General features: G+C 41.2%; 16 protein-coding genes across 46 annotated transcripts in view; 2 read left to right on the forward strand and 14 right to left on the reverse strand.

The window, feature by feature from the left end:
• MYLK4 (myosin light chain kinase family member 4) overlaps nt 1–77 on the reverse strand; it is a 23316-nt gene extending 23239 nt beyond the window's left edge. Inside the window, exon 1 of the mRNA XM_071553128.1 lies at nt 1–77. This exon is cut by the window's left edge and continues 547 nt beyond it. Coding sequence (XP_071409229.1) covers nt 1–77 — 77 coding nt within the window.
• Nucleotides 78–36494: 36417 nt separating this feature from the next.
• On the forward strand, nt 36495–64128 carry WRNIP1 (WRN helicase interacting protein 1). Of its 2 annotated transcripts, XM_071553355.1 has the most exons (7): nt 36495–37057; nt 48171–48362; nt 49398–49642; nt 56126–56355; nt 61472–61627; nt 62482–62561; nt 63424–64128. In XM_071553355.1, the coding sequence occupies exons 1-7, from the start codon at nt 36500–36502 to the stop codon at nt 63697–63699; spliced, it is 1737 nt and encodes a 578-aa protein (XP_071409456.1). In that variant the 5' UTR covers nt 36495–36499; the 3' UTR covers nt 63700–64128. The 2 variants fall into 2 exon arrangements, with proteins under 2 accessions (XP_071409456.1, XP_071409458.1); XM_071553357.1 differs by lacking the exon at nt 62482–62561.
• Nucleotides 64129–72385: 8257 nt separating this feature from the next.
• On the reverse strand, nt 72386–80403 carry LOC139671098 (leukocyte elastase inhibitor-like). 5 transcript variants are annotated; one of them, XM_071553359.1, is made up of 7 exons: nt 80220–80305; nt 78804–78979; nt 76682–76819; nt 75764–75881; nt 75028–75170; nt 74119–74286; nt 72387–73378 (listed from the first exon to the last, which is right to left on the reverse strand). In XM_071553359.1, the coding sequence occupies exons 2-7, from the start codon at nt 78969–78971 to the stop codon at nt 72977–72979; spliced, it is 1137 nt and encodes a 378-aa protein (XP_071409460.1). In that variant the 5' UTR covers nt 78972–78979; nt 80220–80305; the 3' UTR covers nt 72387–72976. The 5 variants fall into 5 exon arrangements, with proteins under 5 accessions (XP_071409461.1, XP_071409460.1, XP_071409462.1 ...); XM_071553361.1 differs by lacking the exon at nt 80220–80305 and adding an exon at nt 79774–79926; XM_071553358.1 differs by lacking the exon at nt 80220–80305 and adding an exon at nt 79618–79760.
• An 873-nt stretch (nt 80404–81276) lies between these two features.
• LOC139671099 (leukocyte elastase inhibitor-like) lies at nt 81277–88105 on the reverse strand. 9 transcript variants are annotated; one of them, XM_071553365.1, is made up of 9 exons: nt 87930–88105; nt 87719–87788; nt 87364–87425; nt 86756–86933; nt 85585–85722; nt 84456–84573; nt 84084–84226; nt 82884–83051; nt 81277–82416 (listed from the first exon to the last, which is right to left on the reverse strand). In XM_071553365.1, exons 4-9 carry the CDS (start codon nt 86921–86923, stop codon nt 82012–82014), a joined length of 1140 nt encoding a protein of 379 aa, XP_071409466.1. In that variant the 5' UTR covers nt 86924–86933; nt 87364–87425; nt 87719–87788; nt 87930–88105; the 3' UTR covers nt 81277–82011. The 9 variants fall into 9 exon arrangements, with proteins under 9 accessions (XP_071409466.1, XP_071409469.1, XP_071409465.1 ...); XM_071553368.1 differs by having other exon boundaries at nt 87329–87425; nt 87940–88104; XM_071553364.1 differs by having other exon boundaries at nt 87329–87425; nt 87930–88104.
• A 220-nt stretch (nt 88106–88325) lies between these two features.
• On the reverse strand, nt 88326–115942 carry LOC139671105 (serpin B6-like). 6 transcript variants are annotated; one of them, XM_071553387.1, is made up of 8 exons: nt 115840–115942; nt 113774–113883; nt 113204–113381; nt 96990–97127; nt 95807–95924; nt 95438–95580; nt 90065–90232; nt 88326–89592 (listed from the first exon to the last, which is right to left on the reverse strand). In XM_071553387.1, the coding sequence occupies exons 3-8, from the start codon at nt 113369–113371 to the stop codon at nt 89179–89181; spliced, it is 1149 nt and encodes a 382-aa protein (XP_071409488.1). In that variant the 5' UTR covers nt 113372–113381; nt 113774–113883; nt 115840–115942; the 3' UTR covers nt 88326–89178. The 6 variants fall into 6 exon arrangements, with proteins under 6 accessions (XP_071409488.1, XP_071409490.1, XP_071409493.1 ...); XM_071553389.1 differs by lacking the exons at nt 113204–113381; nt 113774–113883; nt 115840–115942 and adding exons at nt 98149–98326; nt 98720–98829; nt 99356–99455; XM_071553392.1 differs by lacking the exons at nt 113204–113381; nt 113774–113883; nt 115840–115942 and adding exons at nt 98149–98326; nt 98720–98836; nt 99356–99455.
• Nucleotides 99738–106797, reverse strand: LOC139671100 (serpin B6-like). Of its 8 annotated transcripts, none has more exons than XM_071553379.1 (8): nt 106657–106797; nt 105940–106049; nt 105369–105546; nt 104206–104343; nt 103041–103158; nt 102669–102811; nt 101470–101637; nt 99738–100998 (listed from the first exon to the last, which is right to left on the reverse strand). In XM_071553379.1, the coding sequence occupies exons 3-8, from the start codon at nt 105534–105536 to the stop codon at nt 100594–100596; spliced, it is 1140 nt and encodes a 379-aa protein (XP_071409480.1). In that variant the 5' UTR covers nt 105537–105546; nt 105940–106049; nt 106657–106797; the 3' UTR covers nt 99738–100593. The 8 variants fall into 8 exon arrangements, with proteins under 8 accessions (XP_071409480.1, XP_071409476.1, XP_071409482.1 ...); XM_071553375.1 differs by having other exon boundaries at nt 105940–106056; XM_071553381.1 differs by having other exon boundaries at nt 106634–106797.
• Nucleotides 115943–117931: 1989 nt separating the features above from the next.
• Nucleotides 117932–131677, reverse strand: LOC139671104 (heterochromatin-associated protein MENT-like). Of its 2 annotated transcripts, XM_071553385.1 has the most exons (8): nt 131620–131677; nt 129603–129778; nt 127534–127614; nt 125794–125931; nt 123726–123843; nt 122830–122972; nt 119175–119342; nt 117932–118333 (listed from the first exon to the last, which is right to left on the reverse strand). In XM_071553385.1, exons 2-8 carry the CDS (start codon nt 129768–129770, stop codon nt 117932–117934), a joined length of 1218 nt encoding a protein of 405 aa, XP_071409486.1. In that variant the 5' UTR covers nt 129771–129778; nt 131620–131677. The 2 variants fall into 2 exon arrangements, with proteins under 2 accessions (XP_071409486.1, XP_071409487.1); XM_071553386.1 differs by lacking the exons at nt 122830–122972; nt 123726–123843; nt 125794–125931; ... (1 more) ...; nt 129603–129778; nt 131620–131677 and adding an exon at nt 126496–126519 and having other exon boundaries at nt 119175–119336.
• A 4599-nt stretch (nt 131678–136276) lies between these two features.
• LOC139671103 (heterochromatin-associated protein MENT-like) lies at nt 136277–144423 on the reverse strand. 2 transcript variants are annotated; one of them, XM_071553383.1, is made up of 8 exons: nt 144378–144423; nt 142956–143132; nt 141980–142066; nt 141449–141586; nt 140804–140921; nt 139990–140132; nt 138792–138959; nt 136277–137747 (listed from the first exon to the last, which is right to left on the reverse strand). In XM_071553383.1, exons 2-8 carry the CDS (start codon nt 143121–143123, stop codon nt 137337–137339), a joined length of 1233 nt encoding a protein of 410 aa, XP_071409484.1. In that variant the 5' UTR covers nt 143124–143132; nt 144378–144423; the 3' UTR covers nt 136277–137336. The 2 variants fall into 2 exon arrangements, with proteins under 2 accessions (XP_071409484.1, XP_071409485.1); XM_071553384.1 differs by having other exon boundaries at nt 142956–143146; nt 144378–144408.
• Nucleotides 144424–146802: 2379 nt separating this feature from the next.
• LOC139671102 (serpin B10-like) lies at nt 146803–154864 on the reverse strand. Its single transcript, XM_071553382.1, has 8 exons — nt 154600–154864; nt 153326–153503; nt 151927–152040; nt 150195–150329; nt 149713–149830; nt 149224–149366; nt 148521–148676; nt 146803–147727 (listed from the first exon to the last, which is right to left on the reverse strand). Exons 2-8 carry the CDS (start codon nt 153491–153493, stop codon nt 147323–147325), a joined length of 1239 nt encoding a protein of 412 aa, XP_071409483.1. The 5' UTR covers nt 153494–153503; nt 154600–154864; the 3' UTR covers nt 146803–147322.
• A 10444-nt stretch (nt 154865–165308) lies between these two features.
• On the reverse strand, nt 165309–170262 carry LOC139671107 (ovalbumin-like). Its single transcript, XM_071553395.1, has 7 exons — nt 170095–170262; nt 169429–169479; nt 168725–168853; nt 167864–167981; nt 167074–167216; nt 166741–166896; nt 165309–165704 (listed from the first exon to the last, which is right to left on the reverse strand). Exons 1-7 carry the CDS (start codon nt 170260–170262, stop codon nt 165309–165311), a joined length of 1161 nt encoding a protein of 386 aa, XP_071409496.1.
• Nucleotides 170263–183639: 13377 nt separating this feature from the next.
• On the reverse strand, nt 183640–188377 carry LOC139671106 (ovalbumin-related protein Y-like). Its single transcript, XM_071553394.1, has 7 exons — nt 188210–188377; nt 187530–187580; nt 186782–186910; nt 185780–185897; nt 185425–185567; nt 184925–185080; nt 183640–184043 (listed from the first exon to the last, which is right to left on the reverse strand). The coding sequence occupies exons 1-7, from the start codon at nt 188375–188377 to the stop codon at nt 183642–183644; spliced, it is 1167 nt and encodes a 388-aa protein (XP_071409495.1). The 3' UTR covers nt 183640–183641.
• A 9654-nt stretch (nt 188378–198031) lies between these two features.
• On the reverse strand, nt 198032–204585 carry LOC139671108 (ovalbumin-like). Its single transcript, XM_071553396.1, has 7 exons — nt 204418–204585; nt 203767–203814; nt 202280–202408; nt 201376–201493; nt 200481–200623; nt 199998–200153; nt 198032–198433 (listed from the first exon to the last, which is right to left on the reverse strand). The coding sequence occupies exons 1-7, from the start codon at nt 204583–204585 to the stop codon at nt 198032–198034; spliced, it is 1164 nt and encodes a 387-aa protein (XP_071409497.1).
• A 5906-nt stretch (nt 204586–210491) lies between these two features.
• On the reverse strand, nt 210492–218993 carry LOC139671109 (serpin B4-like). Of its 2 annotated transcripts, none has more exons than XM_071553397.1 (8): nt 218871–218993; nt 217473–217657; nt 216916–216978; nt 216186–216314; nt 214729–214846; nt 214250–214392; nt 213335–213502; nt 210492–213188 (listed from the first exon to the last, which is right to left on the reverse strand). In XM_071553397.1, exons 2-8 carry the CDS (start codon nt 217638–217640, stop codon nt 212784–212786), a joined length of 1194 nt encoding a protein of 397 aa, XP_071409498.1. In that variant the 5' UTR covers nt 217641–217657; nt 218871–218993; the 3' UTR covers nt 210492–212783. The 2 variants fall into 2 exon arrangements, with proteins under 2 accessions (XP_071409498.1, XP_071409499.1); XM_071553398.1 differs by having other exon boundaries at nt 217473–217590; nt 218871–218898.
• Nucleotides 218994–231873: 12880 nt separating this feature from the next.
• LOC139671110 (serpin B12-like) lies at nt 231874–243035 on the reverse strand. 3 transcript variants are annotated; one of them, XM_071553400.1, is made up of 8 exons: nt 242838–243035; nt 237574–237758; nt 235866–235973; nt 235381–235512; nt 234413–234530; nt 233008–233150; nt 232627–232797; nt 231874–232504 (listed from the first exon to the last, which is right to left on the reverse strand). In XM_071553400.1, exons 2-8 carry the CDS (start codon nt 237742–237744, stop codon nt 232100–232102), a joined length of 1248 nt encoding a protein of 415 aa, XP_071409501.1. In that variant the 5' UTR covers nt 237745–237758; nt 242838–243035; the 3' UTR covers nt 231874–232099. The 3 variants fall into 3 exon arrangements, with proteins under 3 accessions (XP_071409501.1, XP_071409500.1, XP_071409502.1); XM_071553399.1 differs by lacking the exon at nt 242838–243035 and adding an exon at nt 238850–239056; XM_071553401.1 differs by lacking the exon at nt 237574–237758.
• A 3456-nt stretch (nt 243036–246491) lies between these two features.
• SERPINB5 (serpin family B member 5) lies at nt 246492–261509 on the reverse strand. Its single transcript, XM_071553402.1, has 7 exons — nt 261375–261509; nt 255508–255682; nt 252933–253070; nt 251767–251884; nt 250440–250582; nt 248881–249048; nt 246492–247942 (listed from the first exon to the last, which is right to left on the reverse strand). The coding sequence occupies exons 2-7, from the start codon at nt 255679–255681 to the stop codon at nt 247550–247552; spliced, it is 1134 nt and encodes a 377-aa protein (XP_071409503.1). The 5' UTR covers nt 255682; nt 261375–261509; the 3' UTR covers nt 246492–247549.
• Nucleotides 261510–273132: 11623 nt separating this feature from the next.
• Nucleotides 273133–284066, forward strand: part of VPS4B (vacuolar protein sorting 4 homolog B) — an 18730-nt gene continuing 7796 nt past the window's right edge. The window contains exons 1-8 of the mRNA XM_071553404.1: nt 273133–273439; nt 276287–276398; nt 277799–277949; nt 279205–279272; nt 281228–281347; nt 281586–281742; nt 283167–283315; nt 283490–283571. Of these exons, the coding sequence (XP_071409505.1) occupies nt 273413–273439; nt 276287–276398; nt 277799–277949; nt 279205–279272; nt 281228–281347; nt 281586–281742; nt 283167–283315; nt 283490–283571 (866 nt within the window). The 5' untranslated portion in view covers nt 273133–273412. The remainder of the gene's footprint in view (nt 273440–276286; nt 276399–277798; nt 277950–279204; nt 279273–281227; nt 281348–281585; nt 281743–283166; nt 283316–283489; nt 283572–284066) is intronic.

The raw sequence follows: 284066 nt of genomic DNA on the forward strand, positions 1-284066 counted from the left end.
GGAGATTCTATTCCATTATCAGGCCCATGGCTTTGCAAAGTGTTTGGATCAAATATTTTGGCCAAGTTGTTGACCATGGACGTAGAAGAGCTCTGCCTGCTGGATGTGGTCATTTTGCTGGTTTGGGTATGGGAAGGAAATGCTCTGATGATCAGCTGCTTGAGGACAATATCAGTTGCAAAGGCTTCCCATCCAGGCTGCTCAGATATACAGCCAAGTTTGGCAACTCCAGCTCAACTAATTTATAAACTACTCTCATATATTTGACTAAAACAGAGGAAAGAGAAACCCAAATTATTTAGGAAGAAAAATGCTTTTCATCCATTCTTTTTTTTACATATATATCTCTATCTGTTTCCAAATGAAGTGAATATAGAGATGCATACCCTAAATGCACTCGGTTCAGTGACTTTAGCCCTAGCAGGGACTGAACTATTTGCACTTGAATGGCATTTGACAGCAAAAAGGCTACATGATACGTGAGAAGTCTTTAAGGGTAGAGACACTTTGGCAGTGGTGTTGTTGCTTTTCAAAAGCTTAGTATTTAATGTGATCCCTGCTCTGAAGAGAATAAGGGTCCTTACAGGGAATTTATATGTGGCTGCTTGAAATTGCTACGTTTTAAGGTAAACTTTTCAGACAAAAATTTCTATTCCTTGAAAAGCCTGTTATGCCAGGCAAGAAGTCAGTAGAGTGGTTAAAAAACAAATACGTTAAGGAAAGTAAAACAAGAAGGAGACACTGGAATGCAAATATTTGAAAAAAAATCAGAGCCTTTTTATCTATCCTATGTCTCAGCTACCACATAGCTACCTATACACAAGCAATTAACTTCACAGACAATATCTTCATTTACTTCTGTAGTTATCAAGACTGTACTAAGTTGCCACAAATGAAGAGGCTTTTAAGTTTTACTGTGATGTGGTCATACAAATACCAAAATAGAACATTTGATAGAGATTCAGCTTTTGTCTTTGTTTGCCTGACAGTAAAGGTCTCAAGACCAGTGCTTAGTATTCATAACTCAAACAGTTTTTTTCAAGTGTAGGTCTGAATCATTCAACACCTCTCATCTTGGTTAGAAAAATAAAAACAGAATTAAAAAGAAAGAATAAAACCAGAACTTCTCATCTCAAGTCAACTATACTTCACATGAGCAAGAAGCCAATCAGTAAGGATCAGTTTGATGGAGACAGGCTGCCTCTGAAATACAAAGAAAAGGCTAACTTGGACAAATGACTGTCACAGACTGACCACACATGAGTCAGTCTACACTTGTGCCATACCTCTTTCAGAAATAAACATGTAAAGTCAGCCAGCTGCTTGAAAAATATCCAGACTGCTGCTCTACTCAAAGGATCAAGAGCTTTTGTGATCCCCATGAACTATTTCTTCTGCCAACCTCAGTTTCTCCATCCTTTCGATGGAGAGCATGAGGGATAATTAGGTAAGGCACATAGTGAGCTCTGAATATCTATCACACTAAATAGCCTTTCACAATTGCATGGTCTTGATGCCTAAGAATGTGATTTAATGTAATTTTAGAAAGGTTTTAGAATCAGAGTCTTTGCTGAGTTGCCCTGATCTTAAGTCTGAATATTAAAGTGTCTTTCCCACCAGCTAGCAGGCTTTGTCAAGGCCGAGCTGTTTTTCAGCAGACACCTGCAAGATAACAGAAGACAAACAACAGGAGAAGGCCTAACTGCCCCCATGATGAAGGGGGCAGATTGGCAGGACTTTTGGGTGGGCATTAGAGAAAAATGGGAACTTCTGATGGGATGTCCGTGAGGGGTATAAAACCCTGTGACTTCCTGACCATAGGATCAGACCTGGGGTCAAACCCCCTTGGGTTTGATTGTGGAAAGTCCTTCTAATAAAACCCTATATCTTTCTCCATTAACTTGTCTGCAGTGTGTCTCTGTTCACAGGGGTACGCAATCTACAGACATCAGTCTCCTCCTTAATTTTGGGTGCCAAACATGTCTTTTAGAGGCAATCACAGCTGAAGTTTTCAAAAGCTTCCAAAGGCATTCTCCCACAATCATTTATGACTCAACATGTAGTCAGTGTTGACAAGGATAAGCTAATTCAGGAGCTTGTTCTCTAGTTACTGCAGGTTAATAAAGGAAAAGAGTTCATAAGTACATTTGTCATCTTCTGAGATCAGCATGTTACTGCAAGTGAGAGGTGAACTGTGGTCATGCATGACCCTAAAACATGCATTGAAATCTCTTCTTTACATAACAGATATTAGCAAGGGGTGACCATCATGTGTTATTGTGCACAGCATATTCACTGAGCAGACTGAGAAGGTTCAATTATTTTAAAACAAGAAACAGGATACAAAACAAACAAACAAACAAAAAGACAATATGTTTAGGGATCCCTCTTTCATGGAAAGAATACTGTACAGTACAGCAGTTAAAAAAAAAAAAGAGAAAATGACACCAAAGCAAAGAACACATCGGTTCCAGCAGAGTAGTTATGCTTGAGCCCCTTTGGCTTCTTCTGTTTGCCTCTGTTAAAAACATGAACTAAACCCTCCGACAGTCTTGTATCTGCAGAAGCCCCTGCCGGACATAAACTTTCAGAAGAGGTGTTTGCATGTCTGTAAAACGGCCAGGTTTGAAGAGCCATTTATCTTGGATGAAACATCCCTGCAGGAGTTCATGGTTAACTTCCCCCTATCCTCTGCCCTCGCTGCACAAAATAAAAAAGGTTAAAGGTTTATTAGACCTTGCCACCAATCCAGCTAGGACTGCTGCTCTGGGGAATTTCATAGGCAAAGCTTGTCAATCACAAGGATTCTCTCCAAAAAATATTTTGTGACAGTAAAAAATTATTAAAAGGGAAAAATCCCCCCACATACAGATAACAATGGTAAAATCATGTGCTCTATTAGTGTGCACAGCCACATATGTTAAACATTTAAATCTCTTCTAACAGTTGCCCGGGGAAATGTTATGTGAAATACCTCAAACCAGTACTATAAACACTAATAAAAATGTTAAGCTCTGTGAGGTAAGATCCTATTATCAAGTATCATCTGTAAAGTCCTATTCGTTTAATATTACACCATGACATACAAAAATTCCAGATACTGAAAGGGCAGAAAGCAAAGTATAAAAATGCTTCATTAAAAACTCATCAGAACATGTTAGCAGTTCTGCATGAAGCTGAAGAGAACTGGGAAAGAAGTGCTGAGTAGGGGCTAGAAAATAAGAATAAAGAAAAGAAAACTATCAGCTTGCTTTCTAGGCTCAGAAAGCTCTTGCCAGTAATTTCTTCACAGCTGGAATCTATGATCCCTGTCCCTTGCTCTGTAAAGCGGAAACAACCTTACATATTCAGATACTTTTCAGGAGCTCAAGTGAGAATAAATTACCTAAGAGAAAATGTTCTGTAAAAAATAGTGTCATTGAAAGTATTCAAACATTTCTTTTTTAGCATAGTGAAATTGTACAGTTACTTTATTAAATTCAGTAATATTAGATGTAAATAATTTGAGCCATTTATATAGTAACCAAATACATGAATGCACTTTTCCTAGTCAGTAAAATAACCTATCATTAATGCACAAAATAAGCCAATATAACAGCTTTCTTATTTTCATCTCACAATTTTTAATGATGACTGACCACTGGATTTACACAACACCAAAACTGCCAAAAAGTCTGTTGGAAATTAGAGGTCTGAGCTTCAGCAATGGTTACCTTTCACAAATTGAAAACAAAGAAACACAACCAACTGAAATACTTTAGAAAGAAAGTAATTCCATTAGTTTTAAAGATGACACCATCCCCCATATGCTCACCATTGTCTAATATTACAATTCAGGATATTAACACTGCATCATGGCAGTGGTGATATCACCCTAAAGGTTGGCACTAAATGCTGGGAATATTTTTCCACACAGATGTAAAAAACACTTGCTAATCAACTGAGAAAACGTATGATATTTGATAATCTGTTATACAATTTTATTTTCTCTATACAACTGGAGCTCTGTTGATGATGAATTCTTTTGAGTGTCTTTTACATAAAAAAATTAACCCATAGTCCTCTTTTATTTCAAGTTCATTTGGAAAAGGCCTTAAAGTAGCATGTGTAATTTTTAAAGTGCAGTAGCATCTAAAATTTAGAAGAAATAGCAAAGAAGTAGCAATGGATACATTGCTCCTACTGTGACTTTCATATTTTAACACCTGCAGACATGATACAGTGAGTCTGTTAGAGATATGATAAAACTCCATCCTTTATAGAGACATAGTTAAAAAGGCTAAAGGTGAAGACTGGGCAGACTACAGGAGTAAAGTTTTCTTTCTGCTTTCTCTTGTGAACTCAGACTGCAGTCAGTGTTATTTTCTCTGCACACACGAGTATGGAAAGCTGGCTAGCATTAGGAAATGAGCACAGCATGTCTGTTTGCAACCCAGCTCTGTTAGCTGTCTGCTCTGAACAGTCATCCTCCAGTTCAGAGGGGGACAGAGCAAGATTTTAGCACATTCTGACCCTGACCCTGAGACTAATTCAGTTACTTAGAGCCTGGTGCTAATCACACCAAGGTTGTGGGTTCAATTCCTCTATGAGCCATTCCTTTTAGGAGCTGGACTTGATGATCCTTGTGGGTCCCTTCCAACTCAGAGATTCTGTGACCGAAAGCCTGTGAAGAGCAGAAGGACCCCAATTCCACAGTATTTGGATCTCAGTCTCATAGAGGAAAAATATTTTTAAAAATTATCATAACGCCAAAACCTAGTCTCCACTCAGTAAGAAGAGGTAATAATTAGAGGGTTTTAATTTCATGGGTTAACTTAGCAGTTTGAAAAAGGCTTGCTTTCTGCTTAAAAGTGATGTTCACTAAGTTTGCACCAAGCCTTGGTCCTCTGATCATACTGCTGAACTGTGAACTACCCTGCCTTACCCTGCCTTGTTCTACTGGACCCATGTTAAATGAGGTTTCCATTGCCCTTCCTGCTTTTTTAGCCTGAGTCTTTTCAATTTAGTTCAGTTCAGTTCTTCGTTTTTCCTAACAATTAAAGGTCCAGACAGAGCACCTTGTAAATTTACAGCTGCTGGCATCCAACATTATAAACAAGAGCACAAGTGGAAATATTTGAGTCGTGGAGTTTATTCCAAATATTCTGGGCTGTAAGCCATGTACCAGGATATGCCACACTGCTACCACTGAACTTTATCTGAAGAACATGGTACCACCTTCATCAATCTTGAGTTGTTCTAGGCAAGGTGTCTCCAAAACTCCCATGCCCATTCTAATATTTTACTCTTGTGGAGGCTTGGGGTGTTTTTCCCCCAGAAATGACATGGGGCCACCTGCCATGCATGAGTTTGCAGCACATGTATGACACACGCTCCACATTCCAGCCATTCCGCACTCATGTGTGTAAACAGTGTATGTTCTCCTGACATTTCTGTACCTATGTCCTGGCAAGGGTTAGGTTTGCACAAGGTATATTTTAAAGGGAATGGGGTGCAGCTAAGTGAGCAATTAGCTCTGGTTTACAAGTGGTAATTTAGACCTGGCTACTGTGACCTCCACCTTTGGAAGAAAAGATGTTACAAAACAAACCTCTCTTACTCACCCTGATGAGCATTGTATGAAATTCTATGCCATGAAGGTTAGAGTGCACAGGGTATGATGTGTTTCAAGTTACACCTATATTGAATCTTTCTGCACACTAATTACTAAAATAGTGGGAAATTGAGCTGTCTTTATGCAGTTAAAACACAATGTGGTGCAAATCCAGTTCTTGGACTTGTATTAAAGTTTGTCTCATACATTCTCAAAAACTTCCATTCTGAAGCTTCCGCGACTTCATTAAGCAACCTGTTGCAGTGCTGACAATTTTCTCTGTTATACTCTTCCCAAAACATTATCTAAATTCCCCTTGGTGCAATTGAAGTTGATTTTTTCTTGTCTCCTCCATGGATAACCAGAATAATTTGTTCTCCCCTCTTCTGCAAATGCATTTGAAGTTTATTATTGCAGTTTCCTCCAGTATTCTCTCAAATATATAGTTATATTGCATGTAAAAACATACATTACCTTTTCCTAGAAGTGAGCAGTACTGAGGAAAACTGGAAAATTTTTTTCTTGAATATTTTTCTGAAGGAGTTGCCTTTCTAGATGAGAAGAAATTGAATATATTCTATGTTTTTGTGGACATACAATAAAATCCTCTGTGGAAATTATACAAGTTAACATGTTATATCAAATCTCCCAGAAAACAATGTAAGATTTGGCTTTCCTTGGAACATATAGATCTCTTCTATTAAAAAAAATTTGCTTAAATCTCTAAAATAAATTCTCAGTACGGATAAAAGAAAAACACAAATTCATAAACATACAGAAGGAGTCAACTTTTCAGAAGCTCACATAATAAAATTACTATCTACTGTTTTATATTTCAGTGACTTAAAAAAATACCTTTTGTAACATTACGCTTATTTACAAGCGTAAAGTTTACAAACTTCTCATTTATTTTTATTCTTTTCAATGTATATATATAGGCCTTATATATCCTGGCCTATACATCTGGAACTTCCATGCTCCTCTTCCTTCCTTAAAAATTAATTCTTTCCAGCAGTCTTGACCACCTCTTTGTCTTCAGTATTTATTCTATGGCTGACCTGTATCCACTTAATGAAAACTCAGTCATAAACTAAGAAAGGCCAGGGAATACCTGCTAGCCTACACTTATGAAGCTCTAGTTCAAATTAACAATTCAAATGCTCTGTCTTTTACAAATAAGAAAAAAAATGAAAACTACAACAACAAAACCCCAAAACAACCAGCAAAAAACCAAAAAACAAAAACCAAACCACTCCTTTTCTGAAACTCTGATCAAGAGATATGCAGCTTTTGTTCTAAGATTTTCCATAAAGATGCATGTTTTGTGGCTGGACTGGCCATAGCACCTAGCAGAGAAGTTCCAATAGTATCTTTTATATCTGAATCACCAACTGTGTTTTACAGATAAATTATATCTTTCTGATTTTCCTTATTGTGATAATGGTTATAAACTGTAGATACCCCTAGGAAAGAAGTCTTTCTCCTTTAATAATTTCAAATAAGGTGTTTTGAAGGAGACCTTTATATCATACACAGAATATTTCTGTAGAAGTCTCAGGAAGATTTGTGTCTCAATGAAGAAACAACTTGAGACAGGAGAACAGGAAAGCCACTTCAAAATATTCAAGGATTTCTTTGTCACAAAGCAGAGATCATCTCTACACAGTAGTGCCTGTCAGAGCTAAAGCACGTCTGCTCTTTCTCTAGTACACAACAACAGCTCCCTGAGAAACAATCTAAGCTTACAGCTGCTCAGCTCTGAATCAGATTAGAAAGTAAGCATGAAAGCTATGAACCAGATTCACAAAGTCATGCTGTTTATTGAAAGTTCACAGATGGCCGTGATGGTAGAACAGAAAAACCATTCTCTTTTCCCTGCCCTCCTCCCTCCCACCCTTCCCAATCAAAAAAGATACATCAAGATAGATGAGGGAATTTACCCAAAATGATATATGTCTACAATCAGCAATCCTGTTGGACTCTTTCACTGTGGGGGCTGAAATAACTGTATGCCTAAGATTAAGTGACATACTGTGTCACAAGTGATAGACCTTTATGGCTCCTCTGGGGTCTGCCCGAAACACTTGTCTGGAACTCTGCTTAAGGTCAGGAAAGGGAACAGCTTCATACAGTGCAGGAGCACAGCAAGAAAAGTCTGGCACTGAACTTCATGAGGTAGGACTAGGGAATTTACTGCTCCACAGGGCTCTCTGCACACAACTACTCTACGACCTGTTAATTAATTATGAATTCTGACTTCCTTTACTATAGTGACTCCAGTAACTAAGTATTCTGGACATATCCTAGTGATAAATGATGAGAGCAAGTCCCTGAAACAAGCTACAGAGATATCCTGTTACAGTTCAGTGATCAATCTGCAGATGTCTGGTACTGGCCTTTTAGATATACTACTACCTTCAAATTTTGAGCCTCTCTTTATATGAACCCTTTTCGCAGGAAAAAAAAAAAAAGAAAAAGAAAATTTAATTGACCTGTATATCCTTCTGCAGAAAATATCCAGATCTTTGAAGATGATAATAGAACGCACTATCCATGTTCTGGGGGTGAAACCTCTGGTGCTCTGGAGCTCTACAGGTCTCTTATATGTGGAAAAGCATTTGCACAGGAAAAGTGGTGCAACTGCAAGTTGCATGGTGCAGCATTTGTCCAGGTCAAGCACAACTAACTTACACATGGTATCCCACTATTAATGGGTTTCTTTGGATGAATAAGAACTGCACAGCACATAAAAAAGCCACCAAAATCAGCATCTCTCTGTTTAACAGCTGAAGTTCAAAGCACTTCACCATCAAAGTGCATGATGTTGTTTCACTGAGGGTTGGTCTCCACTATCATCTCCTGCTGTCAAGATATCACATCAAGAGTCTCACCTTTGCTTAGCTGTCCCCAATTAACTATACTAAAAACAAAACAAACCTCAAAACCCAGAGTTTCTTAAGGCTGAAAAATACTGTGTGATAAATTACCCATTAATAGCCTAAAACTCTATTTCCAGGAAGCCTGTTTAAAGGAAAATTCCTGACTTTCTGAGGCTACAGCAGAGGTGTCATAACTCTGAAACAGAGCAATGAAAGAAGTACTGTCTCCAGGTGCAGCAGGAGCTGTACCTCATTTCATTTGCTGGGTAGACTGGTTAAAATCTTTGGTTGCAATCCAAAACTTTCTGGCAGCTAGCATCCTGTATTAAAATTTATAAACCACGAAAGGTCTTTTCTTACAAAAAAGTTAATTCAGGATGGATAGGCTGAAAAGACTTGAAAGAGACAGTCATCAGAAGTGGTTATATGGAAAATTGGATGTAAGTAACACCTTTCACTCCATCAGAACATACTAAAAATACAGTAAATGCAATTTCAGTGAGAAAGGGAAACTGTGCTGATTAAAAGATCTTTAAAAGGGCTGCAGAGAAGAGCCCCAGAACAGCCTGGCCTGTTGGGAGGTAGAACAAGTTTTACAAATTATGTATTATCCTCTCCAGAAGACACATACTGGATCTCAGCTTCCTTCAAGCTGCAAAACTTACCTACTGTCCAGCCCATGGTATCAGAGCCTTGGTCAGAAACTGGGGGTGTCATGCCCTGTGGTGCCTGGCCACTCAACAGGCAGCACTAACAGAAAGAGCAGTGAAGCTCCATATGTGTCTCAGGCTGTCACTCTGTGCTCAGCCAGCTTTACAAACTAACTCTTAAAATGAAAAGGCAATTATCTTCTGATTCACTCAGAGTTAACCTCCATTCTGTGCTCTAAGAACAGTGCACAGATACCAACACCCAGGCTAGTGAAGATCCCAGTGGGGCAAAGAGGGCATAAGAGTGCTCTTTTAGTGCTCTTCTGGTGAATGGCTACTGATTGATTTTCACTTTTGGTGGCTTGTTCCCTACTGCCTTTTGCTGTGAGACTGACTGTGGGAGTACAGAAGTGGGAAGGAAGGCTTGTGGATTTTTGCTTGCTTGTTTTCTTAGAATAACAGTAAACACTCTCCACAACTACTATTAGTCCAATTCCATACCATACACTTACTGCTCCAAAAACCAGGAACTCACTCATTCTCTAGGTGAGCCAGGGCACTGGTTATTTATCCAGGCAGACTCTGCTGAAGCAAACATTTTTTTACCACTATGACTGCAACCAGAGTTGGAATTAAACATACTTTAGCTAAGTAAATCAGCATAAAAAGCTGTGTGCAGAAAACACCTTGACTCATCTCTTCTCCTAGAATATCTAGTGCCAGAAACAGTTAAATAAATGGCACATTCATATTAAGCATCAATTTCAGAATCCAGGACTGTGTAGAACAAGGGAAAGCACCATGAGAGGCATATACTGGAGATCCGTGTTTTTAGGAAAGGGGCAATTTGAGCTTGTTTTATCTGTAGAGTTGGCTAATTCCTGGTGAATGTTTGTTAGTATTTCAACAGATTGTAACTTGTGCCTGGCAAGTTTCCATAGCAGAATTTTATGCTTTAGGGATGAAGAATTCAAAGGAAGGGTGTTACCTAAAATTTAACTTCTGAGCTATATTAAAAAGCCCTAAGATCCAGGAAGAGAAGTATTACAGTTTTCTCCCCTTTGATCTGTTTGCTTTATACCAATACAAATAACCCATTCTTCTCAATTTCATGACAGAATGCATGGACATGAGGTAAATAAAGGCCACAGAAATCTTTCTCCCTATATTCCTGTTCTGCCCAGGCTGCACATGCTAATACCTTTTTGCACTGGTGGGTATTTTCAGCAGCAGAAATGGTTTTTAGCTACATATCTTCTTTTTTTAGCTATTTTTTCCCCCTAAAGTGTTCATTCCAAAATGAAATGTGGTAAGTTCTCAGCCTTATAGCTGAACTTTGAAAGCCTTCACCTTTTTTCTCTCCTTTAAACCCCACGTATTTCAAGTAAATGAACATTCCAGATGCCTGACCACCTGGCAGCAAAGATGAGCCACATTCAGTGTCCAACCAAAGACATTCAGCAAAGAATATCAATTATAATTTACAAAGACCTCGCATGGCACTTCTTCAAATTTCAATTACCTGTTGAGTTCTAAAAGGTGCTATGGTGGCTGGCAGGATACTGATATATAAAAGAAATCAAATATCTTCTATAATAAAGCCTTTTTGTTTTAATTTTTCAACCTTTACTCAACTTGAAAACTTCCAAAAATGAATGTCAGTCTTGTCATTATTGTGAGAAATTTCAAACTGAATTATTTCCAGGAAAAAATCAGAAATTTAAAAAATTTTGTGTGTGTAGTAAATAAATTCTTATGACCATTTACACAAAATCTGGGGAGAGGACTCTTGCTGTCAAGTGCTTGCCTTTACTAACCAAATACAAGTGTTCAAAGCTACACTCAAGCTGCACAGATCTTGTAGTCCTGAAGGCCAAGTTAAGGGAGGACTTTCCATGCAGATGCAGAGAGTCTGTGCAAGATTTACCTTGCAGATGATTTTTTCACCTTCAAGAGCCCACAGTGGCCCTGGCAGATGCATCCCTGACCACTGATATCTTTTTTCCCATGCTTTCCCTTCTCTCTATGACACCCTTCAGGCATTTTAGAGTAATTTGGAATTTGTACAAATGGAGCACATTGAGTATCACAAGGAAGGATGCACTAATTAGGAAGAAGTTTTGAAAAATCAAGCCGTTGTGAACAGGTTCCTGTCTATCATGCAGGAGGGTCCCAAAATATGCATCCAGTTGTCAGGACAGCCCGCAAGAACTAGGTAAGAAATTCTGAGGCTGCAAATTTGCCATTTTTCAACTTCTCAGTGCTTTTCTTGGAAGGCAGGATTCCTTAAGGCGGGCCAGGGGGAAAGTAACAGCTGTGTAGTTCAGGAAAGAAGAAGAGTTAAGTTTTTATTTCATGGAAATGTTGCAGGAAAACTGCTTTAAACCATCAGTTTGAACATCTGATGAGCACAATGACCCAAGAGAAACACAGCTGGTTACAGTGCCCACAACTGACACACTATTTCCCCTCCTAAGTAAAATCATGTAAGATTTAAAGTGCTTGGCCTTTGGGCCAACTAGCTAAGCAAAAGGAGCACTTCCTTTGGCCATCTGTAGCTTTTGCCAGACAGAAGTTTCTTTTCATAGGAATTTTATCAACATGTAACACTGGTTAAGTCTGAAGTTTGAGTAAATAACAAAATACGCCAGTGTTACAGAAGTTGGCTAAATAAAACAGAGGGAGGCATTACTGATTCATTAATATTCTACTCCTGAAACAGTGTGTTTCAGCCTGTAAATACTGAGAAAATACTGGTTTTCTGAGTTGAGGGAAAAGTATTTTATTAGTTCCATGCTGTCTGCCGAGAAGCCTCACCTCTCTACCACATTGTATCACTGAGACACTTGCAATCCCAGCTCTTAAATCCCTGATTTCATGCAACTGCCAGAGTTTTCTCTCCTTTTTGATTTCCAGAAAGTGCAATGCAGTCTTTCATTACACTTTGAAGAACTCCAGCATTATTAAACTAGAGTTCAAAATGAAAGCCTTTTATTAGCAGAATGGTTTAAGCTAGATCACAAGTGTCTAAGGCCAGATATTTTCTCCCAGCAAGTACAGAAGAACCAAATCAATGGACTCGGTCTGTCTCCTCAAGCTCAGCAGTTGTATCACTTATTTTCTGAGATGCACACATTGTGCTTGCCTGCTGTCACCTGCTCCAAATTAAAACTCTGCTACAGTGCACACCTGCAGGCTACCAAAGTGAACACCTTAAGCCTTTGCTAAGTCCTTGCTGTGGGATTCAGCAATAGTTTTATAGGACGATTTTAAGTCAAAGACACCAGAACTGAGGTATGATCCATTTAGGAGGGCACGTCCACACAGGTGGCCAGAACAGGTGCAAGGCAACCTTTGCTGACAGTAGTTGTGTTTCAGTGTGTTTCACCATCTGATGTCATTCAGTGCATCCAGAAGCGTTTCTGACTGCTTTTTGAAAAGCATTTGGGGAAGAATTTTGCCTGCTGTTCATACATACTTGTGAACTTCTGAGTCACCTTTTAAGTGCTCAGGTGAAAACAACTGTGCTGCAGTGGCAACCCTTCAGAAGCTGAAGAGAAGAGCACTTTGAACAACTCATGCAGCACATCAGCCATGGCTACTGGTAAAGAGAACTAGTTTCTGAGCAAAGCAGATGGTCAGAACAGTGCTGTCCTAGAGACTTGTCCAGCAAAAAGAAAGAGAGCTGAAGAGTTTGTATCCTTAGTTTTCCAACTTGCTCCACATAGTTGGCCCAATCACTAACTGGATTTCTTATCCTATCTGAGAACAGAAAAGGGGATGACGATGTTTAAACAGCATGGTTTGCTTGAACCTAAAACTTCTCTGTACTTCTGCATAAGGAGGGGCTACAGACTGTAACTTTGCATAGTTAAAATGCAAAGAAAGAGGGACCAGATATGTTAGGGCTCTTGCTGCACTGCAGAGCTGACCACAGTGAACATCCTGTGTTATGTAATAACAATTAATAAACCTCATACACATGAAATTTTGACTTGAAAATACAGCAGGATTAAGAAACATTTTATCTATGCAATGTAAGAAAATTGGCTCCCTAGGAGCCAGACCTGTTGCATTTACTGATGTGTTTTCAGACTAAATTGTTACATAATTTTGGTATTGAAAAAGAGGAAACATAACTCTGCTTAGAATAGGTTTGTTGTATTTATGTTAATGAAAGATCAGATCTGGATTCCTGAGTGTCTAGTGTCTCTGCTTCTGGGACAGGGAAACACGAGAAGAGCAGTCATGTTATGAAACAAACTCTCCTCTTACCTCAGGGGCACTCTCCTCTCTTCCCCTGACCTATCCTCATCTGTTCACTTCTTCTATTTACAGAACTCCATTAGTATTACCCACTCTAATTTGATCACAAGTTTTTGGGTTCCATACAGAAACCTCATGGATGATTTCCATGGCCTCTGTGCTGTGGAAGGGCACAGTGAAGGATCAAAATGGTCCCTTCTCACCTCACACAGCAAATCTTATGTTATAGGCCTTTTTTTCTTTTCAACTCTGTGGTACTTGAGGGATCACAGATACAGCTAACAGCCTTTTTATCTTTTGTATTTGAAGGGAAAGCATAGATAGATAAAGTCCTGTCTGTCTTTCCTCTCCTCATCAGGATAACCAGCTATTATAATGGTTAAAAACAAGGAAAATGAAGTTACAGAGCCTCTAAACCCCATAAATCTAACTCTAGTCATCTACAAGATGTTTAGTCTAAGGTAGGCATTCTCTGGAATCAAGGGAGAGAAAAAGTGAGCGATGTCTACAGGGCAGTTCAACCCCATGTTATGATGAAGGACAAATGGAAGAAGTGTCTGGGTGGTACTGCTTTTCCTCCAGACTAAAGGAGGAGACCAGCTCTGATTAGACACCTGTTTCAAGAACTATTAGCAGAAAAGACTAACCTCATCTTTTACCCCCACTTCAAAAATGGTTATAACAAATCTTAGAAAACTACTAGCCAACCTCTAATTCAAAAATATTCATATGAAAACCCCTGCTTGTTTGCTTGTAAGCCTTTGTTTCTGCCACTAGCACATAGTGCTTGCACCTGGAAACATTTGGAAGCCTTGCCGTGACCTCGCTCACCTTTCTGCCTGTGGGATTCAATTTCGTAACTGCTGCATTTTTTTTAACCTAAATTTTTCATCTGACACTATGGAAAATGAACTGTGATTACCCAGAGCACGAGCCTCTATTCCCTGACCAATTCATATGATCCAGCATGAGAATTAAAAATAGTTGTCGCTGGAGCTAACCAAAGAGTTTTGAAACAAAACACTGGAATGTGTTGGAAAATGATGGCTCATGAAAACAGAAGACTGATGGACACATGATGTGCTCTTCCAAGCAAAATTAACTGGAGAAGAAGGCAAAGCAATACTTGCAACCCTACTGGATTGAAACACGTCTATTTTTCATTTCAGTGCAGTTTTTCTTTTGCAGGCCTCTCTTCAAGGACACAAAATCATTACAGTGAAACTGAAAACCTTATGAAACGAGACAGAATAAAAACTTGTTTGCAAACTAATTTCAACTCACTTGCAAACTAATTTCACCTTGCTTGCTTAGTCAAAAGCTTTTTTTATCTTCTGAAAGGTACTGATCAAATTGTACTTGTGCAACAGGATCAAATAAATTTGACATAAAAACATGGTTCTACACAAAGCTGAAGGTAGCTGGGTTTGATTTTAAATGCTGATCTATGTTGAACAGAGCCTACAGAGTTAAGGCAGCACATGAAGCTCCGACATGTATAGCTGTTGGGACCTGCACTGAGTTTTTTTAGTATTTCTTCTCTTCTCCTTTTCTCCCTGCACCACTACTTCCTGACACTTTCCTTAGAAGACATGGTTTCTTTACATCAAGTTTCAGCCACAGTATCCACAGAGTACAGCCAAATCCTTCAATTCTTCAGTTCTGCTGTACTAGCTGTTTCGAATTTACTTGCAGTGGTAAACATGCCACAATGAGGAACATCACCATATATCAAGTAGCTGTAATCAGGCAGATCAGGTAGCAGTAGTTTTCCTAATAGAGATCCAGTGTCAGAGATCAAGCATGAAGGAACAGATGTCTGCAATGCCACCACCCAGAATCAAGTGTCATGGATCAGGATTGTAACCACAAGGAATGAAGTGTCTTGTGTGGTAGAGCAGGGAGCAGATCCCACCCCAGACCTCAGTGTGGGGACTGTGCCTCTGTAGCTTCAGCTCTGGATATTCAGGACTAACACAGCAGAGGCAAAGGTGGTTAAATGGTTATTTTCTTAGGGGAACCCAATGCTACCTTGCCAAGCACTGATTTGGTCATACAGGTGTGTCTCTGGGCAGGCAGTACCTGTGTGTGCAAGTAATCTTTTCAGACACTGCTAGTCATGCTTTTGACTTGCTTTTAGTACATAAATACTTGCATGGCTTTTTAAGGAATATTTTCTGAATGCATGTAATGACAAGGGAACATCCCAAACTTGCATAGCAGTGCTCCTGAAGGGAGCTGAAGGTGCACAATTCCTTGAAAAGGTCCAATTGAAATCTGTTGTTGCCCTCTACTCCTCTTGAACATATTATCAGTATGCCCAGTGATTTAAGACAGCCAAAACTAGCACCTGTAGTAGGACATTAAAAGATATTTGTAGAAAGGAAAGGAAACGTAGGAATTTTTTTAATAATTAAAAAAAATATTTCCTCTCATTTTTATCTTGTTTCAGGTCCAGTTTTTTGAGATCAAGGGAAGATATCATGGAACTAAGGTCAATCAGTTCTTACTTGCTGTGCATTCCCTTAATCAAATTGTGTAGTACTTTATGACTCAGTTTCTCCTTTTTTTCAGACAGGAATAACAATACAGAAGTATCATTCAGAGGAGTCATAAGATGTTGAGACCTCTGAGGTTGGAAGGAAGCATCAGGCCATGGAAATGCAAAGACATGCTGAAACCTACCCACAGGAGCATCTCTAACTGCCTTGGACACAATCAGAACTGGAGTGGAGAGTGGAGTAGATATTCATCACATGGACAGAAAGAACAATTATGCCTCTTTTGAGTAATGATAATTAAAGTAAGCAATCTATTTCAACCTTTCCACTTCCTGAAGAAGTGCTCACATGATTGCTTACTGCTATATGAAAAATAAACCACAGATACAAAGCCATGAGTTGCAGCTAAACATGATTCTTTGAAATGGTCAAACTTGAATATCAAGGTCCGATCAACCATCTGCTCCTCTCAAACACATCATCACTGTGCTCCTGTCACTGTTGAATCTTGTTCCCTGGCTGTTTAAACATGACAGAACACCCACCAGCAGCATTGACCCTGCCTCCCCCTAACTCCATGCACAGCATCTCTTAGGCTCTCGGAGTATGAAGAAACATTCAAAGAATCAACTACTTAATCCATGTGCCAATACTGAATATGTGAAGATTAAGTAGAGAGATTCTGGTAGGCTCTAAATTCACACAATTTTGGTGCACTAATATGCACTGACCTGCTTGAATAGACTACTCCAAACCAAGGAAAACTTTCTCTGGAGGGGGCACCAAGGAGGCATTACATAAACAAACAGTTTACACACACCTTCAGTATCTTATTCCATTATTGGATACAATAATATACATATCCAAAACAGATACTTAGAGGTGTGCTTTAATATGAATAAACAATGTGATTTGTTTCTAGCAGTTTCAGAGCTCATTAGAAATTGCAGAGACAAAGTTAACCCTGATTGCAAAGTAAAAGGTTGCAGATGCTTCATTAGTGCTGCAGTGCCCTTCTCAGCACTGTAAAATAGTCTGTTCAAGATTAGGACAGGCTATTTGAGTTATTAACAGAAAAATCTGAGACAACAAAGGAGAAAGGAGAAAGACAGGCTGAACAACAGCAAAACAAAAAAAAATTAAATGCATCTATCCCCTCTTCCCTCTCCTACCTTCCCAAACTATGGGTAGATGTAATTATAACTTGAAACATGAAACCCTGCAAATGGCTGTAAACTGCAAAGCATTTCAGTAGCTTGTACCCCAGCTTTCCTTCATCCAGGGTTGGACAGATACAACTCCCTAAGAAAGTCATCAGAAGCTCCTTGTACAGTGATATCATTCACTCCTTATCTAGACAAAAATCATCTGGAGGCACAAATTTTGTTTCTGCCCTTCTTCATCTTTAGCTGGGAAATAAGGTTGGTGGACACAAAGAGCTTTAACTTTTTTTTCTTATGTTAATACACAAAGTCACAGATCTGTAGATTTTAGGATAGGATGGGCAGTTTATAATGATGCATTTGATTAGTTTGCATTAGTTCCTAAAGATTACCTTGTGCTTCTCAAGAATTTCTCAGATAACAGCTCATTGTCAAGATGCCTACCACTGTTGTACCAAAAGAAGGAAACACCATTGTCCTCAGGAAGCACTCTTGGAAAGTATTGGCACAAGCAGGTTCACAGAGAACATCCAAAACTATGGTTTGAAACTATGACACATTTTGTTAGTACTTGGTTTTAAGTCCTTGGTAAATGAGTCATCTGTAAATCCCATCTATTATTAGCAAGGATAGAGGAATATGCCTGGATCCATTTAAGGAGCAGAAAGAACTGGGGAGACGTGGATTCATTATAGTTGACATTCATATCACTGAATACCATGATTAGTAAGTATCATAAGCCCACAAGACTCATCACCATCTGCAGGTACTTCAGTTCCCAGATAGCCTTGATGCAAATGTTTTATAAGCCAGGAGAGCAGAGCCAGCCACAGCCACTGCACCATCACATTTTGCGTCATAGGTCAGAACCTTTGTCACCACAACACCTGCTGTGCTGCTGACAACTACAGTCTTCTAACTTTTCAAGCTTCTCTGACACCATCAGCATCTCTTCAGAGGTCCACAGTCTCTCAGAGAGGCATGAAACCTGATGTCTGTGTTCCACTGCCTAGAGATTATCAGCAAAGCCTTACAGGGTGAGCAGCACATGCCTGTCTCTGCAGAACCAACCATGGTTATGCCTGTCAGCAGTTCTTCACCTCAACTCCAACATGACCCTTGCTTTTTTGTCATCCTGGAAAATCAGATGAATGGGCTATTCTTATCCATGTTTACTCCACAGCTATTAGAAATATGCATTCGATTTCCAGGCATTTAGAGTTCACAAGGATCAGGCTACAGAGAGATTCCCAAGAAGCTCACTGGCTCCTTGCCAGCAAGGCACCCAAGCTCCCTCTCTCTTAGGATTTGAATATTCTCATTTACAAGCATAGCTGGCCCCTTGCAGCCCAGACTAAGGGATATAGAAATGTGGCCAAGAGCTACACATCCTTTTCTTTTACAATGACAACAGCATCTTCCAGTCACTGTGATTGTGGCAAAAGTACAGAAAACCTCTCTAAAGGAACTAAAACAGCACCCAACAGATCTGTTTGGGAAGGATTCAGAGAAGAGCCAGCCCAAGCACAACTTTTAACAGGATGTTTTGTGCTTTATCTTTCAGTAGGCTGCTCTGCTGTGTTGTTCAATTCTTTAGCTGGTTGTCCAAATTTTAGCCTGTGCCAAGAAAGACAAGGCACTTCAACAATCTCTCAAATACCATCCTGAAGAAAGTCCATGAGAATTAAAGATCCATTATAATCAGCATAACCTGGTTCAGAAAGTCAGCAACAAAGACTTCATTTGCAAATTCTGAAACTTGATTCATACCTGTTTGGCTTTTTTCTGTTTATCTAGATATTCCCAGGAAAAGGTAACTCCCATTATAACTCTATTGGCAACTCAAAATATGCCCACTCAAGTCACACACATGTTAATTTACATTCACAGCAGCTGTCTTAGGTCTGGTGATTTCTGATCCCTTGCATGTCTACCACAGAGCACATTTCCTTGGTAGATGAAGTGTAAAAGAATGAAAATCATCTGGAAAAGGCAAGTGATTCCTGTGTCATATTAACCCCCAAAAACTTTCTCCCCACCCCTATAAAACCACAACCTGACTTCTTGACTGCTCTATTTTCATTCTTGAAGATAACTTTCTATTTTCCATAGGGAAAGCTCATTAATGCTAAGAAATGGAAGTGCTACCCATAGTACAGAAACCAGCATAGGCAAAGACAAATATTCTTCTATTAAAATTGCCACGAAAGACTCTAAAGCATACAGGTAGTTCTAAATGCCTTGTAGAATATGGAAATATCTTCTCTCCACCTCCGAAGTCATATTCCAGCATCACCAGTTCCAAAAATCTACGCTCTTTGTGGGGTCTAAGCTAGCCAGATGGCTAAATCATTGCAGAATCAACTCAACATAGAGCACTGAAGAAATCAGCTTAGGCAAAATGGAAAAAGTCCTCAATGAACAGCATAGGAGAGACTTTGTAAATATGGGAAAGCCAGAGAGGCACATGTGGAAAAAGCTTAAAAGAAATTATGAGCATTGAGGAGACTATAAAAATAAGATTTCTGAGGGTAGGAAGAGCAGAATTGATCTCATGCCATTATACCAGGAAACACCTAATCAAGCAAAGCCTCATACAGTTCATATAAAACGTGGTTCCACTATGACTGGTTTTGACTATTGTCAATCCAAAAAGCAAGAAGATTTTGAGAGGAGAAAGAGCAGAAAGAGGAAAAATCCAAGATTTTTTTTTTTAAAGCAACAACAGGAACACAGCACAAATCATTATAAATAAATCCTAATGTAATATGCTTTATAGGAGTGAAGTCTGCATCACCTAAACCCTCTGATGAATGACTTTGAAACAAAATTGGGGTATTAGCTCTGTCCTTCTTCCAAAAGAGGTTTTTCACCACTGGAGGTCACTGTAAACTGTAGCTGCTCTTTATCAGTCATTCAAAAGAAAAAAAAATACATTGTATGCCTGTTATCCAGGATCCAGGATTTGAGGTGAGACAGAACTAAATTATCACTTGCAGAGCATTTGAAAAATATCCACTTCTCTTTGCTGAAGATGGACTTACTCTTGTTCCAGCTTACTCCAAACAGAGCAACTGGCAGACTACTGAGAGTTTAAACATGTGCCTGGGAATGCACAAGAGACTGGATTTGCTGCCTCTCTTGCTGGTCTTCCTGGACACCAGCAAGCTACACAACAGGTAAGGTGATGGGAACACAATGGGAGACCTCCTATTGCAGCTCATGAGAATCACAGTGGAGTTTTTTAGGAAACAAAAGTAGGACTATCTGCATTAGGATCTCAAAAAATAAAGACAAAAGTCTGACAACAGTTTCTAATAAAAACTTCAGCCTGCTAGGTTTGAAGGTTTGCATCCAATGTAATCCCTAGGTCAGTGCTCACCTGACTGTGATTTTCTTCTTTCTTTCCATTGCACTCAGATAACCATTACTGGGGACAATCTTTCAAACAATTTCTAGTCCACCCCATTCAATCAGATAGCAGTGCACACATACCATATACATTACAGATTTTAAACTGATGTTCAGACAGCAAAGGGATGTTAGTCCAAGTTCCTGTCTCCCATACTGTAGGAGTCCTACTGATACGAATATCAGAAGGAACTGCTGATGCGTATAAAATAGAGGTGTTGGGCCACTTTCAGGGGAAATAAATATGAAAGCTCTGGAAAAAAATAAAGATAAATGAACTCAGCTAATTCCTGATGTACTGAAAAAAATATGCAGCTTCATAAACCAAAGAATTTGTATTTTAAGGACACATCTGAAACTCTCATTTGACCACAATTCTGACAATGAATCAGTGGTAGCCGGGCAGGTTTTATCCAAAATGCACCATTTCCTGTACTGGAGTTCTGTGTTTTGCTACAGGGGGGAATCATCCTAATGCATGTTTCTGTATTTTCTGTTCAGTGAAACACAGCAGATCCATTCTTGGCTGGGGGCAACCAGAATAACTCCAGAGGAGTTTAGCCTATTTTGATCTAAATGAAGAACTTCTGTACAAGACAAGTAAGTTGGGTGTCTGAAAATCTGAAAATAAATTCAAAAGGGACCAGCTTTTCTTTACTCCTCCTATTTATCTTTTACTTTTCCCTTTATTCTTACACACTTTAACCAATTTCAAGGAATCAGCAACAGAAGGCTCATCACATAATCCATGGTACAGTAAAATCCTAACTAAGACCAAACCCTGCAGAATGAAGCTTCAAAAAATCCTCAGATGTGATTAAAGCATTATACTGGTTAAGCAAAGGCTAGCTAAAAAGACAAGTTCAGTGAACAGTAATATCTTTGATTTGTTGTGTCATTCTTCTTCCATTTTTATTTACACATAGACTATGAGCTTCTTGAAAGAGTAATTGTCCTTTTATTGGATGTATGCTCAGACAACCTCACTGTAAATAAGCACATAATACACAACAACTCTTATTTAACAAAGCATTTCAGCACATGCTTAATTTCAAGCATGTGAATAGATTCACTGTCAATAATGTGTAATCTGAGACCACCCACATAGTGAAGCATCTCTGGCCATATCCATTTTAACTTACTGTGTGGTAGAAAATCCCGTCTTTCCACTGAAAGAAACTTGCTTGTTTGTAATTGTAATTGACCAATAGAGAGCAGTAGTTTAAATGTCTTAAACAGTTCAGAAAGTTAGGGTTTAGTTTCATGTAGTTCTTTCTAATACTGAATGAATCTTTTGAGATACAGTCAAGTCCCACAAATACCAAAAAAAGCATGTCTTCATAAGCAAAGAAAAAAATCCAGGACACATGTTGAAAATTGGATAAACATGCTCAAAAGCAATGTTTTGTTTTGTTGGTTTTTTCTAGAAAATTATTATTTGGCATAAACTTCAGTGTTGCATTTGACAAATTATTCTCATTACAAATTCATGTGATAAAACTTACATATAACAGTCCAGACATGGACTTTTTATTTCTTGAAATTACTTACATTGATAGGTCTTCATAAATTATTATGATTTTCAAGGCAAAACACAAAATGCAGTTTCTAAAGTCAAAAGTTATTGAAAGATGATCTGGTGGGGGGTGGTATTTTTAAGAGTCTAGCTTTTGCTTTGGTGTCTGCTGAATGTTTTGAAAACCCATTCATAGTTCCAGACACTGCATACATTAAGAGTATGATTCCAGATGGAGGAGATCCTGGGGACTATAGGAGAATTGGCAGATCTGGAAATAGAGCTTAATTCATTTTTGCCAACCCATATTCTTTCAATTAAGCATTCCACTGGTTCTGGAACCCAGGGATAGCTATGAAGCCAATATTCTCTACCACAGTGTAATGGAGATGACTGAAGAATTTGTGGGGAAAAAAAATATCTCCCACATACTTGGCAAACGCTAGTTCATAACATGAAGGCTATCATACAATGACACAACGTGTGTCAGAGAACACAATCCCACACAAAACAAACAGGGGCATTAAGGAAGACAACTTTCATTGCAAGAGGGTCCTGCTGCTGTAGCAGCATGACTCAGGCCCTGGCCTGCAAGTCAGAAAGCCTGACGTACAGCCCTGGTCCTGTCACAGACCTGCTGGGTGACCTTGGATGCTGATTTCCATCCCTGTAAGCCCCTGCTGCTCCACTCAGTTTCATAATGGCCTGTCTGCTTAGACACTCATGTCTCTGATGTGACAGCTCTCACTCACAGTGTCCATAAATAATCTCTGATGCATTTAAACTTTGCATTGTCTGAGGACATAAGGAGCAAATTCTCATCCTGAGCTGGCCTCCTGAAATATCTAACTATGCATGAAATTACTGCTAATGAAGCAGAGGAAAGACCTCATAAAGCACAGTGTGAGCCAGGAATAGTGCAGAGACATCATACAAGGTTTCTTAACAAGTCCAATGCTCTTTACAAGTCCCATGCTAGCCCTCACAAATATTTTGAATCAATCTGTTGGCAACTGGTGGCAACTAGAATTCCTAGCTAAAGATTTGCATGCCTATTCTCTGGAGTAGCTGCCTGACAAGCAATTTTAATACAATTTTTATGCAGCACTAAGTGTACAAGGTGTTATTCTTAAGCAAGGAAAGTTCTATAAATACTATGTTTAACAAGCCCAGTAAATAACCATCACAGGAGAGGCAGTAGTTCCATGTGGAATCAGTATAAGGAAGAGAAAATGCTTTCAAAAACCTGCCCAATTTCTGGTCTTTTGATAAATTCGTACCTTTGCATGTGTCTCTTTTAACAGATAAGGAATTATTCTACAACTAAAAATGAAGTGCACACACAAGGGAGATTAAAGGTACAAATCTTGGATGTAGTGCTTGAAATATGTCTTTTAGCAGCTAGAATATTGAGGTGTCAGAAATGTGACCTCTCCCATGCAAGGGCCCTTGTTTGAAATCCTCATACCACACTCAGCAGTGGAAAGTCACTTTTACTGCACTGTGACTTCTGCTAAATGTGTCCACTGGACATTGCACAAGGGTGCCAGAAAAGAAAGGCCACAGGGACTGTCTGAATGTCTCTGCCTGGACCTTCGTGTATATTACAAATTGGTTGGATAGGTAATCCGTAACAAGACACTTTTGAATGATCATGGCCAAAAGAATTCTTTTCTAAGCCATGCACCTAAGGTCAAAAAGGAGATTTCAAGGGAACATAGACAAGACGCAACATCTTGTAGGCAGAAATAAACATATGTCTTTCCTGTATTGAAACTGATTTGATTTTCATATGTTTTAACAATCACGTATTCCAAAGGTTACGATAAACCCTCCCCACAGTATTAATAGGATCTAAATAAAAACCAGGGAGAATTAACTCCGTGATGAAGGAGTGCATTGCATGCAAATGAACACCAGCAAAATAAAGAAGACATCTAGAAGATGTCACAGATGTTTGGAAGTTTTTATCCTGGACCAAATGGTGCGCAGGACCTTTGCAAAGCAAACAGCATTCATGAAATGGCTGGGATCCAGTAGGCTGAGGGTTGGGAGACATGCTTCCCCTCAGACCTCAGCATATAGCTATGGAAAGAGGAGACCAGACAGAGGGTCAGCAATTTCATTTTCATACTGCAGATGGCTCTGTGCAGATGTCACTGATTGACAGCATGACCTGAGCATAGTTTCATCTGTCTCTGTACCATTTTCTCTTTTTATTTCTCCCTTATCCAACTGTTCAGACTATGAATTCTGACCTGTACTATGCTTCACACAGTCCCAGCCAGAGTCTCTGCTTGCTCATAACACACACAATTACTACCAAAGGCTCTGCACAACCCACTGAACAAATACACTTAGCAGCAGCACAGTTACCTCCCACTGGCAGTAGTATTCTGCTGTATTATCATATACAGAAACAAAATTGATTTACTTCTAGTTACTTGTGGCTCTAAACCTTCTTTCTCTATAAACACTTCTTTAAGGAAGGAGCATCATGACCAAAAGGCAGCACTGTTCCCTCACTGTTCCCTTGGGAAGCCAAACTCTCATTTTCATCTGAACTACAGAAAAATAAGCAAGACTCACAGAGCCTTTTTGATCCCAGCCCTTCTTCCTCACTTTGGGAGTTCAAGGAAGTACCATTGTCAATTACCTCTGGTAGAGATCATTAGCCTTTCTCATCACAACAGTCCAAACCTTTACAGGTCTGAGAGCCACAGGACTCATATCAGCTTGCAGAGGAACAAGGGAGCTCTAGGAACTGTTTACTTGCAGTTCACAACAAGGTTTGTCTAGAAAGGGAGGGGGAAGGATGAGTCTGGAATGGACATGCCATGAGGTCCTGAGATGACACAACAATCTTGGTTTCAGGCTGCTGTTGGCCCCCTTCCTCCCCAAGCTAAGGATTCAGATTACTCAGGAGTCCCTGGATGAGCACAGCCCTAGTGCCAGTCCCTGGCAAGGACACTTGCCCTGCCCTTGGAATACTTGTGAATCCAAGCCACCTCTCTATGTATGAGGACTTATGAGACAGCCTGGGAAACTTGCACTTCATGAAAGACCTTTTAACTCAAAAGAACAAATGTGACATATGCAGAGCAATTAAAAAAAGAATCTGACAGATATTAGTACTCCAAATTTCAAAACTGGGTTCATGATGTACAATAAAACTGACAAAGGACACTGACAGCCACCAACTTATGGACTTAGGCAAAATTCAGGCAAAAAATACTTTAGTGCTGATAAAGACTAGAAAACAATCTCCAGTTGTCTTAATACACAGCATTTTAAAATCTGCTTTCTTCCCAATGCCATGAATATAGTTCTTTTGCTAAAAAATACCACTTACTACATTTGTCTTAGGTCTTAAAAACTGAAAATAAATTGACAGTAGCAAAACAGTAGAAGGGCAATACAAATACAGCAGTGGAATGAAATTAATTTCTTTTTCATTTCAAATCACAATTCGCTCAAAGCAAAATGCAAAAACTTAACGAGCTAGGCATAAACAAAACAGTGAATCTTTTTCCAAGCTCATGTGTGAGTGCAGGGACAGTTTCAGACAGCATCAGAGACAAAATGCAAACTACCAATCGCAAACTTGATTTTTTTCTATTTGCCAGGTGATTTCTTTGTGTATCTTATTAATACCAAGTGCTGATATGTGAAGTAATATTTCAACTATCCTCCGTACCACTGATCTATGAGCTCCTCATGTTATGTGTGAAAAATTCTGTTATATATTTACACACAAGGTCATGACTCTTTTGGCTCACAGTACCAGAAGAATATAGAAGTATGAAGTTGCAGACTTTTCAGATCTCAAACCTTTGACATGAAAACCCTTTGAGATTTTGACAGGTGAGTCTCTTCACAGAAAGAAAGAAAAATGTCTTTTGCAACAAACTAGTTAAAATCCTAAGCATTCTGGCAATCTACATCCTTGGACCTGCTTTAGAACAAGTGTCTTCCTTTTTGCCTTTCTAAACTCATTTTTTTTAAAGTAATGTTTCCTGTTAAAAATTTTTCTAAAATGTCTTGAGCTACCACAAGATAATTCATCACTGCATTACTTTCTGGGAAATCACAGCAAATGTGGATACTATCTTTGCAGCAACTAGTGATATAATAACTAGAGATGTTACTTCTTAGAGGAGATAGTGCTACGTTCACTTAACAACAGGAAAATAAGGGGTGTGCACCTTACTATGGATCTGAGACCCACAGCAAGAAGGGCTGGCAACCTTGCTCCCACCAGGACCAAAGAGGGTAACCTTGAGGCAATTCCTTTTACTGCACCCAGTAGAGGTCACTAGAGGACGCATCAAATACTAATGGCAAGACAAAGCCCTCCAACAACAAGGGTAGAGATGCACCTCCTGGAAAGTAAATCATCTGCCTAGGACTGACTGTCAGGTAGACTCTTGTAAAAGAGAGAAACACAGAGGGGTTTAATTGGCCACATCAGAACACAAGCATCATTCATCCAGTTAAACGATACTGATACCAAGCAGTGAAATATATCTAACTTATTAAAAGTATATCTACTACCTGTGCATTTCCAGATGCAGGTATCCCTTTCTTTCTTCCACAGCTTAAAATAGTCCATAAGGTGTGCCAGAGATATGAAGCCAAAAGGCAGAAATTATCTACAATCCAGGCAGCATTTCTTTGCAGGGTTAGATCCATGCCTTTATTTTTACTCATCTGATTAACTTGGTTCTCCTGCTCTAGTAGATGTAATTTGGCAGACACCTCAAAACCCTCCCCAGCTCTGTAAGTACCACCTAGCAAGACAAGGCTCAGACACGCAGCAAGATCCCATCTCACACTTCAACGCATTCCCTGAACCTATAAGGAAAAGAAGTGATGGACTACTGACAAGCATGAAACAGGTGCAGGGATCTGCACATGAGATGTGTATTGCACAGACTTGAAAGGCAATTACTCTGACATTCCAGAACTTCTCAAACGAAAGCTAACTGTCAGTGCAATCCCTTTGCACTTAGCATTTCAGGCTATTGGTCATGTTTTGGGGATTTTTTCCCCTTTTAATAAGGAAGAAATGGAAGAAAATATTCAGGACAATAACTTAAAATGTGTCATGGTTCACATGCATAGAAAGGTCAGTTTGAAATACCATAGCTTTACTGTCTGCAGTTCCTTCTGTTCCTGTGCTAGTGGTCTATCTACATTGCTCCCATGGTCAAACCAACACCATGCAGAACAGGAGTCCTAGCTGTCTCCCTATCTCATATCCAGCACCTCCTCACCTGCCAACCATCAATTCCTTCATCCTAAGGAAGGAGACACCCAATTATTTCAATCATATTGATGTAAAAATTTCAGTATCACCAATATCTTCTTGCCCCTAAAATTTCCAGAAACAGATAGACTGCTTCTGTTGAATTTTCCCAAGCAATTCAATGTGAAGCAAATTCTGCAAGGAAAATTTTCGATTGCGCAGATAAAACCTGGGAAATTTTTAAACTGAAAACAGATCTTAAAACTGGAAATGGTAAGCAACTTTAATAAAAAGTTCTTCTACCAGCCCCATTGCAAGTTCAGGGAAGCTCTTTTATTCCTAGAGATTGAAAAATAAAAATATGAGTAACAAAACACATTATGGGTTATTGTCTAATACATACAGATATATGTATGGATTGTGAAGCACCCTTACACATAGTCTTAGACGTGCACATAAGGAAGGAACCCTTATATGTAAGGATAATACATCTTTCGTGCACAGCTTCCCTTAATTAGAGGACACTAAGAGTCATTGTGGAAGATTAAGCAGTAAGAAAAAACAGTGTCATTTCTTCTCTGCTTGGGTACTTACCTGATCAGAGGGGAATAAGCAATCTCATGTGCTAAAACATTCACAAATCAAGCTACAAAATTCACAAAATAATTTGAAAAAGAAAAGTCAGAAGATTAAAAAATTGTAAGGACCATTGTCCTTTCCATAGACAACTTCTGACTTCTGTGACTTCAAATCACTTTCAAGCCACCTTTTGAGTTATTATGTAGTTGTCATGTTGGAGAGGGACAGTTTAGTTGTTGGGGGAGTTGGGGGGGTGGGGGGTGGTTCCAGCTGGGAAACACTGATATTCCTTTCTGATTTTCTGAGAACGACAGACAAATATTCTCATGAGCATGGGAACTGGGAGCACTGGGTAAAACAAAGCTGCCTGGAATCATGGAATCACACACATTGCCGCATGGCAACAGAGTGCCACAAACTCAGGACACAAAGGGCGCACCACGAAACGTGTCCTCTGTAAATCTGCGCCAGGCTGAGGTCGGCAGCGCAGTATCTGATGACAGCATTCCAAGCAAGCTGAAAAGGTGATGGGTAAAACAAAATGGGCCCAAACTTGGCTGAAGTCCACTTCCACTTTTCTGATCACACCAAGACAAGCTTTAGACATGGCGCTTCAATTTCAAGGCTGAAGAAAGCCATCTCCAGGCCTACCTTATCTCAACACCAAATTTTGAGTGTATCCTGTAGTTCTAGATTAAGTAAATACTTAGAAATTAGTCCTTAAACATTTTTCAGAGTATTATCAAAAGGACATCTTTGCACAGAAAATGCTGTAAAATTATTTTCTTTGAGGTCAGTGACTTGTGTTTAAACCCCGGCTCCATGAGTCGCATTCATGCAACTTGATTCTTTTCCATTAGTGATGTTCACAACTATAGAAGTTCCTAGGCTTCTCCTTACTCATTAACCTACCCCCACTGGCTAATAATTTCATGACCACTTTTTGCAGATAGCAGTTCTAAAATGAACAATTTGAATTGCATTCTCACATCAAATATTAACCAGATAAGAGCCAGAGGGAAGAGATAGCAGGTTTGATGACCAGCTGAATGCAGCTTTGGCTGGGCCATCAAAAGCAGTCTAGGTGGCAAACTTGGAGCTCACTGGGACCCATTGCAGCTGGGTAAATTGTGTAGTTGCTTCACAATCAATTTACACTTGCATAAATTGATGCTGTTGTCAGAAAGGGATTATTTCACCTTCTCACATCTTCTTGTCCCTATCCTGCACCACCCTTAGACCAGCAACTTCAGAAACTCTGGTGTGTCTATTGGGTTCAATGGGTGAAGGACAGGTCTGGATTTTTATTCTCTCTTCAGTCTGGTTCTCACACATGAAAAAGTTCCTGTAAATCCAAATGTCTCTCACACGTTAACATATAATCTGGAGCAAAACTTCATGTTCCTCCCTGAAGACAGAACGCAGCCAAGCTACCAAGACATGTGCAGCCAACATGTCAGGACAGATGGGTGACAAATGGGCATTCTGAACAAAATACGTGTAAAACAGGTAAGGAACAGCTTTGCCATGAGTTGTTCTATCATTTTGTCCGTGAGGGAAATGGTCGGTGAAGAGCTGCTGGGCAAAGGATGCCATCTAGAGGGAAGCAGCGGCACAGCTTCTCGACAGCATTAATTGTTCATAATTCATGATCAAAGATTGCTGGGCCTGCTTTCCGCAGTAATCTTTCATTAGCTCTGAAAGTCCTTATTATCATTATATTAGCTTCGGGGGTTTTTTACAAAAATATGCTGTACTGAAAGATGAAAATTGTGTTTGTGTTTAAAAAAAAGTGTCTAGAAAAATAGTTGTGTTAAGGAAGTGGATCATTTTCTTCTTTAATTATAATCAGTTAGCTTCAGACAGAATCACTTCTTTCATCAAGTACACACTTTGACCACCCTCCTCTAGATGATTTCTTGGAGGTTTAGGTTTGGTATTAGAAAAAGGTTCTTCCCCCAGAGGGTTGTTGGACACTGGAACAGGCTCCTCCAGGGCAGTGGTCACAGCACCAAGCCTGACAGAGTTCAAGAAGCATTTGGACAATGCTCTCAGGCACATGGTGTGACTCCTGGGGATGGCCCTGTGCAGAGCCAGGAGCTGGACTCAGTGATCCTTGTGAATCCCTTCCAACTCAGCATATTCTGTGTCTCTGAGTTCCAACCCACTCCCATTTAAATCAATATGTTCTGCCGTTGCTTTCAATTTTATCCACAGAAATTACATACACATGCCCTCAAACAATTGCATACCCCTGAGCAAGGTTTACTGTATTTCCTGCCAGCACACTCTTCTTTCCTTTCTTTCCTTATCAGTACTATAAAACTGCTCATCAGGCCAGCAGATCAAGCTAGGACCTTTTGAAGGAAGGTCTTACTTTTCTGTTCATCAATATTAAGACCACAGTTAGGGTCTAGTTTTTTATTGAGAAACTCCTGAAAAAAAACCCAACCAACCAAACAAAAACCACAAAACAACAAACAAACCTGTGTGAAAGTGAAGTTTTAAAAGTTTAGGAGAAATGTAACTAATGTTTTTGTATTTGGAAACCTCGCTCTGGTGAGGTTTATTACCAGAGTTCAGTTAGATTACCTTTCACATTTGAAGGCTTGTTCCCAGGAGACTGACAAGCTAAAATGGGAATACAGAGCTATTTGTCCAGCTTGCAACTAGCCACCAGCTGTTCTAAATGTATTCCTTTCTCCCTACTGCACCTCCAAACTCTCCCTGCCTTTTCTTACAGCGTTCTTAAGAAAAAGCCAGTTCCAACCACTAGACTGAAGAAGCAAACATCAAGGCAATGAGTTAAAACTCTGCAGCACAAAACAATGAAAAATCCCACCACCACAGTTACTATCTGCAATTCATCATCAAGCTGTGATTCATTAACACAGGCAAAGCACCTCTCAGTCTTTTTGATGATTCTAATGATAAAAAACTCAAGGGAAGAGCTACATGGCAGAAACAGCAGTTTTTGCTGTCTCACCTGTACAACTTATTTTCACACTTGAAGAAAACTCTCTTAAAAGTCATTAATACTCTCCAAACCCCAATCACCCCATTCGTTTTTGAGGGTTTCTTTTAATTCCCGTTTTCACTGTAACATTAAATGAAATTCCCTAAAATAAACACATCCTGCTTATATGAGACATGCTTTGTCTGTTTTAATATACTGATCATTTTCCATGTCTACAAAGTAAAAATTCTAGTATAGTACCTTACAGAAGACTGGAATAATTTTGAACAAAAGTGACCCAACAGATTAAGACGTATCAGAAATTCAACTTCTTTAGTCGATAAGACAAATGATAACATCATGGAATTTACTGTAAAGTAGGGTTCCAGGGCATCATTTGAACACAAAAAAAAATCAGAATACTTGAAAAACTGCTCTACCATATCAGCATACAGGCAGCCACAGCACAAATTTTTCAAGTCTTTCCACAAACTCTCATTGTCACACTGCAAGCAGATTTTCTGTTCTTGCCTAAATGATACGTTAGTAAAAATACTGTGTCCCCTAGATTCTCCCATAGAAAAAAGCATGATACAAGGAAATGTGTTACTATTTGTAAACGCATTTTGGCTGGTCACAGAGGCATTTTCCTGCCAGAGATCCAATACCACAATGTCCAGCACCATTCTTACCGGAGACAGGTGCAGCACAGAGTTATACTGGACAACATTTAGCCCTGCACAGATGGTGCACTGCACATAACCAGGCACTGCTCCCCAGTTCATGGGGACAAAGCTGCTCTAGTTCCTCTAGAAAATCTGCTTTTCCATGGGATTCATTGTCCCCACTAATTCCAGTGCTGTTAGATAGGACAAATGTTTTCAAAATATGAATCCTACAAAATCCATGTTTACCTTCTGATTTTGAAGAGCAGCAGAACCACACAACTTGTTTTACAAATTCTGAATATTAAGTCCAGCTGTAAATAAACCCCAGAATAACAATACATGTGCTTGCTTCTATGAATACAAAAGATTAAAAGATACTGACCAGTCTCTCACAGCTCCAGTACATTTTCACAGATGATAATGAAAAATTCAACTCTAGTAGGAAACACACATAGTAAACTCCTTAACTAGCTGGGGGGGGGGGGGGGGAAAGAAAGAAAAAAAAAGAAAGAAGCAGTGCTTTAGGAAGACAAAATTAATTATGCAGTTACTTATTTACCTTTTCATCTTCTGTTCTAGGATCTGCTTCTTTGAATTTTTCTTCCTGAAAGCTTCTAGTCATCTCCATTTTTTCCATACTCTGAAAAAAGGTTGTTTTTTCTAGTCTGTTTGTGTTGTATCGTGTATTTATCTCTTCCAGCCTGTTAATCTTAAGTAGCTTCATACTGTGTTCAGTTAACTTACTGCCTGTTCTCCTCTCCACCTTAGATTCATAAACCAGTGAACACTCGTAACTTCTGATTTCTCCTCCTTCTTGGCTGTACAAAAGAAAGACAAATAAGATGCATCAGTGTTATTCATGCATTTTAGCTTAGAAAAGTACTGTGCTGCAACATTTTATATTTCAATTCTCTCCCCTTATACTTGCTGAACCAATACTCAGATGCAGAGCTTACAGCACTAGCTGTTCACAGATGTTTTACATTCAAAATCAGATAATTCAAGTAGGCTGTAAGACTGATGTAATTTAATTTGTTCATAGCAACTGTTTAGCTCTATCAAATCAACACATATTGCTGTTGCTTGCAGACCTTGTTTATGGAGCACCCCCTACTTTTTAGCCACTTCAGTGGTTCCCTGTTGCTCAATGTGCTTTCTTTTCTGTTGTTCCAGCAAGGTAACATGCAAGGACCTTGTTATTAAGTCCATAAAGACTTTAGATATTAAACAAAGTAGTTTAGGCATGAACACAGTCCTTTCCTCTCTTCTCACTATCCTGAAACATAGAAATAGGTAATTGCCAAAAGGGTGGTGATCTTAGGCCCTCTGAAGGCTGCAGAAAAGCACAGTCCTCAGCTGAGTCCCTTCCCACTGTAGGCCCTCATGATGTGCCTGGTACATACATGGTGTAGGATTATCAAGGCTTGCCTAATGGTAAAATTGGCTGGAAGGTTATTCCATGTCAAGCTGTTAGTTTTGATTCTCTATACAAGGGCTTTTATTCCACAAGGTGATGGGTTCCCTGCTCAAGTAATCACTAGCTACACTTCAAATATATGTTGTTTTTCATGATTTTTTTTTTTAAAGAGCAAGAGAAACTACTCTAAAATTTCCCTTAGCATCTCTGTATAGACCCAGGAAACAGAAGACAAAAACATTTTCATTGCTATTATTGCAACCCTCCACTGCATTGGAAACCCAGCTACAAAAGCACAGCCCTAATGCTTTAGCTCTAGAAAGCTGAATCTGTTAAATGTCCTTACACAGCTCATAGTTTTCAATTCAACTTGCATAAATACCATAAACTATATGGTACAATTATGAATGTATATTCAACCTTACAGTCATTAGCAGCACAGAGAAACAGCTTTCAGTATTCGACCAGAGACAAAATTAAATCAGTTACTTTTATCCAAACACCTTCCAACAGAAAATGTTCCTCAGTGTTTTGACCCCACATCTGTGCACATGCAACAGATTATATGTGTACCTACGTCAAATAACTGCTCTGCCCACAGTTAGCCCTCTGTACTTCCCAAATGTGAAAGATGCCACATGCTATCAAGTGTGACACAGGAGATGGATTAGCTGGTGCTGGCATTTAGATGTTGCACAGCAATGAACCATGAAAGCAGCTTTCAAATAAGCCTTCCAGAGAGATTCATGCTACCATGTTATTGCAGTTCTAGATCATGCTGTAAATATGGGAGGTGCAGGAACACCATCATGAGACTGAGAGGCATTCATCATCTGAAGAAGTCATGCACACAATATGTAAAAATGTCCAGTCCGCTGCTTCTAGCCTCTCTCACCAGCTTTCATGGCTTTGACATCCCTTTTCAGACCCTTCAGCTGAAAGAACACTTTAGGAGATTTTCTTCCCCCACTTTTCAAGAGCAGGTTCTTGAGTTTTCCTGAAGATTCTGACAATTGCAGGTGATATGCCTAAGGGCCATTATTCCACAGACCCTTTGACCTAATCCCTGTCAAGGGGTGATGCAGCATAATCCAAAACTGTCAGAAAAGACAAGAGATGTTTTCAGATACCTTCCTGCTGCCTCCCTCTCTCCAGCTAATCAAACCCCACAGTGTTTTAGAGGGCTCTGGCTGTGAAGACTGCTTCTGACCTGACATGACTGCAACCAAGGAAAGCTGATTCAGGCTCTCCACAGCTCTTCAAACAGCATATCATTCTCTAGGCTTTGATCACCAAATGTGGCCATCCATCTAATGAGAATGACATGCCCTAATTAAAGGACCTGTTGCTCCTTCAAACTGACCAGTGAATCAGTTATCTGGGAAAGTATTAATGGGATGCAAGCTCAAACATCTTACTGGGCTCTGTTACCAAGCAGAGACTAGGACTGAGTCCAAACGTGATTGCACTCTCCCCTATTATTATCTTAATACACCCCTGAAACAATAAGCTAAACAATGGAAAGTTTCTCAGATGAAATGTGTTTGCAAGTGCCTCCTCCACAGTCCCAGAGAAGAAATCTCATCCTGGTCATGTGTCACTGAGCAATGGGAAACTACAACTTTCATACCATATAGAGCTCTGTTTTTCACAACAGTGTGAAAACCTTCCCCCAGTCATTTACATTCCCCAACTTTGGCCTGAGAGATACTTTCTTCTGGGTCATCTTCAGCAAGCCAATCTCTCACTTCAAGGCAAACAGCTTGCTTCATGAACCACATCTTCACTGACACACTCAGAAACCACACACACGTCACAAAACAACAGAAACTTGCCTACCTGTATACACAGGCAATCCTACTGCCCCATGGCAGAAAACCAATGTATTTGCACAATAAAAATATAAACAATATGGTGAATATTTATAAAACTTACCAGAAATAGGTACTGGTCAGATATAGGCATTAGTCAGAAAGAACCCAGAAACAACCCCTTTTTCTTTCAGTGTTTGGTTTTAGATGATAATCCCTTCAGTCAGAACTAGGTTTACATGATGGGCTGTAAAGCAATTTGCTTGAAACTCAGTCCTTTGGCCTCTGTCTTCAGAGGTAATAAAAACTTTATTTCTGACCCCTTGGCCATTTTGTAACCAGCCATTTTCCAACTCTAAGCCTGGGGTACTGTCACCAGTAGCCAGACTTGTTTACCTCCTCATACATCTGACATTAGACTGACCTGAATTTTACAAGCTGGGAACTATTATGTCACCGTGTATAATTAAATCTAAATATATAATTTAAGAAAGAAAACAAGATGTAATGTGGAAGGAATGACCCATGGGCCAAGCGCGGGTGGTGAATTAGGATTTGAACGGTACTGCTCGCTATGTCTGAAATACAACCTGCCCCACATTTTGCATATGGAAGGAGCTGGGGATTTTTAGAATCATAGAACCATAGAATGAACTGGGTTGGAAGATACATCTGAGATCATCAAGTCCAAACATTGATCAAACACCTCTGTGATTACTAGATCATGGCACTGAGTGCCACATCCAGTCTCATCTTTAAAAACCTCCAGGGACAGGGAATCCACTACCTCCCTGGGCAGGCCATTCCAATGCCCAATTTCTCTCTCTGGAAAGAATTTCTTTCTAATATCCAACCTAAACCTCCCCAGGCAGAGCTTAAGCCTGTGCCCTCTTGCCCTACTGCTGACTGCCTGGGAGAAGAGACCAACCTCCACCTGGCTACAACCTCATTTCAGGTAATTATAGACAGTGCTGAGGTCACCTCTGAGCCTCCTCTTCTCCAGGCTAAACACCCCCAGCTCCCTCAGGCTCTCCCCACAGCACTTGTGCTCCAGTCCCTTCACCAGCCTTGTTGCTCTTCTCTGGACCCGCTCCAGCCCCTCATTCTCTTTCCTGAACTGAGGGGCCCAGAACTGAACACAACACTCGAGGTGTGGCCTCACCAACGCAGAGTACAGGGGAAGGGTCACTGCCCTGGGCCTGCTGGCCATGCTAGTCCTGATCCAGGCCAGGATCCCGTTGGCCTTCTTGGCCACCTGGGCACACTGCTGGCTCATGTTGAGCTTCCTGTCAATTAGTACCCCCAGGTCCCTTTCTGCCTGGCTGCTCTCCAGCCACTCTGTGTCCAGCCTGTAGCGCTGCAGGGGGTTGTTGTGGCCAAAGTGCAGGACTCAGCACTTGGCTTTCCCTCCACCCTATCCAGATCCCTCTGCAGAGCCCTCCTGCCTTCCAGCAGGTCGACACTCCCTCCCAAACTTGGTGTCATCTGCAAATTTGCTAATCATGGACTCAATGTCCTCATCTAAATAATCAGTAAATATATTAAACAAAATCGGCCCCAACACTGACCCCCGAGGGACATCACCTGCCAGGAAAAAAAAAGAAAAGAAAAGAAAAAATACTTTATTGATAGGTATTCCACCGAGAATGAATGTTTTGTATGAACGAAGGGCCAGGCGGACGCATCACGCCACAGCCCCGGCCACAGTACTGGCCCGGATGCTCCGGGACGGAATGTGCCCGGGACGGGGCTGTAGCAGTCGGGCCGCACTACAGCTCCCGGCGGGCACCGGGAGGCACCGGGGAGGCATCGAGGCCGCTTCCTGCGCCGCCTAGGAGCCCATGGAGCCGATGGAGGGCGCCGCGGAGGAGCCGCTGGTGCAGTGCCCCGTGTGCCTGCAGGAGCTGCCGGGCTCGCACATCAACCCGCACCTGGACCGCTGCCTGCAGGCCGAGCCCCCCAGCAAGCGGCCGCGCATCGCCGCCCAGGGCGAGCGGGAGGGGGCCAGCTCGGCCCAGGCCTCCCCCGTCTTCTCCCTCTTCCAGAAGGGCCGCGGCGGCGAGAAGAGCCCGGGGGCGGCCGGCGGGCGGAGCGGAGCGGGGCGGGACGGAGCGGCGGCGCTGCCGGGCCGGGGATCCTCCAGCCCGACCCATGGATGCTCCAGCCCGGCCCAGGGATGCTCCGGCCCGGCCCAGGGTTGCTCCGGCCCGGCTCAGGGATGCTCCAGCCTGGCTCGCAGGCTGGAGGGGACGCCGCTGGCCGAGCAGCTGCGGCCGGACACGCTGCGGGATTACGTGGGGCAGGAGCGGGTGCTGGGGGCGCAGACCCTGCTGCGGTCGCTGCTGGAGTCCCACGAAATCCCCTCCCTCATCCTTTGGGGGCCGCCGGGCTGCGGCAAGGTGAGTGTGGGCGGTGGGCACGCAGGGTCAGGCCATGCTCCTTCACCTGGCCCTTGAGGCCCATGGACTTAAAGGGTGGCTGAGACCTCTTTCAACTCGCTCTTTTTTGCCTTACTGTTTTCTCTTGTGGCTGATGTCCACCAGTTGTCACTTAAGATTGCAAAAACACAACTTGCCTCCTGAATAAAGTGGAAGTGGTTCACCCCCACCAGCCCCACTCCCTGCAGCTCGAGCTTTGGTTGCACTGGCCCCTCTTGGTTTAAGATAATATTTTGTAAACTCCAAAGCCATTGCCTAAAACATAAGCTGTGTTTTAGTTGATGGCTGAGAAGCTTAAAAACAGCAACAACACAGTATCTGTAAATATGTCTAGGAGACAGTGGAAGATACAAGCAGATCTCCCAGGCACTCAGCAGTAGGACAATAGGGCACGGGCTCAAGCCCTGCCAGGGAAATTTAAGTTGGAGATCAGAAAAAAATTCTTTCCAGAGAGAGTGCTCAGGCATTGGAATGGCCTGCCCAGAGAGGGGGTGGATTCCCCATCCCTGGAGGTTTTTAAACTGATATTGAATGTGGCACTGAGTGCCATGATCTGGTAAAGGGACTGGAGTTGGACCAAGGGTTGGACTTGATGACATCAGAGGTCTTTTCCAACCCAATCGGTTCTATGATTCTGTGATTAATACAGCAGTTTGTGAGTGCTGGGTTTGCTTTAGCCTAAAACTTCTGTGCCCTGAGAGAAGGCAGCTCTGCTGTGGAAGGGAGGTAGTGTAGTGGACAGGCACTCATCCACCTCAAACTCTGAAACTGGTGGGTCTTTGCAGGATCTGAGTGCTGCATCTTCTTGTTCTGCCTTCTCTAAGATACCAAGGGCAGACCGTCGTGAATCCCAAAAGGCCCTGTAATAACAGCACAGTAGTAGTGAGGGAAGGACCAAAGGAATGCCCAGGTGTGGCCAGGAGAGAGCACTCTGAAGATCTCGCCTCCATTTTTGTCCTTTTTTCCATGTATTTCAGATTGGTGGGGTGGGGCAGCAGAGCAAGTTACCTCTGTCAGTCTAATGTGTGCACAGCATTAAGTTTTACTTGTTATATGTATAGATAAGTGTCTTGGCTATGTGTTAAAGTATGTGTGAGAAATCTGGGATAGGAAAAATAAGAAATTAATGCTTAGGAGAGAAGTTAAGGACAGACCACCAGCATACTTGAAAATAAAAAGAGACTTGGTATGTGTGGTACTTGAATAATAATGCCAGTTAATCACAGTTAACAAGGCACAAGCATGAGAACTATTGATGGATGAATACTGTTAGCAATGATGCAACAGGTTGTTTAGATAACATACACCCTAAAAGAACCAAGTGGTGAACTTAAATAATTCCCACCTCCTTTGAAATAACAAGGTAATAGCAGAAAGCAAGAGTGCAGAAGGAGTGAAATAAAGAAGAGCTATTTCTAGGAGTAATGAATTTCTAAAAACTCATTAAAGGGGAGGTGGATTGACTGAAGTAAGATGAGTAAGATGGCCAGAGAAGTGGAATTCAATTCTTTAATAAATAGGAATCCTCCTTGCTGAATGAGTAACATGTTCAGGGGCTTGCTTCTGTGTTTGTTTGTACTCTTCTGCCTTTTGTTTCTTGTTATTTGTATCAACAGCAGGTGTTTGCACTTTCTTGAAGCCCTCTTTCTTCAGGAAGAAAAAAAGCTGTTACAATGGCAGCAGAGCAAAGGCTGTGTACAGTCTCTGAAAAGTGGCACTGATTTCAGTGGTCTGTGGGTTGTGATCTGATGAATGCACCTGGTTTAGGCCATGGAAATGCTTTGTCATGAGCTTGTGACAGTTGTGTTCCAGGTCTTCTTTAGAAGCCTTCTGTGGTACTGTGACTGTCTTTGAATGGTTGTTCTGTTCTATGCCTGTAATGTTGCAGCTTTCACTCTCCTTTCTTATGACCCATCTTCCTCACCCATGTGGTTTATGCTGAATTGTATTTAGTAAGCTTGCTTCTCATGGAATTTAAATCTACTGCTCATCAGTCATCTGACTTGCATCAATTCTGTTCCCATCAAGGAACAGTTCCACAACTTATCTGTTACTTTCTCAGTCTCAGAAGTACTTAAGCTGTTGAGTAACTCATCTGCTTTCTAGGTTACTCCTTCTCAGGAAAATTTTGAGTCCTGGTGCTTTCAGCTAGCTCCTGATGGAACATCTATTACTGACTGAACCAGGAATTCCTACTGAAAGAAGCTGAATTTTTCCCTTCACCCATGCATAGCAGTATTTTTGGGATAATGCCAGAGTACAGTTTCATCTCAGGCCTTCTTCCCTGTGAATTGTATTATCTGAAAGTTCTATCTTTTTCTTGGATATTTTTTATTAAATTCCTTTTCTTACAGATTTAACATGCAAGCAAAGTAGTCCCCATAAAAATGAAAAAAGAAGTCTCTGGTTCCCTGCCTGTCCCATTCATGTTCTGTTTGGGTTGTATGTGTATAACATTTCTAAGAAAACATTTCATGAGAAAGTAGCTTAGTGCTTGAAACTTGAAAGAACCTGTGAAAGAGAAGTTAGTATTCTCACTGCCTCAGGACCTTGTAGGACTCATAATAAAAAACTTCTTCCATTAAATAGTCTTTTTCAGCGAGAAAAAATACAAATAAATAATTGCCTGTTATGTAGCTTCATATGTAACAAGGCCACATGGTAAGCTCTGCCCATCAAAGAGCTAAAATAGGAGCATAATTAGATATGTTGGTCTAAATTCAGAAGTGCTGTGTAAGATGGTCATACACTTCTTAAACCTCTTCACACTCTTGCTGCCCATGGAATCTGGTTATTGCAGCCCATCTATGCCTTCTTCCATTTCTACAGCCAAATGCCATGCTAACTGATACTTTTGAAAAGGCTAAATAAAAAAAAATAACTGGAGATGGAATAAATCATGAGGGCCAAATTTCAAATCAATATATGTCTTATTTTTCCTTTTGGACCTTTATGAGTAGTAGCTCAACAGACTTTTTCTAAGCAAGAAGAAAATAATCTTGCCTGTTAAAGTGCTATAAATGCAGTGTTTCATATTGTAGGTCAAGAGTACTTTTGGAGAATTTTTATCATGAAAACAGTAAAGCTAAGTACTGGAGTAAAAATACATATGGTTTGTAACTGCTCTGCCCAAGTCAACTTTGGCCTCAGCTGCACATGAATATTCAAGAAAGCACCCTCAAAACTGAAAAGACAAAAATTGGTGTACTTCTGTTGTGATCTTTTCTTTTGAGTTTCCATCTGTATTGAGTCCTCTTAGTTTAAGGGAACATGATCTTTGTAGTTTGAATTTGTCATCCTAATTTTTTAGGAAGCCACAGTGCTCTAGGTGAAGAAACTTGGACATTTTGTTTGTCCTTCTGTCACTTTTAAGTGTTGAACACAAGAACCTGTTTTCTGCTTTCAAGAAGTTGACCAGACACAGGCCATAAGAAATCCTGCCTCAGAGAAATGCCGTGGTTATTAACTTAGGAACAGTTAGCTTGTTCATCCTGACTATGCAAATTTTTTAAAGCCTGTATGAATCCTAGTGTAATCTGAGTAAGCTGCACTGTGATTTATGGCACCTTAATGCAGGGATTTAGATTTTTGCTCGTCTGCCATTGGGACACCAATTTTAGTCAAGAGTTAGCAAGGGGACACAGCGTAACTTGAGCACTGAATAATTTTGCGGCCACAGATGCAGTTTAAGCCTTATAAACCTGAACATTCTGTATTTAAATACAGTAAACATTTCCTCTTATATTTGCCGTTTAACAAGAAAAAACTAGGAAGCAAATGGCATGAACCCACTTCCTAGAAAAGATAAGACAAAGAACATTCATGCATGATTTTCTGGGGTTCCTATCTGCAATCTAGTACTAAGATAAAATGTGTTGATATGAGTGGAAAACATTAAAAACCCCAGTAAGTGGTCTTTGACATGCGTATCAAATCTCCTCTGACATGTTTTATTTCTGGGACTCCCTTGTATTTCTTTTCTTTGTTTTTATTCAAGACTTTGATAAATGATACACTGAAGCACAGACAGCAGGTCCAACTTACATGTTTTGCTCCTGCATATTTATCATCCCTTCCCTCCAGCGCTTTCTGTTTTGCTAATTCAAGTGGTTACCTAAATGGCTATTTGATTACTTGAGTGTTTCATCTTCTCTTATTCATACAGTTTGGGACCTGATTGATTGGAACCATTTGAAGTAATGAGTTCTTTTGATTGATTACCGGGAAATTCTTAACTGAAAATGCATGATGTCTTTTGCAGTAGCAAAGTCCAGAACAACTCTAATGGATTTGTCTTTGTAGTTGCCTGGGAGAAGTCTTCTAAAACAGTGTGCTTGTTTTTGCTTATGCCAATCTAAATCAGGAATAATTTAGGATAACTCTCTAGGAAGAGAAAGCTGGAAGAGAAAACGCAACTGTATTCATAAAAAAAAGTTGGACTATAAGGAGATAAATCTGGATACAACAAATGGAGGCAACAGCTCCTGTTCAGTAAACATTATGCAATGACCTTGCATCTGTTTATGTTTGGTCGGGCTTGGATTCTGGAAGTGCTGCAAACCACATGCTGTGGCTCTTGTTCAGTGACACTTACTCCTCCAGTAGTATCTCAGTGGGCTATTTGGGGGGGGAGGAACTAAACAAGATGGGTAAGAATAGAATCTGCCCTTACATAAATGCCAACTGCTGCTGCTTTTGATTGTGTTTATCTGTATAGACAGTGCCCCTGGGCCATGTTCATCTGCTGTCCTGCCAGTTTCCTTTGGACACAGCCAGAATTATCTCCTGTGACGCAGGGTGGTAGCTTCGGTCAGCTCAGCAGTGTTGGATAGGACAGACCCCAGCTTTCTGAGCTGCATCCCAGGGAATTGCTCCCCTATGTGGCATCCAAGAGTGCTGGCATTGCCGGTGTCTTACTCAAGGCTGTGGAACAGAGTGTGTCCTTTCCTGACTGCTTCTCAACCACAGCAACCCCCTGCAGCACTACAGGCTGGGCTCAGAGTGGCTGGAGAGCAGCCAGGCAGAAAGGGACCTGGGGGTACTAATTGACAGGAGGCTCAAGATGAGCCAGCAGTGTGCCCAGGTGGCCAAGAAGGCCAATGGGATCCTGGCCTGTGTCAAAAATAGCATGGCCAGCAGGCCCAGGGCAGTGATCCTTCCCCTGTACTCTGCGTTGGTGAGGCCACACCTTGAGTGTTGTGTTCGGTTTGGGCCCCTCAGTTCAGGAAAGACATTGAGCGGGTCCAGAGAAGAGCAAAAAGGCTGGTGAAGGGACTGGAGCACAAGTCCCAAGAGGAGAGGCTGAGGGAGCTGGGGTTGTTTAGCCTGGAGAAGAGGAGGCTCAGAGGTGACCTCATCACTGTCTAGAACTACCTGAAGGGCAGTTCTAGCCAGGTGGGGGTTGGTCTCTTCTCCCTGGCACTCAGCAATAGGACAAGGGGGCACGGGCTCAAGCTCTGCCAGGGGAAATTTAAGTTGGAGATCAGAAAAAAATTCTTTCCAGAGAGAGTAATCAGGCATTGGAATGGCCTGCCCAGAGAGGGGGTGGATTCCCCATCCCTGGAGGTTTTTAAAATGAGATTGGCCGTGGTACTGAGTGCCATGATCTGGTAAAGGGACTGGATTTGGACCAAGGGTTGGACTTGATGATCTCAGAGGTCTTTTCCGACCCAATCGATTCTATGATTCTATGGTTGTGGCCCTGCTGCCAGTTCAAGGTGAGGAGGCACCACTGATGGCAATACCATGTGAAGCAAGGTATAGAAATCCTGTCCAGAATAAAGGAAGAGGAAAATACCCAGAAAGTCATGATCAAAGAAAATCAGGATGCTAGTTTTGTCATCCCTGTCACAAACATAATTCACACTGTGGTTTGCTCTGGAACAAACCAGCTAAGTCACTTGTTGGGGAAACCTACATGCCAACTAGATTATCCCTGCTCAGGAATAATCCATGCTGCACTGCAGTCTAAATACTAGTGCCAATCTGTGCCAGATCTGCTTTGGTCACCTAAACATGGCTTGGCAGAGCATACAACTCTTCAGACTTCCTGGGAGAAGCATGTATGTTGGAAGGACCCATCCAGCTGCAAGGAGAGCTCTTGCACCAGTGTGCTCCTGGCAAATGTAGTGTGAATGTCAATGAAAAGGGCTGTGAGGTTGGAACAGAACCACTGTGTTTCTCCACACCTTGCCGGAGGTCTCTGGAATGAAAGCTGATGGAAGTGTAGATGTAATTGAGAGACGGTGTGTTTTCCATGCCTGACATCTACAAAGGCTGTTTTGCTAAATTTATGCCATTTAAATAGAATGATTAAGGAAAATCTCCATGAACAGACAACTTTAGGCAAATCCCTAAACAAGGTCTACCTGATCTCCACAGAGGTTAGGAATGATCTTAGGTTTCACAGTCAGTTTCTTGGCTCGAGACTTCTTGACTATGATCTGACCGTATATGCTAATCTCTTCCCAATTTTTTTCAATTCCACTTGTTGAAGAGAGATGGGCAGTACTACTGCCTGTAAGGGGCTTTGGTGAACTAATGGAATGGACATATTTTAATAACCTGGTACAAGGGTGCAAAAATCAGCAGACCTTCCTTCTAAGGAGGTGATGGTAGTCATTGAACATCAGCATCAATAGGACTGGCTTAATCTGTACTTGCATTCTACTGGTTTCTTCCAGCCGTGGGTGTGAGGTTGCATTGACTAGTGGCACTGCAGAGGGCAGGGAAATAGGTCATACTTAAAGGAAACTTGCAGGTACACAGAAAATTGTTCTCTCCTAGTACAAATGCCCAGCTAACCAAACAGCAAATGTGACTTTTCTGCTCTGACAGTAGAGGTGTGTGGAGCTAAGCATCTTTGTGGGTTCATAGAATCAATTGGGTTGGAAAAGACCTCCAAGATCATCAAATCCAACCCTTGGTCCAACTCCAGTCCCTTTACCAGATCATGGCACTCATTGCCACATTTCATCTCAGTTTAAAAACCTCCAGGGATGGGGAATCCACCACCTCTCTGGGCAGCCCATTCCAATGCCTGATTACTCTCTCTGCAAAGAATTTTTTTCTGATCTCCAACTTCAATTTCCCCTGGCAGAGCTTGAGCCCATGCCCCCTTGTCCTATTGCTGAGGGTCTGGGAGAAGAGACCAACCCCCACCTGGCTAGAACTTCCCTTCAGGTAGTTCTAGACAATGATGAGGTCACCTCTGAGCCTCCTCTTCTCCAGGCTAAACATCCCCAGCTCCCTCAGCCTCTCCCCATGGGACTTGTGCTCCAGTCCCTTCACCAGCCTTGTTGCTCTTCTCTGGCCCCGCTCCAGCCCCTCAATATCTTTCCTGAACTGAGGGGCCCAGAACAGAACACAACACTCAAGGTGTGGCCTCACCAACGCAGAGTACAGGGGAAGGATCACTGCCCTGGGCCTGCTGGCCATGCTATTTTTGATACAGGACGCAGGCTGATTTTGTTTTGTCCATAGTTTGTATCAAAGCCTGGAAGAACTGGTAGCACAGTTGTTTAGGGTGAGCTTGTTTGGCTATTTTTTTTTTGGTTGCTAGGTTTGTGTAAGTCTCAGATGGTTGCAGCCTTTGGGAGAGGATATTCTCATTTGGGCTGACACAAAGCAATGTACAGGACGTTGGAGGAGGGTTTCAGTAGTTAAGTTTGTTCTGTGTGTAGTGGGTCTGTAAATAAATGACTGTGGCCTGAAGTTGAAAGTGTTAATAATTGGTGAGTAATGGTTCAGGAGTTTCTTGGTGAATATGTTCCTGTGTTTCAGAACAGCTTCTTTGATGTCTCTGCTTTATCTTGTCTGAACAGATAAGTCAGCAAGGTCTCAAAATTATCAGCATAAAACTTGAGATGAAAAGTGTGAATTTGGTGTGATAATAGAACCAAGAATGATTTCTGGAAGGAACAAGGATATTGCACTGTGAGCTTTGTAAGGTGTAATTTTTAGTGAAGTTAGCAACATGTCAGCTTGCAGGATCACTCCTGTTCTTAATTTGTGGGAAACAATATTTCTGCTCCTCCCCATAAGGAAAAAACATGAGCTAAACAAGAAACACGTGTATAATAAAAGGGGCAGATTATCATCTTGTTTAGATTTCCTCTTCCTGCTTGTTACGCAGTTCTGATAGAGATCTGTTATTCATATTGTTGCAACGTCAGTGTTATTATTTTTAAAGATTTGTTTTCTAATGTAACAGTTAAACTTCAAAATTTATTTTAGATGGTGAAAGATATTCAGTGTGTTTTCTTCTGCCTTATTCCATAGCATAATCCTAATTATCTTCTTATCCCTTAAATACATTGCCCCTGCATTTAATGAGGGGAAATTAGGGGTTTAGCATACAAGCTGTAGTTGTTCTGTGCTAGTGCCCTCATGCCTAAGCAGCCCTGCTTAAGTAAGTCTCCACTAGGTTATGTGTTCTTTTAGGTTGCAACCTGAAGTAACAAAGAGGGAGAAAACACTGTAGTGTTACTGAATTTTGCTTGAGATGATAGGAAAAAAGCAGCATAAAACCCTGAGCTCATGGGAAATACTGGTCTTTCAGGGGATCAGGGAAAGCTTGACCTGTGTGTGATAGACAGTTTGAGTTGCTGAGTGACTGACTGTGCAGAACAGAAGGAAGAGGCTGTGAACATGCCTGTCCATGTCAAACACTGCTTGTGAAAGGCAATGTATGTTATTACAACCTTTGGTGACCCAGAAGTTGGCAGAGCAGGTGAGGTAGGTGCTGGCTGAAAGCTGTGCAGCAGTTCTTAAGTAGGTTCTTGATCTAATAGTAAATTTCAAACAAATCAAATCTCTTTGTATTCCTTTTTCCTAAAATAGGGTTAGAAATATGGATTCCTGCATGTTTAAAACAAATTCCTCACTGCTTTTGTTGTAAACAGCAAAACTCTAAATGACAGCCAGGCTACAATATGAGCTACCAGTCCAAGAATAGCCACTTGATATATTTTCATTTTTATTTCCTCCTCTCACCACTGCCACTTCTAGAGAAGGAAGAGGTACATTTTTCCTTTTTCATCCTCAGCTTTGATGTATTGGGGATTTCCATGCTTTCAGAGATTTTTAAGACTTGGGTATATCCTCTGAAGCTACATTGTAAATCAAGGCCTTCTTGTAGAGAAACACAAACTTTGGTTTTAATTTGGTAACTTAATTTCAGAGATAGTTTCCTTTTGATTTGGGTTTTTTGTTGGTTTGTTTTCCAGAAGATCTTCCTGATTTCTGTAGAGTTTGCTGCAAACCCTTTCTAAGTGTCTTTCAAGTCATATCTTCTGCAAATTGTAGAGGGGCTGGTGGTTTGAGCTCCAGGGAGTGAGGGAGGATCTGACACGGAATGTGAGTCTTGTATCAGGACCTGAAATGACACCACTTCTAAAGACAATCAGGAAGCCCTTAGTGAAACTAAAGCAAGAATAAATAGTGTTACATCCTCCTCCTTAGCCTCCACTTTTCCATCTTGGGCTGATTGCCATTTCTGAGATGAGGAGATCCATTGAACAGACACAGCAGTGCTGCAACACCACTGGTATCCAAGTGGTACGTGGTTGCTTCTGTAGCCTCCCTGCAAGGGGATCAGGTTGACAGCACCTGCTGCTTTAACCTCAGGACTTGGAATACCTTCTGAGGCGGTTTTGTCAGCACCTGTCCCTCTTCTCATCTTCTGAGGCTTTCCTGTCTTCATTCTCCTTAGGTTCCTTCTTTAATGGGAGAGTGAGCTGGATGGAAGAATCACCTGTTTTCTGTAGCAGTACTTTCAAATAGAGATACCCTCCGCTTGGGACATGCAGATACACCTGCCTTTACTCAGGGTTGTGAAGGAAAGTCTGAAAATCATGCCTGTGATGTATTGCACCTGTAGGTGTAATAAATCTACCCAGGAGGTTGCTGGAGGCTTCTCTGCTTTGGTAGGAAACGACATAGCTGCTCACTAAAAACAGCTGTTTTTCACTTCCCTGGGCCAGCATTTCATTTCTGTTGAATTTTTAGATTTAACAGTTCCATTTTCTTAAGTATGCAAATAGTTTTTCAGTACTAAAATTCCATGATTTTGTAGAAACTGCTGCCTGATTAATTTCATTTTGATGCGTACTGGAAATACAGCATTGTAGTGTTTTATTTTTCAGTTGTGTTTTTGTGTGTGGTTTTGGCCACTGCAATATAAGAAAGATATTAAGCTATTGCAGGGGGTCCAAGGGAGGACAGCAAAGATGGTGAAGGACCTTGAGGGGAAGCCATGTGAGGAGAGGCTGAAGTCATTTTGTCTGTTCAGCTGGAGAAGAGGAGACTGAGAGGAGACCTCATTGCAGTTACAACTTCCTCATGAGGGCAAGAGAAGGGGCAGGCACTGATCTCTGCTCTGTGGTGACCAGTGACAGAACCTGAGGGAATGGGTTGAAGTTGTGTCCGGGAAGGTTTAGGGTTGGATAATAGAAAGAAGTTCTTCACGAGTGGCTGGGCACTGAAACAGGCTCCCCAGGACAGTGGTCACAGGCTGACAGAGCTTAAGAAGCATTCAGATATGACTCTTGATGTTGTCCTGTGCAGGGCCAGGAGTTGGACTTGATGATCCTTGTGGGTCCCTTCCAACTCAGCATATTCTGTGATTCTGTGAGATGTTGCACTGTGAACTCTTCTGCAGGTGTCTTGGGTTAGTCCAGCTCCTTAACTACTAACATACTCTACAAAATCCCTGCACAGTGAATCACAGTCAGCCTGTCTTCTGTGACAGAAATGTATTTGGCAGAGTTCTTCTTCCATGATAAAGGAGACAGCTGTCATTGCTGGCCTTTTCAGTATTGAGACTGACTGGGTCTGGTACGTAAAACTGCAGGCATTGGAAATGCAGCAGAGGAATTGGCAGCTACCTCTAGCAGGAAGTTTTTAAATCTTCTGTGTGCTAGAATAACATGAACTAAAATGCCTTTCTCTATAAACTGTCAACACTGCCCCTATGCCCAAAATACATAGCTTTGTTATTTACGTATTTCCTTCAAATGGGTATTTTCTGTGTCCAAAATGATTTTTACAAAGCTTTCTCCTATTGCTGTTTCAGACCACACTGGCACACATCATAGCCAACAGCAGCAAAAAGAATGGCATGAGGTTTGTGACACTGTCGGCCACAAATGCCAAGACAAATGATGTTCGAGATGTCATCAGCCAAGCCCAGAATGAAAAAAGACTCTTCAAGAGGAAAACTATCCTCTTTATTGATGAGATCCATCGTTTCAATAAATCTCAGCAGGTATTGTACTACACGTCCTTCTGGAAAAAGCTTTTGTCAGCACTTCTGTAAAATTTCCCATATTGCCTTAAGATGATACCTTCCTTCGGGCTTCTGATTTCAATGTTAATGTTTTTAGTAGATGAATTAGGGAGAAACATAAAATTTAAATTCTTTAACTTTCAACTGACATTTAGTTACTATGATTCAAAGATTTAAATAAAAGGCTGAGTTATAGCTGACTTACATGCCTGTCCTTTTATGATATTTTTCCAAAATTGTATTTCTGCAAAGTTTTGTTAGTAATGTTTGCTGCACACATCTTCATTTTAGCCTCCATCTGGGGGTAGTATTCTTTATTACCTTTAAATAGGTCTGGAATGTGAATGTGCAGGGGTATGTATTTTAATGCTGTCCCCTCTTCTCTGTGAGAAAAAAGTAAGGCATGGCATGGTGCTTCACGATAACAGGTTACTGCAGCCATCACTTGGGTGCTTCTTAGTTTTTCCTTTTCTAAGGATAAGGGTTTTTTTCAGTTGTAACATGGAAAGCTTAAATGCTGTACTACAGGGTACAGGTTTTGTATTGAACCGTACTGCGGTCTTCCAGTAGTTTTCTGAGCCATCCTATAGAATTATATAGGGAATTGTAGCTCTAAAGGTTGGCTCAAAGTGCAATTAAGAGCAGCCTCACAATTCATTATATTTGATGAGCCAATTTCATGATTTCTTATATTACCAAGCAGTAAAACAGCGTCACATAAATAAACTGAAAATTTGCAGATTATTTTTACACTCTTTGTTTTCACCTGGTAGGGTCATTCTCAGTCCAACCATGTGTTATTAAGGTGGACACCCTGTAAGGTGCTGGGTGCATGAAATTAAATCATCTGCATATCTTCACAGATGAACTGCCTTGCCAGTGTGGTTATTTGTCATATCAACAGGGAACCCCAAAGGCTCACAAGACACAAAAGAAAAAGCAGCCTGCTCACCTGGGATGTTTCAGGTTGTCATTGATCGAGATCAGCTTTTTCTGCTTCCCTCCCATCCTCAGGACACTTTCCTTCCTCACGTCGAGTGTGGGACGGTGACCCTGATCGGGGCGACCACAGAAAACCCTTCCTTCCAAGTCAACGCGGCTCTGCTGAGCCGGTGCCGCGTGATCGTGCTGGAGAAGCTCTCGGTTGAAGCGATGGAGGCGATTCTGCTGCGGGCTGTCAGGTCCTTGGGGGTCCAGGTTTGGGGCCAGAGTGACCAGCACAGCAGCTCCACGACTGGCAGCCCCAGCGAGAGCTCGGAGTGAGTACTTTATGGGCTGCAGGGTGTTAACATGCACAGCCCGAGGAGTTGACTGCCTGCCAGGGAGAGAATGAAGCAGTTGGGGGGTGGGAAGAGAAACCCTAGCCACTTCTGATAGTAAAGAAAAGAAGTGGCAGCATATGGCAGGGGCGGGGGTGACAGGAGAGAGAGAATTCAAAGCATTGCTCTCTCCATCCAAAACATAATCTCACCGTCTGGATGGGAGAGAATTTTATACTTGGATCTGTAGCTCCTGACTCACCCTCCCAGGATATTTAAATCCATTCTGCTGCTGAGGATTTGCTGTGGAAGCCTGTAACTGGGTCTTTGTTATGTCCTACTGTGTGTTACTTCTTGTTACTGGTTGTAAAAGCATCATGTTACCATTCAGTAGTGGATGGGGTATCCCCTCTTAATTAATTTGGAAGTACCTGACAAAATTTTGTTGTTTTCTGAGAATTTTTTTTTCATAAGATAAAGGAGGATGCTGCTGCTACTGTTCTTTACTTGTAGGATTTCTGCTGTGCTATGTTATATGGTGTCCTTTGAGGAGAGGAGGCTGTTACCATGAGATGTTAAGAGAGACTTTGTTTTAATCTGCTCCTTAATGTCCAAGCTAGACAGAGGCACATTAAATACTTGAGAAAATTTGGGGGAAAAAAAAAGGTCCACATTTGTCCATAAGGGATGTTGTTTGCCTTCTGAAACAGAAGACTGGCAAATAAGAACACTACTTGGTGCTGTGGTATTCACATGCAAGCTCTTACACTTCCTTCATGTTAGTTCTTGGCTACACTCCTAGTAATTTACGGTGCATTGATGTGGTGATTGGCAGGGAGTCTGTGTGAAATAAATGAGAGGGAATCCACTTGAACTTTATCCCAGAATGTAAGCACCAAAAATCACCAACCTGAATGTTGAGGACAGGGCAGGCAAGGAAAGGCATTCCTCTTGTGGTTTTAGGTTACCCTGCCTCATAGTTTACTTATTTGCATCTTTTACATGTTGTATTAATATGAATTTTAGAAGAGAAGGGTGTACTGCATGTCAGCCTTAATGTAATGGCACAGCTGTGGTTGTGGCTACACACTGACTGGGGTTCAGAGACTTTCCTTTCTGTACAGGATTAAAGTACAAGGCATAGTTTCAGCTGCAGTTGTTTGGTTTGGGTTTCGCTACACTCCATATCTGTAACCTTCCAATAGCTATGGATGATTTAAACAGCATGGCACAGTGCTTCATCAAACTGAAAGAAGTCTGGCAGGCAGACTGTCAGACTAGCACAGTTTCAGTAATCTCTCCATGGAGAAAGAAGGCCACACTCCAATGGCTAACATGAGAGCCAAGCATTTGAAAATGAAAATAAGATTTCAAATTGATGAGAGTTTGTTGCAGTTGTGTATCAGGTCTTTCTTGTCTTTTCTGACACTGACTGGTTCTGGTCCACAGTTGCTACATAGAGTTGCTGATGAATTAGATTTTTTATAATCCATCCTGTCCCATACTGTAGTTCTGGTTTTGGCCTCATTAATTCTGTCTTCTTGCTTTGCTGTCCATACCATTTCTGCTCCTTCATTTCCTCCCACCTGAGTACTCAGCAGGAGCAGCTGTCTCATCATTTATCTTTTGACCTCCCTGCCTCTGTGAAGCAGGACTGTCATTAGATGCAGGCAGATAACTGTCCATGATGTCCTGAGGAATAGATGAAAGTCACCAATTACTACTGATTTGCTCGTTAACTGTGCTCACCTTTATTCCAGAGTTAGAAAAGGAGCTGTAAGGCAGGGTGTCCCCAAATGGTGGGGTATGCCCACTTTAAAAATGCTGAAGACATCCAGCCAGAAGGCACAAGATCTGTGTACATTTAATTTTAGATTTCATTTCCCATTGAATCTCTTTTTCCAAGCCACAGCATGGAGCCACAGTATGAAGGACTGTATATGCTGCTTGATCTCAGTTCATCAAATGGTTTTGGTATCACATCATTTGTCTGATAAGTGAGATTTTGAAGAAAAGGATGATTCTTTGTGGTATTTCCTATTACCTTGCGGCATAAGGTGAGCGTGAATCTTCTTCAATCTCTACAGGCATCTTCTATGCTCAAGAAGAATGGAGCCATCCCTGAGTGGTTCAATGGGTTTCATCACCTGCACTCCACAAGGAAAGTGTGCTCTACCCAAATCTGTGTTCCTAAATTTTCTTGGTGGCTTTTTCTTAACTTTCTTCCACCATTACCGCAAGTTTCTGATAAGGTTCTCTTTCATTCTCTTTCATTCCACTGTGGTCTTTTCTTGATCTAAAGCTAAAACAAAACAAGCAAGAGGTGCTACCTACTTCAATATCTTTTTCTTTGTTCTGTCATCATGGCTCATAAAGCTTCTTTGCCAGTTTCTATGTTAGTTACTGGATTTCTTTGGGGTAAGATGTGCTTTGTGTTAGGTTTTCATCAGCATTACTGCCATCAAACTATGCCTATAAAGTCTGGAGTAAATCAAGCTGAAAGATGGGGTAACAGGAAAAAAAAGAAATACATTCACCATGAAGAAAAGAAAGAAGTCAGTGTTAAAGATGCTTTATATTGTTGCAACTTTGCTTGTGCTTTCTGCAGTTTATGCTGTCTCAGTATTAGCACAAATCGTTCCAGGGGTACTGATAGTGGACACTGACAGTGGTACTGTGTCAGTGATGGCCACAGTACACTTCTCTTGGCTTTTTATTTTTATCATTCCAGTGCTGCCCTCAGAGTGGTATCTCTAATTAAAGTCAGACAGGAAACTGGATGGTGGATTAATGTGTTTGAAGTTAGAGAGCATAGGAGGCAAACAGCTGAGGGAAATGAAAGGATTCCCACTTTCCTGTTGGCAAACCCAGACATCATGAATTTCATCTTGTCACTGGCAGTATCACAAGCCTTGACACATTTTTAATTCACTGGCTTGTAAATCACAACAGTGAAGATGGAATTCCTTTGAGTCTTCAGTGTTCAATACCCTTTTGAAAATTATTCCTTAATTGGAACATCCATCCAATTTCCTTGCAGGAAGTGAGTTGCTGAGGTGAGAGGTGACATTGGAAGACAACAGTGTAAGGCAGTGAGCAGTGCATAAAATGCTGCAGTATTTCAGACGAAGAGCTGCATTTGCCTGTAAAAGTGTTGCAGTCTGTCAAGGAATTAATGTAGTGAAAATAATTTCACAGAGAAAGTAATGAAGTACTGATTTATATGGGCAAGAAGCAATGGGTACTTAATCTTATGTTTTGTCCAGTTATTTTTCAAATCTTTCATCATACAGATTCTCTTTGCTCCTTGCTTGGACTTCCTTATGTTTACTCTGTGATCTTGCTTGTGCCCTCTTGTCATTGGATCAAATGCTGCACTGTTGTACAGGTTTCATCATACATTTCATGTTGGTTCTTGGCACAAACTGTCTTGAGAGTATGGAGATAAAGAGGAATTGGAAGGAGGATTTATTATCCTGTAGGGGTAGTTTTCCATTCCTTGAGCTAGTAAATCACCTTCAGTCCATTTGGCCTGTTTATGTTTTTGTCTCCAAGTACCATCTGTTACAAGGTACCAACATTGACCATTGCCATCCAGTGAGTGTTCAGTGTTAATTTTGGAGGTTGAATAAAATATGGGTTGCCCATCTGCAAGAGGATCAAGAGCTTGGAAAGAAGTCAGCAAGCATGGGAGTTATTCTGACTTGCAGTTCTGATGTGTGCAGAAGTTAGGGCAAGCAGAAGGGAGTAGGGCATTTGAGCTTTTGAAACCAGGAAGGGCTTAAAAATGTAAAATACAGAAAGTGTTTTCTGGAAGCCAAACTATTGAAATAATTGTCATCCTAATTTTGAAATTAGACTCCTGCTTAGTGAAGTTAAATCATAAAATAAATGGAATTTAAGATTTTCATTGCTCAGAAAAAAAATTAATTCAGTTATTCTGAGTATAAAGTTTTACTGTTTTGAAATACTGAGTGTGAATGGAGCTGAGATTATACAACAGGGAAGCATTGTGTTATTTCCAGTCATTGATTCTTGTCAATATGTTGTGCAAACACCTTGTATGTGGGAGTTTTCTCCATTTATTCTTGCCCTTTATCATCTCCTTCATGTTATGCTATGTTTGTAGGCATGGACTGGGTCAGCCTAATACATAATACATTATTTGGATTAGAATTTCCATTACCAATATGTTGGAACTTGAATTTCACCATGGAAGTAGACAACCCTTGCTTGTAGCCAGATTTTCAGTACTTACTTGTGAACATGTGTTTGTTTCTGTAGTATAAATTGCTTGTGTTGAGTCAACAGGACGCTTGAGTGCTATAGCAAAACAGAAGAGACAGGAATACAACTCGCTTGCTCAGCTTCTAATTAGCAGATAAATGGTAAAAGTGCCCTGAAGCCTCAACATTGTTTGGGACAGACTGTACTTAGCTTCTTCCAAGTATAGTACCTGCCTATTAGCACTTTCAGTGCTTCCCTTCCACTGACAGCAGTGGGTGTCAATGGAAAGAGGCCTCAAGGTATGGTGTTCTCTGCAAACAGCAAACTTGGTCCTTGCAGGTGAAACCTTCTCTTCAGTATGCCCTGCTGGTGTATCCAAAGTGTTTGCTCAGTGTGCAGTGTGTTTGGTTTTGTTCCCTGTTGATGGAGGCAATAGCAGCAGGATGTCAGTGTGTAGTAGCTACTCCTTTTTTAAAGATAGGTTTTGCTTTCCTTGCTGGCTTTTTCCAATGCATATGGAAAATCTGGTGCCTATTTATAGTGCTGAGACATGAACCTTGCTCCCTAATTTTGAAGGAATTTGATGCCTGAGATAATTGACTGAATAAGTCTTTGTGCTGTTGTATTCTTCTGCATCCTCGTTCAAACATGAAGATGGTGATTGAAACACTGACAAAGTGCCCCTGTATATGAGTGTTAATTTTTTTCCTAGCTTTATCAAATACAAACGAAACAAGGAGGAGGAAAAAAGTTATGATGAGATGTATATGGGTATATAGATTTAGTTTTCCCATGGGATGTAATTCCTGCCTGCTCTCCTCAGCATGGGTTTTGGCCCTAGAAGACATTTGCCAGCCTTCCTTTGCAGTGGTGTGGATTAAAATTGCAGCTCTAGTAGCAGTTTTTCCAACCTACAGTCCTTTTCTGTTGTGTGACAAGTGCAAAGTGGGTTTGCAAGGAGGAAGAGGAGGCAAGTAGTGAAGATCAGTGGGTGCATGTTTCTGGGACTCTTGGGGTTGCCTTTTTGTGCACCACTGCTAATAACAGTAATATATCTTTCTGGTGAGTGAAGTGCAGGGCTGTTGTGAATCCTTAATTATTTGACACACAAGACCTTCATAAGAAATTGCTTCTCACACCAAGTGCTGTGTGCTAATCCCTGCTCATATATGTCACTCTTGATTTACAGTCCAGTTACTAGAAACAGCTCATTACTGAATGCCATGTTTTCACTGCATTAGCTACTGTTTCCAAATCAAAACAGTTGTAGCCTCTGCCTCTAAAACATCTTAGATGTTACCTTGTCTACATAACTGAAGTTTGAACGTTGAATCCTCAACAGCATGCCTGTGAAATGTGCAGAGGTGAGCTAGTGTGCATGTGCCCCAGCAGTGGGGACTGAGCTCAGCAGATGAAAACCTGGAGACAAAGCTTGAGGACTTCATCATTCTCCCAGACTTTTCATAGACCCACTAGGAGATCTCAGGAGATCCTTCACCTGCTGCTCGTTTTCTCAGCTGTTTCCATCTTGTTCATTTGGATTATGAGTTCATTGGAATTTGGCCTTTTTCGTGTATTTTGATAGTCATGGCACACTTAGAGTAGTAGATGGCAAGAAGAATGACATGCATGTATTGGGGTGCCATTTCTTTCTAGTAAGATTTTTACCCCACTGATTTAAGTTGTAATACCATATAAAAAAAAGTAGGATGCATATACTTTACAGTGTAAACAGTCCTTCCAGTTGTTGCTTTTTGAAGAACAACTGATAGCAGCTCTTGCTGTTGGTAGTTCAAAACCCTAAGCTAATTGCTTTATAACTCGTATATTCTCTCAGTTGCATTTGTATAACTTCCTACCTTTTCATTGTTCTTCCAACAAGGCATTTGAAGTGCTAATGGAGTAAAACCTTGTGAAGTTCAACTGCCTGTGTCAGAATTATGCTCTGCCAAAAACCTAACCCTAGTTTCCACTGAATTTAATGAAGTGAATTAAAATAAGGGGGTTAAATAGACAAGAGTTCCTCCCTCCATTTTTCATGTGCAATTTTATTTGACAGGCTTCGGATCAGGAGGAGAAGGTTGGATCCTGTGGTGCTCTCCCTGGCTCTGCAGTGCTTGGTGATGACAGGATAAGTTAAGAATAAGTCTTAAGTCCAGCTACATCTCAACAACCTTTGTAAAGAAGCATCATATGTAGTGTAATAAGCAAGGAGAGGAGCGTGATGGGGCTAACGCTGTGGTTACTCTGTTGCAGATTCCCGGTATTCATAGAGGAGAAAGCTCTAAACACACTCGCCTACCTTTGTGATGGTGATGCAAGGACTGGATTGAATGGACTCCAGTTAGCAATTCAGGCCAGATTAGCAGCAGGGAACACCACTCCTTTGACTATGACCAAAGATGGGTCTGCAGATGGCATTCTGATAACAGAAGAGCATATAAAGGAAGGGCTCCAGCGATCTCACATCCTCTATGACCGAGCAGGTGAGTATCTGGCACAGTTTCTGAGTTTCAGTGTTCTCAAGAGGGGATAGTCTCTATAATTTCTGTTTCTTCTCCCTTTTTCATCCCAGCTGCTCTAGTGAAACAGTGGTTTGTCTTAAAAACTACTTTTTCTTTACAATCTAGTTCAGCCAGAAATTCCTTCTACAAAGAGTTTCCTCTTAGGAAGTGTAGTTTAGCTGAAAGACATATTTGCTGTCCTGAAAACAGTTGCATGGTGAAATTATTTGTTATTTAAGGCTATTAGGATATTGTCTTCTATGAGAATTTTAGTGTAAAGGAGAAGAATTTGATAAGGCTATTTTTCTCAGAGGGTTAGATATTTTCCATTGCACTTCTACTCTTTTGAAAGTCTTGGAAGTGTTCACATTCACAGCAATATGTTATGTCAAAACCTGAGCAGTTAGCTTTATTTTTAGAGTTGCTTTTTAAGGTAATGAATTTTGTAGCTTGCTTAGGGCAGGTCACATAAATCTAATTACATTTAAGGCGTCCTAATGTGATAACCACTCTTGCTAAATTTATTCTTGGCTATCTTAGGCATCTTAGAGTTAGCCACTGTACCATTTTTTTTGTGAGAGAGTTAAAAATCAGTGAGTATTAGAGATTAGGAGAATGCCCTTGAATGCCATGTAGTTCTTCAGCAATACTTGAATGACTGTATCAAATGATTATGCCAAGCAGTATGTGGAGAACTGATTGGAAGTTGGGGGTTTTTTTGCTAGTGTATCTGATGTTCATTTAATTTTCACTGTTCAAAACCTGTGATGAGAGGTCTCTTGAGGTTGCTTGTAACATCTGCTTGCAGCCTTCTTGCTACAAAATAATGATGACTCACAGTCAGGAGCAAGGCAGCTGGGCAGATCCTGATAGAATTGCAGCTGAGAAGTCCAGGGCAGTCAGGGGGAGGGAGAAGAAAAATTTTGATGGGGTCTGTGGCAGGAAGAGGTTGTGGTTAGAAGGAAGTGGAAAATCTGAGCAGTTTGCTGGTGTTTCTTGCACTGTGTAGGTCCCCTGTGTGTTTGCTGTCGCCTGGTGGCCACTGTCACGCAGAACTCTTGGCTCTGTCTGTTGCTGCCAGCCCTCCTACACCTTCTTGCTCTCTGAGAGCTTGCATCAAGTCTAGGTAGCAGGGGTCAGGCCTTTCTCTGCTACAGAAATCCTTGTTGTGGGTTATTGTGGGGTTTTTTTTGGTCAGAGATTTTCAGAGGGGGAAAGAGGGAACATGCCCATTGTGTTGATTGTACACATGCTGAAGAGCCTGACACAGGTACTGTGACAGCAGGAGGTGCCCAAGCATGTGCCTTTACAGAATTTCACTCTTCTGTGGAGTAATGTGTGTCTTAGTTGATTATTTTTGTCCATAGTAGAGTAAGTTGTTTGTCCTATTGCATACAAAGGGCTCCTGAAGAGAGGCTACTGTATAAGTAAAGAATTGTAGCATGTTTTAGCTAATAAATTTCAAATCACAGGTGTGGTGAAATCTACAATCCTCTAAAATAAAGTGCTTCAGCCTTAAGTGGAGGGATGTGATGCTGTCTAATCATGATAGGAGCAACCCATTTATGAGTGTAGTATGTTCATGTAGAAAGCACCATATAATTGATTAGTGTTCAGAATTCTATAAATATTGAATTTTAATTTTACATATATTTTTGTTACTTTCTGTAAAATTTGCCGTCAAATTTCACTGCCAGCAGCTGCCTGCAGCCCTTGCATTGTGAAAGGACACAAACCATTTATGCATATTTTAGCTTTTAATTGCAATTTTTAAGATTTTGATTCATGGAGAAAGTGATGCAGCAACCAAATTAATTAAAGTTTACCTGCAGATGGATAGTGTGTTGATTTTTAAGATAGAGTTGTATTGTCTCTTCTTCCTCCTATATATTGTATCTCATTGCTAACATTGATTTAATAGCAAGTACCAAAGATAAGATTAGTTCAGTTGGTTAAAACTTGGTTGTAATAATGCCACGGTCTTGGGTTCAATCCCCTGTGTGGGCCACTGACTTAAGAGTTGGACTCTATGATCCTTGTGGGTCCATTCCAACTCAGAATAGTCTGTGATTCTGTGATAAATGTCTGTAATTTCACTGTCTATGTGGTAATGTAACTTCAGTTATAGTAAAGACTGGGAATGTGTTAAGCTGAAGTTAATTTACTCTGGAACACAGTTTTTCCTTTCTTTTCTATGGAGGAGAAAAGAAAAGGTGTCTCACACCATAATGGGGTTTTTCCAGCTTAATTTGTTCTGCTGGACCAGAGTGAGAAGTCTGTTGTTCTAGTCTTCCTTTCAAGGTTTTCTTCTGTCCTTTATCAATGAGCAGTTGATGTTTACTTTGGCTAAGATAGAAAATAATATGAGATGGGGACTGTGGTTTGACTTTTGCCCACTATCTGAATAAAAAGGGATGGCTTAAGAACTCCAAATATTAATTATGTTCAGTGAATGAGACCTTTTCCTTGTCTTCTACCAGCAGATAAATCAAAATCTTGCATTAGCCTGAAAACTCTTCATGAGTACATAAAGCAATTTATGTGCATATATCACCAAGATTTACGCATCTGTGTACATTAGACACTAGAAAAGCCTCTTCTCCACAAAGCCTCTTGTGTAGTATCTTGTTTCCAGAAAGGTATTTGCCTTTGTGAAGACTGTGTAGAGTAAATGCACTTTGATTCCAAAAACTCTTTATAGTTTTGATTTTGTGAGGCATCTGGGATGCAGAACAGCAGTGATAGATAAGCTGCTGTGTTGTCTGTCTCAACTGAATTGATAAAGCCAAAATCTATGTGTTGGCTAACCAGCCTGAGAGACAGAGCTAATAAATAAAGGTCTACTAAAAGTTTTAAATTTTTTTAGTGTCCTAAGTAGGGTATCTATAAACTGTAATTTTTAAAACAGGAACATAAGACTTGTGTCACTGTATTTTGTCTTTAATCAAAACTGCGTTTAATGCAGTTTTTCTAAAGAAGTCCAAGTCTTTGTGAATAAGTACTGTCATTGTGATGATTGCTCAGTGATAGAATCATAGAATCATAGAATGGATTGGGTTGGAAAAGACCTCCGAGATCATCAAGGCCAACCCTTGGTCCATATCCAGTCCCTTTACCAGATCATGGCACTCAGTGCCACAGCCAATCTCAGTTTAAAAACCTCCAGGGACGGTGAATCCACCACCAACCTGAGCAGCCCATTCCAATGCCTGATTACTCTCTCTGGAAAGAATTTTTTTCTGATCTTCAAGTTAAATTTCCCCTGGCAAAGCTTAAGCCCATGCCCCCTTGTCCTATTGCTGAGTGCCTGGGAGAAGAGACCAACCCCCACCTGGCCAGAACTTCCCTTCAGGTAGTTATAGACAGTGATAAGATCACCAACATTAACTTTGCCAGGATGAAGTTAAAGGGAGAAAATTGTTTCCTTTCTCAGTCTGTGGAATCTGAAGCCCCCTGCAGGTATATATATATATATCTAGTCCCAGCCTTTCCTGTGTATTCCTTCTGCCTGTCCAGCTGGTGTCCCCAGCTGGTAGCCCAACAGCATGTAAAAGCACTCCAGTAGAGAAATCTGTGTGAGTGCAACCTCTGGAGATATTTAAAGACTGTCTTCCTTACTTTTAAGAGACCAAGAGACGCCTCTTGCAAGAGGATGATGCGAGTTCAGCTGCTTGGGTTTATTGCTCCTAACTCAAGTGTTCTGATGGAGCAGGGACATGCTGTTTGTGTTGGCAGGAGTAATGGCTGCATAGCACAGTGCTCTTTGTGTGGAGTCCTAGCAAAAATAGCTGTCTGATGGTCTGTGCTCACTGGCAGTGCGTGTGTTGAATTCCCCTCAGACCACACTCCAGCACAAGCAGAGATGGAGGGAGATGGACCCAGTTTCTGACCTGGGAGGTGGAGGTCTTGCAGGCTACAAGATGAGCAACTCCAGCACTGTGGGGATTTTGGTTTTCATACTCATTCATGCAGCCTTTTATTTTGCAGGCCCTACAAGTGACGGTGGTGTGTTCTGATGTGGCACTCGGGCTGTAAATCCTTTTAGCCTTAGGAAGAAGAGAAATATTAACAGATGGCTGTGCATGCAGCCAGTTGCCTTTATAATACATACTTAACTGAGAGCCAAGGAATGCCAGGCACTTAAAAAATAAGAAGGGCAGATTACATGGAAAGTTCCAACAACAATATTGTACCAAAATACTCTTGCAAGTTTGATTAAAAGAAATGTATATGAATCAAAACCAGCTGCACAGAAAAAAATTGTAAGCAGGAAGGCTCTTACTAAAGGTTTGTAATATTGAACCTCAATTTTTAAAATGTAGCCCTAATAGATCTGTGGGATAGCTTAATTTCTCCCTGGAGTCTGTGTCTAATCATATATTAAACTTTAATATTAAAAAAAATTTTCCCTGTAATTCATTCACTCTTCCTAGTTTTTATTTAGCAGCCTGGCATTTCAGGTACTGTCTGTTGAGGTTTTTTTCCTTCAGTTTTCTTTCAGTTTCCAGGATCCTTCCAGCAGTGCAGGTGCCCACAACTGAACTCAAGATTTCTTAGGGGTTTGCCAGGGTTGTGCACAGCAATTCTGTTTTCTCCAAGTTGTGTAATGTTCCATCGGTATATCCACAGCAACCTTTCCTTCCCCCCCCCCCTCCCCTGTAATATGTCAAACTCATGTCTGATTTTCAAGTTTTATCATTTATATGTGCTCATATTTGACTGTTTGGCAATTAGGAGCTATTTTATGGACAGTCTTCTTCCTAACCGATGAAAATATCTGGGGTTCTTTTTCTTTTGAAGGAAAGGTCTTTAGGTTACAAAAACCAACTTGTTTGCCTTGCAGTGTTTTAAAAAACCAAACCCCTTCTTTCATGTGCAGTTGCTCTGTTTTGCTTATGTAGTTAGTGGAATGATTCATGTGGCAAACCATGAAGGAGTTGAAAACATTAATGAAGACAAACCACATATACATAAAAAAGAACTCAAAAAAGCAGGTTATGTTTACTGATCTAGCAAAATGTATTCTGTGCCCTTAAATGCATTTCATATAATTTCCTCCTAACAGCTCTCTGTATTGCTTCTTTCCCCTTCTAAATAGGAGAAGAGCATTACAATTGCATCTCTGCCCTGCACAAGTCTATGAGAGGCTCAGATGAAAATGCCTCCCTTTACTGGCTTGCTCGAATGCTTGAAGGTGGTGAGGATCCACTTTATGTGGCAAGGAGGCTGGTGAGGTTTGCAAGTGAAGATATAGGTCAGTATTTGCAATATTTTGTGTTGGAATATTATGTTGAATGAAGACCTGCCAGGCGTCTGGTTTCTAAAAATTGGCTTTTGAGAAAAAAAATACAACCCCAAAACTGCTATATACAAAATAGGTACAAAATCCTGAAATGCTCCACATCGTGCAAAAGCTTTGTATACGCAGGCAGAGATCTACATGTGGTGTCATTGTGATGATTTCCTGCTGCAGGAGAAACAAATGTTTTTGAGGTCAGGTTTGGCAGTGTATATTGTTCTTTTAAACTCTGGTGCTTGTAGATCACCATGCCACAGAGAATGTATTTCAGGGATGTCTGATTTTTTAATGAGTCTGGCAGGTGAATGCCTACCCTGACTTGCAAATCTCAGATGTGATAGCTGGCTCCCCACTTGTAAGGCATTGTGCTTGACTTATCCAAAATAGCAGATGCAGCAACACTTTTTGCACATATGTGATGGGTGAAGAGTTTTAGGAGATCTGGGGAAGCTATGTCTATATAGCAGTATTTCCCCATTTCTTTATCAATTCCAAAAGGTAAGAGAATCACATCTGGTCAGCTACTGCTCAGGCCACCACTGTGTGGCAGCAGATTCAATCTGTAAATCGTACCCATGAATTAGACCTTTCTTTTTTTGGGAGGAGGGGGATAGAGAAGGAAGACTTGTGGATGGAGGAAGTATATCTTGTATCTGGTATAGTATTGTGCCACAAATTCCAACATCTGAGAAAGGAACTTTGAAATGTGCATGGGTATCTTACAGGAGAGGGAAAATTATTTTTTTTTAAAGAGACATTAACTAAAGTAAATTTACTTTAGCCTACTTTTATCTGATCCCTTTTTGTAGGACTGGCAGATCCTCTGGCTTTAACACAAGCAGTTGCTGCTTATCAAGGCTGTCACTTTATTGGAATGCCAGAATGTGAGGTAAAGGCTTCATTAATTCACTGGTTTGAAAGTACTGCAAACTGTAGAACTTAAAACTGTAAATCTGTAGCTATGAAAAGGAACAGATTCCAGTGATGAGGCAAACTTAGTTACTTGTTCATTCAGCATGCCCCTTCTTTGACAAGAGAAAATTGTAGCTCTTGAAATAGATGTAGTTTAAAATGAAATTCACTTTATTTCACTGTCTTTGTGTGTGTAAGAAGATATGTGAACTTATGTAATTTTGCTCTGTCCACTTTTTGCTCTCTCTTTTCAATGAAATAATATATTGCAAAGTATCTATTATTTTCTAGTAGTGAGAATCAAGAAGCTGTTTTGTTGTTAAATAATAGTAGCAGGGAGAGGTCAGTTTAAAAACATAATCCCTGCCATCTCTACAAACAACCTGAATAGCAGACCTTTTCTAAAGTAAACAATTTTCAGCGGAGAGAAAGGACTTCACCAACAAGCTTATGAAGTTTATAGTGAAGACAATTTATTACACAAAGCACACAGTTTATATAGGGTTAGGACTACAGCTTATTGGCTAAAAGAGTTACACACCACCACGCTAGATACTTCAATTGGTTAGGACCTATCTCTCACAAGTCCCATGTTTATATTATTTCATCCTGGCTATTTTCGTGCACCTGCAGAGTCCTGTGAACTCCCACTATGTGAATTCTTGGGGAGTAAACCACCTCCCTATCAGCCAGCAGCAGCTGAGCTCTTTGCTGCTTCTGGCTGATAGCTAAGTGTCACAGGGTTTTCTATAGATCTGAATTGCTCACTTTTGATTTTACTGTAACAACACTTTTCCCAAAAAGAAGTTATTTAACATTTGCCCTTTTCCTGTTTCCAGGTGATTCTAGCACAGTGTGTAGTGTACTTTGCCAGAGCACCAAAGTCTATAGAGGTATACAGGGCATATGGCAATGTCAAAGAGTGTCTGAGGATGCACACAGGACCTCTGCCACCTGTTCCACTGCACCTGAGAAATGCCCCAACACGGCTCATGAAGAACTTGGGCTATGGCAAAGGCTATAAATACAACCCCATGTACAAGGAGCCTGTAGAGCAGGACTATCTACCCGAGGAACTGAAAGGAACAGACTTCTTCAAGGAACGAAAAACGTGACGGTTCTGCTTGGAATGGGTTTCGATTTTATAATTCATACGTTTCTACTGGGAGAGAAATTCCCCTCACTGTGTCAGCCATCTGCTACTGTGGTTGAAAGGATTAAGCCTCTGAGCCTTTCAGATACTTTTTTATCATTTCCAGTTTTGCTGCTGTTATTCTGAAGATACTTTGCAAAGAATTGCAGTTAGGCACTGTAGAAATGCAAACATAAGCTTTATCCTTCTAGTGCTGTTGCTCCAGTTTTTAAAATCAGTACCTATTTCAGATTTTGAGAATGTTTATTTTTCAGAAAAATAGTAAATTGTACCCCCTCTGCCAAAATACTTTAAACAAAATGTAATTGCAGAGTAATTCTTGCTTTGATGATATTCCAGAGACAAATTTTGTATAACAGTTATTAAACCAATAAATCTGTTAAAAACAGTGTCTATGCATTTGTTTAAATACTCTTGTGACAGCAGTGTGGTTTTGAAAGTTTGATAACTCTTTAATTTTATTGTGCCTACTTTCCAGAGCAAGTTGAATTAATTTCATAAGTAGACTAGTCATAAAAATAGCCAAATTATGTTAGTTTTTCAAGTTATATCACTTAGAATTTTGATTGTATGATGACATTTTGAGAAGTGATTTTTGAAAGGAGGTTCCTGGTAGTGAAACACACTTTTCTGTTCCCAGTTGTGCATCAAGAATTGCATTAATTTTGAATTGGAAAGCTGAGAGACACAAATTGACTTAGTGCTGTTATAATACAGAGTTTGGCTCCTCTTCCTACTGAAGACATAACAGCATCCAAGATTGCTGTTGATTAAACATTTCACTAAGTGGCAGGGTCTCTGATGACAACAACATTTTTTTATTTAAGTGCTGATTATTTTTCCTCTCCTCAGTTCTCCTTAGGTGCAGTGGCCCAGTGTGCTGAAAAGCCAGCAACAGCTCAAACCACGTATGACTGTGCCAGCTTGCAGTTGGGTAGTTGGTTAGAAATGTAGCAGATAATTAGCAAAGATTTTGATTACTGAAATGCTGAGAATCCACTGGGCCAACTGTTCACACTTGTGTCCTAGTTACGATGGCCAGGACCAGTTTACCACTCTGTGGGTGTAACCAAAACTGTGTATTCTACACCCTGTATGTCATTTCTGATGGACTGTTAACAGTGGATTGTTTGCAGCAGCTGCCCAGGGCACACCCTACACCTCAGGCTACAAGCTGGGTGTTAAAGAACCTTGAGAGACAGGGGAGTGTTTCTGTCTTCACACCAATGACTCAGCTGTGACAACTCCCCTCTGAGCAGGCATCAGCACCTTCACTCCCAGCCTGAGGGGTCATGTCTTCTAATGGGCCATTAGAGATTGGCATAATAGGCAGCTGCAACAACGGCAGAGCATCAAAGATTCCAAAAATATCCCATGACTCACAGAGTTAAATCACCCATTGTGAAACTCCCTGCCCAGAGGTAGATACGGGGCATTCCCACCTGAACCTGAGTATGTACAATGTTTGGGTTTGGGGACTTCTGGTACCACTTCTCAGATCCAGAGCAGGACCAGAACCTCAGCAGGACTGTGACTGCCACTCTCAACAAGATTGTGACCATCATCCTCATCAATATGTTTTCCTTTCCCTTTACTTAGTACTGAGAGGGACCACATGGTGCTCAGCACAGGGGCTAATGAACACCATTCTGTTTGGGCCTCAGTGTGCTGGGTTATACATCTGGGCTTTGTGGGTTAAAACCAGTTTGCATCATTGTATTTATTGTAATCTTTTTAGTAAATCATAAATCTGACTTGTAATCTCTCTCGAGTTGGGTCCATTTCTCCCGCCAGTTTACCTTTAAATCAGCAGAGCTTGTCAGAGTGCCATGGAGTTAACAGGCCCCCAGTGATGACGATGTATGTCTCAGCTAAAATTGCTACCAACCCTTTAGTGCTGTGTAGTTGTAGCTGGATTTGCTTGGTAACTACTCAGGGTTTGCTTGCTACATGCCTCACATACCTTTGTTGCTGGGTCTGTGCTGATTACTGGTGGACTTAAAGGATTCTTGTCCTGAGCCTGCTTAGTTCATGAAATGTGGTGAGGTCAAAATTTACAGTGCTTATGTACAGCTGCTGATCTTTTGCATCTATGAATGCCATGTCCCTGATAAAAGGTGACTTCCTTGAGAGTTGTCACAAGGTTACTAACTCTTCTCCAGAAGGACTATGTACCATATTTTTTTAATATTACTGAATCATTTGACTCTTTACGATATGGTACATTTGTTGAATAATGACTGGTGCTTCATATCACATTTACAGTATTGCATTTAACAGTTTTTAAAAACTTGTATTTATCTACCCAATTCATTTTGTAAATAAATATTTCATTCTTTGACAAAGGAAAGCATTGGAGCCATCCGAGATCTTTGCACCTCTCTCCAGCTGTGATAGCCCCCAGCCACACACAGGTCAACTGCCTGGAAGACACAAATTGCAGGTGAGTGTTTCTTGACAGCAGAGATATTTGGTGTGGAGCTTAGATCAGAGGGATTGCCACAACCACACATCTGGAGTTCATTCAGAGCAACTTTAACAAACCAGGAGGTCCGTGGTCCGAAGATGCAGTGCCAAGTTCAGAAGCCAACTTTATTCAGCTTACTACTCTTATGTTTCAAGACAGATTGCTGGCCTGTGGCCTTGATCAAAAGTTTTCAATATACGACCTGCAAAACTTTGTGATTTGTGCTGGAGATTTTTTTTGCGATTCTCCCTTCATACAAAGTTCTGCATGACAAAAATGGAGGACTTAAGCCCAAGATCATGGTGTAACTGAAATGTTTCAGAAATTAAACCTGTTACAGGATGTGTACTGTTAGAGGATTTGAGTTAGATTCTTTGAACATTCCTATGTTCTCATTCTTTAAATAAGTATAGTTTTAGAATGCTTTGAGAAAAGTTTCTTTCGAAAGATGAGCAAGTATTTTGATAAGTTTCATTTACATGAATTTACATGTTTTTAAAACAATTCACTTTGTTGTTGTTTGGTTGGAACTTTCTTGATGCTTAAATTAATGGGATAATTAATTAAAGAGTAGTATTTTTATCCTGCTGGTCCTCTGAAATGCATAGGGAGGAATAAGGCAAGGTGTGATCTCTTCCAGTGCTGGAGTAAATCGTGTGCTTGCCTTCAGAGGGCAGCACAGGTTGCCAAAAGGCTCAGAGTGTTCTTCATTCCTCAGCCTCCAGTGAAAGCAAAAAGATCGTGCCCCTCAGGTCAGATCTATCAGACAGTGCCATCTAATGGGCTACAAAATGTTGGCAACAAGTTAAAGTTTCAAAGCCATCGTGCCTCATGGCTGCTTTCCAAGATCAGTATTATTTGTCTTCTCCCTTCCTCCCTGTGGTAATTAGCAAGATGCTATACTGGAAACAGTGGCTGTTTCCTGCTCTCTCCCTGCTGCTGATGTGCATCTCCTTCTGAAGAGGGTCATCTCCACTGTTTGAAGAATTTCATGCTCCATTTAAAAGTATCAGGATCAGATGCACTTACAAATGGGCATTTTACCCCGTGCCATTTCCCACCCCTTCAAGAGAAACCATCTGTTTCCTCTCAGGATGTTGTCTGCAGTCTCCACAGAGGATTACCAGTGCTGCTTTTCAACAATCAGAAGCCAGTCTCCTCATGAAACTGCTTCAAAAGCACAAGGTGAAAGAATGAAAAAAAAATCACAAAGCACATTTCATTGTTTTCTGGCTTTAGAGTACTCGGAGCTTCCCTTTTGAAGCTCACTGAAGGGCAAGAATGGTTAAGAATGGTGGCAGAGCAGTGTATTTATTTATCTTCAGAGGGTAGAGCTTTAAGGAAATACCAAATATTGCAGTGTCACTAGAAAATTTGGGATGAGATTTGGATCCCATCAGGTTACACTGATGCTTACAATGTGAGGAGCACCATCAAAATCCACCATACCATGATCTTTTTTCTCTCATATAAGTTGTCCCACTAAAAAATAATGCAGGCCATGACAAAGACCATGCCATAGCCTGTGCTGGAAAATTCAGCGCACATGAGAAACAACTTGATATAAGTTGTTTCTCCCAGTAGTAATATGCCAATGTCAAAGATATGACAGACCAGAAATAACAAATCATTCCCCCAATGAGTTCCATTGCAGTTTTTTAGACAATCGTCTAATGAATATTATTTCCATTACTCAGCTTGTCTGACTCTCATAGATAATGTCAGTGATACAGCTAGTAACGAGTTGTCCAGACTTTTATACTAAATATTTATGCAAAAGCATTCCTTGTGTTTAAGTCTCCTTGTCCTGTTTTCCATGCACAAAGTGTTTAAACCTCAGTTAATTTGGACTGCATTTTTTTCCCTTTTCTGTGAGTGTTTTTTCATGTGTTGAGAGAAATGTTCTTGGCCAAAATGACTGTCTTATCATTTTCCATGAAATTACTTAAAAGTGTTTATACAAGCTGTTTGAAGTTCTATTTATCCTAAAGATACGACATTTTCTGGCTGACGTGATGAATTCAAGTGAATTGCCAGTGGCCACTGCACACGTTCAGCATGTTTCCAGACAGGCTGCATTCACTCTGCAGGATTCTGTCTGTGGTTTTTGTCTTTTATTGTTATTAATCATCAGAGATTGCATAGGCCACTTAATGAATATGGATCAGAATGTGCATTCAGTTGGTAACTTGACGTGACAGAACTAGAGGTTCACTTTAGTTAAGAAAGGGAACAAAAGCCAGGTTCTGATTTTTATCTCAGTAAGTTCAAGTGAACTGCACTGGTATAATGAACCATAAGGGAAAAAAATTAGGAAAAACATCCATCTCCAAGACGTGATCACGTTTATGTACTTTACCAGGATTTTGGTCGTGTAGATACATACAACATTTAACAGTGAAAGTCTTAACTTCTCTGTGTAAATTTATCTCAAGTATAAGGTGATATAAAACCCAGAGATAACTCTCCTCCTTATCCACACTATAGTATTTACTTTCTAGGATGAGCAACCTAAACTGTATGAATCACCAAAAGCAGCCAAATGGTGGGTGGTGGCTTTTCTCTTTAAATTAGCAAAATCAAAGGGCTTTCCTAAGGAGCCTATGTAAGCAGTAGTACAAATTCTGGCTTACTCATCACAGCATCACAGCACAGTGAGCAAATATTGCTCAGAGTTTTGGATTGTTATAAAGCCTGATCTGCTTAGGAAAGGCCAAAATGGAGAGTGAACTCCATCTGCTGTAATCTTCTGTTACACTCGAAGGAACTCCCATGTTGTCTTCTCAAAACAACAGCCTGTTGCACACTGGATTTGGAGAGGAAAGTTCATATTCAAGTTCTTATTAGTCCCTTCCTAGGAATTTGAGCTGCAGTCAGCCTGAGTTTTAAATGTTGCAATTTCCTGGGTTAATATAAACCAAACATTTTTTATGTATGAAGTAATTTTTATGCTGTGGGTGTGGATTTATGACTGCCACTTAGCTAAGACTAAGGCTAAGCTCATGGTTTGATACTGAGACTTCTGATGTGACAGTCACTCATCTTGTAGGTTGTCTCTTTAACTCCTTAAACTTACATTTTCCACCTTTTTCCTCAGTTAAATCATCTTATACCAAAAATTACCATGCTCTGCATTCAGTGAGACTTGTATTCTTTCAGTAGTTAAAGAAACATAATCCTTCTCAAGAGCTAGTTGAAGAGCATATTATTTTTTAGAAATGTGAATAAAGTTGGCATGCCAGTTTTCTCTGTAGGAGTCAGCCCATGTCAGTCACTTGTTCTGAAAGGAGCACAGGTGAAGGACAAGTGTTGAGGAAAAACACAACCACCTTATTCTGGGACATGAATTATGGAAGGGGAATATTGGTTATGTTTTTTTAAATGCTTGAATGTAAAGTCGATTTTATTCAGATTCTTATTGCTGAGATTTTGTGCACCCAGTCTGTAGAAATCCAAATTTATCTCAGTGTAATGGTTCAGTTACTGAATAGTGAGACCAAAGCAATACAGACATCTGTCTCCTCATAGAGCTATACTTCTTAGTATAATTATGCAAGGTTTTATCTTTCTTCTGGCCCTAAAAACCTGCAGGCATCATATCTCTTGCTTGCATTGACTGAGTTTACGCAAATAAAGATAAGGATGTTAATTACAATGGAGTTTTTGAGCCTTCCCTGGGCAAAACTGATTTATGGCAGCAGAAGTTTTATTTTCAAAGCATTCAGCTCAGAAAGGGTTACATTCCCAACTGCACTCTGCAATATGTTCTTTCCTTTACAAACCTACCAGAGTCTTTGCAACTGGGGTATTGCACACACACACTCACTCCCATGCAAACCAAGTGCTTGTGCCATTTTATGCTGAAGGTGACTCTCCCTGTTCCCTGTGGGGGGAAGCAGCTGGAGTTACAGGGAAAGCTGATGGTTCGTGTAATCACCTCTTCTATTGAGTAACTTGTTTTTCAGTAGTTTCTCATATTCTGAACAGGCCCAAGGACTTCACACAGCAAGTTACATCTGCTGCACTAGTGGTTTTCTTTGGAGCCAGCCTTCAGGTAGACAGTTTTGTTCTCTGAAATACCAAATTGCATGCACAAATTTCCACTCTGAACACAAGTTCAAGAAAAAGACTTTTATTTGTTGCTTGAAGAAAAAATTAATATACAATTTGAAGTTACAGAAATTATTGTGCCCCTCTCAGAGCTGAGGTTGTACAGGTAAATGTTACAGTACCCAAGATAAACATGATGCAAGCAAATAAACTGCAGACATAAACAGGGAACACTACAGTATGTAATTACATCAGCTCACAGGCATAAGGCTGTGGTGCAGTGCAAGAGGCTTGTGTATTAAGAGGTAGTGGAAGTCAATTCAGTAAATGCAGAATCCTTGTATATAAAGACACCTATCAGATACTTCTTGAAGATTATACCCAGTCATCCTGTGGGAAGGCGAAGTATCTTTTGAGGATGACATAGGTTCTGGCCCGAATCTAATGCCATATTGACATCTCCTGAACTTGCAAAAAGGCACCTAAAACCTTTAATCCCTGACAGATTTTCACATTTTCAATAACTAAAATGGCACTGTAAATACTGTAATAACTAAAATACTGTAAATTTTAAAAATTCTCTTTAAAACTGTCACCTAAAGCTGTTAGTCATTTCTTCTCCTAATCCAAAAGCTCTATTCAGTTTTCTGGCTAATGACTGGGGGGGGCTACTGTTGTTTAAATATCTTAATCTTTTTTCTATTAATAGATGACTATAAACAAATGTTATCTGACCTTCTATTTCATGACAGAACTGGGTAAACTCAGCTGTTCAGGATATGCCTTTTGGTGCCTAGAAGTATTTTATTACATTATTTTCATAAAGCAAGACTTTAGGGGAGAAATAGCTTTGCAACAACATCCTAGCATATATGCATAAGAAGTGACTGGATTAAGGAGTGACTGGTTATTACAAGAGGGGCCTGTTGACACAGCAAAACCCATGTGAGGATGGACAGAGGGTTTTCCAGCACTTCAAGAGTCTCACATTTCTTCCAAGAGTATTTCTATTTCTACTTCAATTTCAAAAGATTTCTCCTGCCTGCAGTCAAGGTTTTCTTCATTTCATTAAAGATAATGTCAATATCAAGAAAGAAATATAAATTACACACGTCTGTTTCTCTGGGATTATTTTAGTGGGAAATACAGAATCTCAGTCAAAGTTACTAGGAACTCAAGTCCTGGCTCTCTGGGGAGGTCCCAGATGATTGGAGGTTGGCGAATGTCACCCCAATCCACAAAAAGGGCTGCAAGCAGGACCCTGGCAACTACAGGCCTGTCAGCCTGACCTCTGTGCCTGGCAGGGTTATGGAGCAGTTCATCCTGAGTGCAATCACACAGCACCTTCAGGGTGGACAAGGGATTAGACCCAGCCAGCATGGGTTTAGGAGGGGCAGGTCCTGTCTGACCAACCTGATCTCTTTCTATGATCAGGTGACCCACCTGGTGGATGAGGGGAAGGCTGTGGATGTGGTCTATCTGGACTTCAGCAAGGCCTTTGATACAGTCTCCCATAATATACTCCTGAAAAAGCTGGTAGCCCATGGCTTAGACAAGTGTAGCCTCTCCTGGATTAAGAGCTGGCTGGAGGGTCGGGCCCAGAGAGTGCTGGTGAACGGAGCTGCATCCAGCTGGCGGCCAGTCACCAGTGGTGTTCCCCAGGGGTCTGTGTTGGGTCCAGTCCTGTTTAACATCTTTATTGATGATTTAGATGAGGGGATTGAGTCCATCATCAGCAAATTTGCTGATGACACCAAGTTGGGAGGGAGTGTCGACCTGCTGGAAGGCAGGAGGGCTCTGCAGAGGGATCTGGATAGACTTGAGAGATGGGCTGATTCCAATGGGATGAAGTTCAACAAGGCCAAGTGCCGGGTCCTGCACTTTGGCCACAACAACCCCCTGCAGCGCTACAGGCTGGGCACAGAGTGGCTGGAGAGCAGCCAGGCAGAAAAGGACCTTGGAGTACTAATTGACAGGAAGCTCAACATGAGTCAACAGTGTGCCCAGGTGGCCAAGAAGGCCAATGGGATCCTGTCCTGTATCAAAAATAGCGTGGCCAGCAGGACCAGGGAAGTGATCCTTCCCCTGTACTCTGCATTGGTGAGGCCACACCTTGAGTACTGTGTTCAGTTCTGGGCCCCTCAGTTCAGAAAGGATATTGAGATGCTGGAGCGGGTCCAGAGAAGAGCAACAAGGCTGGTGAAGGGACTGGAGCACAAGTCCTATGGGGAGAGGCTGAGGGAGCTGGGGTTGTTTAGCCTGGAGAAGAGGAGGCTCAGAGGTGACCTCATCACTGTCTATAACTACCTGAAGGGAAGTTATAGCCAGGTGGGGGCTGGTCTCTTCTCCCAGGCACTCAGCAATAGAACAAGGGGGCATGGGCTTAAGCTCTGCCAGGGGAAATTTAAGTTGGATATCAGAAAAAAAATTTTTTACAGAGAGAGTAATCAGGCATTGGAATGGGCTGCCCGGAGAGGTGGTGGATTCACCATCCCTAGAGATCTTTAAATGCAGATTGGACGTGGCGCTGGGTGCCATGATCTAGTAAATGAGCTAGAGTTGGACCAAGGGTTGGACTCGATGATCTTGGAGGTCTTTTCCAACCCAATCGATTCTATGATTCTATGATTCTATGATTAACTTCCTACATCAAAATCCAACTTGTTCAGGAGCAAAATTTTCATTAACAGCAGGAATTGGTCTGCAGATGCTAAGTTCTCTTTTAAGGAGAAGCATATCTGCCTAAGAAAAGTATGGTTTGTGTTGGGTTGTGGCGAATAAAGAACAGGAAAGGATGGTCAGCATTGAAATCCTCTTCAATGACCATGCAAAGCATAGCAATGCCCGCAGTGGCAGCTGCAGCTTCTGTGCCTTCCTCATTCACTTCTACAAAAGCCTTGTGGACAACTTGAGAGAGGAAGAGGTCACGTGCCCCTGACATTCCTGACAAGTCAGCCTTGCCACTGTCAAATACATCCAACAAGCCCATGGCAGCTAAATGTGGCTTAAGGTCATAGCTTTCTTCCAGCTTAAACTTTGGCAAACGCACATTCACGTCAGTAGCGTACAGACGGGCTGGACATGTCCACTCCTGGAGCTTCTCTAAGGTAAGCTGCTTTTCCAGCTAGAAATAAAAAGACAAAGATCATTACATATCACCAGTGTAGTATTTCATTTTTAGTAACATTTACAAGGCTTTAGTTATAAAACACTGTACACAAAACACTATACAAAAATGACCACACCCCTATCTTTGATAGCTACACATAGAACAAACAAATACCATTAAAATTAAAGGGACTCAGTGCAGCTTTTGTTTTCCAAAGTAATGCAGACATTTGCTTCCTGCTGCAATGTAGAGAAGGGATAAATGCCCCAGTAGCAACCTGGTCATTGTTAAACTAAATGGAATTAGCTAATTAAAAATAAGTAACAAAAATCATAATCAAGAGAGCTCGAAGAAGCTGATATGTTCCTGGTCATTTAACAGAAAACAGTCCCACTCCTTCATGGCTGAGAAAACCAAGACTTTCAAAGGTAATGAAAGAAAAGTTCTGTCATCAAAACATCAAAAACAAACAATCTAGACACGTTAATTCTCACAGCTAACTCTGTTTTCAGTTTCCATCATGGTCGAGTCCAGCAAGCCAGAGCACACTTGAACACAAGCTACAAAATCCGAACAGAACTTCTCTTCCTGATCCAGCACATGCACATACATATTCTTTACTGTTAAGTTAGTAGAGTTGTCTAAAACTACACTTGATGGATATGAGACTCTCAGAACAAGGGTTCATTAAGGCTTTAATTTTGAATGAGTGAGCTTAAGAACACTGAACAACTGCATTAGCTTAGAAGGGTCACCTTCTGCAGCCCAGTGGAGTCATCTTCAATGTCATCAGGCAACAGGATGATCATACTAAGTTCTCTTCCTTTGTAAGGCAGCTCTAAAACACGGATCTTCTCTTCAGGGATGTAGCCAAAATTAAATTTATTTTTCTGATACATCATTTTCACTGTCTTTCTTTCATTCTGGATAGATAAAAGGTAACAAAAGTAACAGTTAAGGAAGTACTCATTTAAAGAACTGATAGGAAACAAGTAAGTTAAAACTGCATTTTTGCATAAACTTTTCGTCCCATTATATCAGGCGATTATAAAACTGCTTTTGTGAGACTCCTGCCTGTTTAATAACAGTTTCCTTTGAAGATAGAATGAGTTTGTATTATATTTATTATCCTTTGGCTTCTACAGCACCGTCCTTGCAGGACCTGAATCAATTTCTGTGAGTTGCTGTACCTTTATATTGCTCTAGACACAAAAATGACCATGTTAAGTCAACAATGATCCACTCTGTTTGGCACATGTGATTGTATACAGTATCTTGTAAAGCTGTTAACATAAGCAGAATATAGAATAAGAAAATGGGGCTTAATCAAAATGTGCTACCATTTTAGCACTGCTTTCCTAGCATCACAAACAGGCACAGTTCACAACTGCTGAAGTGCCAGATGACAGAAACTCTGCTAGGCCCTAATATAGATTAGAGGTGAGAATTGTCTCTTACACTGTTCCAGTAAGTGAGGCAACAAACAGCTTGCTGAATACAGACAAATACTAAAATCCATAAAAAATTATTTCAGGTGAACTGAAAACATCCTTTAAAGACCTTGTGTTTCTTAATTATTTTATCTGTAAGCAAAGCTTTACTTTAGCATCTATATTACTTGACATTTCCATTACATACACACTACCAAGGTGTATCTGTATTACCTTACTTGACCGAAATGGCATCTCAGTGGTGTCAACTTCTTCAAACTTCTCTGCCCAGTCCCCTTTGAAATAAATGGCGTTCACCAGTACGAGCCTGGTCGAGCTATCAACTGAGCCTTCAGACAGCAGATCAGGGATTTTACCTTCAGAGGCAGCAGGAAAAAATAGTCATAACAAAATCTATTAATAAGTCAATGGCATAGAAAACTTATATGAAGAAACTGATGTTAGAGGAATACTACAAATATAAAATTCTCGTCCATTCTGCAATGTATTTCTGTACCTGTCTCTCTACTTTACCATGTTTTTTAATTTTTTAAAAAGTGTTTTGATAAGTAATTTGATGAAAATATAGTATTTTTAACTTAAAACTGTCATATTTGACTCATAACACAAGAACTAGAAAACATCCACATTAAGGATTACTGAATTTAGAACTATGTACACAATATGAACTAAGACTGTCTTAAAAAAATTCTCCAACTCATGAGTATGTGTTTATTTACGCATCTCTCGTGCACTTATAGCCTGAATACAAAAAAAAATAGAAACTTCTCAAGATTTATAGAACTGCTTAAATGTCTTGCTCATGTAATTTCTGGTTTTGTCAATACATCAAATGAATATCCCAGAGCAGAATTAAGCAGTTCTAAAGACAGCAGAGAAAAAAGCGTATTCCTGCTCCCAAAGTATGGAAGAAACGCTGGCAGTTAGTCTGTTAACCAAAGTAGTTTACCTTCTGTTTTCTTCTCAACCCACTGGTTAATTTCTTTTCTGGCTTCATTGTAAGCCTGAAGAAAGTCAACTGTAGCCAAATCAGCTCCATATAATTTCCGTGTATTAGTCAGGAAATCCTAGATTTTGGAACGATAAGAATAGACTTCACTGCATGCAGAGAAGAAAACATCTAATTGTGAGGTAGATAAGGTCTACTCAAACAGCCGGCCACCTGCTCTGAGGTGGGGCTCTAACAGTGCATTGCCTGGGGGGGTTCCTGAGGTTGGCAGGGTTTTTTCCACTCAGAGTAAGCCTCGCAGTACATCAGCCACATCTACAGCTGATGGGGTTCTTACTGCAGGTGTTGCAGTATTTACCTGTCATTCTCCTGAAACAGGCTCAAGCACAGCTAGGATAAAACAAAACTCTCTGAAAATAGCTGAAGAAGGATAAAAATAGCCACCTAGGTGTACACAAAGTTATAACTTGCTAGTGAAAGAGGCATGTTCTTAAGACATACTGGCCATCCCCTCCCAAACAAATAGTATTACTAAAATATTTAAGTAATGCAGTACTAGACCAATGAAAATCCTAAAAAACTCATTGCAACAGAAACATAACTGGTTGTATCCTAAAAGCTGGGTGCAACAGAGTGGGATGCTACTGTGAACTAAAAACCTACACAAGTGATTCTTCTCTTGAGCCTGAGCACAGCAGAAGCAAACACACATTGAAAAGAATTTGTGTCACATCCTTTAGGTGAGATGCACAGGTGCCTATAGCTATGAAAATGCATATGCAAGTGTGCAATACTTTTGTCAGCTGCCCAGTAACATTTAGAAATATGCCTGGAAATAGTTGTACTTCACAAACACTCAAACAGTTGCATTTTCACCCCAGGTTCCACCACACCCCACCATGCTGTGCAGCAGCGTACCGGCAGAAAGCTGTAGGACTTCTCTCCAAAAAGCCGACTGGCAAGTCGCAAGAGATAGGGAGCATTGCTTCTGTTTATATCCATTGTCAGAGTCTGAAATCTTGAATGAATGTCTTTAACTTTGTCAAAATGAAGTGTCTGAAACAAAAGAAATTAACTAGTTGTTGTTAATACTGTCTTAAAAGAAAATACAGTGTATCTGTAGGGTAGGCCTGACCCAGCAGGAAGGTAGGCTGGAGAAAGAGAAAAGAAAAGGCCAAAAGCTGCTTGGAGACTTCTGTAAACCTCAAAGAATTAATCAAACTGTTTCTGGGTGCTACGATGCCCATGTCAGTGACTTGTATTGTGCTCCTGGTTTACACAGTCACAGGTGAAGCCGTTTAGTCCTGTGTGCATGATGTCTGCATGCTTCTCCTCTGTGCACCACTAAGCCCAAGAACTGAATCCCAGGTGGGGAATTGAAAAGAGAGATAATGCTATGGAGACACTTTTCGTTTACTGGTTCCCCCTTTGGCCCAAGGGAACCTAGGGTTTTGCTTTTCAGAACATTCAATCACCACTAGCACAGGTGAGGTCTTAAGAAAACTTACAGCAATTATATGTTATTATTTTACAAAAATATAATTAAATAATAACAGTAATTATTACAATAAAATAAAATAAAATAAAATAAAATAAAAATGAAATGCATTACTCAAATTTCTCTTTGCTAGTGCTTTCTTTCCCAGAGTGAAGCTGTTTCACCAAGACTTACAGATACAACAGCAGAAGCTGCCAGATCTCAGACAAGGAAGGCTAGACCAAAGCAGGGACATTCACATTCTAACTTAAACCACACATTTCCCAGTATGGAAGGCTGCTATGAAGCAGTCATTGGATTCAAAGGGAAGCCTTCACTTCCTTTCACTGGGTTTTGGTCAGACTTTGCTGCCCACCTTAGTGGAAGATGTGTTGCACAGATGAATGGCCAAGAAAAATATCACAGAACCAATTTACAACAGAACTATGATCACGGAAACAAATTGCTGTATGCTTGCAAATAGCTCTTGACAGTTACTAATTATTGCCTCTTTAATTAGCACTGTGTTCATAAGTGAAGTACTATTGGTACAGGAACACACCCTATTGAGGATGAGTGTGTTGAAACACATTTATTCCCCCCAAGTTCCTGTTGCATGATTTTTGCAGTCAGTAGGTTTATCCTAGGTGGGGCTGTCTGTCTGATTACATGAAATACGTTCAAACTCTGTTTGAACAACGAGCTAGAAAGCAATTTTATTGTCTTATTGAGTAAGCACAGCAATACTCAACAGTATAAAACAGTTCCTCCTGAAGTCCAGAATACAAAGGTGAAATTATTCATAGGCAACTGCATGATGATGAATGCAATGAGAAATCTCATACGCCCTTTTTCCAGTGCTAGCCTAAGAAAGGGGCAAAGAACAACAGTGAGGGAGTCCCTTCTGTGATGGAGATTTCAGGAGAAACTGGCACACCCCTGTGTACAGCATTTTCCACTGAATAAGGTTTGTTTTAAACTATCCTACCTAACCTAAGGCTATGGTAAGGATAACCATGCAGGCTTAGCTCCTCTGAGATATCTGATTGCCTAGCTGTTACTAAGATATTGATACTTAGGTAGCATCACCATGTATCATCATAGTTGTTACACTTTTATTGTGCCTTTTACAAAATACAATGTGTATTAACAATGAGCATACTATTGGTGACCTTTTGTTATAAAGTAAAAAGTTTGTCTAAATCTCCCATGAAAACTCATAAGGCCTTGCTGCTGGAATTTCTGATCAATTTAAAAGGAGACTGATTTATGTATCTAGTTTCCTACTTCAAGAAATAACAAGTGAAATTAAATGTGAAACAAGTGCCATGGAAAATATAGAAACAGGGCTCTGGAAAAGGGCAGGCAAAAGGTAACTAAATGCAGAAAAGAGTCTAAGGAAGATTCACTGTACATGAGAGAAATCTTGTCCTGAGCACATAAAAATAATGCCCTTTTTTCATCTTTCCTCCTTTAAAACACAACCACTTTTACTGTAAATAAATATGCAAGTTGTTTTGGTTTGGGTTTTTTTTTGGTTTGGTTTTTTTTTTTTTTACTAACCTTCAGCACCTGGGCCTCTGTATTACCTTTTGCCCCCAAAACGACCATGGCCATTGCAGCAGAGACACTGACAGGAGAGAAGAAAACATTTCCTGTTGGGTTGGCCTCATTAAACCTTCTGAATAGATCCAGTGCAAATCTGCTGTTGGCATCAGGCAGGTTCTCCATGGTTATAGCTGAAAAAGAACCAGTTGATAAGGACCTTGGGAAACACTCTACAAACACTTTACCTAACCTTGTGTGACTCACAGAGTAAAGACTGGATTAAACTGATTGCAGCTGCATACTGAAACAGCAAGTGTCATTGTCAGTCCATCTTTTTCTTGAAAAAAAAAGTCACATTGAAAATGCAGGAGGAAGGGGGTAGTTTCCATGTAAATTGTATATTTCAGCCTTCCTTAGCACACTAACTTTATAGACATTATTTTAAAAAACTTCCTTGCCTTCTGATCTGAAATTGGGAGCACATGTGCTGGTAGGAGTGCAATTTGAAGTCCCTCAGCCTCACAGACCCAGTACACCACAGGGATCTCACTTTCGCAGTTCTCCCCCACTCTTCTACCCACACCCTGCACAGGAGACGTCTTCACGGTACAAAAACCATGGCCTGAAACGTGTCAATGCTGCCAAAGCTTCGGGGCCCGCTGACCTTCAGCGGTGTAAAGCACCGCCGTCCCTCCAGCCTGAGCTGCCGGGAGCAACTGAGCTGCCTGCGCGCTGCATCCAGAACACACACCCCGAGTCCCTGCGGAGCTGCGCGGCCCTAAAGGCACGGGCAGGGAGCGAGGGGGTCTGAGAGCTGCAGGGGACGTACCGCTCAGCGAAGGCAGAAGCGAAGTGCAGAACAGACAGAGGCTCAGGGCTGCCACTGTACGGCCAGAGCAGCGGTTCATTTTCGGGAGATGGTCACAAGTGTGCCCTTGGAGAGGCGTGAAAGGTGCAAGGACTGTGTCACTCAGAAACAACCCACCCAAAGGCCACTGGCAGTACTGCTGGATGCTGTGCAACCTTCTTGCATTCCCGGCGCGGATTCCGGCTGCTCTGTGCCTGTTTGCAGCCGGACTGTCTCTTTGACTGTTTCTCTCCAGACCCAACTGCGCGGAGGAGTTTACACCAAAATTTTCGTACTTCCTTCACAGTCTTTCCTACAGCAATTGCAGAACATCACTACTCACTTCCTCCGACAGACGAATAAACACCCGGCAGCTCTGCAACGTTCTAATCGAGCCCTACGCTAAAGAACACCCACTAAGACCCCTAGAAATTTACAAACCCAATGCGAGCTTTCGGTTATTTACACCTCCGAACCGAGCAAGTTATTCACCCAAACCAGCTGTTTGAGAGCTCCCCGCCCCGCGCAGACCCCTCCGCTGCGCGGCGAGAGAGGAAAAAAATCCCCCATTTTTGTCCAGTTACCGTCTCTTTCCCGTAGGCTGCCCCGAGGGCGGGGACAGAGGGAGCCCGGCGGAGCTGCAGCGCAGCCAAGGGCCGCTCGGCGCCTACCTTCGGGGACAGCGGGAGCGCAGCCGGGATGGGATGGATGATGGGAAGGCCAACTGCAGTGACAGCGCGGGGACACTCGCGGGGACCCCGCCGGGGCGGGGCGAGCGGAGTGAGAGGCGGGGCGGCAGGGCAGGTGTTACACTGCGGCCGTTCCGGTGCCCGCGGGGATGGCACGGCTTTCCCGGCGGGGAAAAGAAGGAAAGGGGGAGCTTCGGGTGTGAGATTAACCAACAAACGTCTCCTGCGCGAGTGGGGCAGGATGGAGGATTTTTAGCCTCGTGGGACAAGCGCACCCCGCCCGCCCAAGGCAGCGCGTCTCTGTCTTCCCACCTGCGTCTCAACGCTCAAATTTTAAGTCAGTTATTTTGCTTTCTTTTTTTTCTCTTTCTTTCTTCTTTCTTTTTTCTTTCTTTTTCTTTCTTTTTCTTTCTTTTTCTTTCTTTTTCTTTCTTTCTTTCTTTCTTTCTTTCTTTCTTTCTTTCTTTCTTTCTTTCTTTCTTTCTTTCTTTCTTTCTTTCTTTCTTTCTTTCTTTCCTTTCTTTTCTTTTTTTCTCTTTCTTTCCTTCATTTCCTTCCTTTCCTTTCCTTCCTTCCTTGCTTTCTCTTTGAAGAAAGTAAGGTTTTCTTTGGTTTAACACAATTTTTGCTCTTTTGGATGACGATCACCAAGACACAATTTGAAGCTGTGCACAAAAGCCAAGAAGCAGCGGTGCAGCCTGGCCAAGAAACCATCAATTCCCTGGAGAATCCCTTACTGGAAGTCCTTGCAAGGCCAAGCTCTCACTTCTTGGCAACCCAACTAAGCACTTCAGGTTTCACAATCCAGCAAATCTCATGTTCCACAATGAATACCAAAGAAGCTACATAGAAGCCAGTAGTACTCTATCAAGAAACAACTGGCTATTTTTTTCATACAAGTGATTTTAAAAAATGTAGAAAATTTAAATGAAGAAAAGAAGTAGAGTCCAACAGTGCTTACAGTTCTTTTATTACTGTACGAACAGAATTCGCAAAACACCTCCTTGTATAAGGAAAACGGTTTCAGCTCTATCATTCATGTTATACAGTTAAACTACACTCTTTGTTAAAAGACTAGAAAAAGGTGACAGGTGATAAACCCAAGTGTCCCGTGGTGATGGTTCTCACCCCACAAATACCTATAAGGACATCTGCTCCACCAACATATATTTATTTCCATTCCTGATAAAGTGCTTGTCCTGTTCTTTGCCAAAAAAATCCATCTAAGAAAGGATGTTGAACAACACCTGGGACAGGCTACCAAAGACTCCTTTCATCTCTAGAGAATGTATCAAGGCACTAAAAATATATCACTGAAAGAAAAAAATGGGGAAGGAGACAGCTGCTAAAAAGGTGCTGCAGCCTCGACAAAAGCAAAAGTAACTTCTGCTTTCCCAAGGTCTCTCACTACCTAACTCTACCTGCTGGACACCAGAAGGGAAGTCAAGCACAGAAGTGAGAAGTGCGATGTTACTTCTGTGAGCAAGAACTTGGAGACGTCTGCATGCAAGTGCACAAGGGGAGAGGTGTTTTACATGGCACTTGCTGGGGAGCTCTAACCAGCTCTGTTATTCAACAGAGGAGGGTTAAGGTAGAGTCAGAGTGACAATTAGTGCAAGAAGAGTCAGCCTGTTCTAGAGAAATGTCTACTGTGGAATGGCACCTATCCTGCCAAGACATGTCCTCTTCACGGAGAGCAAAACCTGCCACAGAACAGAATGCTGCAAGTTTTGTTATGCCGGATGAAGAAGAGGAAGGGATGATCAGCAGTGAAATCCCGAATGACCACTTTAAAGCAGTACCGGACGAGTCCTGCTGTGGCAGCAGCAGCTTCAGTGCCTTCTTCCTTCACTTCCACAAAGCACTTGTGAACCACCTCAGACAGCACCAGCTCATTGCCAGATGAGATTTCTGAAAAGTCAGCCTTGCCCAACTCAAAGGCATCAGGCATTCCCATGCTGCTCAGAATGGGTTTCAGAGCATAATCTTCTTCCAGCTTAAATCTGGGTAAGGACACCCTCACCAGTTTAGAGGTCATCATTTCAGGATTGATCCAATCTGTGAGCTTCTCATATGCAAGTTCTCTTTCCAGCTAAAAAAAAAGCCAGATTTACATAATTAAAATGAGAAGAGAGTTGATGTTACATAGTCAGAAGTAGTGACTACTGTGTTTGTTTACCTTCTATATAACATGCAGCATTTTTTGTCCAGGTTTTAGAGTGTCTATTGGAGTTCTTTAATTTTTACATATGGGAAACAAAGGCACAGAACTGCTGACCAAGTTGCAAAGAAACTGAACCCAGTTCTTCTGCCTCTTAACCAAAGGTTCCTCCTTATGTTAACAGAGTGATGAAAACATCTGCTCACAAGGCCCTTCACGTGGTAGAAAACCTTATGAATGAATTCCTTGTCCAGAGCACACAACAGCACAGGCATGTATCCTATCTCCATAACTGAAGAGATCCTACCCGTTCCTATGAGCTGCAGGACTATGTGCTGTACCAGACTTTCTGCCTTCCAAGGATACAGCCTGTCTTTGCATCCAGCTCAACCACTTACTCTTTCCAAACCGGTGGATCCATCCTGGATTGCATCAGGGAGCAGGATGATCATGCTGAGTTCATTACCGATGTAGGGCAGCTCAAGGATTTTGGTCTGCAAGTCCTCAATATAGGCCATGTTGAATCTGTCTTTCTTGAACATCATCTGCACAGGTTTGGTCTCATTCTAAAAATAACAATATGTCAACAGTTAGTGCTGAGCTACTATGCTGGTCTCAAAATACCAACCAGGCAGCCAGTTCCTGAGGGCTTTGGAGAATTTGACCAAGGAGAACCAACCACACACCACAGAGTGCAGACATAGCACTGACTTTTGTAAAGCACGGGGTAAAAACTGCCCATGTTTAGTAGCACTGCACAATTTTCCACCACAAATCAAAAGGCAGATCATTCATCAGCACTACATCCTGCTGGTGTTGCATCTTGAAACCTGGTCCTGGCTTTGCACAGCTTCAAAGAAGAGAAAATGGAATAGTGTCTCTGCATACTCAGCCAGCTTGTTCAACACATTTCAACAGTGAGAGGACAAGGTGTCAGGAACCAAGTCAGTCCAGCAGTCTCTCAAGTGCTGCAGGAGGTACAATTGACTGAGCAGGAACAGTCCCAATTTGAAAAGTGGTATTAACCATTTTGAAAATCCTCGAATATATTTCACCATTGATAAAGGGACACTTGCAAGTCGGCCATGAGGGCTTCTATTTTGCATAATGTTTCTTGAAAGCAGCTGAGCTAAGGAAGACTTGTTACCATTTCTTGTTCATGACACCTGGAGGCCAACCCAGAGGTGGCGGGGATCCTGTAGGGCAGCCATGACCTGCTCATGACAGCAGTCAAGTCTTCCTCAATAGCCCTGATCAACTTCTAAATGCAAGACAGTATAACAAGAGGTCTTAAAGGGAGATTTTTTCCATTTATTTTGGATCAATCCACTCATGCAGCAAAAAACCACTGAAGACTTATATCCACAAGTTTTTGTACCTGTCTTCATCTAATCATAATGTTTGTAGTAATTACAGGAAACTTCACAGAAGCTCAGCAAAGGAAGTGTCCATAGGAAAGGGAGGAGACATAAGAAATTTCATACAGCCTACCCAAGGTAAACTTGCTTGAATGATTTCTTATTTTCTTAGAGTGAAATATGTTCACTTCAGAGTACTTCACATTAACAGCATCTTGACATCAAGTTAGCACATTTTACCTTGTTAATATGAAATGGCTGTACTGTGGTTTTCTCTTTGTCAAAATGCTTTTCCCAGTTGCCTTTGAAATAGACGGCATTCACCAACACAAGTCTAGTCATGGAATTGAGAATCCCCTCTGCCAACAGGTTCTGAATTTTACCTTTATGGTACAGAGAAAAACACCATTTTTTAATTATTTAACATCTATATATTTATTCTCCAACAAAATATCTCCTCCGCAATTAATACACAATAGAGAAGAGAATTACATACCACACAGAGGAAGAGCTCAACATTTGCCTTAATTCACCACCTTATATGCTGAAACAGCTCTTTACCCAAGCCATGGCCACCAGCAGATACAAAAGGCCACTAAGCAAATCACTCACCTTCAGTCCTTTCCTCTACCCAGCCATTTATTTGTTTTCTGGAATCCTCCCAAGCATGCACAAAGTCAGTCGCTTCCAGGCCAGCATGGTAGGACTTCTGACTCGACTCTAGAAATGACTAACAGGGACATAAACAACAGATTTGCAGCAAGACATTTTACTCTCACTCAAACACAGGTGATTCGTAACTACACCAAAAAAATCTGCCCACTTTCCTCCCTCAGCTTCATAGAAAACCATTAAAGTTCTGGCTGACACAGGATTTGTAAAAACTACTTAAACTAGGAATTCTTTCTGTGTTATTAAGTCAAATGGTTTCTTTATTGTGCTACAAACTTCAAGGGAACTTCACTGAGAAAAGAAGTGCTTAGTGTTTTTGTTGGGTTTTCTTCTTTGTGCTTCAGTGAGACAACATATGATTTTTTAAGCTATTCTCTACTTAAATGGAAGCATTACAGTTCCCAGACTAATGATATTTCTTAGACAGGATAAAACATCCCTTCTCTTTGATCTAATATAGTTATGCCTTTAGTACACAGATGCAATGTTGGAGACTACTGTCCATGTAGTTTTTATGAAACAACAGCACACTTCATAGAAAGAAACACTGTAAATCACACCCAGGGGAAAAAAAATAGAGCCTTACTTGTTCTCACATTTAAAGCAATGTGTATAATGCAGATTCTGTTGTTCTTATTGAGATCTTCTGATAAGGAAAATCATAAAAGTACTGTATTCTAGAGCACTTACCTAAGCAAGAAAATCTACACGATACTGCCCAGGCTGAAAAGCGATAAAAATTTCTCGGGTCATATTTTCACAGGAGGAAGGAAAGAAATAGATCAAACATTTCTACAGAGCCAAAAGGAGGAATGCACCACAGAATCCTGGAGTTGTAGAGTAGAGACTGATGGATTTTACCCTACTTTGCAATATTCAGATCACAGGTGCTCAAAAATTAATTCTTCCACCAAGATCAGATACCAAGCTCTGGCCTCATCTATTGCATTCCTGGGTCCCAGCCTAGAAAATATGCAAAGCAAAGCCCAAAGCCTGCCTTTGAACTCAAAAACAGAGAGGTACCAAGTACATGTCTGTGAAAAATGCCACAAATGTAATGGTTACTCACTGAGAGAAACTCAAATGTCTTTTCCCCATAAAGCCGGTTTGCAGTTCTCAGGATGTATTTGGTGTTTGGATCATTAATGTCAGAGAGAAGGGATTGATACCCATTGTGAGCATCCTCGGCTTTGTTCAGACACAGAACCTGCACAAAGACAAACATCCTCAGCAGAGTGCTTACCTTCTCTAAAAACACCTGCTGCAGCAAAATTCTTGTGGTTGTTAAAGGAATGGCGGGCTCAACACTGTCACTTGAAGCCAAAAGATTTTTCATCACACCTCCCAGCTGGAGCTTATCATGCAAGGCACATCTGATGCACCCAGCCAGATGTTGTACAAGGAATAAATGAGGGAGCACAGGAGTCAGCAATACTGAGTTTGGTTCCCTCAAGCCAAGCAGTGGAGGACCACAGAATGGCTGAGGTGGGAAGAGACCTCTGAGACGAGGTTACAACTCTCTGCCCAATGAAAGGACATCTACAGCCAGTGGCCCAGGACTTGGGTCCAGAGACATTTTGAGTAAGTCCAGCATGACAAAAATATGATTTTGGAGAAGTTATAGGTTTCAGTAGCAGCAAAATTTGACATTCTAGTCCTCTTCCACTTTAGAAAAGAGGCAAACATCACAACAGAAATGACTGATTGTTCATTTCATACTGTCAATTCATAAGATAAACATATGCCAAGGAGTAATTGCCAACTGAGCAAGTTTAAACAGCAAAAAAATAAATCAAGGTGCAGCTACCAGTTTGACATGCAGATTGCATAATTTTTTTTATATTCCTGCCTACATTTTAAAACATGTATCATCTGACAATAAACCCAAATAAGAAAGCAGAAGAAAATATTCTACATAGATAGAGATTCATCAAATCAACCAAAAAAATCCCAAGTACTCCTAATGAAATACAGAAACAAAATCTCTCTGTCTGCAAAGAATCAAAAATCACCACACACAACAAAACCCAGAAATCTTTTCATTTCACACTGGACAAAAATTCTCCTATAAATACCACGAAAACACATTCTGCTTACACACAAACCAAAGAAACACCTCTGCTCTCTCACACCACAGGGACAATCTTAGTTTAGCAGCACTGCACATGACAGACTAGAAGACAAATTTGTTGCTCAGATGTTCCCATCACATTCAATACACTAAGTTTATTTTCACCTACCTTTGTTATTTGGGCTTCCGTGTTACCTTTTGAACCCAGCAAAAGCATGGACAAAGCAGAAGAAATACTAAAAGGGGAAAAGAAGACATTCTGCCCACTCTTCTTCTCACACAGCTTTCTCAACAGGTCCAGTGCAAAAGTGGTATTTGCTGCACAGAGGCTTTCCATGGCTCCAAGCCTGGGAGATAAAACACAGAACAAGAACGGATCAAATGGATTTGAACACAAAAACGCTGTTTCTCTCTTTTACATCTCCCAGCATAAACTAGCCAGCAAATGTCATCATTATCTTGGAACATTATCAGCTCACTGATAAACTGATTAGGTGGCAAAACCACCTTGAAAAGCTCATATTACTCACTTGAGTTCCTTTAGGAATTAACTGTCTGCTTTTGTATTTCAAGCCCATATCTACAAAATATTAAATCTTTTTAGATGATCAGGCACAACAGCACTTCGTTCAGTACTTTCGGAAAGAAGGCTCACTTGAATTCACAAAGAAAATAATTTGCCCTTATATGAAAACCAGACCATAACGTTAGACATCTGAACAACAGAATTAAAAATTCTTACTTTCTGTAAGTCTACTGATGTTCAGTAGGACCTACAGTTCACTCTTACGTGTGCCCTCTGTGTTTGAAACCTGGGAGAATCAGCAGAATGACTTTACCTGCAAGACACAAAAGCAGCAAGAATTTCATTCTCTATGCATCTTTCGCTTGAAATAAAAGTGTGACATGCAAAAAAATTACCTTTTTCTCCCAGATAAACTATATACTCCACTTTTACTTACCACACTCAGTTAATGGCATTAGTTAAAAAAATTCCTTGCCTTGACATTGGAAGCATGTGAACTGGCACCTCTGCAGGTTAATGCTCTTTGCCTCCCACACCCAGCACGCCCCACACATCTCACTCCCGCAGCTTTGACCCTGCTTCTTACAGCCCAACTCTCCCACTTGCCTGTATCCTTTCAGACCCAGCTACGTGAAGGAGTTCGCACCACAATGTTGGGATTTCCAGGGCACGCTTCCTACGGGCATTGCAAAAGAGCACTCTCAGCTTTCTCCGACAGACGGATACTCGCCCGCCAGATTTGCAATCTTCTTTTCTCGAACTAAAACCACCGCCGCCCTCCCGCCCCCCAAAGACAAACCAAAACCCTAAAGCGCACTTTGATGTACTTGCACCACCCGAGCGAGCCTCTCCCCCAAACCATCCACGTTCCAGCCTCCATCCCGCGCTGCCGGACCAGCTTTTGGCGGAGACAAGAAGAATTTCCGCGTTTCTTCCCGTTGCCGCCCCATTGCCGCGGATGCCCCGGGGCGGGGGCAGGGGCGGAGGCTGCCCCGCTGCCCTCCCGCCCCGCGCAGCCCCAGCGCAGCCGAGCCCGCTGGGCCGCAGCCCTGCCCGGCCGGAGCAGCGGCCACAACCGCGGGGACACCGCCCGGCTGGGGCAGCCACACCCAAGCCAGGTGTGCTCTGTCCAGAACTGCTTTCTTGATAAGACAGATTGAAAAATACTTGTGTAAAGTATAATTGAAGAAAAAGGAAGCGAGGCCTACAATCCTTACAACAGTTCTTTTATTATTTCAGGAACAGAAAGCACAAAACACATCCCTGTGTTAGGAAAGCTGGTTCAGCTGTGTCTTTCGTATCGTACAGTTACACTACAATGTTGAAGAAACTATGAATAGGATAAATATATAACAATAGGAAGAAAACTGAAAGCTTTGCCATTCATATATTGCATGAGCACTATATTCTTTTTAATTGCACTCTTTAATATTAAAGGACTGGAACCAGGAGACAGGTAATAAACTCAGGTGTCCTGTGCTCATGAAACAAAGGTTCTCAGTGCACAAACACTCCCATAAGGACATCTAGTACACCAACATACTTTCATTCCCATTCCGGATAAGTCCTTGTCCAGTTATTAACTAAATCCCTCGGTAGAATTCTCAGCAACACCTGGAAAAGGCTGCCAAAGACTCCTTTTAGCTCTAGGGAATGCATCATGACACTAAATGGGCAAGACTAGAAGAAAAAAGGGGAGTTCACCTAAAATGGTGCTCCAGACTTGTCAGAAGCAAAAGTAACCCCTCCCAAGGTCTGTCACTCCCTGACAAACCCTGGTAAACACCAGAAGGCATATCCAGAAGAGAAATGAGCAAGTGGGATGTTACTTCTGTCAGCAAGAACTTGGAGACTTCTGCACGCAGGTGCACAAGGCGAGAAGTGTTTTACATGGCACTTGCTTGGGAGCTCAAAGCAGCTCTACTATTCTTTCCAAGCCTGATATCAAGACCACAGAGGAGGATTCAAGCACAGAGTGAAAGGGACAATTAGTGCAAAAGGAGTTACCCTGTTCTAGAGAAAGGTCTACTGTGTAATGGCACCTATCCTGCCAATACATGTCCTCTTTACGGAGAGCAAAACCTGCCACAGAACAGAATGCTGCAAGTTTTGTTGTGCCGGATGAAGAAGAGGAAGGGATGATCAGCAATGAATTCCGGAACAACCACTGGAGTTGCACAGCACCCCAACGTTATTAGAGCTATGGTAGCTGCAGCCGCTTCTGTGCCTTCTTCCTTCACATCCACAAAGCACTTGTGAACCACCTCAGACAGCACCAGCTCATTGCCAGATGAAATTCCAGAGAAGTCAGCTTTTCCCAACTCAAAGGCATCAGGCATTCCCATGCTGCTCAAAAAGGGTTTCAGACCGTAATATTCTTCCAGCTTAAATCTGGGTAAGGACACCCTCACCAGCTTAGAGGTCGTCATTTCATTAATGATCCAATGTGTCAGCTTCTCATATGTAAGTTCTCTTTCCAGCTAAAGAAAATGCCAAATTTACATAATTAAAATGAGTAGAGAGTTGATGTTACATGGCCAGAAGTAGTGACTACTGTGATTGTTTACCTTCTATGTAACATGCATCATTTTTTCCCCAGAGTTTAGAGTGTAGATTGAGGTTACTTACATTCTTATGTATGGGAAACAAAGGCACAGAACTACTGACCAAGTTCCAAAGGATCTGATCCCAGTTCTTCTGCCTCTCAAAAAAGGTTCCTCCTTGTGCTAACAGTGTGATTAAAAAGTCTGCTCACAAGGCCCTTAACCGTCGCTGGTAGAAAACCTTATTAGCAAATTCCTTGTCCAAAACAAACAATAGCCAAAACATGTATCCTATCTCCATAACTGAAGAGAGCCTACCCTTTCCTCTCAGCTGCAGGTCTATGTGCTGTACCAAACTTTCCGCCCTGCAAAGATACAGCCTGTCTTTGCATCCAGCTCAACCACTTACTCTTTCCAAACCGGTGGATCCATCCTGGATTGCATCAGGGAGCAGGATGATCATGCTGAGTTCATTACCGATGTAGGGCAGCTCAAGGATTTTGGTCTGCAAGTCCTCAATATAGCCCATGTTAAACGTGTCCTCCTGGAACATCATCTGCACAGGTTTGGTCTTGTTCTAAAAATAACAATATGTCAACAGTTAGTGCTGAGCTACTATGCTGGTCTCAAAACACTAACCAAGCAGCCAGTTCCTGAGGGCTTTGGAGAATTTGACCAAAGAAAACTGATCACACACCACAGAGTGCAGACACAGCACGGACTCTTGTAAAGCACGGGGTAAAACTGCCCATGTTTAGTAGCACTGCACAATTTTCCACCACAAATCAAAAGGCAGATCATTCATCAGCACTACATCCTGCTGGTGTTGCATCTTGAAACCTGGTCCTGGCTTTGCATGGCTTCAAAGAAGAGAAAATGGAATAGTGTCTCTGCATACTCAGCCAGCTTGTTCAACACATTTCAACAGAGAGAGGACAAGCTGTCAGGAACCAAGTCAGTCCAGCAGTCTCTCAAGTGATGCAGGAGGTACTAGGGACTGAGAAGGAACAGTCCCTGTTTAAAAAGTGGTATTAACCATTTCGAAAATCCTCTAATATATTTTAGCACTGAGAAAGGGAAAACTTAAGAGTCAGCCATGAGGACTTCTATTTTGCATAATGTTTCTTGAAAGCAGCTGAGCTAAGGAAGGCTTGTTACCATGTGTTGTTCATGACACCTGGAGGCCAACCCAGAGATGGAGGGGATCCTGTAGGGGAGTCATGGCCTGCTCAGGACAGCCGCCATGTCTTCCTTAATAGCCCTGATCTACTTCTAAATGCAAGACAGTATAACAAGAGGGCTTCAAAGGAGATTCTTTTTCATTTATTTCTGATCAATCCACTCGTGCAGCAAAAAAGCACTGAAGACTGACATCCACAAGTTTTTGCAACTGTCTTTGTGTTATAATAATGTCTCTAGGAATTATGGGAAACTTCACAGAAGCTCAACAAAGGAAGTGTCCGTAGAAAAGGGAGGAGGCATAAGAAATTTCATACAGCCTACCAAAGGGAACCCTGCTTGAATGATTTTTTTTCTTAGACTGAAATGTGTTCATTTCAGAGTACTTCACATTAACAGCATCTTGTCATCCTGTTAGCATATAAAATCATAGAATCATAGAATTGATTGGGTTTGAAAAAGCCTCTTAGATCATCAAGTCCAACCCTTGGTCCAACTCCAGTCCCTTTACCAGATCATGGCACTCAATGCCATGACCAATCTCAGTTTAAAAACCTCCAGGGATGGGGAATATACCACCTCTCTGGGCAGGCCATACCAATGCTTCATTACTCTCTCTGCAAAGAATTTTTTTCTGATATCCAACTTAAATTCTCCCTGGCAGAGCTTGAGACTCTGCCCCCTTGTCCTGTTGCTGAGTGCCTGGGAGAAGAGACCAACCCCCACCTGGCTAGAACTTCCCTTCAGGGAGTTCTAAACAGTAATGAGGTCACCTCTGAGCCTCCTCTTCTCCAGGCTAAACAACCCCAGCTCCCTCAGCCTCTCCCCACAGGACTTGTGCTCCAGTCCCTACACCAGCCTTGTTGCTCTTCTCTGGACCCACTCCAATCCCTCCATATCGTTCCTGAACTGAGGGGCCCAGAACTGAACACAACACTCAAGGTGTGGCCTCACCAACGCAGAGTACAGGGGAAGGATCACTGGCCTGGTCCTGCTGGCCACGCTATTTTTGATACAGGCCAGGATGCCACTGGCCTTCTTGGCCACCTGGGCACACTGTTGGCTCATGTTGAGCTTCCTGTCAATTAGTACCCCAAGGTCCCTTTCTGCCTGGCTGCTCTCCAGCCACTCTGTGCCTGCCCTGGAGCGCTGCATGGGGTTGTTGTGGCCAAAGTGCAGGACTCAGCACTTGGCCTTGTTGAACTTCATCCCACTGGAACCAGCCCATCTCTCCAGTCTGTCCAGATCCTTCTGCAGAGCCCTCCTGCCTTCCAGCAGGTCGACACTCCCTCCCAACATGGTGTCATCTGCAAATTTGCTGATGATGGTCTCAATCACCTCACCTAAATCATGAATAAAGATGTTAAACAGGACTGGACCCAACACTGGCCCCTGGGGAACACCACTAGTGACCGGCCGCCAGCTGGATGCAGCTCCGTTCACCAGCACACTCCGGGCCCGACCCTCCAGCCAGCTCCTAACTCAGCAGAGAATGCCCCTGTCCAAGCCATGGGCTACCAGCTTTTCCAGGAGTATATTATGGGAGACAGTGTCAAAGGCCTTGCTGAAGTCCAGATAGACCACATCCACAGCCTTCCCCTCATCTACCAGGTGGGTCACTTGATCATAAAACGAGATCAGGTTGGTCAGACAGGACCTGCCCCTCCTAAACCCATGCTGGCTGGGTCTAATCCCTTGTCCATCCTGAAGGTGCTGTGTGATTGCACTCAGGATGAACTGCTCCATAACCCTGCCAGGCATGGAGGTCAGGCTGACAGGCCTGTAGTTGCCAGGGTCAGCCTGGCAGCCCCTTTTGTGGATTGGGGTGACATTCGCCAACTTCCAATCATCTGGGACCTCCCCAGAGAGCCAGGACTGTTGGGAGATGATGGAGAGTGGCTTGGCAAGCTCTTCTGGCAGCTCCCTCATCACCCTGGGATGGATCCTGTCTGGTCCCACAGACTTGTGAGGATCCCGCTGGCTCAGTAAGTCACTAACTATTGCCTTCTGGAATACAGGGGGGTATTCAGCTCCCTCTCTCTACCTACCAGCTCCAGGGGCCAGTTGTCTTGAGAGCCACCTGTCCTACTGGTAAAAAGTGAGGCAAAGTAGGTGTTAAGTACCTCAGCCTTCTCCTCATCTTTGTTAACATTATTTCCCTCCAAGTTTAACAGAGAGTGGAGGTTTTTCTTGCCCCTCCTTTTGTTATTAATGTATTTATAGAAGGACTTTTAGTTATCCCTAACAGAATTAGTCAAATTATCTTCAAATTGCACTTTTCTTTCCCTGATTTTTTTTCTGCATGACCTAGCTCTCTTCATAAATTCTTCATAAGTAGCCAGCCATTTTTTCCACAGTCGGTACACTTTCTTTTTATCCCTGATTTCCTTCAGAATCTCCCTATTTAACCAAGCCAACCGTCTTGCCCTCTGGCTGGCCTTTCGGCACACTGGGACAACCTGTTCCTGTGCACTCTAAACTTCCTGTTTGAAACATGTCCAATCCTCCTGGACCCCCTTGTTTTTAAGGGTACTTTCCCAGGGTATGCTCTGAATTAGTCTTTTGAATAGGCCAAGATCTGCCCTCTGGAAGTCCAGTGTAGAGGTTTTAATGATAGCTCTACTTGCATCTCTGAGCATTGAAAATCCTATTATTTCATGGTCGCTATGCCCCAGGTGGCCTCCAACCACTACATCATCTACCAGCCCCTCTCTGTTTGTAAACAGTAGGTCTTACCCCTGGTAGGCTCATTTACCAGTTGATGAAGGAAATTATCCTCTATACAGTCCAGGAACCTCCTAGACTGCCTCTTCTCTACAGTATTAAGCTCCCAGCAGTTATCTGGCAGGTTAAAGTCACCCACAAGAACAAGGGCTGGAGATTTTGAGACATCCACCAACTGCTTGTAGAATAATTCATCTCCTTCATCATCCTGGTTGGGCAGTCTATAAGACACCCACAAGGATGTCAGCCTTGCTGGCCTTCCCCCTGATTCTGGTCCGCAGGCACTCAACCTTGTCACTGCTGACCTCAACTTCAACAGAGTCAAGAGACTCTCTAACATATAAAGCCACCCCTTCACCTCTCCTTCCCTGCCTGTCCTTTCTGAAGAGCTTGTAGCCCCCCATAGCAGCACTCCAGTCATGCGAGTCATCCCACCACGTTTCTGTGACAGCAACTACATCATAGTTTTCCTGCTGTACCATGGCTTCCACCTCCTCTTGTTTGTTTCCCGTACTGCTTGCATTAGTGTACATGCACTTCAGCTGGGCCATTGATTTTACTCTCAACTCGGGCTCTACACCCTTAGGCTCATCTCTGGAGAGCCCAGTTTCAGTCCCTTCCCCCTTCAGACCTAGTTTAAAGCCCTCCTAACCAGCCCCGCCAACTTATGGGCTACAGTTCTTTTGCCCTTCCTAGACAGATGAAGCCCATCTGGTTTGAGTAGACTAGGCAACATGAAGTTTGCCCCATGATGAAAAAAACAAAATTTTGACAGTAGCACCAGTCCCCAAGCCACCTATTGTTAAGTTTGGCTTTCCTATATATCTCCTGATTTATCTCCTTATTCATTCCGACTTGCACAGGAACTGAGGCTCCTGTCCCATGAAGTGATCAGGCCAGTGCCTTAAAATCTTTTTTAATTACCCTGGGACTTCTTTCATTGATGTCATCACTTTTTTAATTACCCTGGGACTTCTTTCTTTTACAGCGGGTAATAGTCTGAGGGTTGAATTAGCTTAGGAAGTCTCTTAGTAATATCCCTCACCCTGGCCCCAGGAAGGCAGCAAACCTCCCTGTGGGATGGGTCTGGCCAACATATAGGGCCCTCAGTTCCCGTCAAAAGGGAGTCACCGATTACAACAACCCTTCTCTTTTTCCTTGTATCTGGAGTGGTAATCCGTCTGGGAGACAGGGGGCAACCAGAAGACCTTGTAGACGGATCTTCCTCCTGACTGCCCTCCATCAGACTTTCTGACTCCAGGGCCATATACTGTTTTTTTTAAGGCACCCCAGTAGGTGAAAGGCGTCAAGGGTTTTTTTTTTTTTTCCTCTACGACCAGGCACCTGTTTTCATTCCTCGCTATCCATATGATCTATTCTATCTGCCTGATGGCAAGAAGTGCTGGGCTACACCGATTCCTGCTGGGTTTCCTTAGGGGTTGAAAGGGTGTGACACCACCAGTCAATTTCCCTTTCACTCTACCTTAAGCTTCTGAGCCTTTCCACCTATTCCTTTAGCTCTGCCACCAGGCAGAGCAAATCATTCATCTGCTCACATCCTATGCAGGTGTTTCTCACACTGTCCTCTGGTAGCAGTTCCAGGCTCAAACAGTCGGTGCAGCCAGAGGCCTGAGAGGCTGTATCCTTTTTAGAGGGTGCTCTCTGTGTTGACACACCTCGACTGGTAACAGCAGCAACGGCTTTCATTTTGTTGGAAACCATGACTGCCTTGAGTTGTGGGAAGAAAAAAAAAAACCAACAAAAAATCCACCAAACACCTAGGCTTCTGCCCTGCCTGCTCACCCTGCCTGTGCAAACTGCGGTGCAAACTGCCGTGCCACGCCCCTGTTTGCCCACTCCTGTTCGCCACTGTTCATACCTTGTTAATCTGAAATGGCCTTTCTCTGGTTGACACTTTCTTGAAAGGCTTTTCCCATTTGCCTTTGAAATAGATGGCATTCACCAACACAAGTCTAGTCATGGAATCGAGAATCCCCTCTGCCAACAGGTTCTGAATTTTACCTTTATGGTACAGAGAAAAACACCAGATTTTAATAATTTGACATTATTTATTCTCCAATAAAATATCTATTCTGCAATTAATACACAATAGAGAAGAGAATTACATACCACACAGAGTAAGAGCTCAACATTTGCCTTAATTCACCACCTTATATGCTGAAACAGCTCTTTACCCAAGCCATGGCCACCAGTAGATACAACAGGCCACACTATGCAAAGCACTCACCTTCAGTCCTTTCCTCTACCCAGCCATTTATTTGTTTTCTGGAATCCTCCCAAGCATTCACAAAGTCAGTCGCTTCCAGGCCAGCATGGTAGGACTTCTGACTCGACTCTAGAAATGACTAACAGGGACATAAACAACAGATTTGCAGCAAGACATTTTACTCTCACTCAGACACAGGTGATTTGTGACTACACCAAGAAAATCTGCCCACTTTCCTCCCTCAGCTTCATATAAAGCTATTAACGTTCAGGCTGACACTTACAGGATTTATACAAACTACTTGAACTAGGAATTCTTCATTGTATGTTATTAAGTCCAATGGCTCGTTTACTGCGCTACAAAACTTCTAGGTAACTTCACTGAGAAATGAAGTGACTCACGTTTTTGGTGGGTTTTCCTTATGCTTCAGGTAGACAACATATGTCTTTGTAAACTACTTTCTACTTAAATTTAAGTGTAATCACTTCCCAGACTAATGGAAAGCTTTCAGTTCAGATGCTAAATGAATCTTTCTTAAGACAGGATAAAACATCCCTTCTCTCTCATCTAATGCAGTTATGCCTTTACAACTCAGATGCAATGTTTGAGACGACAGTCCATGTAGTTTTCATCTATTAGACAAATTAAATAATAGCACTCTTCACCCAAAGAAGCACTCTAAATCACACCTGAGGGGAAAAAATAGAGCCTTACTTATTCTCGCACCTGGGGAAGCACTTAAAGGAATATGCATAACACAGAATCTATTTTTCTTATTAAGATCTTCTGATAAGGAAAATCATAAAAGTCCTGTATTCTGGAGCACTTACCTAAGAGAAAATAATCACATACTGCCCATGCTGAAGAGCAATAAAAATGGTTTCGGTTATACTATCACAAGATGAAGGAAAAACAAATACATCAAAAATTTCTCCCACAGCTCAAACTATGAATAGATCACACATCCCTGGAGTTGTAGAGACTGATGGATTATACCCTATGTTGCAATATTCAGATCACAGGTTCTCTAAAATGAGTTCCTCCACCAAGTTCAGATACCAGGCTCTGGCCCCATCTATTGCATTCCTGGGTCCCAGCCTAGAAAACATGCAAAGCAAAGCCCAAAGCCTGCCTTTGAACTCAAAAACAGAGAGGTACAAAGTGCAGTATAGTAAAAAATGCCACAAATTTAATGATTACTCACTGAGAGAAACTCAAATGTCTTTTCCCCATAAAGCCGGTTTGCAGTTCTCAGGATGTATTTGGTGTTTGGATCGTTAATGTCAGAGAGAAGGGATTGATACCCATTGTGAGCATCCTCAGCTTTGTTCAGACACAGAACCTGCACAAAGACAAACATCCTCAGCAGAGTGCTTACCTTCTCTAAAAACACCTGCTGCAGCAAAATTCTTGTGGTTGTTAAAGGAATGGCGGGTTCAACGCTGTCACTTGAAGCCAAAAGATTTTTCATCACACCTCCCAGCTGGAGCTTATCATGCAAGGCACATCTGATGCACCCAGCCAGATGTTGTACAAGGAATAAATGAGGGAGCACAGGAGTCAGCAATACTGAGTTTGGTTCCCTCAAGCTAAGCAGTGGACGACCACAGAATGGCTGAGGTGGGAAGACACCTCTGAGACCAGGGTACAACTCTCTGCCCAAGGAAAGACATCTACAGCCAGTGGCCCAGCACTGTTTTCAGAGCGATTTTGAACAAGTCCAGCATGACAAAATATGTCTTTGGAGAAAATTGAACAGGTTTAAGTGGCAGCAAAAGTTGGTATTCTATTCTTCCACTTTGCAAAAGTGGCAAACATCACAACACAAATGACTGATTATTCATTTCAGACTGTCAAATCATATGATAAACATATGCCAAGGGATATTTGCCAAATGAGGAAGTTTTAAAAAAATTAAGCAAGGTGCAGCTACCACTTGGACATGCAGGTAGCATGTTTTTTTTTATATTCCTGCCTACATTTTGAAAACATGTATCACCTGACAATAAACCCAAATAAGAAAGCAGAAGAAAATATTTTATATAGCTACACATTCATCACACCAATCAACAAAATCCCAAGCAGTCCTAATGAAATACAGAAAGAAAATCTGTCTGCAAAGAATCAAAAACCACCACACACAAGAAAACCCAGGAGCCTTTTCATTTCACATTGGGCAAAAATCCTCCTATAAATACCACGAAAGCACATTCTGCTTATACACACACCAAAGAATCACCTCTGCTCTCTCACACCACAGGGACAATCCTAGTTTAGCAGCACTGCACATCACAGACTGGAAGACACATTTGTTGCTCACATGTTCCTATCACATTCTATCCACTAAGTTTATTTTCACCTACCTTTGTTATTTGGGCTTGCGTGTTACCTTTTGAACCCAGCAAAACCATGGACAAAGCAGAAGAAATACTAAAAGGGGAAAAGAAGACATTCTGCCCACTTTTCTTCTCACACAGCTTTCTCAACAAGTCCAGCGCAAAAGTGGTATTTGCTGCACAGAGGCTTTCCATGGCTCCAAGCCTGGGAGATAAAACACAGAACAAGAACGGATCAAATTTATTAGAACACAAAAATGCTGTTTCTCTCTTTTACATCTCCCAGCATAAACCAGCCAGCAAATGTCATCATTAGCTTGGAACATTATCAGCTCACTGAAAATCTGATTTGGTGGCACAGCCATCTTTAAAATCTCATACTACTCACTTGAGTCACTTTAGGGATTTACTATCTGCTTTTGTATTTCAGTTGCGTACTTCCATAGTATTACATTTTTTGAGGTCATCAGGCATAACCAGATTTTCTTCAGGAGTTACTGAAATAGACTGTCTGGACTGCAAAACCCAGAAATTTTCCCTTACACAGAAACCAAACTATAACGATAGACATCAGAATGGTGGAATTAGAAATTCTTACCTTCTCTCAATCTACAGATCTTCAGTAGGACCTTCAGTTTAGTTCTACGAGTGCCCTCTGAGTTTTAAACCTATCAGCTGTGCTGGGAGTAGTCAGCAGAATGACTTTACCTGCAAGCTACAAACACACCAAGAATTTCATTGCCTACCCATCTTTCTCTTAAAAAAAAAAAAAAAAAAAGGTTTCACATGGAAAAATTGTGGGTTTTTTTCACAGATAAATATATATTTCAGTCTTACTGACCACACTCAGTTAATGGCATTAGTTAAAAAAATTCCTTGCTTTCTACCTTGACATTGGAAGCATGTGAACTGGCACCTCTGCAGGTTAATGCTCTTTGCCTCCCACACCCAGCACACCCCACACATCTCATTCCCGCAGATGTGACCCCGCTTCTTACAGCCCAACTCTCCCACTTGCCTGTACCCTTTCAGACCCAGACACGTGGAGGAGTTCGCACCACAACGTGGGGATTTCCAGGACACACTTCCTACGAGCATTGCAAAATACCCAGCTCTCTCCGACAGACGGATACTCGCTCGCCAGATTTGCAATCCTCTTTTCTCGAACTAAAACCACCGCCACCCTCCCGCCCCCCAAAGACAAACCAAAACCCTAAAGCGCACTTTGATGTACTTGCACCACCCGATCGAGCCTCTCCCCCAAACCATCCACGTCCCAGCCTCCACCCCGCGCTGCCGGACCAGCTTTTGGCGGGGACACGAAAAATTTCCGCGTTTCTTCCCGTTGCCGCCCCATTGCCGCGGATGCCCCGGGGCGGGGGCAGGGGCGGAGGCTGCCCCGCTGCCCTCCCGCTCCGCGCAGCCCCAGCGCAGCCCAGCCCGCTTGGCCGCAGCCCTGCCCGGCCGGAGCAGCGGCCACAACCGCGGGGACACCGCCCGGCTGGGGCAGCCACACCCAAGCCAGGTGTGCTCTGTCCAGAACTGCTTTCTTGATAAGACAGATTGAAAAATAGTTGTGTAAATTACAAGTGAAGAAAAAGGAACAGAGGCCTACAATCTGTACAGTTCTTTTTATTATGTCAGGAACAAAAAGCACAAAACACACCCCTGTGTTAGGAAAGCTGGTTCACCCATGTCTTTAGTACTGTACAGTTACACTAACATGCTGAAGAAACTATGAAAAGAATAAAAATACAACAATAGCAAAAAACCTGAAAGATTCACCATTCATATATTGCATAGGCACTATATTCTCTTTCATTACACTCTTTAATATTAAAGGACCGGAACCAGGTGACAGGTAATAAACCCAGATGTCCTGTGCTCAGTAAACAAAGGTTCTCACTGCACAAACACCCCTAACAAGAACATCTGGTACACAAACATACTTTCATTCCCATTCTTGATGAAGTCCTTGCCCAGTTTCCAAATCCCTTCGTAGGATGCTCAGCAACTCCTGGGTGAGGCTGCCAAAGACTCCTTTCAGCTCTAGGGAATGTATCACGACACTAAATGGGTAAGACGAAGAAAAAAAGGAGAATGGAGCTAAAGGTGCTCCAGCCTTGTCAGAAGCAAAAGTAACTTCTCCTCTGCCATGGTCTGTCATTACCTGACTCACCCTGGCAGACACCAGAAGGCAAGTCAAGGACAGAAATGAGCAAGTGGGATGTTACTTCTGTTAGTAAGAACTTGGAGACCTCTGCACACACGTGCACAAGGCGAGAGGTGTTTTACATGGCACTTGCTGGGGAGCTCTAAGCGCCTCTATTATTCTTGCCAAGCCTGACAATCAAGAGCACAGAGGAGGGTTCACGCACAGAGTGAAAAAGACAATTAGTGCAAAAGGAGTCACCCTGTTCTAGAGACATGTCTTCTGTGTAATGGCACCTATCCTGCCAAGACATGTCCTCTTTATGGAGAGCAAAACCTGCCACAGAACAGAATGCTGCAAGTTTTGTTATGCCGGATGAAGAAGAGGAAGGGATGATCAGCAGTGAAGTCTGGAACGATCCTTGCACACTTCGGAACGAATCTTGCAGCTGTGGCAGCAGCAGCTTCAGTGCCTTCTTCCTTCACTTCCACAAAGCACTTGTGAACCACCTCAGACAGCACCAGCTCATTGCCAGATGAGATTCCAGAGAAGTCAGCCTTGCCCAACTCAAAGGCATCAGGCATTCCCATGCTGCTCAGAATGGGTTTCAGATCGTAATATTCTTCCAGCTTAAATCTGGGTAAGGACACCCTCACCAGTTTAGAGGTCATCATTTCAGGATTGATCCAATCTGTGAGCTTCTCATATGCAAGTTCTCTTTCCAGCTAAAAAAAATGCCAAATTTACATAATTAACATGAGTAGAGAGTTGATGTTACATGCCCAGAAGTAGTGACTACTGTGTTTGTTTATCTTCTATATAACATGCATCATTTTTTGCCCAGGGTTTAGAGTGTCTATTGGAGTTCTTTAATTTTTACATATGGGAAACAAAGGCACAGAATTACTGACCAAGTTGCAAATATACTGAACCCAGTTCTTCTGACTCTTAAACAAAGGTTCCCCCTTATGTTAATAGAGTGATGAAAAAGTCTGCTCACAAGGCCCTTTGCAGTCAGTGGGAGAAAACATTATTAATAATTCCTCGTCCAAAGCACACAATAGCCCAAACATGTATCCTGTCTCTACAACTGAAGAGATTCTACGCTTTCGTATGAGCTGCAGGACTATGTGCTGTACCAGACTTTCTGCCTTCCAAGGATACAGCCTGTCTTTGCATCCAGCTCAACCACTTACTCTTTCCAAACCGGTGGATCCATCCTGGATTGCATCAGGGAGCAGGATGATCATGCTGAGTTCATGACCAACATAGGGCAGCTTAAGGATTTTGGTCTGCAAGTCCTCAATATAGGCCATGTTGAATCTGTCTTTCTTGAACATCATCTGCACAGGTTTGGTCTTGTTCTAAAAATAACAATATGTCAACAGTTAGTGCTGAGCTACTATGCTGGTCTCAAAACACTAACCAGGTAGCCAGTTCCTGAGGGCTTTGGAGAATTTGACCAAGGAGAACCAACCACACACCACAGAGTGCAGACACAGCACGGACTTTTTTAAAGCAAGGGGTAAAAACTGCTCATGTGCAGTAGCACTGCACAATTTTCCACCACAAATCAAAAGGCAGATCATTCATCAGCACTACATCCTGTTGGTGTTGCATCTTGAAACCTGGTCCTGGTTTTGCAGGGCTGCAAAGAAGAGAAAATGGAATAGTGTCTCTGCATACTCAGCCAGCTTTTTCAACACATTTCAACAGTGAGAGGACAAGCTGTCAGGAACGAAGTCAGTCCAGCAGTCTCTGAAGCCCTGCAGGAGGTACTATGGACTGAGTAGGAACGGTCCCTATTTAAAAAGTGGTATTAACCATTTCAAATCCTCGAATATATTTCACGATGAAGAAAGGGACACTTGCCAGTCAGCCATGAAGGTTTCTATTTTGCATAATGTTTCTTGGAAGCAGGTCAGTTTAGAAAGACTTGTTACCATGTGTTGTTCATGACACCTGGAGGCCAACCCAGAGATGGTGGGGATCCTGCAGGGCAGCCATGGCCTGCTCATGACAGCAGCCAAGTCTTCCTCAATAGCCCTGATCTACTTCTAAATGCAAGACAGTATAACAAGAGGGCTTCAAAGGAGATTTTTTTCCCATTTCTTTTGAATCAATCCACTCCCAGAAATGCAGCAAAAAAAGAAAGCACAGGGACTGAAGAGGACTTATATCCACAAGTTTTTGCACCTGTCTTTGTCTTACAATAATGTCCATAGTAATTATGGAAAACTTCACAGAAACTCAACAAAGAGAGTTCCCATAGGAAAGGGAGGAGGCATAAGATATTTCATACAGCCTACCCAAGGTAACCCTGCTGGAATATTTTGTTCCTCAGAGTGATTTGTGTTCATTTCAGATTTATTGCCTTTATTTTAGCACATCATACCTTGTTAATATGAAATGGCCTTTCTATGGTTCTCTCTTTGTTGAACTGCTTTTCCCAGTTGCCTTTGAAATAGATGGCATTCACCAACACAAGTCTAGTCATGGAATTGAGAATCCCCTCTGCCAACAGGTTCTGAATTTTACCTTTATGGTACAGAGAAAAACACCATTTTTTAATTATTTAACATCTATATATTTATTATCCAATAAAATAGCTCCTCCGCAATTAATACACAATAGAGAAGAGAATTACATACCACACAGAGGAAGAGCTCAACATTTGCCTTAATTCACCACCTTATATGCTGAAACAGCTCTTTACCCAAGCCATGGCCACCAGCAGATACAAAAGGCCACTATGCAAATCACTCACCTTCAGTCCTTTCCTCTACCCAGCCATTTATTTCTTTTCTGGAATCCTCCCAAGCATTCACAAAGTCAGTCGCTTCCAGGCCAGCATGGTAGGACTTCTGACTCGACTCTAGAAATGACTAACAGGGACATAAACAACAGATTTGCAGCAAGACATTTTACTCTCACTCAAACACAGGTGATTTGTGACTACACCAAGAAAATCTGTCCACCTTCCTCCCTCAGCTTCATAGAAAGCCATTAAAGTTCTGGCTGACACAGGATTTGTACAAATTTCTTAAACTAGGAATTCTTTGTATGTTTTCAAGTCAAATGGTTTCATTATTGTGCTACAAAATTCAAGGTAACTTCACTGAGAAATGAAGTGCCCAATGTTTTTGTTGGGTTTTCCTTATCCTTCAGTGAGATAACATATTATTTTGTAAGCCCTTCTCTACTTAAGTTGAAGCATTACAGTTCCCAGACTAATGGAGAATTTTTAGTTCAGATAATAAAGGAATCTTCCTTAGACAGGATAAAACATCCCTTCTCTCTGACCTAATATAGTTATGCCTCGAGTACACAGGTGCAATGTTTGAGACTACAGTCCATGTACTTTTTATGAAACAGCAACACACTTCATAGAAAGAAACACTGTAAATCACAACTGGGGGAAAAAGAATGTTCTCACATTCTTACATTTTACATGTTCTGTCACATTTAAAGGAGCATGTGTAACACAGTATCTGCTGTTATTGAGATCTTCTGATAAGGAAAATCATACAAGTCCTGTATTCTGGAGCACTTACCTAAGTGAGAAAAACTACACAATACTGCCCAGGCTGAAAAGCAATAAAAATTCTTTTGGGTCCTATTTTCACATGATTAAGGAAAAACAAATATATCAAATATTTCTCCCAGAGTCAAAAGCAGGAATGCATCACAGAATCCTGGAGTTGTAGAGACTGATGGATTATACCCTACTTTGCAATATTCAGAAAACAGGTGCTCAAAAATTAATTCCTTCACCAAGTTCAGATACCAGGCTCTGGCCTCATCTATTGCATTCCTGGGTCCCAGCCTAGAAAATATGCAAAGCAAAGCCCAAAGCCTGCCTTTGAACTCAAAAACAGAGAGGTACCAAGTATATTGTAGTAAAAAATGGCACAAATGTAATGGTTACTCACTGAGAGAAACTCAAATGTCTTTTCCCCATAAAGCCGGTTTGCAGTTCTCAGGATGTATTTGGTGTTTGGATCATTAATGTCAGAGAGGAGGGATTGATACCCATTGTGAGCATCCTCAGCTTTGTTCATACACAGAACCTGCACAAAGACAAACATCCTCAGCAGAGTGCTTACCTTCTCTAAAAACACCTGCTGCAGCAAAATTCTTGTGGTTGTTAAAGGAATGGTGGGTTCAACACTGTCACTTGAAGCCAAAAGATTTTTCATCACTCCTCCCAGCTGGAGCTTATCATGCAAGGCACATCTGATGCACCCAGCCAGATGTTGTACAAGGAATAAATGAGGGAGCACAGGAGTCAGCAATACTGAGTTTGGTTCCCTCAAGCTAAGCAGTGGACGACCACAGAATGGCTGAGGTGGGAAGACACCTCTGAGACCAGGGTACAACTCTCTGCCCAAGGAAAGACATCTACAGCCAGTGGCCCAGCACTGTTTTCAGAGCGATTTTGAACAAGTCCAGCATGACAAAATATGTCTTTGGAGAAAATTAAACAGGTTTAAGTGGCAGCAAAAGTTGGTATTCTATTCTTCCACTTTGCAAAAGTGGCAAACATCACAACACAAATGACTGATTGTTCACTTCAGACTGTCAATTTATTTGTTAAACATATGCCAAGGGGTATTTGCCAAATGAAGAAGTTTTAAAAAAATTAAGCAAGGTGCAGCTACCACTTGGACATGCAGGTAGCATGTTTTTTTTTATATTCCTGCCTACATTTTGAAAACATGTATCACCTGACAATAAACCCAAATAAGAAAGCAGAAGAAAATATTTTATATAGCTACACATTCATCACACCAATCAACAAAATCCCAAGCAGTCCTAATGAAATACAGAAAGAAAATCTCTCTGTCTGCAAAGAATCAAAAACCACCACACACAAGAAAACCCAGGAGCCTTTTCATTTCACATTGGGCAAAAATCCTCCTATAAATACCACGAAAGCACATTCTGCTTATACACACACCAAAGAATCACCTCTGCTCTCTCACACCACAGGGACAATCCTAGTTTAGCAGCACTGCACATCACAGACTGGAAGACACATTTGTTGCTCACATGTTCCTATCACATTCTATCCACTAAGTTTATTTTCACCTACCTTTGTTATTTGGGCTTGCGTGTTACCTTTTGAACCCAGCAAAACCATGGACAAAGCAGAAGAAATACTAAAAGGGGAAAAGAAGACATTCTGCCCACTTTTCTTCTCACACAGCTTTCTCAACAGGTCCAGTGCAAAAGTGGTATTTGCTGCACAGAGGCTTTCCATGGCTCCAAGCCTGGGAGATAAAACACAGAACAAGAACGGATCAAATTTATTAGAACACAAAAATGCTGTTTCTCTCTTTTACATCTCCCAGCATAAACCAGCCAGCAAATGTCATCATTAGCTTGGAACATTATCAGCTCACTGAAAATCTGATTTGGTGGCACAGCCATCTTTAAAATCTCATACTACTCACTTGAGTCACTTTAGGGATTTACTGTCTGCTTTTGTATTTCAGTTGCATACTTCCATAGTATTACATTTTTTGAGGTCATCAGGCATAACCAGATTTTCTTCAGGAGTTACTGAAATAGACTGTCTGGACTGCAAAACCCAGAAATTTTCCCTTACACAGAAACCAAACTATAACGATAGACATCAGAATGGTGGAATTAGAAATTCTTACCTTCTCTAAATCTACAGATCTTCAGTAGGACCTTCAGTTTAGTTCTACGAGTGCCCTCTGAGTTTTAAACCTATCAGCTGTGCTGGGAGTAGTCAGCAGAATGACTTTACCTGCAAGCTACAAACACACCAAGAATTTCATTCCCTATCCATCTTTCTCTTAAAAAAAAAAGGTTTCACATGGAAAAATTGGGATATTTTCCACAGATAAATATGTATTTCAGTCTTAATGACCACAGTTCGTTAACGGCATTAGTTAAAAAAATTCCTTGCTTTCTACCTTGACATTGGAAGCATGTGAACTGGCACCTCTGCAGGTTAATGCTCTTTGCCTCCCACACCCAGCACACCCCACACATCTCATTCCCGCAGCTGTGACCCCGCTTCTTACAGCCCAACTCTCCCACTTGTCTGTACCCTTTCAGACCCAGATACGTGGAGGAGTTCGCACCACAACGTGGGGATTTCCAGGACACACTTCCTACGAGCATTGCAAAATACCCAGCTCCCTCCGACAGACGGATACTCGCCCGCCAGATTTGCAATCTTCTTTTCTCGAACTAAAACCACCGCCACCCTCCCGTCCCCCAAAGACAAACCAACACCCTAAAGCGCATTTTCAGTTACTTGCACCACCCGAGCGAGCCTCTCCCCCAAACCATCCACGTCCCAGCCTCCACCCCGCGCTGCCGGACCAGCTTTTGGCGGAGACACGAACAATTTCCGCGTTTCTTCCCGTTGCCGCCCCATTGCCGCGGATGCCCCGGGGCGGGGGCAGGGGCGGAGGCTGCCCCGCTGCCCTCCCGCTCCGCGCAGCCCCAGCGCAGCCGAGCCCGCTGGGCCGCAGCCCTGCCCGGCCGGAGCAGCGGCCACAACCGCGGGGACACCGCCCGGCTGGGGCAGCCACACCCAAGCCAGGTGTGCTCTGTCCAGAACTGCTTTCTTCAAGCGACAGATTTAAAAATACATGTATAAAGTATAATTGAAGAAAAAGGAACAGAGGCCTACAATCCTTACAACAGTTCTTTTATTATTTCAGGAACAGAAAGTACAAAACACACCCCTGTGTTAGGAAAGCTGGTTCAGCTGTGTGTTTGGTTTTGTACAGTTACCCTATGATGTTGAAGAAAGTATGAATAGGATAAATATACAACAATAGCAAAAAACCTGACAGTTTCGCTATTCATATATTGCATAGGCACTTTCATTACACTCTTTAATATTAAAGGACCAGACCCAGGTGACAGGTAATAAACCCAGATGTCCTGTGCTCAGTAAACAAAGGTTCTCACTGCACAAGCACTCCCACAAGGACATGTGGTACACAAACATACTTTCATTCCCATTCTTGATGAACTCCTTGTCCAGTTATTAACAAAATGCCTTGGTAGGATGCTCAGCAACACCTGGAACAGGCTGCCAAAGACTCCTTTCAGCTCTAGGGAATGTATCAAGACACTATATGGGTAAGACTGGAAGAAAAAAGGGGAATGCTGCTAAAAAGGTGCTCCAGCCTTGACAAAAACAAAAGTAACTTCTGTTCTCCCAAGGTCTCTCACTCCCTGCCTCACCCTGGTAAACACCAGAAGGCATATCCAGGACACAAATGAGCAAGTGGGATGTTACTTCTGTCAGTAAGAACTTTGAGATCTCTGCATGCAGGTGCACAAGGCGAGAGGTGCTTTACATTGCACTTGCTGGGGAGCTCTAAGCACCTCTGTTATTCTTGCCAAGCCTGACAATCAAGAGCACAGAGGAGGGTTCAGGCAGAGACTGAAAGAGAATTAGTGCAAAAGGAGTCACCCTGTTCTAGAGACATGTCTTCTGTGTAATGGCACCTATCCTGCCAAGACATGTCCTCTTTACGGAGAGCAAAACCTGCCACAGAACAGAATGCTGCAAGTTTTGTTGTGCCGGATGAAGAAGAGGAAGGGATGATCAGCAGTGAAGTCTGGAACGATCATTGCACAGCGCATCATCATTATCGCAGCTGTGGCGGCAGCAGCTTCAGTGCCTTCTTCATTGACTTCCACAAAGGACTTGTGAACCACCTCAGACAGCACCAGCTCATTGCCAGATGACATTCCTGAGAAGTCAGCTTTGCCCAACTCAAAGGCATCAGGCATTCCCATGCTGCTCAGAATGGGTTTCAGATCATAATTTTCTTCCAGCTTAAATCTGGGTAAGGACACCCTCACCTCTGTAGAGTCCATCATTTCAGGATTGATCCAATCCATCAGCTTCTCATACGTAAGTTCACTTTCCAGCTAAAAGAAAACGCCGAGTTTATTTAATTACAGTGAGAATTGAGTCTGTTCCACAAGCAAAAGAAATGATTACTGAATTTGTTTACATATTGCATAACATGCACCATTTTTATGAAGGTTTAGAGTTTCTCAAGCCAGAAGTGCAAGTTACACTTCTCACTACGGACTAGGGTCCAAGCCAAGATCATTCCCATATACTTTTTTCGTGGATAAAATAGGGATCAATAATTTCCATGCAATGTTTACTTTTACAGATGTTAGGATTGTTAGGGGTTATTTTACATTTTTACATAAAGGAAGCAATGACACAGAAGAGCTGCTTACAAAGTTCCAAAGAAACTGAGCTCAGTTCTTCTGTCTCTTAAGCAAAGGTTCCTCCTTATGTTGACAGGGTGATGAAAAAATCTGCTTAGAAAGGCCCTTCGCAGTCAGTGTTAGAAAACCCTATTATTAAATTCCTTGTCCAGAGCACATACTACCCCAAACTCTTATCCCATCTCCAACAGGAGAGATCCTGCACTTTCCAGTGAGCCTGTTTTCAGGCAGTGTGCCACAGACCACCTGCCAGCTGCTTAGAACAGAAGACCTACAGGAGAAGCCACAGGACTTCCTAAGAGCCACCCAAATTCCCTCTCTCCACGTATGATGCTTATCATACCATGCCTTCACCACAACCACAGCTGACCTCTGCTGCTGTGGAAGGCCAGGTCTTCTTCCAGAGCCTCTGACTAAGGAGGCAGCAGTGACACCCGGTGGGCCAGTCATTTGGGGGCAGGGAGGTGCAGGACATTTCAGCTGCCATTGAGCACCAGTGACAAAATAGCTCTGGAACTGAACTGCAGGTCTATGTTCTGTACCACACCTTCTTCCCTGCAAGGATACAGCCTGTCTTTGCATCCAGCTCAACCACTTACTCTTTCCAAACCGGTGGATCCATCCTGGATTGCATCAGGGAGCAGGATGATCATGCTGAGTTCATTACCGACGTAGGGCAGCTCAAGGATTTTGGTCTGCAAGTCCCCAATATAGGTCATGTTAAATGTGTCCTTCTTGAACATCATCTGCACAGGTTTGGTCTCGTTCTAAAAATAAAGAGATGACAACAATTAGCACTGATATGTTATGCTGGTCTCAAAACACTAACCAGGCAGCCAGTTCCTGAAGGCTTTGGAGAATTTGACCAAAGAAAACTAAACATATGCCAGAGTGCAGACAGAGCACTGCTTTTTGTAAAACACTAAGAATCCCTGAGATTTCATTTTTAATTACTAATGTAGAAATGACTGTGAAGACTCCTTTAAAGAAACATGGCAAATATGTGTCCTTGCCCTTTAGCTCCCTGAAGAACTAGTGACAAGCACTCAGAGCTGGTAAGAAGCAGGGACTATAATCCTTGCTGCAAATGAATAAAAGGTCATTTCAACAGATATACTTTCATTTTTAGTCCATGTGGTTCCAAGTAATACAAAAAATAAGAATTAAAGTATTTTACAATGTTACTAGAAATACCAAGAAAGTGAGAGCATTATTTTGAATTCTTAAAAGTCATAAGCATAGCAAGAAGGGGAGAGATTTTCATTCTTTGCTACCTCATTTCATTTCCACATGGAGCATTCAGCTACTACTGTTTAAGTATTTCCTCCCTTTACAGTGTCATGGCTTTCTCTCTTATCTTCATGAGATAACCATGCAAGTTGATTTTTGTTATTGAAGTAAAACCAACCGGAATAAGGCCCACAGAGAAGATAGCAGAAATTATTTTGCAGCAACAACGACACATGAAAAGGATGGATAAGCAAAACAAAAAGGCGCCACAAGAACTAAAAAACATCTAGTGAGTTGTAAGAAGTGCAAGAGTCACAGAAATAATTCAGAGGATCCTGGAAATGTTCCTAGGATGTTAAAGTAACACTTTGGTACCAGACAGACTGTAAAATAACTAGTTCAAGTAACACTTGGGATTTTCAGCTGCTCATTAAGGGCAAGATGTCAGGAACCAAGTCACTCCAGCAGTCTCTCAAGTGCTGCAGTAGGTACCATGGGCTGAGCAGCAACAGCCCCTATTTAAAAAGTGCTATTAACCATTTCAAACATCCTCGAATATATTTTAGCACTGAGAGAAAGGGACACTTGCAAGTCAGCCATGAGGACTTCTATTTTGCATTATGTTCCTTGGAAGTAGGTCAGTTTAGGAAGGCTTGTTACCAATTCTTGTTCATGACACCCGAGGCCAACACAGAGGTGGAGGGGATGCTGAGGGGCAGCCATGGCCTGCTCATGACAGCAGCCAAGTCTTCCTCAATAGCCCTGATCTACTTCTAAAACCAACACAGTAAAACACAGAGGTCTTCAAAGGAGATTTGTTTCCATTTATTTTGTATCAGTCCACTCACAGAAATGCAGAACAAAAGCACTGACTGAGAAGAAGACTTAGATATAAAAACTTCTGCATGTGTATAAGTGCTCTTTTCTGCCTACAACCTAAAGGAAAAAATATTTTTCTGACCCACACCAGTTGCAGGTTGACACAAGTTCACTAATTCTTTGAAATTGTTCACGACACTGAAGTAACCAGACAACTTCACTCGTGTTCTCTCCTCATCACTTCTAAGTCCAGTCATTATGTAGAGGGTTACCTCTCTCAAACAAAAAAGAGGAATAAAAGGGAAAAAGAGAGAACGAAAGAAATATTTGTTATATTAAACTTTCTAGTAATTACATGAAACTTCACAGAAACTCAACAAAGAGAGTTCCCATAGGAAAGTGAGGAGACATAAGGGATTTCATACAGCCTACCCAAGGTAACCCTGCTGGAATATTTTGTTCCTCAGAGTGATTTGTGTTCATTTCAGATTTATTGCCTTTATTTTAGCACATCATACCTTGTTAATATGAAATGGCCTTTCTGTGGTTCTCTCTTTGTTGAACTGCTTTTCCCAGTTGCCTTTGAAATAGATGGCATTCACCAACACAAGTCTAGTCATGGAATCAAGAATCCCCTCTGCCAACAGGTTCTGAATTTTACCTTTATGGTACAGAGAAAAACACCATTTTTTTAATTATTTAACATCTATATATTTATTATCCAACAAAATATCTCCTCCACAATTAATACACAATAGAGAAGAGAATTACATACCACACAGAGGAAGAGCTCAACATTTGCCTTAATTCACCACCTTATATGCTGAAACAGCTCTTTACCCAAGCCATGGCCACCAGCAGATACAAAAGGCCACTATGCAAATCACTCACCTTCAGTCCTTTCCTCTACCCAGCCATTTATTTCTTTTCTGGAATCCTCCCAAGCATTCACAAAGTCAGTCGCTTCCAGGCCAGCATGGTAGGACTTCTGACTCGACTCTAGAAATGACTAACAGGGACATAAACAACAGATTTGCAGCAAGACATTTTACTCTCACTCAGACACAGATGATCCTTAAAGACAGCAAGGAAATCTGCTCACTTTCCCCAGCTAGCTTCATAGGGTCATTAAAGTTCTGCCTGATATTTTCCTATTATGGCATATAACATCTAAACAAACTAGGAATTGTCCTCTGTATGGTTTTAAGTCAAGTGGTTTAGTTCCTGTGCTAAAAACTTCTATGTAACTTCACTGAAAATAACATGGCTAGTTTTTTTCGTTTTACTTTATGCTTATGTGAGACAATATATGATTTGTTTATAAGACTTTTGCTAAGAGATACATCATCCATTTGTCCCACAGCCAAAACTATGAATGGATCACAGAACCCTGGAGTTGTAGAGACTGATGGATTCTACCCTATGTTGCAATATTCAGATCACAGTTTCTCTAAAATTAGTTACTGCACCAAGATCAGATACCAGGCTCTGGCCTCATCTATTGCACTCCTGGGTCCCAGCCCAGAAAATATGCAAAGCAAAGCCCAAAGCCTGCCTTTGAACTCCAAAAGAATGCCACAAATTTAATGGTTACTCACTGAGAGAAACTCAAATGTCTTTTCCCCATAAAGCCGATTTGCAGCTCTCAGGATGTATTTGGTGTTTGGATCATTAATGTCAGAGAGAAGGGATTGATACCCCTTGTGAGCATCCTCAGCATTGTTCAGAGACAGCACCTGTACAAAGACAAACAAACATCCTCAGTGGTTGTACAAGTAATAAGTTCGGGAGCAGAAGAGTCAGCAGTATTGATTTTCCTTCTATGACGAAAAGCACAGGAGGATCACAGAAAGCCTGAGGTGGGAAGGGACCTCTGGAGACCAGGGTACAACTCCCTGCCCAGACAGGAAAATCAACAGCCAGTGGCCCAGGTAACTGTTTCCAGATGCATTTTGAATAAATAAATCCACTTTGACAAAAATATGATTTTGGAGAAAACTATATAGATTTAGCAAAATAGGTGTTTACACACCTCTTCCATTTTGCAAAAGAGGCAAATATCACAGCACAAATGATTGATTGTTCTTCTCAGACTGTCAATTCATTTGTTAAACATATGCCAAGGGGTATTTGTCAACTGAGCAAATTTAAAAAAAAGTAAATCAAGCTGCACCTACCAGTTTGACACGCAGACAGCATGGATTTTTTAAATTTTTTTTATGTGGCTGGCTACATTTTGAAAACATATTTTCCGATATTAAGCCCAAATAAGAAAGCAGAAGAAAACCTTATATACATATATCTATATACATATATTCATCAAGCAAATAGAAAAAAACCAAAACCAAACCCAGTACCTCTTAAATACATGTGGTAAGAGCTATCTGAAAAAAAAGGGGAAAACCTCCACACACAACAAATCCAGGAACCTTTTCATTTCACACTGGACAAAACTCATCCTATAAATACCACAAAAACACATTCTGCTTACACACAAACCAAAGAATCACCTCTGCTCTCTCACACCACAGGGACAATCCTAGTTTAGCAGCACTGCACATCACAGACTGGAAGACACATTTGTTGCTCACATGTTCCCTTCACATTTGATCCACTAACTTTATTTTCACCTACCTTTGTTATTTGGGCTTCCGTGTTACCTTTTGAACCCAGCAAAACCATGGACAAAGCAGAAGAAATACTAAAAGGGGAAAAGAAGACATTCTGCCCACTTTTCTTCTCACACAGCTTTCTCAACAGGTCCAGTGCAAAAGTGGTATTTGCTGCACAGAGGCTTTCCATGGCTCCAAGCCTGGGAGATAAAACACAGAACAAGAACGGATCAAATGGATTTGAACACAAAAATGCTGTTTCTCTCTTTTATATTTCTCAACATAAATTAGTCAGCAAATGTCACCATTAGCTTGGAACATTATCACTTCACTGAAAAACTGATTTGGTGGCACAAGCACCTTAAACTCCACACTACCCACTTGAGTTACTTTAGGAATTTACTGTCTGCTTTTATATTTCAAGCCCATACCTACAAAATTTTAAATATTTTGAGATGATCAGGCACAACAGGACTTTGTTCAGGACTTACTGAAAGAAAGTTCTTTTGACTTACAAAGAAAATAATTTTCCCTTACACGAAAACCAGGCTAAAAATTTAGATGTCAGAACAGCAGAATTATAAAATCTTACCTTCTCTAAGTCTACAGACCTTCAGCAGTACCTTCAGTTTACCTCTGTGGGTATGCTCCGTATTTTAAACCCAACAGCTGTGCTGGGAGAAGTCAGCAGAATGACTTGTCCTACAAGATAAAAAAGAAAACAGAAAAAAATAATTTCATCAGCATGACAGATTGCTGCAATTTCCTATTGTAGTACAAAGAAAAAATCAAAGTCCACTTTAGTTCCATTTTATTGCCTGCAACATGGAAACACATACAATAAAATCATGGTGCCTGTCATTCTCATCACCTGTGTAGGTAGTTCACCTGCAATTAAATCACACACCTACCAATAAAAGGAGCAGTAAGTACTAGAACGCTGAGTTAACTGCAGATAAGTATGATGAATAGTAAAATACCAGCTGGTAGTAAAAGTCTCTCTGTTTTGTTCTGCCCTTAAGGCAGGGCCGAGTGTTTATATGTTGCTACAAAATACAAACCTCACATCTTATTCATACAACTGATTCATTATCTCAGACAACCAGATGAAATGTGCAAGTTTCTGCATGCGTGATTTTCCACCCAAGAAAATTTCTTGCTAGTAGCTTTGCTATAAACTGTGGAGTATTTCTCCAGTTTCTCTTCTCCCATAAATGAAAAGAAAACCCAATCAAACAAAACTCAAGGAGGTGTAGATGGAAACAACCCTCCAGCTGTGTCTGTAACATTTATTTTATGTACTTTACAGCTAAGTAGGAGACATAGTGTTCATGTTAGTTACAGTGAAACCCTGCATTTTTCTACTATCCCAGTACCTGCGGGTTCCTACCACCAGAGTTTTGACTTCCAAGTCAAAACACTCGGGAACACTCCCAGCAGCAAGAAGTTATTGCCTAGAAAGTTTCCACAGGGGTTCCACAATAAGAAAGAACTTACCGACAAAAGAACACAACTGACACTATTTGTCTCCCTCAAAATCAGCGTATTTAACCAAATAATAAGTAACATTACAACAGCTGAAACACACAGGTAGGAGTTATATGTGCACAGTTAACGATGCCTTCCCTGCAGCTCAGGAATACCAACGAAACTACTGACATCCTTCCCACCAGAGCAGTTTTTGAGACAACACACAATGACTGCACTTTAAAGAACAAAAAACTTGATACATTTTTGTCAGTCATTTGTGAACTATTTGTGGCAAACCCCTTGGTAATCAGCAGGTCAGCGGTGAGGCTCTCATACAGATGGTCCTTTCTGCATGCCTGGACTCTCTGTGCTCCTACCAGCAGGAATTTGAGGCATATATTCCCAGCTATCGACACCTGTGCGTAAGAACCGTCTTTACAGATCAAAAGGCTGTCTTTCCTAGATCAGACAGCACTCACTGCACTGCAGAGCCGTGGGGGGACCCGCCCAGAGCAGGGTCCAGCTCTTCCCCAGCCCAAGAGACACTTCCCAGGAACAACGTGGATTAATGCCCTGTGTACAAGGACACTTCGCATCAGCTGCCTCAGAGGCTGCATCCACCTCCACAGAGAAAGGAGAAATGCACAGCCCTTTCCCCACCCTCTCAACCCAAACAAGATTCCTTGAGGCAACAGGACTTCGAGAGTTGGAAGCGATGTTGAAACACCTGCAGGGCGAGACCGCACAGTTCCTGGCAAAGGCTCTTCCCAACACGGCAGGCGCTGGGATGGCACAGCACACCCCGCCAGCTCCCGGCCCCTGTGCCCTGCAGGAGCGGGCAGAGGCAGGGAGGAGACTGGCACTGTCCCGGGAAACTGAGGCGTGACAAGCCAAGGGTTTGCCCCCCCCTGAGAGGCCGAGGCTGCCCCAGCCCTGCAGGGCGAGAATTCCACAGGAGGTGCCTCCCCATGGCCCCACACACAGGGAGCGCTCCCGGCGCGGCCCCAGCTGGAACGAAGCTGCGCTGCGTAAGGAATGCCTTCAAAGAGAAAAAAAAAGAAAACCACAACGACAGCAACGCCATGCACTCTACTTTTTGATGTTAAAAAAACCCCCCACAACTGAAACAACAACCAAACGCAGGCTTCCTGCAGAAAACTTTCAGGACAGCAGAGCCGCCGCACTCACCCCGCCGGCCGCCGCGCTCCCGTTTCCCGGGCAGAGGGATAAGCGGGAGCGGGGACCTGGCCGGGATTTGGCTGCGGGAGGTGCCACAGCCCCGCCCCACAAAATGGCAGCAGCCCCGCCCCGCAAAATGGCGGTGCCCCCGCCCCGCTGTGTCTGGGCAGTCTCACGGCCTCTACCCCCTCACACCCTGTCCGTGCCGCTCCGCTGGCCGAGGATTTTACATCTCTGCCTCCCTCTCGTGGCAGAACTGACAGAAAGTGCCCGGAGTCCGTGTTATTGTTTCGCATTTATTTGTGAAGCGGCGGTTGCTTTGAACAAAAGTCAGCTGTTGCTGTAGCCATAGGCTGTACAGGCATAACCATCCCTTGTGTTCCTGAGGGGCTGAGTGAGGCAAAAAGCCCTTTTAGAGGTGTATTTTGTTGGTTTGTTTTGTTTTGTTTTATGAAAGGGAATGAGATTAGCTCAGTTCGTTAAGACTTGGTTGTAATAATGCCAAGGTCATGGGTTCAATCCCCTGTGTGGGCCATTGACTTAAGAGCTGGACTTGATGATCCTTTTTGGGTCCTTTCCAACTCAGAATAGTCTATGAAATCTGTGAGGAATGACATGAGGCTAATGAGGAGCTGATGGAGATGCAGAGCTGGGATATGGAAGGAAAGCGAGGGGAAGGGGCTGGGAGGATCCGCCTCCGACTGAACACAAGGGCCTGAAAGGCTAAAAGGATTAAGGACTAAAAAGTAAGTTGAGTCAAGTTGCTGCAGGCTGGGAGTAAGCACCAGCACCCCAGGGATCATGGCCTTGGTGAGGATGAGGAGAGAGACTCTGCTAAAATGCATTTATACACACACTGCTGTGAGGGGGAGAGGAAAATCCACAGCTGAGAATGGCCAGGATGGAGCTGCCCCTGAGCCTGAAGGGCAGCGAGGATTGTACTGTGGGTGCAAAGCACTTGCCGGGCCAGAGAGTGCTGGTGAACGGAGCTGCATCCAGCTGGCGGCCGGTCACTAGTGGTGTCCCCCAGGGGTCAGTGTTGGGTCCAGTCCTGTTTAACATCTTTATTGATGATTTAGATGAGGGGATTAAGACCATCATCAGCAAATTTGCTGATGACACCAAGTTGGGAGGGTGTCAACCTGCTGGAAGGCAGGAGGGCTCTGCAGAGGGATCTGGATAGACTTGAGAGATGGGCTGATTCCAATGGGATGAAGTTCAATAAGGCCAAGTGCCGGGTCCTGCACTTGGGCCACACCAACCCCCTGCAGCGCTACAGGCTGGGGACAGAGTGGCTGGAGAGCAGCCAGGCAGAAAGGGACCTGAGGGGACTAATTGACAGGAAGCTCAACATGAGCCAACAGTGTGCCCAGGTGGCCAAGAAGGCCAATGGGATCCTGGCCTGTATCAAGAATAGCGTGGCCAGCAGGACCAGGGCACTGATCCTTCCCTTGTACTCTGTGTTGGTAAGGCCACACCTTGAGTGTTGTGTTCAGTTCTGGGCCCCTCAGTTCAGGAAAGAGATTGAGGTGCTGGAGCAATTCCAGAGAAGAGCAACAAGGCTGGTAAAGGGATGGGAGCACAAGTCCTATGGGGAAGAGGCTGAGGGAGCTGGGGTTGTTTAGCCTGGAGAGGAGAAGGCTCAGAGGTGACCTCATCATTGTCTAGAACTACCTGAAGGGAAGTTCTAGCCAGGTGGGGGTTGGTCTCTTCTCCCAGACCCTCAGCAATAGGACAAGGGGGCATGGGCTCAAGCTCTGCCAGGGGAAATTTAAGTTGGAGATCAGAAAAAAATTCTTTCCAGAGAGAGTAATGAAGCACTGGAATGACCTGCCCAGAGAGGTGGTGGATTCACCTTCCCTAGAGGTTTTTAAACTGAGATTGGTCATGGCACTGAGTGCCATGATCTGTTAAATGGACTGGATTTGGACCAAGGGTTGGACTTGATGATCTCGGAGGTCTTTTCCAACCCAATCCATTCTATGATTGTATGATTCCCTGGCACGGCCATGGTTGTCCCTAAAGGATAAGAGGGAGGCACTGGAGCAGCTGCAAAAAGAATTCAAGGGTTGGTGTTTGTGCTGGCAAGAAGAGTACCTGACTAGGGTGAGCAGAATCTGCCGAAGAACAGGATGGTTTGGGATTTGTTGTGTCTGATAAAGAACAGAAAAGGGTGGTCAGCTTTAAAAGTCATTGTGGGTGTTCTTGATCTCATCACCAGGACAGCTGTGGCAGCAGCTGCCTCGGTACCTTCCTCATTGACCTCCACAAACGCTTTGTGAATAACTTTTGAGATGGAAAGATTCTTCTTCGCTGACATCCCTGTGAAATTGGCCTGAACTGGGTCAAAAGCATTTCGTATCCCCATGCTGCTCAAAGGGGCTTTAAGGTCATAATTCTCTTCCAACCTCATCTTGGGCAGGTACAGATCCACTTCAGCTTGCATCATGTTGTCTGATTTGGTCCATTCAGCCAGTTTCTCATAGGTCAGTTCTCTTTCCACCTGCAATGAGTTGGGGAAGAAAATGGTTGGAATGAGAAGGACAGAGACAAAATATGCACTGACCAGTGTCTTAATGCTCATGAAGAACATGTAAAACAAAACCCAGCTACCAGCAGTTAAGTACAGGTGGAACATGCACCATATTCACAGGGCATGATCCTGAAAAGTGCCAAGTGACTTATACTTCTATTTATTTTCTTTAAGGTGGTGAGCTGTAAGCCTGAACCCTCAGAATAGTTTAGTATTTTTTTTCTGGTGTGAAGAATATTGCTTTTTTTGCAATGTGTGACATAATAATGGGTGCTTTGTGGTGTGTCTATATGCATAACTTTTCTCTTGTTGTTACAAATAAATGCAAAGCATGGGACCTGAGGCACAAATAAAAATATGAATTAGAATCTGAAACTGATCCTGTGATGGTCATGAGTTGCTGTTCACACCTACGGGATCAGGGTAGTCAGCACTTTGTTTGAGAAACCTCACCACAATCAGGTGCAAATCCAGACTGCAAGGACATAAAAATGAAATTATATAGCCCTCAGGAGAAGACCAGTCTAGGGCATGGTGATTTAGATGTGATCCTTGCTTTCCTTTTGTTATTCTGGCAGTAGTAAAGAGGACACAAAATAGGCTAGGAGAGTTGTGTGGACACAGGTTTTAGATGTACTGTGTTTGCAATGTTATCAGATGCCCTGAGTATTAATCTCAGAAATCACAGTGTTACAGTTTCTGAAACAAAGTATGTGCACATCAGAGCTATTCTGTTGTGATGTTGAGTCTTGTTCTTCACTCTTTTAATCTGTTTCATGGTGCATGTGGTACAACAGCAAATCAGCTTTACCATCTCCAGACCAGTGGTGTTATCATTGATGTCATCTGGTAGGAGGACAAACATGCTGAGTTCATTTTCCACATATGGCAGCTCAATGATGGTGAATTTCATGCTTGCTTCATGGAGTATAAAAAATTTTTCTTTCAGAAACATCATCTGTACTGGTTTAGTCTTTGTCTGTGGAAAAAAATTCAAACATTAAGTATTCCTGCATGCATTAAAAGATGATGACATTTACTTGCTTCATTAAACTGAAAGAAAAAATTGAAAACAATTACAAGACTCAGCAGCATTTGTATACCCAGGACCCTTTCCTCTGGACAGCATTGCATACACCCCTTTCTCAAAGTCTTTGGCATCTTTATAAAAAATCAGCATAGGCACTATGCTACCTACCTACTAACTGAATCCCTTGCAATATATTTATTAATTTAAAATAAAGATGTTAGCTTTGATAAGCAAGTAACTGCTGTTAAGAGTTTCATGTTTTCCCCAAAATGTTACATTATTTGAAACGAGAACCCTTGCTGGGGGAAAATGTGTTGACTTTCTTCCCCTGCATATTTTATCCTTTCAGGCAATACTGAATGTCACACTTTGCCTCTGAAACATATTTTATGTGACCTGTGCTGGCTTTTCCTCTTCCCCAAAATGTATAGGACAGAATTACCAAATGGAACTGGATTGCCCAAAAAGACTTCTGAACCTCTATGCTGTTTTATGTTCACAGAGTTTTACTAAGTGCAAAAGTTTCACCTGTTTGCAGGCCTGGCTGTTCACCCTGTGAATGAAACCCTCTCTGGGCACCAATGTATTGGGTTTGTATGTTGAGGTTTTGGTAGCAGGGAAGCTGCAGGGGTGGCTGCTGTGGGGAGGCATCAGAACCTCCTTTGTGTCAGGCAGAGGCAGTTCCAGCTGGCTCCAAGGGCAGACCTGTTACTGTCCAAATCTGAGCCAGCCAGTGATGCTGGTAGTGCCTTTGTTGTTAACATATTTCAGAAAGGGCAAAAATCTGCTGCACAAAAGAAACTGGGAAAGCTGAGTGAGAAAATGTGAAAGGAACAACTCTGCAGACACCAAGGTTGGTGAGGAAGCGTCTTGGGTTGAGGTGGCAAAACACCAAGTGTCCAAGACAGAGAGAAAGGGTTCCTCCTCCCTCCAACCAGCAAAGGGAAAAAAAAGAAGAGGGAGAGGAAAAAAAAACTTCCAAACTAGATTTATGCTGAAACTTACTATATGTATTTATACAGAAAAGAGAAAAATAAGAGAAAACTACAATATAACACACACTTACACAAGTTATGTATAACAAGAAATAACCTCCCCACTCCCCAGTGAAAACAGATTCTATCACTCTAGATCTATGAGCATCCCAAAAGACACCTAGCAGGAAACAGAAAGAGTAACAACAAAATGTTTCTACTTCCCTGAATTCAAACAAAATGCAAGCAGCAGCAGCCAGAGCAGGGCCTAGAACAATAGAGGAGCTGCAAGACGTTCTCCTCTTAGTGCAGCCATGATGGAACTGACCAAGCCACTCCCACACACTGGATTTTACCCCTTTTGAGATGATGTAATATGGTATGGAATACAATATTATTGGCTAGAAGAAGTTAGCTGTTAGCCAGCTCAGCTCAGCTCAAGTCAGCTGACAATCCCAGGCCTGGTCTGAACTTTAAAGCCTAAGTTTAGGCCTACTTTGCTAACCCATAACAGGAAGAAAGGGGAGAAGGGTTTCCAGCTGTTGTAGCTGAGATTCCCCTGCAGCCCATGGTGAAGACCGTGGTGCTCCAAATATCCACCCTGCAGCCTGTGGAGGACCCCATGCTGGAAAAGGTGGATGTGCTCTAAAGAAAGGTGCAATCCATGCAGAACCCATGCTGGATCAGGCTCCTGACAGGACCTATGAGACTGTGGAGAGGAGCCCATTCAGGAGAAGGTTTTCTGGCATGACCTGTGATCCCTCAGTGGACCCATGGAGCAGCCCATTCCTAAGGACTGGGCCCCAGGGAAAGTGTCCACACTGGAGCAGTTCTTGAAAAACTGCAGGGGAAGGACCTACATTGGATGTGAAGGACTGTATCTCATGGGTGGGACCCCATACTTAAGCAGGGGAAAGGAGGAGGAGGAGGAGGAGGAGGAGGAGGAGGAGGAGGAGGAGGAGGAGGAGGAGGAGGAGGAGGAGGAGACAACAACAGCATGATGAATTGACCATGACCTCCATTCCCAGTCCCCCTGCACTGCTTTGGACCACAGCTGGAAGAATCAGGAGTGAAGTTGAGCCTGGGAGGATGGGAGGGGTGGGGAGAAGGTGCTTTATATTTAGTTTTATTTCCCATTAACCTACTTTGATTAATTGGCAATAAAATAAATTAATTTTTTTAAGTTGAACCTATTTTGCCCATAACAGTAATTGGTAAATGATCTCCCTTTCCTTTTCCTGATCCATGACTTTTTCATCCTATTTTTGACCCCCTGTCCTATTGAGTAGGGGGAGTAATAGAGTCTTGGTGGGCACCTGGTGGTCAGCCAGGGTCACCCACCACAACCACCTGCCATGGTGGGTCCTAAAACTGCACATGAAGCATTGTAGGTTTTGGCTACACAGTCACATCATTGACACAATTGCTTCACATTGCCTGGCATACAAAAGGTATTTGCTCTCTTAATCCATGTCAAAGAACATGCTTGCTTTCACTGATGAATAATTTTGCTTGCTTTTGACACAGTCCAAAAGTATGCATGAAGTCAGCTGCTGGGAACTGTCAGAGCATGATCGTTTAAATACTGTTGTTTCAATAATGTGCCCTCAGTGAATACTGAATAATCATCCTCACACACTCAGCTAAAATGACAAACCCCTGTGAAAATTCCATGTGAGGTCTGACACAACACCCAGGGTATGTGTGGAAAGAGCAGCTGGATCACATCCCTTGAGCTCAGAGTCCCAAGGGCAGAAGAAATTCATAGGGCTGTAAGCAATGCTCTGAAAAGGAACTTGGTCCCATTTGAAAATGGGAACATGGTACTTAGAGACATCTCTTCTTGTCCTCAAGCTACTTAACTTATTTAACTCACTTTTCTTTAACTGTTCTCCAGTGTTTTCATAGAATCATAGAATCGATTGGGTTGGAAAAGACCTCCGAGATCATCAAGTCCAACCCTTGGTCCAACTCCAGTCCATTTAACAGATCATGGCACTCAGTGCCACGGCCAATCTCCATTAAAAAACCTCCAGGGATGGAGAATCCACCACCTCTCTGGGCAGGCCATTCCAATGCCTGATTACTCTCTCTGGAAAGAATTTTTTTCTGATCTCCAACTTAAATTTCCCCTGGCAGAGCTTGAGCCCGTGCCCCCTTGTCCTATTGCTGAGTGCCTGGGAGAAGAGACCAACCCCCACCTGGCTAGAACTGCCCTTCAGGTAGTTATAAAGAGTCATAGAGTTTTGATACTGATGAGCTATTAATTAAAAATCCTTTTCTCATGGATATGTGTAAGTAAAATAGTTGTGGCTTATTTTCAAAGTTGCTGTTCTGACCAAGTTTGCCCTATATTCCCAGCTATAAGTGTTGCAGTGGCATATGAAATACAGGTGAAATATTTACTCTTCAATAACAGACATATTGATATATGACAATAAGCATGTAGACAAGGAAATTACCTTGTTTAGTCTGAAGGGCATCACAGAAGTATTTTTCTCCAGAAATTTCTTTTCCCACTTTCCTTTGAAGTAAATTGCATTAACTAAGACCAACACAGTGCGAGAATTGAGAGATCCTGCAGGCAGCAAACTCCGTATTTTCCCTTCAAAATCAAACAGGAATGTTATTTCAGTGTGTCTGTGTAACTTGACATTTTTAATTATGAGTTCTCTCTGCCTAACCCTGTTATAAAAATATTTGAATTGGGAAGGGGGTATTTTTATTGTACATTTTTATGGTGTACATATGGTAAAAATGGATTTTGAAGTGTCACTGTATCTCTTGCCTGGAGAAGTTGTGGATGCCCCATCCCTGGAAGTATCCAAGATCAGGTTGGCTGAGGCTTTGAGCAACCTGGTCTAGTGGGAGGGGTCTCTGCCCACAGGAGAGGGATTGAAACTAGATGGTCTTTGAGGTCTCTTCCAAACTAAATCATTCCATGACTCTATTATTACTTTTTAATATATTTGTTGGAGTTTTAGTAGTAAATGTCATTGGAAAGTGGGCAAAGTGGTATAGCTTGGATGTTCTGTGAAGTTGGTTGCAAGCAGCTGAAGTATGCAGAAGTAAAACCCTCACTAATTGTGGAGCCACACAGTATCTACCTGTGCATGCCTTTGAACAACAATAATTCAGGAGATGCTACAGCATAAAGAATCAAGGGAAGGACCTTTTAAAGAGCAGCAGTTAGGTTTGGAGAGAGGCATTCTTCAAGCTATGTAACCATACTATGCTCATCACCTCCTTCCCCTGGGTTTCCATCTTTTATGGAGCCTTGGCTGCAAGAGCAATAAATCTGGAAATACAAATTATTTGAAAATGAGGCAGGAAAAAAGGGTGTCAGAGAGATACTTACTTTCAGTTTTATTTTCAACCCACGAATTGATCTGTGCTCTGACTTGTTCTGCAGCTGTCTTAAAGTTTACAGCTTGTGGCTTTGCATCGTAGTAGCTTGTAATGAGCTGTAAGAAATTCTGAAAGATAGGATGGGAAAATATATGCTTATTTAGTTAAAACTGAGATATGAAAATATTGGAAATAATCACAGATTTTACAATCTGCTAATACATAATTTAAGAAAATAAAATTTGTTTTAAAAAAGATAACTCGTATAGTAAGGTCTGATACATTCTATACTAATTATTAAATAAGGACTGATCAAACATCAGTCTCAAGGAAACATACATCAATTTTTTTGTTTGAAATCAAAGGTGCAAATTTGTAATTTTAAAATATCTATGAAATAAACATTCTTTACTTATTTTTAATTTCTCAAAATTACTTTTTATGTCATCTAAATACTTTTTTTCCCCTGCTTTATGACATAGTGTTCAGTACAAACCAGAAGAATAATCTCAGATAAAGTAGAAAAAAGGCTTTTAGTTTGTTTCAGAGTTGGGGATCCTGCCAAAAGTTTGTGAGGACAATAGGGGATCAGGTATAAAGGGGAAGTTCTTTTTAATTGAGTCAAGACGGAAAAGCAGAATTAATGTTTGCATTGCTGTGTCTGCTGTGAAACAATTGATGGATATTCCCCTCAGGAAATTCCCTGGATTCTCTGTAAAGCATATGTACATGAGATTATGGAGAAAATGAGCAATACGCATTCAGAAAGACAAATTGCTAATTACTCAGGAAACCAAACAAACTCCAAGATCAAAGAACAATAATCTCACTTAAAGCCACCTTTCAAGGACCTGGAAGATGATTAATACAATGTCAGTTTTAAAAAGATTTCAAAGATACAGGCAGATTACGAACTCATGAGTCTATATGGGGCAAATGAATAAGAATAGGTGTAGTGGGTGTGTGGATTAACGTGACTTATTGGAGGAGTCTCAACAGCATTTTGTAATAGGAAATGCTAAATCACAAATCTGTTGGAGTTTTCTGAAGGTATCAGGAAGCAGATGGATAACAAGGTTGAGCCATTACAGTCTTTTTGGATTACCAAAAGGCATTTCGTAAGGCATCTCACCAAAGGGTGAGCATCCATGGGAATACATTTCTTTGAAAGACTGGAAACCAAACATAGGAGGAAATAATGTTCACAGTCAAGTGTTATTATTATTGGAGTACAAGAAAGAAATATGTTCTGGGGTTTGTGCTAAAGTATTTTTCCTATAAAACCACAGTCTACATGATTACATTTAAATATATATATTGACATAATCATAAGTGATCCAGTGAAGTGTAAGGTATAGAAAGGGATTATTACTGTTTAAGAGGTATTGAAGCTATAATGGACAGTTGCATGAAAAAAATCTGCCTAATAGTGGCATAAAAGGCAAGTAAAAATTTAAGAGTTAGGAAAAAACAAGTAGGCAACAAAAGAGACACTTCTAGAGTGGCACTATAACATGCTGCTGTGCCCACTGTCTGAGTTTTTAGTGCTGCTGTGACAGTCTCAGAAATGCTGGAGTATAAAAGATACAGAGACAGGGGATGAGGGTGACCAGAGATGTGGTCATGTCCTTTAGAAGAGAAACAAACCAACACAATGCCAACAGGCAGCAAGCTCAAAAGGCACAGACACTTCCTACAGTGTGTAGTTCAGTGGGCCTGCTGAGGGCTGAAGTCGAGTCAAAAGACAAGTCTGCAAAGTCCTGAAACAACAGCTTGTCAAGGTCTATTAAGTTGGCATTTTGTCTGGTTCAGGAAGTCCCTGAGCTGCAGATCACTTGGTGGCCACAGCAGGTTCTGGAGAAGCATCACTGCACAGCACGACTTTTCCCTTTGCACTTCCTAAACAGTTGCCCCCTACTGGAAACTGAGGGTCCTCTTGTCTGTCCAAGGATAGCCCTATATGGCTTTCCTTGTGTTCTCATTGAAACTTCACTGCTATCATTTGGAATTTGTATATCATCTCTATTGGTAATCCCTGTTAATGTCAACATATTCTCAAGTAAAGATGTTTAACTCACGGGCAGTAATGGGTAGGTCCTTTCTTCATACAGTCGGTTAGCACTCTTCAGCAAGTAGGTGCTTCTGCTTTTGTTGATGGCAGACAGGAGCTTTTTGAAGCCAGAGTGGATGTTTTCAGCTTGCTCATGCTCAGGATCCTTGGAAAGAGACACCAGTTAGTATGGATTTTTTTTTCTGTTGCACCTGCTATGTTTATTTACAATGCTCCTGTTCTTTTAATCAAAAATAAATTTCAGGGAATGAAACACTTTTTTGAGTATGTTGCATGTTAGCAGCATTTTGTATAGCTGGATAAGCTGTTCTCTGTCTGTTTCTGCAGTGCTGTGTAGGACTTTTGGAACATCAGTTGATGGTGCTTCCAGGAAGCTGAATCTCCTCATTTTTACTTATGGTCATGCCTCATTTTCAGTTTCTCAAGAGCTTTCAGTTTCACAAGGACCCATCAATGCAGCCTGGCAGCTTTTCAGGAGGTGTTCTATTCTGACAGACACCGATGTCAGGTCTTGGACTTACCAACTATTCAAATTTTCCCTGTTTCACATTATTTTTGCTATTGCTGTTTGGATTTCAGAGAGAGCTTGTCTTGGATGTCAGTGTTGATGGTTTTAGGGAGCATAAGCTTGCTTGCCAGCTGTTGCTTTGCTAATGGAGGAGTAAGTTGCTACCTGTCAGCTGCTCCTCACCAGCTCCCTGGGTGCAACCTCCTTCTCTGTTTCATATACCATGCCCTGACCATGAAACACTGAGAGTCTCTGCCACTGACTCATGGTGACTTGTCATAATGTTGGTAAGGTGACATTCCTTGCTCTGACCTTTTCTCACTCATGCTGAGACACGGGCTTCTAGGAAGGACACCTAGGAAAGAACCTGGTATCCAGAGGACACAGGATAGCAGAGACTGAGTTTTCCAGAGGGATGGGAACAGAATGAAGAGGTAATAGAGTGAAATATTTGAAGGACAAGATTAGACAAACTTTGCTACAACTTATGAAGTCAATGAGTTGCTAAAATGAATGGGAATGTAATGATTCATCTTGAAGAATCATCCTGCACCATCTAGGGAGAGTATGATTTAACATCCTCCCCCCTTTTTGTTTCCAGTTTGTCCAATTTAATTACTTTGAGCTATCTTTTAGTTTCTATGCTGCAAAAAAACATGGCTTGTTTGAGTTTACAAGCTTTTCAGTGTTTAGGGATTTCATTTGATGAAAAAGATCTGAGCAGTTGCTCGTGGTGGCAAGTCTTTTGGGAGCTGATGAGCAGGGGTGAGTCAGCATACATTACCTTAAAGGGGAATTTTGTCTGCCTGATGTGTCTGTGCATAAGAAAGGTGGAAGGGACTTTATTGGGTAGGGCTGGAGTCAGGTGTGAATGCAGTAGTTGTTTTTTAACACTAAAGGAGAAAAACCCTAATAACCGGAGGGTGATAAGAGAATTGTCCAAAGCATATTGGGACAATTGATGTCTTGGTATTTCCATAGCCCAGCTAAAACCAAGTAAGACAGTATGAAGGCCAGTCAACCTGCTGTTAGTGTTTCAGTATTGGTTTTGAAGGACTGAGTTCATGAGTTTTACAGTAATATTACCTTCTTGTTCACTTTTTATATAGTTCTTAATGAAGTGAGACAGTAGATAAGAGACTGAAAACAAGCAGATGTTAAAGGGCAAAAGCAATAGTTGCTTTGGAGTATTCCATTCTCAGATATTTTTATCTCTGAATCTTTTGTTGTAATGCATACCATCTTTCTTTTCTTTGGTCTCCCTGGAGAAGGCCTTGTCTCATATGAAACTTCTCCTGCAGTCTGGTTGAAATGAAGAACCTGTGATGGTGATAAATGTTCATAAAAACAACTTGTTTGCTGGAGACAAATATGCCCAAGTGTTGTAAGTATGTTAGTTTCCTATGGTAATTCACCAGCCATGCCTAATGATAATTAGTCTGTTAAAGTTACTGGGGAAAAGACTGTGCTCTCCATTAAATTTCTGTAACCATATCATTATATAGATTTATTATATACATTATATAGATTTTAGCCACATTGATGTCTTAATAGTTGATAAATATTGTGATCAATCAAACATGATTTTGTTTAGATAAGTGGTTAGTTCATGCTTAGCTATATGGAATCTGTTTTCAGATCATGACAAAACACAGCAAAAAGCCTAGCACACTTCAGAGTCTTACTGCCATGACACAAAAGTAAAACTCTGCTTTTAGTGGTTTTAAGTAAATGCGTATAACCTAAAAGACTACAAATATTGAAAGTTCATCAAAAGAGGGCAGTCTCTCACAGTATCCTTCTGGATGAAGTGTCCAGCATACAGCTGGATAACTGCTACATGAAGGGTGAGCCACTGGCTCACAGGTTGGGCACAAAGAGTTACAGTGAACGGAGTAACACCGGGTTGGCATCCAGCCTCTAGTGGGGTTCTACACAGCTCCATCTTCAGCCCAGTTCTCTTCAACATCTTCATTTATGACTTGGACACACTGGTTGTGTGTATTGACTGGGGAAGGAGAGGCTGAAGAGCAGTGCTGAGGGTCCCACTCAGTGACAACCTGAATGTGGGTCAGCAGTGCCCTGGCAGCCAGGAGGGACATCCCTGCCCTGGGGGGCATCAGGCACAGCATCACCTACTGGTTGAAGGAGGGGATTGTCCCTCTCTGCTCTACACTGAGGCAGCCTCACCTGGAATATTGGGGCACTTTTGGGTGTCCCAATATAAAAAGACATTAAGCTATTGGAGAGCACCCAAAGGAGTGCTACAAGGATAGTGAAGGGTCTGAAGAGGAAGCCTTATGGGAAGTGGCTGAGGTCACTTTGTTTGTTCAGCCTGGAGAAGAGGAGACAGGGGACACCTCACTGTGGTCTTCCTCACAAGGGAAACCAGAGAGGCAAGCACTGATCTCTTCATTTTTTTAACCAGTGACAGGACCTGAGGAAATGAGACATGAGGCTGAGTCAGGGGAGGTTTAGGTTGGATATCAGGAAAATTTTTTTCACCCAGAGGGTGGTTGGGCACTGGAACAGGCTCCCCAGGGAAGTGCTCACAACCACCAAGCCTGACAGAGTTCAAGAAGCATTTGGATGACACTCTCAGGCATATGGTGTGATTTTTGGGGTCTCCTGTGCAGGACTAGGAGTTGAACTCAATCATCCTGATGTGTCCCTTCCAACTCAGGACATTCTATGATTCTATGATATTTTTGATATTCATGGGAGAATTACCATTTTATGGACTTAATATGTCACAAACAAAGCTATTTATGCCACTCCTCTGCAGCCAAAAACATGTTCAGGGGAGCTTTCTAACCTCTGTGTGCAGTATGAGAAAGCAAATATATTGCTGCCAGAACCAGCTGATGTCCAGAAGCAGTGATATTATCTCCAGATTTCCTTTCTCTAGCATATCTTAGCTCCATATTATTTAGTTTAATAAAGTTGTCTCTCCATTACTATTTGAGCACTGTATTGGGTGAATCAGTATTGGGCAGTTAAAATGAAGTGTGGGGTTCCAAGCAAGACCAACAGTAGTCTCTAATATCAATAACTTGGTTTTGGCAGACCACTTGCTCTGTTCTCAGAACTGCAAATACAAGTTAACTGTAGGAGTAGTGCAGAGCAGGAAGATCCTGGAAATAAAATGGAAGAATAGTGATCTGCAGTGCTGACTGCATGACTGGAGCTATTTCCTGTACCAACATTATGACAGGTCCCTGTTCTCCCATGCTTTTCCTTTCTGTTCCCCATAGGTAGAATAACAATTCTATTTATGTAGGAATCACACTTCTAATTTCAGAGCTTACCTCAGCCATCTGGGTTGCGGTGTCACCTTTTGCACCCAGGTGGACCATGGCAAGAGCAGTTGCAATACTCCAAGGAGAAAAGAAAATGTTTTGTCCTTTGGAAGTTTCATTCAGCTTTTTGTAGAGGTCCAGAGTGAAGCTGTTGGTTGACACTGAGAGAGACTCCATTGATACACCTGAGACAAATGAGTATCAGAGAGATTTGTTGACTGCATCTTTACTTTTTTTGAAAAATACAAAGCTTCTATTGGGGGATTGCCAGTTCTCTCTCAAATGCAGTCTGAGGGTGTCGCTGTAGTGAGTAAAATACTGCCCAGACACCAAGTACAGTCAGCCAGTAGGACCTACATTATTTCTTCCTTCCACATCACTTTCAGTGTCCTCAGCTTTTCTACTTAATTCTTCATCATTTGAATACAGTCTTAGCTAGAAATATTTTCACAGTCCAGACTTGTTTCAAAACCCCATTTGCTTTTTGCTTCCCATTTGCTGAGAGTGTGAAACAGAATAATTTCTCACTGTGCTGCTCTGGGCTTTTTTTCTATTTGTTCAAACTTCCTGTGCTGTTATTTTCTCCTGAAAAAAAAGCATGGTGAATTCCTGTGATTCATTGCATGTATCCTGAAGGATACTAGAGATATGTAGATTTTTATGTGGTCTTGGAGTAGCTAAACCTACAGTTGGAATCTATAGTTGGTTTTGTTAATTATTGTTTTTCAAGTAAACTCCTCTATCTTACATATAATGCCAAATAGTTCCTGTTTTAACCAACAACAAATTTTCTCTGGTTTCCTGCTGGTGTATCAGAACCTGCAGATTTTCCATTGTTGTTCTGCTTCTTTTTCTAAGTATGTTTTTACAGGACAAAACCAAAGCAAACAAAAAAACCACAATCCCAGGATTCAACTGATTTTCCATACATGGATCCAGAACCAACCTGTGCTTCTCATTAGCATATTTTAGATCAATGTAATGTTTTGATAAATGTTAGGATAAACTCAGAAATTTCCACTATCTTTACCAGCATAATGACTAGTAAAACATTTGGTAAATGGCAGTGTAAAATGGCATGAGCTGAAAAGTTAAGCATTAGATCAACAACAGCAACTGGGCATTTAAATCTGTCTTCACCCACAATTTGTGTGATTAAATAAAAACCTGCAGTCCTCAAAGCAGCAAACTGCTGTGAAGTGTCAGAGATGCCTGGAACCTCTGGGGTCCTCAAGTTTTGTTTTCAAAGCTTCCCAGGGCTCTGCAACCACTTTGAAACATTCTCAGGAGTGTTTCAGAGGTGAACGCCATGCAGTCTGGCTCATGCCTAAGCATTTTTGGGACCTTCAAATCAGATATCTTATTGCTGTTCCTGAAGATGCTGATACACCCAGAGCAGATCTAGGGATCAAGGCTGAGCTGAACATTTTTACCTGAAGGATTTCAAACTGACATCTCCTTCTCCAGTTCCCAGGAAGTATCTGTCGAGCAATCAGGTATTTCTCAGGCTCATATGTGTTTCCATGATGTTCACTGGTCTACTAACCACTTTGGTCATCTGGCAAAGGAAAAGTCTGGATGCCTGGTCCAGTAATTATTTGAAAGTAATAAATGAGAGGCTTGAACTATTACACCAAGTGTTGAGCATCCAAAACACTCTGCTAGAATATTGTCTTGTGTGTTCAATTCCATGATTAGTAGGACGATGTTCTCTCCTGCAGTTTGTTCTCAGTCCTCTGATCTAACTGACCAGAAACCTCATGATTAAAGCACCCTTCCTGCAGGTGAGGAAACTTTCTGCCCTTTCAGGCTATGTAGGTTTTGCCCAACCGCAGTTTGCATTCTGTCCACTGTGCCTTGGCACAGGGTTTCCCTAAGGGCTACAGTTTGTATTAAATAATAAGCACTCACTTCCCCTGCATGACTTCTGTGCATTTTTTTAAGCTCTCAGTTCCAAAGAATTTAACATGAGTTTTTAAGTCTTTCAAATAAGAGCTAGTAATTTTGATATAAATATTTACACTACCTGAAATCCTGAGAGAGGGATGAGTTAAGATCTGCCTTCGGTCAGCATCTGTGGCAGTCTGTGGGGCAAGTGTTTTTGGAAATGAAGAAAGGTTTGCACCTCCTTTTCTTGTCTACATCCTCTTCTTGTATTAATGTGCACATTCCATCATTTACTCTAGTTCTCCACTTTGTCACCTGCTCTCAGAACTTAGAGAGAGAGGGAGACCTGAATTCAAGGTCACTGTTCATGAGTGTATGTCCTGGCCGGTATTGCCTTTTCCCCACAGATGTCCTCCACAACCTTGTTGTTTGACCTGCAAATGTAGGGGTTGCAGAAAATATGTCAACCATCCTGTGTTGCCAAGGGATATGTTGAAATAATTTCACAGCTTCCTTTAGCTTTTACTCCACAAACTGGGGAAATGAATAGAGAATTATCTCAAAGCTATGGCTGAAACAGAACATTAACATTAACTGTTAGTCTCATTCTTTCTGTGGTTAAATTTGAGAGGAGAAGCATTTGAATACTTGTGGTCCTCAGGTCACATAAAGCCCTTACTTTGTACAAGGATATTTTGCATTTTTGCTCTTCTGTTTCAGAAAGCAGATCACAAAGGAAACTCAGAAAATATTTACACAGTCACCCAAAATAAGTGATGAAGTAAGAGTGAACACTGGGCTCATTTGAACTGGTGGATGTTGTTTTCAGAGACTGCTGCTCTTCACAAAGGAGGTGAAGGTTCTTTATAAACCTACAGATTCTACACTCTGCCAAGCTTGTTATTCCTCTCTGATGGATTGAAGGAGTTTGAATCATCCACCAAAAGCTGCAAAACTGCTTGAAATCTCTGCTTTTAATGACTTCTTTTATTGAAACTCTTGTATAAAAGTAGAGAGTAAAAATGGGAGAATGTGTAAAACTGCATATCAGCAAAGGTGTAATATAAAAGCTTTACATGTACATAAATGTTTTACTTTAAATCAGTGTAATTCTGATCCTAATCTGTGTGATTTAGATGCAATTGTATTGATAAATTTCATTTGTGACCATTATTTGTCTTTTCTGCTACATTGATAGTTAGAACTGGCCTTTGCCCATTAGTATGACAAATGCAGAATAAACCTATTACCATGCAGTCAAGCTATATGGGAAAAGCATTTGTATAAAGTGTACAAGTTTGTATTTTGAACCAGAATTATATATTAGTGCTTCTCTTCACTTAAAATCTGACTGGTACATATGCCATACAAGGTTTCAAAGAGATATATGTGCCTCTCTTTCTTCATATCTTTTAAGTGTGAAGCCAGGAATGTCCATCTTATTTTCTTGCTTCAGAAATATATTAGACACTGTTGTGCTGAGTTATGAGCTTAAGAAATTTTCTGCTATGTATCTTAAACTGCTGTTGGTTTTTTTTTAGATAAATTAATAGGAGAAAAAAAGAAAAAAAACCCTCAAACTGTTAGTGGTACTACAAGCTACAAAGATTGGTGAAAAATACAGGAAAATGAAGAAAGGTTACCCAAATTGTGTAGACACTGTTTGTGGTATATACCAGCTGCTGCAAGATCCTGTTTAGTAAGAGACATTGGAGTCACAAAAGGGAGCACATTAGGCAAAGAAGAACTGCTCTTGGTTGTGCTGTGCCAGATGAAAACAGTGAGAGAAATTAGTAAATGGTATAAACAAGGTTTCACAACATCACAACACTTGACCTATTGACCTCAAGAGGATTGACCTCTGACAAATGGTTATAAAAATGTCTTTTGACAAAACCAGTCATTTTCCTCTGGCATACTAGTGAAGTAATTTTGGTCTTTTTCGAAGCTATCTTTTATCCCCATCTTGCTCAGAGGTGAGATTGTATCTTTCTGCCTGTTTGATTGCCATATTCCCATATCTGTACTCTGTAAATAGTCCACTCCGAGTAGCCTTTTGGGCATTCGTTGAAGATCAGTTTTCCTGCAGGTACACCTAGTAAAAAGCAGCAGAATTTAAAATCAGTGTTAGACTAAGTCAAATTATGGATTTTTACTCTGCAGAAAGTCCGATTTAGTTATATCCCCTGGGAAGAAAACAAAACCAAGTATTACATCTGTTGCAATAGAACTCAAAAGAGGTGGCCTATAAATAACATATGAAAAGGGGTTTTCTTGTGCCTGTTACTGATGGCAAAATAAAACCTTTAAAAATATAGGTGTATTTCCTTTGTAGTTTGAAAGCAGTGGGATTATATATGTCCTTGTCTTGAATACTAACAATATGCCAAAGTGGTACATTTTCTTTTTTTTATTATTATGTGCTGTGTCTACCATTTCTGCTTGTCATGAAGTCCATCTACCACAGAGGTGCCAGGGATTATTTTATGACACTGAGATTTGCACTGGGACACAAAAGCCTCATCTTTCATTGAAGGATAAACTGAAAGCATATTAATATGCTGTGTTTTGACAGGCATAGAATCACTAAATGACAAGCCATCCATGCTCACAATGTGTTTTTATTGGGGCTTGTTTCATCAGTTTTCAGTAGGTACTTCTTTAGTTTTCAAAGTACTGTGTCTTTTCAGGGAGAAGTTCATAGACCTGAAGTTACAAATTTTGATGACACAGAACAAACCTAAGGCTTCTTGAAAACAGTTATTTGGAAATGCAGTCACGTAGCACCTGTTACTTGGCTAATACTTTATGAAATGTAATAAAGAAGAAGGAACCAGACTCTTCTCAGAGGTGCCCAATGAGAAGACAAGAGGCAATAGGCACAGAATAAAAACATGACATTCAATTTGAACATAAGAAAACACTTTTTTTACTGTGAAAATGATCAAACACTGGCACAGGTGTCCTGGGAAGTTTCTGTTTTCTTCATGGGTGGAGACAGATATACAAAATCCAACTAGATATAGTCCTATGCCTCCTGCACTACCTTACTCTATTTGCACAGGGAATGGGACCAGATGATCTCAATGGTCACTTCTAGCCTGAACAATTCTCTGATTCTGTAAGGGTTAGCCTGACTTGAGAGCCATATGCTGGTTACCATGAAAATAGTGCAGGGAGGCACAAATGAAACAGCTCTAAGTGGTGCTTTCAAAGGATGAGCTCTGAAAAGTGTTATCCCCATGATTGAGCTCCTTTCCTTGTCTTTCATACTTTTCACCAGTATTCCAAGTCTTATACTGAAAGGTATACTCTTCAAGAAAACTGAGACTGGGTGTATCCTGGTACCAGAACCAGCCTGTTTGACCCTTTGTACCCCTCAGTAGCTGGCAGTCACTGTACTGTAGCTCCTCAGAGAGCCTCAGAGGTGTTGCTTTGCAGAGCCCTGCGGTGTGTTGTGAGTGAGGAGATGCACAAAAATTGAACTGGGAAGAACTTTCATTCAGTTTGGCATGGAAATCTTCCCACCTCTGAGGGCAACTTTTGCTCTTACATGTAGTGACTCTTCAGGCTGGGTGTGTACCATTTAGGAATTATTAATTACTATGGAGTACACACAGCAGAGGTACAGGATCAACATGCTACAAGGCTAAGAATCAGCATGCTTACCCACCCTGATGAGTCTTTCCTGGCCAGGCATCACTTAAGTGGAGGAGGAATAGTACTTTGTTGCTCCTTAGAAGAGGCTCAGCCTTCATGTTGATAACTGTTGCCTTCCAATACTTTTTTTTTCAAAATTTGTATTTTATTCCTCCTCATGCAAGTGTTTCTCCTCCTCAAGCCTTACTATGTTGACTATTCCATCCTGACAATAACTTCCCTGTTTCTGCTTTTACTTCTCTTATTTTTCACAGCCTTCACTTATGTGCTTTTCCACACCTAAACAACAAACTTCTCAGTAAAGCTGAGTCAATACCACAGCACTGGGCTACACCAGGGTAGGTCCTGGGTGACAGACAGATGAACCCTCAGCTGAGGGTTGCAGGCAAGGCAGGGCACTGATTTCAGAAGCAACACTTTGTATAGGGAAGAAGATGCAGGTACACTTTGTTGGGTGGAGATGTAGTTCCACATAGAGTACGTTTCAGGGAGGTGGAGTGAGTTGTAATTATAGGCGGAATTTTGCTGAAAGTAAGTGCTTTTACAGTACCTCCCTCCTGCATTCAAACCCTGTTATTTTAGATAATGTTCTCTGACATGTAATCAGAGTACCACAATGGCTATTAAATAAAATAAATATGATAAAATAAATAAAATTTTATGCTATTCCTTATGGTCACAGGATAGCACAACTGCTGTCCTCCCAAGCCAAGGGAGGGAACTGATGCTGTCAAAGCAGCAGAGCTTGTTCACTGTTCTACATGGACAAAAAGGACTTGTGTAAGGTGTTAACTTTTTTCACATTTCTTCTTTGCTATTGAACATGGGCAAAAGGACTGTCTGGAAGGTGCTCTTCTGGGCCATAACCTTTAATCAGACTTCTTAGTTTTAGTGTGTTGTGACAGGTATGTTTAATAAATGCCTAGGATAACATGTGAAATAACAGTGTTTTGGGGCCTCTTTGAATCCCAGTGAAAGTAAGGCACCAGTGTTTTAAAGTTTTTTGGCTTTGTTAATTGGGATGGTGTGGTGACTGATTTGGAATGGCAAGAGTGGAAACATGCTCCAGCTGTGCACATTACAGGGTGTTCTAAGAGGAGCAAGTAACTCATTGTCTTGAATAACAACAACACAACTCCAAATCAGTTTGTTTTATTTATTGCAGGTCATGGTAAAATTATGAAATAAAGCATCAATCAAAATTTCACTGGTGAAAGATATCCATGAAACCCACTTATAAGGTACAAATCAAACACTGGGCAGTAATACAGGCAGCAAGGAATCTGTGCAGATATTAGCCAGGAAACGTGTATAATTAGGTAAAATTAAAAAGAGAAAGCAGATTTAAATTCTAAAGGATTTAGCTTATGTATCAATAAAAGGAAGCAAGAAGGCATGTTGCTCATAATTTTCCTAGCATTTTTGCTGGTTGGAACTCTCAGCAACCATAACTATGAAGTCTAGAAAAATGAGAAAAAAATGCAAGCTTATTAGAAGTCAGCAATTAAATGTTAAGGGCTAGAAAATTTTCCCTCAAAGCCTAATTTTTCAGGAAGCTGAAAGACCAGGAGGGAAGGAATGTAATATGTCTATACACATGTGGTGAGACAGGGGAAGGTAAGGGGCATTTTAAGATTAGTCTGGATTTGTATTAAATTTTGTTAATTCCCCACAGTCCTAAGTTGGAAATCAACATATGGAAATGGCACTGTAATGCAAATACAGACTTCCCAGTGAGGAAAAGAAAGCATACAGATTTCTACAAGTTCCCTTTTTTTTTCCCTTTTCATTTTTTTTCTCTGTGTGAGAGTCAAAAGAATGAACTCTATTTCCCTCGAAGTCAGCATTTGACAAAGGGCTGGATGATGCACAGTGTGCAGAGAGCTTTTATGACTCCACCTTACCCTCAAACAACAGAGCCAGAAGAGCAGGTTTGATGTGAGGGAGCAAAATTCCACACTCTGTTTTCTGTGGGGGTTGTCTCATTAGGACAATAGAAAGCAGCAGTAGAGGGGTGTTATTTGATGATACAGGATGGTTTCTGGGTGCTGCCTTCTTTGGAGGGGATTGTGAGGAAAAGAAAATACACTTTCAGTACATGTGGCTATATGGCTTAAGGTTGAGATTTTAGCAGTGCAGTTCACATTTTACCATGGAATAGTGAACCTTGGTTGCTGACTGAGAGCAAGTAATGATTCATTCTAGGGGAGAGCAGAATCTACCAAAAAAGAGGATGCTTTTGGATTTGTTGTGTCTGATGAAGAACAAGAAAGGGTGGTCAACCTTAAAGTTCAGAACATGGCCTGCACTTGCACTTAGCTCTATAATGACAGCAGTAGCAGCAGCTGCCTCAGTGCCCTTCTCATCGACTGCAACAAAAGACTTGTGAAAAACTTTGGAGATCTGCAGATCGCTCTTCTCAGTCATTCCACTGAAATCAGCACTGGGGCTGAAGGCACTTCGCATCCCCATCCTGATCAGATTTTCACTGATGTCATATCTCTCTTCCATTTTGAACTTAGGTAGGTACAGATCCACAAGAGTTGTGGTCTTCTTCTTGGAATCAGTCCATTCGGACAACTTCTCATAGGTCAGTTGTCTTTCCAGCTGTCATTTAAAAGAAAGAGAAGCAATTTGATATTTGCAAGGGAAAAACAATTAATTAACTATGAATTTCTCAACTTTATGACAATGTAATGAAGTAAACATTTTTAATAGCAAATTTAACATTTAGCTGAAAGCATGAAATAGAAATTTGTTTTACTGATTATCAGAGACAAGGTATGCAACAAATATTTGAGTCTTAATGCCACAAAGTTTTGAGCACCACCACTGCCAAATTCATTGTAAAGGGAAGACAAAGAGGGAACTCAACACCTGCCACCCCCTTTCCTCTCTTTTAATTCAGTCTTGATGTGAAGAAAATTGCAGTGAGATTGACAGCTGTGTGGCACATGGCTTTGTCCATTTCTATAAAAACAGATGTTAATATTATTGCACATATTTCCAGGACAGCTTTGAAACAAAATGCTTCCAGCAAGGTCTTTCACTGCCACTCTGTGTCCTGGGCACTACACCAAAAGGGCTCAGCTCAGATCAAATGGAGGAAAGGAATGAGTATTATAGACTTCAGAAATTTAACAGTCTTGGAATTGTAGTAAATACGGTGGCAGATCTCATTATTTTAGCAAATGCAGTCTCACCAAAATCTTAGTTTTTCAGAGAGCAAACAAATGGTGAGGGCAGAGAGGCAAACAGAGAACAAGATGGTAAATAAACTTCCAGGCCATGGAGAAGAGGTGTCTGTTATTTCAAGAAGAAGCTGTTACTACTTGTGCCTCCTGAATGTGCAGTGAAGGGAGATTTAACCCTTACAGGTCACGTAAGTTTGTATGTCAGTCTTGGGGTTGTTGAAGAGCTAAGCATCTGACTATACATGGTGTTTACTCTCTCCAGTTCTTACCAAACTAAGGGTGCTCAGTGTGGAGGAACTTTGTTGGGATAAGTATCAAAGCAAATTAACTCAGCTAGTAGAGAAGATCAAACAACATGACAGCATGTCCTCAAAAGGGGAGATTTGGTTACCAGCCTGCCCTTTTTTTTTAATTACTCTGGGCTAATACAAAATATATGTATCATGCCTTTTTTTACCTGTTCGAGACCCGTAGTGTTGTCTTTGATATCATCAGGAAGGAGGATGAACATACTGAGTTCACGTTTCACATATGGCAGCTCAATCATTTTGAAATTCATTGTTTCCATGATGAGAACTGGAAATGTATTTCTCATGTACATCATCTTTACAGGCTTGGTCTTGTTCTGTAAAGTATTTATTTATAAGTAAGAAATAATTCCTTGAATGGAAGGATAATGATGTCTCAGTACAGGGCAGGCAGAGGAAACTTTTATAAACAGCTTTTAAACCTGCTATTTATCATTCATTTTCCAAAGCTTTTCTTGACTGGACAATATTGCTTATCTTGGTGTTTTTCCCAAAGCTTTTGTTGGGAGCTGAACTGACAAATTTTTCTCTTCTCCCCAAAACATGCACAGCAGCCCACAGAGGATTAGGGGAATGGGACAGGCATGGGGTATGCCCTTGCAACACTATGGCAGAGAAACACATATGGTTTAAGGGGATGAGTTCTGCGCAGTTTTTCAGCATGCTTCGCTCTCTGGCAATAAAAATTGGCCAGCTGATTGCTCCTTGTGTCACAACCCTTAACAGAAGATGACCAGTGTCAGAGCAAAAGGGTTCATGTTGAGGGGAGTTCCTGGCAAGCAGGCATCTTATCAACCTCCCTTAACATCTATGTCCCTTCAATCAGGGAAGCAGACAATGTATAGAGGCACAAATCAGAAGGCGGGAGGTACAGTTTGTGGAAGTTGCACAGAGTTCTTGTCTTTTAATGTGAATGCATTAACATCTCTTTGAGATACATGCCATTAACAATTCTTCTAGTCTCTCCCAACTATGCAATAGTCCAGCTGTTGCAGCTGTATTTGAGCAGGTATGTTTGTGCCTTGCCAAGTGGTACAGATCAGAGGCCTGGGTACCATACTCACCTGTGGCATACTTTGTGGTTCCTGTCCATGAAGCCTGGACTCTCTAAACAAAGTTTTTACAATCTAGTCATTTTTAGCACTGTTTTACAAAAATATATTAAGTGACTGTAGTGCTTTTGGAAACAGTAATTGTTATCTGGGCTTGTTAGCATTTACCTGAGCATCTTAATATTTCAGTCTAGTTACCACAGGGATATGTAAAAGACTTATGACATTAAGAGATTTCAGCAGTAGCTGTTGTCACCAGGTTGTTTACAGTAAGAAGGATACAGGAGGAGCTTACCTTGCTCAGTCGGAAGGGTTGCAGATCTGTATGTCCTCCCTGAAATTTCACTTCCCATTCTGCTTTGAAGTAAATGGCATTTACCAGAATCAGCCTGGTGAGGCTTGTCACATCTTGTGGTCTCAACAAATTCTTGATTTTACCTTTTGAAATCATAAGAGTCAGGTTTCATTCCAGCAGTGTGAACATGTTGCCCATTTTTTCCCTCAGTTCAAATTCTTAGTAAAAAGTCCATTCCTCAGTGACCTGCTCCCTAAAATGCTCCCTGGACATAAATCGTTTGTTTCGTTATAGTTTTCAAAGCTGTTTGCTGTCCTGGCCTCCTGACTGACTGACAGGGATATACTCCTTCCTCCAAGAATGTTACAGCTTCATGACAAGCAGCTAGAAGCAGAAAGTCATATGTTGCCCCACCAACTGGTTACACAGGGTAGAAGGAGGCCAGCACCTGTGGCCAGTGCAGGATGGTACAGCCAGGTAGGCATCCCCACCCACCCTGGAGCACACTGATAGGCAGAGCTGTCTCTCCCTTCTGTCTGCTCTGACAGTGGTGCATGGACTGTGCTGGAGGACCAGGCAATGCAAAGCACAGCAGAGTCAGTGGGAGTCTCCCCAAGGAGCTCACTGAGGCCCCAGTCAGGTGTTTGAAGCTGCTCAAGTGTGCTGCTCTTCCTCCATCCTCCCACCACACCTCTGCTCCCTGTTCACATCCACACTGGAAGGCATGACCTGGCTGCTGTAGCAGCACCTGTGGGAGGAAATGGCAGGCTGACTTAATGGGAGAGCAAAGATTTTGGGGTTAAGCTCAGCTTACCCTCAGTTTGTTTTTCAACCCAAGCATTGATTTCCTTTCCAGACTGTTCCGGTGCTGTCTTAAAGTTAACCTTCTGTGGTTCTGCTTTGTAGTAGTTCTTACTGAGCTGTATGTATGTCTGAAAAATAACAAAAAACAACCAAAAAGGTTCTGTGCTAGAGAACTACACTGTTTTTCAGTCCCAAAGGGAAGTTGTTAGCTCTTGTACTTGATAGATTCTTGGGCATAGAAGACTGCAGGATCTTGCTTGTTGGACTCTCTTGGACTGTGGATTAACACTTAAGAAATAAGTGAAGAACAGAAATTTCTCATCTATAGTTCCAAGTTTTATCTGGAGAAGTGAGGAAGGATACATCCCAGGGATGTGCTTATTTTATTGTCTCATTTACAAATTTATATAATGAGGGTTCCAATACTAAAGGCACATTGCATGAAAAGGAATCCCTACAGTAACGGCAAAGGGCAATGCATCCTTAAATTCTCTGAGCAAACAGATTGGTATTTTCCAGTTAACTTTATCACTGGAGTCCAGAGCTCTCACTTACAGCATTCAGGGTCAGCTTCAAACCTTTTCTATTAATAGCAAGTAATTAAAATCAGGAATATTTTTTGCATGGTTTATTACTCCTCTGAGATTTAACTTACAGGCAATAACAGGAAGGTTTTTTCCACATAAATGCGGTTGGCACTTTTCAGTGAGTAGGTGCTTCTGGGTTTGTTGATGGCAGCCAGGAGCTTCTGGAAGCCAGAATGGATATCTGCATCTTGCTTGCTCTCAGGGTCCTTGGAAAAAGAAAACAAACATTCTGCAATTGTGTTTTGCATGAAGCTTTCAAAACATGCTAAGTGATGTATGTGGGAGAGGGATGTGGGTTCCTCTTTCTCACTTTTAGTTTTCCAAATTTACCATCACTGTAATTTTCAGGGCTCTGCTTATGACGGGATTAACTGATTTGCCACACATCAGACCTTCCAGACTTCTCGGTGGCTTGTCCTCTCATGTTTCTCAAAGTCTGAGTGAGTGAAAGGAACTGAACTTCAACCTGTTGTGTTAAGTATGGTGGGCATTTGTAATTTAAAGAGGGGTGCAGACAATAAATACTGGACTCCTAAAGCTGTATTTGAATATTTTGATCCGGAGGTTCTTTATCTTGGAGTTTCAGTTTTAATAGATACCATTTTTCTTCTCTTTGGTCTCCCCCGAGAAGTCCTGTTCACAGAAGAAGAGGCTTCAGCTCCTGCTGCTTGAGCGAAATGAAGAACCTGCAAGCAGAGGTAAGAAATAGGCATGAGGGAAATGGTGTGACTTAAAGACAAACGGGGATCAAATGGTTGTCTCGTTTCACTCCTAGTGATAACTCACTGTGCTATCTGCTGTTTAGGTGGCTAATCAAAGGGACACTGAAGCTGTAGTGTACATAAATCCCAAAGAATACTATGATTAGCTCTGCCCCTCTCCCAGAGCATCAGCACAGTGCCTCCCCCTGCATGCCGCGAGGCAGAACTCCCTTTCACAGCTGTTGCTCCCATCAAGAGGAATGTGTTTGTGCAAATCCAAGTGGTTCTCCCCATGGTAATGGCACAAAGGCCTCTGAAGAGGAGTGCAGTGATGCATAGGAGAGTGTTGGACAGTGCTGAGCACTACAGCTCCTTCCACCAATGTGCCCATGTGGCATTAGGTAGGATTGGGTTAGGGGATGTAGATATACCAAAACCCTTCCTGTTTTCCTGCTGAATTGTCAGGCAGTTGTTCAGGAAAGCATGCATCAAGATAGAAAGATCCATCCTGGACAGAATTGAGAGGGAGAGTGCTGGGATCTGCAAGCCTTCTACTAATTATTTAGGAGCTATTGGCATCAGATTTTTGCTTCTCAAAGGTAATATCTGTGACACAATCACGGAATCACAGGATAAATTAGAAGGTGTGGAATAGTTTAGAAGTCAGGGTCAGAGAACCTCTGTGCTCAGCATGTGATACTAGCAAGACACTTTATTGTAGTGGAGAAGAAAGGGACCTGCTATGCCATTCACTTGTTATCTGTTGTGGTCTGTCTTGCTTCCTTGTCATTATGGTGGCAAGTTTTACCTGTCTAAAACTACATTTTCTTGCTGGTATAGGGGAGAGGTATATATGTTTTATAGAGCAGCCTACCTCTGCCATCTCAGTTGCTGTATTCCCTTTTGCACCCAGGTATGTCAGAGCCAGAGCAGCTGATATGCTCCAAGGGGAAAAGAAAACATTTTTTCCCTTGTTGGTCTCATTCAGCTTGTTGAAAAGATCAACTGTAAACTTGCCAACTGATGTTGAGGCCACTTCCATTGCTACAACCTGGAAAGAAACAACTGACAGAATTGTACTATTGGAATGTTTAAAATTTTGTACACAGTATGTATTAGTGAGAAATGTTACCTGTGCAGCACAATGCACTGACGCCTACTAAAACTAATAGCATAGTTGTATGTTTATCTTCCACACAAATACTATTTGCCACCTGCTAGGAGCAGCAACTTCTTCAATTTATTTTGTTAGCCAGATAATATTTTCCTACAACAATATATATATATATGTCCTCTTTTACTGAGCTGCAGTTTTCTCTGTGTTTCCTTCTGCCTTTGATTTTCAAAAATGTGCAGATTTGTAAGTTGTGTATTCTCCTTTTTGTCCTTAACTAATGATTTATCCAAGTGTTGTTCACAGAGGAATGTAATGCATTTTTGGTACATTGGTTCGCAACATGTCTAAGTTTCCCACTACTTCATTTTGGATGTCTATAGAATTGAGAGCTGATACTGTGAAAGAATTTAGACATAATTCTTAGCCACCTATCCTGAATAGTATCCTGAATAACAAAGCTTTTATTTCTGTTCAGATTGATGAAGTTTTATTCTTTAGATGTACCTACCACCCCTTCTGTATATTCCCAGTTATATTTTCCTCAGAAAATGGCAGATGCCTGGGGGTTATGCACACTCCAGACTTTAAGATATCTGCCCAGTAGTACCTGCCTTGCATCATTTTCCACTCAAGAGACCAGAAATGTGGATATTGCTGTTGTTTTTATTAATATTTATATCTATGGAATTTAACATCAGAAATTGTGGGGCAATCTCTGAAGTCTACAGATATTTATCAAGTTTTTGATTGCCAAAGCACTACAGTTCCTCTGGAAGTCAGTGTGCTATCAGTACCACTTCTGTACCACACAACCAAGAGAGCATGGGATGGAAAAATCTCTGTTTTCTGCTAATGATTACTATTCTGAGTCGCTGGACTGATAATGTGCCTTTACCTGAAATATGAAACCCCTTCATCAAACCGAAGATTTTATTTGTAAGGCAGTCACTGTCCTGAGAAGACTATTCTTCTTGTAATCAATTCTACCCCAGATGAGCAGTTTTCCTTAGGCTCAAGATTTATTCTAAGTTGACATTTAGAAAAGTGTGAGATAAGAATAATGCACTATAACACTGGTATATTATAATTTACCTATACAGTCATGCATAGGACAGATTACTTTTTGAAAGCATTGTAAAAGTTACTAATTTGTTTAAATATTTTAATTTAAATACTTACCTCTGATCCCGTGAGAGAGAAGACTTAGGTCTTGTCCTCAGTCAGGTTCTGCTTTTGTGTGTTAAGCAATTTTTAAATTAGGAATCATAGTACTGTTTGCACCTCCCTTTCCTTTTCCCTTACATCCTGGTTGTTTCCACATACCCAAAACTCCTTTCTATCACATCCCCAAAAGATCATATGTAATTTTGTTTTCTTTGTTGACCTTGTCACTTTTCAGTTTTAGGCATTTCAAAAGGACAAAGGAATTGAAATCTCAGCTCTGTTGTTACCCCACAATAGTTTACTGACAAGATAGCAGAGCAAGTCACCTATTCCAAAGGTTTTCTGGTGTTGTGGAGATAACCAGTCAGTTGTTTCAAATAAGTGACTAGTCAAAAGACTACACAATACTTGGGGTTTTTTTTGGATTTAAGCAGATATTGAAGGACTGAGTCTCCTCTCTGGCTTTGTGCAGCTGTGACTCCTGGGTTTCAAATGCAGGACATCAACACGAAACACCAAGCTTAGTGATTGATGATGGTTGGTAGCATAGAGAAGCAAAGCCATGAAGGACCATGCAGGGTAAGGGATGGACACTTGGATACTGGTTGTGTTGGTGAGGAAATCTCGTTGTAGACCTGGCGGGGAATCATTTGAGAGAAACTCTGCAAAACACTGAGTTACTGCTCAGTATTCACATGTAGTAAAGGAGGGCAAGGACTGAAACAACCCCACTGGGAGGGCTCGAGCAAGGACAGAACAAAAAATACAACAGAGGCAAACATGGCACAGTAGTTGTCATAAGACACACAGTGGTAGAAGAAGATGGTGGCAACAACTGGAGGACAGGGGAGGGTGGAGGAAGGGAAGGAAACTGTACTACTGTGTGCTAAGCATTTTGCTGCAAGCCTGATTACAGGAACAGAGCAGGTCACAAATTCTAAAAAATGGCAGAAATCAATGTTGTGCAAGGCAGTGAAGAAATGCCAGAAATTAAACAAATGTTGGGTTTAGTATGATGAGTACATCCTAAAGAAATCTGTATAGCAGAAAGGTCAGCTCAAGGGTAATGTGGTGGGAGAGCCCAAGCCCCAAAGAACTATGCTGTCTGTGTATGAAGTATGAGTGAACGAGCCAGCTGCCTGTGCTAGTCAAGATACAAGGATGCCAGGCGGGATGGGACAGGAAGATGGCAAGGCAGAGTGTCTTTTGGCAAGAGAGAAAAAAACCCACACATATTAATTGAAAGAGGCATCCAGAGGTCAATGGTAACAGGGCCACCAGTAGATGAGGTTAACCATAGCCTTTCCAAGGATGAAGATTACGTAATGTTTCTGGGCAACCTTCTTCAGTGCACTGCTGTTCATCCTGGGAAAAGGTTGTTTCCTAATGTACTACTCACCCTTCAAGTGTTGTGGCCATTGCCACTCAGTAATGATCTGGCACTGTCAAGAGTACAATAACTCTGTCATCTTTGCAGTCATGCTTAAAATAGTTGAAGGAGAGAGAAAAGGTGACTCACAATTTCATTGACTTAAAGGCTGTGAGTGAGTTTGTGTGCATGTTGTCATGGTTTTGTTCTTCCTTGGCCTCCCAGGTGTGGCTTTCCTGTCTTTATTCCCAAGACACATCAGAAAGTACTCAAGATACTTGTCCATGGGGACATGAAGCTCTTGTATCAGAGGAAGGAGAACATAGCAGAATTGGAACTGAATGTGTGGGGATCCTGTGTCATGTTTCACAACTGAGACAGGCAGGAGGCAGTGCTGTTGGGGTGGTATAGGAATAATATAAAGGACTTGCTTCATAACACTTTTCCTATGCTCCTTCCCATTTGGGAAGCAGAGCCAGAAGGGCCTCTGGAAGCAGCTGAGCACTTGAAAGGAAAGGATTCATTGACAGTCAGCAGTCAGTCTCTTTGCCAGAAAAAGGGAGTCCTGCTGTTCCAAGAAGATGTGTTTCTAGTAAGATGCTGTTGGTATGTGCAAGCCCATTAAGAAAACAGTCCTTTATTCTCTGCTGTGAATTCAGAGGGTCAGGAGCTTGACTGATTAGGACAGTCTCTCAGGAGAAAGAGCTGTGTCAGGAGTAAATATGACCTGGGAAATTTGCATGTCATCTTCCAGAAAGCACTTAGGGAGTTAGTATTTCTTGTATTAGTGTTAGACTTGATTTTCCCATTTGAACTTGCCTCAAACCAGTGAAATGAGTGGCAAAGAAAAGTGAGAGCAAAGCAGTTCAGTGTTAGGCTGGCAACAGTGTTGTATGGATAAAAGGTTACAAAGGAGAAGGTTTCAAGGCACATGTGTTTTATTTTCCTCCAGTTCTATAGTGTTTTTCAATATTTTCCAATTGCTGTGGGACAGAGATTAGAAAGTACATGTTAGCCTCTTTTTATGAAAAAAAAAAAAAGAAAAAAAAAAAAAGACACCAGTACCAGGAACACAGAGGATTTTGCAGGTTTATTTCTTTACAGGCTCTGCCAGGTTGCAAACTTGGTAAAAAAACTGACAGGAGTGTGGGTGAGGTAGCCCTCCTGAGGGGATCAGCATAGTGAGCTGAAACCAATGGAGATGCAGCAGCATTCTGCAGGAAGGAGATTTTCCTGTTTCTTTTCTTCTTAAGTACCAAAACAAGTATAGTGAAAATTACTTGTTTGGATCAACTCAGCCTGTTCTGAATTGTGGCAGTACTGTTTTAGGAAGTGCTAAAAAAGGCACAGCAATGATGTTCCATGCACAGTTTGGTACTTATGGGGTAGCACTTTTGGGTTCTTTGGCCAGCAAACTGAGCCAGAGACCTGAATTCCAAGTTATTTTTGATGTGTGCTCATTTCTTACATTGAGAGATTTGTCAACAGTACAGGAAAATTAAGAAGTGCACAGACTGTTGAGGTGCTCTTTGTGGTGTGTATTTTTTTCATTATTGTTGTTGCAATAACCTGTTTAGTAATTGTTGAGTTTCTAAGGGGAAGAGAACCTTCCCAAGAAGAGGATAGTCTTGGTCTTGTTGTGCCTGATAAAGAAGAGGAAAGGGTGATCTGCCACAAAAATAACAGTGGCACCAAGACTTCGTGATGCCAGTGATGCTGAACTGGCAGCTGCTGCCTCTGTGCCTTCTTCATTGACTTCCAGGTAACATTTGTGAAAAACCTGTGACAAAAACAGATCACCATTCTTCGACATTCCTGTGAAATCTGCTTGACCTTCTGTGAAGGCATCTTGTATCCCCATCCTGCTCAAAGTAGATTTGAGGTCGTATTTCTCTTCTAATGTGAACCTTGGCAGATAAACTTCCATTTTTGTTTCCTCCATTAGTTCTGGGTTGGTCCATGAAGACAAGTTTTCAAAAGTCAATTCTCTTTCTAGCTGCAGTTAGTAAAAAAAGAATTAGAAAATTAGAATGTTCAAAAACCTGTCCCCTAAGGACTATTTCTTCTCTTTTCTTAAATGGAGAATTTTTCAATCTGTTGTAAGAAAAACAGTAGTGAAACCCCAGTTTGGAGATCTTTTTGACTAAAGGACAATGTTGCTCTGTGGTAAATCAATGCAGTGTTTGAACTGTTCTAAATGTCAGGGTTGATTTTCTGTTCCCAGTTCTGTCTTCCCTGCATTTTAGAATTTATTGAAACCAGCTTTCCCCCCAGCCCCGAACACCCTATAAATGGGAACTTAAGGGATCGTTATCCAAAGGCAGAATCAGTCTTTTTACAAAATGTGGCAGTGTCCATATATATTAGCTCTGGACATCCTGAAAAGTAACAGAGATTGCCCAAGTTTTTGTGGTTTTTATTTTTTAATGAAATCATATCTGTCTGAATCAGTACAGACAGTGGATCTCAGCAGGGCTGGTTGTCTGTCCTCCTTTTTGTTTGACTGGAAGAGGAGCACTCTTAGGAGTTTGGGTTATTTGTTTCCAGGACTGACCAACACTGGAAACCACAGATGTGCTACCTTCCAATGCTAAGAAATCCAGTCTGAGCTCCAAGAGGTTCAAGTTCACAGCACTAGACCAAATTTGGACTTTGCTTTACCTTGAGTCTTATCATTACCCTCCTTCCTAGAAACATGACTGCAGCCTGGTCTTTTACCTCACACATAAAATAAGTAAATGAATGACACTCTTGTTTTCTCAGATGATTTATGTTCTCAGTTGTTTTACCTTTTGTAAGCCATTGATGTCACTTGGTAGCAGGATAAACATGCTGAGGTCATTATTGTCATATGGAAGCTCAAGAACATCAGTCTGGACGGATTCTACGTAGCTTAAGTTGAATTTATCGCTCAGGTACATCATGGGCACAGGTTTAGTTGTATGCTGCAACAAATCAAATTAAACATTTTCCATTTGTACTCTGAACAGTAAAGGACAGAGTTAAAATAGCACAGGGGGTGTTTATCATATTTACTCTACAAGCTGCCCAATGTGCCTGAGATATCCTTATGGACACAGGATCTTGAGAGGACCCCTGGTCTTCTGGAAAGGCACCTGAAGGCACAGCAGGCTATCAGCTGTCAGGTGACTCCCACTATAGGAAGCTGTATTCCACTCTGATTTGTTTTATGATTAAAAATGAAAATGTAAAGAACTAACCCATACAGTTTTGTTGCCCTCTTTTTTTTTTCTGCCCTCAGGAAATGGAAGTGTGTTCCAAGTCAGCTTCTGACAATTTTACTTGTGGCTCAGGGCTCAGTATGTGGATGCAATCTTAACACTGAAGGTGTGGCAAAGAAAATATACTATATGCTTTAAACAAAATAAATCTCATGCCACATGGATTTAAAAAATGACAGGAATTTCTCTCCCCCATCTTTTTACTTTTTACCACCTGCATTGTAGGATGTAGAGCAGTATATTTCCATACCGTGTTTATTCTGAAAGGCCTTTGCCTGGTAGCTGCAGCTTCAAATTTTGTTGCCCAGTTTCCTTTGAAGTAGAGGGCATTTATCAGGACTAGCCTGGTGAGTGAATCTACGGATCCAGGAGGCAGAAGATTTTGGATTTTACCTGGAGAAAATAGAAAGGCATTCACACATCTATGCAGTTTTACTGTGTCAATACAAGTATTGGCACAGCTTCTGGTGCTGCCATAGCACCCATCCATCCTGAGATTATTCCCAAATATACTGGGCTCATCTTGATTTACAAAGAAGAACAAGCCATGTTCCACCCACATTCAAGTGAAGGACACTAATTTTAGTAAGGGCTTGTAGCTAGATACAAGAAAAGTACTTCAAGAAAACTGATCTGATTTACCTTTCTGGGGTGAATTTTTTACCTGCCATGGGCTGCTTGGGTACAAAGAAGCCAAAATGGCTTCATTTAAATTTGGAGAGGAGAGGCTGGAACTTACCTTCAGTCTGCTGTTCAACACTGGAATTGATCTCTCTTCTGACTTCATCTGCTGCTCCCACAAAATCAACCGATTGTGGCTCTGCATTGTAATATTTCTTGGATGACTGTAAGTATTCCTGCAGTGCAAGAGAGACACCTGTATTAGGCTTGTTCTCTGCCAATATGAGCGCTGCTACAGCCAGAGATAAAAGTTACAGGGACTCAAGCACAGTGTTTTGTCAAAGGAACAAATTATTTATTTAGTGGAAATGCTCAGTTTAAATGTTCTTGTCTAACTGCATCTGCAAATCACTCTGAAATTAGATACACATTCCATAGAACTAAAATTTTAGTGTCCAATGTCTCATAGAAAACATTTATGTTAAGGATACTAACATGATTTGCAAACATAGCGAAAATATTGAAAAGTATATGATCTATTTTGTCATAGACAGATCATGACGGTTAATTGGCACTGTATAAACTGAATAAAAGGCTTACCTTGCTGAAAGGAAGTGATTTTTCTCCATATAACTGGTTGACACTTTTAAGCAGGTAATTTTTCGTGGGTTGGTTTATTTCAAAATAGAGTTCTTTAAATCCAGTGTGGACGTTATCCAGCTTGCCCGTTTCTTTCTTTAAAAAAAAAAAGTTAGTCATCTGGTGTGTGAAATAGTTAAACATTTCCAATTTTTTTTCCTTCACACACTTCCAAGTAAAGTATTTCTCTTCAGGTGATCTGTTACCTATATTACAACAGGAGAGGTGCTCTAAACTTGTCAGCTATGAAAAGATTCATTTTAGAGTATTAAAAGTTGCAGAGACAGTATACACAATATAAGTTTTTAGAGCCTGAACTATGTAAAATATTTAAGAGTTTCTAAGTGGAGGTTTTGAAACAGGATATTTAGAGAAGGAGAGACAGAGTAATTATTAAACAATGCATAAAGATTTGGCTCCATCAGTTTCATTTACGAAACTCAAGAGTGTTACATGGAAGGTTTGCCCTTAATTTCTTAATCTCCCTCTTAAAATTTTGTGATTGATTTGGGTTTTTTTGTCTTGGTTTTTGTTTTTTTTATGTTTCAGTAACTGCAGTAAGTTATTTATATTGAAGTACTAACTGGATTAAATGAATGTTGGCTCAGACTGTCACATGAGTTCAAGGAAGATAAACTATGAATTAGTAAAGTAAAAGTCTGCAGCTGTGCTGTATTCATCTTGTCGTATATCAGAATCAGAGGCATGAACAGACACTTAAATCTCTAAACTATTCAAACCCACAGCACTCTGCAATTCTTACAATTAAAACAAGCATTACTCGTGAGGAACGATCCCTCCGCTGTTCATGCAGTGCAAATGAAATGTTGACATAACCCCTAAAATAAATCTTCTCACCAAGGATTTGGCTCTGGGATGAAGATCCAGGTGGCCATTCACCAAAACTTGCAGGAGTTGGTGGTTTGTGGACAGACTTCAGGGAAATGGCTCACTCCCACAACAAATGAGGATGACGGGAAAGAGCAGGGAGAAGAGCTTGACACCCTCATGGTTCAGTTGTCAGTGAGGAAAAAGAGCTTTTACTTACTCAGAGGGATTACATTTGCCCTTCTATATTTTTCTGCTATGTTCAGTTGCATGTACTTTGGGACAAGGTGCTTGCCACTATGACAAAGAAATATCTCAGGAATATAATTTTTCCCATTTCTCTAAGATTTATTTCAGGCAACTGGTCTGCTTTGGGAAATTCCAACATGTAAATGAATTTTGTTAACTGCTCATTTGAAATGGAGACTCATTTCTGAAACATATCAAGCATAGGTAGCCTGGAAAAGTTAATGTCCTGGTTTTGTTGTCTTGATGATGCAATCAAATGTGTGGAAGGGCAGCTCTGTCCCTGAGATTAGCTCTCTGAGGTAGGAAGTGCACTAACTTTTGAGCAGTAATAATTTGGGAAAGAAATCTGCCCTCAAAGCTAAAGGAAAAAGAGCAAGAGATCTATTGATAGAGAGTGGTAACGTCAAATGTTAATTTTGCAAATTTGAGGTTAGTTTTTGCAATTCTTCCTAGAAAGGGGAAGCATGTAATAAGTATTGCATTGAGTGAAGGTATCAGAGGATGCTGTACCAATTAATTGTGTATGCTAAATCTGAGGAAGGCAAACCCAAGCAAATACAAAAAAAAAAAAAAACGTGACCATGTCCACAGCTTATCACTAGCTGGGGTGAGATACCTTCTGGAAACATGCCCATCGATTTGATAGACTGTCTTCTGTTCTGGAATAGACTTGCATTCTTATGGTTGTGGTGACGTTTTTGGCTCCTTCCACTTTGTTAAAGTGAAGCACCTGTAGTGGAAGAAGTAATCATAAATGGATCAATAGAAAATTTGCTGTTTCTCTTAAAATTTTCAGTGATGTCATGGGAACTAGTGATGGAGAGAGTCAAGCTCAGAGTTTATTCTTGTGCCCAGGCCTTTCTGATTATGAAATCTTTGGTTAGGTCTTGAGGCTATTATGTACAAAATGGCTTGTGTACACTAAGATGAGGGCTGCAGGGCAAAGCTCTTATGTGCCTGGTCTTTATAGAGCAACCTGCTTGCTTGGAATTATGCCTTAGGAAGAGCCAAGTATCTCCAGGTGGAGTCTATCCAAGCAGAAGTTTAAATGGAGCATGCATATGTGCCAGAAAGCCAGAAAATTGTGCAAGCAGTTTCATGTCTTAAATCCCTTTCCCTGGTCTTGATCACCTTACTCAGGCTACAAAGGAGTATGACCAACCTTGGAACATTTTTCAGAAGAGCTGTGCCTTTTTTTTTTGTTTTGCCTTCACTCTAACAGATCACTAATTTCTTTTTAACCCTACTGGCTCTCTTTTGTCCTGTAAATCAGGAGTTAGATCACTGCCTTAGCAGATTGGTCAACTTCTGCCTTAGCAGATGCAAATCCACAAGTCTCATCTCCTAGGATATGAGGCAGGTAACTGCATTAGGTGTTAGGTAACTCTGCACTGGGGCTGTTCCCACTGTCTTCTGCCAAAACCATGAGCTTTGATCAGGTGCAACTTAGCGATTTCAGTCAGTGATTTTGCCTGTAAAATATACATCCCAGAGAAAGGGTTGTGGTCTCAACATGTTTCTTCTCTAATCTGGTAGATGTGGATTTATGCTTAGCAAAGTGCAGAACTTATAATAACTATAGAGAAGACTCTTTTTCTGTGGGTCATTTCCAAAGACATGAGATATGAGATGGGAATTTTCTGTGGCAGAGTATAAGAATTCAGGTCTCCTACTCCTTGGTGAATGCTCAAGTTACTGAGCTTTGGGATAAAGATTCTTTGTTTCTGCTGGTGAAATTTAAAAGGTGACAATGTCATCAGTAACACTTGTCATTTCTTAGGGTTCTGTTTGCAGAGACTCAAGTAGAATTGACCTACATAAACAGAGAACTGGTTTATTCATTGCAGTGCACATCAGGGTGAAATGGGAGCTGGCACAAGCACAAAAATCACTCTAATCAAAACTCTACACATATATGGCTTTCTTCTCTTCCATCATAGTCAAATTCTGGCATGGAGGACATTATTCCAAGAGATAACCCATTCAGGCATCTATTTTTTGAAACCCAGACTCACCTTTGCCATCTGATCTGCAGTGTTACCTTTGGCTCCCAAATAAACAGTAGCCAGGGCAGATGAAATACTCAAAGGGGAGAACAAAATATTCTTGTCACCATCTTCCTGACACTGCTGTTTGAAAAAGTCAAGAGCAAAGCTTGTGTTTGCTTTATGCAAAGCATCCATTGTTCTGAAGCTGCACAGAAAGGGAGAAAAAATGCTGTTAACAAAAGACTAATTATGACTGCTGTGTCTGCAAGCTTCTCTTAACTTTTTGAACTTTCTTTTGTGATTTAAAGGCTATCTAAAGTTATCTATATGAAAAATATGGAGGAATAACTTATAAAGTCACACAAATTTTATCATGTCCTGTTTTACTAATAGCACTAGGTGTCATTTTTAGGAATAAACCATTCTCCAACCTTGTTTCATATTTGTTCACCATGACATTTATTGCCCTGTCCTTTACAACATCTTGGAGTCACAGTTGATAATGTTACTCAGCAGTGCCAGGGCTAGAGAATACTGAGAAACTATTTCTTATGGCAAATTTTATGCTTCAATTTGTGCAAGAACCTTTTGATGCTCATTGCTGTAGTGAACAAATACTTTGGTAACAATAGCAGCCAAATTATTCCTTTAGGTCAGGCCAAAACACTCCTTCCTATGCTTGAGCAAGCAGCACCCCAACTATTGCAGGCTAAGCATCCTGAACTACCTATTTGACTTTCAGAAATGTCCTACAACTCTGTCTTCCAGCACTAGCCCAGATCCTGGCTTCCCAGATCTTTTGCAGGACAAGCTTTCTGCATTCACTAAACCACAAATGCTTCTGTTTGTCATTTGCCTTGCAGTTCTAGCTGAGTGCTCTAAGCAGGGACTAGGAACTATTCTGGTTGGTAAAGGATGGCCTTAGAATAAAGACAGTTTTTGTCCTGAGTAACTTGCAAACCAGGGGCTAACCTGATGATTGTACAAACTAAGGTATAAGAACATAAGAACAAATTAGCTGACTTAAGCAAACACTGTGGTTCTTACTCTTCTATAATACATATGCTAGTCAGTGAGTTCTAGAAATTATAGAACTCTGAACAATAAATTGCTCTTCCTGGGTATTTTTAAGACTGCCACCTTCTAGATTATGCCTGTGCAATCTTAGTTAATTATTTTCCCAAGCATTAGATGTTTTCCAGTTCAGATCCCTGCTTCCTTTTTTTCCAATGCATCTGTCAACAAAGCAACATCATCCAAGAATATGTGAAATAAATAGTATCTAGAAATCATTACAGTACCTTGTTTTGGGTAGGAAGAAACGCTGCTGCTCCAGGTGTCTCCAAGGTTTCTGCAGTTCACATGAAGGGTAGGGTGAATTTATAGTGTGCCTGGCCGGTTCTGCAGAGGTTCTTATGACTCATGACTGTGAAATGCATTCTGCCCTGCAACCCACATCCCTGTGGAAGGGCTGAATCACCTCAGAGTAGGATGTTAAGTGATGGTAAGAATGATACTATACAAGAACTTTACAAAACTGACTGCATAAGTATTTCTATAAACACTTTTGCGGCAACAGGATAGTAACACTACTTTGAAGAACCTTTCATTTGTGGTTTGGAGAGTTTAAAAAAATGCAGTTACTGACCTACTTTTTTTTTTCATGATTCCTGGAACAGAATTTATCTCTGAGAAACAGACAGACAAAAAAAAGAGAGTGACTTCTTACGTGTGAGTTTTTCTATTGTCCATTTCCTTTTCAGAAAGAATTGGTCATTCCTGGTGGGTTTTTCTTTTGGAAAAATAGGTTTTGTTAATCTTGAAGGATTTTAAGACTGTACAACCAGGGAAATGCTGCAACTGTGAGATAGGAAAGGTTAAGACACAGACACCAAACCCTTGCTTGTACTGTCAGTGGCAACATCACTAGGATCTAATGTGGGTCTTAAATTAGACTTCACTTCTATTTCCCAGCCCAGTCTGAAAGCTGTTTGACCAATGTAGCACATCAGAGATCTGTTCTTTATTTCCCATTCCAGAACTAATGTTCTGTCAAATCCTTGTTTGCTTCTTTCCATGGCTACAAAAATACCTCCTTCCCTGACTTTCCTTGCAATCCTCCTGTCCCTTCCTCTGTCATCCTTCCTGGAGCTGTCCTTCCCCACGCTGACCCCAAAGTGAAACATCCTGTGTAATCCTACCCTTGTCATTTATTTAATTTTTTACCTCTGCACTGTTGATAACTTCACCTTGAAGCCTGGACTGGAGTTGGTCTCCTGGGTTGCCTCCTCAGCACTGAGCAGGACTCACTCACAAAGTCTCTCTGGCATGAACTGCCCTCAGAGATCTTTCTTCTGATCTGCTGACTAGGAGCATACATTCAACATGGACTTATATTGTAGGCCAGCAGCTGGCATGGAGGATCCTGTAATGAGGAATGACACCTGCAAAATTTGGTGTAGGACATCTGGGTGTGCAGCTGCAAAGGATCCCTTGCCAATGGTGAACCTTCTGCATCAACATAATTGAGAAAGGGAAGCTTTGTTAAAGTTGCTTGACTACCTGTGAGGCACCACATCACTTTAATTGGATTCCTTTAATTAGGTTTTCCTGCCCCTCAGGTCTTTTAAAATTGTAGCTATGCAAAAGGAGAATGTTTCAGTGTGAGTTGTAATTAGATGGATCTGTTATGTTTCTACAGACCAACACAGTGTAGGAAAGTTATTCACTGCAGAATTAATTGTTTGCATAACACCAGGGAAAGTTGTAATCTGTTTACGTTGGCCATAAGTGATTTCCAAGGATTAAATGATTAGAGCAAGCTTTGTAAATTTAGCCATGTTGTTGAATGAGTGACAGATACCTTGAAAAGATTTCATCCCTTAGAGCAGTTACTGTGGATTTTCTGGTTTTGAAGCAGGGGAAACCTAATTTGCTAACTTGTGATACTGCTTGCTGCCTTACAAGAAGCGGCTGAGGTGTTCTGTTTATGCAGAAATGCTGGGTTAGGCTGAATGAGAGGCTTGTGCCTTTGCACGGGGTTTTAAAGCTACCTTCTTAGAACACTTCTTGTGTTGGGAGTTAGGAAATAAAAATAAATATAGCATACTGAGTAACTAAAATTTTACTCATCTCAAAGGATAAAATATGCTAAATCCATGTGATGGGTTGATAATGTTTTCTAGTATCATTTAAAGTTAGTATCACCAGAGGACATGACTCTGAATGGTGCTACTGCTGACTCAGTAGCACAGTACTCTCACTCCCACTGTTCACTAAGTCAACACAGCACCACACTAGAAGACTTATATTTGTGTTATTAGCGTCCTTCCTGTGGGAAGTGAACATGTGGGCCCTTTCACTGCAGTCATTCATGTTTCCATTTGGTTAGAATAAACATTGGCAGGGTATCAGTGTGCTGGCCAGATCTCAGCTGTATAAAGGCGTTTTGCTTTCCTCCAGTTTCAGTGTAACTTTGCCCACGTCATTTTGACTTTCCTACACAGTGTGTTGCTCTGTTCATTCCCACCTGACTTCAGGAGTAAGTGATATGTTTGATGGTTGAATAGACACTATTCTGTGATTCTGTGAAGGCTTTTGAGGGTCTTGAGAGAAAGACTTGCTGTTGCAGAAAAATGGTGGTTTCTGCTCTCACAGAGTATTTTTAGGATACAGCTTTCCATGGCTGGTTTTCATGCTTATTTTAGCTATCAGGTCTGTACAGCTCTTGGAAATCTTTCTTAATTCAAAACTAACATGTTCTAAGTTTCAGGGAACATCAAAATAAAAAGTGATGTTTGAAGGAAAGCTGTTCAGTTTCCCTGGAATTCTCATGTATTTTTTACCAATATATTACTGTTTATTTACTTGGGAGGGAATAATTTCTAATTCAGCCAGCAGAGCACTCTGTTCAAGTTTTTAGCTCAGCCAGTAGATTTGAAACATTAAGTGATTTTAAATGTCCCCAGACCTTTAAAAATACTTTAGGAGATATAAGAAGCATGAGGAGGAAAAGGATTTTGAAATCTGAGAATATTTTAATCTCTTTGGAAGTCTGATGTAATTAAAAAAATCTCTGTGTAATTTAAAGTTAAAAACTGTAAGGAAGACAGGGGTACAGAAAATGAGAAAATAGGAAGAGTGCTAAGCACTCCTCTGTACTGGTGCAGCCTTACCTTGGGTACTGTGAGCAGTTTTGGGCACCACAGTGTAAAAAAGACATGAAGCTATTGGAGAGCATCCAAAGGAGGGCCACGAAGATGGGGAAGGGCCTTGAGGGAAGCCTTATGAGGAGCAGCTGAGAGCACTTAGTCTGTTCAGCTGGATAAGAGACTGAGGGGAGACCTCATTGCAGTTACTACTTCCTTGTGAGGGGAAGAAAAGGGGCAGGCACTGATCTCTTGGTCTGATTTGATGATTCTATGATTGGTACCTGTCTCTCTGCTTCCCCTTAGACACTCTCTAGTAGCTTAATATCTTTCCTATGTTGCGGCACCCAAAACTGCACACAGTTTTCAAGGTGAGGCTGCTCCAGTGCAGAGCAGATTGGGACAATCCCCTCCCTCAACTGGCTGGTGATGCCCTCCAGGACATGGTTGGCTCTCTTTACTCTCATGACCAGTGACAGGACTCGAAGGAACCACATGAAGCTGAGTCAGGGAAGGTTTAGGTTGGATATCAGGAAAAGGGTTTTCACACAGAAGGTGGTTAGGCACTGGAACAGGGTCACCAGAGAAGTGCTCACAGCACCAAGGCTGTCTGAGTTCAAGAAGCATTTGGACAATGCTCTCTCTCTCTCTGGTGTGATTCCTGGGGTGTTCTGTTCAGGGCCAGGAGTTGGACTCGATGATCCTGATAGGTCCCTTCCAACTCAGCATATTCTATGATTCTATGACTAGAAACATAAACTTTTCTGTGGTAAGGGGAACTCTTTTCTGGATCATGCCTCTGTTGTGGTGTAGTTGAGAGCATGGCATGAACTTTTCCTAACATTGTCAGCTGAAAAAAAAAACAACCCTGTGCATCACCTACACTGATTGTAACAGATTTTGGGTTGTGCTGTAACAGAATTTTCTGTTGGATAATAAGTGTGTATCAACCTGAAATTTCAAAAAGTTTTTAGGTTTAGTAGAGACTCTTTGAGTATATTTTTTTCCCTTTAAATCTTTGGTTGATAATACATATGTCTCTGTTTTGAAACAGAGTAGATAGTGATCTGTTGTGTACCTCCTACAAGTAAGTTGGCAAGCCTTCCCTTGCCAAGCAATCCCTGCTGACATGCTTTAACACTATTTAAAACCTTATGAGTCTCCAAAGGGTGTGGTGAGGTTCCTGTATAAATATTATTGAGGCATTTTGCTCCATGTCTGCAGAAAGCAGAGGTGTGGTGAAATTTGGCACAGTTCATCATACTTGAGTCTTATTTCTACATGCTTTAGCTTAGACACTGTAATTAATAGAGGTAGTGTTTGTCCTGAGAAAGTCTTCTCCGTTAAGAAGTGCAACACTTCTGAGAGAGGATTGATCTCTATATCTGAAGAGAGATATTTTATCTGTTAATGAATATTCACACTGCTTTCACATGTGCAAGGGTGCAGTTTTCCTTTGAATGACTCAGGTGGTGAGCATTTTAAAAGTATCCCAGGTGGCAGTTGACATCAAAAGTGGGAAGAGTGGTCTGAATTTCTCAATCATGATGCACGAGGCTGCATTATGAGTAATTATGTATGTGTGGCTCGTATGCGCTTTAACCGAAACTTGTCACTTTTCTGAAGAAATCTCTCAAAGGGTGTAACTGTATGTCAGCTGCACAACTATTGAATCAGAAAGTTGATCCCTGTTTCTTGTTCCACTGCTACGGTGCAAGATGTGCCATGTTATGGGATGAAGAATGTGAATATCAAGTCAATGTACCTTCAAAACACATTTCTAAACTTGGGCTCATCTTTAATAGGAGCCTTGTGCTAATGAGCAAGAACTGGGTATAGAAGGACTATCTTTAAAGAAACTTATTTAAACATTTATTCTTTTTTCATACAGCTTGACTACAAATATTCTTGCTTGATGGAATGACCAAGTATTTCCTAAGGCAGTTGGTGTTTTCAGAAATTTAATCAGTAGAATTTCCCCAATACTCACTTAAGGAAGGAAATCTTCTCTATTCACTGACCTGTTAGTACTTGCTGGCCCTTCCTACTGTCATGCTTTTTAGGCCAACCTTGGAACTGATCTGAACTACCTGGTTAAGTGCACATACTAAGGCAAAAATGCTTTGTCCTGGGAGAGTGTAACCCCAAAAAGAGGGGTCTTGGAATGGAATTTTCCCCTCAGACTGACAAGGAACTTAGGTGAGCTGGAGTGTCATTAGCATCACTTGAACATGTCTTATCAATGCCTTCGCCATTACAAGATTCTTCCATCTTTCCATTTCTCACATTCCCTGCCTGTTGCACAAAGGATCTCAGTCTCTTGAGACCTGACATCCTTTTATTATGTGGTTCAAGTTAGCAAGATTTTAGTAGCAGTGACCAGGAAGAAATTATTAACATGATACACAACAAGTACAACAAGATTATCTCATGTTTGGTTCTGCTCTCATGTAAAATAAGATGGAAAGTTTTTATTTTGTTCCTCAAACTTTTGTGAGAGTTGCAAAAGCGTGAACTTGCAGGATATTGCACTGAGGACCTTCTTTTAAACTATCTTGGTGATCATCTCTTTACTGTAGCATTTCCAAACTCTTAATAGCTGCCCCTTCTGTTTGTATTTCAGCTGCATGCAGATCTGCACAGCTCCATTATCTTTTGGACTGGTGTTTGTGGCCTTTTCATCTCTTTCAAAGCCAAAAGCAGAACTCTCTCTGTGTAGTTTAAAACTAGTGTAATTGTCCCTTTCTGCTACTTTAGACTTTCTTTCCTTCTCAGTCTATCTCCCTTCCTTTTCTAGACCTTTGACTTTATCTTCCTTAATATCCTTTATTTTTCTTGGTATCCCTTGCTTCTGTGGTTGCTAATTGCTTGTCTGAGAACATAGATAGGCCAAGACACAGGTAAAGACTGCTTTGAATTCAGTGGTACAGAGGCCACATCAGGCTAAGGAAAGTTAGCAGAGGACACATAAGGAGAAGCAAAGCAATTGCTCTCTGCTTGTGGCTGGGGGAATGGGCCTCACCCCACCTCCTGCAGATGCAGCTGAGATGCAGCTTGGACTGTGTAGCTGACACAGCACAACTGCGTGGCAGATGATCCCTCCAGGCAGTAGGAGTGGTAACACTGCCCTCCCACTTTCTTCCCCTCCCTGGCATTTCTCCTCCTAGAAACAAGTCATGACCCCAGCCCTGCCATCTTCCCTCACTGCCCAAAGTGGAAATTGCTGAAGGGAGGAAAGAGGAGGGCATGGTGAGGGTGAGGATAGTCAGCGCTCGGGGAAAGGTATTTAATGAACCCCATCCAAGGGAAATGAGGCAGAGTGAAAGAGAAAAGAGGGAAGAGGAAGGAGGAACTAGTCCTACATAGAGCTCTGTGAAGTTCAGTGATTCGTCTCTGCCTCCTTTTTGACCTTCCTTACAGAAACACATCTGACACCTCAATATTCTCCCACTCTATATTGGTCTCTTGTCAGAGTCACAACACTGGAATTCTACCTGTGTGACTAAGAAGTCAGTCTTTGGCTGTAAGGATTTGCTCACCTCCAGGAACCTGCTCCTGTTCTCTGAATGTGGCACTAATAGAAGTTCATTGTTTGCCTGCAATGATTTTAGACTGAGGGATACATTTAGAAAAAGTAGGAAAGTGATGAATAAATTGAATAAATAGAAGCACAAAATGAGTTTGGAATAATTTTTCCTGTACAAAAATTGAGGAGATTAGAATATAATTATATTCTATTAGGAAAAAATGCAATTGAAAGCTTTTGTTCCTGTCACTAGACAGTTGGACTAAATGATATCTGTATCTTGTGATATTTAACACTGTGAGGAAAGAGAGACACGGTGCAAATGATATCCCACTGATAATCCATATGAAGAAAATGGAGACAAAGTATAAATTATGCTGCTGGGACTGAAAATGTGTAGCATGAAGCCATTTGTTACCTCACTTTTGCTCCTAAGCATTGCTAACCCTGACAGGAATTTGCTGTTCATTGGGTGACTAAACACTGCTTGGAATTTTCAGAGATATTTTGTATTGGCTCCAAGAGGGTTAAAAGTGAGAGAAAACAGTGAGGGCTTTTGGGGCTGACCATGGGAGAATCAAAATGAGGGAATTGATGGGGCTCATTCTCACAAGTGGCCAACTCTCACTCGGTGAGAGAAAGCTAAACTGGCCAGATAGTTTATACCACTTCTACAATAGTGATATTTGGATTTGTGTTTAAAATGCAATCAGTCAGCACATTGTGGATTCTCCAAACTTAAAGATATACAAAATTTGGATGGGAAATGCCCTGAGCCACGTGGTTTGTCTTTGAAGTTAAGACCAGATGACTGTCAGCTGCCTATTCCAACCCAAGTTGCTCTCTAACTCTGAACTTCAGGAGACCAATTTTTGAAAATTACTGATTTTGTTCAACTGAGCAATATTACTAGCATTCTTATGTATTAAAAGAATTAGTACTGGAATAAACAGGAGGGCCTGGGGTGAAATTTTGTCATCTCTGTGGAATTACATTCCTATTGTAAAACCAGAGGAAAGCAAGCAAGTGTGGTCTTGTATCTGCACAGCTCACTAATCCTTTGAATTAATTTTATCTCTTTGCATGTGTGAAATTACAAATATATATGGGGTGTGGTGGCAGAGAAGTAAAAGCCTCTAATGATGGAGCCTAAAGCTGTGAGTATGAGCCGCCTTCTATACTTGTGCTAAAAGAAATACTGGGGGTAAAGCAGAGGGCAGTCCACGTGTACTTCATGACACAGCAGAAAGCTGAAGTCTCTGTGACATGGTGCTACTCTTTTGCTTCCTTGAGGATGGAGAGAAGAAGCTGTACCTCATCTGTTGGCACAGAGGACTTGTTCCATGGTGGGAGATAGAGGTCTGATATCTGACACACAAGATCCAGGCTCGTTCCTTTATAGGTCTGTACTTTAGACACTTGTTATTACAGAAGCTACAGTGCCTCAGATGTGGAAGGCTGTTGAAAATTTCAGTGGTCAGACAAATATTTCTCTGAGAATCTGAGAACTTCAGCATCCATTCCTTAACGGGAGTGTGATTTGCCAAGTACAAAAATCGTTTCAAAATTTTCAGTCTCTGAAAATATAGGATCTTAGAATGCATATTTCTTTTTTCTTTGTTTGGCTGGGTTTTAAAAATTTATTTATGCATTTTAGGAATGGGCAGAGTGCACAGCTGGTTAAAGAAGTGACTATTGAGGACAAAATACAACTACTTGTCGCTGTGCTGGCAGGAGAAGTCAACAAATCTGGAGGCAGCATTGAAACTATCTGCCTACATATAGGAGCAAATGCACTCCTTTGTGTCTTCTGTTTGTGAAGAAGTATGTTTTATTGCATAAGAACCACAACAGCCTGAAAATAATGCAGTTTGAGAACAAATCTGCTGAAAGTTGTGTCCTAAGGAATTTAGGTGCCCTATTTCCATGGCCAGATCATCAACAGAAACTCCAGGGCAACAGTAAACATGTTAGCTCTCTTGAAATAAATTTCCCTGTTTGTTATCTTTTGACCAGCAATGAACTGAGATAAAGGAAAGTGAGGGGAAATATTTGAACTGTTTACTCACTAGGGAAGGTGGTGTCATGTTATCTTCCTTCTTTTGTAACCTCATGTTTACTCCCAGCAAGTCATGTCCCCTGGGTCCTGCCAAAGTATGTGTTATCTTAGAGAATGGAAGGAGGAAGCACAAGTAGAACAAGCAAAATATTGTGTGGTAGAACTGAAAAACATTCCACCACAGATCATCCTGTGCTGATGCTATGCTGTACATACTGGGCTCAGGAAAGAGGATTGCCTTCTTGCAGTAACTGTACCCTCCAAAACCCTTTTCTTTCACTCTTCTGGCACTTCTCTGTGACAGTCCCTCACAGTTCTGTTTCCTTTCTTGCTTCAGTGACAAAGAGAAGAATAATTAATTCTGGAGAAAAACCATAACTTGCCATAGATGTCACATCTCTCAGCATGACTATTCTCTTTAGCTGCTAAATAAGAACCCATAAAGTTTTACAAACCAACCAGAAAGATAACTAAAAAACTCCTTCCCATTTCCCACTCCCCTGTGTTCTCTGAGGCAATGCTGTGGTCTCAGTGGCATGTAGATTCTGCACATATCCAGAGGCCTTCCACACTGCTTATCTACTCTTGTTTCAAAGGAACTGAATGAATCATGTTTTGTGCAGGAAATCTTACATCTTACTAGTTTGAGTACTATGCATGAGGGATTATGGGTCATGCTGGTCCCTTCCTGGCAGAAAATTGGTCTCAGTATTGTATCTCTGGCCCAGAGTTAGGACAGACTCTCATTCCTCACCTTTCTGAAATCCATGAACCAATTCTGATGAAAGAATCATAGAAACATGAACTATCTCAAGCTGGAAGAGATCCATAAGGATCATAGAGTCCAACTCCCTGTTCCTTGCAAGACTTCCTATAAATAAACTATATGACTAAGAGTATTGTCCAGATGCTTCTTGAACTCTTAGAGTCGTGGCACCATGACCACTTCCCTAGGAAAGTCTGTTACAATGACCAACCACCCTCTGAGTGAGGGAACTTTTCCTTATGTCCAATATAGATTTCCTCTGATGCAGCTTCATTCCATATCTTCATGCCCTCACTGATCACCAGAGAGAGATCAAGACCTCGTCCTGCCCCCACTGAGGAAGTTGTAGTCTGTGATGAGGTCACCCCTCAGCATTATCTTTTCCAAGCTGAACAAGCCAAGTGACCTCAGACACTCCTTGTAACTCTCGCCCTGGAGAGATTTCACCATCTTGGTCACCTTTCCCTGTACACACTCCAGTAGTGTGATGTTCTTACATTGATGCCCCCAAAACTGCACACAGGACTCAAGGTGAGGCCACACCAGAGCAGAGCAGAGTGAAACAATCACCTCCCTAGACTGGCCCATGGTGCTTTCCCTGATGGAACCCAGGACACAGTTGGCTGTTCTGGCTTCCAGGGAATTGCTGACTCATATTCTACTTGCCATCAAACCAAACCCCCAGATCTCATTCTACAGGTCTACTCTACTGTCCCCCAATTAGTAGGTATAACAGAATTACCCCATCCCAGGTGCACATGAAATACACCAAATGAAACCCATTTGCTTAAATATGTTTTTATTATGTTAAAAGGAGAAAAAGAATACATCTGCAAGACCCATTATACATGGATACATGGAGGAAATTTGAATAGCACCCTGCTCTATTTGGTCATGATGATTAAGCCAAAAAGATTTAAGGAGAAATATGAATTGTAAGATTCCTATAATGCATCTTCAGAAAGTGGGGAAGAGCCTTGCAGTATCAGGAGCAGAAAGAAAAATCAATTGCTTTGTCAGAGTAGGTAGGGTACCAACCATACCATATGATAGTTTAGAGTTTAATCTGGGAATATTTGAGTGACTAATTCCAGCAAAGTCACCACAAAATTTGTCCATAAAAGAACCTGACTTAATTAGAAGGCTGTGTTTTTTTTCCCCATAAAACTTCTGCTGGTAAAGTGACTGGTTTTTTCAGTGCGATGATTTGTCACTATCGTTAACTTGCACCAGAACATCTGTTCATGCTCATACCTTTTTTGGGTCCAAATTTCATTCCCTTATGTCTTCCTGCATGAGCAAATAATAATACTCTGCAGAAAGGGAAGGCAAAGGGCCTCTGTTTTCATGGCATAATTTCTCTGCCTTAACTTTTTTTTTTTTTTAAAATAAAGCCTCCTGGTTTTAGAAAATATGGGTGAAAGAGAGAGTATGTGTTTCTTTTTACCCTTGATACTGCAGCACTTTGGGTCTTGTTATGAGGGACAGAAACGCTTTCAGCTTTCCTCTCTTTAAGGTGAAAAGCATCTGCCAAAGAAGAGGATGCTTTTGCTTGGTTTATGCTTGATCAAGAAGAGGAAAGGACGGTCAGCCCGAAACTCTTCAGAGACACTTGTATCATCCACTCCAGCTCCTGCTGAGCCTTCCACCTTTCTGCCTTCTTCAGAGATTTCCACAAATGCCTCATGGAAGGCTGAAGACACTTTCAGTCTCTCTGCTGAAGAGATACCAGAGAGATTGGCTGATGAGCTGAACAGGTCGGTGATACCCAAGGGTGTTAAGACAGATGTGAGGTTATATTTTTCCTTAATCTTCATGCGGGGGAGATAAACTTTAATTCTCCTCTCTTCCATCCTAGTAGAGCTGGTCCACTCCTTGAGGTTTTCAAAGGTGATTGCGGCCTCAAGCTGCAAGGAGACAAGCCATTAGATCTCTGATATGAGAGCACAACTTCTCTTAGGGCAATGCAGGACCAATTGTGTTTTTTTCTCTTAAACTGACTGCTCTTGTCATATGTTTTCTAGGTATATGCAGATTAATGTGTCTAGAAGAAAAAAGAAAGCCTTGCTTCTTTGTTCTGCTTTCTCTATTTTAATAGGCTCACTGCCAATTAATTTTCTTAATGAGATGGCTACTCAGCAAATTTCACCAAAGGTCTTGCCTATTTATCTTCTTTTCTTTGTAAATATATTCCAAAAATAATTCTGTGCTTATGAGTTGTAAACTGTATCTTCATTTAAGACCACCAATTAAACCAGGTGTTAAAGGTAGCCAATTACTAATACCTGAATCAGTTATTACTGAAGAAATTTAGCTGTGTTCACATAACTCTTTATAATTTAGAGTCTTTGAGTTAGTGTACAATCATTTCAATGAAGTCTGATGTATTACATAACTTGTCCTGTTCAAACTACAGTCCTGCTAATGGCAATATCCCATGACTCTATTCTGTTCATATCAACAGTAGTGTATCATTGTACATTTTGCCTTCTGAAATTGCTTTAACCATTCAAGTACACTCATACTCTGTGTTTAGATACATTAGTTTTTGAAGGTATGAAGGAAGCATGCTGAATGCTGCCAAACCAAGCAATAATTACAAATAGTCAAGATAACACGAAAGCTCCTCAATGTGCAGGAATGGAGATATAAAATCTTTGGAGTTCAAGCTGCTGGAGTAACTGTTGCTGATCTGAGGAGAATCTATTCTGCAGTGACAAATATTTAACCCACCAAATCAGTCCCTTAAGCAATCTATCCTCAACACAAACTATTGCAGGACCACTGAGACAGCTGCATGCTCCTATGCAACAGTGCCATGTTGCCAATATTCAGATCCATGCTGGTGATGTGCTTTAAGATAATTTTATTGTGAAGAGCTTTTTTGGCACCTAAATTTCACTGTGTTTATGGTTTTCTGAAACCCAACTGTCAGGGCTGTACCTGCTCCAGGCCAGAGATGTCATCAGGCAACAGAACCCACAGGCTCAGCTGTCCACTGGCATATGGAATCTCCAGGATCCTAATTTTCTCAGCAGCAATCTCTGCCACTCTAAATGAACCAACCTGAAACATCATCTGCACGGGTTTGCTCTCTTGCTGCAAAACCAAATAAGATAATACAGTTTTCACAAAGATTATTCTTAAAGTGTAGAAATGTCTACTTATGGTTTAAACTGCTAATTGCTCTTATTTAGGAAGAATGTATAACAACTTGTTTGCTCTCTTCATAAATTCTAGAAGATTTAACCTTGAAGGTGATATATGCCCACATACCTCAGTAATTCTGAAAGGCACTGTCTGGGTGCCTTCATCCTTAAATGCTTTATCCCACAATCCTTTGAAGTAAATGGCATTGACAAGGACCATATCAGTCTGTGGATCCACAGAGGTTGGTTGAAGAATGTTTTTGATCATTCCTTTAAGAATACATAGGAAAAGAGAATAGGTACAACACATCTGTGAATAACACATTTTACTTGGCAATCACAACATTAAATTAAGGGTAAAGATGTCATGGAGAGGAAGGTGTAGGGCAGGGATATTGTTTTAGTTTTGTAAATGTTATCTTGTACTGCCAAGACTGATTTTCTCACTGCTGTTGGCTGGTTTTGTTTTCTCTCTATAAAGAGTTATAGTTAACGATATAAGACCCAGAGATCTACTTGTTACAAAATGACAAAAATTTTGTGACAATAGTAAGAACCACTGGAACTTTTTATCCCAGGATGGTCTCCCAACCAAACATTTAATACTTATTGCTTCAAACCAAAGTAGAAACATTAGTGTCAAACTTCTTATCAATGTGTACAAAGCATATTTTAGTGCTGGCCCTTTTATCAGGAGTGGAAATATTACATATCCACAAAGCCCCTATAGATATAAATTGTCTTCTAAAAACGAATGTGTCTGAGGGAAAAAATATTCATTAAATGATAGTTCTGTATCTGGAAGATGTTTTACTACCCAGGAGAAGGAGCGTAGGGAGAAGTTTGGACTGTTTTTCTCCTGCTCATGCACTGAAGATAGTGGCAACTTCCCATGCTGACAGTTGGCTTCCTCTTACCCTTGGTCTGACTTTCAACCCAGGAGTTTATGAGCTCTCTGGCTTCTTCTGCAGCTGTTTGAAAGCTGATGGGTTCCAAGCCTTCCTTATACAGTTCCTTAATACACTGTGAGTATTCCTGCAAAGGAAGAATATGCCATTTTCAGATTAGAATGTCAAAGCATTTTGCAAATATAAAATGCAGGAATGAAACCAACAGATATTAGTAATCTGCTTGTAAAGGCTAATCAGTAAGCCATTATTCTACTTCATAAGCACCTTAAGATTGGCATTCATTGTTTCAAGAAGAGTATCTGTGCATATTTTTAAAAACTATTCTCCAGAGCTGAGTTTGTTTTAAAAATGACATTCATTTCATTTAAGTATTGGGGTGCGTGTGTGTGTGTGTGGGTGTGTGTGTATGTTTGGGGGAGGGGGGGAAGTAGGGTGGGGTGGTGTATGTTAATTTTCCCCAATTTTAAATTTTTTATTTTCCAATGTTATTTCTCTCTAATTTCCAATTAAATATTCTTTTCAATGGAAAACCTTGGAATATTTTTAGGAACCTGAAGTTATTTTTCAGATTTGTTTTTCGAGTTGAAAAAATGGTCGGAATTTTACAACAAAAATCAGCTTTATTAATTATACCTTGACTTGATTGGATCATTACTGTACTTTGCACAATCATCTTTTGGCTAGTCACATTTTTCCTTAAGACTGTCAAGGGTTAAGGCTGTGACAGAGAGAAGTCTTGAATCCTTTTTTTCCATATGGAAGAAAATTTTTTTAGCAGAACCTGAACACTGACAGTGCTTTCTGCATTGCAGAAAGACACAGCTTTGACATGGAAATACATTCAGATGAGATTTTAGAGCAACTCACCGGCAGGATTGGGTACTTCTCTTCAGCATAAAGTCTACTGGCAATGCTGACTGAATAATTGTCACTTGGTCTGGTGATTTGGGTGAATATGTCTCTAAGTGAAGTGTGGATGCTCAGGGATGTGCCGCACTGGATTGGTGACAGGAATACAAATAAAAAGACAAATGATGTTATCCTAGTTTTAATGGTTAGTAGGTTTTACATAATACATGAAAGAAATAGAGTAGTTCAGACACTTCTGCTTATAAAACTGTTTATCCGGTGTGTGTGGTTGCTGGTGTAATAACTTTGTTATATATAAAATTCTGCACTGGTTTTCTACTGTAATTTCCTCATAGCTTTCTCAGGGGCACTCTTAATTACCTTCTACAGTAGTCTAGCTCCATCAGGTCAGGCAGGCTTCCCTCCATTCCCAACCAGTCCCATTTAACCAGTAGCAACCTTACCTAATCATAGAAATATCTCTAATTTTCCCCTATTTGCCCAATATTATGGTAATGGATTTCATTTTATTCTTGTTTTGAGACATCTGTTTTCTGCCTTCTTCATCTGTTCTTATGAATAAAATGTTCCCCCAGATTCTGGATGCAGAGCACTAGTTGTTCAGTGGAGAAGGTTCTGAAATGCTAAGAGACTGCTTTATCTGATAGTTTTTGCTCCCAGGTAAAAGTGACATAGAGAAGGAGACGAAATTATTTCTGTACCTGAGATTCGGTGCTCTCTCCAAATCCTGGGATTTTATCAAAGTGAACAGCCTGTAATTGAGAATAACAGTAGTTGAAATAACAGGTATGACAAGAAAATGGTTGTGCAACTCAGATTAACACATAAAATTTGAAGTAAGGCTCTTGGTTAACTGAGAAGCTGGATGACTCAAAAAGTGCAGTCCCTCTGTACCATCTGTTATAGCCATGCCTACTGCTGCCTGCTTGGATGATCTTTTTTTCTGTTGAACATCTCAGAATCAGCTCGAGTGTGTGCGCTATTAATAACACCAAATTTCTTCTAGGTAACAAGCCAGCCACTCTCTATGGAAATAGAGAGAGCTGTAAGAAACACATGAAACACTTCACAATCTGGAGACATGTTTTGGCTCTTTCCCTAGAGATTTTGTCTCCTTTCCCTACTCCAAACAAAGGGCCACTATAATGTGTTGTTCTCTTTGAGAATCCTACTGCTAACAATGACAAAATTTAAATCCAGTTTCAAGATTTCTGGCTGGTGCATTTGTTCAAACAGTACAGGAGTTGGAGGTGGTTGTAGCTTTTGATAACTCTGGATGCACATTTTTTAGCCTCTGATCCATGCAAGGAATGTTATATATTGAATGCTGAGGATTTGTTGAGCAGTGGGAGGGTTTAAATCCTCACCTTTTCTATCTGAGCCTTGGTGTTATCTCTTGCACCTAGGTAAACCATGGACAGAGCTGAAATGATGGTCACAGGGGAGTAGAAAATGTTCTCCCTGGCATGTTGGATTCTCAGCTCCTTGAATATGTCACAGCAAAATTCTGTGCTTACTGGACCAATGGAGCCCATTGTGAAACCAGTATTGCCTAGAGAAGAAGCACAATAACAGTGTCGTGAGGTAACACAAACACAGAATATGCACTTTAGTAGTAGTTTTCAGGCAATGAAATACAAACAAGTAGATCTGAAGTAATTTTGTGGTAATGTCCCTACTGCTTCACTCACCTCTCATTCATGTCAGAAACTCTGTATTAAACCTGTTTATTTCTGCACTTGTATCCAGTTGCCTTTTTGTAACACTTCCTCAGAGGTCTTAAGTCTATATGTGATTTCTGTTTACCTTTTCCAAGCAGTCAAGCAACAGTTGCCTGTACTTACTTTGTTCATTCCTTAGTACTTTGTAGTAGCTTTGATGAAAACAAGAAAATATGGTCTCTTTAACATACTTGCAAAGCTGGAAATTCAAGTGCAAATTACGTTAGGCTTGCTCTAAGTTTGGACAGATATAGATAAAAGCAAAGGCTGGCTGGCTATTTTTGTTTTCCAAAAATAAGTGCAGTAAAATATCTATTTGCTACACACCACTTACTGTCAGTAGATCTTCAAAGGCTTGTAGCTTTACCCTTGTTGTAGTAATGGAAGCATGGAAAGGCAAGGTGCAGAGTCTAGGAGCAAAACTGATGCTCAAAATTCATGTCTTTGTAGTCTTAAGCTCTCCCAAAGTTTTTCATGACTGCACATATGCACTCACATCCACATATGTCTCTCATTTTTTCTTTCTGTATACATGTTCCCATTTATCGGTTATTTTAAAATTGCACATCTGTACACCCACACACATTTTCTCTTGTGTAGTGTTCATCAGCTGTATTGTCCAGGGATGCAACCATCAGGGAAATTTCACACTAAAATAAACTTATCAAATTCACTGAATGGCATGGTTTAGTTCTCAGTTTTGGTTTCTATTGAAACCAGATTTCAACCAAGCAAAATTATTTGACTGCCTAAATTAAAATTAAAAGATACTGAATGGGAGGATAAGATGCTCTGAAAGAAAACCAAATTTTAAACACAAAATAATATTTGAAGCACAAATAATAACTTCTAAGAAATGTCCCCAAACCCCTCAAATACTCAGATTTTACACATAATAAAATAGTGTAGAATGTATGCACACAGGTGGGATTTGTAAATATTCTGTCCCAAAAAGTGGTTTCTAGAGCAAAGACATAAAAGCCTGCTCTCTTTTTAAGTTTAGTCATAAACCAGGAATAGTACAGTGACAAAGTAAGTTTTCCTACAGAAATTCTTACCTTCTGAGCTTCAGCACCAGAGGTAATACAGCTTTCCAGCTGTATGTGGACATACTGGCTGAGCCCTTGGGAATTTATACAGTCTGAATTGTGACCCACCCACTGCTGCCTTTCAGAAGTTTGACCTTTGATACCAAAAAAATAATTTAATAGTATTAGATCAGTTTTTTTTGTTTCAATAAGTTTGGTTTTGATTGAAGGGAGAGCAAATATTAGGTTTTTATTCTGTATAACAGTACTTTCCATCAGTACATTGGAACCACTGGGCTGAAAAAAAAGACTGGGAAACAATGCTTGTTTATTCCTTTAAGCCTCATTTGCAACTAGTTACTGGGATAGCAGTAAAAACAAAAAATGTGAACAACTCAGTGATGGAGCACATAATTAGCTGTTATTAGTCAACCTGCTAATAATTGGTCAAGTTGTTTTTATGGTCAAACTCTCTTTCCATTGATGCTTTATAAATTCACAAAATGCAGCTAAGCCGTGCTAAACAGAAGAAAAGGAAGAACAAGTCTTGGCCTATTATTCTACTAACTAAACTGGGGAAATAAAGAAGTGTGCTTGTGAGAAAACACTGAGATGAAAACTAAAACCAGGCCTATTTTCTTTGAAAAAACAGGATATTTAAAAAAGATCTTTTGGTGAGTGTGGTTTTATAGCAAACTATTATATTCTCAGGGTTGAAAAGTAAAATAAAATCTCTAGAAATAGTGAAAACTAGTGAATTCCAAATGTGTGTACAGTGTGCAGTACAATGTCTCTCTCAGATCTTCCATGAGTAACTCAATGGCCTGACAGAGGACAGAGGAACTGTGAAATCCAGCTAGAGGAGTGTTCATGGTCTATGGGACAATCATAATATATAATAGCAAATATATTTCAGTTATAAAAACATTTCAGTTATAAAAGCCATTGTTCTGTATTGAAATAATAGAATGGACAAACAGTAAAGAAACCATTTTGACCTCTGTAAAGTACTATATGATTTTTAAAAAGGGAGGGAGGGAAATCCCAAAGTCTGTATGACACAATTCTTTTTGACATATGCAACATGACTGTGATCTCTGTTAAGAAGAGGGAGACTCCTGTACTGCTATCAGAAGTATAGGCAGTGCAGTGTTCTTTGCCTCAGTCTGCTTCATTTTGTAAAAATAAATATGCCATAGAAATCTACATTCTCCTTCATCAGTTACTGTCACCAAAGCAGTCCAAGGGTTTAAGCAAGACAAAATTTTAGTGGATCTAATGTATTTTCATTGGATCTCTACTTCACAAATATCACACAAGTGTTTTGGTTTAGTTTGGTTTTTTTCAGAAAACATTGTCCCTACCTATAAAATATGTATTAGTATGTGGATGGAGAAAAGGAATGAAGAGTGAGTCCTTCAGGTGCATTGTTAATCAAAAATCTTCACCATCTGTTCAATCAAACACCAGTCATAAGTTGTGTGCATTTATTCTACTCAGCTCTTCACATCTGGTTGTTAATATACAGATCAATGTAGACCATGTGGTTCTGACACACTGAAACATCCTGGTGCCATAACAAGGAAAAGGAAGACAGTTTTGCCCCTCACCAAGGCAAGGAACTGTTTACCAGCCAGTCAAATGCTGGAGAAGACACCCACACACAAAGGGATGCTTCCTTATACTTTGCAGTGTCTGGATGATGCTCTTAGTCACATGGTTTATATACAGGTAGTCCTGCAGTGGGAGACTGAATGATCCCTTTCAACTTGAGATAATCCATGATTCTTTGAATCTATATGTTTACACCTAATAATCTGTTTTCTTACACTGTTTAGAGTGACCCTCAGATTTGTACCACTATTTTCAGACTTTATCGCTTTTTTATTCAGGGCCACATTTTATTCACGGGGATTTAGTTCTACTTATACCACACTGGTCTTCCATTGCTGCATGTAAGAGCTGGCCAGGATATTTCACTCAGTGAAATCTGCCTTTCAAAAGTCCTTCAAGCCTCTCTGCTAAACAACCATGATTCCACTTCCCTTAATCTGGCCTCTCATACCTGAATTACAGAAGTGTCCACACCTGTGTCACAGGCCCAGCTCATCATATATGGCCTGCATTTTAAGACCTAGAGACATGTCCAGGAAGCAGCTGCAGTTTTGTTAGTGATCATTTTTTTCATACCATCACACTGCAAGTACAGAATAAAAATTATCCCAGTGGTGGTTTTTTATACATAGTGAATCTAACTTCTGTGTAGTTTCTTTGTTCCAGACGTGGGGAACTGCTTTGTATGTGCTTGATGCAGAACTTTGTTTCATGAGTTACACAAAACTCATGTTTTCTCTCCAAGAATTGGAGTTTCAGGTTCAGAAGACATTCACAATAAGTAAATACATGGAGGATAATAAGGTCTGTTTTGATAATGTCTGATAAAGTCATGCTGTGCTCTTTCTGAGAGGTCTCTTGTGGTTTTCTGTGCTCAAACTGAGAATTAATGCAAAGCCAGTTTTAAGCTACTGAATGTACACATGAGCAAATCGAGAATTGTATTAGAGCAGACCATCAACATAGCACCAACACATGAAGGTCTTGTACAGTCTGCTTGACATGGGGTCTAGAGAGAGTAAGCAAACCTTCCTGCAGTTGGAAGGGTACCTGGGAAAACTGGCAATGGACTTCCCTGTCCAACACAGCTGTGCAAAGCAGTAGGAACAGTTCAGTCACACATCCTTGTTTGACAATGCTTGTCCCAAGAAAGAGGTCAGCTAAGGCTCTGTTGCCCTTTCTCTGCCAGGCATTTCATTGTGGATCTGTCCCTAAACCAACAGACTCTGGAGTATCTGAGCCTTCAACAACTCAGAGGAAAAAGGGCACTTCATATCCAAAAGGATATGCAGTCCAGGCCAGCTCACACACCAAAGGCTCTCATTTAATCAAAAAAACCTGTGATTTTGTTCTCTTCCTTGTTCCTGATCTTTTTCTAGTAGGAAGGAGCACATTGATTGTTTTGTGTTTGTCTTCATTTCACACTGTGACTCGAAGCTGTTTTGGTCAGGGCAGAGGCAACCATTCACAGAGATATAAATCATTTAGTGATTGCAGCTGCTTGTCTAAATGGTTGCTATTGCAGACCTAAATGCTCTGGCTTTCAGTGATGACTTATTCTGTGGGACTGTTTTTCCCCAGTAAAAAGCAAATTAGGTGTGTGGTCAAGCTCCTTCAGACAGGAGCTCATAAGCCCACAGGGCACCTTTCTGCAGCAGCCTGTGCCACTCTGGAGATGCACATTTTTGCCTGCAGTGCTGCCTTGATCTCTCACAGACTGTGACAGGCATTTGTCATTGCTCTTAATTGTCATTGTAATATCCCATATGACACCTTACATTCCTTTTAACCTCACATGGGTTCAGACGTCATTGTACAGCTGATGATTTCTTAATGTTCTCCCATGGATATTTGATCTGACAGAGGTTGGGTTGACCTTCATGGCATAACTTTTATCCCACAGGCCAGCGATGATTTGGGTGGCAATATTTGTCTCAGATCCTGAAAATCACCCTCACTATGATTGAATGAGGTTTAGCCTCACATACATTCAAAGTCTTCCACCTGCCACATATCTTGCTGTGGAAGAAAATACAGTGTCTCTGATTATGAAGGTGGCTTCATTCTGTCTAAGCTCAAGTGCACAAGAGTTGAAAGAAAGAAGAATCCACAAGGGAAGAGTCCAGAAGCTTTCCCCATGCATGTAGGGATGGAATTTGAAAAGGAAAAATTGTGATGTAGGGAAAATTGGCAAGGGATGTGAAGGACAGTAAGAAAAGCTTTTTTAGATAGACATCAAAAAGACTAAGGAAAAGTCAGAATGACTGGAGAAAGTTCCTGTTCATTTGAAAAATTGACTAATTTCCAGAAAGGGAAAGGAGGAGAACTGAGGAGACTACAGGTATCTGCAGTCCCTGAAAGGGTTAGTGCACTTCTGCAAGGCACTAAGGGTTAGTATTCATTATGGTGTGCATCAAGAAAGACACACAGACTTTGTAATATATTTCTTAAAATATCATTCATTGGAGCCAATGTTAAAAGGAAAAAGGATAATATGGGTAATCTTACATTCTCTCAACCCCAAGTTGTGCAGCATTCAACAGCCACCAGTCAAGGAATGGGATGCAGTGCAGGACCCATCCATAAAGATAGGTGTTCACTGATGCTTTGGTCTCTAGAACTCTTGCAGGAATTATTAAAGAAGAAAACAGTACATTTATACTGAGAAATATAAGAATGTTCACATGAAAACTTGCCACTTCCCTTTATGATAAATACAAGGGCACAGAGGGTGCAGTTACTCATGGCAATTGGAAGGAACCTGCAGGTTCCTTCTGACTTGCATGCAAAGTGCATCCTGCAACCCAGGGCGATGTGCAGCACAGCACAGGATGGAGAGCCAACCTATATACTCAGCAAACACAAGCCTGTGCCTTGTTCTGTTCTATGGGTCACTGACCTTGATGTACAATTGTATTCAAGTTCAAACCCTACAGAAGGCCTCAGAGCAAAGCCTGCTGGGAGCATTTTGAGACATAGAAAGGAATAAAAGATGATGGGAAATAACAGCACAAGGCAAATCTCTCCTGACCAGTCTCATTGGTTTCTAGGATGGGTTGGCTTGTTCTATCAACAAGAGAAAAGCAGAGGATGTTCTATACCCTGACTTTAGTAAGGCCTTCAAAATGATCTCCCAGAATATCCTGTAGTCTTATTGGAGAGCTATAGGCTGAGTAAGCAAACAGTATTTTGGGTGTAAAGTTACCTGGATTGCCAGGACCAGCAGGACCTAGGCTGCTCCATGAGGACAGTGAGCTGGGCCAAGGATCTCCCTGAGAGTGGGCAGAGCCCTCACCAGCCAGTGCCACTCCACGATATCTGACCATCAGGAAGAAGAACCAAGTGCCGCTAACAGGGTCCATCAACAGCCATGGGCACAGCAAGAGAAGAACCAAGATGAGGGTCCATCTACAGGGGCAGGAGCTAGGGAACAATGAGAGCTGGCTGCTGCCTGTGGGATGGGAGACTCACTGACCAGGGTCCAGCCCCAGAGCATCTGAGCAAGGGAAACAGAACAGACCCTGAAATGGTGACAGGTCCAACCAAGCCTTCAGATCATAAGGCATTATAGTGACAGTGCAGGTCCAAAACCAAGCTGGGAAGTAATTTCCATGAGAGAGGTCTGGAATCAGATCCAGTGACTACTAGGCAGGTCCATAGTGACAGAGCAGGCTCAAGGTCAAGCCAGGAAATCAGTCCACACGTTGGGATCAAGAGGACCTATGGCCAGGCAGGAAAGGGCTGTAGGGAAAAAGAGAACAGCCCTGGTGTGGTGTTACTGGGGCAGGGGCTGATGGCTCTGAGAAGGTAACATGAGATCCTGAGCTGTGGGCAGGTGGGGGATGTCCCATGGGAGGTCAGGGCCAGTGAGGGCTGCCAGTGCCCTCAGGGTTCGACCAGCAGCCCCCCCTCTGAGCATGGTGTGTTCTCGCTCCTTAGAGAGACCTGGGCTAAGGAGGGACATGCTTTAGGGTGACTCCACAAGTCCTTGCCCTTCACATACTTAAATCATAGACCTGTACTCAAGGTTCTGAAAGATATTTCTTGGCTTATAACAGCCAGGAGGTGGTAGAGTCACTGTACCTGGAGGTGTTCAAGAAAAGACTGGACAAGGCACATATTGCTCTGGTCTAGTTGATAAGGTGGTGACTGGTCAAATGTTGGACTCCACAGTCTTGGAGGTCTTTTCCAACCTCAGTGATTCTGTGCCTCACTTTAGAGTGACTTACTTTGGAGTGACCCCATGGCTGTGGGGTGTTAGTGGACTGTTTCAGGGGACACAGAGCCAAGGCAGGGACAGTGGATAGGAAAGGGACATGGAATGAGAGGTCAGTAGATGAGGTATGCAGCCACAGAGGCTGGTCAGGAACAAGCCAGGGGAAGGAGGGTCTGGCTGGGTGGAAGGAGATTCCCTTAGAAGCCTGGGTCTGAGTAACAGGTGAGTGCTGTGGAAAAATCAGGAAGATTTGTAAGGAGAAAGCTCTGTCTGTGTGACCAGAGACCCAGGCTCCTCAGTGCTTGGCAGAGGGCTCAGAGAAGCCTGAGGATCACTGTAGTAGAGCAGCAAGGGCCAGCTTCTCCCCAGGGAGGGACAAACCAGGAAGCAAGGGGGATCCCACAGCTGGCAGAGGAAGGAGCCTCACCATCCAGGGCTCAGCAGCTGAGCAGAGCAGGCTCAGAGATCATGGGCAGTTCAGATCATAAGGCAATGTCCTGGCTATGAGGCAGGTCCCAAGACACACCACAAAGTCTATTCACACATCAGATCATTAGGTCGAGGTCCAGTGATTACAAGGCAGGGCCAAGGTCACACTAGGAGTTCTTGACCAGGAATGGGCACAGCTCTGTTTAAATTGGAGACTGATACACTGCTGATGTAACACGAAGAGGAACTGGAAGTCCAGAGCACAGCTTAGAGCTCCTGAGCCCATAGGTGTGGGGAGAGGCCCCAGGTGGGGTTGATCAGGACTATTAAGCTCATTAATGCACTCAGAGCTCTGTCACCCACTTATAAACAAAAGAGAGAGGCCTGAATACATGTCTACAAGTCTTGGGTCTGAGGTCTGTGAGGAGGCAGGTCCCTTGTAGTGTACTTCAGGCAAGGACTGCAGTATAAGGCTATGCTGAAATATGCTTATCTTGTGGGCAACAGCCTTTACTTGGCGAGTTTTGCATAACTTCTTGCTGATGAACATAAGATTTCCCACACAGCTTCAGTACAAGAAGTCTCCTGTGCTTACTAGTTTCAGCTTCCTTGTTATGCTCAGTGCTTCCCAGTCCCTTTGCTGTGGCAGAAGGCAATGAAAGAGGTTGGTGTATAACTGTTTCTACCTGCCAGTAGTTCCTCACTTCTATCCTGTACTCTAGTCTGTTCCACGGGCTGCAGTTCCACAGGAATGTCCATCTTGTGGGATGTCACTACGCTGGCATGGGTCGCCTGTGGCTGCAGTCCCTCAGAGGTGCCTTCCGAGACTGTGCCATTATTAGTTCTCTCAATAATATCTCCTTCCACGTGTCTTCTATTTAGTTTCTCTAAACATATTTCACACATTTCTCCTGCCACCCTTTCTTAAATAAACTCGAGCAGAGGTGCCATGTGCTCTTCTACTGAAGATTCAGTGTACAATGAGTTCTTTTCATTCATTACAGGGCTTGCTGCAACTGGCAAAGCACAGTTCATGTCCTTCTCTCACAAAGACCATGCCTGGTACCCAAATGGTGCCAGTGCCCAATACAGGCTCCATTTCCATGTGCAGAGGGCTTTGGGGAGATCTCCTGCTGAGGCTGGTTGTGCTGTCAAGATCCTAACACTGTCCATTCAGTCCTGGAACTTAAATAGCTGGTAGTATTTTCTATATATTTATTACCTCTCAATGGTTTTCTCTTCCATGGTTTTGTCCAGTCTCCCTTCATAATCATGTAAAATTTTATCATCTCCCTCATTCTTTGGCCATGAGTTCCATCATTTACCTACCTGTTTGTTGTAATCCACCTCTGTGTGTTGGGGTTTTTTTAACTGCTTTCCGCTAACTTTTTAAAATACTATTAAGTTCCTGAGTCAGAAGATACATTGAATAGCCAATCTCTGTCATTGCCTCCATGTCATTCAGAACTTCAGAAACCTTTGCTGTTGAGAACATCAACCCTATCCTAGGAGTTTGACTGCCTGGGCTCAGGTCAACAGAAGCAACTGCCAAGCCTGGTATCAGAACACTGTTGGTGGCAGAGCTATGAGATGCCTCCATGAGGTTCTACGTTCCCCGGCACTTAAGAGAAGAATTTAAACTGAGTCTCTTGACTGTGGTCAATGCTAGCTTGTGTGTCTGTGCCTGGCCATGAACCTGCACTGAGATGGACCCTGTAAATTTACTAGTTCAAGTGTTTATTTTAGTCACTAGTAAGAAAATTACTGAAGTGCATGTTATTGAAAATAACACATTAGGGGAAAAGGAGATAGCATAGACTACTTTCTTTCCAATGCTGGGAAGTCCAAGCAGTGCAGCACTGGATAGATCTTTATTCAGAGCACAGCACACTGTGCATATCCTGTGCATGCAGAGGTTCTCTGCTGGTATCTTTACACTTTTATGAGTATGGTCTTAGAAGTAAACAACTCTGTTTATCATTTCTACTGATGAATACAAGTATCACAGAATCACAAAATATGCCAAGTTGGAAGGGGCCCCCAAGGATCATCAAGTCCAGCTCCTGGCCCAGCACAGGATCGTCCTCAAGAGTCATACCATCTGCCTGAGAGTATCATCCAAACACTTCTCGAGCTCTGTCAGGCTTGGTGCTGTGACCACTGCCCTGGGGATCCTGTTCCAGTGCCCAACCACCCTCTGGGTGAAGAACCTCTTTCTAATATCGAACCTAAACCTTCTCTGACACAACTTTAGGCCATTCCCTCAGTTTTTGTCACTGGTCACCACAGAGAAGAGATCAGCACCTTCCGCTCCTCTGCCCCTCACAAGAAAGTTGTAGACTGTAATGAGGTCAAGGATTTGCTGGCAGGATCATCACCAGGTGCTGGTTTGAAACCATCTGCAAAGTCCCCCACTACGATTAGCAGTGAAAGTGAAGCCACAGCCACACAACGTGTTCAGCACAATAGAGTCCTGAATGCCCAGCAGTATGTGCAGCATAACTTAGCACAAAACAGCACAGGCTGATCAGATCCATTTTTGTGTCTGTCACTAATTGCTCAGTGTACAACAATGTCCTGTTTAGGGCCATTACAGACCCTGATGTGTGGACTTAACCTCCAGGCTTGATATTTGACCTACCTCATCACTACAGATTTGTTTGAGAATCACTGGACTGTAGAAGGAGTATAGGGAACTGTAGCACTGAATACCTTATGGGGGATGCCCCTGCCCTGCTGGCCTTGCTGTCACCTGCTGCCCTGGGTCTGCTTCCTTTGCTAAGCAGCCTCACTTTTGCTGCTCCTTGACAGTCCCCTCTCTTCTGTCTCATTTTCAGATTGAAAAATCTTATCTCACTAGCCACAGAAACATAAAACTGAACCACTGCTCTGTTTCAAAGCCTTTCCAACAGATGTGTGGCTTCCAGCTTGGGTCAGCATGCTGTGCTTTCTCAAATACCATTTGGGGTCCCAGCACAACTTTGCCCTGGAGTCCAGGAGGTTCTCTGAGTGCACCTGCTCTGATGACTCTCTTACAGCAGACTGCCTGCCACATCTTGTCCCTTCAGCCATGGATTTGGTTTGCTTAGGAGAAGGTAGGCCTATATCACAAGTCAAGTATGCAAAGGGGTGTGGAATGATTCCCCAAAAGAGCAGGGAAGATGTGTCATCTCTAACTCTTCCCTAAATGACATGAGAAGAAAAGACTCACTTGGTTCACAGAGCATTTTGAGTGTTGTCCTTATGTGTGTGTCTGTTTTTGTTCCACAGACCCCTGGCAGCATCCTGGATGCAGAACAACACAGCAAATTGTGGGAACGGAGTACAGTGAATGGACAGATGGGAATTATGAAGACATAGCACCTACAATGATGCTGCCAGGGAACAGAAGGGACTACAGGACAACACCTAGGCTTTGCAGGAGTTGGGATTCATGTTTTTAAACTCTTGCCAGACTTCAGAGCAGAGCTCAGAAGCAGCAGGCAGTGTTTACTCTCCTAGAGGCCACTTTTTCCTCATCCCTTTGTAACACCCTCCATGCTGCTCTTTTCTGAGCTGCCTCCCATGGCAGTGCCTTTCCAGCAGGTCCTGCTGGCCCGGGCAATGCCCAGGAGCACAGGAGTATGGATTTTATTCAACTTTGCTGAATCTGCACTTTTACCTCTCATTTTAGTCTCTATGAAGGGTGTTTTCTCTTTCATAAACCAAACAGTGTTGCCCCTTCTACAGTATTTAACTGTGTTATTTTTCAATCTTAAAATGCCTCTGACCTTTCACAAAATATTTCTGGCTCTTTCTTCAAACATTACCTGGTTCCAAGTACAGTGCCACAGGTCTACCTTTTCAGTATATTGATTATAATCATGTACTTGCATACAAATTAAGAACAAAAATGGATCATTAAGCTACCAAACCTAGTTTTCAAAGACTGAGACATCATTTTGTGTCCCTAGTGACACCTAATGGCCCGATTTAAAAGGAGTCAAATAGTTCTCTTTCACAACGAAGACATTAGGTGGTTCCTGTGGCTTGAAAACCTCTCCTGTGAGTAGTTTTAGGCATCCATTTACCATTTCAAACTTAATTTTCTCTATTTCTTTTCTTTAAAATAATCATCAAGCAAAGATTAAACAGGATAATAGTTATTTTTATTTTCATGTTATGTAATAAATACTTCTATAATAAATTTTAATTTTATTGTCATTGTACCTAGAAAGTGCAGAGTGACAGACGTGCTTGTTTCAGTTTAGTAACAGGTTTATAATAGTTTAGTAAAATTTCACACTCTGCACCTTTTTTTTAAGTTGCAGCAAAACTCTGCTAACTGCTTTAAGCTATAAGGGAAGCAGAACATGATATGCACAGTAAACCTTGAAATGTCATATATATTAAAATACTTTTTTGCTTAAATAGTTGTGTTAGCCATATTAATCTCTTATAACTGTCTTGGGAAGACCAGTATTTGCAGTTCTCCCAAAGACTTCATAGCAGCTAAGAAAATGTTTCCCTGCAGTCAGCATTACCACTGCAAGTTATATTTAATATTGACTTTGAAAATGTTTGAGGAAGCTACATGTGTCTCCTTTTTTTAAGTAGTGGTGCTGTGATTGGCAGCTCTGCATGTGTGTCCCGGCAGAAGAAAGATTGCTTAAGTCACGAATTAACACTAAGAATTCTTTCAGTTGGGTAAACTGCAACCTAAGGAACCTCCTTCTAAAGACTGTGAAATAGGAAATAATATCTTTATGTGATTATTTCATCAAAAGGCAGTAGCAAAGATTTTCTTGAGTGGTTCTTGTGGATATTAGACAGCTGAAGCAGTCCATGTTTTCAGAATAAAAGACTCTTTTCATGATTCTGAAGTTATATCTCTTAAGCATCACCCCAATATATTTACTGATGGAAACTAGGGAAAATCTTTTAAAACTGTCTGGAAATAAAATAGCAGATTCAAAAAATTGATTTATTTGATATGCCACATGGAGATGACCTCAAGGTAAGAGTAGGAGCTGTAGGGTTTACCTTTCTTAAGCTCAAAATTAAAAAAAAAAATAAGTTAAACTCTATAATGACTTCATATATGGGTACATTTTGGTTTTGAAAACAGGATCTCCATCCTCATCTACACCACTTCTGTCAATAATCATGACCCATGTAACATATATTTTGGTTGCATGGCACAGTAAACCAGAACAGGTGGAGACAGGTTTAGTTTGCAATGCTTTTATTAGAATAAATAGAAGGACCATCAATTAACACTCATAAAATCAATGAAATGTCACGGGAAGGAAAATTTTGTCAGTCAGGAAGATGTGTTTGGAGACAATGATTTATGAAGAAATGGTAAACTTTCTGTGTACTCCCTCAGAACAAGACACCCAGCTTTACAGTACAAGCAGCACAAAGAAGCACAAATGCATTGCTGGAAGAAGAATGCTTTGCTGAAGTTAAGAATTTCATCTGCAAGGTGTCCAGGCATCAATTCAAGCATGGTTGCCCAACAAGTTCGACAGAAAGGAACAGGATTATTCTTAAAGCTGAATTTATTTCAGAGAACTCCTATAGGAAAACCACATTCTGAATATCACTGTCAGAATTTTTCACAAAAATAAAAACACTGTCCCTGTCGCTCAAGCGATTCAATGACGATGGGAAGTATTTCTAAGCTTCCTCCTGAAATTCTCATTTAATCCTGGGTATAACTCCTGAATAAAACTTGTGTAAGCAGAAACACCTGCACCTAAAGGTCTGAAAAGTCACACACTTCTTCAAGAATATCTCACTAGATACTGAAGACTTTCCACTCAGAGAAATTAGTGAAGAAATAAGATTATACTACAGTACTAAGGTAAAGGGGGTCTGCTGTTTCTGAGGGGAAGACAAGCACTATTTCCAACTCTTTCTCTTTAGGGAGAACAATATCTACCAAAGAAAAGAATCATGTTGCTTGGGTTGTGTCTGATCAAGAAAAGGAATGGGTGGTCAACCCTAAACTCTTCAAACTCAGAGGAATCTCGGATGTCTCCTGTCACAACTGCTGAGCCAGCCACCTCAGTGCCCTCCTCCGTGACTTCCAGGTACGCCTCATGGATGGCCTCAGACACCTTCAGGCCCTCTGCTGAAGAGATGCCAGAGAGATTGGCCGAGGGGCTGAACAGGTCAGTCATACCCAAGGTGGTTAAGACAGATGTGAGGTTATATTTTCGCTCCATCTTCATGCGTGGGAGGTACACTTTGACTCTCTTCCTCTCCATCACACTGGGACTGGTCCACTCTGTAAGTTTTTCAAAGCTGATTTTGTTCTCGAGCTGCAAAGAGAGGCAGGGAATTAAATGTCTGAGACAAAGGTTAAATGGCCTTAACAGCTGTGTTTATCCCCCCATAACTGGTTTTTCCCATTTGCTTTACATACACAGTAGAACTGTTTATTCTGTGTGCTTCCTTCTGACTACAGACCATCATCTGTCTTGAGGAAGGTCCTCAAAACTTTGTCATCTGAAAATTTATTCATCAGGAACAAGTCTTTTTTTGTAAAAACACTGTTTTTGAAAACATCAAATTAAATTGGCCCTAAAACTGTTCTGCTTCGAACATATTTTATTGATCCTTTTCCTCAATGTCATTCCATTCATCAGGAACAAGTCTTTTTTTGTAAAAACACTGTTTTTGAAAACATCAAATTAAATTGGCCCTAAAACTGTTCTGCTTGGAACATATTTTATTGATCCTTTTCCTCAATGTCATTCCTTTCTAATGCTGCTTTTCTCATTTTCCTTTTATCATCTCTTGGAATGATTTCCTCATCACTTCCAGTTTTTTTCCCCCTAGGATAAACTTTACTTCTTTAGCAAACCTTTGAAATCACTCAAAGTGGTAAAATCCCTGCTAGTGTGTCTGTTTCTAATACCTGATGGTGATTGGAGCATACGGCAACATCCTCTTCTGCAGGGCTCCAGCAGCACTTGCACTGCCTTACCTTCGTTCTATAGAACTGACCTCAGGGCTTCCCTAACAGGCCAGTCCCTGCCTGAGCACCTGCTGGCACCTGAGGGGCTTTAGTGCTCCCCTGCCTGCCCAGCACAGACATGGGGTGGGCACCTCGGGTGGGAAGGGATAGCAAAGAGTCTGACAACAGCCAAGCCCCACTGAAGTGATAACTCTTTCTCTGCTTCCCCTGTCAGGGTCGTACCTGCTTCAGGCCAGAGATGTCATCAGGCAACAGCACCAACAGGCTCAGCTCTCCGCTGGCATAGGGAAGTTCCAGGATCCTGACTTTCTCTGCAGCCACTCTTGCCACTTTGAACGTGCTGTTCTGACACATCATTTGCACGAGTCTGCTGTCTTCCTGCAAAAACAGACATATGGGGCAATGTGACAGGGAAGCAATTTTTTTCTTTGTTCAGGCAAATTTACAAGCCCTTTGAAAGAGGCAGATTTTGCTCTTCAAGCCTGTTGCCCTTGAAGAAGAGCTGTGTCTTCATTTTCCTGTCTTGCCCGCCTGTGTGCTCTGGAATCCTGGTCAGACACAGCTCTTGCAAACACTACTTGGCTTTAGGCCCAGGCACTGACAGAGAGGGACCCAACTCAATCACCCAACCTGTGACAGCAACAGGTTGTATTTGTGACACCCTGACACCCTGTGTGAGCCAACAGCTGTCCTGGGAAGAAGTTGTGTCTGTGGCCTCCTACCTCTGTCACATTGAAGGGCACTTCCTGAGTGTCCTCTTCTTTAAACTCAGTCTTCCATATCCCTTTGAAGTAAATGGCATTCACAAAGAGCAGTGCAGTATCGACATCAACAGAGTCCGGCACAATCAAATCTTGAATCCGTCCTTTGAGAATGAGAAAGGGCAAAAAGAGTGGTCAGATACACCTGCCCTGGTGTGCACAAATCTCTGCAATGTAGGGATGAGGGGTACTGCTTTGTGGAGTTTGGTTTTCATAGCAACAATTGTTTTTTTCTAGACATTATGAGGAGAGGAAGACAAGGATATAGTTTATGGTAGGTGGGATAAAATACTTGTTACCCATTTTTCATCCTTACCACTTGTCTCTTTCTCCACCCAGGAATTAATGAGCTGTCTTGCTTCCTCTGCAGCTGTTTTGAAGCTAACTTCTTCCAGCTCAGCTTTGTAGAATTTCTTTGCACACTTTAAGTATTCCTATAAGCAGAAAGGTTGCAGTTGTCAGACTGATGAGAACTTGGAATCATATGGATGTGTAATGCGAGATTGTGACATAAAGCAGAGTGGTTAAAAGAACAGTGCATGTTTCCACCTGTGCTTGAACGTGTCAGTCACTGAACATGTCAGTCACAGCTGTCTTCCTGTAACTGAATCTTAAAGCTGTACAGCAAAGACTGCCTCACATATATAGGTCTGGCACTTTTTGATGAGATAGGGTTCTAAGCTACCATTTTGAAATATTTTCTTTGCTTCACCAAACTAAATTTAGTTTAACAAACATTTTTAAGGACAGACAAAATTTGTTTCCTTCTCTTTGTGTCCACTTTTTATTTTGAATACTGTGTTCCTACATTTTAGGATTCCACAAACAAAGCTTCCTTTCACTGGGAAGATGTAATATTTGGCTTTGAAAAAATTCAAATTTGACACCTCCAGTCTTCATTATTTCAAGTTATAGAATATATTTAATTTCCCTTTAAAATTGTATTTTTCATTAAATGCCATTTTTCTTGCAAATGAAAAGCAACCTTAACTGTTACCTGTTACTTGTAACATGGGCATATTTTATGCCATTACACCTTTATGGACTGGCGTTGGACCAAGGGTTGGACTTGATGATCTCAGAGGTCTTTTCCCACCCTGTTGATTCTATGATTCTATGATTCTTTGCCTTGACTCTACCTAACAGTGACCTAAAAGCCAGAGAAAGGTCCAGACTTACTCTGTACCAGTTCCCTCCATGGTTCACAACCATCTCCTCATCAAGAGACAGAGGTGTATTGGTGCTGGTGCATCTCTAGGGTAGAGTGACAGGGTCTCTTAGAGGAAATCACATGGAGTTAGTTTGCAATGTGACTCACCTGAAGAACGGGGTATGTTTTGTCTATATAGATTCTGTCAGCAATCCTCAGTGAGTATGTGGCATTTTGCCTGGTGATGTCCAAGAGAAGATCCTTGACTGAATTATGGATGTGTTCAGAAGGGCCACACTGAGGTGATGACATGAAAATAAGGAGACAGATTGCATAAGAAAATAAGATCCTAAAATATTGTCTCTATCAGTTACGAGTCATGCTACAGAGGAATCTTCCTGCACAGACACAGGGCTGTCAACTTTGAGACAGCTGCTGCTGTGGTCATGGTGAATTGAACTGGCAAGTTCATCCTTGTCAAGGCAAATACCCTGAAATGTGCTTTTTATAAGATGCATTTGTGTTCCTGCCACTGAGATTTCTGGGCTCTTCTCTGCCCAGCACATTCCTGCCCTGCTTTGGGATCTCTCAGCTGCAAATCTGATGGCTGTACCCTGGCTCCAGGTGTTAGGTCCCTTTCACATGCCATCCCCCAGCAGCACTTGCCCAGGAGGGCACTCCAGTGTCCAAAGAATTCTGCCCCATGCCATCACTAGTTCTGGTGTAAGATGAGCAACCTGCTGTCTTTCTCTGTTAAAAAACAGGGAAATCACACCCTTCTTCCCTCCCTTCACAGATCCCCTTGGTTTGAGGCCATTACCATAGCTCTTATCAAGGTCTTAAATTGCCAGGAGAGGCAGAATAGCCCTAGTTTTGTTCTGAGAAAATAAGACAGAAAGGAATATTATTTCTCTACCTGGGAGTCAGTAATGTCTCTATCTCCTGTAACATTATCGAAGTGAAGAACCTGCAAGAGAAAATACCAGTGGTAGAAATGACAAGCATGACCAAAAATAATGTGAATCAGAGATTTACACATGATGCTCAAAGTAACTGAGAACACAGATTAACTAATTTTACAAGTGAATTTACAACTGGTCTATGCCCTCTGTGGCCCTCTTGGAAAATGTAGATGCCACTTTTTGCTCAGATTATATTTTTATAGTGAGTGTCTACAAATTAATTGTTACATACTTTGCACTGTTAATAGTATTCTGTCTTCCTCTCTTTCTGGGATTTATCTTTTTTATATGTTAAAAAAATCAGATTACATTTGCTGGAAGTTGTGAGAATTTAGAAAAAAGTCATAAAATAAAACACTGACTGGTAATCTATTTTGCTATTGTCCTTGAGATTTTTCTTCTATGTTAAAGTCAACTGCCTGTTACAGTGAAAACATACTTTATTATTATTAATATTATTATTTTCTCAACATAACTCTTGATTCATTTCTCCATTTTGTGATTTTGGCTTACTTCTTAAAGTTCATTGAAATAGATGAGAACCTTAACATTGGATAATATTTTTCAGTGATGTTGTTTGGAAGGAACAAGTAGCACAAGTAGAGGTCACTTTGCACCCATGCAAGTAACTTACCTTCTCCATCTGAGTCTGAGTCCTACCTCTTGCTCCCAGATACACCATGGACAGGGTTGAAATCAAGCTCAGGGAGGAAAAGATGATGTTCTCATTGGCATGGTGAACTGTCAGCTCTCTAAATACATCAAGACAAAATTCTGCATTTGCTGCACTAATGGAGGCCATCGTGAAACCTGGATTGTTTGAAACAAACAGAAAGACTTTGACTTACTATGATGAAATATGTTAGTTGTAATGCAATAAAGTCAGTATAGATGAACACCTGAAGTTTCACCTTCTAGCATTTTATCTAGCTCCAGAAGAGGTGATTTTTTAGTAAAGAAGACAACATAGAGTAGAAAACACAGTACTTTGAAGTATAATGCAACAATACAGTATTTATACCCCTTATAGCTTATGAGCTCCTGAGGATGCTCAAGCAATTTTTTTCCCTTTCTGGCTACTAGAGAACAAAATCCAGGATTCTCTGACATATATATCACAGTCCCTATGGAATCAACACATTCATGTCATCTGATAATGTGGGATAATGTGAAAAACAATGCATCTAACTAGATTGGAAGATCATTCTCAAAATTAAATTTCTTATACAGGTGATATAAGGTAGATTTTTTTTATTGTTCAGTTATTCTGCTTACTGTTATATTTTAGGTTTTAAGCTCCATGTATGTTCTTGGTGAAGTAACAGATTCATTAAGCAAATTCCTTTTTTGTTTTTGCTGTTGTTTTTGTTAATCTTTGAAAATGTAACTATTAAAGATAACACAGGGCTGCAGCATGCTGGGGTCACCTGAGCATGCTGCATTCCTTAATTTCATTCAGACAATATCTTCCATAGCCCCTGGAATTCAATTTTTTCTTTTGGTTCTAAATGAAAAATTAAAGCAATGAAGGAAGAAGGAAGAAAATCTGTTTGAATATATCACCATATTTTCAATGTAGGAGGGTTACTAAACAAAACTATAGTTCCTACAGACAAATTTTTTTACTTTATGCATGGCAGAGTGTGAAACAGTAAAATAGCACAGAACACACATGTGAAGGTAGATAAGGTTTCTGCAGAAGGCATCCTTTAATAATTTGTTTCTTCTACTGATATTGAAGGCCATAAACGTGAGGTTACATCAATCTGATTATAAGATTTGTAAAATAGAATTGTTTTTTAAATTACAGATTAGAACTTAAAGCATAACTGAAAGAAATGCTTACCTTGTCAGGTTCACCTGTGATGGTAACAGCACAGCTTCTCAGCTGCACTTGGGGCAGACTCAATGAACTCCTGGAAATATATCCTGTGTTCCTTCATGACACGCCCCATGCTGCCTGTTCTGTGTTTACCAAAAAAAGTGATGGATGGAGCTCAATGTCACACATGCACTTCTACTTAGAATAAGTCCATTCTTTGAAACAAACAAACAACAACAACAAAAAAGCCTGAAGGAAAAGATTTTACCCTAAAAATCTCCAAAATGGAAGATTTGTTCTTTATAGCATATGAAACCTTGCAGAAAAGGAAGGAGCATATTGAAATGACTGAAGCAAAAATTGTGATAAAAGCTGTTCACTAGAACTTGAGAGGTAAGAATTATTTGGTTATGGCAGCAAACAGTGTAGTATAGCTTGTGAGAAGAAAACAAATATAAGATGAGAAATTCCCTCATGCAGAATGTCTGTAAGGAATTTTGTATTACCTTTGCTATGAGCACTGACTGGCCAGATCACTCTCAGCATCACCATTCTGTGAACTCACTATTTTGGGGAATATCAGCATATGCAGGGCTGTTTGCTGTACAATGCCCATTAACTGTACTTATTGGAACTTTTTCCCCATTGTTGGCTGAACTACCAATACAAGTAGTCTTTCTTCCTACCAGAATCCATAGCTCTTGCTGAGGAATGGAGAAAATTCTGCTGCCAGGGAACATGAGAAAGAGCACATGGCTTAAATCTTAGTTGCCAAATTTAATGATATTGAAGTAGATTTTTCTGTAAAAAGTTGTATGCAACTGTCTGGTGTCACTTGCTGCACTGTAAAAGACCACAGACACAGGTTTTTATTCTAGAGCAATCTAACTCAAGGAACTTAGACATAGCCACAGTCGGCTCCTACTATCAGTGGAACAAAACCCTTGGTGAGATATTGTGGGAATACAAATTCCTTTCAGAAGCAATATTCAGAGCATCTGTATAGAGAAGAATTACAGAACTAAAGAAAAATGTGTTGGGGAAAGAGGAGTTGAGAAGATAAGAAAGACAAGACTTCTGTTGCTTTTTAAATTCAGGCATCAGGATATTCAGATCCCAGCCTGATGCTACCAGAAAACTTGGTGCTAGAATTTTGAAGGGTAATTTAAGGTTGTTCTTTTCCACAGGTCACAGCACCAGATGCCAGGTTCAAAATGTGCCTTTTGTACATACAGAGACCATTCTTACAGGTCTTCCACAAGCAACTTCATGGCACATCAGCTGAACAAACTAGCTGAAGAAACATTCATGGTCTGCAAGACAGTCATAATATACAATAGAAAGCAGAAAGCAGTCACATAATTCCTTTGAAGTAAAAGAATGGACAGGCAATAAAAGAAACTACTGTGACCTCTAAATGCTGTGTGATTTTAAAATAGAAATCCAAAGTCAATACACAAAATGCCTTTGAAATTGTCTAGAACGAACTATGCCTTGGGAGAGTAGAGGTGAACTTTTTAACCCCTTTAGCTGCCTGTGCAAGAGGAAAGCTTCTGAATCATCCATACCTTTCTCCCTGATAAAGTCCTTAACAGTTCTGTTCAGATGAAGCTGCTAATTCAATAGAAAATATTGAACTCAATATTGAGCTCAATATGGACTGGTACATTTACATACCACTAGTACTTTACATGGCACAGTGCGTAGTCCAGGCCAGTCTGCTACAACCCTTGCTGTACAGCAACATTGCTTTGGAGGAAAGCCCTTTAGACCTTGACTGACTTAGAGGGCTCATCACTGCAAATCTACTGTAAAGAGAAAGAGCTTTCCTCTCAGTGAAGCAGCATGAAAATTGGCCACCACTGTTGTGAGTGCCATTCATCTGAAAATGGTGCCACCACACTGGTGGAACACAGGTCAGATGGGTCATGTGTCTGTGTATGGTGAACCTTCAGTCACACAACTGGCTGCCCTTCCCAGACTGCAAGCTGTTCCTCCAACTGCTGCCCCCTTCTACCTTTTCCTCCTGGAACTACCTTGTTTCTGCTTAAACAGGCTTGAACACTCACAGACATGGCCCATTGTAGTATACCTGACAGCTCAGAAGTCAAAGGATCAGCCAGTATCTTCTACCCTGTAACTTCTAACTTTGGAATATGCCTTGAATCTTTTCCCTTGACAATCAAATTGTCTGATGCTATGCTTCAGCTGAAGCATAATAGTCTGCTCCAGTTCACCACAGGTGATCCACCTTGCCATTTGTGCACTATCTACCTGAATCACATTCGTATCCTCATAGACAGCCTGTAACTTGGTAACTACAAAGATACCCAGTGTTATAATACAGTTCTGTAACAGCCAACTCACAGCATTAATGTTGTTAGCCATGTCATGGTGTTCAGTACTTCTGAGTTGAATATATTCATTAATGAAAGGAGTTTTTTGGTTTCCAGAAGAAAAGGGGTAGCTCACTCCTCAAGATACATGTTAATATGCCACACAGGTTTTTGATAGCATTTCTATTTTTTACTTTTATTAATGGTTAATGTAGAGCAAGTTGTAGAAAGAAAAAAGAAATCATTCCACAAGTAAAAATTTTGATCATGATCAGCCACCAGCACAGAACTGTAAGAATATAAGAGGTACTGCCCCATCAATTTAGCAACTTTAGATTTGTCATGGAGTCTAGTGAGACTAAGCAAACCTTCCTGCAGCTGAAACATTTCTTGGGATAAAAGATAATGGAATGCCCTATCCAGTACAGCTGTGTAATGCAGCACAAACACAAAAGGATGTGTTAGTCCACGTGTCCTTGTTTGACAATGCTTGTCCCAAGAAAAAGGTCAGCCAAGACTCTGATGCCCTTTCCTCTGCTGAGAATTTCATTGTAGACCAGTCCCTAAACCAACAGATTCTTGGACATTTGAACCTTTACAAAAGGATATGAAGTTCAGGTCAGCTCACAAACCAAAGCCTCTCATCCAATCACAACATCCCATGTAGAACTGAAGATTTTGTTCGTATCCATGCCACTGTTCTTTTGTCAGTAGGAAGGAGCATGTTGATTGTTTCATGTTTGTCTTGCTCAGAGTGAGTGCCAGTGATTGTTCACTCAGCTGTCATTGCAGAACTTGCTGCCTTAGCTATCAATGCAGGTTTCCCTCTCAGTTGTCCTCTAGCACTGTGTTCTTTCCCTCAGTCTGAAGAAAATGAGGTGTCTGGCCGAGTTCCTTCATACAGGAGCTCACAGCCCACCCAGCACCTTTCTGCAGCAGCCTGTGCCATTCTGAAAGGTCATGCATTGTTGTTTGCAGTGTTGCCTTTATTGATGACAGGCTGTGACAGGAATGTGCATCCCTCAGTGGTGACAGAATTAACTTCTCTAGTGAAGACATCTTCAGAAGGATCCTGTGATGGACTTAGTCACAAGTGTCTCACCTTTTCTCACTGCATTTGCTTAGCACCACACACAGAATCCAGAGTCTGCTGAACCAGCACACACAGGAGTCCCTTTATCAGTCACCACAGCACATGTGAATTCCCTTATTCATCCCTCAAGTCCATGGAATCAGCCAGCAGTCAGGGTCCTTACTGGGTCTTGAGGAGTCATCACAGTAACCAGGTCCTTACATCCAACACACACATGGCACAGGACAGGTGGCCACTGGCATTGGTGCAACTAGTTTACGGGCTGTGCCACATGGGAACTTAGTAACCAGTGTCCCTCTCTGCAGAGAAGACTGTTCGTGGCAGCCTGTGACTATCACTGCTGATGCCACCATGCCTGTCACTTTACCTTCCATCACTCATTGCCCAGCATGTCCTTTATCTTTGCACATGCTCCCAGGAAAAATAGCATTTTTCTGTTGCATAAAATAGGATAAATTTATCTCTTGGTTTGTTTCAACACATCCTTCCACAAAGCCTTCCTCTCCTCTTATTAGGAGCCCACTGAGATTCTTAACAATATTCCTAACATGTTTTCTGCCTCTCCTGCAGCAGAAGGCTGCTGCCAGAAAGGAGAAATGTCACTGCACAGAGGTCAAAGCCATCATGTCAGCTTTGCAGAAAAGAACTGGGTGTCCTGGCTGACACCAAGTTGACCATGAGTCAGCAATGTGTTGTTGTGGCAAATAAAGACTACAGCCTCAGGAAAGCCTTTGCCAGCAGGTAAAGGGAGATCATCCTGACCCTCTGCTCAGCTCTGGTGGGACCACAGTTGGAATGCTGTGTCCACTTCTGGGCTTGGCAGTACAAAAGAGATGCAGATGTACTGGAGCAGAACCAGAGATGAGCCACAATTATGAAGTGATTAAAGGGTCTTTCATAGGACAAGAAGCTCAGATAAACAGGACTTTTTACTCTGGAGAGGAGAAAGTGCATGGAGCAATCTTAACCGTGTGCATAAACTACTTAATGGGTGGATAAAAAGAAGATGGAGCCAGACTGTCTCCTGCAAACAGTCAAGAGAAAATGGACACAAGCTGAAATAACGTAAATTACATTTAAACATAAGAAAACACATTTTCTTATGAGGAGAGAGGTAAATCCAGGTTGCCCACAGATCCTACATCCTTCAATATATTCAAACCCAGCAGGACATGGTCCCAAGCAACCTGCTGTAGATGACTCTGATTGAAGGGATGAGCTTAGATTAGAAAATTGGCAGAAGTGACTTCTAATCTCAGCTGTTCTGTGATGTTGTAATGAAAATCACAAGGGAGATGGAGAAAATTGGGTTATTGCATATTAATGTTTGAAGAAAGTACTGTAGTGTACATGAGGCACTTGGAATGGGAGTTTGTGGCACATTCCAAACACAAATACAGTTTCCATGTTGTATATGGAGAGCAATGTTGCCACATAGGAGCAGACCCTCAGACCTCTCTTTGTGCTTTCTGAAAGTATGTTAGTTACACCAAGAGGTGCAGAAGGTTTCAGATTTTGTCTTGCCCTCCTCCGTGTGCTTCTTTCTGTCTTGTGCTGCACAGCAGTCTGCAGTGAAACAGTCTCAATACTCCAGAAGGCAAAAACCAGAAGCCCTTGGAAGGCTGTGACAAAATGACAGTAGCAATAAGTAGGTTTTCAAGGTTCATTTATTTCTGCCTTTTTATGAAGTAAAAACTTTTGAAGCATTTCAACATTGTTGCCTTTTTTTTTTTTTTAATGCAAATACTCTCAACTGCCAGTTGGCATGAGAACCAGACCCATGCCTGGGAAATGGAACTTGAGGATGAAGGCTCCTGGTTGGTCAGACAGAGCATGGGGTCCCTCCTGGAGCACCTGCACCTTCCCACTGTGCTTGCTTGGTGGGTGAGAGCACTGAGAAGCTGAACCACAGTCCTCATCTCTGGGGCACAGGAAGGAATATTTCTCCTGAAGCTCACCAGTGTTTTGGAGATCTCAGAGGCCACAACAGTAATTCATTATCTCACTGCCATCCCCTCTAAATATTTTGCCTTCTGCCTCACCTGTGGTGGACAGGATCACATTCTAGTCCTTGGTACTTTTTCACAGGTTTGGTCCAGTATTGCTGACTTTGCACTTTTTGCTGCTGCCTGTTTTCCCTTTGGGGAAAGGGGAAGCTTTGTATTTGCTTCATGGCTCCTTTGCTTTTTCTCATACCTTCATTTTGGCTTTGGTTGTCATTCAGGAAACAATGCTGGTCACTGAGGCATATCTTTCTACTTTAAGGACTTTCCAGTTTAATAATCATAGAAAGGAAAGTTTGCTAATTTAACCTTTTTCAAGTCTTATTGTTTAAGTGTACAGGCTTTGAAATTTAACAAACTGGATCAACTGCTTCTGCTTACAAGAAGCCAGATGCTTCAGGCTACAAGAGATGCAGAATGTGAATAAACTGCTTATGATAAGGCTAGAGTTGATGCAATTTGCATTTCTTGGAACAGTTCATACCACTGCTTTAATTTTTAAAGAGCAAAAATTGAAGTATACTTGGTAAAATAGCTGGTTTTATCACTGAAAACAATTGACTGTGTATCACAAATATCCTGACCATATTCAAATAACCTGAATGTCAGACATGAAACATCAGCTTCTTTCCTCTTGCATTATAACACATGTGCTTTATCTTAATACACTCGGTGTTAATGTGGAAATAAAATCATAGAATCATAGAATATCCTGAGTTTGGAGGGGACTCACAAAGACTAGTAAAGTCCAACTCCTGGTCCTGCACAGGACAGCCCCGAGAACCACATTATGTGCCTGACAGCATTGTCCAAACACTTCTTGAACTCTGTCAGACTTGGATTCCTGGCCAGTTCACTGAGAACCCTGTTCCTGTGCCCAACCACCCTCTGGGTGGAAAACCTTTTCTTACTGTCCAACCTAAACCTCCCATGAGACAACTTTCTGACATTTCTTCAGGTTCTGTTACTGGTCACCAGAATGAAAAGATCTGTGCCTGTCCCTCAGCTTCCCTCATAAGGATGTTGAAGACCACAATGAGGTCTCCCCTCAGTCTCCTCTTCACCAGGTCAAACAAACCAAGTGACCTCAGCCGTTCTTCATAAGGCTTCTCCTCCAGACCCCTCACCAGCCCTCCTTTGGACACTCTCAAATAGCTTTGTATCTTTCTCACATTGCAGTGCCCCAAATTGCACACAATATTCCATGTGAGTCCATCCCAGTGCAGAGCAGAGTGGTACAATCTCCTCCCTGGACTGGCTGATGATGCTGGGCCTGATGCCTCCCAGGACTGTGATGGTGTGATACACCTTGGGGCACAGCTGGTCCCATTGGCTGCCAGGACACACTGCTGGCTCATATTCAATTTACCATCAACAAGGACCCCCAGGTCCCTTCCTGGGGGCTGCTCTCCATTGTCTTTTCCACAGTCTGTATGTTTATCCAGGGTTGCCCTGTCCCTTAATATTGGAATAGCTGATAGCCAATATTAATGACAGAGTAACCTCCTCTCAAAACTCTCAGTGGGGAAATGCTTTGCCTGACAGTTGTCAATCTCTTCATTCTTTATTATACCTTTTGAGTTATATTTTTTTTCAGATAATTTCATCATCTAAAATGACAGAGTTTTGGAATAGATGCTCCTTGAAATATGTGTCAGACTGATTGTTAGTGCATCTTTAATACCTTTTGGAGTTATACTGAAAAGTATACAGGAACAAATTAGTATTCCATTAGGCTGTTTCTTGGTAAACTGTACTACAGAGGGGAGTCAAACTCTAAATGTGTGCATTCGTTCACTTAATAAATGCCTAGGAAACTTCATATCTGCATGCTTTATTAATTCTAAAAACTGGAGGATTTTGTACTTAATCTCATTGTGCTCACAACAGTTACCAATGTAATAATATTTTCTAAGGGTTTGTGGTCCAGAAAACTCAGAAAATTAAGAAACTAAACATAATTTCATGACAAACATTTGTGACTTTCTTTTATTATGTCAACAAAAAAAATCAGTTGTATGCATCAAAAGCAATGATGTATGAGCAGAATGAAAACAGGTCATAGTATTGAGCCAATATGTATTTGGAGATGACAACTGACACATAGGAACAAAAGACAGAGAATATTAGGATTCTCATGTATTTCTTAAGAAGAGTTGTAGCCTTGAACTATCACAGGAATGAAGAACCACAGCTGCATTCATGGAATAATAATAATGTACATTGAACACCTGAGAGCTTTCCAGGGACTAATTGAAGTTTACTTGTTAAGGAAGATGAAGAGAGACAGGAATTATTTTAAAAGCTGTGTTTTTTCACAAAATTCCCATAGAGAAACCAGTTTCTTTGACACCACTTGCAGGATTTTTCACAAAAATCAAAATGCTCTCGAATTTGAAGTTCTTACAGTGTTTTAAGCAAGAATTCAGCTCTTTTGCCTGACAGTTCTGAGTCCTGGGTCACCTGGATCACACAGATATTCATGTTTCAGGCTTCACTTCTACACTCTGTGAGAAGACAACTGCACCTAGACAAAGTTAGATTTCCTTGCACTCTGAAAGGGAAGAGAGACTCTCCATGACTTTGTAGAATCCCTGAAAGAAATTCAGAATTGTTTGAGGTACTCATGGTGAGAGGACAACGCTGGTGATTATGGACTTGTACACCATTTCCCAAATAAAAAAATAAAATTTACATAGGCACCAATTAATAAGCTGCACATCAGAGTCTTGTCCACAAGCATCTCCTCCAAACTGGAGGTCTCAAAGCCTGTGTCTCAGGAACAACAACATGGGTTTTTCAGCAGGAAGCTGCCAGGGAATAGGATGAGCACAGCCCATGTGAAATACATGTAATGGATTCCCAAAGCCTTGTAGTCATGTCTGCAACCAATTCCTTGAGTGAAAATCACTTGACCCCTACCCAGCTTGTGAGTACCTGTGTTCTCTGTGGGGTCAGTCATTGCTTAGCTCAAGCCATGTTTAAACCAGTCTGAGAAGGGAAAGAAGTAAACATGCTCACTGCTGTTTTCTCACCTGCAGTTATGTATTTACTATGGAAGCTTCCTGAATGGGCATGTCTTAGATTAGCCTGTCCACTTGCAGAAAATATTGAAGAGATGAGATTATACTATAGAACTAGAATACAGGGGATCTGCTGTTTCTGAGGGGAAAACAAGTACTATTTCCAACTCTTTTTCTCTTTAGGGAGAACAATATCTACCAAAGAAGAGAATCATGTTGCTTGGGTTGTGTCTGATCAAGAAAAGGAATGGGTGGTCAACTATAAACTCTTCAAACTCAGAGGAATCTTGGATGTCTCCTGTCTCAACTTCTGAGCCAGCCACCTCAGTGCCCTCCTCCGTGACTTCCAGGTACGCCTCATGGATGGCCTCAGACACTTTCAGGCCCTCTGCTGAAGAGATGCCAGAGAGATTGGCCGAGGGGCTGAACAGGTCAGTCATACCCAAGGTGGTTAAGACAGATGTGAGGTTATATTTTTCCTCCATTTTCATGCGTGGGAGGTACACTTTGACTCTCTTCTGCTCCATCACACTGGGACTGGTCCACTCTGTAAGTTTTTCAAAGCTGATTTTGTTCTCGAGCTGCAAAGAGAGGCAGGGAATTAAATGCCTGGGTGGCAAACACAACTTTTTCATTTCAATCAAGGCTAACATTAAAATAACTCCAAACAACCAGAGTGGTTCCAAAAGTCATCCTATTGACATCCTTCTTGTCCTTTATTAATTGCCTCTCCAGTACTGCCTGTGTCACTGCCCTTTTACTCAGTTCTTTACTGACTTGTCACATTCCCTTTTGCCAAACTAATCTTGTGTCTCATGAAGTACAGTCCAAGAGTTTCACAGCCTAGAAAATTAGCCAGCTTGTGAGAGATTGCAAAAAATAAGGCCATGCAAATTTACCTACAGTTGGTAGTGCCCAACAAATGCAAACTCTCCGACATCTTTAATAACTCTACTTTATAATTCAAAAATATTGTTGCAATAAGAGTAATTATGCACATAATGCAGCCTGCATTGCATTTACCCATTCTGAGTACAGAGAGATAATTTATAAAACCTTGATAACTTTAAGTGACTGAATCAGATTAATTTATCAAGGTTTTTTTCTCCCTCCCATGTGTCCATTTTTATTTTCTCTTTGCTCTTAGCATTCTGCATTCGCTCAGGTATTTGACTTCATTTTCTTCCAAGACAAAGACAAAAGTTTCATTTTGTGTTACACAGTCAGTAGATTATATTTGTATCCTCTCCTCACTGCATACCGGTCCCACTTTTCTTTTGTTATCTTTAAAGTATATACCATTTCTTTTACTAGTTTTCATGCATCTGGAAAAAACTGATTCATCCTGACTAAATGTAGTTGTGAAGTTTTCTTTTACTTTCTACACCGTTCTCATGTTCTGTCCTTGTATGTTCATGGATTATTTCTGCTGTTGATATTCATCCAATTAGACTCAAGTCACTTCTCTGTTTGATCCGTAATTTCCAAATATTTTCCATGCATTTCGTTTCCACTTCTGTATTTAAGACTCTCCCAGGTCTTAACAGAAGAAGTGGTTTTGATCAATTTGTCTAGCTTGATGGGCTTCACAATTTCGAAATCAAGCATTTTATTAAGATCATACTTTATCTAACTTCATTTTTCATTCCATGTGACATATTCATAGTAATTTTTGAAAGTAGCCCATAGTAGCCCATTCATGATGTTTAATGAGATTTTATTTTTAAAAAAATAATTATTGATTCCTGCAAAGAATGTCTGATGCTCAACAATTTCAGCAGTGTTTCCTCAACAGTTTACACAGGGCGGGGTGGGGGGGGAAGTGTGTGAAATTATTTCTTTTTTAAAAACATTAAACTATGCCCATATCCTCTTCTGCAGGGCTCCAGCAGCACTACACTGCCTTACCTTATTTTATAAAAGTGACCTCAGGGCTTTTCTAACAGGTCAGTCTCTGCCTGAGCCCCTGCTGGCACCTGGAGGGCTTTAGTGCTCCCCTGCCTGCCCAGCACAGACGTGGGGTGGACAACTGGAGTGGGAAGGGACAGCCAAGGGTCTGACAACAGCCAAGCCCCACTGAAGTGATGACTCTTTCTCTGCTTCCCCTGCCAGGGCCAGGGACGTCCCCTCTTTCTCTGCCCCTACCTCCTGCAGGCCAGAGATGTCATCAGGCAACAGCACCAACAGGCTCAGCTCTCCGCTGGCATAGGGAAGTTCCAGGATCCTGATTTTCTCTGCAGCCACTCTTGCCACTTTGAACGTGCTGTTCTGACACATCATTTTCACGAGTCTGCTGTCTTCCTGCAAAAACAGACATATGGGACAATGTGACAGGGAAGCAAAGCAACTTTGCTCTTTGTTCAGGCAAATGTACAAGCCCTTTGAAAGAGGCAGAGTTTGCTCTTCAAGTGTGTTGCCCTTGAAGATGAGCTGTGTCTCCATTTTCCTGTCTTGCCTGCCTATGTGCTCTGGAATCCTGGTGACACAGCTCTTACAAATTGACAGTGAGGGGCCCAGCTAAATCACTTTGTCCATGACCAGACAATGCTGCATTTTTAACACCCATTCCATTGACTGTGCAAGCCAATATCCTGTCTCCCTGGCCAGAAGTTGTGTCTGTCCCCACACCTCTGTCACATTGAAAGGCACTTCTTGAGTGTCCTCTTCTTTAAACTCAGTCTTCCATATCCCTTTGAAGTAAATGGCATTCACAAGGACCAGCACAGTATGGAGGTCGACAGAGCCTGGTTCAAGCAAATCTTGGATGTGTCCTTTAAGAAAGAAGCAGAGCAGAGAGGGTTAAGTTTCATAACAGGAATCTCACATATTAGAACTCCATCAACATGATGCTGCTTGACCTGACTTTCTCTTCTTCAAAGGTCTGCAAATGGAACTCAGGTTCCTGAGGGTGATTTAATACACTGAAAGATTGGCACCTGGGCAGGTATTCTGCAAGAAGATAGTTGGGTTCAAGAGGGTTACAGATCCCCAGGAATATTTCTACCCAGTGCTTAAAAAGAAGATTTATATAGAAAAGAAGAAAAAGGAGACAGAAGCACCAATATAGATTTTCTCTCTCTCACTGTGTTTCTTTCTCACAAGTCACTCTTGGTTTTTCCTCCTACCTTAACACAATAAACATACACAAGCATCTGAATCACTCATTCCCCACCATCACATTAACGTACATTACTTTCTGCCCTGGAAACTCGCTTGCTACCCATCCAGCATATACTTGTAAAATTATGCCTGTATTTTAGAGAAGCTGGGACAAGTTAAGCTCTCCAGACACAAGAACTGTACATAGAAACTGTGCATATCCTGGTAACTCTGCCTTTTCCAGAGGAGTTTAAAACACATTGTCACTGCCACACAGATGCAATAGAGCCATCACTTTCCACAGGAAATATCAAGTAATGGGGCCAGGAGGAGGAAATTTCTGCTCTAATGTTTAGTGTTTCCTGAAGTTGTTAAAATACATTTGTCAGAGAGAAGTGTATTTCATAATCTTGTCTGACTTTACCACTTGTCTGATTTTTCACCCAGGAATTAATGCGCTGTCTGGCTTGATTTGCTGCTGTTTTGAAGCTGACCATTTCCAGACCAGTTCTGTACAGTTTCTTCACACATCTTTGGTAGATCTGTAAAGACATGAATTGTACCCAGCAAAATAGTCATTTTTGAAAAACCAGTATGAAAGTGAAATAAAATATGGCTAATATAGTGATGTCATGGTTAAGCTGTTCTCATTGCTTACTTCCTAGAGGAATCTGCTAAAACTGGGTCAGAAAATTTAATCTAGTCCAGGACATTTTCAGATCCAGCATTTTTATTACTTGACCAGTTAAGAGTATATATCACAAATGTTTAAAGATTTTCCGGAAGTAAGCCTGATCCAGGTCCTGTTTTCAGGTCCCTTTTAGACCATTTTATTATCTTTATGTCCATTTTTTAAAAAAAAAGGCTTTTTTCCTTATTTTTAAAGATAAGATTTTTTCATTCAGAATATTTTTATCTTTTCTTTTGTAAATGTGAAATATTTTGACACTTTCAAGAGTTGTTTTTGAGGTGAAGTTTTCAAGTGAAAAAATACGCCAAAGTCAAATTATTTCTTGAAAGAAAACCCAAACAACTTAGAGGTGCAAGTGATGGTTGGGAAATTACTTTACCAAATAATTTTGTTTATTACTCCATTCATTTTTGAACAAGGCCATATTTTTGCCTCGATTTGCTTTCCATTCAGACTATTGCCAGAGCAGTGGCAAAGGAAAAAGTCATGGACATCCACACCAGTGGGAACCATTGGATTAACAGGTCACCTGTTACACCCGGTTACTGAGGAAGCCATGGATCAAACCCATCACACCTACTCTGGCCATCCCTCCAGGATTACAGGTTTATACAGGGTGTAGCAAGAAATCACTTACCGGTAGGATTGCACTTGTCCTTTCAGCATAGAGTCTGTTGGCAATATGGAGTGAATAATTAGCTTTTGGTGCAGTGATGTCAGAGAGAATGTCTTTAAACAGCAAATGGATATTCGCAGATTTGCCACACTGAGTTGTTGATAAGAAGATAAAAAAGTAGAGCTATTAGGTTATTTTACTAGAAAGAGGATTATTTATACGATACAAATAACATGGGAAAACACACAGTGGTTGAACATTTGCAAAGGAACAGGGAATGCAACCTAAGAGCTCATGGGAGGGATGTTCAACACATTGGCAACTAATGATTTGCAATTCATTCTTGGCATATAATAGCATTCATCTTTAGGTGATCACAAGCAGAAAATCTCACTAATGAATCTGAAACCATGTAGCTCAGGAACAAGGTGGCAAAAAGAAAAACAAGATGTCAATTATTGGAAGTGTTGACTTGTCATAGATATAGAACCTCCTGTGCACAGCTGCATTTGCATGGCAGCTTTCTGCAGAAGCTGCAGGTGGAAGAAGAGAGTGAGATGGCAAGGGAGTCAGGAAGTGTCTCATAAAACAGTGAAAAAATTGATCAGCTCTTTAATATCCCAGGAGTGGTGTTTCAGGTGACACAGGATAAAAGCATGTAAGAAAACTGCACAATGATACACAGTAACTGGGAAACTGGGACTTCATTTTATGAGCATAATTGTGTTGAACTGCTCCTTTTTAAATGCTTAACCAGTCCCTAAAGGTTCTAGCTAATACTGCCTTTATTGAAAAAAAAAAAAAAAAAAGAAGAAAAAAAGAAAGGAAAATAGTCTTGCTCTTTTTAAGTCCTACTATCATGTTTTGCATCCCAAATGGATGGGGACATGCCAGGCTCCATGTCTTGTGTTATCTTTACAGAGGTAGCAGATTAACATGGACTAAAGCAAACAGCTGATATCAAGGTACTGGAAGCTCCTATGATGCTCTTGGGATGGCAGTTACGGTTGGAGATTGGAAGAGTCCCTGCAGCTTTTGTAAGTGTGGTTACTTTCCATCCTTTGAAGCTTCCGGGATTTTTTTTTTCCGAATTATCTTCCTGTCCCACTTTGGAGTTTCAGCTGCAAGTCTGCCTGCTCTGCCCTGTCTCCAGGTGCTCCCCCCCAGCAGCACTTACAGGAGTGCAGAACCTCATTCACACAGGAAGGTAGCCTGGTGCCCTAAGCATCCTGTCTGGTCCTGTCACTTGTTCTGGTGCAATATGTGCAGCCTGCCTTCTTTTTCTGGCAATTTTGCTTGTTTGTTTGCTTGCTTGCTCACTTGATGTTTGTTTTGTTGCTGTTGTTCTTTGGATTTTGGTAGATTGTTGTATTATTTTTTAACTTACATCTCTTAAATCAAGGAAATTAACAAGGAAAGTGTTGAACCTACTAAAAATACAGCCAGAACATTCTATTCTCAGGAGAAAATTGAGAAAGAAAAAAATAGTGTACCTTTAATTTCTGTACCTTGGTCTGGACACTTCCAAGTCCTGCAATTTTGTCAAAGTGAAGAGCCTGCAATTGAAAATAGAAACTAAGTATGTGAAGTCCACTGAGAGTCACTGATGTTTGTGTTAAAACTGTGGGTTTTGACTAACCAGGTCTGATGAGCACATGGAACTGATAAATTCCATGTGAACTTTAAACCAGGTGCCACACTGAAAATTTGTGACTATGATGTTCAGCTTCTATCTCTTCCAGTTAATGGCATTCAATCTATGAATCAGCTACAACCTGACTGCATTATACTTATAACAGTGACTCTAATATTCTGAATGTTTCATCTTTGTATGTGTGAAGTTGTCCTTTCCACCTGGGAGGAATCAGGCCTGTGAGATAATATAACCTGAAACAGGAGACCTCCCTTAACCATTCTCCAAGACTGCTCTTTCTTAACAAAAAACAAAGGCTGTTCTTGACCTTCATGGGGAAATATAGTTGTAAACAAAAACTCAGCTCCAGATTCAAACCTCACAGTTTCTGTGCAGGTTTGAATCCAGTGCCAAATGTGACTATGTGACTTGCTCCCCTCAGCTGGAGTCACACAGACATAAATGGATCATCTGCTGACTTTTTTAACAGTATGAAAGAGAGTTTGCACCCATGTATGTAACTCACCTTCTCCATCTGATACTCAGTGTTACCTCTTGCTCCCAGGTAGACCATGGCCAAGGCTGCCATGATGCTCAGGGGACAATAAAAGATGTTGTCATTGGCATGGTGAACTTTCAGCTCTTTGAATACATCAAAACAAAATTCTGCATTTGCTGCACTGATGGAGCCCATTGTGAAATCAGCGTTATCTAAAGCAAACAGAAATATGACTGTATAGTGGTGACATGTAGTGCTTGTTTTAGAAAGTACTGCAAAAAGCCCAGAAACTGTCAGTTCATTGCTGGATTTGTGATTCTGAACCAGGGAATGTTGTGTCACCTACAGATTCTGTGTTAGAAATATTTTTATGTCTGAACACATTTGTTTTCTTCTAGCAAGATTCCCTCTAATCAGCAAGAGAGTGTCTTGTACTTGCCTTTTAGGAGCTGGATGTTTCATCCATGCTTTGAAATTATAAATACAACATTGAATTGATGAGTTTTCCTGTGGCCATACAGAGGACTGTGAATGATGTTTGAGACAATGCAAACTTCATATTTCATTTTATTCTGTGGCTGCTCTCGACCATGGTCTGGATCTTTAAATCAAATGTAGCCAACTCACTGAACTCCTGGTGTACTTCTTCCTATTGCTTAGTACAACCAGCCACAAATTTGGAGGTTGCTTTCCTGTAATTTATAGGAGTAATAGGAATAAGTTGTTCTGTAAACCTAGGCAGTTGCTTAGATGCTCAAATATAAATTTAAGGGAGGTCCTTTCCTGTAGTCCTCTTTGAGACATTTAATTTCTACTGATGATTATTGTTCCGAAAAAGCACAAGCATATACATATAGGTATATGTGTGTACTAAATAGGAGTTTGGGCAGTACAGCTTGAAACACCATAGAGCTGCATTTCTTCAGTCAGGTGCAAGTCCTGTAGATACAAATGTATGTGACATGTTAAGAATATTCATTGAAACATACAGATTTGAATCAAATACTAAGAAAGCGCAATATTTTTCCTGTATTTCTAAAACATTTAAAATTGGAGGAATAAAGCCCATCCATAGTCTGGAGCAGATGTGGTTGATTCTGTGACCTGAGAGGCCTCTGATGATAGTGACTGTGGAACCACAGACTTCCTGAATCATCACACTGTACCTCACCTGGTCCTCCAGAGAGTGAGACTGAGAAAAGAGAAATAACTTTATTCCCAGTTATTAAAATTATAAAAGAACAGTTTTAATGTGACAACAGATTTTTAATGAAAAATAAGTATTTCTAGTCAAAGTTATGGTGCACAGACACTCATATTTTTCACACCTAAAAGTATTTGATAGTCAAACAGTGTAAGATATATTGACAACGCAAGGTAAAATTACCATATATGCTGTTGGTTTATATACCTCTCTTATATTTAAATTAAAGTTCTTAAACATAATATCACTCTTTTTTCTATATTAAAGAATACAAATTGGAAATTATATTTTACTTGGAGAAATGCTTACCCCAGAAACTTCAAAGAAGCATGCAATAATCCAGCTTGCCAGCTGAACCCACACAGCTTCTCAGAGCTGTTGGTGATATATATTGCATGATCTGAGACACTCCCACTGTTGCCTTCAAGGAGTCATCTTTTCAGCCATGACCTTTTGATTCATTGCACTTTGAAACCTTAAACAGACCAATGTTAACGTGTTCTCTATCTGCAGCAAGTCAACCTTTGCTTACTGATGTAAAATCTGATTAAAAAATTAATTATTTGAGGTTTTGCATTCATTTATAAGGGTGTACCACAGCAATTTGAGTTCAGGTCTAAAGCTATGTCTCATATAGTTCTTTTGAATTTAGATATTAATGTGATTGAGCTCTATTAGGTAACTAGAGCCAAATGATAAACAAATACAAAAACGTGAGAAAAAATGAATGTTACAAATATATTCAGCAAAACATATTAATTTTTAATAAACCTGGCTGTAACATCAGGTCACGTGATTCTCACAGTCAAGTGAAGGTAAATATCCCAAAAATATCGCAGGAAAATATGACCTGGTCACAGTGCTGTTATCTGGGAGGGAGCAAACAGTTCCAGTTCACTGTCAGCAAGCATCCATGGATATAGTGGAGGAAAAGTCTTCTGTTACCAGGGAGTGCAAAAACTGCATCAGTCCCAGAAAACCCAGATGCTTCTCTTCTGAGCTGTAAGGCGCAGTCAGTGCAGAAGGCACACTAAAGCAGCACTCCCACCAAGCATGAAGGGAAAAGTGGGTGCTGGGCTGTCTGCTGAAGGTCTGACAGATATGCAGGAGCTCACTCCAGCGTCTGTGCCATGGAACAGTGGGAAGTTCCTCATGACCAGTGACCACCTGACGCTGCCAAAATAATGTAATTCCAAGCAAAGCCACCTGCAGGATGGTTGTTCTATTCAGAGGGATTTGAAATGGATTTTTTCCATGTAAGAAAAAACCTAAAACCTTCTGTTTATTTTTCAAGAGCAACATAGTACTGAAAGGCATTTTGATCTGCCAAAATGCAGAAGCATGTCCCTGGAGTCCAAAGACTGGTGTGGTTAATAGTTTGTAATTTTTAAAACCACGGCCATATCTATTTTGCTACCCAAGTGAGAGCAAGTTCTTTACCCGAGGTCAAACAATAGGATCTACAGCATAAATGTGAAGGAGGGAAGAAAGGCTCTGAGGAAAAAGCACATTTTGCTACAAGCTTGCTTTTGATCAAAACATTTAAAACAACAGCATTGAGATAAATTAGAGGTCTGAAGATGGGCAGAGGAAGAGTTTAGAGGAACAGTAGGAATTACTTATTTTCTGGGCTGTAAGTCAGACCCTAGAGTATCCAGGTAGTCAGAAATTTATTTAAATCAGTCAGTAGGGTTTAAAATATGATTGAGAGTCAGCTTTAAATTTTCATTCTCCACAGGTCATGGCAACAAGGCCCATGGTACATGCACAGGCCATTCTCATAGATCTTCCATACCTACGTTTTTACTATGGCAGGTGAATAAACTACAGAATCTGTCTGCAGGAACATTCATGGTCTGTTACACAATCATAATGCACAATATAAAATACAATTCACTTGTAAAAAGCTATTAATTTTTATTGAATAATAGACTTGATGAGCAGTAAAGAAACAAATCTGGCATCTGTAAAGGCTATAAGGGTGGATAATAGAAATCCAGATTTGTACATATTAAGTCACAGAGCATACAGCAGTAGGTGCACCCTCTGGGAAAGAGAAAGGGAGCAGTGTTGTTTGTTTTGCTGAAATGCAGGCAGATACATGCAGAGCCTGCTAACTGGAATGGATTTTAGTTTCCCAGGTCAGAATGAGGATGTTATAGCAGCAACAAGGATAGGAAAATCTAAAGATGGTAAGGACATTTCCTCTCACCTTTCTCACTGTTCCTTATTCCATGAGCTGGGCAGCTGTAGCTCGTGCTTTATCCATACTTACCAAACCATTACTGCCTGAGGGTACAGGTTCTGTGTGCAAAGAGCTGTAGTGTGTCTTCTCTTATTCTCCCATTTCCTCATATTCACATTAGAATTCCAGCTATTGGTCAGCAGCTGCTCAAACATTTCTCTGGGGATTCCATGAAGAGCTTTCTTGGACACCCACACTTCTTTGTATACTCTCACTCAATGTATGTGTCCTGTGTGGACCTCTGGAGAGCACATCCAGGAAGGGCACAACCTGCCCTGCTAAGATGGCCAGCTTCTGCCTAGTGTCCAAGATTTTCTCAACAAACATCTTGGTGCACCAGATCCTCTGGGAGAGAAGGCTTGTAGATGTTTCTAGTATGTTCTCCCATCCAATGTATTTGCCTTCTCTGTACACTCTGCACTTCACAACCCATAGCAACATGATCACCACAGCTGTTCCACACACAGGTACGGGGTTTGAATATCTGATAAATGCTGAGTTTCCAAGTAAGGTCATCTGCCCTAATGTGAATAACTGCTTTGTCAAGACAGGCAAGATGGTTTAAAACATGCAAGTAAATAAGCTAGTGAAAGAAAGGACGTGTGATTCTACCAGTGGTCATGAATGAGGTCATACAACTTCTCCAGAGAGTAGTCTGGAGCTATAAGCCCTTGGGTTAATTTGGGGGTTTTTTCTACACTGAATGCTAGTGGTTGCAGAATCAGCCTGTAAGCAGCTGAAAATTTTGATCAGAATGAGATATCCATACGCAGTCATCAGCAGACAAGTACCCTTTTCTAACTTTGCCTAGTTAGGTCATTGGAACTGGGGAGAACAAATTCTTCTGAAATTCAAAACTAGGAGTGCAGTACTGCAAAGCAAGATGAACAGGTTAAAATCCGCTCCATGTCCATATTTGTCTCAAGAAAGAGGTGAGCAAGGACTCTGCTGCCCTTTGTGCCTCAAGTGGTACATGGTGTTTCCCTGATGCTGGCATAATCTAGGAGATACTAAGCAGCAGAGAAAGCAGCTCTTTCCAGCATCTCTCTGTTAATAATTTTACATTTAATTTCTTCTGGATGCTCAGCAGCTATTGGGCAGTGTTTGAGGGTAATATTTGCTTATGCTTTGGGTGGCCTGTCCATCTGCATCATGCTTAGCAGAGGCTATACTGGTATCTCTCAATGACCTTGATGAATTGAGATGTGGCCAAAGAAGTTCCACTTACAGGTTTTCGGGTGCTTTTTATTCAGTCATGGCATTTGCTGTGCTGGAGATGATCAGCTCCCTGTGGTGCACACACAGTCTAGGGCAGATTGCCACTGGCACTTTTTAAGACAATTGGCACCTTCTATTACACCTCTCAGAGAGTCAGTGTGTCAGGCCCAGGGTAAAGTTAGTGCCTAACATGTTCTTTCCCCTACAGAGCTCATAGTAGCTGATAGTAGGTATGTCACTGCATATTGTCCTCTACACCCCTTGATTGCTGGTTGGCTTTAAAAATAACTTAAATTGTTGTAATAAAGCAGCAGCAGTAAAACATCGAGTTTTTTTCTGCTCCACACACTTGCCAAAAGAAAGGAAGAGGCTTTCCCACTTGTCACTCCCCAGGGAAGTTCTCCTGAGGAGCTGGATCTCACTCACTGCAAGTGTCATGTTGGTGGTGCTCTGGCAAGTGGTGCTGCTGGTGAGCTCAGCTGTGCAGTCTCTGAAAGGACACAGGTTTTTATATGCTTTCTTCTTTTTCCTTATAGTATTAGCTCAAATAAATGGCATTTGAAGTGAAACTTTACAGTGCCTGAGTAGCTTTCTTATCAGGATCATACCAGGACTTTCTACTAAAAACTCCTACTATTTATATTTTGAAGGAACTAAACACTGGTCTTCATATGGGGGGGAAAGTAAGACTCAAAGCTGCTCTTTGGCTTTTTCCCTTTGCCCTTCTTGTCTATCTATTTCAAATCTTTTGAAGATATGATAACAATTATGTTATACATAGGTACTAAGAGGCAGTTTAAAGGAAAGCACAATAACAGACAAAACTGAGCACCACTGCAACCATCAGAGAAATTAGAGTTCAGTGGAAATGTGAATATGTAAATTGAGAATTGCTTAGTAATCAGATCTGTCTAGTGTGGAACAAATGGGTATAAACCTTTCCCTGGATCCTCACACAAATACTATTTGACATCTTTTGCTTTGCTTTTTGTCAATGTACACATTTTTAGGCTGCCATGTATGCTGGTGTGGTCCAAGCAACACTTGGCATAAAGCCTGTCTCCAGGGAAGAGACAGCATCATGCCCTTCTGCTCCAGGCACCTTTGGAGTCTCCAGCTTTTGTCCACTCTGCAAGCTCTGTTGTTTGGCATTGCACTGTTACAGGCTACAGTCTGCCACAGGAGAAGCACTTGCTGCCAGAGAACAGGGTTTACCTGCTATTTTTAAGTAAACATCTCTGATTTTGTGGGAGAACTGCCCTCTACGTTAGGAGCTGCTACCACTACAGTAGCAGCAGCAGGTTATTTTCCAGGTCCTGATTGTTTTCACCACACTTTTTAGGTCTCTTGTAATTAAGATGACAATTACATAAAATGTTTATATGAAGAGAAAACAGATATTTATTTTTATTTATACTGTATTTTATTGCTGGTTCCAAACTATTCGGATATCCCTCAAGCAAGTTGAGAAAAAAAAAAAAAGGAAAAATATTTATGCTGTATTAAATGTGTTAATCCTTGTTACAGCCACACCTTCTCCTTTGCTCACATATAAAAATCCTTTTGCTGTTGTTAGACTCATGCTCTTCAGGATAACATGTTAAAAGACTCACATTTATCACACATGCCAATATTTGTTTTTATTTTACATTTTATCTGAAAATTCATAGACCTGATCATGCAAGCTACTATATTCTAACACTGTTCATTTCTCTCTTTTTTCCTTTAACATGTGACTCATATTTCAAACACATCAGGTATACACAAAACACCAATGGCAGTCATTGAAAAACATGCATAACTATTTTTTGCATACTTTATTCATCAGAAGAACCAACAGGCTGTGATTTGTGTTCTCTTCACTTAATTGATAAGACAACTGTGTCTCTACAGGCAATTTGAGTATTTCAGGCTGTATTTCATACTGCAATTGCAGCCATATGAGACCATAATGGATCTGCTTTATTTAGCAATTCAATTTGTGTGGAGTACTGTAATCTACTGGAATATTTCCTGCACATCTCAGCATTTGAAAGAACCCTTTCAATCTGCAGTTCTGAAATGGCACTACTATACTTACAATGTTTACCTTCTTCCCATCAGTAAATAACAGGAAAAGGAGATGTGAGTCATCAAAGGGATGGAATATTTTTCCTTTGAAAGCAAGTATTTTTCACAGATCTGTGGATTTTGGACATAGCCTACTGCCAAATTAGGCAGGCTGCTCTCTTCTCTGTAACTCCTTGCTATGCCTTTCCAGCACCTACTCCACTACCTCCAGGAGGTGATTAAGGGAACTAGGTTAAGTAAATTAGCTGTACCAAACATTTTCCCCTTCATTTACATCTCAGACAACTGCTCATCCTCAAGTCAGGCAAGTAATAGTGGTGGCATAAGGAGGGAGCAGAAGCACATAGAAGGAAGGAGACAAAGGAAGCATCCTCCTCCTCCTTCTCAGTGGCATTGGACTTGCTCAGCCATGTCCTAACACTGCACTTGTAATTCCCTGGTAAAATCAGATGTGAGAGAGAAGCAGTAGGTGAGGTTTAGGGTTTTCATATCCTAATGTCAAATTGTTCAGTGCCTAAACTCAGCATGATGAATATTTAAAAGTGAGAAATAGACTTCAGTGCCATTTACATTTTTTAAAGAATCGTCATTAGTTTTACTTGCTATATTAGACTATTCCTCTGTTGGTTTAATTCCTCAGACTACTACATTTAATATTTGGTTTGCAGTGGTTTTATTATGATTAATGTAACAAACACAGACTACCCGTCTAAATATCATCACTGTAGATTTTATTTTTTTATGTTAATGATGAATAAAAAAGCTGTAACAAGAAACTCATGGTATCTGTGGCACAAACAGAGCTAGTTTTCAGAAGTGAGAATGGCTGATCAGTACTTTAAGTTTTATGTGGGAATGATGTGTCTCATTACCAGCTATCACAGACCAGGCCTTGTCAGGAAAGGCCTCCCATTATTCTGAAATGCTGTTTTTGTTGCATGAAAGGGTATGAAGAATTTGAAAAACTTTCTCACACATACAGTAATTTTCACATAAAAGAAAATTGTCAGTGGTTCTGCCCTGCTTGCAAACAAGAAAAATTACACCAGAAAATCTTCTGTTTTCTCTGGTCTCTGAGTAAAACTCCTGGGAGTTCCAGCTTGAAGCACTGCCCCAGATCAACACTTAAAAGGAAGGTCCCACGGGATTACTTTGCTACTCCCCTACAAAGTGGCATTTTCCTTCAGATTTACAAAGGTTGGATAGTTAAAGCCAAAATAGACCAAGTAACAAAGCTTATCCTTCTAATGCAAATTTCTTTCTTCCTGTCTCCTCCATGTGAGCATATCCAACAGTTATCTTTAGTGCACTAAAATCACAGGTTTATTGGATCCATACTGCATTGGGAAAGGCTCAAAATCAAATCTTCTATGCAGACATCTCCAGAGGCCTACAGCTCTTTGGCAAATATCACGTAGTGTATTTTAAGGTAGATACTATTTTAGTTAGGCCACCTAAATAAAACATGCCTGAAGTTCATGATTTTTTGGTTTTTATCCTTAATTTGGCTCTTCTCAGATAGTCTTTTTTTTTATAACAAATTGACCCTTCAGAATGATGCCCAGAGAAATATCTTTTGTTTTGTCTTTTGTCCTTGCTGCTTGCCAGTTTGGATGTCAGTGGGGAGAAAGACCTAATTTCCAATATAAACTCCACTTAAGGAGAGGAATATCTTCCAAAGAAGAGAATGGTGTTGGTTTGGTTGTGTCTAATGAAGAAGAGGAATGGATGATCAGCTTTGAACTCATAAGTAACTGGGCAACACAGAGGCATTGGAAGAAGCCCCATGGCACAAGCTGCTTCAGTGCCCTCTTCGTTGACTTCCACAATTGTCTTCTGGATGGCCTTGGACACAACCAAGCCATCTTTCCCAGAGATTCCTGACAAATCAGCTTTTCCCCAGTCAAAAACATTCATTACTCCCATCTCCTGGAGAGTTTTGTTGAGAACATAACTTTCCTCCAGCTTGAACTGAGGCAAGTACAGCTTCACTCTCAGTGGTTCCATCCTGTCTGAGCTGGTCCATTCTGCCAGTTTCTCGTACGTGAGGGCACTTTCGAGCTGTAAGATGGTATTGATGATAAAGAATGACACCATAATGAATGGAAGAAAGAGTTCACTTTTCCCCAGTTGTTTTCTAACCATACTGGGGCAGTGTTAAAGTATTGCTCTCTGTGTATTTAACTAGAGAGAAAATGAAGTATTACCTGCTCTAGGCCGGTAAAGTCCTCACAGTCAACTTCAGGAAGAAGAATGAACATGCTCAGTTCATTATTAAAGTACAGGAGCTCTATGACTTTCATTTTCACTTCTCCTATGATGGCCATGTTAAAATATCCTTCTTGAAACATCATCTGCACTGTCCTTCTCTCGTTCTGAAACATGTGGAACATGGAAAATGGAAAGAGAAATTGAAAATGGAAAATATAGGAATTATCACCCTGGTTTTAACTTGTTTCAGTACTGAGGTTAGAGTTCAGTCCAAAAGCATTATTTAAGCATGGGTTTAATGGATTTGTAGCATTGATCTGTTCCTCTCAACTGAATCTCAATTTATCCTTTTTAAAAGCATAAAAACTACTTTTCTCTTTCTGCTGGTGGAAGATTACTTTACTCACAGCTTCCTTGTTACATCCTTCTTTTTTTCTGGCATGTCAGATGACGAAACTTATGCATCTGATGCAACTATAAATCTAAATTCTTCATGAATAATGCATACATTCTCCTGACATAATTTGTCTTCAGCTCATTTTTTGCTGAAAGCACACACTATTCTGTTCATAAATAGTAGCAGAGGAACAGAATCCTCAGTTTCAATCCCAAACAGGACTGTTTTTAAACCAACACTCTTAGTTACAAAATCCCCAAGAAAGTTAGTGCGTTTGCTCAGTGGTTTTGACCCAATGAGGATCTCAGCTGCATGAGACCCACTTCTGATATGAATTGGTATAATTACATATTTGGTTATCAAACTGGAGGGAAGATGCAGCCTTCTGGTGTTCTGGCTGAAGACTCCTGTTTTTCCTTGGGATAACAGAGGAGGAAAGCTCCCATCTGTTGTTATAGAGGACAGATGTCTGATTTCCATCCCCCAGTTCCTTCAGTTGCTGCCCATACTGTACCTTGTTCAGATGGAAATATGCTTCCTTAGTGTCTTCTTTCTTAAATTCTGCTGCCCACTTTCCTTTGAAATACATAGCATTGACCAGGACAAGTACAGTAGAAGGATCAATAAAACCAGCAGCAAATAGGTCTTTGATTTTACCTTTAAAGATAATGAATTAAAATGAATTACTTTGTTCAACAACCATCTGACTTTGACTGTTAATAATTATGTCTGTATATCTCAAAAATAGTATAGTGCTGTCAGACAAATAAAAATTTTATGTACAGCTTTGGAAGTCAGGAACTGAAGACATTTTTGTTCCTCTTTCTACATTTATTTCCTATTGAGAAGAAAAAAACATAACCCAGTAGTTGTTTAATATAAAAATTTTGCTTCCTTTGGGAAAAAAAATGGGAAGTTAAGTTCATACATGAGTACATGAATACATAACTGGTTCAATTTCAAAGCAAACGACCTGCATGTTTTCTTCTTTACCTTTTGTCTCATTTTCCACCCAGAAGTTAATTTTTTCTCTAACTTCTTCTTCAGTGTATTTAAAATTGACTGGTTCCAGTTCTGCTCGATAGAATTTCTTTGTAGAGTCCAAGTATTGCTGAAAAGTACAAGTTTCAGAACTTTATTTCAACATGATGATTTTTATAAGATAATTTCATGGCTTCAGGATAATTCCATAAAGTAAATCAGCAAGAAAAGAATGAGTAAAAAAGGCATAGGTAAGAAATACATTGAAATAACTCAAGCATTCAGGTTTTAGAGAGAGATTGTTTATTAAAAAAGCAATTTAAAAGAATATTTTTCTGTAATTTCAAGCTGTATTCAGAATAGGTAAGCAATTCATTGAAATAACTCAATCATTCATGTTTTAGGGAGAGATTTATAAAAACCAATTTGAAAATATATTTTTCTGTAATTTCAAGCTGTATTCAGCGGCAGAAAAGTCTCAGCACAGTGAAAAATATCAAAGAACAAAATCTGGTACCTTTGTTTAAGCTTATATATGATTGCTGTGCTGCCTGTCTTCCCCAACCATCAAAGTGAAGAAGGCTGTCCTATTTTGAACAAATAAGCAGGACTGATAATACCACAATGAGATCTCTGAGTGCACATGTATAAGTACATGTATTACTCAGTGTGGATATATACACTCTAAAATTTATAACCTGTATTAAGTAAGAAACTTTTCCTGAGTGCTGGTCACCTTTTCTGGCTCTGAAAATCTCTGCTCACTTAGAGCACAAAGGAAGCACCTCGGAAGCAAGAAGAAATCTTGGCTTCAAAGAGGAAGGTGGTTACAGAGATTAAACAGCACTGTTCCCAGCAATACTCTTTTAAACACCATAAGTCTATTTTCCTGACTAAATATTTTGTATGAACTCGCATTTTCTGGACATCAGTGTTCCCCAAGAATGTTCTGAGATGGTGAGCTACACTTAAATTGGACTAATGGACACAAATCTCAGAGACGTTACTTCTTCTAAGCCTTACTTGAGAAGGCATCAGGAATCAGAGTCCTATATTTGTATAGACTGAGGGAAAGGTGGAAGAGTGAATAAAATCATTTCATGAGGAAAGGGAGACAATGAGGGAGGGACAGAGGGAAGTCTTCTTCTCGACACAGACCTTTCTTGTTTGGATATAAATGACAGAACAAGCATCAAGGATCACTGTTATAACAATTTTTGAAATGCCAAAGGAGAGCAATTACCAGAGATCTGTTCCTTTATCTGACAGCTTTAACTCTGTCCCATGTCTAACCAGTGGGCAATTGAGATGGAAAAGCTACCTGACTGCAATCTGGGAAGTGCAGTCATTTGTCAGCACACCCTGACAGTGCCATTGTGTTTCACTTCCCTTCATGCTTTATGATTGAAGAAGTTCTGATGAGTTTATCCCGCCTAGGAGCTTTGAAAAGGGACACCACAGCCACTTACCTGGAAGAATGGATAAGTAATTTCTCCAAAGAGTCTGTTGGCAATGGTGAGACAACAGCCTGGACTGGGTTCACTGACTTCAGCCAACAGAGCCTGGAACTGGGAATGGACTCCTTCAGCTTCTTCACACTTCAAACAAGAAAACAGAAGTTTCATGGTAGGCTTGAGTTATCTTATGAAAAACTGGACCCAGGGGTGAATTGCTGCCTCTCTCACATGAGAAACCCTACTCCACTCAGGCACTGGAATAAATGCATCAAGACATCATCTCCTACTCCCCCTGTGCCAGATGTACAGAATGACAAAACCATTCCCCTTCAGGTCAGCACCAGTTCACCTTTAAGCCATGTTGTGTCCTACAGCAATGTCTCTGTGCATGCCAAGCAAAAGGCTGCTGGCTTAGAGACTGGGAGGAGCAACCTCCACTGTGCCTTTGGCATGCTCTGTAGACAAAACTTTGCAGGTGGCAATTGAAGCACTTAGCACTGTTTAGATTGGTACAGCTGTTTTGATTAGAAACCTATAATGAGTAGGTTTAGCCACTGAAATGTGTGATCTCACAAGGCCCCTTAAATAACTAGTAAAGGAACAGTAATAAGCAGGCCTGCAAATCTAGATGGGGGAGGCTGATGAACTCTGATGGGCCCTCTGATTAAGTGATCATCTGCAAGGAAAAGGGCTGACAAACTGGCTCCTGCTGCTTCAGCTCAGAGCTGCAATTGTGTCTTACCTTTTGAGAAGGGTGTGTGTTTCTCTGTCTTGTGCTGCTCAGAACTTCACTGAAATGAAATACCTGCAATGTAAATGTGGAGTGAATGCAGCTCAGTGATGGTACTTCAATGCCAAAGCAGTGTTGCAAGCCCATCCCAAAACACAGCCTGATACAGTCAATGAGGAAAGCCCCCTTGGTTCTTTACTGTAAGGTCCTTGCAAGCGAACAAGCAGTTTTAGTAGGGGGTGAGCATATCAAATATTTGAAATCTTTGAAATATTTTGTCATAAAAAAGAAGGCTGTGGGTGTCCAGAGAAGGCAGAAGACCATATTAAAGGGAAGGAACACTTCCGAGCACTGGAGAGTGCAGGAATACCTCCAAAACACTTTTCTTAGCACTGATGTATTCATTCAATTATCAATTACTGTAATAATGTTTAGTCTGAAGAAGGAACAGCATAATGTATTTTTAAAGGGCTATATGTGTCCATCAATCCTTTGGATGTTTAGGAACTATATCAGCCTCTTGGGTCATATCTGGGCACCATGCCCTCTTCAGAGCAAAGGAAACCTACCTTCTCAATTTGTTCAAGTGTGTTGCCCCTGGCTCCAAGGACAACCATTCCAAAGGCAGCTGACAGACTTAGTGGGGAGAAGAAGATGTTTTCATTTCTTTTTCTTTTGCTCAGCTCTCTGAAAAAGTCAAGACAAAACTTGCCATTTGCTGCACTGAGAGAGCACATTGTGGCACTGTGATCACCTGAAACAAGGGGAAAAGTAATTTAGGCTTCTCATCCTTACACCTACTTTAGAATGACTTGGTAGGGCATGGTAAGGTTTTCTGCAATAGCTTGGCTGAATTATTCAGCACTTCATGGAAGTTTCCCTGTTCACCACATTTGGGATTTCATAATGAATCTGAAAACCAGCACCCTGAATGGCAGGAGAAACACATTTGCAGAAGCAGTATTCCAGGCTGAGCTGTTTCTCCAGCTCAAGCAATAGCTATGGCTTTGTCACTTAAGCCCTAACTTTGTCCTAACAACAATGCCAGCTCAATTTATATCCTGATCATTCTTGCCTTGAGTCTTCCAGGCATAACCCTTATTAATTATACCCTTGTTCATATCTTACTCTCCATCTCTCTAAAAACTTTGTGTGTATTAATCACCTGTGCCTCACATACTGTGTCCTTCTGAGTCTGGTTGCTTAATAAACATTTGGAAAAAAAATGGAACTACAGACAGGCTCACTTAGTAAGATTTTAAACAAAGACATATTGTATATTAGTAGAAAATTCTAGTCATTTTTTTATTTTATCTGCAGCTTAAACTCTTTTCCCAAACACACTTCAGTTACAATAGCAATTGTTACAAACAAATAATCTTGAATCATCTGCAAAACTCTTCATATCTTATACCTAGGACAGAATTCCTTTCTTATGAACCCCTTTTTCCAATGTCTTTATCCAGTAAAGTGATATAGAAACATCTGATCTATTAGAAAGTCATTTCAGTATTTTAGAGGTTCCACTGTTCTGAGCCACTTTTGGTTTGGTTCTTACTGAGTCTGAATAATTTTCTCCAAAAGTGTGGAAGATATATTTCCCGGATTATATAAGAATAATTAAATTATCCATATAAATATTTAAAAGATGGAACAGTGTAGGAAGACTATGCTCTCATAAATTACTAATCTGAGTCATAAAGAAGTGGGAAAAGGTTTGGGTTTGATCTTTAGAAACAAACATAGTAAAGCCATTGTGCAAGTTAAGCACAGATTCATTACAAAGCCCATACATTTTAATGTAATCCAAACCATTGCACAGCAACTTGAAAATACTATCACTTCCTCAAACTATGTCATATACCAGATATATGTGCTAAGCAGTATGTATATCACTAATGCACATATCAGTCCTCAGACATTTCCTACTTCTGTCATTTAGAATTAAAGATCATGGAGATATTTACCTTCTCCTTGGAACTGACGGTGGCAACTTGACAGCTGAGCTTGTTGATGGGGCTATGGGAGCAATGGCATATAAAACCATTGCCACTCCCAGTGGCAGCATCATTTTCACTCATGGTGAGTCATATTCCTGTCTGTTGCAACCAGTTAGTATAACTAGGGGATCTTTTGTGGAATCTTGGATTTTTCCTTATCCCTAGGAGTTCAGAAAGAAGTGACAATTTTAAATGTATACTGAGATGTAAAAAAAATCTACCTAGTTATAAAAAAGAAAGCAAACTGCTAGAAACAAAGGAGATCTCAAGCAATTTTCTATTTGTAAAGAATAAATTCTACAGATTTTGATGATTTTTGCTGTCCGAAGCAGCATCACTGAATGCAAACACAAATGATTCTGTAATAGAAACTAGTTATGAAAACCTCTCAGGGGGTACAGTATCAAGGGAAAGGAAAATATGGAACCACCTATCTGGCCAGTTGTGACACAAGGCAGTGATTCCAAGGTGGAGGTAGGGCAATTCCCTTTGCCTTCTCCATATCTATGCCTCTGAATACTTCTCTCTTAAAGATCCTTTCCTGGAAGTTTTTGCTACCTGTTTAGTTTCTCAACTGAAAATTCTGTCCTTAATGGAGAAGACAAATCCACCCACTTGTTCCAGAATCTGTCGAGTATCCAGCACTCTGTGCAAACAACAGATTGCTTTCCTTTGCATGACACCCTAGAAGAGATGGAATGCTGCACGCACAGCTCACCTGTGCCAGCTGTGCACCCTGGGTGTGCTGCAGCTGTGCATCCACTGTCACTGCAGTGATGGGGTGCAGGTCCTGTGCATTCACAGCGAACACACAGCACATGCAGACTAACTCTGGTGCTCCTGCCACGCTGTGCTTCCTGCAGAGATACTGCAGTTAGGGGCTCTCCACACACTGTCAGCGTTGGCCTAAGTTTTACTGATGGAAATATGAATGTCCTGATCTTCTCCTAGGGATTCCAGATATTTCTGCTGTAAGTGGGGAAAGCATTTGTGGCAAAATGGGCAAAACGTAGAAAAGCTATCCCTGCCCACATAGTCTTCTTTCAAATCTTTGCATTCTGCAGGTGTGTTAACAGGAAAACTGTTGAGTTTAGTCCAGACAGGCTTTCCACAAAACACTGATATATCAGCTAAGTTTAGCCCAGAACTTCTCATTTTTGTCAGTGTTTCTGAGGAAGTTTGGTCCTTGCCTTATATTGCTTCAGCAAGGCACAGGCAGCAGGGACAGAGCAACCTAATTATAAGAAGGAGTATGTTTTGGGGGTTATTTTACTGAAACACAGTGTTCCTTCCCATTTAGGTTGATATGGTGTGTGGGTGGGTAAACATTTGCATGAGTGTATGCAAGTACAAACACTTATAATACTGTTTTGTAAGAAGTATTTGGTTATCACTGCTAACATATACTTACATATCAACCCAAACAGGTATGAGGCTTCTCTGGTATTTAGGAAGATCTGAAGGCAGTGTCATGTCAATCATAAGGTACTCATGAGTTTAATTCTCTTCTGGTTTGAATTTTCTCATATTTTTTTCTTGAAGGAAATAGAAATTAAAAATGTGCTGCTCACTCAAGCCCTGAGGACAAGAGGGTTAGACCTGCACAGATTTTGCCTGAAGGAAAGAAAGCCATGGAGTCTGGTTTAACTTGCTTAACACTGGAGCAAAAAAATTTCACAAAGAAGTGTCTGGCTTGCTTTCCTGGTTTCTGGCTGCTCTCCACACAGTCACTTAAAAACCCACCTGCTGAGCTGGTTTCTCACTGTTAAGGAAACTTCCCTGTCCAGGCAACCAGAGGCCACTCTGGCAGTCACACCCACACCACACGAGCTGGGACCAAAGGCCCTTGGCAGCTGCACACCCCCCACTCACAGTCAGACCGGCTTTCCCTTCCAGCTCAATCCAGGTTTCCCATGGCAGAGTCTCAGATGTCTCAATGCTCAAAATAATTTAATCATGGTATAATAATAACAAAATATCAGCTCAAGCTCGGTGCGTCCAAGGATGGAGCCCAAACAAAGGCACCCTGGGCTTTTATACCCTCACAGTCTAAGGAGTGTGTGGCTAGAGCCACAGGGACCCTTAAAATTCATTTTTCTGCATAGGAATCTAAGGCAAAATTCAAGTTATTCAATATGCTACCAGACTGAAATGCTACTTTGTTAGCCCTACTTAGCCTTCTGATACTTTTGAGTTCTTGTCTTAACCGCCTTAAGTGGACAGGTTTCTTTATTGTTGTTCATTACTTTGCTGGTTTTGTATGTACTTCTGTTCATATCACATTTTGAGTTAACCTGAAGTTTAACTGTGGCTCTATTGCTCCATTTGGTGAAGGTTTGTTTCACATGGATCATTTTCTGTCAGTGGCCAAATCATAGCTAATGAAGCTGGACTGACATTGATTCACAAAAAGGAACATTTTCTTCTCTCTTTCTAGTCACCTCCTTTGATACTTCCTTCTCTTCTATGTTTGTATAATGCAGGTTAGAGAATGGCTTAGACAGGCATAATTTTTATGGGAATATCCGAGAAACCCAGGAGTTATTGTTTAAGTAGATTGAAGGATCTCCTGCATTGTAAGATCTGAGGAAACTCACTATGCAAATGCCTGCTAGGAAAAACAGAGTTCTAGCTCATCCTGCTGTTGAACAGGGAGCTGGCCTAGGACTCACACCACATTTGTCAGATCTCCGACTCCCTTCTTGCATTTGGAATAATGAAAAGGTTCATTTCAGGCCAGAGAAAAATGAAGAGGATTGAAGATGGCCATGATAGTCTCACAGAAGACACTCTTTATTCCTTTCCATGGATAAGCATCCTAGCAGGAAAGGATAAATAATAGAAGGACTTTTTTTAAAGGTTACAGAGAAGTTGCTGAGATGCATTGTGTGGAAAGGAACATGAAGATGTAAAAGCACTGTAAGTAAAATAGAACTGACAGATATGGTTTCAGACAGTAAACTACTCTGTTGAGAATGCAGATTTCAAAGACAGTCCTTTTAGCTGATGGTCAGACACTTGTCATAGTAAAGTTTTTTTCAGGCACAGAGGAATGAATCACAGACTGAGATGCTTTCTACACCTAAAGTTCTCTACATTTAGATGAGACTGTAAACAGTACCTCATGCTTAGGGACAAGTTTTTTCAGCACTGTTTACATGTTAGCAGTCTTTTTCTTCACTTGCCAGAGACTTTTTTTTTTAATGTCTATGATGGCCTTGGGGCTAGGACCAAGGGAATGAAGACTTCTTTGTGTGATTTGTAAACCATAAAGAGTTCTGATGACATGGACGAGATAAGCACAGGAAGGCCAATAGAAGGAACAAGAGATACATTTGGTGATGTCAATTAGCAGAACACAATCTCACCACCAGAAGCAATGATTAGTAGCAGAACAGACCACCAGGATTTCCACTGTGATTATTGTTTGCTGCAAAAGAATGCAAGAAACTTAGCTGGCTACAGTTGTCCCTTGGCTTTTTTCTCACTGTTTGCAGCCATATGCTTCCCTTGCTGTCAGAGTCTGTAGGATGCACCAGGAAAGCAGATTCCTGATAAACCAGAGGCTTATCTCAAGTTTGCCAGCAAAGGCTCTTCTTGTCCCTTTTATCTGACAAAATGCACATTCTGCTACCACCCAGCTCAGGTGGTAATTACAGAGTACCTGATCTGTCTGAGGTTGCTGTGAGTAAAGGTACCATTAGATAAGTAGAGTTGCTGAATAGCAAGAACAAATGAAGGACTCCTGTGATTTTCACTGGGCCAAGAGGGCCCTCCCTGTTTGTCAGACATCTGCTACAACAAATAAAAGGCCTTATAAAATATATCAGAGCAATCAGGGTGCTAAAGTGTCTGTGGTGATCCTCAGAAACTTCAGCAAGACAAAAAAATACCTCTTAAAGTTGTGGAAGAAGCTGCAGAGATTTCAGATGTTGTTGATGTTCTTAGCCCTTTTAGGAAGCACCACATAAGCAAAGTCCTGTGATCTTCAGGTTGAATGAGTCAAGAACCTACTGAAGAGCAAGTGTCACCTAAATTGCACTGCTGTCTGCTGACTCTGCAATACTGAATTCATAGGCAACAGAGTGCAAAAATTGATGAGTGTCAGCTTTGCAGAGACTTGAGCCACCTCATGCTGGTCATTCAACTTGCCAGGGAAAAGGTGAGCCCAGCACTGGGGTTTTTTTTCCCACCTGAACTTCTTTCTGCAGCAGAAGTGTTTCCATTATTGCAGTGAATGCCTTTACTCTCCAGGGAATTTAAAGATGACACAAAATAACATCAAAAAGTTGTTCCACTTTGATTCACTTATCTTAGCAGCATCCAAAAATAGCTCTAGCAATACATCCAGTTCTGCCTCTTATGCCTTCTCTGCTCACACCCCTGCTCCCCACTTCATGAGCCTTGACTAACAGGAAATTACTTCTGTAAGCAAGGATGTCTTCTTAACTGACTTCCACAGCATAAGGTGTTATGACTAAACAGAGAAATATTTTTTGCATGATGACCCTGTTTTATAATGCTGATCCAGACTTTGTGAGTGATATCATTTACAGTATTTCTGGATATCATCCCCTTGTGGCACTTCAAATTGTTTTATAAGCCAGGTCACTTCACCTAAATAACAAGTGCAACATGTTTTTAAAGCTGTACAATACAAAATGTCCATTAGAATTCTCTTTTACCTCAGTGCATAGATTTTCTTGTCAGTCAGCATTGTGGGATAGGGTAAACAGCAGGAAATGTCACTTGCATTTTAAAAAAGGGGCTGGGTTTCCATATTGCTCAGCCACTTGAAAGGATAATAGGTATTCCTATGCAGTGAATCTGGTTTTGTTGTGAACTGTGGTTGGAAATGACAGAACTGTGTGGTTGGAAGGAGCTTTGAGATTTCTAGTGTGTCTGCTTTCCTAGGACAGGATGAAAGACCTAGATTACAGTTGATAGGTGTTCACTGAACCTGGGTTTTAAAGCTTCCAGACAAAAAGTTTACAACCTTTTGCTGCATTTCAGTGCTTCTTTATTCCTGGAGTTTTAACTCCACTTTGTTTGAAGTTGACCTGACTGTAAATTAAAACAGTTACATCCAATCATCTTTAAACATTGATATATGCCACTGGCCAAGTCATGCAAATACTTATTAGTCAATTTATCCTTTGCACAAGGCATAGTATTTGGGACTGTCTCTCTGGTCATAAAATGTGATTATTGTAGATGTATTCCTGACCAGAAACCTAACACTACATTAATCACACTACTCAAAACACTATGGGTATTGTTGCTGCTGAGCTGCTTTGACAAATTATGGACTTGGAAACCTGAAATGCCCTTCGGGGCTGCTCAGCTCTTTAATGAATTGCATAATTCTTGCCATTCTGAGGAGAAAGGTATTGCTTTTGGGCATCAGTCTGGATGTTAAAAGTAATTGTTCTTCCTCACTCTCATGAAAATCCTTGTGGTATGATTTCCATAGCTAGATTATTATGCCGTTGCTCAGTAGTTTAATATGTTATTTGCATAAATGTTAGTGTGGGGGCATTCTTGCCAGTCCCCACATCCAGTCCAATGAGATGTATTGTAGGTCCAGAAATGGAGTGTAAGGGTTGGCCAATATTTTGCACACATTGTTAGTGATCAAGTTTTGAAAACAAAGATCTGAAAACAAAATAAGATTTGAAAACACCCTTCCAAAGCTCCTGTGAGGAGCAGGCAGGTGGATAGTTTGAAAGTGTAGGGTTAAATTTTCAGTCAATTTAAACTTATTCAGCTCCAGAGGAGATGTGAAAAGAGAATTTGTTCTTCTTCAGACCACAGAATAATGTAGGTGTGCAGATGGTCTGTTTTCCCCATCCTGCCATGGAATTTGTATGATGTGTCTTTTCATCATTCTGCAAGTCAAATTCCTACATGCCTGAGGTAACCAAGGACTACTGAATTGTCCTGAAAATAAGTTCTCTATAGGTCTTCTCTCATATTATCCCACATAAAGTTCAACAGCCTCCTCTTTTCTGGCCTGCCTGTAACCCAGACACATCATCTTGTGAATCCCAGATACTTGTGTCCCAGCTGGTTGTAAACATTTATTTATAATCTAATGAATGTGGAACCTGTGACCAGCATCACTTAGCAACAACCTTCATAAAAGAAGATATTTAAGAAATATGAATCTTCACAAAATAAGACACTTATGAAATATCTATTACAGAAGAAGAATACTACAGAGAATACTATACAGAATACTAAACAGAAATCATATTTAAGGAATCTGACTTTAAAACATTATGCTTCCAAAAAACACTGTTTCATGTAGAATATGTAAAGTAGTTGCTGCTGTTTTGGTCTTGAGTGATCACTGGATGTGAACAATGTCTTGACAGAACATGATGGAAAGTACCATTTGACCCTTTTCCTAAAGCTCCATCTTGTACAAAGTAAACATTACCACTAAGCCGTGGGAGGTAAACCAGATCTGGAATGCCATCAAATGCTCATGAGGTGACTTCAAAGCTCTGATGCTGCCAGCAAGCCTTCTCATTTGAGTGTAGGGAAAGCCTCCAAGTACCTGTCTTCATTCTGCAGTTTGCAGGATATTTAAGACATGGTTAATCTTTTCCCCCTGCATTTGGAAACCAGCTACAGGGTTATTCATAAATATATTCTCATTTTTTCTGCCTTTGTGCTACATGGAGAAACACAGCTGTGTGGGTTCATTTCTAAACTGAGACTTCAAGATGGCCCTTTTTTCTTCCTGCTGTGCATGGGTGTCTGAGCAACTCAGCTAGAGAACTGAGACTGAAGTCTGTTCTCAGACGTGGGTATAAGTCTATCATAATTCCACTAATTACAGTTCATTGATACTTTATTAGCTTATAAACTCACACTGTGTGATTGCAGAAAGTTGTATAGCCAGAAGAGACCAGAATTGACCCAATGTAATTTTGCTGTACAGTTCCATTCTCTCTGTCCCAGTTGTGAACCTCAATAATCAATTGCAGGTCTCCAAACCTTGGAGTCACTAACATTCACTATAACCTATGTGTGTTCACTTACTCTTGTACAGACAGAAAATGAGCTTTTCTATGAAGAAGCAAAATGAATAAACTGCACAAATACACTTAGGTAACAATTCTTACAATCAAAAATCAGAAAAGAAAAAATTAATTATTCCAGGCCTTACCTGAAGTGGGTTTTGCATAGAAAAAGTCAGCTCAATATTTTGTGCTGTATTATAAAACTGATATTAAAACATTAAAAGCTATGAATAATACACAAGAAAAATAAATCAAAAAACACTGTCCCCCATTTGCTGTTTTAAATACTTGCCTTTATATTAGTCCATTTGACAAACTGCAGCTAAACCCTGTGGTGTAGATTGATCCCAGCCATCAGCCAAGCACCCACACAACTGCTTGTTCACTTGCCTCCATCCTGAAAGGGATAGGAGGGAGGATAGAAGGAGCAAAAGTGAGGATAATAAAGTGAGTTTAGATAAAGGCAGTTTAGTAGGCAAAAGAAAGAGGAAAAAGACAAGTAATGCAAAAGCAATTACTCACCTCTCTGAGTAAATAGCAAAATTTACTTTGGAAGCAAAAAATCTCCACCACTCCTTCTTCCTCTAACCCAGTTTTTATTGCTGACCTGACGTAATAAAGTATGAAATATCTCTTGGGTCAGCTGAGGTCAGCTCTGCTGGCTGGGTCCTCTTCCTGCTTTCCAACTTATGTGCTGGGCATAGAGGCAGGATGGGAAAAAGAGAAAGCCTCAATGTATTTTGGCTGTTCAGCAACAGCCAATATATCAATACTGTTTTAGCCAGAAATCCAAAAGACCACCATACATGCAGCTATGAAGACAGTTAACTCCATCCCAGTCACAGTCAGAGCACCCGAGTACAGACATGAGACAATTGCATTAATATATTTTCAAACTAATGTGGACCTTCTTCCATTATGGAGTTCTGGAGTGAGAAATTTTTACCCCTAAGTGGTCACCTCTGTATTGTTCAGTAAGGTAATTCCCCACCTATCAGAGGGCTACAGAACTGGTAGCATGAGAAATTATAGATTCAGAACAGTCTTCCTCCAAGGCTAAACACCTTATGGTCTTGAAGGAGCTTGGTTTTTCAGGTGCATGTCAAACACAGGAGCACTGGGGAAAAGTTTCCTTTGAAAGTTTTCCCAGGGATACTAAAAACCCCCACCTTTTGCATGCACTATTATTTTTAGAATGACAAGTCAGGCAAATGCAGCTGGGGGTCGTTCAAGTACCTGGTGGTTACACACTACACATTGCTGAGCTTTTAGCTCATGTTTGAAACACAGCAGGCAAGAAACAAGACATATGGTAAGATATTCAAAAGTGTTGAGTACCTAAGGCAACTTTCAAATCAGGGTTCAAAAAGCCAGACCAATTAAATGCCTTGAAAATCCTTTATCACTGCCACACTATCCAGCTCAGGAAACTTCTACAGTTTAACAGGAAAACTACAGTTAGAGTGACTTCTAAGCTATAGTTCATTGTTTTAAATGTATCAAGCTTTGGAAAACCACACCCATCCATGTCACGCAATGTGTCAGACCACATGTCTATACATGATGCTTGCAGCAGGTGAGGAAAAAGAGAAGAAAGTAAAATTTGCCCTTCCCCAGAAACAACACGCAGGCATGGCACAGCTGAGGACAAGGGAGGTACAGACAACACACTATTGCAGGGTTTTTGTGTTTCCCCTGAAACATGCCCCACGCTCTGTCAGACGGACAGCTGCCATCACTGTGAGGGTGTTTGTAGCTTGTACTTGCACAGCAGGAAAATGGGACTGCTCTGGTGCTCTCTTGACATGCTGCACCACAGTACAAAGGCTCGCTGACAGGCAAAGGCCATAAATGCCCAGGTCCCAGCAAAAAGGAGAAGGACTTCTCTACCCCATGCCAAATGGCAAGATTAGTTACCTCTGCCCAGGTATAGCTTTTGAGAAATTCTTTACTGTGAGGATAGTAAGGCACTGCAATAAGTTTCCCAGAAAAGTGGTGGATGCCCCATTCCGGAGAGTGGGCAATGCCAGGCTGCATGGAGCTCTGAGCAACCTGGTCTATTAGAAGGTGTTACTGCCGATGTCAGGGGGCTGGAACTAGATGAACTTTAAAGACCTTTTCAACCCAAACCATTCTATGATTCTAATTATGTAATGCCTCTTGCAAACACTGCCATGATCAGATCAGGTAATGTGGAAAGACCTGGAAATGCAGAGCCCTTCTCAGGAAAATCAGCACTCCAAGCACTGACTCACCCAGGACCAGGTTTCAAACTGCATTTAGCACTTCCTAACAAAGAGCACCCCTCAATCTGACCTGAACAACCACCTCTGAGCATATCACCCCTTTAGTCAGGTTCATGCTCTTTCCCTGTCTGTTCCTGCTGGCTCCACACTCACTTTCTTATCATTTTTTTTTTTATAAAGTCTCTACTCTGTGTAAATACTGCCACGTAGTCAACATCATGGGGTTTTTGCAGGAACTGTTATGTGGTTTAGAAGCATTGGCCAACCTTCAGACACCATGGTTCACTGAAGGAGATAGTAGAAAAAATTCTTTTGTACAGTGTGTAAAACCTAAGTCACACTGTGTGAAAACAAACTACAGTTTGTGTTTCCAGTACTGTCACTTATGTTTCCAGTACTATCACTACCCCAGGAAATGCTAAAGCTGAGTTACTCTCTTCTGGAAAGAGTTGACTCTGGCAGTTTCTTTGCTGATGAAAGGCAGTGTCCTGCTCCATCTTGAACTGAAACCAACAACTCTGTAGCCTGCCCAGTTTATTTCTGAAGAAGGAGCATGCTAGGGGAAATCAAGGTCCAACAGAGCACAGGAAAATGGCTTTTCACATCCCACAGGAAAGTGAGAGCCATGATCCTGCATCTTCTCATTTTCATTCTCTAAAACAAGTAGCAAAAGAAGCAAATACACCTCTTTCCCCTCCCAGAGAGGAGGCACCCTGTTGATGCTGCTTCATCTCATTTGCTTGCTTTGCTGAATGATCTTTCCCAAAGACATGAGAAGCATCTGCAGAAAACATACAGTAACAGCAAGAGGAAAATGGAAACCAACCAGAAAATACTCAGCGTTCAGAGGTCTCTTCCTCCCCCTGTCATAGTTACACGTCTCATAACCTCTGTCTCATGGGGAGCTTTGGCAGCCCTGCAGCAGATGATGGAGCTGGGCCCATAACCACAAGATGTTACTTCTTTGTTAACTTAGGCCTTCCCAGAGTAGTGCAATGATCAGACTGTGCTGCAGCATCTTCTCTGCCTCAGAGCTACACTTACCTGGGGGTGCCTCAGCATGGACACTAGATGATCTTCAGAGATCCCTTCCAGTGTTAACAATTCTGTGATTCTGTGGTTCTGTGACTGTCTCAGAATCTCAGCCTGGTGTTCTTGTGACAGCAGAGCCAGACAGCAGAGGGAGCACAGGGGAACCTACAGCAGCACATCCCAGCCTAAGACTTGGTTGTCTCCAAGATTCTGAGTCTAGAGGAGGCAGGCCTAGCCAAGTGCTACAGAACTTCATCCAAAGGGCAGAAGAAGTCCCAGTTACACAACCCTGGGAACCAGGCACCAGGTTGTTCCCATATGGTGAGAATTTTAGGGAACAAGCTTTTTCCATTGACCTCTTGCAGGAAAAGGGCAAGTGGGGGTGAAGTGAAGGCATCACCAGCCCCACTTGGCAAACACTGATGGAAGGAGCACAGAGATGGAGCAGCACTGTCATTCAGACTGATGCTCCACACCCCTCCAGGGCTGGATGTGTTTTTTCCCACAACACCACAGAGAGTAAGACACTGCAATGGGAGCACAGCTGAGGATCCCTTAGTTCTGAATATTTGCTGCTGTACTCTAGTCATGGATCTGGTTTCCTGTCCTTTAGGTCTAGCTCACCTATTTCAGCAGAACTGTGTGGGGAGCTTGAGGCATCAATGGTTTTGGCTTGAATTGCATTGTGGGACTCCTGAGGCTTTTGTTGAACTCCACAGTCATTGTCAGTCTGCACCTCTGGAAGATTTACACAAAACAACAAGCAAATAAGGCAGCAAGGTGGAGTTGCTTCTGTCTCGGGGTGCAAGAGATACACCAAAGGCCCCTGGGTATGTCTTCTAGGATCCTTCATATTCATCACCATTCAAGCAAGGAAATGGGCTCCATGCTGTCAAAGCACTCCTCCTTCGACCCTGGAGGCTGTTCTGTGTCACAAGCAGCAGTCAGCTATTCAGCTTTTTCACAGTGTTTACCCCTGATGTCTCAAGGATGGTTGTGGGCTGAGTGCTGTCTGTATTTTAGGCCAACAGGCACTGTACTCGCCAGTACTCTGGGCAGAATATCACATTTCTTACAGATCAACAACTGAACCCATTGAGCAAAATGCAAATAAGCCCCCATTAGATATCACACAATGATTGCATTAATATAATCTAAAAATATGACTTAGGAGATTTTTGCCTGTTATGAAACTCTAGCTTGAGAGAGCCTTTCCCCTCAGGGGTCATCCCATGAGAATTTAGTAAAAAGTGATTCCTCACTCAGCAAGCTGAGGGCTGTGGAAAAGGCACAACTGGTCATTTCTAGCCCATATTTGGGACTGCTTTGTGCTGATAGAGTGCAGGGGAGAGGAGTGACAGGCAGCAGAGTGGGCTGCAGTGGGGATCTCTTAGAAAAGGAGCTCTAAGGGGTGTGAGTGGAGGCAGAACTGCAGCTGTTGCTGTGAGGTTGCAGGCTGCAACTAGTGCTGTGTCAAAAGCTACCTTATTCATGAGGCATTGCACAAGAAGATAAGGCATCCATCAGGATTTGCATTACAGGTCCTTCAGAAGTGTTTTTCCAGCATGTTTAAACTGTCAGACATCACTTAGTCCAACTCTGCGGTCTCAGGGCAGAGCCACAAATACATCTAAACCTTGCCATTTGCAAAGGAGATGCCTCCTTCCCTGGCAAGCTGCAAGCTGTGAGGAGAGCAGAGGCATTGAACCTTGTTTGCATGGATGGGGATTAGTGGAGAGAGGCACTGCCTTCAGTAGAGATTGCACTGAGGGGGAAAAAATGTGAAAAACCTTTGTTGCATAGACATTTGGGGTTTTTTTTGCTTCATAATATTAGTCCTCTTTTCACAGGTCGTGGGGTTGTTATAATAGCAAAACTGCTGCTACTGCAGGTACCAGAGATGGCCCAGACAGCCACTCATCTTCATGGCTTCCATGCTCTGACAGCACAGGAACAGCCCAGCTGAGCTGGTACTAAATGGAGACTTTCAGGATTAAGCTCCTTCATTCTTCAGTAGTAACAAGTGCAGAGCTGACCCCCTGCCAACCCACAGCATTGTCACAAACTCCTGTTTTAACTCAAGGGTGTCAAAAAAGTGTTGGGGACTGTATGCTCATTTCTGAGAAAAGACAGGAATAAAAGGAAGTTTTCCCCTTTGGCATTTATCTCTTCATCACAGGAATCCCTCTCCCTGCATTTTCAAAAACATTGCTGATTTTTGAGGTTGCAGTGCTCAGAACTTCCCTAGGGAATGTAAATGCTGGATGATGGCAGCTCTAGGTAATAAAAACAATGCCTAATAGGCAAACTGGGCAGCCAGCCTCCAGAAAGGAAACACAGACACAGCCTGCAGAACTCCTGCTGCAGGTGTACAGCACCTTCAGATGAGACAGTCTAGAGTAGCAGTTTGCTTATTTCACTCCCTTTTTGTCCTCCTCCTGTCTGTTCCTGATCAGTTATTGCTCACTCTTAATTTCTAGACTTTCTAGTCCAAATGGCTCCAGGTAACTTATGGTGCATAAGCTGTGGCAATCATGAAGGCAGAACATGAGAGCGTATGGTGAACACCTGATGTATATTTTCCTTTCCAGGGGTCACATGAATGCAGGAATACAGGAGCATATGTGCACATCAAGGAAACAAACTGCTATTCATTTCTAGTGAGGTTAAGGTAAAATTTACTCACATTCTGGATTCAGATCAATATTTACAATTCAAGGAGCCTAGTGGCAGAGCATCTGGTTGACGGGTTCTAAACAAAACCAGTTTCAGTGATTACTTTGAAGTACAAACCAGCTGTCATAGGATTAAGAATGCATGGGGAAAAAAATACAATTTCTGATTTTCATCCAGATGTTCCTTACAGTGTTAGAAAATGGTCTTGGTTTTAAGGTGAACAGAGTTTGCCAAAGAAAATAATAGTATTGGTAGGATTGTGCCTAATATAGAATAAGAAGGGGTGGTTAGCCATGAATACCTCTGTGAGGGGCATAGACCTCCTCACAATGCTGGCTCCTGTACCAGCCGCTGCTACAGTGCCTTCCTCATTGACTTCCACATACGCCTTATGGACAACATTTGACAGCACCAGAGACTTTGCAAACGACATTGCAGAAAGGTCAACTTTCGATTCATTGAAGATGTCGGTCATCCCCATCTCTTGTAATACCTCATTGAGGTTAAAGGTGCCTTCAAGCTTGAATCGGGGAAGGTAGACCTCCACCGTTGTCTCAAACATGTTGTCTACAGAGGCCCACAGCATTAAATTTTCATAGGTCATTGTGCTTTCAATCTATAAGATGGGGGGAAAAAGAGATTAAAATAGGTGGGCAGTCTTGAAAAATTTAGATCTCTACCCAGTGTTAATTCAGACAACTAACTTTCATCCCTCGTCCATAACATATACTGCCTTACCTGCTCCAGCCCACTGGCAGATCCATCAGCCACATCACGTGGCAGCAGGATGATCATGCTTAGTGACTTCTGAGCATAAGGGAGTTCTAGGACCTGAGCACCCACCTCCTCAATGTAGCCTAGTTTAAATGTGCCTTTCTGATACATCATCTGCACAGGCTTTTTTCTGTTCTGTTGAAAAGAAAATTATAAAGTCACTTAAGCAATACAGTTCTTACCAACACCAGTACCCAACAGGAGAGGCAAGTTAAGTTCCCAGCATGCCCATACTTTACTCCCAGGGCAGCCAAGCCCTGGACATTGTGCTTCTATGTTATGCTTGCAGCAATGATGGCAGTATCTAAGGTAAATAATGTTAAGATTTACAGAATGCAGATGTACCTGATTCAGGATAAAGTCTCTCTGCACTGTTTTTTGTTCCTCAAACTTGTGTTCCCAGGATGCTTTGAAGTAGATTACATTCACCAGCACCAGTAATGCATGTCCATCAATCACACCAGGAGCAAAGAGTTCCTTGATTTTACCTAAAGGGAAGTTTGAAATACAAAAGTATTTGTTAGTTGTCACTTAGCCTCTGGACTCAAACTCAAATACTAGTCTGTGAACTTAGTTTTGAAAAAACTTAGAAACACAGTTCTTGGTTTATTCAGAGGACAGGAACAATTTAAGTAAACAAATAGTATATTTCTCTGCACTGTTACCAGCCAGAGAGGATGGGGGGACTGGGGGTCACCAAATTAGCCAGCTGTCAGCATCGGTGTCCATACATATGTGCTAGGTGACATTTACCACGGTAAAGGAGACAGCACCATCAATCACATATTTTGGTTTGCACAAGGGCATCTTCCCTTCCTACCAAGCACAACACTTAACTGGCTGTGGAGCTTTTGACTTTCTTCACAGAGGCTGAAGGAGGAGTTGGCAGGTCCACAGGCTTCATATGAGCACCCAGAGCAAGGATGTTCCTAATCCTATCTGAGGTGGCTTCTGAACTTTCAGCTTTCTTACTGGGAGCCAACTGGGATTAACAAATCTTTCCCACACCAGGCAGAGGCCACTCTGCCAGTCCAAGGACATGTTTGGTCAGGAGACAGGCAACAGAGAAACTTCAGAAGCCATCAAATTTGTTTGCCCGTTCTCCAGTAAGTTCTGGGTTTTGTTCAGCCAGAAGATTTAGAAAATTTTCATCCCATTGCTACTGCAGATCTGGCAAAACTAAAGGAAAATGGCAGATATCACGTTTAATCTAATCAGAAAATGCCAGTGCCTCTGCTGTCCTGTTATGGACAAGAGTTTGTTACATGTCACTTTTGATGGTGAGTCTTTGCTGGTGGTCACTTCTCTTATCTTTCTGGGCATTTCTTCACATATAACCAGGTCCTCAGCTGGGCTCTCTCCCCATCACGACCTGTCCTGTCTGTTCCCAGTCTAACCATGAATCTCACTGTTTCCATCCCCTGCTGTTCTGTGTCTGCATTTGTGGCTCTGTGCAGGAGCACTATGTCTGGTGAAGCCCTATAGGTATTACTGTAATTACCATGCCAGCCATAAGGGTGGGAATACAGAAGTATTTGACAAAAAAAACATCTTTAATTCAGAAATAATATATCTGATAACTTACTCTAATATTTCAAGAGTGGATGACAAGACAAACTATATTTAAACAACACAACAGTGAACCTCCAGAAATGCAAACAGGCCTTTGTTTTTCATATCCTGGAATTTCATTTTCTGAAGCAGCGTAACAAGACCATAATAGTATGGCCATGGTTTTGCTTTGTTTTACCTTGAGTCTCACTTTCAACCCAAGCATTAATTTTTCTTCTGGCAGCTTCAACAGCACCATGAAAGTCCACTGTTTGCAGCATTGCTCCATACAGTTCCTTGGTACATGTTAGAAATTGCTGTAAAGCAAAATAAAGATTATGACTTGGTCAAATCTATTAAGCACTTAGTCCCTTTAGAAAGAAATCAATGGTTCATCAGTATTTTAGAAATGGTGAGGAACCCGTTGGCTCCATAAGGCAAAATTTCATTTTGGAAGCATCAATTATCTGAAGTTTATTCAGAAAATCTTTGAATAAGAGATTCTACTGCATAGGCAAAAAAGACAAGTAAGTAAAAAGAAAGCCAGAAGAAAGTGTCTTCTCATGGAGAACTGCATAAGTGGGGTACAGACAAAAAAAAATAAACAGAGAAAATGCAAAGTATGTTGTTTGGTGCTCAAGTATTCAAATAATTCAACAGAAATAATTGACAGAAAAGTAAAGAAGTGACGAGCAAGTTAGCCATACTAAGTTATCTCCAGACCAGTCTTCACTCAGTAAGAAAGGAGCAAGAAGTTGAGCACAGCAGCCCTGTGCATGAACCTGTTCAACATTCCATGCAAAAAGCCCTCTTCAAGCTTACTGCTGCCTCAGCTGTGCCACTTGCAAGCCCAGAAGCACGTAGTTTACAGACAGCTTGTATAGGCCATTTTTTGGCTGTAGGTTCACCTCTGGCTGAATGTAGACACATGCTAAGAGTGAAGAGAACCCCTGCTTTATTTTTGCTCTGATATCCACAAGGTGTTTGGGGTTTGTTTTTAAATAAAAGAACTGAAAGTTGACAATCTAGTCTCTTTCCCACCAGACCCAAGAGATGCAGCTCCAAGAAGCACATTGAGTGCTCCAAAATACACATGAGAGGGGCCACAGCGAGATTCAGTTGCAGGGAAGCTTGAGATCAGGGACAGAACAGATATAGGTAACTTACCTGCCGGATTTCAAATCCTTGTTGTATAAAAAGGTTGTTGGCCAGGGTTAAAACATATCTTTCACCAAGGTTTTGTAGTTGTAAAAGTAGTGCCTGGAATGCCTCATGGTTAAGGTCTCCATCCTTGGTACACTGGGATTATTATAAACACAACAATTTAAATTATTCCTCTGTATAGCTTTGGTTGTTAATTTGCATCTTATTTAGATTACACTATAAAGCTAACTCCTGTTATACTGTCTTTTAAATCCAGCTAGTCCGAGCTTTGTAGCCTGATCCTCCTTCAGATGAAAACACTGAAGGCTTTGGTATTGACTTATTGGAAGACTTGGCCCTTAACACCTTTTATCGGGTGTTTTCTAGAGGATCAGGCAGACTCTCAGCCTGTGATCTTGTCTCCCTCCAGTGGCAAACTCTAGTGCTTTCCCCCTGCTAACCTACCGCGCAGTGAAGGGAGTTCCAGGGCTCCCCACCCGAGGATGCACCTGTGAGAAGGAAGGCTGTCTCTCCAGGCTTTCTTTTAGATCCGTTTCTGAGGCTGCATTCTCTTCATCAAGGCTCATTCCTCCTGCAGCTTTCCTGACATGGAGCACCTGCAGTTGAAGACACCAAATTATGACAATTTTAAGTGGGATAAAAGTATTTTCCTTGTTTAAAAGCTTTACTCTCCTGCCCTGGATAAGTGGTGTAGATTCATAAAAGATGTTTTCTCATCTTCACTCGTCAGCTCAAATGACAGACTTGGAATTGTTTGTATACTCATGTTCAGACTTACATTTCTATACTCACAAAGAAGAACTTGCACTTAACCCCTCAGAATGTTACTCTTCACTACCTCAGAATGTTTATAATTGATTTGTGTTTCATTACTACAGTTACCTTAAATTTCAAACCAAAAATTTGCCCCAAGCATGCAGATAAAAAGAGTTTGAAAACAGCAAAATTGGATTATTACAATCATTCTTAATACTGGCATTAGCTTAGGAAATAAAACCACAGTGCTCTTAATGGAAACCAGTCCTTATCTCTAATGCACAAATATCTCACTGAAAAGTTTCCAGCAGCTTCTCCATTATAATAATACTGAATCATACATTAATTGAGGATACTGACATTGAGCAATCCCCACTTCTTTCCTAAAACAAGCAGTAGTCTCTGTGTATAGGATGGATGTGGCATGGTTATGGTAGACAGGGAGCTGCAGGGATGGCCTCTATATGAGGAGAACAGACTCTGTATGACAATCTGAGCTGCTTCCAGCCAGCTCCATAATGAGTCAAGTCTGTTTTGCCATGACAGCATTTGCCAAGTCCTTATCCTTATCTTCACCCACAAGATTTTTCATCTTATTATCTCTTCCTGTCCTTGTAGATGAAGGGGAGTGGGAGAGTGTCTAGGTGGGCACTGGCAGCCACCAGCCAAGGCCAACCCACCACAGCCTGGAAACCTTGTGAGGAGAGCACATCTACCTTGACTGTGAGTGACTCAGCAGTCAGACGGTGCACATGAAAGTGTTAGAGTATGATGCCTTCAAATATGCCAGTACAGAGCCACCTACTGACAAGAACCTCTGCCTTAGGATTATTGGTGTTTTACCACTCACAGGCTCAAACAGGAAAAGAGAAAAAAGGCTGTAGAAATCAGAACTTCCACTGCAGAGAGTAAAGGTACAGTGATTGGAGGGGTGACCTTCTTCACCTCCTCCTTGCCCACCTGGGCCTCTGTGAGGAGACACATTTTGAGTCTTGAATATCATAAGTGACAAGCGAGCTAATGCTTCCAGCCACGCAGCTGCAAACACTTCATGTTCCTGCAGCTCTCCCCACTGCCCACCCAGACACACTTTGAGGGTTCTCATAACAGCCATGAGAGGAAAGGCCGACCTGTAATTTTGAAACAAAGTCTGATATTCTGAGAGCAGGCTGGGAGAAAGGCAGTGTCCCCCTGTGCTGTACCACCTACTTCCATTTAGTCCTTGTTCCGTGTTCTTGCATGGGGGTGTGATGACACTCACACCAGCATATGGCAAGGATCACAGTGCACCAAGCACAACTGTGAAGGCAGCAGCTCTGCCTGCATTTGTGCAGGTTTCCTATCAGTCCTTTGCACATGTGTCATGCTAGGATGCCCAACATTTCCACTAAGGGAACAGCAAAAAATGTTAGTGTCTTGGAATGGTTTTTTAATACTTACTTTTTCTATCTGAGCAGCAGTGTTGTTTTTAGCACCTAGATGGATCAGGGCCAGGGCAACAGAGATGCTCATTGGAGAGAAGACAATATTTGTGTCCTCTGCATTTCTGTTGAGCTTATTGTAGAGATCAAGGCAAAACTCAGTAACTGGTCTAGAAATGGAGTCCATCATGAAGCAGCTGCTGACTGGGAGCACAAAAGAAGGAAGGAATTTAATGCAGCCTGTCTAGCTAGACCACATTGTGAAACTCCTGTCTGCCCTGAGATTATCCCATAGCTGGCTGCTAAATAATAAAAGTTTTTTAAATTTTGAGAGTTTTAAACAGCTAACCTTGCACACATCTGTCAGTCTATAGTGCACAGCAGGACCAAGGACACAGAGGGTCTGGAAAAGGGACCCATGCTAACAACATATGTAAATTCCTCAGAAAAGAAACTTCTTCTGTCTTATGCCGCATCTTATTTCAGCTCATGGTATTGAATTCAGTCAGCTACGGATTAACATTTTCCTTCTCCAAGCTAGTTTGATTTGTACAGTAGCACCAACTCTTTCCTCTTTTAACAACATATAATTCGTATCAGAGACTTGGTGATGGAAACTATGCCTGGATATAACCATATGTGGTAACCAGAGCTACAATATAAGGGTTTCAAACAACAGGTTTACAAATATAAAATCATTAACAATTAAATTTTTTTATACATGAAAAAGGCTTATTGACAGCTGTGGAGACTGAACTACACATGGAAACATTAACAGTTTTAAATACACTTTTTCACTTATCAGGAGTTTTCAGGACCCACAGAGTCAGGCAGGATACAATTAAAAATTTCGAACAAAGTAATAGCTCAAGAGCCCTGAAAAGAAGTTTGCAAGTTCTTGCTCAATGATATGACAAAATCTTCGTCACTCTTCGTTTTATACTAGAAACATCACAGTCTGATACCTTTCCCTTTGGTCATTTACATTCAATTCACTCTGCTAAGAACAAATTAGGACAAAGTTCATTTTAGTCTTTGCAAGGACGAGGCCATCTGAAAAAACAAGAGGTTAGAAACTCCTTTTCTGAATCTTAGGAGAATTGTAAAGGTGTGTGGATACAAGTGAGAGCACACAAACTTTACACAAACACCCCCAAAAAAACCCAACCCCAAAAAACAACAAAACAAAAAAAAACCCCCAACCAAACCAAACAAAAACCCCACCTTGCTTTCAATATTAAACAAACAATATGTTGAGCAACACATCAGAAAAAATGTATAGAAGAAAAACATACACTCCTGCCTTCTTGCATAGAGATCGGTAGCTGTGGTCTCTATTCCAGAAAGATGGTTTATTGAGGGGAAAATATATGGCCACAGTAGGGAGAGAAGTCCTTCGTGTCTCCCATGGCACAGATCTGGTTGGCTCTGCCTTTCAGTCTGCACTGGGGCCAGCATGAGCCAGGTCCACAGCAAGCTGCCAGAGCTCCTCTCCATGGAAAAACGAGTGAGAGCACAGCCAGGTGGTTATGCCCAGTGCCCCCACGAGGCCATGACACAGCAGGCACTCCCTCTCAGCCCTGGCTGCTGCAGCCTGCAGGGTGAACTTACATGAGGAGCTCCAGTCTGTGTCACCACAGGTTAAGGCTGGGGAAAGGCTTGTGCAAAGCTGAACGTGAGGATCTTTTATCAGCAAGGGCCTTGTACAGCCTGTCCTGGGCGGTCACTGCCTCTTTGAGAGTGGCCTAGAGCCTTCTTCAGAAGTGTTGCCTGGTGCTGGGGACCTCCATCCCCTTCCATTCCCTGTACCCTGCTCTCCCACTGAGGTTCCAGTTCTACCACAGCCACAGCTCCCCCACCCTTTACAGTATTCTTTTTTCAAAGAGCTACTCAAAGGGTCTTGCACTGTTCTCAAGATGCAGAGTGCAGGCTCCCTCTTGCTCAGCCTTGAGCCAGGCACGAACTTTGCATAAGAAGCTGGAACTCAGGTGCCAGAAGTTACCAGGGCATTGGGAGTTGACACAGCTCAGCCAAGATGCAGCATCTGTTCTGTGCAAATCATCTTAGCCCGCAGCAAGTGCCAGACAATGGGAATGAACTCACCCCACAGGAAAGCAGACTGAGCCTAGTACAGATTGCTGCAGAGCCTTGGAAAAGCTGAAAAGTCAAGTTTGTGAATACATGAAGGTGCAATGTGTGGCAAATGTAGACATTTCTTGCTATTTGCCTAGTCAGAAAAGCACAGCAATAATCAATGCCTCATCCTGTTTCTGAATGGTGTTCTGTGGAAAGAACTTGTGATGCTGCAAGAAAAAGTTCATATATGTTTCATATTGAGTTATTTTCTTTACCCTGAAGTCCAGAAGTACTTCACATAAAGATCTAATACAAATCAAAAAAACAGAGGAAAAATACCCAAAATATTTTCTGCACAAACAAATTAAAGATCAGTTTTATCTCATTAATTCTGAAAACAGTTGGTCCAGCTCTGCTACTTGTGTCTTTTTATGAAATATCATCTTCATTTTCCTTTTAGTAGTGCAGTCATCTTACTGCAAGACATCACACTGAATACCCATTTCTCTTTTCTTTCACCTTCATATCCTACTATCCAGAACATTCTGAAAACAAAACTCAATGCATCTTTAGTGCTGAAGTTAGTACTTCCACACCTTTTGAAAGATCTGAAATGGAGCTGTAAAATCAGTCATGGTGAATGTAGGTCATGAGGTGTATTGTAGGTGTGCCCAAACTTCAGAAGGAGTCAAGGAGAAAAAAAGAGTTAATAAATTCACTTAGTGGGAGGGAGGCACCTCCACCTCACCCTGCAGGGAAAGGACTGAGTGCCAAGAGTGGAGGGAGAGCCCAGGATCTGGGAACAGGTTTTAAAAGCAAGTGTCTGGCATACTGAGGTGGCCACTCCTTTTGCAAAAGCAGCAGGATGTCCTCAGGGAGACATCCAAGTGCAAACATTACTGCCAACTCCATGGTTTTGTGAGTGGGAACTACTTAGAGAGCTGCCCTAGAAACCCAAAGGAAGAGAAATGAGGTATGGGCTAGTGGAGGAACATTCTTACTGCAGACTGAAAGGATTTAGTGAACTTTCTTAGTCTAAATTGGGGTGGGCACAAGCATGTGAATGTTTCCACACCATAAAATTTATATAACTGGGTAATAATTCAATCAGAGTTTTGTCACTACTGCAAGGACAGTGGTGTTTGGTGAACACCTACACGATGGACAACAAATGGTAACAAATGGTAACAAATGGTAATGTTACTTTTAAATAATCTTGGGATGACAAGGAGGGACAATGTAAGATCACAAGTGTTCCAGGACAATCCTAGCTGCTGTTCTGCACTAGCCAAAGCATCTGCACTGAGCATTATCAACACTGCAGAGCCACTGATGAAGCAAGATGCTTTGTGTGATGGTTCAGCAGCTTTTAGCATAGTCCAGCAGATGGAAATTACTGGGGCTGCTGTATGCAAGCAAGAAGCCACCCAGGAAAACAGCTTTCTTCAGAAGAAACCACAGCATACCGCAGACCTTTGGAAGATGACAAACTTCTTCCATAACTGTGAGAAATGACAAACACTTCTCTATAACTATTCATAACCTGTTCTCTCTTTATAGTATGTTTTTGGCCAAGGGAAAATGAAATCAAAATAAAAAACTATGAAAGAATAAAACAAACTGTGCTCAAAGCTATCATAATTGTTGAGTGTATAAGATTATATTATTCAGTCAAGAGGAGGAGGCAGTAAATAAAGCAGGGAGACTAAGAGCCTTGGTTTTAAGGTAATTCTGTATTTCATACCAGGTAAATAAGAAGGAACTTGTTTTCCCTGGTGCTACATGTTTCCCTGGTGCTACATGTTTCCCTGGTGCCCACTGCATGTTTTACTTATTAAATATGCTTTCCATTAAGGTACTTTCATACATATTCATTTCTCACATACAAAGAAGACAGAATTGGCAGAAATTATGTGTGTCTATCCAAGAAAAAGACCACATGACAGATAGTGCTGTTTCCTTACATGAAAATTGGTAGAAGTGACTTTCTTATTTTTCATGACCATTCTTACCAAAAGACAATTGCAAGTGTTTCTGTTCTGATTCGGAGTGAAAGGGACAAATAGTACATAAGAAAAATTAAATTTCCTACAACACAAAAATTCTAATCAGTCGTAAGTGGCACAAAACATTTCCAAAGTAACATGCTTTAAATTAAACCCCAATACATTTCAATATGAAGTAGCTTTTCATGCAAAATGGTGCCAAGTTCATTTTCCAAATAACCTAGCCTCTCAGGGTGCTACTTTGATGCCAGAAAGCTTTTTTACTGACTGCTTTTATTAGTTTGCATCAGTCACTCCAGTACCTTTTATACCTCCTTCTCGCTAATTATTTCTGCATGAACAGACAGGGGTGTACATTGGCCTGTTACAGTAGCAGGTTATTTGCTGTGCCTGTGTGCAGCTGCACAGGCTGCTCAGAAAGCTTCTAAACACAGTTGCCAAAGCTAATATGTTGATGCAAAGACTACCATCCCCACTTACAAAACAGAATCTGAATACCACTCCACCCTCCCTGAGTTGTTGTTGAAGAATATAAATGATTTCCCTGGAAGGGGAGATCAAGGTATAAAGCAAATGTCTAAGAACCCAGTCAAAGAATTGCATGCCCTCTCTCTCATCTAGTGGACATTTCAAGGCTTTTTCTTGTGCCATGGAAACCTGAGAAAAGAAGGAAAATTAAACTGTATCTCCCACTCTGTGGATGAGTTTGCCCAGGTGACCAGCACTAGCACTTTATACGAAGCCTGTTTCTACCAGAATAGGTCGAGGTGCTCTGAAAGAGTCTGCCCTTCAGCCTTTCTGGAGATACAGGCAGAAAAGCATCTATTTCCTTGTATAAGACACTGAGCTCATTAGTCCTATGGAAATTAGACTTTAGTGGATGGACAGAGAGATTCTGGGGAAATTTCAGATTCAAATGCCTGTGAAATTCAGAAAAGAATCTTTAGATAGTTTTGGACATGTGCTCCTAAATCCCTCATTCATGTACCAGAGAAGACCAGCTCCCTTTGTGTGAGCCACCTGAATTTTAGCAGTGTGTTTTGCTGCCTGCAGCCTGTCAAAGCATCACCCTCTCTGTCCCATCTGTAAACATGATGCTTACTGTACCAATCTATAGACTACTTTGGATCTGCCAAAAAAATATCACAAGTTATTTTGGAAAAAAAACAACAGCAAAAGAAAACCAACATAGAATTTTTACCTTCTTGCCTGAAGAGGTTAAATGAAGAGCACAACAGCTGAGCTCTGGAGCACGTTCCTGCGACTACAGTATTACAAAAGTCTCCCACTCTCTTGTGGGAAAGTTCAGCCTCTAACCAATTGCTGCTGATAGCAGCATGTTGCAGTTTAATGAAAATGCCATCGACATGAAGTTTCCCCGCAGAAGAGTGTCAAACCTACACCTAGCCATGTGCTATTAGAATTTCTGTCAAGGCTGCCCAACAAGTTTGGCAGGCAATATCTGCTGGCAGCATCTTCTGATTGCAATGCCAAGTCACACTCAGAAAACTGATCATTAACCCTGGAGATCCACAGCTGCTCTGGTGACAGGAGTCCCTTTCAAATTTCATGGGTCTGCCTTGGAAACAGGTGTGTGCAAGGTTCATGCAAAGACTGTTTGGAGCTGAGCTTGCTTGCAGACATAGAGCAAATTAACGGGAAATGCATGAGCTTTGTGTTGCCCACAGCCATCTCTCTCTCTCTCAGGTAAGGAGTCTGCTTTATGTGCGTGGAAGGAGCTTAATTACAGAGGGGAAGAGCTATTTCCTTGAAGTGTAACAGGAATCCCCAGCCAGGAGGTATTCTTTTAAATTGTCAGAGTTAAGAATAAAAGAAGGCCAGAGGTGGTTGATCACATAGTTTAAGTCTCCAGTATAAAGTGAGAAGGAATTGAAGAAATGGGAAGCATGGAGCTGCATCAGCACAGTGTTTGATCTCCCCTAAGCAGCACCACTGAGCTCAGGTGCACCATTGGGTTATGGCAGCTGGTCCCTGAGACCAAAATTAATGTATGTTATGTAATGTAATGTAATGTTAATAATAATTGCAATCCCAAAAATTTTATGTCTTTTCTTTCTCACCTCTTCTTTCCTCCTACAAAGCATAAAACTGGCTATGGAGTCATAGAATCTTTGAGGGAACAAAATGGTCAGCAGGAAGGAGAAAGAACCCCCAGCACCATCTTGCCCTTCCCACACTTTGCTTCTAGTGCTGAAGCTGGACTACTCTCTTCCTTAGGCACAGCTCCACCAGCTTTGCTGTTCTCTGCTCCTCTGCCAAGGTCTCTGCCCAGCTGGCCAGGCTCCAGGGCTCCAGTACCCACTCAAAAAGAGGGATTTGTAAGCAATGAGAGATAAAAGGATAAAATGAGTGTTCTTGTTACCTCAATTCTTTTTCCTCACTTTTTTGCTTCCATTTGCCATTCACTTCTTTTTTTTTCTGTTTTTCCTTCCTTTGTGTTTCTGTAGTGTTCCTTAGTCTTCCTTCTCAGGTCTTTCTTTCTCTACTTTTAAAATTTATGTATTTATGCACAATGACTTTCTATGTTTCTTGTGATGCTTTTAGGAGTCTTAGCCTCTTTTCAGTGGCAGTCTAAGCATTTTTGAGTATCTTGCAAGACTTTACTTCCTCCAACCTCTGTGCTTTCTCCCTCCCTCCTATATTGACATCGTTCCTTCACTGACTTATTTTACTTGCTCTGCCATATATTCCCTCAGAGCTTCCTTGACATCAGTTTAACTGCTTTGCCTCAGGAAATGTCAATGGATGTGCAAATTCTGTCTTTTCTTGGCCCTTAGGCTACTGTATTCACAAAGTGTACTGCTTTTCCAGTAAGGCCAATGTGTTGCATTTTCCAAGTTTCGAAACCAAACTGCTCTTTCCCACAAGCAACTTTTGCTACCACAAGAGATTAAAATGCATCCCTTCTCCTCCACTGAGTGCTAGGAGCAGGAAGTGGGCAATGACTGTGCAGATGAGCAAGTGATGAGGCGACTGAGCACATAATACTGCAGTTTGCAACTGCCTGCCTAAGCCAGCCACAGCTTGCTTTTTTCTGTAGGGAGCATCATCCATCACTGGATAGTAATGCTCTGTTGAAAGGTGAGGTGGAGCACCTTTTCAATCTGAGCAAGACCTCAGCTGTGTTCACTTTCAGCATGTAAGTGTTCCAATACACAAACTCCCACACACATTTTCCCATGTCCTCCCATGCAACTTCTTGCCCAAGGCCCAGAGACCAATATAAATGGAACAAACAATAGACTGTAACATGTTTTCTCACACCAGCAGGATCCTCACAAATACTTCTCCCTCAGATGCTGCAAGATGGAAAGGCTTCACACTGGGATAGGCAGAAGTGAAAAGTGAACCTGAGATTTTCATGGGCAAAGCACCCTGTTTATAAATGACCAGTAAGTGGGTTTACTTTTTGTGGGCTAAGATAGCTTTGTATCTCTAACATCTGCTTGCATTGCACAAGTTGGGATACCTTGACATCATTCAGGAGGTGGAGAAAGATGGGCCCCACCCTAAGGCAGTGTTTCTCATGGAAAAGGGTTATCATGGGATAACCCTTCCTGGCAATGCTATCACAAGGACAAGACATGCTTACATAAATTTGTGGGGATGTGCCAAATGCTCTGATCAGCATTCAGACTACAGCCTCTATTAAATGAAGACTGGCTCCTGAACCAGAATGTTTTCAGAACCTGAAAAGGCTGTAAAAGTGATGTCTGAGCTTTTTTACTTTAAGAAATCTCAGAAAAACAGGGATGGGCAATCTGCCAGTGGTTTTCATCAGTCTAGCAGACCAGCACAGATGTAGCAGCATGCATGACATGGCCTGACGAACAACTGGAACGACCTGATGAAGAGTCAGTGCCTAAACACAAACTGTACAGACTAGAGGCAACTAGTCCATCCTGCCTATGCTCGGACTGCCTGTGCAGCTGCTTAGTCATCAGCCACATGTGCAATGTTCTGACACACCTCTTAGAGGAGAACCAGTAGAAACCAGTGACAAAATAGCACTGGATACATCTGATCCCAGCCTCCAAAGCAGACCAGACCATGATGGAGTGTATCAATCATTCCCAGTCGTTCAGGTATCACTTAAGCTGAGGCAGTAAAGATCCTTGCAGATTCATTCTCAGACAGAATGAGCTGTACAGTGTTATATTTTTCATTCTTCTGATTACTATACATGTATTAAGATACCTGATGCATACCAGCAAAGATCCACAGAGGTCTGCAGGGTCTCACCTCCCATTGTTTTTGGTGGAAGTTAGTCTCTTCAGTGCCCTCAAAAATATGAGCCAAAGACCCAGGTTAATCCTCTGGCATTAAAATGCATTAGAGCCCCTAAAGGTCCACAGAGGGAAGGAGGCAGGTAAAAGTGTTGAATCACTGTGACTAAAGACTTCTCATGGATTGATAAGTTCAGGAATCAAAACAGAACTCCTGTCTCTAAATGCACAATAAACAATGCATTGTTCTCTGATATTGAAATATGCATTCTAAGGGTTCTGTGTTCCCATTCAGAAATATCTCTCCAGTCTCTTTCAGACCTGATGCACCAAAAAGAGTTTTCAAGTAAAATGCTCCCATCTTTTGAGGATACATAATTGAATTCTCTGTATATCCTGACCAGATAGTAACATATTCTTTACTGGAAACTATCATTATGTGTCCCAGAAGAGCAATACAGACATTCACTTAGAGTTTTTTTATTCTGACTTGGTGGCCCCAGTGAATCTGTTTATTTCCATTCCTATTATTTATTGGAAGTCAAGAGCAAACACTGACACTGTCAGTGAACAGATAGACTGACACTGGAGGTATTGCACATTTGACACAGGTTTTATAGTGCTTTATTCTGAACAGTAATTAGGTAAATCAGTACTGAACATATGCAGCAGGAAGCTTTTAGATGGAAATGAAATCTGATTACCATGATCTCCTGTGGAATTTGAAGGCTAGTAATTACAACATTAATTTCACTCAAGTTGAAGTCCTTATTTCTTTCTCATGCTTCAGACATTAAGTAACTGTAAGGTGTTTTCTTAATGCTGAATCCAGAACTAGAAATGGCAGATAATCTGTTAATGTAAAGTGTATTCCAGTATTAATCCAACTGTGTTCTACCCTTGAATTGCAGTGTTCTTTTTCTTAGGATATATACAACAGGGCTCCTTGTAACTGCAGTGAACTTGTTCCATCTTCCATGTCTGAAGGGAAAGAATCAAAAATTGCCACAGAGCAGAGTCCAACCTCCCCAGTCTGGGAAATGATGCAGCTCACACTGAAGAGTCTTCTGGGTATACATTCCGTCACCATGATTTTTGCCTCTGGCATCCACAGGCTACAGCTGCAAATTCTGATGCTGAATCTGGGCACTGTTTCACTTAGCATAGACAGGGTATGGCAGGGCACCCTGGAACACCAGAGTGTAGCCATGTACAAGGGAAGAGCTATCACACCACATGTCCACAATTCTCTTTAAGACAGGAGGAATCCAGAGAGTGTGGGTCACAAGAGAGAGTGGTTTGACTAGGGAGCAGAAATGCAGCTCTCTCAGAGAACACTTTCCAACTCCTGGGTGTATATTAAATCAGGCTCTCAGTTCACTTCATTTTGGGAAAAAGGTGTCACAGAGGAACAAAAGAGTCTTGTTGCTGAGGCTGGGATACTTCTCAATGAAGTGTTCTTCACAGTGGAAATCCTTCAGCTTAAGGGGAAGAAACTCAAGGAGATAAACTAGTTCTGCTGCATATGTAGAGTACACTGTAATACCCAGACAATATATGAACCTCTTAGATTTCCTTTCAAAGGTGATAGTCAGGATGACAAGCTTTACAGGAGTATGTACCACCATATATGCAATTGTGCTTTTTCATAATGCATAAGCCCTGCTTAAGGAGAACAGAATCGGCCTGAGAGAATCACATTGCGAGTTTTGTTATGTCTAAACAAAAAGATAAATGGATGGTCAGCTTTAAATTCATCTTTGTGTTGCAGAATCCGATATCCCGGCACCTCTCGGGAGTCGCCACCTTGTTCATTTACTTCCAAGGAGACTTTATGGATGATTTTTGACAAAACCACACCTTTTGTCTCACACATCTCAGAGAAATCTGATGCATTTTCATTGAAGATATTTGTCATTCCCAGGCTTTCCAGAAGTGGCTTCAGGTCATAGTCGCCTTCCACAGTAAACTTCGGAAGAAATACATTCACTTTGGTGTTGGCCATCATGCTGGGATTGGTCCACTGTAATAATGTCTCAGGGGTCAGTGCTTTTTCCAGCTGAAATTGTGAAGCAACAAAGGAAATTAATGACCAGTTCAAGGAAAGAGAGAAAAAAAAAACATAAAAAGACCATTCCTGAACTTTTTACTCCTATCAAGACTACAAAAATTAAAGTCCAAAAGGCAACTTCTGCTTTTGAATTCACAACTGTAGCATTTAGACTTAACATAACTCCCAGTTATATTGATGCAGGTATGATTTAATCCATAGGACCGGCCTCTGGAACAAATCTCCTGTATGTGCATGCTCTGGCAAGCTTTTGATAAGCAATCACCTCAAAAAACATGAAGGAACCTGAGAAAGACAGTCCTACCCAGGTTACATCTGGCCAGCTGTCAGAGATCCAAAAGTCTTTATTCCTGACCCGGCAGAGTAATGAAATTGCTGGTATTTGGAACAGAAAAAGACTCCAAATACAGAGCCTGATCTCAATCAAACATGCAGCCATGTGAGCAATTTTGTCTTTTTAAAACTGGAAAGTGAGGAGGTAGAATGTGGGGCCACAACAAATTGTATCAGGAAAGACATTTTAGGATATGTGTGTTCTGTAATTTACTCTGGCATATAAAAGTATCTTACAGATGCAAAGACAGATTCTTTCTGCTTTCAAAATTTGTGGCCAGCTGCAGCAAATTACAAAGAAGAATTGTATGATTATCTGTATTTTAACCCTTAAATAATTTTATTACTAATTAATATTATTAATTAATTAGTCCTTAATAAACTTTGAAGAGGGGTGAAAACACGTTCTAAATGTTTCATAGAAAAATTACATAAGAAATTGCTGTTCTTTAGGAAATGCCTTATTAATTTTCACAAACTAACTTTTTCTTTTGTTATGCATTGCTACTAAATAACAAAAACCTTCCATTAATATATGGCTTTATAAATGGGCTGTTTCCAAGGGAAGCAGCAATTCTACCTTTTTCTCTCACCTGCTCCAAGCCAGTGGTCTCATCTTCAATTTCTTTGGGCAGCAAAATGAGCATGCTTAAATGTTTGTTAAGGCATGGAAGCTCAAGGATGGCAACATTTAAATCTTTTACATAACCCAGGCAAAAAGTAGCTTCCAGATTCATCATCTGCACTGGTTTAGTCTCAGTCTGGAAAACACAGAGGAAACAATCTGCCACTCATTTTAATTCAAAAATAAGATGGTGAAAGAGGAAAGTTTGTAAGCTTACCTGGACGTGCTACATTGAGTTAGCACCAAAAAATTTGTTGGCTTTCATAGGTAATAAAAGCAGCAGTAAAAGACCATGTTGTCTTTTTATAGTAGGCAGCTTTCCAAAGAAAAGTGGAACAGGATTGTACTTAATATGATAGCAACATTTTTGGGATGTGCCTTAAAAGAGTAATTTACCCAATATCAGTAGCTCTTCGTGCCCTTTTCACTGAGTGCTAAAAACTATACTATATACAGGGCATCATAATGCCAGTAAGTGTCAAGCACTGAGCACATCTCAACAGTGAAGGTCAGACTGTTCATATGAATAATTGATATTTGGTTCAGGAGCTGAAATAGAATAAGAAGAAATTTCAGGCTTACCTAAATCCCTATGTCTTTGCTTTTTGTGAATGAAGCAAAACAATACAAAACAAAATAAAATTCTTTAGGGAATCTTCCCTTCTTCATAGGGAAGACTTAAAAAACTGTTCTGTTCACATGGAAAGGTTTGAAATTCAAATTCAGTAGAAGTCGTTACTTTAGGAAAAAAACCCTTGAGATGTTTCACTTAAAAATTTTAGTGTCGATTATGTAATTTTTAAAAATTTTTTAGCTAAAACTTGTTTGATGAGGTAATTTATGAATATTTTCAGTGAACTTGAAACATCAACTTTTCTTAGGCATATATACATACACATATATATGTGTATATATATTTGGAGCAAAATCTCTTTATCTCACAAATGTTGCAGAGCTTTGTATCCTGGTTTAAAGCTGATGGTCTGATTACAATATTTATCCCTGGTCACAGATTCCTGAACGCACCAGCCACAGGTTCTGCACCCAGTTGGACCTCATGGCTAAGCAGGACTAATATGCAGAGAGCTGCAGTGCTGAGCCTGATTGGAAAGAGGGAGATTGATGGGACACCCTCTCTGCTGATGAAAACACAGGGCCAGGCACCCAAAGGATGTGCTCAAAGAGGTGACACTACTGGGGACATTTCATTAGCTCGGGGACCAGAAGAAATGCAATGCTTCATGCTTCACCTCTGCTTGCTTTTGGATGCAGTCTCTGGCACCTCCAACCTTCCAATCTCTTGGAACAAGCTACTCATGAGAATGTGCATGTCCTTGTAGACAGTGGCTGCTTCTAATCATTTGCATTCAGATTATGTTGGCTAAACATACTAACAGGACAATCTGGGAGCCTTGCAACACCATCAGAGAATCTAAGAATGTCGTGGTAATAAAGATGTCTCATTTCCTTAGCTCACAGTTTGCATTTTTCATCACAGTACCCTTTTTTTTTTTCCCCAGAACATACCTTATTGACTTTAAAAGGACATTCTTTGATCTCTGCCTCTGGGAATTTCTTCATCCAGTTTGTGACAAAATAAGCTGCATTAACTAGAAGGATCTGAGTCTGGTCACTTACACTGTCCTCATTCAAAATATTCTCCATTTTGCCTGTGAACAAGTTTAAGATGGTTGTTAATACAACAATGCATTAACAGTACATCAGTTGCTTCAAGTGGTTATGGTAACATTTCACTGAACTGAAATGATTTGTGTTCTAGAACTCACAGATTAAATATTTTATTTCTAATGGAAAATTTCAAAAAGAAGCACTTACTTAAAATTGCAGCTTAATTTTTGATATGGGATTTGAGATCAAGGCAGATCTTCCAAATTACATGTTTTGTTGGCTTACATTGCATGGAATCAAAAATACATGTCCTGCTTTTGTTCAATGCCTTAAAGAAGGTGCTGAATTTTCAGTGAAATTCAACAGGTATAAGTGAAAAAACTTTTGTCACTTGGACAGTAAGACTTGAAGGGAAGTTCCAGATGAGCAACTACTCATTTATAGACTGATACATAAGAACAAAATAACCAGAATGACAAAAAAATGCTGCTCTGATTATAGTTAATAACCAAACCCTGCTACAGACTTCAAAAATAATATGTAAATGTTGTGTGTCCTCTCCCTGTTTCAGACCTGTTCAAGTACTGCTATAAATGACCCTGAATTCAGAGCACTGGGGAGGCAAGCTCTGTCTTCGAACTGGACAGGCAGGGTAAGATGCTTCCCTGGAAGAACCAGACTCATAAACGGTGTTTCCTTATTTGTACCACACGAGGGCAACAGGTGGCAACCAACCCCAGAGCCACCTCTGCCCAGGCTTCCACAGGAGGGCAATTAAGATAGACACATCTGTGTCACCCTTGCCGGCGAAACGAGATGGGTTGTTAGATAACAGCCTGGGATTAGAAGTCCAGAAAGTACTTCCCATCACAATAAAGCTTTTAAAGGAGTAAGGTCTAGGCTCAATGTATTGGTGTCAGAGGGTTGTGATGCCCCACACAGGACCTGTCATCCTCTTAAACCATCCTGGTGCAGTCAAGTGTGAACAACTTTCTGCAAGGCTAATGCAAAGTCAGTCTCACATCTGCACCTTCAAAAATGCTGCAGCAGTGAAGTCAGTGATTTCAAAATAGGCTGATGCTTCTAATCCTCACGAAATCAAATAGTAGGTCTGGTCCCATTGCTTTCACTAAATCATTTTAAATCATTAGTAAAGAGGTGTCATGAGGACAAAGACCTTTCTCCAAAGAGCTAGGCAGCATCCCTAGTGTTAAGCTGTACTCACCATCAGTTAACTCTGAAAGAGATTTGTTGATCTTTTGTCGGGTTTCCTCGGTTTTTTCTTTGAACTCCACTAATTCCAGTTCAGATGGAAAAGGCCTCTTTGTGGAGTTGACAAAGTCCTGAAAGACACAAGGTATTAAAGTCATGCTTGGTTAAATGTCAACCACTCAATGGCTCTTTAAACAGCCTGCAACATCAGCCTCCCAAGCTTCACCATGGGGTATTTGAGGAGTTTATTCTAATGGAAAGAAATTAAATAACCACAGGTGACAACTAGGATGCACAGCTGCATCCACCACATCACTCCCAAGGTTGTCTCCAGTCCAATAGTGTTGCATCAGCAGCTAAAGTAACTTTGATATTGCAGGAACGACCATGTTGCCAGAGTTTGAAAGGATAAAACAACCCTCAGTCCAGGCCTGGATAAGACTGAGATAAAGGCCACACAGGCAGCTCTCATCGTGTCTGTTCTCACCAGATGAGATATTTATTGCCTTGGACTGGTATTGGTCTTTGCTGTAGCAGAGGCTGAACAGCAGGTGAACTGATTATAGCATCACTGAGGTGTGTTGAGTTTTCTGAAACATGACTTTTAAGCTGATGTTATCCTTGCTTGGGACTCTATTCAGTGACAACTCTGTGGAAAAAACCCCAACACACACAGCACTCTTCTCGGTTTTTTGCAAGGTTCATAATTTATAAAGCCAAATACTTGTGTTGCTTCAGCAACCAGGCTTCTGCCTTGCAGACAGATTAAAAAACAACAGTTTATGCAGTAATTACTTGGGTGTGGGAACTGGACACACACTTGCACCACCAACTCGTTTCATGCTCCTTTTCACTCATACTTGCCATGAAAAGACTTTGATGTGGCATAGAAGTTACGTTGCATTCAAAACCAACCTAGTTACTGACCTAAAGCATATTAATGAAAGAATTAGAAGTGTTGTAATAGTTGCGCAGCTTGGGGTCAAGCAGCAAACTCGTCTCTCGTCCTACAAACTTTTATGGCAGCAGAAAATATGATGCTGATCATTGTTTGAGTCTAGTCAAGCAACAGCCAAAATTAAACGAATTTATTTTAAATAACATTGCAGTATGACACCATAATCTGTCAACATGATGGTCAAGCAATGTGTAGCACCAGGGTTTCCCTCCATTACTTACTGTGGTAGGATTAAGAGACTTGTCTACAAACAGCCGTTTGACCATTTTCAGTGCAAAGAAAGAGCTCAGCTTGGAAACATCTGAAGTTATTGTTTGAAATCCAAAAGAAACATCTTTGATGTCTTTTAAATGGAGTACCTGTTAAATGAACATAGTAAAATACTAAGCATTTTCTTTGCTATCATTATCCAAACATTTCTAACAGCTTAGCAAAAAATGTTAGTTTGTGACCAGACCTGTGGCTTTTTGTATTTAAGCTGGTGACAGAGGCTCTCACTGTTGTTACTCAAAAAGCATTTATTTATTTGACATCCTCACATAAATCTAAAAATCTGATCCTACCAGAACTTTACCAAAAGCATTTCTTTCCTGTGAGCAGTCCAAAAAAGTCAGAGTTGTTCATGCTGGTGATGTGACTTAGTCAACTAAAACTCTATGGAGTCTGGCATCAAAATAATTTCACCAAACTTACATTCCTAGCCAAAATTATGGAGCTTTTAAGCCAGATAAATCAGGGTCACAGATAATCTCCTTTCTAGAACTGGGCTACACCTTTAAAAATGCTTGCCAGATCATCAAGTTTTCTGACTGCTGTGACTAATATGTGACATCACATGACATTTCAGCAAAAACTGATCAGATAACTGTGTCTTCACTGAGATGGGAGGTTACTGGTGCCTTTGTTTGAAAATAACCCTATAAATATGAACTGAACTTTTAATGCCTACTTATTACAGGGTCTATGATGGTGACTGTTTCATTACAGGCAGTCTGCCCAACCCTCTTCACCTGCCTCAACTTCCCACATCAGGCATAGCAGGCACTAGTGACCTTCTTTTCCCCTTGTACATCACTCCTATTCTTTCTCTCAGAACACATCACATCTTCACAGACACAACAAACTGCTTCTCTGTCTTAGTTACCCTTCTATATCCTCTCTACTCCTTGCTCAGTGGATGAAGAAGGAAATAAACTCCCAAAGCACCAGCACAGCTCTCATAGCCAAACTCCACAGTCATTTCCTCAGAAAAAACTTTCTCAACTTACTTCCTTTTTCTGCAACAATTTTATTTCTTTGGATGTTAAGTGCAGAGAGCTCCTGTGCCCGGGACCTATGTTTGAGGAGAAACCTACTGCAATTCTCTACCTGGAAGAACTTTTAGCACAAGTTTGTTAATGTTCCAGAATATGACTGCCAGTCTGGCTCCTTTTGCATCTAGTATTCAAAATGCAAGCACAAACTCAGGGCAGGTAGAAGCTAGAACAGACATGGAAAATAGGAGATCCTACATTTAAAAACATACCAAGTTCTCCTTAGTATCGGTAGTCAGCACTTTTTAAACACCGCTAGAGAAATAAGAAGCATAAATGTGCTTGTGTACCATCCACTTGTGGATGTGTAGGCTAAGTTATTATTATGCAATGGTTCAAAGCAAATTGCAGGCACAACTGAAAACAAAATAAGGGCAGGTTAATATGCTGAACTCTCCCATCAGAATGACAATATTTGAATTTTGAAATGGTGAGGGAGCTGAAGGGTGCCATTTAAAAAAAAAAAACACAACACCAAAAAAAGAAAAAATGCACAACCAAACACACTCTGGAGTTAATTTTTAAATTTAAAAAGAAAAATCACCATTCTGTGATTCTATGATCTTCATGGACATATTGCTGTGCAGCTCTGTGAACAGCACAGGACTCACTGTAATCTGTGGCATAAGTAGAGGCACAGAAGGTTGTGCTCAGGTGTACTTTCAGTGAATGAGAAAGTACAGGGAAGAGTTCCTAAAGGGAGGGAAATACAGTCAAGTACATAGAAACCTTCAGAGCTAGGAGTTAATCAGCATACAAATACATACTGAATTTGCATCTCATCCACCTTTAGGTAATTGCAGAAACCACAGGGACCCTCACCAGGCTAAATGGTTACACAGAGGCAGCAAAAGAGGCTGGAGGGCTGACTCCCTGCCCCACAGAGTGAGCTTGATAAAGGAATTGAATCATGACTGCCATGATGTATCATGGTGCTGAAAACCTGCTGATCACCACTATCTGCTTTTAAGGAGAAATATGGCTGAAATTGTGTCCCTTCTACTGCCTCTGCCTCCTCTTAGCAGCATTTTGCAATAAAGGGAAATGCCAGTGACAGGGCTGCTATGCATACTTGCTGCTGACAGACAATGGCAAAAATATTTCCAATTCTATAAAGCCTAGGCATTCCTGAATAATAACAAAACAGTTACCCAGAAAATGCAGTGATCTTGACCGTGGCTTGCAGCCACAAACAACACTGTGCTTAAAGGAGACCAGGTTTTAATACAATTGTTAAGGACTCTGCCATGTCCTTCTGCCTTGTACATGCTTGAAAAGCTTTTTCTTTATGACAGGTTTTAAACCTATTTTGTTGTGTGGGACCATGGAGTGTGGAACTGTTCTGGAAATTCGTATGGATGGCTTAAATTCTAGCTTGCCAGGGAGCCAGACATCCAGGAGAATATTAACAAGAATAAATAAGAAAGACAACTACCACAGCCATATAATTTTGCAGCCACAGAACAGGTTGCTGAGAGCTTACCTGTTTCATTTGTTCTGCAGTATCACCTTTCGTAGCTTTATAGGCCAGAGCCAGAGACGTCGATGTACACAGTGGAGAAAAAATTATATTGGCTGTTTTGTCCTTCTCGCATAGTTTTTTAAACATATCAACTGCAAAGGCAGTGTTTGCTAGTTGCAGAGCATCCATTGTCATCCTGAAACAGAAAAGGGAAAAGAGAAATAATTCAGGCTGTAATTCTAGCTCCAGGGTTAGGGACTGTGTCAGAGAGAGAAGACGAGAGGAGAGGAATGGAGAGGAGAGGAGAGGAGAGGAGAGGAGAGGAGAGGACAGGACAGGACAGGACAGGACAGGACAGGACAGGACAGGACAGGACAGGACAGGACAGGACAGGACAGGACAGGACAGGGGTTCAATAATAGCCATCGTCTTCAAGTGACAGTTGGCAATGCCACATGTTATGTGGAGCCAATATTACCAGAAGCACTTGGGGAAATCTGTGTAGGTCAGGATGGCCCACGCATACTGAGTCAAATTGGATCACATATAAATTTAATCTGTTTTTAATTGATACTCTTAAACTAAAAGTGCCAGCTAAGAAGCTTCTTTGCCTATGCTCTGGGTGATCCTGGCTTTTAGATAGACCTTTAATGGTCTCATAATTACTCTATATCTTGCTTCATGGCTAATTGTTCATTAAAGCTTTAGCTTTGGTACATTTCCTTCTTCTAAGGGTCAATTCCCCATGCCCCTTGGCCTTGCTGGAAGTCTCCAGAAAGCTCTCTGGTCCTGTAGGTTGAGATTGCTTGAGAAATTTAAAGGCCTTCTAAAAAAATATTGCTGTGTGCCCACCTACCACTTATACTGTTTTAACTGAAAATATTTTCCTAGCTGTTCTTAATCTCTGCAGTTGCCACAGTGCTGTTAGGCAATCTGTGCAGTCAGGAATGACACAGGGAGCCCAAGGGACAGTTACTGTAGTTATTGTAGCTTACAGGATGATTTCACACACCCAAAGTTGCATTTCGTATAAGCACATTTGTGTAGATTCAAGCCAACATGGGTGAACTACAGAAATTCAGCCAATAGCACAAATCTGGATTTTGACTAGCAAGCACACAAAATATGACCCTTTTGGCATAGTCAATTTGACACTACCCTTTCCTTTAATATCATGTATCCCCCCCAAAAAGTGGGGGCAACTGTTAAAACTGGTGTTAAACAGCTCCATCAAAGCTACTGAAAAAGAAAAGAAAAGAAAAGAAAAGAAAAGAAAAGAAAAGAAAAGAAAAGAAAAGAAAAGAAAAGAAAAGAAAAGAAAAGAAAAGAAAAGAAAAGAAAAGAAAAGAAAAGAAAAGAAAAGAAAAGAAAAGAAAAGAAAAGAAAAGAAAAGAAAAGAAAAGAGGAAAAGACAAATATCGGGAGAGACTTCAAAAGGCATAAGACAAAGAACCTAAAAGATGTCTCCAGTACTTACTCTCACTAGGAAAAATGACAATATAGTGGAATAAAAATGGTTTAGAAGGGTGATTTTAAAAAGTTGTGCTCTTATTCACATACATACCTATCTACACTTGCATTTCAGACTCCAACACTGATCTAAGGGTCCTAGTCTATCCTATTATGCAATGGAAAATCAGTTATTTCTTAGGTTAGTAGGAAGTTTGCTAATCTTTCCAGAAACACCTTAAGGATAGAGATTGCTCTCTAATAATTGACTACTTAATAGTGCAGCCTCAAACATTTATTTACCTACTTCAGAATACAAAAAAGGGGAAGAGGAGGCAAGGAACTGTCCCTAGCAAGGTACCTTTCCTGACTATTAACTCTCATCTCGGTTTGGAAAAGCATTTTGAATTAGAGCAATCTCCTCTTTGAGTGCACGTGCCACACTGCCCAAATGTAGCTGAACATCTGGCACCATTGTACAGAGACACTGTTGTACAGAGACACTGTTGTACAGCTCTGGTGTTGACAGGAGTGAATTCCTTCCAAATAATTTGTGGTAGTTATAAATTTTTATAGGAGTAACAGAATAGGTGCATAATTTGCCTGCAACATGGTAGAGAAAACACTTTGATTTACTTGTAAGACCTGTTTGACTACAGAAGGTCGTTTACAAAATAAATGCCCTTATTTTTATTTTAATTAACTTCTACATGTTCTTGGATCTATTTTCTAAGGCAATTGTTTTACTTGACAACTAGTTTGTTTTGGGCTAAAACATGTAGTACAAAAAGTTAGTGAAATTCACTGCACAATTTAATCAAGTAAGGGAAAAAAAAGATACTGCCATAAAACCAAGGCTTTTAAAGTTAGTGTTTGAAAAGCACACCTAACCAGCCCTACACTCTTGCCAAATATTCTGACTGTTGGTATTAGCAACAAACTGTTTGCTAACAAATCCCCTCCCACAGACCAAAAAAAAAATCTTGTCTTGAAGAAGGCAAGCATTAAATATATTTCACTGAAGAAATTTATCCCCAGTTAAAAGTATAGAGGAGTATGATTTTCAATATCCAGGTGGTTTGCCAGAACCCTGAATTCAAAATGGATCTGACTGGACTTGTCCATCTTCAAGTAGTCTGGCAGTGCCCAGCAGCTGCTTGGTAAAGAGAGATTATCTCTGTGAGATTCCATTTTCCAGCATCAGTAGGCATCGAGCTGATGTCAGAATGAGGTTCAGGAAACATGTCTCAGAGTTCTTATGGGTGTAAAGGGAGAACCAAGTGCCAGCCCAGACTGCAACCATCTACCTTGTTTACGTAGACACAATTTCTCAGGCATGAAAGCAACTAATTACTAGAAAAGGCAAGTTTGCCAGCAAGCACGGGCTCAGCACACACCTTAAAGGAGGAGAGCTTTAGGCAGGAGAGCAGCAAAAGATGGTTAAAACAAGTTTGAAGGACTGAGACTGCTGATGAAGGAGTAACTTGGAAGAATAGGGGCAAAGAAGCAAAAGTCAAATCACTCTTTAAAATGCCTCCCTGCAATTGTTCATCACAGACAGGCCCCTCTGTGCCTGTGCATGTCTTAAATAAACTCCCTTGTATAGGCTGCCTATCTTATCTTTGCCATTAGCTCAACAATTCTTACATGAACACACAATATATTCGTGTATTTTGTCTCCTTCTCAATCTCTCTCTCTGCCCCACCCCAGTCCTCTCCCACCCCCAAACTAAAATGTTGAGATTTGGGGCAAGTACCAACTTCCCAAGTATTTCCTACTGAGGAGCTGATGGAAAATTACCCAAGAAACCAAGAAAGTGTCATTCAGTTAACATCTACCACCCTCAAGAAGACAAACAATATGAAGAATCTCACATGAGGCATGCAGTGCACCTGAAACAACTCACTTATTAACGGGGTAGAGTATCATTATTTAATGGTGGCTGGCATGATATTATTCTACTTAGGTCTCTGGATCACCCTTAAAGGCTAAAATCAATACTCATTCATAACCACTTAAAAATACCCCTTGTCCCTTTCTGGCTTAATATTGACTTTAAGATGTGGATGTGCTACCCATGTGTCACTTCGTTGGATTGCAATAAATTCAGAGTAAGAAAATAAAATAGGAAGTTTTACATCATTGAATTAAACTCTTCTTTCTTATGCCAGTTAAAATCTGTGCCATGGCTTAAAAACTTTTCTGACTTCGTTAGTCACTCTGATACTATTAATGGATCATTTTTTATAAAATTTCAACGTTTATTTTCAGTGAGAAAAACAGGAGGTATTTCATGGTGAACCTTTTCTTACCTTTGTTCATCCAGTAACTGCTGATACAAAGCTTCTTTCATGCAAAGAGAAACTATTTCAGATAGTGGCAAAGCTCTCCATTCTCTTTTGTTTCTTTTGGTGCTACTATTGTAATAAGGACCATTCCTGGCATTTTATTGGGAAAAAAGCTTATTTTCACTCTTAACTTTGAATGATGGGCTGGATATCAAAGAATAATTTCTATTTCACCATCTTTTTCAACTAGTCAGTCAGTTTTTTATTTTCCATTTATTAATGATGTATGATATTTAGGAGCTCACGACATTCATATTACTGAAAAAAAATTACTGTATTACACATTACAAAATCTTAACTATCTTTAAAGCCTGAAGCATCCCAAGCCTTGCAAGTCCCGTAAAGCCAGTTCCAAACAACTGAGAAGGTTGATGCTCCCAATGAAAGGAAAGCCCATTAGCTGCCCAACAGCCACCTCAGAAATCAGACGTAGCTCCTGAGTCAGTAATCACAGGGAACCCTCAAACAGGGAGGAGTCAAAAAATTGAAAATTAAATTTTAAAAAGGCCTCCTGCATGGATTCTTGCTGAGTCCCTGCTTTCTCAGGAAAACAGTGTGTCAGCATTTCCAGAGAGGCCCATGGCACTGGGGCATCTTCTAAGCACAGGGAGCTTGTGATCCACCCAGATTTGCTTAAAACTGTGACTGTCACAGTGTTAAAAAAACATCTTCAGGTGCATAAGGGAGCTGAAGGGCTACTGAACCAATTCAGAAAAACCTGATTTAAACTTGTTTATTGGTATAAGACACCATTTTTGCTCAGTCACTCTTGCATGCAACAACAACCCCCCGAAAAACCCAACAGAGAGGCTTTGTTTGTTATCTGCTTACTAAGGGAAAAGCTAAGTATAGCTTATCATTTAAAAATATAATTACAAGAATAGCAACGTCTGTGTGGAAATGTCAGGCAAGTAAGGTTAGCTACATGGTAGGAATAATCTGATAAAGCTGAACAAGTATTTATTCTATTTCTGTCTCGGTTAAGCAGTCATTCCAGGAGAAGACACCTGTGGCAGATAAAGCATAGACAGTGCCGGCCATCCAGTTCTGGGGCTTATATTGGGTTTATACCTCTGGACCTGTGAGTGTCAGATCTGTAGTCTCTTCAGCCCAAACAAACTTCCCCCAGGAGGATAAATTATATGAAACAACCCACGCACATTTCACAAGTGAGGCATTAATATTAAAACTAAATCAAGTGTTTAATGTGACCCCACTTCAGCTCTCACTCAGTAAACACAAAATATAAAGATAAAAGATTTCCATAAGCCTTTTTTTCTACAGAAATTACAACTCTCCATCTGGCAAACTACCTGACTAAAAAAATAAGGACACAATTTCCCCTGAATGGACATTGAGGAATGTAAGACATCAGACTGGTGTGGGACCAGAGTGTCTCCTATGGCTGAGGAAAGAGCACTGTCAGCAATGCAGCAGGAAAAGTCACTCCAGGAAGGGAAGGGAAACAAGCCACTATGATATGCTTTGTTGTACTTCAATAGCCAGTGAACTCTTCAAACTAAATGGTCACACTGAAAATAAATTTGTAATTACTAGGCCTAAGTTCCTGTCCTTCACTTTAAACAAGTGTGGATTAGTCACTTGGTTAATAACCCAAAGCAAACAGAGCAGAGCGCACACACCTCTGCAGAAAACGAGAGGAATATTCCTCTCTAACAGAGACTTACAAAACAGCTCAAATCCTGCTTTGGCACATGGAGCATTTTCATGGCATCATACACAACCTGCTTTTTCTGACATGGGGGAAGCCATTGGCAGTAAACCACCATATTTTAATAATTCCTAATTCCCTTGCTGTCTCACCTGCCAGATCCCATTCACAGCTTCCAATTAATCTTTTCCAAGGAAAAGAAATACGGCATAACAAGTGCAGCAATTTTGGAAGGAAATCAAAACACTGTAGTTTACAAAGGCAAAAAAAGCTTCTTTAATTCCACATAATATCTACATTTCAGTACAAATTACCTTATCCCACTCCTTCTACACCACTATATTTCACAGCCAAAATTTGTTAACTATTAGTTAGGCATAAATTAAAGTATCAGAGAAAGAAAAAAAGCTGTACTTACTTTGCAAGGTTATAATCCTGGCAAACAAATCAATGAAATGAGTACAGCACCAAGAACTAACTGCCCGTGCTGAAACCTCGCTGAGCAGAAGACTTTCTTACTTGCCTACTCATTGACACCACTCCCACTTTCCCAACCTCAGCCTGTGCACACACACACACCCTCTCACTCTCATTTTTTTTCTCCCCTCCCTTAATCATTCTTCATGGCAACTCCTACACTGAAGGAGCAAAATGATTCACACCAGAGTTGTCTTTGCCTGCCCAATTAGTGAAGACAACAACAAGCTCTGGCAGGAAAGAGCAGCTTTGTGTGTTGCCTTCAGCAAGTGCAGTACAAAAGGCACTAGGCAAGAATGAACGAAGACTATGAAGGAGAGAATGCAGGAGTAGATGAGCAATTCAGGGCCCTCCTGAGCAAAACCAGAACTCCAAATAGCATCAGGATTGCCATTTGCAGAAAAATTGTAATTGTGAAAAAGAAACCAGGGAAGACAACCAAAACACGTAGGAGTATGTGGTTGTGCACTTTGCATCTGTATATGCATTAAGACAGTATCTTAACTCTGTCTAGGAGGCACATGTGTGTGTTTGGCTGTCTTAAAAGCCCAAGGCCAAATTGGAGCTAACACTCCAGGAAAACCTCAGTCCTGTTTGTTGCTGTAAACAAGAGCTCCCTCACATTAGCAGACAGGTTCTCTGCAGGGCAGCAGCCTTCCCTCCTGCTATCTGTCCCTAGAAGTGGAAGGGGAAGAAGTAGTTCCATCCCTTCACCTCCAGCGTGGGGACCACCAGGTTCATGTCATATAGCCCACATTACCACCAGTGAACATGACAGGGTGGGAAACAAAAGAGAGAGAGAGAGAGGTGATGGTGCAGCCCACCATGTCTGTTTTCTGTAATTTGGAAGATGTACGCAGTCCTTACTAAGGAGGAGTTGTCCCACCCCTGCCTCGCTGGGCACCGGGCCACATGCAGCAGAGACCACCAGCCATGGCTACACTTCAGTCTCCATGAGGAAACGACCCAGACACACAGTTCAGGTCACACCTCAGTAACCCCAGGTGGCCCTGCATACTTTTAGACTACAAAAGGTATAAGCAAGATAATTGAATTTGCATTCAGGTTTGCAGTGCTGGTGTGGCCAGCTGCCCAAATGAAAGGGGTAGGACACTGAAGGATGTACTTCCTTGGTGACAGTGGGAACTGGGGAGATATTATCTCCTTCTGGAATGACATATTTCTGTGTTGCTTTGAGCATACAATCATGTCACACCACTGCATTCTGATCAGGTCCTACACATTTCCGTCTAAAAGGCTCCCAAGCTTTCATTACCCAAAGGAAATTTCTTTCTGCTGAAATGCAGATGGAGTTCACCTTCCATCATTGCCAGACAGCAAATTTAAAATTTGTATCCTCAGCCATAAGTGAATTCATAACAAAGAGAGGGTGTGGATAAGTTTGAGCAGTTAAAATGAGATACAGGCCAGCTGGCTAAAATGTGCCATCTGGCCCATCACTGTTATGTATCTAATTAAGCCTTCTGTAAGATAAATGTTTATGAAAATACACAATAATGTTGGCTGCCAGTCTCTTCTCAGATGTCTGCAGGTAATCCAAAGCCAAACATTGCCATCTCTGCAGGAGCAAATCTTCCTTCAGACCCAGGTCTAACAAGTGCTGTCATTGTGAAGTGGCTCAGGACGTCCTGGATAAGTTGCAGGAGGTGAACAACAGCCAGGTGGCCTTAACAGAGAGAGCACAACTCACCAGATCCACCCTCTTGCTAGTGGTAAGTGGGAAATACAGATACAAGTCTGTGCCTCAAAAGGCAGGAGAGTGGAAGAGGGAAAGGACTTTAGATTGCCAAGCTAGAGGTGTGTAGACACCACTTATGCTTCACTAGATAACTGCTTGGTGATAGCTGAGGTGTGGCACTGTGTAGGGGCACAGAATCCTTCAGTCTGACCTGGGAAATTATTTCTGATCATGGTGCCATGAAACTAATACTTACTGCTGCAACTGTGATGCTTCAAGTGAAGGAGTCCACACTGGCACTGGTCACTGAGTGGCTCAGAGGGCAGTTTGCTTCCCCTAAGAATAGATAGTTTGGGCTCACTTGGAGGTATTGTCAAAATAGCTGTGACTTCCTGCTAGTTATTTATTTGGATTTATTGGAATTTCTGGCATATAAATGGGTCTTTAGCCCAACAAGGAAAATGTGAAAAAGCAGAAAATGTTAACTTGTAAAATACAAGATGCTTAACCTTAGGTAGTTGAGGTTTGCACAGGGCAAGAAGAGAAGCAGTTCTCCCCCAACCAGGAACATTCTTTCCCAGTCTAAGTGAATGACAACTATTGCATCAGCTTCCCCATCTCCTGCATCTACCTTTCACTAAATTAGTTTTGTTTAGTTGAATCTTAAAGTATTTTCAACACACACCTATTATGACCTGTATTTCTATCATCACATTAAAAGAAAAAAGAATTAGAACCCATAATGGGATTTTTCCTTATCAAAAATCAAAACTATTTTTAATGCCCCTGTGAGTTGGACAAGTTCAATTGTGATATTATCTCAGAAAATAGGGTAAATAAATAAGGTAGAAACAATGGATGTGTGACATAGAACACTTTGAATCTTAAAGTATGAAGTCTCTTAACACAGACAAGTTACAGCCTACTGGCAAAGTAATAAATTAATTACTGTCCTCACTCTTCCAGGTCTTCTACAGCTCAAGGAAAGATTCAAAGACGTTGCTGGATGCTCAGATCCAGCAGTTACATTTGTGTGTGTCCATCCCTAAACTGACATGCCAGACACAGTTCGTTGCAGAAGGGATGCAACGTGCCAGGTGACTCTCCTGTTACTCAGGCTGCTCCCAGCCCTCATTCCCTGGCTCTCCCTGCCAGTCCCTCCTAGGAACGCTGTTTCTACATGCTGCTGGAAAGGGGAAAAAACCAGCTGTCTTCTTTGAATAAGATCATTTTGACAGGGGAGAATACTCTTGCTGCTCAACACATCATGAAAAACTATTTCAATTATTTCAGAGGCTCAAAGTGTCCCACTGTAGTCTTTATTTTTCCTTCCCCCAAACTCACTAATTCTGAGTGCATGTCTGATTGCAATTAATGCTGGCATGTTTAAGAGACCACATGGGAAATCATCTACAAGTGGGACTGAATAATTAATAGAACAAAACTGGTGCATTCTTTGCTATGCTGTCAGTCATGAAAGATCTAATTGAGTTGCAGCTTTCACAGTAGGCTTTCAATCTTGCAAGGAAACCAGACATAAGAGGTCATTTATACTCTTTTATTTTGACTTAGTGACAAATTTAACACATTTAGAAATATTCAAGGGTAAAAAAGACTGAAGTGTCTGTAAACAGGTATACACAGCAGAGCTTTTCAGACTGGATGTGGCACTTAGTGCCATGATCCAGTAATCAAAGTGGGGTTGGATCAAGGGTTGGACTTGATGATCTCCAAGATCTCTTCAAACCCAGCTGATGCTATGATTCTATCATATTTTTCACATAATATGGATCTAGGTTACTATTTAGCAATAGGGATAAGCCATAGCCAAAATATTTTGCATTTCATAAAAAATGCTAGCAAAGATCACACTGACCACAAGCTAATTTGAAATTAAAATTACATTTACAATAACAAAGCATCATTCTATGGTTAGATTGAGAGAGATACAAACTGAACAGTAACAAGTTTCTCTCCTTTTTTCCCTCCCAAGACATCTGCACTGGTGGTGTCACATACCAACACACTGATCCAACATGTATGGTAGCAATAGTTTTCTTCAGATATGTCTGCTGACGTAGAAGTATTACTCACCAGTGACTACTTCTAACAACAGACAGGAATTAATTTCTCATACTTACGTGTGCTCACTTTTGTGGTTTTTTTTTTTTAGTGAGGTTCTTCTGGAGTCTAGTATAAGTTTCATTGAGGAAAAAAAAGTGAAATAGGCAAGCAAACAGCTGACACTGGAGTGAGAACAAAGCCCTTAATCTGGCGAATGGGAAATGAATGATCCCAGGTTCTGGAATTAGGTTGTTGAGGATCTGACTATTTCCCATAAAGGTGTTGTTCCCAACACTTAGCACGAGGTATAATGCTTAGTGTAGTAAAAATAAATCAGCTTACTAAAGATACATATTTGACTGACTACTTGGAAGACCCTGTGAAAACAGCCTCGCGATATAACTAGGAATTGAAAATACAAGGGGAAATTCATATATGTAAACCAGATGAAAAACACTGAAACATTATTCTGAAACTTTATCTGTTTCCCACTGTAGAAAGACTAAGATCAACTTCCGTGAAGCAAAAGCAGAGAGAATGCTCTGGACAAATTACTTCTCACTAAAGCACTGTGATCCACTCCTTCCATGAAAAAATCCCAACTTTGAACATATCCCTGTGTGCACTGCTGGTTCAGGGTGCCATCTCATGGGCACACAGACAATAGTCTTCTTCCTTTGTCACTTATGCCCACAGTTACTGCATCAGCCTCCTTTGCCAGGCTGGAACTATGGTGCAAAATCACCTGCCCTATATTTGTCACAGAAAAAATGCAAACACACTCACATTTGTCATGTTTCCTCAGTGATTTTTTTTTTTCATTTACTGATATTTTCAAATGTTTGAAATGCCACTCTCTACTACTGTTTAGGTGAATGGATTCACCTTATTGAAATCACCTTACCACAGGAGTGCTGTTAGCATGGATGCTTTCCCTATGTATCCAAAATTTGTCGTGCTTGATTACAGATTTGTGTAAGACTCCAGCTAGTGAATTACTGGCAGGATGACAATCCATCAGTAAACTCCAAACTGAACATAGGAGCAATTTTGGAATTATCTGCAAAATAAAATCTGTATGAGGATAGGATTTCTCCTGTGATTAGATCAATGTGGGAACTCTAAAGAAAGAGGAGATCACATTGACATACCATAAATTAGCAGAAGTATCTTTCCCAAGAGGAATAAAGGGACCAAGCAGCTCCCTCCTTTGTACACCAAACTAGTTTCAACTCGAGATTCAGCAGATTCTGGAAGGGAGTACCTGAGCTTCACTGCTCACCAGAGCAGACCTGGACTACGACACACAGCTTCTCTTCCAGCTCTGTTTGTATTACTCCCTTAAGTGTCTCCTTATCATGTCTAGTGGAAGGGGGTATAAGAATTAGGGGATTTTTTCCCCTCTTCTTTTCATCCACTGTCATCTGTAGATGAGTCACTTTCTTCTGTAATCCAAGTAGTTAAGTGTGTAATTAACGTGGGTGAAAGCAACACTTTCCCAGGCTTGCTTAGTGCAGTTTCACAGCCTGAATATATGCACATTAAGGGAAAATAAAATCTTAGAATCAATATTTGCTGAATATTTCCCTGGAAATGGGCGTGCCTTCACAGGATTAATTTTCTCCTCTTGTGTGTTTTCAGAGTAGAATGAAGGCCTTTGTTTACTCCTGAATGCAGCTAAAATGAGGGACGAACATGTTAATTCTTGCTTCTCCAGGTTAGAGGCAACTAAATCACAGTGTGCATTCTTATGCACTTGAATGAACACACCCTGCACATTGTCTGTATGATCAATACATTACAGAAGTTATACCTGCATGCATATCTTGACTTCCAGTATTAGAATCTACAAGTAATGGTCCAAAACTCCAGCAAATGTAAACTGATTAGTGCCCATGAGAGCCAGGGAGCTATTCCCATACTCAGCAGTTTATTCAGCTCATATCAGTACTAACCCAGGACCTCAAGACTTGCATTACAAATTACATAGAAATGAATTTTATATTAGCCCATAATAGGGAAAGTATAAAAAGGTTGTAAACTGTGAAACATGATTATATATTTTACAAAAGAAAGTTCTAGGACTTGATAGTAGAATTCTTCCTTTTTACTTTCCCAGTCATGTTTACGCAGGCAATATGTAACTCACAGAAAACTTGTTTTCTTCAGTCCTTCTGAGATCTAATGGTCCCATTAAGCTCTATGGAGAAACTTCAGAGGACACTGCATGTATATTAGAACAAGCCAATAAACTTACTAGCACAATAACATTAACATTTACACAACAAAAGTAGGACATAAAGTTGTAATAAGGTAAGATGTAATTACTTGTGGTAATGCAAACACTTGTCCTTGTGTCTGTATAAGGTCAATATTCCAGGTCCACTGCAAATGTGGCTACTGACTTCAATGGGTTTGGGTAAAATAGGGCAAGAGGCTTGTTAGGGAAAATTGTTTTGAAAGCTGTGGAAAACATTGTACATGTGGAACCATTCTGGACAATTTATGGTAGAATAATAGCCTGGTTCAAAGAGCTTCCTGCTTAAAATGAAAATTACTCTGCTAAGAGTGTCTTGGATCAAGAGAAAGTGAAACTTCTCCATCCAGTTTGCTTCTTTCCATACAAGACCTAATTAAAAGGCTTAGGGTTTAATAAAGAGGGATCCAGCAGGGTAATTCTAGCCCAGAAATCTAGTGCAGACTGCATTGCAGTAGCTGCACAGCTAGTCTAGTCCCAGACCAGCTCCATTCCCCTTTATCACCTTAATCAGACTATGAGCCATTCAGTAATATTGGAAACACTGCTCTCTACAGTCACAAAGGCAAAAGCACTTTAAATTTAGTACGAGAATAAAGTCTGCTGGAAGCATCAGGGGTAACCTCTCAGTTTTAAAACGTACTCATGCAAGCAACACTCTGTTTTGCAACAGCCACGCTCAGTTATTCTGCTGTATATTGGAGTGGCAAAAATTATTCCCCTGTCATTTGTTTAGAGGAGTCTGGTAATACTTCTAAAAGTACCTACTGGAGTAGAACTACTTTTATGCTTCTCATTGCCTAATGCAATTTAGATTTCTGGTATTCTGGCAACAAACAGCAAACACTACAAGCTTTCTATTGCACAGGAGACCAGATTCCCAGAAAGAAAATCTGGGTCAACTCACAGATTTGTGTCTTTTAAGACAGTGAGACACACGCTGTGGCAACCAGCTGGCTTGAAACCTTGCATAACGCAGGGTGTAGAACTTGATCTACCCATTTTATGAGTCTCATGATTTCTTTTTGGATTACAGCATATATTTTTGAAAAATCTGGCAGTGATTAAAAAAGACTCCCAGGTGATGAGAGCATCTACAATATCCTTAGGAGTTGTTCCAAATGTTCTATAGGTCATCAAAATTTTAAATGAAGGCAGCTTAAAGCAATCCAAAGTGCACAGTCCAAACTCAAAGCTTTCCAGACTTGAGGAACCATTGGCTGGGGAACACTTTCTAAATTTTTAACATTAAAATCTCTGAGGTGAGTAGGGCTACATAAGGCTGTTAAGTTGCTGTGACTATGAAAACACTTCAAAGAGAAATGCTGCTTCACCAAATTCAACAATGCGCAGCACAAAATCCCTGAACTCATATATGTATAAAAGAGCTGGCAGTTTCCAGCTGGCAAAATTGTATATTTTAAATGAAAATGAGTCAACCATTACAGCCCTGAAGCCACATCTGCTTGATTGTACAAAAAGTCACCTCAAAGAGATTTTATTCCATTCAATCTCAATGAGTTAGCACGACCTAATATATGAAAGGCTATGCAGAAAAGACCAAGGTGAAATGTTTGTCCTTGGCCTCTGTACAGAATGCCCAATATGAGTGTCCCTGTCTGGTGTGTTCAAGATGGGAAACGACTCAGAAATCCCCAGACTTAGCTTGTAGAGGGCAGATACTGCCATTGAATACAACACATGCAATGCTAAGGAAAATAGTTTCAGATTACATTTTTATTCTGCTGGTAACAATTTCTGCTGGGACTTATGTAACAGTAAGAAAAAAAGTCCTGAAATTCACTATGCTAAATGGTTTTTCAAAAACCATAGTAATAGTGGACTTTATATTTCACAATTTTAAAAAAATGAGCTAGGTTTTTATTTCTGTGCTTTTTCAAAAGACTACGTGAACAGTTTAAAAACAGGCCCTCAGTTATATCTGCAATCATTTTCTTAGACTATTTTCCTGATGTGCCAGACTATTCTCACTGTGAAGTACAGCAAAATAAATCTTGAGTCATTCCATTACCTAAAACAAACTCAGTTTAGAAGGCAACACATTTAGTACACACACACCTGATTCAAAATCATAGGGCGCTTTCAAGCATTTACATATTTTGAGCTTCCAAGTTTAGAAACTAAACCAGAATTAGAGTGAAAATTAACATAACTAAGAAATCTGAAGAGTTTAGCTCAAATGTTATAAATATAAGTTCTCTTTGAGGCACAACCAGACCCATTACTGTACTGTGGCAGGAAATACACTGCCGTCATCCACCTCAGACCCACAGGAAGGGACAGAGTCTGAGCAGCACTTACTCCTCAAAATCCAGTGCTTCAATTCTTGCCCTGAAGCTCACTCTTGTCTCTGGCACCATAGACGTAATATGGCTTTATTTTGTCTTCAGTTTCTGGCCCCGAATGCAGCTTTAATTCTTTTTCTCCTGGGCTCCATAGGTACACAACACCCTCTCTACATCCAGAGCCCGAAGTGCTTTAGGAATAACAGCTCTCAGTTCACAGTCCTCCTCTGCAATGCTGGTGTGGTTTCAGTGCTATTAGAAGTGGTTACCTATGGCAGCATCCACATTAGTGGATAGTACATACAGTACTCCCACATACAGTACTCCCACAGGCACTACATTACAGGTTCCTAAAGACAGCTGGGGGCTTGAACCTGTTGGAAGAGCAGTGCTCCTGCCTTTTGGGCCAGTACGTTTCCCAGTGCAGAGAAGGGCACAGCTGCACTGCAAGTCCACAGCAGGTCCAGTCCTGGGTGTCTGAGCCCATCATGAGTACACCAAACTGGATCAAGGTGATGCAATGGGATTCAGATTGATCTTTCAGCATCATTTCATCACGTAGAAAAATAAAAACTAGAGGCTATATGTGGGGGTGACAGTGTGTGTGTAGATCTCTTAAAGTCTGAGGTAATTGATAAATGCATCCTTGAGGACCAGAGAGCTACCTGTAGAATGTGGATGCCTTGTAAGCAGTAGAATCTTTCCATGTATGTGAGGTGAACTACTGACCAATAGTGTTATATACAGGAATAGATAAAAGTGTTATATACAGGAATAGATAAAAGTGAAGCTGTCACTAAAAATAAAGTCCTTTGTCTTTGGTGAGCCTTCTGTTCACACTGCAGCCTGGGTTGTCTCTGCCTCCTCAACCACCGCTAAGCTAATCTACATTACCCCAAGAAAGGGTGATCCCAATAGTTATATTTTCCTGCCTTCTCTGTCTGCACTGTTAAGCTCTCAAAGGCAGTGATTTCCCTTAACTGCATGGCTCTTATGTCATCTAGTTAATACCAGTCTCACTCTGATAAGGACATTAGTCATCCTGTCAGCTGCTGTGCCAGAAGGGAATCACAGATATGAAGGCTGTGCTGTAGACGTGTCTTGTTTTATTGATGTATCCATCTATTCTTGGCCCAAGGGGTCCGGCCAACATGCAGGATCTTCCATAACAAGATATGGGAGCAGGAAGCATTCTCCACAACAGCTTACTCAGCCTTAGGAAACACAGGAGATTGTCCATGCCTGTGCCATGTAACACCATAGCAATGTGAGCGACAAAGCCCCAGGCAATGCTGAGATGGACTTAGCCCAGGCCAAGAGGTACTCATATTAGCATTTTTAATACATTCTGTTTCCTTTACACTTAGTTGTACACAATCATTATGATAAGAATTCTTAGAATATGGTAACACAGGAACTTCAGCACTAGGAAGTATTAGATAATGTGACTGTAACTTGTCCCTCAAATTGAAGAAATACCCTTGACATGACACTTCATCAGCTTCTCAGGAAATAATCTTGATGTCATTACTCAGCATTCATTCAGTCTTTCCTCAGGCAAAATGAGATGCAAAGTCAAATTATAGCAGGGATATTGTATGAGTAAGACTTAAGTAAGGAGTGCAAAATTTAGCCTGTTATCTGTAATGACACTGCTGCCTTTTCTGATTTACTTTTTTGAATCACACTTGCTTCTTCTGGAGTTTCAGAAGCCAGTTCAGTGTGACTGGAGAAGGATTTACTGTTCACAAACTTGTGACATACTTATTCTTTTAGACCTAAGTCTAAAAGCTAAATATAACATCACACAATTAAAAATCATAGGTACAGAGGACACAGCCAGAAATATTAGCATCAGGAACATATCAGAGAATACCCTGTCACACTAATCAGAATGAGAAGGTGAAGCCAAAAGGGAAATTACATCCCCAAGGAAGGAGTGTATTTTAAATAAAAAGGAGGTTAAAAGGAGCCCAAGGGCTCCATGATGGCACAATCAACCATGAAAGAGTAAAAGGGATGGTTTTGCCTCATCCTTTGAAGATAGAATAAGAAAAAAAATTATATATGTGACTTAACCTACAGTTTTCTTGAGCACTTCCCACCATGGATGCTATGCTTGAATCTTGAAGACCACAAAGCTACGATTCCTTTAGAAATCATGAGCTGTCCCTTTACTTGGGCCAATTTCAGTTGTGGCAAACTCTCTTTACCATCTCATTTTCCAAAGCCTGGTTACATGACTTAATCTTTCCTACATCATGTCTTAACATGTTTGCAGGTGAGCCTGTCTAAAAATCAGACAAGCATCATTGATATGTGAAGACTCTTACAAAAATAAACTGCCAACCAGGTGACTTGAGGAAAATATTAACACAACCTTTCCTGTTACAGGGGGAACATGGATGTGCCTTTTTCCCTCTGCCTAAAACAGGCAGCCTACTAACAGCACTAAAAAGGTTCAGTGAACTGTTTTATTACAAAACAAAATAAAAAAAGTGACGCTGAAATCATTAAGTCAAATTTGCACTGCAGTTACTTGGAGGTAGTTGGAAGAATGTGGTCTATTAATGTAGTGAAGTTTCCCAGATATTCCTTTTTTTTTACCCTGAAGGACTTGTAGTACCACGGGGCACTAACTCAGCAGATATCCCTGTATCCACACAGCAAGTTGGCGTCACAGAACTGGTTTGAAATTGGCTGCGTGTTGAGTCACTTCCTCTCCTCTGAGAGCATCGCCGTCACCTGAGCTCCGTCAGTGACCGGGGGAGTGACACCTGATCGCTCGTGGCTGTGTCAGGAGGGACTGAACAGCACCGAGCCTGTTCCGCCCGGAGAAGAGACTGAGAGGGGATCTCATTAATAAAGATCAATAACTATCTCGAAGTCGGGTGCCAAGAGGGTGGTTCCAGCTCTTTCTGGTGGTGCCCAGCGACAGCACGAGGACAGATGGCCACAAACTAAAACACAAGAAGCTTTGCCCCAACATAAGAAGAATCCTTTACGCTGAGGACAGCACAGCACTGCCACGGGAACCGGGGGAGGCCAGGGAGCCTCCTGCTCTGTGGGCACTCCAAACCCACCGGGAGGCGTTCCCGTGTCCTCTGCCCTGGGCGGCCCTGCCCTGGCGGGGGTGGGACCGGGTGATGCCAGAGGTCCCTCCCCGGGGTCAGGGCTGTGCTGCGCGGTGCCGGCCGGGGCGGGACCGAGTGATCCAGAGGTCTGGACCCGGCGGGGGTGGGACCGGGAGATGCCAGAGCTCCTGCCCCGGGGCTGGCAGGGGTGGGACCGAGTGATCCCAGAGGTCCCTCCCCGGTCTCAGGGCTGCGCTGGGCGGGGCGGGCCCTGGCGGGGGTGGGACTGGGTGACCCCAGACATCCCTCTCCGGGGCCGGGGCTGCGCTGGACGGGGCGGGCCCTGGCGGGGGTGGTACCGGCTGACCCCAGAGGTCCTTCCCCGGGGCTGTGCTGGGCGGGGACGCTGCGGCGGCGCAGGGGCGCGCCCGGAAGCGGAAGCGGAAGCGGCTGTGTCGGGCCCGCGGTGCGGAAGGTCCGGCAGAGGCCGCGGTTTCTGTTCCCGGTGCCGGTCCCGGGGCGGGGACGCTGCGCCAGAGGCAGCCGCGGGCCCTGCTCTGCTCCGGTCTCCTCCCCGCCATGGCGGGCAACACCGGCAACCTGCAGGTAGAGCCACGCCCGCCCGGGGCGGGGCGCAGGCGGCGGGCCGGGGGCGGCGGCTGGGATTGTCCCGGGCCGGGGGTGTCCTGCGGGCGGAGTGGGGGGATAGGGAGCGCGACCGCTTCCTGCTCGCTGGGTCGGGGCCACTCTCGGGAGAGCCGCGGGGCAGCCGCGGGTGTGAAGGGGACTCGCTCGAGGCTCGGCAAAGCCCGCAGGGTCACGCCTCGTCGGCACCGGGCACTTGAGCCCCCGGGGAGGCGATCCCTGAGCCCCCGGGGAGGGGTCCGAAGGGATCCCTGAGCCCCCGGGGAAGTAATTCCTGAAAGCCCCGGGGAGGGGTCCGAAGGTATCCCTGAGCCCCCCGAGGAGAGGGATCCCGGAGCCTCTCTGGGAGGGGGATCCGTGAGCCCCCCTGGGAGGGGTGTCCCTGAGCCCCCCTGGGAGGGGGATCCCTGAGCCCCTCGGGGAGGGGTACGAAGGGATCCCTGAACCCCCCTGGGAGGGGTCCCTGCGGGGCAGTGGGTCCTGGTGTCGGCCTGGGAAACCCTTTTGCCTCCTGTAGTGTGGACGCAGAGTTCGGCCCGTGTTTCCCCTAAGGCTTTGGGCTGTGGGAAGCCCTTTCCTGCTCCGTCTCTGTGTGTGTTAAGCCTCGGTCGAGGCTGTGTAATCAGTGCTGTGGCTGGCCGGGAGAACTGATCTGGAAGTGATCTGTGTTCAAAATAGTCCTTTTTCTCTTCAGCTGCTTGAACCACGATCATTTCTCCTTGCAGCGTTTACACTGACAGTGTAATGTTTATACTGGCAAAGCCAGAGAAGATGTTTAGAATAAGGAGAAGGAGAATGACACCTGTTTAAGCTGGCATTCTTTCTGAGGGTGATGTTCATCAAACCATGGCCTGATGAACACGGTTTGGGCCTTTAGGAGTAGTTGGAGCTGGTAATCTATGCCTGAGTTCATACAACTTTCTAATAATGATTTTCTGTTTGATAGCAGTGGTGTTCTTCACAGTACCAGGGTAGGGTGCAGCTGATGTCATGAAGCATTAGAGCTGGGAATCTGATAGCCAGGTAATAGTCTCTGGCTATTTATAAAACCAGAATACACCAAAACCAGGCAATAGGGGATGTAGACAACTTCTGTTTCAGAGGAGCAGCTCTGCAACGTGGCCTGTTTTCTCACAGTTCTGTTTTAGCAGGTGATCTTTGCCATTTATTCTTTAGATTTAGTGCCACATGTCTTTGTTGTACTGGATGTAGAAGTCATTGGACTGCCCCATAGCACTTTAAGTCACTGAAGGGACCTACAAACTTCAAGAAGAAAGAAACTTCTTTTTGAGGTTAATTTTTGCTCTTTTGCTTGATCTGAATGGTGCACAGAGAGGCCTAAGGGAGCTGCAAGGACAGGGCTGCCCACTCATATCTGTGAAACTGCTTATTGGCTCCTCCAGAAAGGAAAGACTAAATCCTGTTCCAAAGAAACAGATGCACACAGTGTTCCAACACTTGCCACAACAGAGCCATAGAGTACACTTTGTTGGTTCATTGGTTTTAAATAAATTTGATTTCAGGTACATCTGTTGAGATGATCTTTGCTTCCAAGACAGCAACAGAAAGCAATACAATGAGAAATTTTGCTGTTTCTTTCATAATGGTTGTTTACTAGCTTAGTTTTTCCTGAAACACAGCAGAGTGTCTGGATAGTATCTATAGTGAAATGTCTGATGAAAGATCCTTGCTGCAGTTGAAACTCTCCCCCTTGCTTCCTGACATTAATCATACTGAGTGTACCAACAATGCTTAGGAAAAAAAATCAAATGTGAAAAAATAGATGAAGGGCTGTAGAAGATTGAGTTGGTGTTGGTTAACTCTGGCTAACCAACTGCCTTTTTTTTTTACTCACATGGAGTGGTTAAAACTGAGAGTTTTAATTGTCCTGGAGTGTTACAGGCATTTCAAGGAGGGAAGTGTAATAAAAAGTAATAAACACTTAAGAGCAACGGAACAGTGATGATCACAATAAATCCACAGGCTGTTGTGTGCAGTACAGTGGCTTAGAACACAGTCAGATCTATTTGAACAAATAAATTAAAAATCCATTCACATACCTTCTCACAGAACTTTGATGCTCAAAATTTGGATAACTTCTTTTTCTCTTTTTTGTGTTTTTATTTCTTGCACTGGAGTGGTAATTAGAATTTCTTGCTTGGATATCAAAAACCTAAATCCATCTAGAGAAGCCAAGCAACTGGTCCTTGAAGGGGTCTCCCAGCTTCAGCTTGAAAGAGTGATAGTGCTGGTTTAGTGATGATAATCAAGTGCTTCCTGTATTGACTTTGTTGTTTATGGGGTTTCCTGATGTCATAGAATTGTTAAGGTTGGAAAAGACCATTAAGATTGTGGCCAGCCATTACCCCAGCACTGTAAAGTCTGCCATGAAACCATGTCCGTAACCACCACATCTGTGCCCTGCTTCGAAGTGTTAGGTCTGTGATAAAAAAGCAAAACATTATAATGGATTTCCAGATCTTTCCATAATCAGTGCAAGAGATTGGTAAGAAAAACTGCATAGACAATCCAATAAGAGATCCAACGCAGTACACAGAAACTTGTTCCCCTCGTGTATGTTTTCTGTGTGCTGGTAGATTTCAGCAGTTTGTTAAATGGCTGTTCATAAAAGGATGGAAATATCATGCCATGTACAAAACACCCAAGACTCGCAATCAGTTACCTTCAACTCTGGGACATAAATGTTGAAGAACAGGACGACTGGCCATCAAAAAAGAGACCAACAGCTCCAACTCTGATCCTGCAAACTGCTCTTCCACAGCACTTAATGACTTGTTTGTGTTACAGAAAGCAATAGACCTTGCTAGCAAGGCAGCACAGGAAGATAAAGCAGGAAACTATGAGGAAGCCTTTCGCCTGTACCAGCACGCTGTGCAGTATTTTCTCCACGTTGTTAAATGTAAGTGTAATGGATTGCATGATTCAGTAGAGTTTAGTAGTCAGATTGCACAAGAGTAATCTCCCATATTAACATCAGTATTTCAATTCTTACTCTCATCAACAGTTGATACTTGCTAATTGTAGCTTGACTAAGGTTGTATATTTTTTAGCTTTTGCCTTTACTGTGTTGTGTGCTTGCTCCATTCTGGAAAGAAATTGGGTTATATTTGACTTGTTTTTTGTTTTAGGTTTTTTTAAGACAGGAGACAGCTGTTGGCTGTCTCTGCTCTGGACTTTTGTAGCAGTGTTTCCAGCTGGCCACTGCACGAGGAAATGTGACAATAAGTACAGGGATCACTATTTCTGTTGTTCTGAAATCCACGTTACACATGAAGTCTTTGCTGTATCTACAGTGTGTTTTTTGCTCCTTTTACCTCACACTGCTTGCCTTTCTACAGCGTCTCTGCTGGCATTTTGTGCTCCTTAATGTCATAGTCTTGCTGTTCATCTTGGCCAAGAAAATGTATGAAATGGATTTCAGTGTTTTAACTTTACTTCCGTTTCCATATTCTCATTATTTTATGCCTTTTCACACTTCTTTGTGACATTTTGTGCCGTGTCCAGCATTTGTATGCAAGGATTGGGCTTTCTTAATGTAGGTACTGCCCTAATCTAAGCGGGTTGGGGGTGCTTACCTGACACAAATGCACTTAAAGGTCTCCGTGATTTGAAAAAACCCCAATGTTTTCTTTATAATTTCCTTATAGCCCTTTATTATTAGGATATTTTGTCACTTCCTATCCATGTATATCCTATAGACTTTTTTAGGATATCGCTTTCTGTGCTTTTAACAATACCAATATACTTTTGGAAACTTAACACATAAACCTGACATTAAATGTTGATTGCTGATTTTAAATACTGCGATAGTGACTATGAGAATAGTGTGGCTGTTGAAACACACCTAATTTTTTCTGATGTTTTATATAATGTTTTTCTTCATCTTTTAAAATTAGCAGGCAGTGGAAAGATCAAGTATGCTTCTCAATAAAAAATTGCTTAGCACAAGCAGCTTCTTGATGAGCTATTTTAGAAAATCACTTATTAAGGCAATGTCTAGCAGCTCTAAAGGCTGCCAGAAGAGCTTCCAGTGCTGCTGTCCTTAATCCTTTACAGTCAGATTTTAAGCCAAGGCAATGTTCAGGTGCATATTTGATTTCTGTTATTTAATACATTCTTCCTGTTGCTCTTCCCATGGTACAGTGGAAAAATAAATAGTTGAAGTTTTTGGTTATGTGGTGAGCCCTCAGAGAGCTCTTTTCATAAGATTTAAAGAAGACAAAGATTTAGTCTTGTCTTCTGCTTGGTGCTCGTGTGTTTTGCTGTTAACTAAGAATTGTTTCTCTTTAAACTCTTTAGATGAAGCACAGGGTGAAAAAGCAAAACAAAGCATTAGATTGAAATGTACAGAATACTTGGACAGAGCAGAAAAGCTGAAAGAATACCTGAAAAAGAGAGAAAAAACTGCACCAAAGCCAGTTAAGGAGTCTGGTCCTACTGATGGAAAAGGGTATGTTTTTGGAGAAGGTAAAGCAAAATACTTCCTGAACTCAGCTTATGCTAAAATTCATCTATTCAAAGATCATTTTAAGTAATGTTTTTGAAATACTTCAGATAATTACTAATGCTGAAATACAGTGGGATAAGAAAAATACCATGAATTACCATCACAGGCATTTCTGTGCTTGTTTACTAAAATGTGTGACTGTTTGCATAGGAAATTCACTGAAGAGTGAAAGCTGCTTCAGACCAGCAGCTGAATCCAATGATTATTAGATTTAATGGCAGTGAGTCCAGTGACCTTTAAAGTTTTTCTGCATTTAAGTACTTAATAACTAGAAAATAAATTCAGATTGATGATTACTGGGCTTACTGAGTTTGATCTGTCTCTCATTTGGTAAGAGGTGAAAAAGTTCTGTGTGGGATAAAGTTGTGTAAGATGGACTGAATCACTGTAATGTCTTTCTGCTACCTGGTCTCTCTGTTGCTTTCCTTTTATGAGATTTGTCTCTCACTTTGCATATCAGAGAGTTGGACAAGCAGAGCCACCCAAACAAGCCCGGCCTCTTTTGTGTTTGCTGTTGCTTTTATAGAGGAGAGGAAAGATTCAAGATGTTACCTTCTGGTGCAACTGCCCTTTAGCAGTCCTGAACAGCTACAGTGGTCTCTTAAAACTTCACTTTCCATCTCATCAGTTGTATTTTATGAGCTACACTGTGCCCTGCTGGTTATTTCAGAAGGAATTGGTAAAACCACAGAAGCAATGTATATTTTCATGACCTCCACTCTAATTGTTCACTATTTAGTCTCTTTTTTTCCTTCTTTAATTTCCAGTTTCCTTTGCTCTGATGAGAGCGTAGAGTTTCTTAGTACTGGATTGAATTGGCTGTGTCCTGTTGCAAGTCCAGATTGTGCCCTATGTCTACAAATAAACCATTTTAGTGCTTCTGTGTTGCTGGGTGTGAGGCTTTTGTATCCTAAAGGCTGCCTCAAAGCATGTAGAAGTGTGTTAAAAGGGCTCAGACCCGTAAGAGGAAGTTGAAAAGACAAGGAGGATGAATTGGAAGGAAATTGTAGAAAAAGTTTAGAAAAGTGTACAAAAGCAAGAGTACAATCATGTAAACTTGTAGAGGTCTGGAAGCATCTCAGTATTTCTTTCATTCCTCAGCCTGGTGTTTTTTCTGCTTTTTGCATTCTGAGTTTTACCCTAAGACAATGATCTCTCTTACTGTATTTCAAACTTTTTTTCCTTGTTTCTAAATCAGGAATGACAGTGATGGGGAAGGGGAATCAGAGGATCCTGAAAAAAAGAAGCTACAGAATCAACTTCAAGGTAATTTGAAGCATCCTTTCCTTTAAATAGGAGCAACTTCAGTCAAGCAGGTTCCTCCATTTTTGCCATCTAAATGCCATGAATTAACTTAATGTCTGTAAGTGGCTCAACTAATATGTACCTTCACATGCAAAAGCATAGTCTTTTGGGAAGTGTGTGCTTGTGTGCCATGAATTTATACAGTGGCCACATTGAAATGTATCTCCTGCACCCCGTGCTTCATGTTAAAATTGTACCATCTGTCACTGTAGCTTTTTCCAACAGGAGAAGTTGCAAAATCCCAGGTTGGCTGAACTGAGTCAGTATTTCTTTACTCTTAAGAGCATTAGCCTACAGGTTAAAGTAACAGACATGATACAAACAGTGTAAGCAGGACTGTTTTCACAAAAAAAGCTTGTGCTCAAGCTTAGCAGTAAAGAATGTGGTTTATTTCCCATTTGTAATAATGGGCAGCATTTACTCATATGCAGTGATGATGCTCTCCCTGTTAAGTATCACAACAGTTTGGAGTTTTGAGCTCAAATGCAGAATACAGACAGTGATTCAGCAGCTACCAGGAGTTTTGTACACAGTAAAACAGAAGACTTTAATATTAATTGCCCCTTAGTGGTGAAGAGTTTCCTTGACAGAAGGTGCTTGTGGGTCTGAAGAAACCTCATTGTTCTGTTTTTCAGAAACTGTCCCATTACTTTTCTACTTCTCTGCACACTTATTTAATCTTGTGCACAGTTCTGTGGGACAGTTTCCTATTTTTTAAAAATGGCAGAAAATTGCTGAGCATTGGCCTCTTACCCTGTCTCTCATATAAAGACTGTTTCTTCCCCTATGAATCTGACCTTCAGGTCCTACTTCAAGAATAGTTTCTTACATCCAGATCTTCTTTGATACTTTCTATAAAATGACAAGCTTCTTTCTTACACGTTTGATTGCTTGAAAGTCTGAAGTATGAGATCCTTGGTGCCTTTAAACTTAACACAGGTGTTACTCAGATAACAAGATACTCAGAAGCTTTGTGCAGTCTTCAGACTACTCATTTTCATTTTACTTCCTACAGCAGCCACAGAAATTTCCTGTATTTAATCTTGCTGCCTCATTACTCCTAACTGACTTTGCCTTATGGGACTTTCCCATATCTCTGGGTATTTAGATTTTAATTATGATGGCAACTTGACTTATTGTGGAAGGAGTGACCAGATGACACTCAAGACTGGATAGTAGTTGGGAGTTTGTTGTCATTACTCTTGTTGAGAATTTTAAAGGCCTTTTGCACTCTGCTGCTTAATCTTCCAGCTATTCATTTACATCTACAAAATTAGGAAGCCTGCAGGTCCAGCACCATTTCTGTCATGGTACAGGTGAACTCTTACAGTGCAATGATTGCAGTTATCATGGTATGTCTGGTACAGATCACCTGCATAATCTCCTGTTCCTATCTGAACTTTTACCTATTCTGCTAATTGTTTTAATGATGGAACCCCCTAAACAGGCTCCATTTCATCTTTCTGATGGTTTCAGCCCTACCTCTCAAACCTCTTCAGCATTAGATGATCCAATTGTTTGTGGCACATCTGGGGATACCAAACAAGTTACTTCATCTGCAGGAGAATCTTATAAATCCTGAGCTAATGCAGCCACAATGTTTAAAATGAAATTTCAAATATTTTGCAGTGGTTGCTAGTGCAATGGTGGGTTAGTGATGAAATGATTCCTGCAGGACTTCTGCCAGCTCAAGTATTGTGATTATCCATGGTTTATTGTGGTAAAACAATGTGACAGATTTTTGTAGACATGACATCCGCTGACTAATGGAATTTTGTTTTAATATCTACTTCGAAATGCCCTGGTTTTATTCAGTATAGACATGGGCATAGATATTTTTTTCCTATGCCAAATGGAATTTTTTGTAGTTATGAAACAATATGTGCATCACTAACTTGTACAATCTTTTCTTACAGGAGCAATTGTTATGGAGCGGCCAAATGTCAAATGGAGTGATGTTGCTGGCCTCGAAGGTGCCAAAGAAGCCCTTAAGGAAGCAGTCATCTTGCCCATCAAATTTCCACACCTATTTACAGGTCAGATTTGCAGCATTTATTTACTATTGACCAGTCAGAACTGACACTGGGGCCCATGAAGCATGTTATGCCGGTATATCAGAGGCTCAAGCTGAGGTCCTGTCAGAGATTGTGATCCATCTGGCAGAAGTTTCATGGGTAGATACAGAAAACCTTTGAGTACATTAGAGGGGCATTATCAGAAAATAGGTTAAGTCCTTCTACAGTATTTTGAAGACTGTTGATTTCTGTTTTGCAGGCAAGAGGACACCCTGGAGAGGGATTCTCCTATTTGGACCACCAGGAACAGGAAAGTCTTACTTAGCAAAAGCTGTGGCTACAGAAGCAAACAACTCTACTTTCTTCTCAGTATCTTCATCTGACCTTGTCTCCAAGTGGTTAGGTGAAAGTGAAAAGTAAGTTGGAGTTGCCAGAGGTCCAGAAAAACATTGTCAAGAAGCAATTAATAGAGAACTAGATAAGTTGCTGTAAATAATTTGAATTTGAGGGAATGGTCTTTTTAAAAACAAACTTCAGGTGTTTCTGTGCTTCTTGCTGCAGTGCCATGTAAAGCTACCAACATGTGCTGCAGTTTGAGAAGCTGCATCTAGACCTCTCTTCAGTGCTCAGTTTTTGAACTAGCTCAGAAAGGTTTTGGGAGCAGAATGGAGCTCGTTCCCATTCTGAATTCAGCTGTGATTGCACACTGCATCAGTCTGAAGGGCTGGGTTTGCTTCTTGGCATCTCCCCTCTCATCTGTTTCTTTATCTATATGGAGGTGTCTTTTTCTTCATCCCAATTTCAAGCAAAATCTGAAAGACGTAAGAGACTTCCAAAAATAAGTTGGAGGAGCAGCCATGAAAGCAAATTTTGGGGGTCCCCATCCTACCTGTTTGTTACTGTGTCATATGTAAAGAAAACCAGGAAGCCTGAAGTGATGTGTTGGCTGCAGTCTATAAGTGCAAGAATTTGTCCATCTAGGCTTCCAGTAAAGATTTCCCAAATTAATCAAAAGCCCTGGGTTTATGCAGAAAGAACTTTCATGTAATGATGAGAATACTTGTCAAAACCACGCTTCAGTAGTTTGAAGTGTGGGACAACTCAGCAACACTATCCAAAGGTTATAGAGGAGGAAGAAAGGCCATTAGATAAAGTGTTTGAACTAAGGGGTTTTTTTGCCAAAAGCTGAAAACTTTATGCTACTTTTCTTCTGTTGCCAAAGGAATACAGAACTGAAGTTTAGCTTGGCATTAGATTTTGTTTGACTTCATTTCAGACTATTGCCTGAGATTTAATGGTGTAATGTGAAGAATTTCCCAGCGTGTTCCTATCTATTTTTAACTAAAATGTGTTAATGTGATATGGCCAGGAGTATTCTGGGTTTTGTCTTTAGGTTGGGGATTTTGTTGTTGTTGCAAACCAATGTTTCTTGTCCTATAGTCATTATTTAGTAAATTTGTATAAAGTAGAAGTACATGTTATTTCTTACAAAACCTGCAGAATTAATTTGATTAGGTTAAATAAGAGAAAGCCGTGTTCCTTTGAATCTCTCTAAAGCTTTGTATAGTCCAGGCTGTCATGTAGAAATGTAAACCAAAAAAGGGCTTTTTGTTGCAAAACTGTTCCTGGAACACTAAATTTTTTCACCTCTCTTTATGCTGGACTGTCTCACTCAGTACAATGCTGAGCCTTGAAGCTGGAATAATGTGTGTTTGAGTAGCTTTATGTTAATACTTTTTTTTCTTGCTTTCTCTAAAGAAAACAACTGCATTGCAATCTGAAGTTATGTGTTTTTACTAGCATAATTATTAAGATAACTGAAGCTGTTTCCTTCTTTAAGATTAGTGAAAAACTTGTTCCAGCTTGCCAGAGAAAACAAACCTTCTATTATCTTCATTGATGAGATAGATTCACTCTGTGGGTCAAGAAGTGAAAATGAAAGTGAGGCTGCTAGACGGATAAAAACAGAATTTCTAGTCCAGATGCAAGGTAAGTTTATTTGGTTTTCCAAATCAGACAGAGGAATTAAGATATGTATTTTAAGTGTAGTTTGCATGAGAACACTAAAAATACCTGCAGTTCCACTCCATTAAATTTTGATGACTTTTTGAAACAGTCTCTGTTTATTATCTAAACAGTGAAATTATTTCTGCCCTCATACAGGGGTTGGTGTTGACAATGAAGGAATCTTGGTCTTAGGAGCAACAAACATACCCTGGGTTTTGGATTCTGCTATCAGGAGAAGGTATGATGGCATTTTTTTTGTCATGTGGCATTCACAACTTGTGTGAGGGCTCAGTCACAGACTGCTGGATGTAATCCAGCTCATATTTGCAGACATGGGCAGAGTTCTGCAACTCAATTCCATGAGGTGAACTGAACCAAACTAACAGCCCCTTGCCCCTTTAGAGAGGTAGGTTGTTCACTCCTACACTGACCCTGTAGTTTATTTGATTTTTTGGTTAGATGGTGGTACTTGAAGAAACAGAGAAGTTTTCTGCTTGCTTGTTGGTTTTCTGGTGGGCTTGGGGAACAAGTTAGAAAATGCACATCTAAGAAGAGTAAGGGTGGGCAGAGCTTTTCTTTTCAGCTCTTAACAAACCAGTAGCTTGAGTTCTTTAATGGAAATGTAACCTTACACAGAAACACCATGTTTTTGTATTGTCAGGCATAACTTGTGATTTTTTTCAGTGCGTGTTTTAACTGCTGTTTTGTAGATAAAGGGTTTCCATACCTGTAC

This window comes from Pithys albifrons, chromosome 4 (assembly GCF_047495875.1).
Source record: "Pithys albifrons albifrons isolate INPA30051 chromosome 4, PitAlb_v1, whole genome shotgun sequence".
Taxonomy (NCBI): domain Eukaryota; kingdom Metazoa; phylum Chordata; class Aves; order Passeriformes; family Thamnophilidae; genus Pithys; species Pithys albifrons.

Excerpts from the sequence above, each read along its gene's own strand:
- LOC139671104 (XM_071553385.1), bottom strand. The coding sequence starts at position 129,770 with ATGGAGTCTCTCTCAGTGTCAACCAACAGCTTCACTCTGGACCTCTAC. Across the intron at positions 125,932-127,533 it reads GACCAAAGAAAAGAAAGATG|GATCCTGAGCATGAGCAAGC; the intron begins GTATGCATTACA and ends TCTCTTTCCAAG. Across the intron at positions 119,343-122,829 it reads TGCCCTTCAGACTAAACAAG|ACAAAGACTAAACCAGTACA; the intron begins GTAATTTCCTTG and ends TTTTTTCCACAG.
- LOC139671110 (XM_071553399.1), bottom strand. The coding sequence starts at position 239,051 with ATGGAGAGGAGCTCTGGCAGCTTGCTGTGGACCTGGCTCATGCTGGCC. Across the intron at positions 234,531-235,380 it reads AAGGATTTGAAATCCGGCAG|CAATTTCTAACATGTACCAA; the intron begins GTAAGTTACCTA and ends TTTGCTTTACAG. Across the intron at positions 232,798-233,007 it reads GAGACTTTATCCTGAATCAG|AACAGAAAAAAGCCTGTGCA; the intron begins GTACATCTGCAT and ends TCTTTTCAACAG.
- LOC139671102 (XM_071553382.1), bottom strand. The coding sequence starts at position 153,493 with ATGGATGCTTTGCATAAAGCAAACACAAGCTTTGCTCTTGACTTTTTC. Across the intron at positions 149,831-150,194 it reads AATCACTTCCTTTCAGCAAG|GAATACTTACAGTCATCCAA; the intron begins GTAAGCCTTTTA and ends CTTGCACTGCAG. Across the intron at positions 147,728-148,520 it reads ACATCAATGGCTTACAAAAG|CTAGAAAGAGAATTGACTTT; the intron begins GTAAAACAACTG and ends TACTAACTGCAG.
- SERPINB5 (XM_071553402.1), bottom strand. The coding sequence starts at position 255,681 with ATGACAATGGATGCTCTGCAACTAGCAAACACTGCCTTTGCAGTTGAT. Across the intron at positions 250,583-251,766 it reads TCTTTCAGAGTTAACTGATG|GCAAAATGGAGAATATTTTG; the intron begins GTGAGTACAGCT and ends ACTTGTTCACAG. Across the intron at positions 249,049-250,439 it reads GTCCTTTTAAAGTCAATAAG|ACTGAGACTAAACCAGTGCA; the intron begins GTATGTTCTGGG and ends TGTGTTTTCCAG.
- LOC139671106 (XM_071553394.1), bottom strand. The coding sequence starts at position 188,377 with ATGGCCTCCATTAGTGCAGCAAATGCAGAATTTTGTCTTGATGTATTT. Across the intron at positions 186,911-187,529 it reads GAGACATTACTGACTCCCAG|TGTGGCCCTTCTGAACACAT; the intron begins GTAGAGAAATAA and ends TCATCACCTCAG. Across the intron at positions 185,568-185,779 it reads GGTGGAGAAAGAGACAAGTG|GACGGATTCAAGATTTGATT; the intron begins GTAAGGATGAAA and ends TCATTCTCAAAG.
- LOC139671100 (XM_071553379.1), bottom strand. The coding sequence starts at position 105,536 with ATGGAAAGCCTCTGTGCAGCAAATACCACTTTTGCACTGGACCTGTTG. Across the intron at positions 101,638-102,668 it reads GGCCATTTCATATTAACAAG|AACAAGACCAAACCTGTGCA; the intron begins GTATGATGTGCT and ends TGTTATTTTTAG. Across the intron at positions 100,999-101,469 it reads GATCCACCGGTTTGGAAAGA|CTGGAAAGAGAACTTGCATA; the intron begins GTAAGTGGTTGA and ends CATTTTTTTTAG.
- LOC139671098 (XM_071553358.1), bottom strand. The coding sequence starts at position 79,696 with ATGAACCGCTGCTCTGGCCGTACAGTGGCAGCCCTGAGCCTCTGTCTG. Across the intron at positions 78,980-79,617 it reads GCTTCTGCCTTCGCTGAGCG|CTATAACCATGGAGAACCTG; the intron begins GTACGTCCCCTG and ends GTTCTTTTTCAG. Across the intron at positions 75,171-75,763 it reads GGTTGAGAAGAAAACAGAAG|GTAAAATCCCTGATCTGCTG; the intron begins GTAAACTACTTT and ends CTGCCTCTGAAG.
- LOC139671108 (XM_071553396.1), bottom strand. The coding sequence starts at position 204,585 with ATGGGCTCCATCAGTGCAGCAAATGCAGAATTTTGTTTTGATGTATTC. Across the intron at positions 202,409-203,766 it reads TTGGAAGTGTCCAGACCAAG|TGTGGCAAATCTGCGAATAT; the intron begins GTACAGAAATTA and ends TCAACAACTCAG. Across the intron at positions 201,494-202,279 it reads GGACAAGTGCAATCCTACCG|ATCTACCAAAGATGTGTGAA; the intron begins GTAAGTGATTTC and ends ATGTCTTTACAG.
- LOC139671107 (XM_071553395.1), bottom strand. The coding sequence starts at position 170,262 with ATGGGCTCCATTGGTCCAGTAAGCACAGAATTTTGCTGTGACATATTC. Across the intron at positions 166,897-167,073 it reads TGCCTTTCAGAATTACTGAG|CAAGAGAGCAAACCCGTGCA; the intron begins GTATGTGGGCAT and ends TTGGTTTTGCAG. Across the intron at positions 165,705-166,740 it reads ACATCTCTGGCCTGGAGCAG|CTTGAGGCCGCAATCACCTT; the intron begins GTACAGCCCTGA and ends GTCTCCTTGCAG.
- WRNIP1 (XM_071553355.1), top strand. The coding sequence starts at position 36,500 with ATGGAGCCGATGGAGGGCGCCGCGGAGGAGCCGCTGGTGCAGTGCCCC. Across the intron at positions 37,058-48,170 it reads GGCCGCCGGGCTGCGGCAAG|ACCACACTGGCACACATCAT; the intron begins GTGAGTGTGGGC and ends TTGCTGTTTCAG. Across the intron at positions 61,628-62,481 it reads GTTTGCAAGTGAAGATATAG|GACTGGCAGATCCTCTGGCT; the intron begins GTCAGTATTTGC and ends CCCTTTTTGTAG.
- LOC139671105 (XM_071553387.1), bottom strand. The coding sequence starts at position 113,371 with ATGGAAAGCCTCTGTGCAGCAAATACCACTTTTGCACTGGACCTGTTG. Across the intron at positions 90,233-95,437 it reads GGCCATTTCAGATTAACAAG|AACAAGACCAAACCTGTGCA; the intron begins GTATGAACAGTG and ends TGTTATTTTTAG. Across the intron at positions 89,593-90,064 it reads GATCCACCGGTTTGGAAAGA|CTGGAAAGAGAACTTACATA; the intron begins GTAAGTGGTTGA and ends CATTTTCTTTAG.
- LOC139671109 (XM_071553397.1), bottom strand. The coding sequence starts at position 217,640 with ATGTGCTCTCTCAGTGCAGCAAATGGCAAGTTTTGTCTTGACTTTTTC. Across the intron at positions 216,979-217,472 it reads CACTTGAACAAATTGAGAAG|GTATTTCATTTCAGTGAAGT; the intron begins GTAGGTTTCCTT and ends TTTACATTGCAG. Across the intron at positions 213,503-214,249 it reads CATATTTCCATCTGAACAAG|AACGAGAGAAGGACAGTGCA; the intron begins GTACAGTATGGG and ends CACATGTTTCAG.
- LOC139671103 (XM_071553383.1), bottom strand. The coding sequence starts at position 143,123 with ATGGAAGTGGCCTCAACATCAGTTGGCAAGTTTACAGTTGATCTTTTC. Across the intron at positions 141,587-141,979 it reads GACCAAAGAGAAGAAAAATG|GACCCTGAGAGCAAGCAAGA; the intron begins GTATCTATTAAA and ends TCTTTTTCCAAG. Across the intron at positions 140,922-141,448 it reads AAACCTTCCTGTTATTGCCT|ACATACATACAGCTCAGTAA; the intron begins GTAAGTTAAATC and ends GTTATTTTTCAG.
- LOC139671099 (XM_071553370.1), bottom strand. The coding sequence starts at position 86,923 with ATGGAAAGCCTCTGTGCAGCAAATACCACTTTTGCACTGGACCTGTTG. Across the intron at positions 83,052-84,083 it reads AGCCATTTCATATTAACAAG|AATGAGACCAAACCTGTGCA; the intron begins GTAAAATGTGCT and ends TGTTATTTTTAG. Across the intron at positions 82,417-82,883 it reads GATCCACCGGTTTGGAAAGA|CTGGAAAGAGAACTTGCATA; the intron begins GTAAGTGGTTGA and ends CTTTTTTTTTAG.